Source organism: Schistosoma haematobium, chromosome 1, assembly GCF_000699445.3.
Source record: "Schistosoma haematobium chromosome 1, whole genome shotgun sequence".
In the NCBI taxonomy this organism is placed as follows: domain Eukaryota; kingdom Metazoa; phylum Platyhelminthes; class Trematoda; order Strigeidida; family Schistosomatidae; genus Schistosoma; species Schistosoma haematobium.
Genome location: NC_067196.1, coordinates 14,166,565 through 14,420,535, shown reverse-complemented (window position 1 = coordinate 14,420,535; position 253,971 = coordinate 14,166,565). Strand labels below are relative to the sequence as shown.

Sequence of the window (253,971 nt, the reverse complement as noted above, 5' to 3'; positions counted from 1 at the left end):
AACTGAAACGAGGCAAGTCAATCTGTTTAAGACTTACGTAAGACAATTCGTGGCAAATTTCTAAACGTGGGAAAAATTCTACCTAATTAAAGGTGAACTCAAGAGAAGCATTGGGGAAATCTGTGAAAATTTAGTATGCATGTAGGCAAAAATTCATCGTTTTGGCACCTTTTGACCAACCTGGGGAAGCACTTTGAACTTTCTCAAAAATCTTGATGAGAGGTAATGTGTCAAAGTCGATGAATCACCTTAACTTGAATAAGTATCGAGTGATCTGTTTCTCCCCTAAATTGCCACTGAATAGTCTGCTTTTATACCGGTTAGAATTAAACAGCTTGTTGAATCCTAGATATATACCAAAAAATTTATTTTCGCGGAGAATCGATTTTTACCACAATAACTAAAAGCATATTTGGTGGACTTTTTTGCTGTTTATTTATCAGTTGGGTTATCATTACCACCTCCAAAGTAAAAAGGTATGAAACAAATCACTGACTGACAAATATACCTTGGGTATCTCCTTGTCGAAGAGACATGTCGACTGCCTCCAACTCCTCTTCATTATGATAAAGGAGATTGTAAGCTATGTAATGTGACACCAATTCCGTTCGATCGGTCATCGATTTCAGGAGATTTCAATAGCGGTATAATCTGTCTCATATTTGCTGGCACTTCAACAATGCTGGCTGAAATTTTAGCTAAATTGAAATTTACTCTTGATAGTCTATGAGACTGAAGACTATTTAAAGCTTGCTCATTCTAAAGTGTAGTGTTACTAGGCGTCAAGGCACTGATTGATAGCAACGACCATAGGTAAAGATCGCAGACTTACTTTGCGACCCAAGAGTTTAGATTGTCTATTAGTTTAAACTTGGGATATTCAACTGGGCCATACCTAATTTGCAATTCTGCGGCAACCACGTGGATGGAATCATGCATTCGATTCACTAGGTTTCCGCAAACAACCATTAGCGAGAACTCGCTTTCAGTTATCTGTACATAAACTTCAAAAGTCTTAATCATGCCTTTTTTATTCAACTCAATTGTTAGATGACTAAATCAAGTCAGGCGTAAAACAAAAATAATACAATAAAGAGGTGATTGACGAGTTTTCAACTGACCGAAATAGTTAAATACCATAAACTTTATGATTATGGAACTGTCAGAGCAATGGAAGTTCTTTGTTAACTCAACATCAGCCGAGCTATCTGAATACAAGTATACTTGTTCAGTAATGACCACTTTTTCAATACAATAGGAATCTTTCTCCTAACTATAAAAACTGGGAACTGGGGACTTTTAAGGTGTATGCCAAAAGAAATTTAAAAATAATAGAACAGGTTGTGAAACCAAGAGGACAAATTATGCATATTCGCTTGCAAAAACGACGTAAAATAAGGGACTATGGCTTCAAATTCAACTCACTATATGGCTATAAACGTACATGATACCTCAGCGATGGCTAATTACACATTTTCACGAATGACTACTGAAAACATAAATATACCTATAACGATCGAAGAAGCAATATTCGGTTTGGACGTAGAACTAACGAACCAAATTTTATTCGACTAAGCATGATTGACTTTGTATACCATACGAACAGTTTTTGAGTTACTGGCAATCAATCGTATTAAGACACAAACCGTGTCCAATTTAAACAGCTCTAGTTAAAGGAGAATAAATTATATAAACAGCACACAATATCTCAAACAATACATCTTGTGCAATACAATCGAGAGTTTTTCTAGTACAGGCGAACGTGCTGAACAATAAAAGGAATATATACATGATTTAAAATAATGATATAATACTCATCGAGTGGATACGTTACGTAATAAATTCATAATGACATTTAGATTAACATTGAGCAATTGGAAAAAAGAGGATTATTAATATTCAAGGTAATTATTAAATCAGGAAGTTGTTACGTTGCATAATATATGAAAAAGAGAAGGAACAGAATTTTTAATGGATGGTCAATAGAATAGTAGTTACGTAAGAATCAAGAGATGAATGTTAAGAAATAACAGAGTTTAAAAACAACAAAAACAAAATTAAAAATTGGAAATACCCGAAAGGAGGAAGTTTGAAAAATGGTTCTGTTGAAGGAAATCTCGTACGGATGGCCAAGGCAGCTAAAGTGGTTGTACAAATTTCTTTTGAATGCAAAGGTTGGGTTTGTGAACATTGACTGCGATGGCCTCCGTAATGTGCGAAAGGCGCACTCGTAGTCCATGTGGCAAATGTGATGAAGTATGGTAGATAAACTTAAAAGCTTTATTCAATTCAACTTGATGACCTGTGTCAACTAATTGAGCGATAATAGAACTTTTAATCACTTTTACCTGTCCTTTGCTTAACCACAACGGATGGTGCTCTGTAATACGATAACGAATTTGCCGAATTGTACGCCTTATATAACTGCCTCCACAGGAGCAGTTGAATAGATAAATACACATGGATTTGGCGAATTCAGGCAGTCTGTCTTTATTGGCCGTTCTTATTTCGGTTTGGTTGTAGAAGATAGCAATAAGTATGGTTGCATTATTTACTAAATGTCAAAATGGGAATTTTCACTACATTGAAACGTTCTGAGCAAACATTCGCGTTAAAGTTTCTCAACAAGTATCTGAAGTATAGCGCAAGGCTCAGTAAGGCGATGGCAAATGTAAACGAACATAGACGCGTGATGAAGAAAAGAAGAGGGACCTCAACAACGCTAGTATCAACGGAGCACGTAATGATACTAGTAAGGACATGTTGAAGCTCAGCACCGTCATACCATCAAAGGTACTATACTCCCTCAGCAAACTTGAGTCTCCCAGCACGGGATCCCTGAACGCAACGGTCATCCCCAAAAACCCTGAAGGTGATTGGAATTACGTCAACAAAGTTAATAAAGACCGGGTGTCACCGTCTAAGAATCTGAACATCCCAGGTAATGTGGCAAGTTTCACTGATTATCTGGCTGTACAGTCTACTCCTAAGCCTGTCCAGTCGGTTGGAGATGAGCACAAGAATCTGAAACGGCCTTCAACCACCAAACAACAAGTTCCTCAGCCTTAACGTACTCGAAAATCTGGAAAAATAATCAAAATTCACGATGGATTTCTTATAATCATGAAACGTTATGAATCGGTTTTTGAATATATAGAGCTTGGACAGTGGATTCAGTATTTCAGTAGCCCTACCAGACTTCAAAATAGCTTGCACCTAGTTTTTACCAGTGGCCTCACCCCTCACACTGCGTATATTGGAAAAACGTTTCAAGGCAGTGATTAAGAAATTGTCACATGTAGCCCTGATATAAATACCACAACCGGTAGATGCAAAACTGTAACACTTCGTAGAGACTATCACATGGTTGATCGGAAGAACTTTTAAAATTAACTAAGTACATACAATGCCGGCACACTAACTAATATATTCTATCACAACATTATAAATATCTTCGACAAAATCGCACATTTAGAATATCGTAAATCTAAGTATTCTAAAGATCTGTATATACCGGTCTCTACGCGAAAGTCTTTAAAGACAATGTACTCGATTCCACAACCTTAACGACTTTTCGTCTTTAGTTACGATAATGGAAATATTTGTCCAGGCAAAGGCAATACGTACACAAAAGACAGTCGCGCAGGAAAAACGTGCTATCGAACTCAACAGTGACTCCCCCACAGTTATCAAACTTAAACGTACTAAATCGTAAGGAGGAAACGCACTTATTAAAGACAAACAAGTATACGAAAATCCAAAACTTGTTATGGAACTACTTGGTGAACACTTTTGTTCCTTATAATCTAACGAAAAATCGCCAAATGAATCAGAACCGGTCCCAGTACCTTCCTGTGAACTTACTAATGAACAGAATATTTCTAAGGCAATTAACACACTGGAACAATCCTATATAGATGGAACAGATGGTATTTCGGCTAGCGTGCTAAAAGGTGGAGGTGACGACATTGTGTGTTTTGCGTCTCAAACGATTAGCGATATTACTCGCTACCGCGTGTTACCCTACTGCCTCAAAAACCACACATACTATTCCCATAATTAAAACAAGACCTGAAGCAAATATTAAAAATTACTTGTCCATAAACATAACTTTTGTGGTATCTAGAGTGATGAAAAAAGTAGTTACGGTGGTGTTAGTTCAACATCTACTTACTAATAATCTCGTCTTAACCCCCCAGGCGCAGGTTTCTTATGTCTACATCATGCGATACATGCTTAGTAGAAGACCTGAACGACATAACTCTGAGACGAAACAACGGACTCATTGTATCAGTCTTATTCTAAGACTTTACGAAAGCATTTAATAAGGTCCCACACAAAGGGCTTCTCGTTATTTACTCATGGTTTGCTTTTTTGTCATCGAACGCCAACAAATGGCAAAGTAGAATGACTCTCTCTTATCACCTGGAGCAATATCTAGTGTATTTGTAGAATTATGGTCTACTATGATATTAGTACTGCTCTAATAATAGACCTAATCCTAAAATTGTAGATTTGTCATGATATAACTGCCTAATCTATAAGATCTTACGTGGAAGTCACATCATCGTCTACACCAACTCACTGTATCGTAACAACTACCAATACATGATGAAGAACAAGCTTAGGCTAGAGAAGGAACAATATATTTAATATGAATAAAAGATATAAGATAACATACAACAGGGACCACGCCTGTATGGCCGAGCCATGCCGTTCGATCAGCTCTCATCGATTCAATTCCTTGTTCGCGCCTTCCCCATCGTTAGGTATTTCTCCGCGTTAAATATTGAATATCTATTTTCCGAGTAGTCTCGTGTTCAGCTTTGAGGATTGTGTGATTATGGTCCAATGCCACTACATATTCATCCAGAAAAACGTATTGGGTTATATATACAGACACAGTGATGACTATCTTCTGTAACAAATTTATCTTGCTTGTAAACCGGCATGCATCATGCAACAAACTGTTATTTGAGACTATTATTTTTGATAACTCTACCAAATTTTTATCAACAGAGTGTAGCTTGAATTTTTCATGCTTATCTTCGTTATCTTTACTTTGGAAAACGTTCTGAACCTTGAAATAATATTCTATTGATAAACACCGGTAGTCCTACTGACAACATTGTCTTGTAAAAATAGTGAAAGACATAATATTCACATTAAATAAACACACAAACACAGCCAGATGCATCTTACAAACCGTTTTATTCAGTAGAATTAATAAGCAATCCTGGTGCTCATAAACTTTTCTAAACTGTCTTAATCGCGGTCACATGCTAACGATCACTGAAAGACTCCGAATAAAGTATTGCACGACGTAAAATTTTAATTAATTTTGCATAAGTCTCTCAGTTCAGCTAAAATGACCTATCCGTCACACAGTATTTCTCGCCGTGAAGGAGTTTTGTTAGGCGCTTGAGAATTCGCTACTTCAGTTCCTAAACATCAGAATGTATTATCCATCGAACCAAAAAAGAAATGGATCAAAGTTTCGAACGTAACATATTAAATCTACAGGCATTATATTCCAGATAACTGACTGTTATTATTAATGGCTTTATTCAATATTATATTTTGGTACAATATAGAATTCTCAGCTAAAGGTATTTCAACAAGTTAATTACTCAAAAGAACAGTGACAAAGACAAAAAAAGAAAAATAGGTTCAAAAAAGCCGAAAAACTGCACAACTTTTCAAATAAGAGACATGTTAAAAATGCAGATTATTGACTAGGTTAACTCTAACAACCTGTTCGTTACAAAGTATATATGCTAGGTAAGGTATTATAGAACTTTTATACTTTTGTTTGCGTGCATGGATTTTAATGTAATTACGTCTCGTTCTACCAGAAGATACACAAGGAGAAAGATAGTCAGTCAGTCAGTAACAACGTAGAACTTTGTACGTACGTACATCAGTTCGAGTTGTCATACTACATAAGCACAGAGATCCAGTTATCGATTCAAATCCCATAGTAGTAGAGGTAGTAAGATTACAAGAAGTGATCGGGAAGATTAGGGTTTGGAGATGTTATATAAAGAGTACAATCCAGTGAAATATATTCGGGAAGAGAAGAAAGAGACAAGGAGGAATAAGGAGATTAAAATTTGGGAAAACACAAAGAGTGGATGCACCTGCGCCATTGCAAACGATTTTGAGTAATGTCATTCAGGGTCTCTAACCATCGGTTTCTATCATCTCGCGGTCCCCAACCAGGTAGCCTACACCTACCGACATGACTCAGACCACTTGTCAGTGACTTCATGGACTTGTGCCATGTTTTGGTCTGGCCGCCCCTAGCTTTCCTTCAATCTACTCCTATACAACAAAACATTGCACATAGAGGCAGTCGGTGGTTGGGCATACGTAACACATGTCCCAGCCATCTCAACTGGTGAAGTTCCACTACTTCGTCGATTTATTTGCCATCCTTACCTAGTACCCGTTTCCTAACAACTGTGTTACTTACTCGATGGTCCCAGGATATACGAGCAATATTTCGAAGACACCTATGATCGAATACTAGTAACCTACGAATATCCTCTACTCTTACCGGCCATGTTTCACTGCCATAAAGTAGGACGGAACGAACTGCTGCGCAGTAAACCCGTCCTTTGGTTGATAGACGGATATCTCGCCTACGCCATAAATGACGCAAGTTGGCAAAAGCTAGTCGAGCCTTCTGTATCCGTGCTGAGATTTCGTCACACACCAGACCACAAGGGCTGATGAGACTTCCAAGATAAGTGAAGCGATCGACACGCTCAATTACTTCACTCCCTATCACTAGTTCGGGTGTCGATGCAACCCAATCCTGAAGCAACATTTTGCATTTCGAGGGGGAGAATCGCATCCCGAACATGCTTGCATTGTTGCTTAGAGTGGTCTGAAGACTCTGCATTTTGTCAGCGTCTTCGCCAAATAAAACTATGTTATCAGCATATTCTAAGTCAACAAGCGAACCTCCCGGTAGAAGTTCAACCCTTGGGAATCTAGATGAGGAAAGTGTCATCTGTAAAAGCCTGTTTAAGGTTAATATACTTTGGTACTCCTTTCAGTGACAAACACTGCCATAGAACCTCACGATCAACAGAGTTGAATGCCTCCTTAAGGTCGAGAAATACTACGATTGTGGGGCGTCTGAATGTGTGTCTGTGTTCTAGAACCTGACGTAGTGTGAATATGTGGTCTATACAACCACGTCCAGGTCGAAAACCAGCCTGATTTTCTCTAGTCTGCTCTTCACGAGCTTTGGTTAGGCGTCGAAGTATTATTGAAGCTAATATTTTAGACACTATATTAGTCAAACTGATTCCTCTGTGATTGTCACAAGAGGACTTTTGTCCTTTCTTATAGACTGGCGTAATCAGTGATTGATACCAGTCGGATGTGATTGCGTCCAGTTCCCAAATTCTACCTAAGACCTCGGTTAATCTCACTGCTAATACTGGACCATCATCCTTGGAAATCTCAGGAGTGAACCTCTCAGGGCCTGCTACTCTCCCTCGCTTCAGATTCCCTATGGCTTTTTCAACTTTATAAAGAGTCGGAGGACCTAAATTAAGTTGCCATTCAGGTTGACTAGAGATCGTAGGAAACCGAATTGTGGCTGAAGGCCAGTTGAACTGATCCCTGAAGTGTTCTGCCCATCGATCCAATCTCCCGGATTGAGAATGTATAATATGTCCATCTTTCTCTGAGTGTTTCGCTAACAGTCGGGTTCCTAATTCCGGTTTCCTTAACGAGTCTGAACAATTGTCTGCTATTACCTATTGCCGCTGCCTTTTCCATCTCTCTTGCTTTCGCCACCCACCACTGTTCGCGATCATTGCGTAGGCTTCTTGTCAGCTTGCGCTTAAGCTGACTGCGCTCTTCATTATGTTCAGAGCCAGGTGGAATGAGTTTCCGAGCATCTATCAGTGCGATAGATGCTGCTGAGATCCAGTGTTGATCCCTAACCTTATGGGTTACCGTACTAGCAGATATCACTGCTGTTTCCACAGCTTTTCGGATATCGTTCCATGCTGCCTCGATGTGGGCATCGCTTGTATGGCTGCCTAACTGTTTTCCTAGTTTTTCCTGAAATATACTCTTAGTTTAACTATCATTAAGTAGGACCCTAAAAGGTTTCCTTGCAGCGTCTTTCTTAAGTCCAGTAAGACGCAGACAGATACGCGCTCGTACTAGAGCATGATCTGAATCTAAGCATGTGCTCCAGAATGAGCGACAGTCTTCTATCGAGCCCCTCCATCGGTGGTTGATAGCGATGTGATCTATTTGGGTAGAACGTTGGGACGAATTAGAGGGTCTCCATGTTAAAAGATGTTTTTCCTTATGCTTACAGTTAGTATTTGTAAGGAACAGGCGGTTATCTGAGCATAGCTGCAACAGACGGTCGCCGTTATCTGTTCTTTGAGCCACGATGCTATAAGATCCACCCAGGCGTCTTTCCCTATCGCTTAGTTTACCTACTTGAGCATTAAAGTCACCAGCCAGTATTACTACATCAGAGCGCCTAGCTTTTCGGAGAAGGTCGGAAAGATTTCTGTAAAACTCATTTTTACATCATCTGCGCTGCAGTCAGTGGGAGAGTAGGCAGAGACGACGAAGAGGTAACGACGAGTGTCTGTATTTTTCCGATTCCTTATTGTTCCGTTTATTCAAACAGCGCACAAACGACTGTCTACTGGGATCCAGTCTAAGAGAGCTAGTTCTGCCCTATGACTCAACGCTATAACTACACCAGCGAGGCCACGGGAAGCAGCATCTGGGCTTCCAGATACACGAAGTGTGAATCGAGTTGGTTCTTTGTTTTATATGATGATGTCAAATGAATGAAACTACTCGGATCCTGTATGCGCGTTTCGGAGACGCAGCACACATCGATGGCGCGGGATTCTAAAGTCTTAGCTAAGGAAGCCTGTTGTCCTATTTGGCACAGTGTTCGGACGTTAAAAGCTCCTACGTATAGTTTAGAGTGTGGTTTCAGGAGACCAGGAATGGCGTTACACGTACTCAAATCGTTTGCTCTAGCGGTGCGAGGTGAAAAAGGACGTGAGAAGGGTTAGTCGGGGAGGTAAGAGTGGCATTAAGAGGTGTAAGAAGGATTTGAATGTGACCAAGTTGGTCTCGTGTGCTGTCACGAATATGAAGGCTGGTGTCACTTCCCGGTTGCCCACACCGTGGAAGGGTATTTCTTGAGGAACTTTAAAAGGAATTTGGATTAACGTCGGCCTTAACAGCCTGGGAGCGTGACTGCAGAGCCCAAAGGACAACTGCTTGAGGCCGGTCACGCACGGCCTTTTTGTGGGAGGTTTTTGACGTCTTAACTACGCTCTTCAAAGGGCCTAAACGCCGGAGACGGAAATCCTTGAGGTAAGGTGAGGTGTGACATTTTTGGTGTCGACCTTTCCTAACCCCACCCCTCCTTGTGGGAAGACAGCATCGCTGTAGATGCTGGTTGTCCCAGGGAAACACTTTACTGCTGTCACACCCCTCTACAGTTAGCAGTACGACTTCGCCCCCGGACCTTGAGTTACTGCTTTTAGTCTTACCGTTCTCCAACCGACCTGCCTGGCATGGTAGAACCTACAGGAACATATGCTCCAGCCAATATAGCTCGGTTGGGTCATCACGATAGGCAGCTACGGCTGGGACAAGGAGAAAGATAAGAGTGAAGGGGATGATTAGTATCTGAGAAAATAACAATGGCGGCCGGCTTTCTTCGTTCTGTCCTTCTTTCAGCTATTTCTTCTGTGTAGCTATGTAATTTAATGTTTCAGAGTGCTGAAATGCCGCAGTTAGTGTAATGTTCTATATGTTGGTGTGAAATTTACTTCGAATTAGCATTTCTTTTTGGGTTTTTGCTGCTTCTACTCAAGTCAATGTATTTCTTCAGCCAAGCTGGCTAGTCTTATGTTTTAAAATGGTCATCGGTTTTTTATTGACTTGTTTTCTAGATATCCAAAGCCGGAGTTCGTTTTTTTAGCTGAAATAATTGTTGCTGCCGCCTGTGACTAACTGTCCGCATGTTCGTTCCTAACTGTCCTTTATGATGTTATCGGCAAAATGAAAGGAAATAATCTCTGGTTTGTAATTATCTTCAGTATTATGGACAACACTATCCCACCAACGAGTGAAACTAATATTGATTGCCCAATAGTAGGGGATATCAGTATCGTTTTCGAAAAATCCAGACTTCCGACAACCATAGACGAAGTCATGGATACTACCAATCTATTGCAGAGGGTTTGTTATGAAAAATATGTCATGTAGCAGTAATAGAGGGGTTGTACTCGTTACGTAGTGCGTTAAAGCAAGCTTAACATTGAAAAGCCGGAAATCTGCTATTAGTGTGTAGTGTATGTTTGCTGTTTTGGCCATAAAAGGAAGTCGAAAGGTCATGATCAGGGAGCAAAAACGTAATTAACTGTTATTAAGCTAACTGTTTTATAGATCATATTTCACCACTCGCAAATCTGTTTTTTTTTACGTTATGACGTCAGCCGGTACCTAATATGTTCACACTGACGATGAAAAGTACCTGCTAATTCTCACTTTCATATTCGAATTGTTTTTGGACAGCTGTCTTCCAGTTTGAGTGTTTCGTACACCCTGGTTGACTAAATTCCTGCATTATTCATAGTCCCAGTATAACGTTCTCACACAGTAAGTTCAAGGTAGACACTAGTTTTTCTAAGTAAGCCTGTTAAGCTTATATCCGTATTCTCCATTTCAGTTAATCGATGAAGACATGTACCACGTGCATCTGCTATGTACTGCCATTTTACTCCAATTCTAACTTATATCTTACTTCTGAAAAATAAAATTGCTATATGCAGCAAATACAGATTTATTTGTTTTGATGGAGGTAGGGGGGTTCATGAGATTTTCAGCACGACTGTAGTAATATTCTCACTAAAGAGCCAAGCGAGTGCGTAGACTAATGTAAGGTACCATACAGGGTGCCTTTGAGTTACTCGTGTTCCATTAGTGTCGTTAGAGGCATTACTTGTTTATCATATGATATTTGAATAAGAAGCTATGAGATTAGACGCAGGGACGGTTAGGATGTGTAACGCGTGTCCATCCATCAGCTGCCGTGGCAGATCATGGTGGCTAGAATAAGTTGTGAAAGGACCCGAGTCTGTAGGTTTCCCAAGAAAATGACGAAGATATGCACCAAATCACCTTATGAAGAGCGCCTCCAATCACTTAACCTCTACCCATTAAAGTATAGACGACTTAGAGGTGACCTTCTAATTGCTTACAGTATCCTTAACACTTCTGGACATTCTCTTAAACACCTACTTAAGCTTAGTCCCAACACTAACCTAAGGGGTAACACCCAGAAACTAGAGACACAACATAGCAGGACGGACTGTAGACGCAACTTCTACTCCTTAGGACTTGTCAAATGCTGGAATTCGCTGCCCGCCCAGGAGTCCTTCGAGAGGCAACTGGATCTATTCTTAAGGATTAAGGATAGTATCATACTATGATTTACCAATTTCTTTTTCCTCTTTTATTGTTAACATACCTAGGTTGCTGCCTGGAGGTTTTGGTGATCCCCTGCTACTAGACACGGAAGCCTGTTAAGCGAAAGCTTCTATTTAGTCCACAACCGTTTGAACACATGAACTAGGTGCTGAGAGGCTCGCTTATCACACGTTTCTTGCAACGGTTAAGTAGATAAAACAAAGTAGCATTAGATTCAAAAATTTATTCAAGAAATTTCATTAAGAATCGAATATCAAACAACGGTTTAAACGAAGTTCCCGTTTAAAAGTTGCATTGGTAATGTTAAGCTTCAGTCTTTGTTGTTTTTTCCAAACGAAAGGGTAAAAGAAGTAACTCAAAAAGTACTGGAAGTTGTTGTGAGACTAAAATGGACGTCCAGCATCCTTTTTATAATCTGCTGTTAGTTGGGTCTCCCGTAAACAGTTTCATAGGGCCATAGTTCTAAGGGCGAAACAGTTCTTAGGATCCGTGAAGACTCAGTCCTGTTGCATTCTAAACGAGAAAATGGTAATGAATTTAGTCAGAAATGTGGAATAGATAAATAACCAAATTACAAGTTTTTCTAGCAAAGAATTTATGCAGTTGTGATTAACATTGAGTTCATGAATATTAGATCAGGTCAGCTATTATTACTTGTGCAAAGCATCGCATGGGTTTAGTACCGTATCGCAATGCTTTTATTATTCTGCTTCCATTTAAGTATTCCCATGCATCTGAGTCTAGTTTAACAGGAAGACATACAGGCAGAGTAAGTGTCTGACAAACTAAAAGTCCCAGTTGTCAAAAAGATTCTTAACATTTATCCACGGCCATTTTAATTTTACCTTCAATGATTGCTATTGTGACTGATTTACCAGCAAAAGAAGACATCGTTTTTATGTGCTTGGATATACGAGATTTGTAATAGTGAAGTGATGTTTCTAGCTGTTGGTAAGCAGCGTCAGAAGTCATTTTTTCTGAGACCGTTCTATATATGCTTCAAACAGGATTCAAACACAGTAATTACACAATCATCTGTTTATACAAACAAACTTTGGGGTTGTCATCCTTTGGGTGCGCTGTTGGATTTCTGGCGGTACACCTGCGTTATCCGCAACCGCTGGTCATCAATATTTTTCAGGATGACCAAGCTTCTGACAGACGACGGTACCCTAGAAAAGTTCCGATGGATGTGCTTTTTTGTATTTGACAGCTGCACAGATGAACGTCCAGTATCTGCAAAAGAAATCGAGCAATTACTGGAGTTCCTGTGTGACCTTGAAGGCAGCGAGTATGTTTCATTTGGTGTCATATTGATTTATTGTAGAAATGCTTACTGTTTTGAGTCAGAAGTTTCAAATAAATTGAAAACTACACTTCTGTGTGCTACTTCAGGACTGCTTGTCAGAAACGTGTCTGGTTTGTTGCAAACTGCTGGTAAAACTTTCTCTAGAACTTACACATATGAACATAAAAGCTCCTGGAACATCAATGGTTCGTCAACTCATTACGCTTTTGTCCGAAGAAAACAAGGATGACGTGGTGAGTAGATCAAGTTGTTTGTTACGACATTGAATCTTACCGAACACAAGTTGACTTATGACTTATGTGTACTCTCTTAGTACACCCATAGTTTTGATTGTGAATACTTTCCGTGAAATCTAAAGATACACTGAGATACCAAAAGCATGTAAGCTTGTCGAATAGCTAGCTTCCAGTCTCTTTGATTATTTGGTCCATATTTCTTTTCTAAATATTCAATTAATTGTGACATCCCTTTATTTTGAAATACCCTAAGGGGTGGGAGTTGATTTATTTTATGAAGTGGAGTTTTTGGTTGTATTTGTAGGAGAGTTCGCACACACAAGGATAAGCCTTCGACTTTGTTTCGTTTTACAAATCTCTATCTGCAAAAAAACTAATTGGTTGATAAGTAGTTAAGTCTTCTGGGTTAGTTCATTTGAAACAAGTGCGTGGGGCAAAATATATTTCTGTATAGCTTGTTTCGTATTTTATTAGTTATGTATTCCACTCGGTCCACGTAATTCTTTAATTTACTTTACTTTCTTTTCAGGAATATATATCAACAACGCTATGCTCTCTATTTTGTTTGGAGCCCATACCGGTGAATCAGTTGAAAATAGTTGAACGACTGTGTGACTCTGACCGCGAATTACTTAAAAAGTGGAAGGATATTGTACCTGATAAGAAAGGTAGTCCTAAAGGGACTAAATTACTAGTGAAACATCGTGAATCTTCCCTGGCCTATGAGTTATGGAATGAAATTACACGGAATACGGTAATTGGTCCATTCCAATGTAGTTAAATATGCATTGTAACTGTAAACTTAATTTTGTTGTCTTCATGTTTAAGTATTTTGTGGTTCTGTGAGTTGAAGTTAGGTTTTTCATAAGCCTTGTACAACCGCTTCTTCTCGGTCTTTTTTTTTGCTTCCTGACTTTTGGTTGTGTTCAAATCGAACATAACGAGTTTATGACTAGACAGTTAAGTGCTGTTAAATGTGGTTCACATTTCGATGCCTAGCTTTATACTTGATTAGTAGATTTCTTTATAGTCTAGTTTTTTGATGGCTTATCATATTTTAGGATGTGGCAGTAATTTGTAGCGTTCATTTTTAGTGGTTTAGAGTCACATAAACCTGATAGTATTTTAGGCTATCTGTCGTTGCATTGTCGAGTACTTTTTAACCTGAGTGTTTTACTAGTCAATGAACTATGTCAGTTTTTAGTTTCACCTGTCTGGTTATTACTCTAGTAAAATGAGCTTTCAATATTCACTATGTTCGAAGATATGATTTAGAATTCCATGTCCTCTGATTATTTCTTTAGTTGTTTCGTTAGTTACAACTGTGATGTCCATTAGCGCACACCTTAGCTCTGTATTAAGCCTGCTAACTGGATAAACGACCAATCTGTGACATTAATTCAACTTTTTAGTTTCTTATTCGTATGTGTGGCGCATATATATTGGCGCTCTCTTGTACCAATATTCACGTGTTCAAATAAATAATAAATATTCGTATATACTGTTAACTATTCCATTCAATAAAAAATTCGGAACACTATACGAATAACAATGAACTTTTTAGTTTTCTGCATCCATGATTACTTGATTACTAAGCAGCATTATATACTATGTTATTTTTACTGTGCACTCAAACCAATTTCCTCAAATTACTGGTTTAAAGAAATTCCACCCATTTGAACTTTAATGTCGGTTCATTTTTCTGGTCTTCATCCTGATCAATCACGAATTTTTAAAAATACGCAATTATATGATTCAGGTTTTCCGTTGTGGATCGAGTATACCGACTGTCAACATCTTTTTACTACATCAGTACGTTACTAATTATCTCCCTTTATATTTTGCTGAAATTGTTTCACTTGGTTACTTTGTTCCTGCTAATTTGCTTCCCGTTCTATCCAGTAGTATGATATCTTGGACTGTTATTCATTGTTTATTTGTGTCATAATATGTTTAATATATGTTTCTGACAAATGTTTAGAATCATGTAAATTACCTAACCTCTTATTTGTGATTGATTTAGAAACAGATTCAAGGGAATTCTGATTTTTGTACCGTCAATACGCGCAATGAATTTGCTATTTGTTGTGTCCAAACGTTTTGGAGCTGTGGTGGTTGGCAGCATGTGCTCAACAATTTGGATGCTATATCCCCTATTTTAGTCAGGTAATTTCACTATCTTTCACCTGTTTTCTTTGCTTGTGGTACCTGTGGTGTAAAGTTTTTAAACTGAAAGTATTTATATTCGTTTCCGGGAAGGGACACCGCATAACAATTTCAAAGATTGGTGGTGTCGAAAAACAATGTTTAAACCAGTCGACTATAGACAATTGTTTGATTTTGCAGTAAAGTTATTGGGGCAACTTTTTGTGATCAATGTTTTGCGAATGCACGCGTTTCTAATGCTCTCAATATTTTTCATTGATGGTTGTAAATAAGCTCAGAAGTAAACTTCTTTACCTTCTATTTATATTCTCTCGAAATATTTAGCATTTAATGACGTATAGGATTATCTTAGTGGCTACTTTCGTTACGGTGTCGACATATTCATTTACATGCTTCCTAATGTAAAAATGAATAATCTTACGATTTACTGTTTACTTTTAAATTTCAGTGATGATGTAAATAATGTTCATGCTCGACTCAAGACCATTAGCTCACTTTCACAGTTGTTCTTGATCGCTTCACTTGAAATCCCGTATATACAGTTGACAAACACCGTGCCAACAAGCGACAGTTTGTTGCTGCATGATAATTTTAGACCACAGCAACAAATGTTTGTTCCTGTCCCAGAAGAAATTGTCACTCACTGGATTGAATCAATTTCTAAGGCTATTCAATCTTGTTGTTTATGGTTTGCAAATTATATCTTATATTCAGAGTTAAGTGATGTTGTATTGAATCGAAGGGTGCTGTTGGATGAAATCCTAGTTGATTTGGTGAGTTATGTTTTTCAAATGTGTTATTATTGAGTCAGTCTCATATTTTTGGAGAATTGGAGACAGCTCAATAAAGAAAATGCTTTTTTTCTAAAATTTTATTTTACCTAGGCTGCATAATCTTATTAACAGTTAATTTACTAGAAACAATAGTCCCATGTTTATTAATTCACAAGTGTTCAACCTTGTGTCTTTTACAATCACTGGATTTCAATGACGGGATGTACAATTAGAGATAACGGTACTGGGTCGTCTATCCTACTCTGTAACTGCAACAGATATTAAGTTCAAAGAAAGTTCAGAAGAGAACAAATGTTTGGTAACTGACGCGCGTATGGGATGAAAGTGTTACCTTAGTAATGTTGAGTTTAGAAATGAGTTTGAGTTGAAAATAATTTGGTTGCTATACTGATGCAAACAACAGCTTTTTCTATATGTTCAACCAAATAACTGTCTACCTAGATGTTCAACACTCCATAAAATAAACATTGAATAGAATAAGTCTTACGGTGGTTATAAGTTCATTGCCCGTTAGTCTGGATTTTATGAGTGAAATAAGCATGTTGACTGTTTTGACTATCAGTATTCAGCTATTAAAAAGGGATCGGGTTACACATACCGATTAAGACTCAGCATCGAGTACCTAAATAGGGAAGGGTTCTTTTTTAAGATACAAATTCATTTTTAAAATAGAACATATTTCTAACCATCATTTCTATTTTACCGTGTTAAATCCCAATATGAGTAGTTCGAAAACCGGCACTTTACTTTGTTATGCCTGTCATTGCTTAACATTCTACAACTTAGTAATGTATTTATTGAACAAGAACTTTTATCATAACTAATCAGTGTTGAATAGCTCCCCTGTCTAAGAAAAGACGAAATATATGTCTTTCATCTCCTGAAGTTAAACAGTATGACTTCTGAGAAGAATAGTCAGTTTTTACTAGACATGAGTAGCATAGTTATTAATTTTAATTCCATACGAGAAAAGTAAAACGAAGTTACCAATGTTTATCAAAACTTTATTCCAGACTTTCCTCTATCAACAACATCTTGGTCGACTAGTATCCTGCCAGGTAAGCGGATCATGGTTGTCGTATTTTGGTTTCATAATTAAGTATTTTTACTTATTTATTTATTTGAAAACATAAATATCGGTACAAGAGGGCACCAAATATATATGCGCCACACAAAACAGTGAGAATTCGAAGAGAAGAAGGAAAAAAATGAATGGTTAGGAGCGTTAAAAAAAGAACAATAACGAACAGATTAGTGTAAGGTAGTGTAGTAATAATAATAATGGAGGAAACGGAAAGGTACAATCAGAAGTGATCTTTCAGTTATGGAAGATACAACCACGTTTTATGAAGAAAGTAAAAGAAGGTTACAGCAGGATCGCCACTGGCTCCTGTTCTGAGCCATATCTGATAACGTCTCTAGCCACTGTGTAGCACCATCTCTCGGACCCCAACCAGGGAGTCGTGAAGGACCGACAGAAGCCAATCCTTTGCAGCTTTCTTTCATACCACAACATCATGCCATACACTGACCACCTCTCCGCTTTTTTCAACCAGTCCCAGAGTCGGCAAATAATGCACGACGTGGAATTCTCTGAGACGACATTCGTAGAACATGTCCAAGTCACCGAAGTCGATGTTTCAAGATGATGGTATCAATTAAACTATCGTCTCTGTGCCCGAACACACGATGCCGAACCTCTGCATTACTGACATGGTGTTGCCACTGAATGTCAGCAATCCTTCGGAGACAGCGATGATCGAACACAGAGTCGTCTAACATCCTCAACTCGGAGAGGCCAGGTTTCACAAGCATAGAGCAAGACTGCTCTCACCGATGCGTTGTAGATCCGAACATTTACAGCCAGACTAACATCACGAAGGCGCCAAAGGTGGCCCAGATTGGCATAAGCCGCTCTGGCTTTCACTATTCGTGCATTGATCTCATCACTCACACCCCCACCAGCACTTATGCAGCTACCTAGATACACGAACTTCTCGACTACTTCTATCTGTTCACCATCCAGGGTGAGTACAGGATTAGAATCCTGCCAGCCTTGTAGAAGTACGTTGCACTTCGAAGGTGCAAAGCACATACCATACCTACGAACACTGGTTGTCAACTGATTAAGTGCGGATTGCATGTCTTGGGCATTATCTCACAGTAAGACAATATCATCCGCATACTCAAGGTCGAGAAGTCTTTCTCCAGGCAACAGATCCACACCACCATTACTTATATCCATCAGAGCTGTTTCCAGAATGTCATTGATGGCAAAGTTGAAGAGGAATGGTGAGATTGGGCAACCCTGCCTAACCCCACTGCTCGAATGGAACAATGGAGAAAGGTGGTTGTATGCCCTCACTCTGCCTGAGGTGTTTGTATATAGGGCCTTAAAGGTGTTAATAAACTTCTCAGGCACACCCTTCTTCAATAGACAATCCCAGAGAACAGTCCTGTCCAACGAATCGAAGGCAGCCCTGATGTCAAGAAACATTACGATTGCTGGCCTGTGATAAGTATGGCGGTGTTCTAACATTTGGCGAAGGATGTAGATATGATCAATACATCCTCGACCAGAACGAAACCCAGCCTGCTCCTCACGAGTCAATCTTTCTCGAGTTTTGGACAATCCACAAAGTATGATGGAAGCCAACAGCTTGGACGCAATCGGGAGTAGACTTATCCCCCGATAGTTGTTACAGGAACGACGTGAACCCTTTTCAAAGATAGGGACAACTATCGACTCATTCCATAACGTTGGTACACCCTCTAGTTTCCAGACCTTTGTAAACAACGTCGTCAGTTCTTTAGCCAGAAAGTCACCACCTCTTTCAAAAGGGCCAGAGCTAAGTCATCTGGGCCTGGCGATTTGTATCGCATCAAAAGTTGGAGTTCCTTGCGAACTTCCGCCTCATTTGGTGCATCAGTCGTCACCGGCCATGGAGGGCAGGACAGTCTGACCGATGTTGCCGGAGCAGCAGGCCAGTTGAACTGCCCTTCGAAGAATTCTGCCCATCGTTCAAGACGTCGATGGATGTTAGTGATTGGCATCCTGTCATCCTCACAGATTGTTTCGCTCACACCAGACTTCTTGCTGCCAGTGGCTCAGATGAGTTGGAAGAGCTTCAGGTAGTTATCAGATGCAGCTGCTGTTTCCAACTTATTAGCACGCTCTGACCGCCAGGCTTCTCGGTCCTTACGCAAGCTTTGCCCGATTTCATTACGTAACATCCTTCGTTTGTGGTCAAACTCACGGTCGTTCTTTGTCTTCCTTTGGAGCGTGAGATTAAAATTACTTTGCATCTTTCTTTCTACTAACTAATTCTTTCTTCCTGTACTATATCCTTATGCACAATCTTTTTTATATATTATTACCGTTGAAGTAACTACTTCTATGATTTTGGTATTCATCTTTTTGTGCTAATGAGGTGTGGCAACTTGGACCGATGCATATATGTGCCTGGTCCTACATTGTAACTGATTGACTGACAATAATTCACTCATTCCTGTATATAAAAAGTTAACCATCCATATATTATGTTTACTGCTCACTAGGATTGTGTCTATATTGAATCAGTAGTTTTATCAGGTGTGGGATGAATTTCAAAATGCTTGTATAGTTTTATGAGACTTTTCAGTTCAGTATGCAAATTAACGGTTATATATAATGGGGTCTATTTTGGTGATTTTTTGAATTAGATTAATCAACATTAACCAGGCATATAATCGAATGGTTTATGGAGAAAAACCCAGGTATAAATTACGATTCAGTAGTTAAGTTTTGCTATTTAATATACCATGATAACAGTACTTTATTCGACTCTTCCTAGATCAGAATAAGAACTGAAAGAGAAAAATATCTGTCCCAGCTAACCTAACAATATAGGTACAACAGTAACATCACTAAAGTTTATATAGGATTTGCATAAAGATCTAGAATATTGATTCTCCCGCTGGCGCTTATGACTTGAAAGCCGATTAATCTACTTATTTCGATATGAACTTGATCGGATTATTCAATAGTCCTGTCGTTCTAACAGACTTTTTTATCATCTGAAGGTGATGGTGTCTGTTTGTGATAAATGATACATGATCTCTTGATTGAGCTTTATTTTATGTTTAGCTTTGTTAACAGATTGGTATACTTCATGATTTTAATCATTATGTTATGACTTTAAGCCTCTTATTGTTTTCATGATTTTAGTATTTCATAGTTATTTTTGATATTCCACTTTTTAAGTTCCAGTTCAATTTCTTTTTTTTCATGTTCTGTTGTAAAAAATTAGATGAATTCAAAATTTTTTGAGATAACCAAATCCTTAAATTTTGGAACTGGCTTAATGATGCTCAACTTATTTGCCAAGTCGTTACCTAACATTCTACCAGCTGATCAGTCAGATTTATTATGTTTGATTGAGTCTTTAAACAAATGGGATCGTCAGCTTAATTTAGTGCCAATTAAACCTTTGCTATTGAAGTACTTTTCGCAGTTGTTTAAATTTAGCCTAACACTGTTGGCTTCTGGTGACTCTGAGTATTTTAGGTATGGGTCAGATTTCTCCGTTACCCAGAACTCTGACATCCTGTCGTCGTCACTGCCTTCTTTACCATTTTTACTATCGTCATCAGATGATTTGAGTTTATTTAATCGAAATATCAAATATCACTTAGATAAAAAATTTGATCCAAATGGTAAGATTTTTATAAGGTTACTTATTATCTGTCTTCTTGGTTTTTTGTGTATGTATTATTGTCTTGTTTCTATCGTTGGTTAATTTGTTCATTTTGGACATTTTCCATGATCGTCACTTTGTTTTGCAAATGCAGTTAGGTGGTGTTTGAAAAAATACTTAGTGGTCAGGTGTAAAAATGACACCAACTCATAGAGTCTTTATTGATTTGGAAATATTGGCTTCTCGATAGTCGAATCCTCGAATCAACGTGGCAAAATTGATCAGACTAATGTTGCCGCATTTATTCTATGTTCTCTGAATTTCTGAAACGTTGTTGTTCGTCTACTTTCATTATTCTTACTTCTCTTTGTTATGTCATTGGCTATACGTTTATTACGAAATACGATTGCTTTTTAGATATGCTGACTCATATGACCAAACTAATGACGCATACACCAGTGCGAACATCCTAGAGTCCTTATTGACGTTTTCCCCACCATGCTTTGCCTTTTAAGTCCAGAACGCCAATCTCAGCCTCCGCGATACGAATCATATATTTCAATCACACTTGGTTTATATACAAACAAAATCAGATCGCATCACACCACAAAATAGAAAATAACATTTGTACGTGATCTATCCAAAAGTGGCTGTGATTGTGAGAAACTGTTACTAATAAATTGGGAATATCTCAAGAGTAGTAAATCGTGTGATGATAGTCAATAGATTAAATAAAAGCTTATAATGTAGGGAATATGAATATGCATATAATATAATCACTTAATAGTCATACATTAAGAATATACTTATAATATTAGTCCATAAGTACTTTCTTACGGTTACCATTCATTTATTGTCGTCCGGATATAACATTCTTAATATAACTTCCCGCTTTTCTTCCATGTTATGCAATATTCTGTACTGTTGTATTTATCTAGATTATGTTCTTAACTAAAGGACTTATTTTTCAAGTTCTAAGTGTATCACACTGGTTTACTAATTAGGTACTTCTCCACAATTAAATTAGTATTGTTGTAAATTGCTTTGCAAGTTTTCACATAGTTTATAGTCGTACACGCTTCTAGTTTGGCGATAGTCTTTGCCGTGAACTAGCACATCAGCTAAGAGAACCACAGGAAGTTAGGAGACACTGGACAGTTATTTCATCTTACTTTGGAGTTCAAATTCTAAACCCCATAAAAAATGGAATTCAGTACCATTTTTTAATCTCCAGATCTCACGAACATAGTAGACTTAAAACATCAAGTTGTAATCTAGCAATAGTTCGCATTTCCAAATTTAATCTATGAATACAAAAGCTATGGTTTCTTAGTTGCACTTTTAGCTCAGAATCAAATCTTTGCTACTTTTCATAACTTGCCATTTTGTGGTAACATTTAAAGAATATGTTAAATATAACGATAAGGTTTACCATAGAATAGTCACTACGAAGACACTCTTTCGTCTCAGAATTCATCTTTTAAAATGTTTCAGCAGTGTTCAACGTATCCCCTAAATGGTAGTGTTTAAGAATGTTGCAGTCTTTTGATTGTGCTGTGTTTTTCTAGTGGTATTTCATCAACTCGTGTCCGTCTTTAATATAAACTATATACGTACTATAAAATTATAAATTGTCTGTCATGCAGTATCTCTATCAGATTTTTTTTTAAAAAAAAATTACAGAGTTTATAAACCAATCAGAAAAACCCTCATCGTTATCTCGTTTATTTGTTATGTGTGGTCATCATCTTCATGTTGATTTAATGCGCATTCTATCAGAGATGTTTAATGTGGTAGGTATATTTGTGTAGAAAAAGTATTAATCATCAGTTGACTGTTTCATTTTGTTTCTTTTTCCTGAAAATACAGTGCTAAAACTTACAAACCCCCTAGATAAAGTCACGATATGGTCTGAACACATACTAATGATTTAAAGGTGTAAATTCATGGTTTAAATACTCTATCTTTTATGTATTGTGAAAGTCAGGACGGCTTCTGAAAACTTCGTTAACACCATCTTTAACACCGGTGTGACGTTATCACGGCTCTGAAAAGTCAGATTTATGATATAACGGTTAGACCGGTTCAATTTTGTGTTTGTGATACCTGTCCTCTCTAAGCTGCGGGTGTTCAGTGACTCTGTGTCCGATCGTCGTTGTCTCCGAAGGATCGCCAACATTGAACAGTAATGTTAGTGAATTTTGTTCACTGGGAATTCCGCTTCTTCCACGATTCCAAGTTCACCTTCGTGATAAGCACCATTTAGCAATAAGCCTAGGAACATGGTTTCCTTTCGACTAAATCCAACCACCACACAGTAGAGTTTGCAGTTGCATATTGTTGATATGATGGTGGCCGAAATATTTTACTTTCAACTAACAGATCGCATGTTCAAACCCCATTTTTTGTACTGACGTATTTAATTTCTTATATGACCATTAAGTAGTTTTTAACTGGGTTCCAATAGTTTTTACCATAATCGATGACGAAAAACTCAAAAGTTAATTGCTAAGTGGGAAGATGGTTTAGAGGCATCAAGTATTGTACTTTGTGTCAAGTAGAGACGAAACTGGATTTACATTGTTGCCCATCAATGTTTTCTCACAAGAAAGTCGCATAGTAAGCTTACTTTTTCCTCTAGAACCGATATGATGTTCGAGGAAGGTGATTATCTTTATTAAGATATTTGTTCCTACATAGATACACTGTCTTATGTTCATCATCGATTACTAAATGTACTTTAAATGACTCATTACATAAAGTAAACATTTGCTTATATTCAATCATTTTTTCTAATGCACTTTTCATTTGGTTTCATGAAGTTGTATGATAAGTGGCCTTTTTTGTCGAACTTACTGTTCCATCTTTTTTTGTTTGTTATAGATTCAAGAACATTCTCGAAGATTGTCTTGTAGTAGTTATCAACAATATTTGCGTAAAGGTACGGTTGTGTGTGTGTAATCGACGTTTACCATTCTTATTACTTATTCAATGTAGTGCTTAGTTTTGTTCTCACTTTGCATTTGATTAGTCCTATGTTCTTTGGGGGTCCCAATGAGATATGTCATATTGGGTATAAAGCGTCATTTTTAGAGTAAATTTACTGTCCTGAATTTTAGTTCGATCGCTAAAAGGCGATAATATATCACACAAGTATTAGGCTTAACTGTCAAGTATCGACTCATTGACCAGTGAGTGAGTGACATACAAAACCTATGTCTTTCATTTGGTTATAACATTAGAAAAAACATTTTGCTGGCTATGTTGTTTTTGACCTCACTTTTATAAGAACGAGGTATCATGGATATTTTACGAACAGATACGAGGAATATGAAGCAAATATTTTTGGTTTTAAATGACTATGGAATGCACAATCATAAAGAAATTGTTGCTTGAAACATTCTTGTATTAGTACATCGTAAATAAGTTTATGATGCAAAAAACATGCTATACATGGTGGTAATCTGTCTTAGAACTGACTCGGGAAACGAAATTTGTTTTAATATTAGATAGTATAATGTATAGACCATTTTAAACACTTCAAAAAATTGGTCCGTACGCTACCAGGCTATCTGTAATTAAAGCTTCTGAAAAGTAAAAAATTTCAAGCATCGAGACTAGTATGTTACTCTTCAAACTCTGGACTAAAAGACAACAATGAATTATTTCTAAATTTAAAGGATCTGTAATTTTATCGTTCTTCGGTATAATCAATTGGTCCTTCCCTAGGGCTTGTGATTTGATAGACCTTTAAAGTTTTCGTTTTCTCGTTAGATGTTTGGTAAACTTAGGTCCTCGGAAGAAATCAATACTCATTGTAATTCTTTAATTGCAACACACAACTGTGTATTGTAAATTGAGGTTGATTTTCTATCCTCTTTTTCAGTACTATTGATAAAGAGTAAGGCGTCGATTTAACAAATATGTATAGTCTAAACAATTTACATTTTACTAATCGTATAGCTAAACAAGTAAAAGTTCCAAGAATCATGTTGTAAGATATCTGATTGTTCATTCTTATTTACAAATCGGTAATTGTGACTTCTTTTATTTTATCTTGTAGACTCTTCTACAAATCTATATCAAGACTTGCAGATTGATGTAAGTTCTATATGTTTAAACATTGTTACGGTTATATACCGGTAGCTTTCATCAACGTTTTTCTGTTGTTATTCAGATCTTGTTTTTCTTCCTGATAAATTTAATGATTTTTTTCGAAGTTTATGTCGAGAATTAATCTTGAGTGGTTGTGTAATAGTAAAAGATGTCAGTTAGTTGTTAAAGCACTTTCGCCTCAACTTGATTTGTTGAATGGTAGGTTTAAACACTGCATCCATTCATCCAATTTCGATCAACTGGATAATCTTACTAGCTATTATATACAAAATGTGACCTGAAATTGGGTGGATTGACCTGTATAGGACGGATGAAATGTGGCCTGGAATGGGTCTGGTATGAGCGTTTCGTCCTACTTGAGACTTGTCAATCGGATGTATGCCAAGTTTTGGTCAATTATAATAGATAATTACTATATTTTATTGAAAAAAAGCCTTTTTTCCCTCTAATTTTATAGGATTTTAAATTTTTCTTGAAATGCACAAAACAAGGTTTACACTTTCTCAATGATTTACTGTTGGCTCGATCGAATCTTCTAAAATACCAGTTATCAAATGATTCCATGCCTATTAAAGAAAGGTTTGTTTTATTAACTCACTAAACTATATTTATAAAATATATTTATTCATGGGTTTACGGGGTTTGTGGGGATTGTCAGTGTTTCTGGTAAACATCATGGACTAACTTTAGTTAGAGTACCACAAAAAATTAACGAGCCCGTGTATGTTACTCCTTAGCGATATGTAACCATGATCATATCGGAGTTTGAACCCAGGACTTCCAGGTATCCTGGGAAGGCCTAAATTTTAAACTATTGTGTCTACATCTATTGGTTTACATGTTGAACTTCAATCATTTCACGATATTTCGCAAACATCTTCGAATGCTATTGGTAGATACCTACCTCACACTGGACACGGTTGGTCTTCACTACTTGTCACGGCTTTCCATTAAAACTGACAAATACGTGTCGAAATTAGTCACTAATGAGCACGTAATAGTTATCGGTATAGGTGGGGAGGGGTTGCGAAAACTGTTGAACTTTACATTATACATTTATCCATTGTTCTTGGTTTTCAGTAGTTGTCTAACTAAGATCATCTCGTGATGTAAACTTATTTGTGCATTTATTTATTACTGCCAAGTAAGTCTGACGAATCAGTTGACAATGTAGTGAATCTTTATCGACTGAGATGGTTTTAACATGTTTTACATATGTCCATCCACTGACTACCGCAATGCGGAATGATGAATGATTTTGGAGTATGTTGGAACAGAGATAGAAGGAGCCAAACCATGAACTCCCGGCATTAGTCCATGAAGACAATAACTGTTGGACTACGCCGTGTAGGTCGGTACGGACTACCTGATTGAGGTCAGCGTGATTATCGTAACCAATCATTGGAGACCTTGAATGATATGGCTCCAAATTGTTCTCAGTGGAGTAGGTGCATTCACTCTTTTTCTTTCCTTACCTCTTACATTTCCGAATCGTTCACAATCTTTTTTCTTATCATCTCAATAATTTATGTTTTCCCAGATTTTTATTTTACACGCATAATCTTTTCTATTACCATTGTTATTGTTATTATCTCTACTATTCAGGGATTCTCCATGACAATTTCATCTCACTGTGCTAATAGGATGTGGTAACTTGAACCGATGTACATACGTTCTAGGTCCTACGTTGAGTATGCCTGAATGGCTGACCTGTTTATTTAATGTTTTCATCAACAGTGCTTTAGCTTTCAATATGTTTAACAAGGTGTAATCCACAGATCATTAACTGTTGAAAACACTTAGTAGATTTAAAGACAAACTATAGTAATTGTGGGACATTTATCTTATCGTTTCTATGATGTAAAATGAACTGATCAAATTATGTTATAATACTGTTTTACCCAGCAATAGTTTTAGTCCATGGAGTTATCGTTTGTTGAATTGAACCATTTCAGAATATGCTGACTGCCTGGTTGGTGAGGTTCATACGACAGTCGTTATTAACAGTTGGAAATGTTGGGTGAATTTGTTTAGAATTGATTAAAATAGCTTAAGTATATAAATTGTTTCTTTGTTTCCATCTGTATCTTGAGCTTTACTTATTTAACACATTTTTCACTTTTGGCATTTTTTTGCGGTAGATGTCACCTCTAACATTTCAATTTTTAATTATATTTGGTCCTTTTGGGGATTATATTTATCATATTGAGATTTTCATTGTAGTTGGCTTTTTTCTCTCGATTCTGTAGTCCTGTTTTAGTCTTTTACTATTCAGTATTCTATGGCTACTATACTTCACTCGAGGCTTTCGCAATCCAAACATGGATTAAAAAAACAATGTTTGTTCTCAGAAACTTGAATAACTGAGATACCTCAATAAAATATTATAGTTTATGTAAATCTTGTATGACAGTCTTCTCGGCTTGTCCATTCGTGCCGATTAATTGAAAAGGGACCAATCAACGTATTCTGATTTCAGCCCGATTAGATCATACAGTAGTCAGTATTTTATTATATGAACAAGCTCTTGTCTCGTTATTTACACATACTGTAATATTGTATTAATCACTTGATTGTATTTTTCTGTTTACATTTTTATAGTTCTTCAAAAGATAATTTGGAATTCATATCAGTTATTGGATTTTATTTATCTAAAATGATTATCTATGCTGATGAAACAGTAATGCACGAGTTAATCAATCCAACATCGTCATCATCTTACAGTATGGAATGTAGATTCAGTATTCTTGATGAAGAATTATCACACTTAATCTATGCATTTACTTCATGTCATGGAATAACTGATTGTGCATTAAAACATTTAGGCTATTCATTGAGTACAGGTAGTCATATTATTTCAAAAGAACCAGGATTTTCGATGAATTCAACAATGTTAGTGAATAACTGGCCATTATGGACAGAACCACATGTTTTCTGTTTATTATCTGGTCATATGCTTAGTATATTACGAGTTACAGGTTCAATAATTATCTTGGAAGATTCTATCAAATCCTTTTGGTCAAATTTTTTGACAAGTATACAAAATGCGATCTTATCAACATGGGAATCATCAATAATTAAAAAGATCACTGTTATTGAACATTGCATGATGGATATTCATCCTAATTTATTACAATTTACTTGTTTTCTTGCTGGACAAACACCGGGATTAACAGCGAAAAAGCAATTACTCATTTTATTGACTCAATTATTTTGTGATTTACATAAAACTATTTGGAAAAAGCAATATCAACAACAATTCATCACAGAAAGCAGTAATGTTCACATTTCCTCTGTGAAACAACAAATCACGCATGTTTATTATCTTTGGCTGCGTTTAATTGTTATTTTACGCTATATGCTACATTATTTCTACATTCCACCAAATTACTTATCACATCAACTAAAACCTTGTATGTTTTTACAACCTGATCAAAATAATAATAAACAAAAGAAATGTATGATTTGGGAATATTCAACTATTGCTCAATTATCATCAAAAATACACCCATACTTTTTACCTTTACCACTGACAGATAATAACAATAATATCCCATTCTTTTATGATCTATTAATTGCAGCAAACCAATCATCATCAGGCGTTGATCAGTCAACAAATTTAACCCCTGTTGGGAGTAGTAGTTCTAAAAGAACAGGTACAAGTTTAAGTCTCCCGTCTCCTGATGGATTAGTAAGTTTGAAAAATACATACAGTGTTAATAGTTTTCAGTATTTTAGCAGGTGACGACACAAAATAATAAGATTTAAATCAGGTTTATTATTTAGGTTGAATTATCATTTCATTGAAAAATACTCAATTGTGGTACACAATGTTCTTATGTTAGACTGTTACTGTGATCCAACGAAGCTATAGATCACTAATTAATGCTTAACGTTCAATCACCAATTCGCAGGTTCGGGCGAGCCTATAATTTCTGGACGAGCTAATCAGAATGGAGTAAGCGATTTCAAGGTCATGTGCCTAGTTTCGTACGAAATACTCACCTACGATCGGTTTACTGCGGTTTTCAAAAAGCGTTTTATAGTCGAGGGGCTACAACAACTGGGATTACTGAGAAGCTCCATTATTTGGGATTTTGGTGTCTAAACGCCTTCTGGACGGTATTATGAGGACTGTCATGGCGATATGGTATTTCGTCGTAACATATATTGGAGGAAGAAGTCTACGAAAACAGGGACATTTTTTGTTCAGTCCTGGGTGACAGGCTTTGCTGATCGTTAAAAACTTGGTAACAAAAACAACATTAACACTCGCCGCATCCTTTGCAGATATCAGTGCAGCTACGGTGGTTCATTGGTGCGGGTACTGCAGGGTCACTTGGAGGAATCGGAATGATCGTAGAAATAGGTTAAATCGGTCGTCAGAAAGTGCAAATTCCATAGAGGAAAAAGTGTTAGAGTAGACTGGGTAAGCAGGAGTACCTTAGATATATATTTAGAATATCTTGGGCATATATGATAATTCATCACCAACAGGCTACAAATCTGAAATGAGTTATACGGTAGTATGTGGGGCCTGTTACCACCATATACACAAACTAATAGAGGGCATATATATGTCAATCTAAACTTGGTAACGTACATCCTGTTGTTGTTCTCAAGAGACATTTTGTTGACTTCACAAAAGGAGTACACACTAACTGTATAGAAGCAATGTGGTTGAGGCTAAAGGAATTTCTACGAACTTGTCACGGCCCCGAGTGTCAACTGTTGTGGAGTCACATGGATTAGTACTTGTACCGTATGCATTATGATTTCAGAACTCCGGACTCTCTAACATGATTAAGTTTTTAAATCATGTTGAAGAAGAGTATCCACTTTAATTCTTTTTTGTTGCATAATGAATTTACACTCCATACCAATTGTTTTCTGATTGGCTGAAACCTCTCAGGGTCACTTGGATTTCATTCGAAGGTTGTCCATAATTCAGTCTCGTCCCTGATCCTACTATATGGTTCATCATTTTTCTAATTAGTCACCTTATGATACATATATTTTAGCTTTACATTAAGCTAGAATAATCAACCACAATTTTCTCAAATTATACACTTGGTTTTTTTAATGGATTTAATTTGCTTTACTGTAATCACGCTTTTTTATATTTTCCATTCACAGGCTGTCTCATCATTAGCATCACTTAATAATTATCATGACCTATTCACCTCTCTCCTTGATTACATGAGTTCTCTTCTGCTGACGGATTCATTTAATAAAATGTTAACTAATCCAGATCCTATTCTTATCGAATGTTGTCAACTACCATTGTGCACTTATGGATTAGCATTAAACTGGAGATTATTCGAAATTCTTCCACCACCACAAGAACTTTTAAAAGATTTAAGTCTTTTCATTGATTTATTAACGATAAAACCATCACAGAAGACAGTTATCAATCTTCAAGGTGTTTCAAAGATATTCTTGTCACCGTCATATTATCTATATTTAATAATTTTGTTAGATAGAATTCAACAGAATCCTACTCAACCAACTTTTCAATTTTCTTCAGGTATCTAAGTCTTATTTTATATTCATTGGATGTAGCTAATCAATTTTTATTACTAAATTTTATTGTTGATACTTTCTACTAATATCAAAACAAATGAATAAAATATGCAGTCAACCAATCTTACTAGGTGAATACTTCATTTAAGAATAATAATAATTTTTTTTTAATGGAACTATGATTTAACCGTGCGTGGATATTCAGTCTCTAAGTATAAATTTTCTTGAAGTGAATTCTGTTTAAACAGTCAACTTATTATCTCTCTAGCTGTTATATAACTGTTTTTAGAATTCGCTGAGCTATCGGTTTAAATTTGATTCACGTTTTTTGGAAACAAATAATTACTTATGTTGGTGAAGGTATAATAATGGAAACTCTTGACCTTGAAATAGTACTATGCTGTCTACTATGTTTTTTTAAATCTTCCGTTTGTTAATAGATAAATATTTCCTTTTTTTCTACAACCTAGTAAGTATTCCATAATCTATTTTTCGATTTAGGCTTTACAGCTGATGATAGCCTACCGCCGAAATCGAAGTCCGAATCATCTACTGTAAAATCCACAAATACTAGTGCCATTACGACTGGTGGTGGTAATGCTAATATACCTTCAGTAACCAGTAGTCGATCATCGACGTCATCATCATCAACTTACTCTTTATTGGATTCGAGAGCGAATCTGCTGGTGCGTTTATTACTATTTCTATCAGTCATAATTTTATAAGTATTCTCACTGAACAAATTAACTTCCTGTATTTCCATTATTTTGTTTATTACTGATGGTTTCCAGTATGTGATACGGGTCGTTATGATTTATATTTGATCTTTTTGGTGGAGTTTTGTTCTCTGAGCTGTATGGTCGACCACGACCAAACCATCCAGCTCAGAGAACAAAACTCCACCAAAATCATCCACCTAAGCTATAAATCTTCTCCACCATCTCAATATTTGATCTTTCCTTTCGTGCAATGTCAATTATCAAGGATTATATACCAGCTAACCTTGGGCTGGTTTCAGATTGATCAAGAATTATCTGATACCGTAAGAATGCTCACCGTTGCACCTCAATTGGTTGGAAGCTGTGGTAAATATTTAGTAAATACTCTGAGATGTGTAGTTTGTATCAGTGTGATCGCACTGTGGTACTTCTAAAAAAATCAAGCAATAGCTTAATAATCGGAGAATTCAACTTTTAAACACAAAGTCCCACATCCTAACCCCACTCTACACACTTCACTTTGGGGAATCGGGTCGTATCACTGGCCATCACACTTAAAATGTGGCCCAAGTCAAGTACACTAATGTGTACTTGGTGAATAAGTTAGTAGAAAATATACGGCTTAAAAAGTGAATATTAGTTTTTACTATCTACATAAAATTATTTTGTCTTGAAGATGAATGATACATCTATTGTCAACAGTTTGTTCACGTAAAAAGCGAATGGTTTTGGGTATGATGCTTTTTCCGTTGTTGATATTTGAGAATTCTAATCAGTCTTTGTTGGCGTACATAAATCTTGTGCGGGTCGCCTCTATACAGCCTATGAATACATATAAATGAGGAATAAATTAGTTAACTCTTCATATTTGGTGCATATACGTGGTACGTAGACATATGCATATGATTTACTAGATGGATTTTATAATCTTAAGCGATCTCCAAGTGGTTAATGGATTCGGCTTCCATCAGTTAGGTCGAAGGTTCGAACCCAACTCCTGACAAAATATAGTGTCATTTTATTAAAATCAAATAAGAAAGTGAATTTTCCATATCTAATCTCAATGTTTTCACTCGATTGATTAAACCGACATTTCCATCATCAGTTCAAAATAAACATTACATAACATTTATTCTACCATTAATCTTCATATTCATTCATGTATCACAAATATTTATTAACAGTGTTAATTATACTGATGACATTCCTGACCGTTTATGTAAATTAAAGTCTTAATTTTTAGTGAACTTAATCACTCTCAATCTTTTATTTGATATCGTTACTTACAGAAAGAATTGAAGCGTTTAATTCATGCTCAGTGTTCAAGCAAACTATCAAATGATGGTGAGTCAGAGGAAGCAAAGGCTAATGTGATTGAAGGAGCAATCAATAAATTAATATCTCTAGTACATCCTATAGCCTTATTTTCATTCTTATTCGAATGTGGTTTTCTTCAAGTGAAGTCGTTTTCAGTAAGTTTTGTTGTTATACACTATGAGTTATCTGTTTTTTTGAAGATAGTCTACATTATGGAGTAATTTTAGTTAGTCGGTTGTAGTGTTTGCCCCTTCAGATGAGTGACGTACAACTATCATCCACTGACATTAACAATATCTGCCTGACAGTTCTGACCTGGTTGAACTCCGCTAGTTAAGCGGTTTCTCAATTGTAGAATACTGAGGATTCATCTGAAAGTCCGTAAGAACTAGTGAACTAGTAATTGTTATGGGGATAGAATGTTTGTAGTTATTGTTTAAGATAGAAAACGAGTTTGGATAACAGAATGACTTCAGTTAAATGACTAATGTTAACTAGGGAGGTCTTGGTGACTGTTTCATCCTAATCTGGGACAAGTTTACATGAATATATATATATATATATATATATATATATATATATATATATATATATATGACTAAACTGTGGTTCAGTAGTTTAATGGTTCGAATTTCAACCACTAAGTCGTAAGTTTAAACTCTTATGTCTATTTCGGTTTGGGCGACCTACTGAGTAGCATATCGCTAACTCTCATATTTAAAGTGTGGTCAGATGTCAACTACACGAACCTGCATTCAGCACATGAGGTGATATATATAATTTGTTTTTAAAAGTAATAAAATATGAACTTGATATTTCTTTTCAATCATTTTGTCGTACTTTAGCTAACTGCTAATCTCACTCTTTTCTTTCTGTCTCTCTCTCTTGGGTAGCGGTAATTCAATGTAATATATTTGCGATTAGCTAATTCTATTTTTCGATAAAAGTTTGTAGTTATCATTAACAGCACAGAATGCACAAGTTTAATCTAAATATAAGAATAACTCAGATGTATGATGATAAACTACTAGTTGCTTGTATCCTTACTTTGCATACACATTGAATATGGAGCATTTCTCTGAAACGTAAAGTAGTCATCTATGGTTATTTTTTTAAACTTTTTACCAGAACAATGATCGTAAATATTTATTTTGACTACCGATAATTTATTTCTTAATTTCTCAACCCCCCCCCAGTTGGTGGTAGATTCAATCAAGAAGAGTTTCAATGGAATTACTGTTGGTCAGTTGTCTTATTTATGCAGCTTATTTCAATTTCTAAGTACTTTAACATCACAATTGTCAGTATTAAATGATTCTAAAAGCACAAAACCAATTAATACTTCCAAATCATATATTGACACTGTAGAACCTGTAAAACGTTCTGGGAAGCATAGAACACGTCATGCTGCTGGTAAAGGACGTACCGTTTGTTCTACAGAAACTACGAAACAGTCTAATAACAGTACTGAGACAACTACTCCAAAGGAAAAGAAAAGTATCTGTCTTTTAGATACAGCAGTTTTGGACTCAACTTTACAAGATACTCTTGTGTCTTCTGTAAATTCTACGATTGGTAATAACACGAATACGAGTGGCGATAAAAATCTGACATCTAAAGAGGTAAGAGTAACTTAAGCAAGGTTACTTTTACAGTACATCTTATCAATACCATTTATTAATTTATGTGTGTTTCTTTGTGTCAACCGATTTCATCATTACCGATGTTGTACACATGTTTTCATCAGACTTAACCAATGTATGATAAACGCGACTTTTACCATGATTTGATAACAGTCAACGAAATATTGGAAGCGAGGTAGCAGTAAACAGTTGCTTTGTCTTTTTTTGAACACACATCTACATTAAACCCAAGATCTTGCTTTCCACTCTATAGTATGGTAATAAGCTGTACTTCCAACTCAATCGTCAGCTGTCCACTTATATCGCTTGTAAGTTTCACTTAAATAAACCCTACTGAATTCGGAGGCTGTCAGAAGTATATTTCGGATTCTTGAGATACATAATGTGAAATACACATGTGGTTCTGTTTTTCATGAAGATTAGTATGAAAGATGATGGAATAATCAACAAACAATCGACGTTATACAAAGACAACGAGAAAAAACGACTAGTTCAATTGAGAAATAACTAATCGACTGTTTTTGTTGATTCTAATTTTCTTTTTTTTTTTAAATTGAAGTTGGTTTGTGTTATATGTACTGGGTCAACTGAGTCCCTATTGAAAATCAGAACACATAAAATATATGTTTTGTCATAGTATTGTATTCGAGTGTACTCACCCATGACCTCCATCTGTAATCGAATCCAGAGCCATAAAGTTTCGTTGCTTGTTGATCGTTTGTTTCGAAATCTAGTGATTTGTAGTTCATGTGGATTATCGTTGGCGAAGTTTCGTTCTTCGAGTAGGATAGCTTAATCGCGAAGCTTTCATTGTTCTTCTGAACAACATCAGCACAAACTCCAGGTAAAAGTGAGTTATTTAAATGTTTCCACATATAACTGACAACTTATCCCGTCGAACTTGGCTGCTCATTGTTGACCTTTAATCGTCTGGATACTGATTTTGATTGTTTCTTTTTTAACTTGATTCTGGATCCTATCTTTATCCCTGATTTCTCCAAATGCGTGATAAATTAGATCAATTTCGATGTTTTTTTATTGCTGATTGATGTGAGTGCCAGACTTCTAAAAGCTATTTTTTATATTACTCCTGTACAAAGTTTCGACATTCTTACAGTCCAATATGTGTCCACAACTTTCCACGTGCAATAATATTAGAGAAACTACATCGTTGGGTTCGACGGTTAGTTAGTGTTAATACAGACAGAGATGAAGAGGACACCCAATTTATCCGATGTCGTGTTTCTCGCAGTTGGAATAGTTTTTTTTGTAGGTGATGTTCGGCTTTACTTCTTTTGTATTTTCGTCCTTTGGTTTGTATAAGATTGGTTATATTCAGCTTCATGATTTACCATTCAAACTCCACCAAAAACGCGATGTCATCTAATACCATTAGAAGGTATTTGGTATCTTATCCCCAACGTAGTTAAACTCTACCGGTTAGTACTTCTCTCTAGAACTTTAGTCTCTAGTTCATTTTTGTATTGGTTGTTTGAATCTTCCCATTGATGTTTAGGACTGCAATTCATCAGTCTCATATTGGCATATGTGCACTCTGTGCGGATTGCTTTGATATTGCCTGAAGTCACAAGCACTATAAGCAGAGATGGATGGTGGCTAGCAGTGGAATCCAGGACGTGCATTTCGTTATATTTAAGGCTCGTCAACTGGATGTACCTGCGTCCCAGAGTTGATGTTCACTCCGGAACTTGAACCCAGTACCGTTCGCTTCAAAAGTCGTCGCGTTATCCACTTAGCTGCTTAGCCACTAGTGAACACAATATTGATATTTGATCGAGACGTGGGCGTGAAAATTTCACTTGAAGTTTTTTTGTCAGAGATCAAATTCACTTTAAACGAACATACATTATAACGACAGTTAATTGCTGTCTGAAATATTATAGATAATTATAACTTGTCCAAATGTATCTGTGTCGATAGTTGATCTTTTTCTAATGTTATTTTGTTTGTGTATTTCATGTTTTCCCTTCTTTTCAGTTATCTGCTATGTATTCACATTCGTTACATACTGGGCATAATTTGCTAATAACAAGTTTACAGATAATGTATAAATTATGCTATCATATTCGATGTGAGCTTGGTCTACCTAATTGGAATGATGTGTATATTAATGAATCATTTTTATCAGGGCCATCAACTATAGAAAATATTGGATCATTAACACTGTTGTGTCCCAATCGTTTAATGAAAGAGAATTATTTGCCGTTCAATTTTACTTCAAATCTCTTAGCTCGTAGGCGATTGGCTAATAGTCTCAGATTAGCTACAGTTATTTACGGTAAACAGTTTGGCCTATTGAATGAAGTTGCAACGAAATGTAATTCTAATAAATGTATAGAATTGAATCAAGTAAGTTGTGGAAAGGATCATTTTAACTAATGTTTAAGGTGTTATTGTATTCTGAATTTGGATTATTTTCACGGTGATACTACTACTACTACTACCACTAGTGGTTGCAAATTTTAAGCCTCTGAGTTGTACAAATATTCACTAAAGGGTTAAGGTTCATTATTAGAATGATGCTAATATTTATTCGGGATTTTTCAATAGAACATTTCATAAAGCGTTTACAAAACCAAAGGTTAGATCATAATATCAGGTTGTATAGTTTTGTCACTGAATAGAATAAAAGTGGTACGGAAATTTATGTCCCAATGAGTATTGATTAAGATTGTATACATTTAATTATTTTTGTTGTTATTTAGCTCTCTAATTTGGGGAATGTAAACAAATATTCGTTAGTTATAAAAAATTCGTACGTTGACTGTTTGTCATATACTTCTATGGTGTATGCTACTTATGTATGTCCATATAAGTAGTATGTAAAACCAATCTGAAGTAGAAAACCTGACAGCAGAAGCCTAAGAAGGTCGCGTTGAAGAGAATAGAAGAGAAAATAGAAATAATTTGTGAAACTAAAGAATCGTACAGAATGTTAGGAACAAGTGATGGAAATTAGCAAATGAAGTATTCAGTGTATGGTTCTTATATTTTATCAAGATACTCTGTAATTTGTATTAAAATACATTAGTTGTCCCCACCTGTGTTCTCGTTCATTACACTTCTACTGTTTAATATCTCATGACCACGATACTCCACTTGACTCTTCCTAAATCTCTAACTATAATTTATGGATGAATCAATCAGATTTAAGATAACGGGTGTTGGATTTTAGTGCTAAATTCATCCACTCATTTGGCTAAATACTATTTCGGCATTATAACTGGTGTCCGTTCGTGATGAAAACCCTAAATCTAATTCCTAACCCTAACCATCAACTGTAAATCATAACTTTAATTCCTCACACTGCTTTATAATCCTCATTTAGTCCTAGTTAGTAGGTGGACATTGTAAAGGTCATTTTAGCGTTACTTATAGGTGGTCCATAAATTATAGCAACCTCTTCGACTATCTTCCTGGTTCGTCCGCTAACATTGATTGGTTGAAAATTTACTAATCCTGATGTTCAGATTTGAGACTTATCAGAACATGCAATGATTGGAGCTCTAACGTGCTAACACTAACTGCGATCATTGATGATTAAAATCACAACCTTCCATATGTTCCAGGTTAAATTTTCACATTGTAATATATGAGCGATGTATAGTAGTATATTAGTTCAAAGTTTTTCTGTTACTGTTGCATATGCTATTATTACCCACTAAAATAATTATTTTTTCCTCTGATTTTTTCTCCGATGGCTATTTTAGTCACTAGGCATTCTTTTACCATCTTAGATGTTAAATTCTTACTCTCAGTCTAATACAGACAAGTCGTCAGGATTTTCTATACTTTATGTGTTTTTAACAAGATGAAACTGTGTTTTTAAGGTTGTAGAATGTTTAGATATGGAATCTGTAGTCCATGTAAAAACTAATATATAGATAAATTACTACTTTGAAAAGTGTATTTATACGTAGAATTGTAGATCAGGCTTTTTTTCAATACTTAGGACACTTGTTTTTCGATAGTTTTATTTCCCGTTTCACACCGATAGGTAATAATGTCTGGGCATCTGGGTAATATTACCAATCCTTACACAAAGGCTATGGTTTAAAGTCGAATTTTCAAGACATACTTGTTGACAATAAGCTGAAAACCTTTGATCAACGCTCACTTTATAATGAATTTTTTAATTGATTCTATCCCGTTACAGTTTAATTAGCCTTCGTTCAACACTGAGGTACGCATATTTTCTAACTTGTTCTATTTATTTTACTACAAACAGTCGGACAATATAGTGAAAACCTCATATACTCAAGTTAGATGCATCTATTTAAATTTCTGTTACGATGTCGATTATAATGTTAACATTTTAAACAAATAATTTTTGTATTGTCCCAACATACTGTGAATATATTCTGGAGTTGTATTTACTCTTACCTTATTTCTGTTTTCTTATCTGCCATTTACAGTTTAATTCAAATTTATCTCAATGTTTCTATCAAATATTAACATATCAGTATGAATTAACTGTTTATCAGTTGACAACTAAAAACGACCATTCATCTGATGACGGTAGTATCAAATCATCTAATGCCACAACCTCAACAGTAAATGAAACAAAATCAACTACTACACCTGAATTTGCTAAACATCTAGCTAATCGTTTGAAATTATTTCAAGCATGTTGTCTGTTAAAACATATTTATGAACTGTGTACATCATTAGTAAAACAATTGTTTAATTTACAAGAGAAAATTTGTTATTCAAATGATTTTGATCTAGAGCCTACAATGTACAAAGAAAGTCATTATGGTCTACAACTTATTGCTACTATGCATTACGATCCTATTTTCACTGCTTTGCATATTGACTTGATTTGTAATAATGAAGAAGTAGAGAAAATGTCATTATCAGTTGCACAATATTTAGCATATCTTTGTTGCATACATCGAACTATTTCAACATCTAAGTTATCATCACCTTGCAAAATAAATAATGCTGAAGGTCAGGTGAAAAAGATTTTAGATTCATGTCAGTTGAAAAAATTGATAAGTCGTTCGTTGGAAGACAGGCTTGTTTATATTGTATGTTATATGGCTAGATGCCTTTCAAATTCAGGTAATTTGTTGCTTTATTCAATTTAATTCACTTTTAATTGGGTTTATTCATGTTCAATTTGTTTTCATTTACTCTTTTGTTGTTTATCAAATAATTGAGGTGTAAGACATTAGGAGTGGTTAGTGCTAATCGAATTTCAAATGTAGTAAAGCTTCTTTTTAATGAAATGATATTTTAATAACACTGTCTGATCAACCAATGATTCTTACTATCCATCATACAAAAGGTTCATTGTTTATTTATTGGTTGGCGCAATTCCTTTAATAGGTCATAAGTTTGAACCCTGTTTTATCTATTTGGGCTTGCGAAATCTGATTGTATCTCCATCCTTTACACAAAGCGTAGCTCGAATCCAACTGCATGGATCTGTACTTTTATACATAATTCTATCATCTTATATTTTTAATCTATAAAGTCGATAAAGAGATAAAAATCATAAATCGACAGGGAATATGATGCAATTGATTATATCTTTTTGCCTTAGAAGTATACTTAATTAATGATGACTTATTTACTATACCTTGTCTACATCGTTGTTTCTTCTTTTTATCTTTCTTATAGGCAAAAGTCCCCTTGAATCTCGTGTCTGTTCATTTGTCTGTCGTGAAGTTATGGGATTTCTAGAAGTTGTATTAGGTAATCACCGCATCCTCAAGCAATTTTTATTATCGCCATCGTCGTCGTCATCTATTGATGTGAATAAAAATAATAAAAATATTACTATGAATGAAAATTCGTCAAGTGTTGCTTCTCACGATTCAACTACACAATCAATATTAACGATAATTCAAAGAACTATTTTCAATAAAGAGCTTTTCATGAGTTTATTCTCATCATCATCTATGTCTCGTATTCCACATCAAGATGTTTATCTACTGAATGGTATACGAATATCAAATGGACCTCCTTCACTTACTTACCAAATGTCATCCTTACGTTTATTGTGTGTTCTTCTTATGCGTGGTAAGCTGATGTAAAAATGTGAATGTTCAATCATCACATCATACTTCCAATTATATTTTTTAGTTATTAGGTTATATCTGTATTTTAGAATCCTTTTCAAACTGAGAAAAATGCAGACAGTATAGTGTACAATTAATTTATTCTTAATTATTTGTGACTTTTTATTCCATTATTATGTAACATAGAGCTTGACAATTTCTACTTTACTAACAAGTTATGTATGTATGCGAGGTAGAAGTTTAAAAAGATTAAAGATGCATATGTATAGTGATCTTGAGTATTTTTTCTGTTAATGTTGTTTCTTCACTAAAACTATCTCTTATTATACCAATCGGGATTTGAAGACTTTTTAAATCATGTGTGATTAAGTAGCAGTAAAATTTACTCCGTAGCCACGTATTTATATTCAATTATGTGAAAAAGTTGGTGGTTCTGACATTAATTTGGTTATCAAAATGTTTGTAAATGATCGATGTCGTAGTGGTTAAGGGATTTGACTTCCAGCCGTTAAATTAGAAGCTCGAAACCCATTCCACCTACTTCATTTTGGACCACCGAGTTGTGCTACAAACCCTCTCACTCTGAGTGTATCTCGGAACCACCTACACTAATTTGCACATGGTAAATGAGTTAAAATGAAAGTAATTTTCATTAAACCGATGTTGTCTATTTAACCTGTTTACCAGGTACATATTCATGTACTTGACTTCGAGCCACACTGTAATTTGTAGGACTGGTTATATTAATTGGTTGCTTAAATTGAAGTAAATGATGCGAATTTCGAGCTTGCAACTTGGTGACTGAGAGTCGAATGCCCGCCGTCCTGTTACATTGTCTACTGTCCAAAGAAATGATACAAGTTAATTAAAGTTAATTATATGAAATATTGAATTTCAACTCTTTTTAATTATATATTTCATGACCAACGACAAGTATTGTTGTCTCTTACTCGGTTGAAGCCCTTTTCTAAAAGAACTTTTGTTCTGAAATTTAAATTAATGGCTATTTTGTAACTTTATAAAGTTTATTTCATTGCTAATTTTCTTTACAGCTATCAATGCCTCTTCAAAAACTCGTTGCAATTTCACTGAACTTGTAAAATTAGCACTAGAATCGTGTATATTTAATCCGTGGAAATCACTAGTATCTGAAACTAATAAGACAAAAACATTATCTTCTTATTGGCTAGAAAATATACTACCCAATATGGAGTTATTTGATCAAAATAACGATACTGAACTATGGTTTACTGATTTATTAAATAATCATAACTATTTACTATCACATAATCAAGATTCATTTCTATTGTCATTTGAAACTGAAGAAGATCTACTAACAAATGATGTATTTAATAGTACGATAAATAATATTAATACTGCCTATCGAAATTTGAATTGTGAAGATCATGTTAACGTCAACTGGTTACTTGATGCAAATGTAGCCTCGATGATGAATAATACTACACATCTGATTAATGAATGGAAACAGAAACGATGCTTATATTACATAGCTTTGTATTTTGAACGCTTCACAAGACTTTTAACATCTAATTGGACAGATGATGTTAGTTTACGCGAAAAAGTGAGTTGAAAGTTTGTTTTTTTTTTCCAAAGAGAATTATTATCATCATCGAGAGGAAATTTCTAGTGTTGATCAATTTACTGGAATGGTTTAATTTCATAGTTTACTCCACGAACTAATCATAGTTAGAAAACCATTCAAAACTCAGAAACACTGGATAGCTGTTTCGTCTCATTATGGGACTTCTTAGCAATCCACACCCACAAACTAATTGAGAATCGAGCATAGGGCTAGATACATAGTGAAGTGAAAACGTTTGAGTTGGTTCGACATTTACTCTGAATTTCCTTTTTATAGTAAAAAAATGGTCATGTACATTTCATGCATTTTCTACCCCAGATTTAATTGGAAATATTTTATTTCTGTAAAATGTTTCCACTATTTTTATTGAGTACATGGATTGTGGCTAACTTTGGAACTTTTGAACTCGATTCCAGTGCCTCTTTTGCCCTAAACACTCATTGTTTCATTTACTAGGCTTCTGTGCAAAGGTAGTCATCAATGGATTTGACGTTTATATCCTTATTGGTAAGGGTTTGGATTGTCCACTTGTTGATATTCTTGATTGTATTTTGATGAGTCGTTATTGGCATATTTGGGTCCTCTCTTGTTACATATTTTTTTCTAATTCAGTTAGCTGATCTAGGAAAAGCCAAAAAATCCCAGTTTTTTAAGTACCTGTTGACATGCTTTATCAAACAAATATTTCATACTTATTGGAGGCATAAAGATCAAGGATATATCATAAATGTCTCTGATGTTGTCCTAAAGTTTTTTTTCATTTAAGAAGATTACATGATAATCAATCGGATGAATTCGCGTTTCAAGTTGACTTGTTTTTATTCTGACTGAGGTTTTTCACTCCATCCAATAGTCGTATACATCTATGGAAACGTTTTTACCATTGGCTAGTTACTTATAGTACTTAGATATCATGAAGAAGTAGGGATAAAATAACACTCAGTTATCTATGTTTATTCAGTTGATCAAATAGTTGTCGGATATAACTGTTTTCCATTTTATGCCTAACTTTAGCATTATCGATTATATCACTATTTGAGTTTTTTATGTATGGTGTTGTTTTTTTTCTTTTTAGTATTGTAATCACTTACTAACTTCAGCTATATCTATCTGGCGTTCTCGTGTAACTTCAAAAAGTAGTAGGAATAATACTGTTACTACTACTAAGTGTTCACAGTCACCCTCTTCATCTACGTCTATTACTTCTGCCTCTCGAGAGGAACCCGAGAACGTTAAACAGTCTGCAACAGTTGAACATTTGTATGATTTGACATTTCTACCGTATGCTATTACATCGTTACATTGTTTGTCATTTGGTTTTACCACAGGTTATGTACATAGTAAATTATTCGGTTTCTTTACATATTGTGCTAACATTTGCTATGAGTTAATAATGAAACCAGAGATGAATAAAGAAGTTGGCGAATCAGTATGTCTGAATGATATTAATTTACTGCTTTCAATGAGCTTACAACATTATAAACAGGTAAATTTCATTGTAGTCACACTTACAGTTCGTTTTTAATCAGTAGAGCTAGATCCGTTTTCGTTTTTTTTGTTATATGATTTATGTCATATGTGTTATTATATACGGTTGTCCAAGCCTAATACTGATACATGTTTTTTTCTAAATATGTGCTCAAACGAGCTACTTGTATGAAAAAAATCGAGAGTGAATGGGAATCTTTTATTAGCTAACCAAATTTAGAACATATTCACTATTCATTCATCAATACAGATACATATCCCTCGGAAAATTGAGCCACACTGTCAACTAGTGGCATATGTTTATTTTCTGAGAAAGTGGAGCCAAATATTGACTGATAGTTTTCATCTGTTAGCATTTCTCACTTATTATTTGACTTGTGTTTGATTTGTGGGGCTTATCAAAATGTTCTCGTTCTGCTCTAGTCGTCTAGAAATTAACGGTAGCTAAAATTGTTATTTTAATTTTATTTATCTGTCTTATTTATCACCATTGCATCGTGTCATCCGAGTGAAAATCAGATTTTTTCGTTAGTTAAAATGTCAGAGTCTACAGATCTGTTTAATTAACCATAGTTAGAGTTGTTTTCCAATGACATGCGCTCTGCTTCGTTAGTACTCAATGAAATAGTAGTTTAGTGATTAAGACCGCTGATTTTCAATCACTAGGCTATGCGCTCAAACCTTTTCCACGTTAATCAGTTTGAACAACAGAGTAGTATCACTAATCCTCTGTATATTATAAAGATTGCGAACATAAACCTTCACATGGTAATCAATTTATATGTTTGTATTAGTGTATGGATTCTGACTAGTTTCTGTTTCTCGTATTGTTTAATTTTGTGATCTACATAAAGTTCTGAAATCTGCTTTGATGTTATATTCATTCGATATACTACTGTCGTAAGAAAGGTTTAACTTGAATATATATAGAAAAGGGAATTAAAGGATGAATAAATGAAATCATCGACTGAGATAATTGAAACACATTTTACCTATGCCCCGATCACTGCCTACAACATTTCGTAATGTTTTTTAGTGTAAGATTTGGTTTGAAGTGAGCTTAGTGCAGCCAAGTCATGAAATCATTGGTGTCATATTTGTGGAGACGATTCGGTTGACCTAAGGTGATTTTCTAGTCACGATCGACTGAGATTCTACTATAATTAGTAATTGATGCGAACCCAATAGTGATGTTCTTGTTATATGACGCTTAAACGGCCAGCTCAAACTATAAAACCCACGAAGGCAAGAGTTCAACAATAAGCTTGAGATTCAACTCTGAATCCGCAATAAAAAACATTGCCTTGAGAGAGAGGAAAACAAGCAAACTAAAAGTGTTAACAAACAGTCAGAAAGCATCAAAGGTCATGCGGTGATCTGAATAAAGAAATTTTACTATTAGTTATCATTGCTGAAAAGAAGCCAACATTTATTAACAGAAGCATAATAACTTGCGATCTTTTTAACGATCGACTATTTAGAAAGCCATGTTGTTGGGTGTTGAGTAATTGGTTTGGTTCACGTGATTATCGTAGTTAGGGGTTTGTGACGTTAAATGATATGGCTCAGAATCAACCATAACCGTGTACATGCACTCACTCTCTTTACCTTACCGTAGTTTCTGGTTGAATGTCTAATGCTTCTTAGTTTTCAGTAATGTAATTGGTTAGAAAACTTTTAAATGTTTGGTTTTGAATACTTTTAAAGCTAGATAACCTTTACCTATTCATCACTTGTGATTAAACTAAACGTCGTGGAGACGGTTCTCACCCTAAAAAATTGTAAAAATTGTTAGTCTATATATTTTTGGTTGATGGTTTGTTTTAATTTTAGGGCGTAAGTAATACAATAATCTTTTTTTTTCTGTACAAATTTTCCGTTGTTTTTCTAGGCTTCATTAATCTGTAGTTTGCAATCAATTTATTTCTATATTTCTACAATGATTGTTGTGTTAAATCCGAATTGTCAACCAAAACCCACTGATAATATTTATTCATCGTTGATGAATGCTACTTCTTCCAGTGTCCGATTAGACTATTGGCCAAATTTTGTTTACGCACAACCTGGTTTATTTTCAAATACTTTTATGAATAATGATGAATCTGAGAATTCAGATGCGTTGCCTAATTATTTAGCTAAAAGTTTCTATTCAAAAACGCGAGCTTTCTCTCATTTATTAAGTTTTCATTTTACTCATAACTGTAAAAGTGCATTTCGAAAAGTAAGTGAAAGTTGCAAATTTCCTTAAATAAATTATACTGTTTTGAAAATTCTTTAGTATTATTCACTCGCTGTAACGGGACTCTTTTCATATTTTTAGTTTTTTCTCTCGTTGTGAACATTCCTCGCGTATTATCGAACGGATGGGTGATCAATGCTGAAGTAGGGTATCGAGTACTGAGCATAGTTAACAAATCAGCCAGTGAGATTGTAATTATTTCCTAATGAGGCGTTTAGAGCATGCGTTAGGTATGTTTAACTACCAGAGTATGGTTGCTAACGTAGAATTAAGCGTAAAATTAAGCTGGAATAAAACTAGAACCTGGCTAAACCAAAAACATAGAACTTCATCAAGTTATTACTTTTGGTCTGACTTACGTTGGTAGATGCAGACTATCCTGTTGAGGCTCTTATGATAACTGTGCTCAGTGGTTAGAGACTGTGTATCTTGACTCGTACCCTGTCACACAGTCACATATGCATTCACTTTTGAGTTTTCTTTAGATCATGTGTTGCAGTATTTCCTCATATGTGCGTTTTCATTCCGTCTTTTCCTACTATATTCTCAATATATGGTCATCTTCATTATATTTTACTACGTCATTTCGATGTCTTTCACTGTTATTCTTCCCAATTTCATCTCATCGTGATACCATGGTATAACAACATGAACTAACTCACATCTGTACCAGTTTCTATGTTCATGTTGTCAGTCTATCTTTAGAGTACTTACAGTTAAAAGCTTTGTTTGATAATGTATTGGCAAACATCTTACTGACACTTTATTCATTATCCTCTGTACATTTTAACAACCTGTTAATAAACTTAGTTTCATCAACTTGGCTATTTTCTTGTATACTATCTATATTTTTCATTTACTGGTCATAAGTGTTCATAGTGGTTAAGACATTTGACTTTCAGTTTTTAGTTCCCATATTCAAACCTCATTCCACTTACTCTTATTTGATCAATCATGTAGTATTATTAGTCATCACACGCAAAATGTGGGTCATATTCGAGTACCTGGTGGACAAATTAGAAAAAAAAGTACTAAATCCAAAGTTAGTCGAACCTTGGTTTATAAAGTGATCTTTCAATTCGTAATGCAATGATTAAATCCTTAGTAATTTATCATGTGAATTGTGTAAATAATTTAATTCAACTAGTAATATTGTAGATAGAACTTAATGTATTCTATTCAATGTTCAGTTCAACAGTTGAAATACTTGGAGGAGTTTTATTTACGTTATATTCCTAATGTGTGTATAATTATTATTTGTTCATGAAGAATTTACAAATTTGGACTTTTTGTATACTACTCCGTTATTCATATATTTTGTATGTTTTATTATGTATTTTCGATTTTTTGTATTAAATAGAATTGGAATCAGTTAGGATTATGGAATGTTAAATCTCATTTACCAAATGTTTCTGCTCAATCAAATGAATTTTTAAAAACAAAGTTGACTTATGAAATTGATCAATTATCTGACAACGATATAAGTGATGATTTTGATGATTGTTTAGAAGATGAAGTGTATTCTTCATTCCCAGGTCCATTGATTAACGATTCAATGTGTACTTATGTTGCAACTCAGAAGATGTTTATTGATCAACATTGGTATCATTGTTTCACGTGTAATTTACAAGAATCTCACGGTGTTTGTTCTGTATGCGCTAAAGTTTGTCATTCAGGGCATGATTTAAGTTATGCTAAATTTAGTGGATTCTTTTGTGATTGTGGCGCTGGTCAAAATGGTGATTCGTTTTGTCAAGCGATGACATCACGTGTTATATCTAATAAAGATTCATTTCCAGTGAATATGATAAAAGATAGAAATAATATATTTCTACAGTATATGAATGATAAGGAATTGAATTATTATCTTCCGTGGTTGACAGGTAACTGCTTGTTTTCCCTACTTAATCTGTTCATATTTAAACGTATATTTAGTAATCGTTTCTGGAATGTTGTCATTTAATTATGCGCGCGAAAGTGAGAGTAATAGATTTTCTATATGTGAAAATAAATCCTTTTGTTAAGACATTGACAAAATGTCTTGACAGCGTGGACAGATGTATATATGTGCCTTGTTCTACGTGATAGTTGACTGACATTGACAAAACTAAAAATAAATATATCTGTTTTAATGTTTTTGAGCTCTTTGGGCTTTCATTGTCATTGTGGATGACATCATTTATGTATAAGCCTACTTCTACAAAAGCTTCGATGTAAGCTATACAATTGAATCATATAGAGTTCAGAAAACTCATCAACATGAAAAGCACTCGTCTGAGTTGAAAATTTTGTTCATTATTTCGACATCATTAGACATCAAGCTTTCATTTATTGCCCTGCTATCGTCTGCATATTATTGGTTTTACTAGCTGATACTGTACTGTAAGCACACAGTATTACTGAATAACTTTTGAAAATGTAATTTTTTGATTGTTTACTAATGTTTGTTTGTAATACTTGAACTATCACACCTAACAATAGATTTGTGATAAAGTTGATTAAAATAGGAAGAGCTGTGCTTTGTGCACAGCGACGATGATTCAGTTGTTATCACTATCTTTAAACATCGACTTCGGTGGCTTGTACATATCATGCGAATGTCATCTCAGAGAATTCCACGTCGTGTGTTATTTGCCGACGCTGGGACCGGTTGGAAAATGTGGAGAGGTAGTCAGTGTATGACATGGTGTCGTTGCATGAAAGAAAGTTGTACATTACTGGTTTCTGTTTTTCCTTCACGAGTCCCTCGTTGGGTTCCGAGAGATCGTGCAAGACAGTGGCTTGAGATGTTATCAGACATTGCTCAGAATAGAAATCAGTGGCGATCCCGCTGTAAATTTCTTCGTAAAAGTGAGAGTAACGTTTTTAACCGAAAGGATTTTTTCTGGTTGTATTTTTACTAACTGAACTGTTTCTCCCGTTATTATTATTATTATTATTATTATTATTATTATTTCACTCGCATTCACTAGTTTCTGTTCATTGTTGCTTTTCTTTTTATCAACCTCACTTTACATTCTCTATCCTTTCACAACCTCATATGTATTTGGTACCCCTTTTGTGGCGATGTTTATATGTAAAGATTTCTGCAAAAAGCATCACTATGTAATAGTTTGTAGTAACAGTGACAATAAATTGACTGAATTTTGATCACTCTTTACTTGTATATATGCACCCTGTGCGAAATGTTTCGATATAACCAGTTTATGATTTCTTAGCATAAATGAATTTCATATTTTATTCATATGCTTCCAACCTACTAGTCTGAAATAGGAAAACTGCACTTCCTGGATTCTACCTATTTTAGAAAGATCCATTTGCATATTAAATGTATAGATTTTTAAACGTGAAAACGTTCACCCATCATCTGATTGGTTTCCACATAATCAGTCATTAGTGAAAATAGTTGCTTTTAAGTAGTTATTTAGAATAATTAACGGCTTACCTCGCTTGTAAACCATATTTTGTGAAGTTTAAATGAATGAAAGAATGATTACCTAATTTATTTTTAAAAAATTAATTGTAGATGGCTACCATCCATTCATCTTATCACCTGCTTCATCAAAGGAATTTCATGATCCATATCATCATCATCATTCATCTATCTCCAATGCTAACGCTACTGATGGCCATCGCACATTTATGCATTCAGTAATTGATAGACACGACTCCCGTCTGATTCCTTTGGGTTCTAAATTAGTTAAACGACGCCGTAAAGAATCTTCAAGTCTCATTGAGACACAAGATGATACTGCAAGTATGGGATAGATTTTCTTTCCTAATGTCTGTATCTGATTTATGGTTTTCATCTTTCACATTTATTTTCTCATGTGAAATATTGATTCTTATTTCTGTATGTTTTAACTTCATACATAGGTGAAATGGTTTGCTTCTCACCTTTAAATGAATATAACATAAATCTGATTTTTTAACTGGAAACTGCTTTTTCTTCACTGTGTGTACATATACGATTTCTGAAGACTTTATTTTTTTACAATTTGTCATTTGTTTTGAGTGGAACATGATTAGTGCATTGGCTCTTATATCCTCCTACTGTGTTCATAATGAGCATTTCTTGCTTCACTCGCCTTCAACACTCAACATTTATGTGCAAAACAAAATGCAGTTAAATAAATATTTCATTTAGATTGACTTTACAATTGTTCATAATCCATTCATAGTTTTCCATCAATAATATCTACCTTTTTTCTTACTTTGAATGTACCATGTATTGAATACATGACTCTATACATTTAAGTGTTTGAAAACAATAAGTTTTTTTAATATTTTACCGTTAATCTTAAATAGTCTTTCAAATCATAGATTGGAAATTATTTTCATTTTAATACTATGTAGCTTACTAGGATAAACACTCCTCTTTCAGCTCAACTTATCTTCACTTAACTAAAAGGCTTCTGGATTCGCTGAAATTTACATCTTTTACTGTTCTTTTAATTAAGTTGACATGAAATATGCTTAACTGGAAATTCTTACGCAAAAAACTAATTTTCCGAGATTTACTTTTCACCGTCTGATTATATATTAAGTACGATTTTATTTTATGTTCTTTTTTATCGTTTAATTATTGACAGATAATAAAATCAACACTCGTTCGGTAATGTTAAACGGATCATTTTCTCCCTGTTTGTGTTTCAACGTCATATATTTATTACTATTTTGTGAGTCGTTTCGAAAATGTTAGTAAATCTAACTAATCACTATAAAATATCAAATGGTAAACTAGAAATAGTTATCTATTTTCATTCCATCACACTTATGTTTATCTTCAAGTGAAAATAATAGTTTGATAATTATTTAGATTACACTGTGTAAAAAGTTTGCATGCTAGTTGGCATTGTTTAGAAAACTATAGTTTATGTTACCACCAAGCTATTTAAGTTGTCACAGATCGCTTGTAGGACTGAGATATTCATATTGGTTGATCACTGATTGGTAACCAATCCAGTATTGGTATATTCTTTTACTGACGGTCGAATTCTATCGATAAGTTTGCTTTGTCGCTGACTTGACATCTCATGCACTTTTTTTAAAGTCAGGTGGTTGCAGATAGTCTATATAAAATCCTGAACCTTGGTTTTGTGCTAGTTAACACTCACACTAAGGCATACTTAGAATATTGAGGCGACTTGTAGTCTCTGTGGGGTTTTGATGTTCAATGAATAAAAATGTTTACTCCGCGTACAAGCTCTCGTAAGATACCTCTACCTTTTACAGTTTTGTTTTTCGAAATCTGTACTGCATTGAACATAAAACTTTCCACCCTTTTTTCCTTTTGTAGTTTCACGCCCACGTTCTGTTCCAGGTATCAATAATTCAGGAGTAAACACGTCTATTTCTTCAGATACTTCATTAAATGCACATGGAAGCTATCAGTCCACCAACCAAAGTAATATTCGCCCGCTTTGGCGTCCGATAACTTCTGTTGGCGGTACGGATTCATTTGCTACTAGATCTTCGTTAAGTCATCAACAAACTTCATCATCTGTCAGTAATCGACCTAACAATCTCCGACGAACTGGTGCAGTTCGCTTAAGGAAAATCTCTTCAGATGTTCATTCTGGACCAAGGGTGTTGAAAACATTTCAAATGACTCAGCAACAGTCTAAAATATCCATTACTCAGCCGACTCAACAAAATGTTTCACATTCATCTAATCACTTGTCTCATAATATCGATAAATCTTGTAAAACAAGTGTTATTATACCTATCACTTCGTCAATATCTTCAAGGTTTTCACCTTCTTATGATAATAATGGTGATAGTATTCATAATGAACAAGATATTGGTATACGAATACGAAATATTCATCATTTTTTAAATGTATGTGACAATTTTAATTGTAATGCAATTAAAAGAAAACGTAAATATTCTAAACGTTTAACTACGAATACTACTACCATTAATACTTCCACTGGTTCATTAGAAACAGATTCAAATCGATTTCATTATACTCAATTAGTCCCTAATGAGATGAAATTAATTGAGCATGTTCGTAGACAAGTAAGCGTGTATAGTTTAACAGTTTAATTAACAATTGGATCTAGTATTCATACATAGACTTTCATTCTCATAGTAGAAATAACTGTTTTCATTTAAGTATTTATTTACATCCGATACATATCTTTTATCAATAAAAGCTCAATGGCTTATTGTCGTCTTACTTTTTTCCCTTATTACCGTACTTCTAACCTTAGTATTGATCGCTTGATTTATTTTTATGCAAGCAATGATTTGAAAACACCTTAATGTATTTAACTAATTTTTATTCAAGTTATGCAAATTTAAAACATGACTCTACTTCCCATACTAGTGTCACTATGTATTACATTATAACATAACGCAATGCTGAATATATATCAACCTGTACTTGACCACTGGGTTGCATTCAGTTTATTATTTTTTATTGGGCGAGACTACAATTTATGGACGAACCAATCAGATTTACGATAACAGGTCTTGCATTTTGGCGCAAAATTCATTCACCCATTTAGCTAAATGGAATCCTGGTATTATAGCTGATGTCAGTTCGTGATGAAAACCCTAAATCTAATTCCTAACCCCAACCATCAACTATAAATCATAATCCTTATTCTTCAAACTGCTTTATAACCCTCACTTACCCCTATTAAGTAGGTAGACACTCTCAAGGTCACTTTAGCGTCTCTCAAAGGTCGTCCATAAATTATAGTCTCACCTTTTTATTGTTTTAAAAGTACTTGATATTACCGAACAGAATTGATAATCTTATTATTCACTAATATAATCTTTTTATAAATGTATTTTGTCTAAGTGATATTTTAAATATCACATTGGTTCAATGTGAAATTTAGCTTTTAAATAGTTTGTATTTATTATATCCTACGTGTCTTCTCTTACGGTCTAGTTTTGTCAATAAACATTTCAAGCAAAATGGAATTTATAATGTAGATTAATATTACTCTTATGAAACAGTGGTGTAATTCATCTGATGACTCGATTAAAATTCATTTAATATTCTCAACATAAACCTTTCCCATCAATAATCTGATGGTACTTAAATTTGTATGTGATTGCCAATAATATCGAATATTGTTGGAATTCACACAATCATCACTTAGTACTTTCGGTCTTGTGTGCGAACACTTAACCTCTAAACCACTGACTTGAAATCCAGTGGTATACATGTCTGTACTACAAATAATAATCATATGTTCACGAGTAATTGGCTTCAAGATTCAGTTCCTGGACTTCTCTGGAAGGTCATAACTAGTGGAGTTCAACCACGTGAAGTGTAAGACTTACGCACCACAGACTGTGGAACATGGTCATGCAATATCGTGATTTTATCGGAGGTAAACATGTATATCATGGGATCCTGGGTCAGTGGTCTAGAGGGTAACTGTTTGCGCCCATGACGTCGTCGTGGTTCGATTCACTTTGTAAGATGGTGAATACGAAGGGTCCACCTAGGGGAATTGGAAAACCCTGATTCGAAATCAATGGTGCACATGGGCTCCAGGATCCTGAAGGAACAAACTGCTTATAAACCAACTGTTGGTAACCGGCTACCATGGGACTACATCTTTTGACGTTTCTCCACTGCTATGTAGATCAGACTTTTTGGTTGGAGGCTCCGAGTGTGGCTTCCCAAGAAAATCCTTCGCTTCTGTCTAGGCACCCATGCAGTATCGCAGCCCACTCAAATCAAATGACAATTACTACTAGAAACATTATTCTTGCTTCAATTGAAGTTCAGAGAAATCATATTCACATTCATTTGATAACATCCATTTTTATTTGTTTTATATACTACGTCACTTATCTACCCTCTCGTTTTCTCACTTTATGTATACTTATTTTTCAACTTATACTGCAACTTTTCACAGATTGAAATCATGAGTCAGTTGAAGCTAGACCACCATTGAAAACCTGGAAGCACTGGACGGCCGTTTCGTCCTAGTATGGGACTCCTCAGCAGTGCGCATCCACGATCCAGCACCACGCGGGGCTCGAACCCAGGACCTACTGGCTTCGCGCGCGAGCACTTAACCATTAGACCACTGAGCCGGCATCCAACGGTGTTAATGTCCAACTTCAACCAATCCACGAAGTTGCGCCACCATATACCATTGTCTTCAGTGAGCTGATATCTCACAACAGACCTGGTTGTACTCCACTGGTAACGGCTTCCCACTAGAACTCCATGAGTATCTCTTGAAGTCAGTCACTAGTGAGCAGATGATTATTATCAGAAGGGGTTTGTGGAACTGCAACTGCCTATGGTGAAAACACTATCATATCTAAAGGATCTCGAGTCACTGTCTGATCGAATTTCGGATGCTACCACCGAATACGGATACTGAAACCACGTATACCATTCAAACTGTCTTACTTCAACGTTCGCACACTAATCCAGGTCTGACAACAGATAGGGTTGGCTGTGTCTTTAGGTGGTCTCAACATCTATATCTTTTGTCTATCCGAGACCTATATTTAAGACTCTAGTGAAGTACTGCAAATTCACTCTCCATCTGTCGCTTCGGAACGTTTGTTTCACGTCGTTTATCCGGTTAGTCTGTAACATCTTCGTTTGGTTTTGATGGCGTTGGTGTCTCACTAAGCGCTATTGCTGTGGCATCACTGACCGATTGGATTCCCATTAACAGTCGGTTATATGTTATTAGATCAGAAAGTCCCATCAAAGTGCGAAGAAATCGGCGTGAGAAACGATATCTTTTCATCATCTCTGTCTATGCTCCGACAGATTGCAGTGCGGATGCGATCAATTATGAGTTTTATCACCAGTTAACAGTTTTTCCACAGAAGGTGCTTTCGACAAATATTATTGTACTAGCCGAAATCTTGAATGTTCAGGTTGGGCGTCAAGGCACAGTAGAGAGTCGTTTAGGTGGCCGATGGGGACTTCTTGGTCACAGGTCAGTTAGTGGGGACCGTGCACTGCAACTGTGCACAGACCTCAACCTGTTTCTGGCTCACACTGACTACCGGCACAGTAATCGCCGACATGCCACCTGGCGTACTCCTTCATCTCAAACCTGGATGCAGATTGATCAGCCACCGTTGTCGTGGTTGTGTACAGAGCTTCTGCTCGTTTTGGAGTACCTATCTGAACTTTGATCATGATCTTGTTTGCGTTAATCCAATTTGTGGATTCGTAGATTTGAAATGCTGAGGAAACCTTTACTTGAAAGGTACACCAATTCAGTGTTTCTTGGTTCTCAGTGAACTAAAATCGACTCGTGGTTTTAACTATAAAAAAACATCTATTAACCTTACTGATTATTTTTGACAATTTTTATCGTAATTTATTAAGTTTAAAAGTTATTATATCTCTTATTGCTTTTTATGGACTTTAAACAAATAACTGGATTTTCTAGCTACATATTAACATTGATGCACATCGGTCTTAAAACAACATTTTATATTCAGTGAGGGAAATCCTTATTAAAAATTTGTTCTGAAGACTATTTTTCTGTTGTCTTCAGCAAACAGAAAAATATCACCTGGATAGATTGTAAGCAGAGATGGACGGTGTCTTGCGGTGGAATCTAGGATGCGCGTTTCGTCCACTGTAGACTCGTCATCAGGATGTAGTACATCCCAAGGTTGATGTTCACTCCGAGACGTGAACGCCGTATCGTTCACTTCGAACGCCATCACGTTATCCACCTAGTCGCCGATTGTACATCGAATCTGGAATGCAGGTAAATCCAGTTGACAAGTCTCATATGAGATAAAACGCGCGTTCCGGATTACACTACTAGTCACCATCCATCTCTGCTTCTAATACTTGTGACTCAATGGCAGTATCGAGGCATTCTGCCCAGGGTACACACATACCAATATAAGACTGATGAATTGCAATCCTAAACATCAATCGGAAGTCTTAAGCAACCAATACGTAAATGAATCACTATTATACCTTTACTAAGTGTAAGAAAGTTATCTTTTGGGGGTATATCTATAAAAAATTTGTACACAAGTAGTGAAAGTTGATGGTCTTCACAGATATTACTATCTTACTCAGTCAAACTTTCCTATCACATTGACTGCTAATTATTCATTTATTAATTTATGCAATGATAATCTAAATTTGCCACTCGAAGTATTTTCTGCTTCATTTTACATAAAATACTGAGTGGTAGTCAGATAAAAAGTGACATTTTAAAAAAGTATTAACATCTTTTTTGTATTATCATCCAGATCGATACTGATGAGACCGGTGCATGCCGTTCCCAGTTGACGATGATGTTGTTTACATGTGATATTGTTTCACAAGCAGCTGAAATACTAATGGGATTCGGTAAATCAGAGGCTAAAGGTAAACGTATGTATAACAAAAGTATTTACATATAACATTTTGGTATTAATCAAAATCTATTGCTTTTTCGTCTATGTTATTCTTCAGTGTGCTGTGTAGAAAACCCATTCATGAATTTTGATTGCATTTTACAAAAACTGAACATTTACCTAAAATATTTACTAACGGTTTTGTGTTTACCGATTTCAAAAACTTTCTCGTCTATTCTTGTCAACTACTTGTATGAACCTGATTGATTGATAAATCAAGTGGTTGGTATCCCAAGATGTTGAATTGGATCCTGGAGAACCACAGGATCGTTTCAAACACAAACTTTGGGTTGTGTAAATAATACTTCTTACTAAGCCAATCTTTTCACATATCTTTTGTTTGACTTTAATTAAAATTGTCACGCACTGATGTTGAATGCTTCGTTATTGAACTTTTTTTCAGTGTGAATGCATATTGTTAGCTGTAAGGTAATGTTCATTATATATGTCGGTATCTAAGGTGAACTTATTGATTTTGTTCATTGGAAAACTTTCATTCAATAAATTAAGAAAATACGGGATTTTAAAACGATTGAAGGTATTATCAAGACAGGAAATTTAGAAGATATACTGCGCTATTGCAATTGATCTCATCTAAGGTCTTCAGTCATTAATAACAACTATAACATGAACCTGAAACATATAGTCGTAACCTACCAACATGACCTAGTTCAATAGTCCATGATTATGTGGAGTCATATCATATTTTATTTTATCCTCCATAAACCCTGATTCTATTATCTACACTAGGGACCTGATCACGCCGAAATATATCTATGCAGTGTGCACGTGTTACACATACCCAGCCACCTTGGTCAATAACCGCTTGCAGCCTTGTTAACCTACGATTCATCTGGTGTTTTACTAACCGCTCCTGACTTGTTTTCACTGTAGTCTAGTAAATACCAGATGCCTGCAACAAGTTTTATATATACATATGTATCATACTCATTCTCATTTCCATTTAGGTTTACTCAATCACTTTATGAATTGTTCGCGTACAAATGAAGTTGAATTAAAAAGTTCTACCCGTCTGGGTAAATTGAAACGAATGCTTTTAAGTGGACGAGATAATAAACCAGTAATTCGAATGTGTTCAAATATTACGGTTAGTTAGCGGTCTTTATTTCTATGACATGCACTGAGATCTGTAATTCTATAGTTTTTTAAAAACAAAATTCTTGTTAAAATCACTGAGTATTGTTGTTAATTATCATTTTTCAAAAATCTCCAAAAAGTGTAACAAATATGAAACCATTCAATCAGTGTAGTAGTATATAAATATTTCATCTATACTAGATAAACAGTAGTGCTATATATTTATTTTTTAGGAATTATTTTAGCGTAATGTGTAAGTCTTTATCGAAGAACCTTCTGGATTGCTCACACTATCTACCCAGTTGTCCTGTTCAACTAAATAACGGTAACAGTTACATGCAATAGCAGGTTTCGGTTGACCCAATTCACACCTTGGTGGTGGTAATCCTGTGGAATTAGATGACAAGATATTGATTATTTTCATCCTTTCCCTAGACATATTGTTGTGGCATGAAGTTGGGTTCGGTGTGGCTTTATGTTGATTGCTATTTACAGAACGATTAAGCTAGTTCTTTGGTGAACTCGATAGGATGTTATTTGCCAATCAGTAGCATTTCAACTTTAATAATCTACATGCCAGCATGAGATAGAGATGACAGGACTCTCAGAAGAGCTTTATATTATGAACAGAAGAAAAAGGTTGTAAAGGTACAACTCTGTTTATATCGGAAAATGAAACAAAACTGGAGCACTACGAAGTAAACGCAAAGCATTACCAACCAACCAGATTATTTCAGTGGTTAATATGGAGATTCGACTTTAAAAATGTCATTGACGTTATATTTTAAAGGAAGAACCAACTTCTAATAATACTAAGTTTTAGTCAATCCGAGTTCTTCTTAACATATATGCTTTTGGTTTAATTAGTCAACATAAATTCATAGTCTTGATTATGTAGCTTACGTGATTTGAAACCGAATGGTGAACGTTTAGTTCCGACATATTTTGGTTGGCAAATCATATTGCGTTATTATAGGTGTTAAGAAGGCAATGGGCTGAAGAAATCTATAACTATTGTGAGAAGTTATAAAGCATATACATAATACATATATATAACCTTCAATCGTCCATGTTCATCTTTTGTTGTGTTCTACAATCTGAACAACCTTCTAATCTGTTCTCTAAGTGTTCTGCCATCGCCGTGCTTGTACTGTAATGGAACTCTGCACTCCATCGGTCAATTTCTAGGCGTTGTTTCTCCACATACTACTTACAAACAATCTTGTGAGTAGCGTCTACTACACTTGTTTTAAAACGTAAAGAAAAACATGATCCAACATGAGAATAATCAACAGTAGTTTTGCATGTCAGATGTTGTATCTGGAAGGTAATTCAGTGATTGTTTTTTAATTTACTTTCCAAATTTATTCACTCCCACTGCATCCTAAATTCGAGTACTTACATTTTGTTGGTTTGACACAAAATTATTGGTTTTGATATTTCGCTTACTCAACTTAGAAATATTTATTGGTTATTTGTATTTTTTGTATGTTGAGTAGACACCAGTACCATCTATGTCAGTACAAGATGTAACGCTATGGCGTCGTATAATTCTTGCTGGTTATCAACTCTTTCGCTCTACAGCTCCTATTTCTGCCTATGATTTCAATAAGTATTTAACACCTCACTCTCCTCGTTTGAGAAACACTTCTGAAGAGATTGATCACAGCACAGTTTCAAGATCAGTTCAACCAATCCCTAGTAATCGTCAAACACTTACATCATCTACTGATTATCTATCATCTCACACTACTGTTTCGCCGGGAAGACTTGTCAAACAATCACTGTCTGATAGTATGTCCACTAATGTTCCACCTTTATCGTCTTCTTCAATGTCAACAACACCAATAAATGCGATTGTTTCGTTGCCTGCATTATCCATGTCAGCTACAAATAATGCTCCACGTGGTACATCTTCCTCTTCATCTAATCCAGTCTTACTTATACAAGCATTAGCGAGTATTCTAGCTGGATCTGAAAGTTCTACTTCTTCTCGTGCTGGTTTAATATTTCCATCTCTCTCAAGTGGTGTTTCATTGGATGCACAACATTTAAATGGAAATAACATATCATTCCTACCACCTAGTACAGCATTATCATTGAGAGAATTGTTTGGTTCACGTATATCAAACAATGGTTCTTCATTACCTACTACTGGGTCTATAATGAGTAAAACAGCTACATCTCTTAATGTGGCTGTCGGATCTAGTGGAGCGGCTGTCACTTGTGTTCTACGTTTGCCAACTCCAACAAGATCTACATGTTCTTATTTCTTAGTAGTGGCTAGTACAGGACCCAGATCTCTTGTTTCTGGTACAGATACAGGGATAATATCTAATACATCTACATCAGATGGTTTAAAGGGATCAAGATCACCATTTGGTCAACGTGGATTAATATCAATCTACAATTTAGATAAGTTACTAATACAGATCGCAGAAAAACAAGATCGAGGTTTAAAAGAAATTGCTAAATTGAAATTTATCACTGCATTACTTCAATCAAGGCATAGTGAATTGAAAATTGAGTCTGATAATGAGAATAAAGGTGAGGCCTTTTTCTAATTTCTCTTTATATCCCCATTTTCTTTTATTTATGTATTGTTTTATACATTTTCCAGACAATATGTTCTCTTTATGATGTCTCAGATAACATTTTGATGTAATAGTCAGGGTTGTACATCGTGACGGCGAAATAGAATTGTATTAACTAGAACACATGTTCTTGAGGTCCCATCATATCACGTTGGTCGACTTTAGAGCAATAAGGACAAAAACAACAAGTTCATCATTTGGTATATCAACAGTACGGGGTTGTAACGATGCTAAGATTTTTCCTCCATACAATCAACATCTACTGCGATATCACCTCCCCACAACTGGAGTGAGTTCTGAAAGATCGACTCTTGAAATAGTACACCTCAATCTTCTCCACAGGTTCCTATCATCTTCAGTAAGGTCTTAAAATAAAGAATTGAGGTGTTAAGATCTATTCACTCAAAGGTCGAGTGACAAGTCTCAAGCAGTTGTTCTCTGGGGTACTACGATCGCATTTTACGGTTGGTAAGACCACCTGTAATCCAGCTTTCTATAAGGGTCCATCCTTTCACAAGACGGGCAACCGGTAAGTGATAATCCCCCTCATACGTCTAACAGCAGTTTGAGAATTGATAATTATAAGGGAATAATGTTTCCTTAACTTTTTGGTTCATAAAGATTTTGGTGTCGATAAAGAGAATATCTTCATTTATCAACAAAATCATATTTTATCTTTAAATCGTAAAGCGTAATAGATGTTTTGTTGTTATATAGAATCTCGAGGTAACTGGTGTTTATTTTTTACGTTTGATATGAAAACGAAAGACGATATCGTTTTAGTTTTTCATCTAAAGACGATTTTTCACAATCTTATACTTAAACTAAATGAATCATATTGAATCACAGTGTTTACTGGCTTTCTTACAAATATTAGAAAAAAAATTTGTAAGGACAGGAATTTCCAGTATTCGATCCACATACAAGAATTAATCTATTTTTGAAGAACAGATAACCAGATTGATTATTACATCAGTTATCCTTGGCACAGAATTAGTAAATAGACTTCATGTTTTTTTTCCAATTTATTAAAAGTTTCTACTTTTTGTCGTGAATAAGCATTATTCTGAGCTGTTTTCGTTTGTGTAATATTGAACATTGAATGGGAGAATGAATGAAGTAGTCAGTTAGTGTTCGGTTCAGGAGTATAAAATACGAAAGGATTTCTTAATTGACCAACCCTTAATGTTTTTATAACATTAAAGGTAACATTTTTAGATTACTCAATAAAAAGATAAAACGCATTTGTTTATGTAAGTTCTTTAGTTATACCATTATGAATATACATATTATTGATTTACTTTGCAATATTGGTATTGCATTACTTGTCCTATAAACGTCTTTTTTTTACAAGTTTAACTGATTATAATGAGTATCTTCCGTTGGAAATCTGCTGAGACTTCTAGACCACTTATTTTCAGATTTTTCTGATTTAAAACCTGATTGATCAATTATTTAAGTTAATCGCGTGTACTCGTGATTTAATACGAATATAATCCACCAGATAACTAAGCTGACTGCTATAAAGTTTAATCGAAGCCACTATAGTGGTTGCTAAGTTTACCCCACCTTGTCTGTTGTTTATTGAAACGTGAGGTAATTACTATGGAACTCATACATTTAATATATTGTTCTGGGAAAAAAGAAACTCCTCGAAAAAGTTCACAAACAAAGACTGATCGATAGCACATCACTGTTTTTAAAATCTTTTATACGTCTTTTTTGTTTGTTCACAGGTTAAATGCTTTATGAATGCGAACGTCAATTGATATCATCTGATAAGGTTCACCAAAAAGAATCCTGTAATATATATCTATCGACTAACTTCTTAGTTTTTGACCGTTCGCTCGTTATGACAGATACGATTAAACATTGAGTTAATGTCAATATAATCTTAACTTCCATTTGTTCAGTACATATACTATTCTACTAGTCCATTCCCGTGTTCAGTAAGTTAGAATGCAGCAGACAAGCTTCTATTTATCTGCATATCAGTCACTTAGTCGTTTTAATTCAAATAGTCAGTACTTTCTAGACAAAAATCATCGGACTACATCACATCCCAAATAAAAAACCATACGTAGCACACAATGAAGACATATGGAACGAAAAATCAAGTGAACGTGACCTTATTAATTAACAATAATTTAGGCGTAATAAAACAATAATTAATTGTTCCAATGTTAGCTCACAATTCAGGCAATATAGAAATACAACAATCCAATTGCCTACTAATTATTCGAAAAAAGGTATAACTGTTAATAATCATTTGAATAACTTCACAATTTCAACTTTTCCAATACTCGCTCCGTTACAATAAAATGAATATAAGACAGGAATTAGTTACAATAGTCTGTCTATATTGCTCCACGAATTAAACCTTGACTGTAATATTAGTGTTAAATACAATGATTATTTTTACTTTTTATAATATATTTAGTAAAATCCAATACAGATATTATTACAACAGAATTAACAACATCATTAAATGCAATGTCAAAAGAAATGAATCAACATTTGAAACAACTTTCTGTCAGTTTAAACAATTTGCCTAAAATCAGCACTGCAACAGCTGGTATCCTCATTTCAAGTATGACAGTCAATCCATCATGTTCATCAACATTTGTTATTTGTGGTTTATGGGTGAGTAAATTGTCATTTTTTAAAATACAATATTTAGTTCTTTTTTGTTTCTGTTTACCATAAATAAATATTGACCAATAGGGTTATTATTTTTTCTGTAAAAATATTTTGATTCTGAAGCATAGTTACTATTCAATTATCCAAAGGTATTTTTTAGTACAAATATTGTTAGCTAGACTAAGGTAACTAAATCATTGTGTGTATATTCTGTAGACCGATACAAGACATTCGGTCAGTATGTTCTTTGTCTAAGTCAAAATTGTTAATGATCAAGAAGATCTTAATAATGTTAGTTCTGCCGATTTTGTAGAGCTCATATATATTTTTTTTCAAAAGAAGACCTTTTTAATTTAATTTACGTATGTTTAAAATATTTTACTGAATTTGATTATATCTCATTTTGTGGATTGATTTCTCAAATATAATTACAGGAATGTGTTGTTATGAGTTTATCATCTGCTGGTCAAATATGCGGACGTATCTCAGTGATCCCAGTTGTCGGGACAAGACGAGAACAAATTATCAAAGCTATATGGTTACCGAATTCGATTAACCTGTTGGCTATTCTCACTGATCAGTCTGTTCAAGTAATAAATCAGTTATATGTTTGTTGTAATGAGTTAATTTCACTATGATCTGTCAGTGATTACAAAATAGTTGATGGTTCTATATATATTCTTTACTACTTTAAAGTAGTTTGTACACTCTAATTTATTAAATGTATCACTACTGGATTACAGTTTTATGAATGAATCGATGTTCAAAGATACACCTTTATAATTGACCTATTGTGCTCCTAATGAACACGAGACGATCATGATCATAAATTTTGCAGTCTTCATAGTGTTAAACTGATCATCTAACAATAAACAAATATAAATTTTTGGTTTATCATTAGTGGTTTTTAATAAATGGGAAGTCACCATTGGTTTGATACACTTCACTGATATGAATCCTGCAATATATCTTTAGTCCGCTTGCACCATTTTGTTGATATTCTAGCTCTGATCAACTATACACTTCGACTGCTAAGATCAACCGTTAGTGAAGGGCCGAAATAAGCCAAATGTCTTTATTTCAGGATACACTTTCCACACACGCGACTGCGCAATAACTGGAGTAAAATAGGAATACTACATGTAGGCAAACGTCTACTATACAACTCAGTTTTATGACTCAACTCATGCTATAATGTATAGCAGATTCTTGGCCACATATCAACATAAAAAAATGAATTATAATATAGACATAAATTCGCCATAAGCCCAAGATAGGTCCGTAATTAATTAACAATAATTTCAGATATTTGGAACACATTAACAGTTTATGCGTGAAATATCAGTTTATAACTGGTAACTATACAATAAAAAATTGAGTAATCGTTAGCAGTTAGACAATCCTAAGAAAAACGGGAAAGTAGATTACTAACAATGATTAGACCTGACAAAATTCGGAGAGAAATTCCAAAGGAAATAAATAAGATTGTTTTTTAAACGTCTAAATTAAACATTATATATATATATATATATATATATATATATATAATCCAATTTGCAGTAACTTTCTGCAAGAGATATTTTTTCTATTCTGCACTTCCTTCTTTTTATTTTCTCTCTTACCGCCTATCCAGATCTTTGATATATTCGTTAATCCAAGTAAACCGAAATATCATTTCAAACCTGTTGATGGAAGTTTTTGTGATGCAACATTTATACGCCTACCATTACAATCTATGCAACAGCGGGGTAAAGAAGAAATACTCACTAATCATTGTGATACTTCGATGTCTGAAAATGGTGATGATTATGATAACGTCAGTGATTCGCTTGAACAAATAAAAACTAACAATCGTAATGATCGCGATACTTCGAAGTCTGAAAATGTTGATGATTACGATAACGTTCGTGGTTCGCATGAATGGGACATTCACCTTTTAGTTATGGCTAATATGGGTTCTATTTTACATCAGGTTTGCTTTTTTTCTCTACTTCATCTTGCTATATTCATGAGTTTTGTAAATTTTTTCGGATCAATTTTTCGTTCATATAACTGTCATTTCTTTTGTATGTTATCTCAGTTTAGTTATTTGTTTGAGTAGGACTAATTATAGTTTCTTCACACTACACTACTGATTAGTGACATGTGTAAAATGTGAATCCCAACTTCTTATCCTCATTAATTATTACTTAAAATCGTCTGGAGGTTTTATATTAAAGACTTTGTTTTGAAGCAAGAAAAAAATATTGAGAAAATATTGCTAATACAATGTTAAATATTCTAGCTTGAACAGTAACAAATATACTATTCTCTGCACAGAGCGATACAAAACTTAGCAATGACGGTGTAAATAACATACCTATTTTGAAGAATATAAACTTTGTAAAGTGCATTTTAAGTAATTTAAACAAACAGTTTTTGTTTTTCACATCAAATCATCCTCAATTATTTTTTGTATAACAAATGACTGACTTGTAGGGATCCATTTTTCGATGTAGTTCTTCAAGTACAGACAACTTCGGTTGTATCGTAGTCTAGAAGCGGTTGTTTGTGTATATCGGCTTAATGAATTGCAAAATAACCAAATAAATAAAATGCTCATCTTTTGTCAATATCTTTGAGATCCGTGTATAAGTGTATTTCACCAAGTCTTGGACTGTTATACATTTAGCTTCATGATCTGATTTCAACTTTATTTAATATTGTAACATCTAAATAATACAGTTGCATATTGAATTATTAAGGTTGATCTGTACGTTTTGTAACTTCATGTTCTTCTATCTGTATATCCTATAAATGTAAAAATTATTCCGGACAGATTTTGACAGAACCAGTCATTTACTGATAGAGTAGTATAAAGAGCGATGATTTATCACTTATTTGTGTACCACCTTTTTTCGATTGAACATTAGCTTTTCTTTTTACTTCTCCATACTGATTAGTTGAACTGTATTTTAAACGAAATAAGTGAGTAATTATTTTAATAAAAAGTTATAATACTAGATTACGTAATATGAATAATAATAATAACAATAGATTTAGTGAATATAATTAGATGATTAAAATATTTTCATCGGAGCTTGCATATGGTACGAACTTCTCTCAAGAAAATATAAAAGTCGTTTAAAAGTTTTCAAGATACCGCAACCTTTTTAACTGAATTCTATCTTAACTAAACCGAAGTCAGGCAGCTTTCGACCCATGGGAATTAGTGGACGAAAGTCAAGCACTTTAATCAGTGAACAATGGATCCACCCAATGTTTTCTAGATATATGGGGATCTAATAATAAAAAAACTGCCAATAATTATTCCTATCTTCATAAACAATGACACACAAATATTCCTTAAATTTGATTAAACTATTTTTTCCTATGTAATTATATTATACTGGATATCTTTGTTTACTCATGAGTTATCAAACTGAGTGTTAGTGGCTCCGTGGATAGTTAAAACATTTTGCTCTTAGTCATTAAGTTGCATATTGGAACCAAGCTTTATCTTCTTCGGTTTAGGTAACTGGTTACGTTCATAATTAGAATGTAGTTTGACTTCAAGTACACAAATCTGTACCTGACAAATCATCATTATGACACATAATTTATTGATTATCCTCTATTTATTTTTTATCTTTCATTATTCAGAGACTGGGCCCTCTTTGCCTATCATTCTTAGGTCCATTCTTTCTAGCTGAATCATTGGAATGGGATATCAACAGTTTAAAAATGAACCCCAATACAACCACATCGTCGGATGATCTAGGAACAATTCCAGAATTAACATTAGACCGTTTAACTGGCGTACTTGGTGGTGGTGGAGTTAGTGTTCAGTATATCAATTCAATGGGTCTTTTATTACATTCTTATCAGTCTGGTCATTCCATTGCTAGTGGAATTAAATTATTTAACACTACCGATAACTCCACAGCACAAACATTACAACAAAATAGAAAGGAATTATGTATTACTCATTCATTTCTACTGGCAGTTGGCCCAAGACGCGGAGATGGGAACGTACCAACCACTGGTGTTGGCTACATCACACCATCTGCCAAATTTACCAAGTTAGTCCATCTACTGTTTCTTTCTTCTTGTTGTCGAAGAATATATTTATTATTATGATTTGTTTGTATGTCGCAATTTCCGTTTAATAGTATTTGTTATGATAGATGATGTTATAGATCTGATACTAATTTCCTCTTTAGCAATATTTATTTGCTGGTGTAAAAGTAGAATGGAAGAAGGCTTGGCGCAATCAAATCGAAATGTGGCGCCAGTTCATGAAGTCACTGATTCTTGGTCTGACACATGATGGTAGATACAGAGTACCTGGCAGGACCTACGCGATAACCACTATCAGTGGTCGGGTAATATAGCTCGGAATCAATTATAGTGGTGAAAATGCGTTTGTTTGTGATCGTTTTCTGGATCATGAGTCCCAATATTCTCATATACGTTTGCATTCCCTCTTTTCCCACTATATTCTCAACGTTGATTTATTTTTATTACCATCGTTATTACATTATTTCGATCTCGTTTGCTATTATTCTTGTTAATTTCATTTCATGGTATGACTTTAATAGTGCAACTCGGGTTGACGCACGTTTACATCAGGCTCTCGGTTGATTATGATTGACTGAAAATTTAGACATTGACCTACGTTTTCGGGTCATACTAATTTATTTGTTGCTTTTTTAATTTCTGTTGTTGCAGAAATTCACCTGTGATTCATCCGGAAACTTCTTATATAGATTCAGATAATCTTCTGATCTCGTTACTTTTAGCAGCTCATTCCGCTATTGATCCGTCATTACAACAGTCAACTTCATCATCGTCATCATCATTATCATGTACTCATCCAAATCAAAAGTCAATAATTCCCAGTATCGGTCCATTATATCGTTGGACAGAAATAGATGATCATCCAGGTCTGGTGAGCGCACAATCTAAAATACCACTGGTACCTAATTCGTCTTTACAGCATCAATCATTTCTAATGGCATTTGAACCAGATCAAATATGGATGCAACATTTATTTATTCATCCTAGTTCACGGTTATTTAATATTCATGATTCAACCATAAAAAATTTGACGACTACGACAACAACAAGCAAATTATTGCCATCTTCCACGACAACTGCAACAACAACTACTATTAGTAGTGTTACTAATACTACTACTACTACTGCTACCACTACATCTACCACGCTGATTACTACTACTGCCACCAATAATTTAAACGGGAACGTAAATGTCCATAACCTAGATAGGTCTGAAGCAGGGCAAATGTCATGTGAGTTTTCTACCTTAGCATTATTTTTCATATTTGTTTTAGTTGTTTACTATTTGGTTTTTGTTACTTAAGATATTATACAGCCCATGCGTGTGTAACTTATTCTGAAACGTAATTTTCGAGATTACTAGCGAGAAACGATGACCGAGGAAGTTTAATTATGTCAAATCTGTGAGGCAGTTATTTTCCAATGACACTAGAATGTAGTTGGATTGATTGTATCATTAAGTAACAGCCTACGAAACAGTAGGTTAAATGCTCATTGAAGGAAACGAAGGTCATAGGTTTGTTCTCCGATAGGATCACGGATCTGCACTGGAAATAAGTCTTTTACTAGAATGAAACAGCTTTCCAATATTTCTTAATTTTGATTGGCTATCTAATTGATCTTAATTCATATAATTAAAGTTCGATATTTCAAAAATCACTTTACTTAGAAAATATATGCTTTTATCGGTATATAGTATTTAATATGTTCATAGGCTATCTGTTGCGAAAATTTTAATCTATTAATTTCTTAAAATAATATTGATATTAACAATAACTCATTTCATCAATTTCTAGCTGCTTCAACTCAATTATTAGATTCATTCTCGTTCCATTGGTTTGGCTCTCCAGAATACATCGGTCGCACATTAACATTTTTATTAACATCAGATGGGCATTTACTAGTCAATGCTTCTGCTCCAAGGTGTGTTTATCGATGTTTATATATTGTTATTTCTTCAACTTTTTTCTTACTAATAAACTTCATTGATTGAAAAGATTGGCTAAAATGTGAAACCTAATCAGTAGTTTATTTCATTTTATTATAAATCCCATATTTGTTTATTGTTTTAATCTCTTTGTTAATATAAATAAACATAAATCTTATTTTTTTGTAGACATATTTCATAATTACACTTACCTAATTAACACGTTGACCCCCTGTCAATTTTTAAATTTCATCGGTACCTATTACATTAGAGCAATACTAATTTCTGATTGGTTCTTATCTTGTTTGCTGGTAGGAATTACGATCTTAGCCAGTTAATCTGTATCAAGTCATTATATGATTATGTCTTTCAGAAAATATGTATTTTGGCAATACTTCTCATATATGATGACGTGATATATATATATATATATATATATATATATATATATATATATATCAAGTTTTAACGGAACGAATATTGGTCAGTTCGAAACTAATATTTATATCTTTATTGTATAATTAGTAGATAATTTTATGACTGCATTTGTACGTTCTTTTACTGCAGGCTTTCAGGAGTCTTATCGACTTTCGTTATATTTTTTTACTATTTCTTAATTATTGCTAATTTGTTTGGTACTGTCTACCGCTTATGGTATTATTGTGCTCTCAGTCTGATTCCTTGTTTTGTTTACTGTCTAGTTAGACATTTTCAGTATGTTATTCCGTGTGTTTTGTGTCATAATTGAGTTGGATACAACAGAGAACTAATTTGTGTCTTATTTATATCTTCTGATTGACTACTGGGTTAAAAGGTGGGGCTTGAGGACCAATGAGCTTTAAAATTTTGGCTTTTCTTTGCTGTTCAGTTTGTTAGTACGTGATATACATCATAGGTCTAATTGGCTAAATAGCACTTGATACTGATTAGAGTCTCTAGCCATAGCAAAATCAGCGTCCTACAAAACGTTACAGGTTTTAATTCACTTTAGCATATTGCTTCATTCACGTACATCGTGTACAAAAGATGCATAGAAATGCAGTATATTTAGTCACCCATTCATTTAAATTTTTTTCTTTAGCCTATAAGATTGTTAATCACCCCATTTTCTCACCAAAATTTGTTATTGTAACGGTAAACAAGCTGTCTTTTTTATACAGCAGTCTTTGACACACTCGAAAAGTACCTACTTTTCTTTTTTATTTGTATATAATTCAACTACTTGACTTCCTGAAAGTAGTTTAATTTTATGCGTTCAATCTGGTGACGTTTTATTCAATTTACATATTGTTTAACACCTAGATCTTCAATTTACACTTCGAAGAATATAAACAAGTGTAAACCTGAAGAAAAAACGCCTAATTATCATTTATCTGTACTACCTGGACAATATTGGTTACAAAATGATTTTTCTGAGAAACCTATATCAGTTGGTCGTGGATTCTTATCAAATGGTCCTAATTCGATCGACTCTTTACTCTGTAATTTGCCGAAAGGTGTTTTATGGGATTTGGCAACAACGTCATTTTATCAGTTATCTGGAAGTTTTAGATGTTCCAACCAGCAGCAGAATCCAGTTCCTAGAAAGAGATCTTTAACAATCATTGATGAAAACACGATTGAAACACTGCAGAAATATCTTATTGAATCACCGGCATTTGGTCCTTTACCTGTTGACTTTTTCGAACATGTATCCGAAACCCACGAAGTATGTGTACTTGTTTGTAATTCTTGAAGCTTATTTGATTGGTTTTGTCGCGACTGGATGTAGTTGACTTTTATGGTTTACAAGATAACTAACTTATTTATCAATTATAGATTCGTGTAATAGACTTCAATCTACATTTTTGGTGTGAAGTACTGACATACTCTGATTGCATAGACCGTTGTAGATAAGCAGAACTTGAAATTGGGACTTGAAGGTCGAAAGTTTAACTCGTCAGCCACCAAACTAGATTCATAATCATTTATTTTATCGTATGATGATAGATCTCGTTGCTAAAAATCCGTAACATTGTTATTTTTTTTATCATGAACGACATATGGAGCATGCTTTTATTAACGTTTTTCGTATGCATTATTGACGGTTATGACTCAAATTTTCGTTAGTAACGAAAATTACACCAGAAGTTTCACATCATGTCTTTCATACTATCAATGAGTTGCAACTTGCAGAAAACATTATTGCATAAATTTCTGATAATCGCTTGCAAATCACTTCTTTCCCTTTTATTTTTCACTTATATTCTTGGTTGCTTTTTCTTCTGTCTTAAACTAATTGATGTATAGATTGATTTTGGTGGTCCAGATCTCTTACAATTTTATAATTATGAACAGTTAAGACGGCGTTTAACGACACCAGGGAATCTAGTCACTGGTGCTGGTACTTGCACACGTTTTATTAATAATTACTGTCGAGATGACAAACTACATGTTGGGTCGAGAAATTCTACTTTATCGAGCGCATCAATTGGATTGAATGCTAAATCAAAAGATTCATCTACATCTATTGGACAACAATCACAACAGCATATAGCTTATATTATTGACATTTATAATCGTCGTTCTAATGATACTCTAATTGCTGGTCTCCGTGTAACATTGCCTGGATTATCATCACCATCATCAATCGATGAGAATACAAGTCGATGGCCAAGATTTTTCAAGGTATACGCTAACTCTTTTCTATTTGTTTTCCAGTCATATTCAGCGTATCTTACAAAATCTTATTTTCAACATCACCAAAGGCATGACTGTAAATAAGACAAAATCCATGGTTTTTGTTAGTGTTTTTATTCAGATCAGTATTGCACCTCATCATTAGGTAGCCATAATAGCCATCGAAAATCTTGTTCATTAATTCCTGTCAATTACTTTGCTCTGTCATTCAACAATATTATGGCTAATTTGTTACATAACGAATCAATTAAATTTAAATGTTTATTGTTGGGATCTGCATTTTTTAGTGAATTTTCATTCTTAGTGTTAAATTCATCGAAATGACACATCTAACTTTGATCAAAGTCAGAAAACTGCCTCGGCTTCTCAAAATATTAATACTCGAATCTTTACAAATAATAAATGTTTTCACATCAGAGAATAAATAGCTTAGGGTAAAAAAAACTTCATGTTCAAATTGATAAACTAAGCAGCGACAGTCGAAAAACGACCAGTTCAACACGGTGAGACAGATGTGAATTATATCAAGCAATTAGCGAATAATTAGTTTAACATTAATCAATGATACAATAAAATGAGCTGGTTACTTATGAGTAATGGATTCGTAATAAACGGATCTAACATTTATTTACACTTTCACTTTAATTTTTAGTTATTCAATAGAACTATATTTGTCCCATTGCCCTACCCTGGAATGACTTCAGGGCGTACAATCGATTTACCGTTGTATCGTTGTGAAATGTTAAAGTCAAGTGAATTTTTACAACTTGTTGGTAAGTTTAACTTTGTTATACTTATTATTTTTCTAATTTGAGCTACCTGGAATTAATGTTAATCATAATAATACAAGTATTAGTTAAAAGTTTATAAATAAACTTTAATAACCTCATTCTTCTACGTAGTTATCGTACTGCAATATTTCTTCTTGGGATGTTAGGTGGTTTTGAGTACTCAACAAGTAATACTAGAAGACCTAATTTTCGTGTCGGTTGATACTCATCAGCAAGGTGTATGTACATTTCTGAGAGAAGTGATTCTTTTTATAGGATTCTATCCAGCTTCACAGTCTGTGACATAACGATTTACTCAAAAATCTCAACATAATGCACGGAATATCGGGTCACTCGGTCTAATCGTCCTGTTGAATTCTGATAAATAAAGTATTATCTGCACCAAAGGATTAGTGGAATATAGTAGTAATCACTTTTCAGAGTTCAATCAGTTGTATTTTTATTTCTATATCAGTTTTAATTGAATAATGCAGTTTAAGGTTGTTAGCAGCTTATTTATTATTGTTCACACTTGATAATAATTTGGTGCTAAGTTGAACAACTTCTCATCAGTAGTAATAAGGTTATCGGCTCCATAGAATATCAACTCGAACTGATAATGGTGTATCTCTAATTAATGGAAGCTTAAATTGTACTATTTGACACCGGTCCACTATTTCTGATGGTTAGTCTTAGTCCCGAGTTCTGAATTTTCTACGTTCTATCTCCTGTTGGTTCATGAGAATTCAATGGAAGCGAGTCCTATATGAGAATGATACAGCTGTTCACTGCTTCCTTCGTTCTATCAATACCTGAACTATGACCAGTTTATAGCAAAAGTAACGTATATATCAAAGCAATCTTTACAAAATTCTTTCAACTGTCTTTAATGTACACATGTATTAGCTGACAGCAAACTCATGCATATGAATATGTTGTTTGGTAAATAGTTTTGTGTGTGAATGAGTCATTTATGAACTCTATCCTCTGAATGATTACATCCTGACCGTTGCTGCTACCTTAACGTGGTGGTTGAGCTTGCCTATCGGGAATGGATAACCGCTTTCACACCTCCAACACTACTCAAAACGACTGACTGAATGATTATGTCATAATAAAAATCATTTCTACCTTGTTTACTTCAAACATTTGTAAATATTATCTTCACTTGTGTTCCTGTTTTGCTTAATTCTCTCAACTCAATGGTTCAAAGGTCAAATGTTCTCACACGAAACCGAAGATTTTGGGTTCGGTCCCTGGAGAGTTCGTTTTTTCAGGTTGCCATGGAGTGACTTGCTATAAAGAAACAGTTACCTAGTCCTTCCCGGTTTTCAGTGTTTGTAAAACTATTATCAATGAATATGGGTTATGGAAATTCTCATAACTGTTATTATATTTCACATAGCTTACTGAATAACATTTATTTACGGTTTTTAAATCTCTTATATACCTCCTATGCCTTTCCTCCTATAATATTAAGAATTTAATGTGATATCAATAGTTATTGATGTTTGCAAAAGTGTTGGTCACTTATGGGAGTAATTGCCTTGTTTGTAATAGTCAGCTATAATATCCGCTTTTGTATGAGCTTACTATCATAGTTTGCGCGTTCAGAATTGTGATCATCTTCAGAATAATATTTTCATCGCCATCCTTTTTTTTCATAGTCTTTTAAAACATCAACTTCACCATAAATTTGTTCCGAAGTTTGTACTGAAACCAGAGAACTACATCTAGGTGATGTATGTATATTCCGTCATCGTTGGGTTAAATTGATAATGTTTAACTTATCAAATGTTCGATTCTTTCTATGTAGGCTGTATATAAGCCACAAGTTAAACTTGACCTTACATCACAAACCTCATTGCTAAACATCTGTTTCTAACTGTAACCAGAAACAACATGGAACTTCTGAAAACTTTTTGTTTCCTCATAAGTGTTCGAGAAAATAGATGTTTTACAGCGTTACTGACAAATTTATATGTTGTTTGTTCGACTTACACATAGAGATACCTTCAGAATACTTCTATATATTTATTGATTGTGTAAAACACTTGTAACGTTAGTGTTTCTTCCATATAGTGTTCATTTACAATAACTGCTTACTGTTTTTCTAACAATACGTTAAGATTTACCGTTCTTATTCATGATATCTCTATACTGAACTCTTACACAGGATGCATACATATTTATAAACTTCATGTCATTTCGATAATTGTTTCATCATCTGTCTTTTTTATATGCATGACATATCCACTTTACAGTTGGCACTAGTGATGATCCTGAAGATATGACATGTATCGATTGTATCATGGTTTATTCTATTGGTCGTGATCTAGTTTCATCTTTATCATCGCACTCAAGTCCAACTGTAAAATTGTTAGGTGAAAAACAGTTGATACATACAAATCACCACTTGAACCCTGATAAATTGTCTAAAAAGAAATTACAAACCTTACCGTTGAATGAGAGTAATTGTAGTAAGAAAGTTAAAGGTCCAATGGATTTATTTGTTTTGAAGAATACTACTACTTCTACTACTAATGATAATGATGATGATATTATTGGTGAATGCAATATTGATGATAATAATGATGATAATGATATGCATGAAAATTTAAGTGATGCTGTTATCGACTCGGAAGAATTTGATAAAATGAATAACGCTTTTGGTAAGTTAATTGTTTGCAATGATGTATTGATTGCTACCTCAGTTTTTTCATACTCTCATTCTTTCGAATCTGTTAGGTTATTATTTGTTATGCTCTGTGGATGCGATATTGTTTCGCCTAGTTAATCTTTGGAGGCATCAAGTTACCGTTAATTTTTAATACTTACAAATGCAAGAAATATCCAGTTTATTCAGTAAATGCACCAACTGAACTTATATGATGGTTATCATACTGATAACTTATCAAGCGTCTTGTCCCGTTGTTCTTAGTCGATTATTATCCCAAGTCAGTGTGATATCGTCTTTCTGTTTTTAGTAAGCTTGCCGTATTTGAACATCGTTCTTCTACTCAACACAATTTTTATGAGTGAACGAATTACTAAATAGACATTGAACGAAGGTCACGAAACTTGAGACAATGAGGCTATTTTCGTAGGCTGTTTTAATTGATGGAAACAGAGATAGAACACTGTTAAACAATTTTAATAATTACTTGTTAGTTTGATACTTTGTGGAGAATTTTTTTCGTCACATCCTAGTATCATATAGTTTTTCAGCTACAAGATCTACTAGTAAGGCATGTACTTATCTTTAGTGTCGAATGGTCGTCTCACTGAGTTATCATTAATTAACTGTAGTTAAGAATATAGCCTATAAAATTCAAATTCATAGTGATTTGGTGGCATAGTGTGTGACGCTTGAATTTTTTTCAGGTTTCTAGAATGTATTATTGCCTTAGAATACCTGGTATTTTTTTCGTTACTTTAATGAATCAAATTCAATGATGCTTACTATAAGTAGTCAATTACTTTTAATAATCACCTATAAATTTAATTTTTTGTTTTTAAAAGTTAGTTTGAATGTATGTAAACTCAATAGGTATATCTAAGTTCATGTAGTCATAAATATACTCTTCTTCCAAATCACAATTTTTCATCATGAAAAATTTGATTGCTTTATGATTTATTCAGTAAAAGAATTCGTGACCATTTTAACTTAACGGTATTGGGCATGAGACAAATATCACCCATATCATTATATGGCAGTCCTGCTTTATATGGAATTCATTGAAGTTAGACATGTAGACTAGTTGGTCATGGTGTTTAAACCCTCACTGCGAGACTTTCGGTTTGATCGCAGGTGGGTTGTTGAGTGCTCACTTCCGTAGATTCCTATGTCAAGAGGAAAATTTTACCCTCCCTTTCTGAGTTTTCATGATAGTTTGATTAAGAGCATCCAGTGATCCAAAGTATAAAGACATTGTTTCTTTTTAGAACCATTTGTGTTTTAGTATGTACATGTTTGGAATGGTTGCTTACAAATATATTTATTCGTATTACCTCTATCCCCCATGTACTTATAGATTTTAATTGCATTTTGTAATTTTACACTTACAGAACAGTCGTTAGCTTTCAGACTTGATCGCTTGTTCGGTACCGGTTTCGTAACTGAATTAGTTTGTAACGATCATAAAAGCAATAGTAAGAAAACATCACATTCTCGTTTACCACAACTCTCTATCTCAAAACCATTTCCACCTCCACCAAGTACCATATTTACATTGTCAAATTCAATGTACTGCTCACATTTCATCTCAATGGATAATTCTACATTATTGACTACATTATCACCATTGTCTTCTGTTCCACTATGTTTGATTCGTGATTATTGTGGTTTGACAGCTTCAATTGCTAACATGTTGTGTGCGATAGTTAATATGGGTATCACCTCAAAATCTGAACATGTGAGTTTTGTGTACGGTATATTTTGAATGTAGGAATTGAATTGTAATCCATTCTTTGCTTTTTTGTCATTATTTTAGATTTAATGATAATTCTGTGTATCACTTCATTATATTCATATTTTCTGCCAACGGTATGTTATACAGTTAGTCATCTGTATATCAGACAGTGAAGTCATGCCAATTAGTATTCCAGTCACCATTAATGTAGGCCCTGATAATTACGTACATCTAAAGTTATCATGCATCATAACTGCACACAAAGAGAGGTAATTAACAGGACTCTCAACCAAGTTGTTTATAAATTAATATAATCAAAAATTAGAATTGTGTATTAATAAAAAAAAAGGATTTTTGGAGTAAGATGAAAATGGATACACTTATACCAATCAATCTTTTTTAAGCTACACCACTTAAGGTCTCCGACCATACATTAAAGTTTTATCAACAGTCTCAACCCGGACGTCTGCACCTCATGGTACGATTTGTTTGAATAATCAGTACATTAGTGAACCAATGCAGTTTCTTGATAAAGCCATCATTGTCCTTTTTCCGATTTAGTATCTTTCACTGTCCAGTACAACACGGTTGTTTAGTGCATATTATCTACTATATTCGTTGAATGTTCATAAGGTTTTTCAATCTATCTGACTTCTTGGTATATTTTTTAAAAGAATTTCTTATATTTCTGAACGTGAAGAACACCTTGTGACCGTTAAAACTTCGAAACTCATTCTCCAAACTACTTCGTTTCAGCACACCTTATCGAGTATATGGTAATCAACTATGGTGATTTAGACTTTAAAATAGTGGATCAGTTGGTAGAGGATCAGAAACGTTTTGATCGTATATCGTATAATGGTTAAAAACACAGATCATAAATCAATATCAATGATCACTTTCAATGAATATGCCTATCTGTGTTACTTCATACGTTTCTATTATCTGTAGCGATTAGTATCTACTAACACAATGCCACCTAACCTTAGCTGCTCCCTTTAAATAGTGATCAAGGTTGGCTACCGTAATGACCTATTAGATCTTCGATAGTTCCAATAATCCTTTCTTTATATCGTACTATGTCAGACAAGTAGGTCAGAGAAAGGTGGAACTAACACTATCAAACATGAATTTCGGTCATCCTTGGTAATGCCTTATAAATACGGAACAAATGAATCCGGGGACGGTCATAATGCCAAATTTATAGAGGTGTGATGGCAGAAATGTAGTTTCATCGGACGCCCACCATATGTAACGACGCTGTTCTGTTCTAAAGGGATGGGTGCGAAATGGTTGACTCTAAAAACATCGCACCCCACTTTTGCCGATGGATTCCAGTCACTATCTGTAGTGTTTTTTATTTACAGAGGAACCATATCTACAACTAGTCAAAACAAGGACGTTTGTGGTTTGAAGCTGTTGCCAATTGGGTATTGTGATTCCGTTCCCCTGTCAAAAAGCCCATCACTAATCCAGTTTTATTTTTTGGTCTCAAGTAGCAGTGTCATTTCATGTTGTAGGAGATCGGGAAATGGAAATCACTCACATATCTCAAGGCGTTTGTCATCGGTTAACATTGTGCAATTTCTATCTTCATATTGCAATAATTCATGTTCTTAACGAATCATAAATCAACTAAATATTGAATATTAGACATGTACTTGATTATCGAGTTGGATTTAGGTAGATTCTTATCAAATTTGAGATGTATGCAATATATTTTACCTAATTTTGTCGTTTATATTTTTTTTCTCCCTTATTCAGAATCCGAATTTAACTGGATTCAAGATAATTTTGTCCAGTTTAAGAAAAACTTTCGATAAATACAATAATAATTCTGGTGGTTTCGATGGTAGTATTCAATTTAGACAAACAGTAGAAAATGAAAAAAAGCCTCCTACCAGTCTAAATATACTACTTGTAGAAATAATGAAATTTCTCAATTGGATATCATTATTGAACTCGTCAACTTGTAATCTGTTTAATATTCAACCGACACTGATGATTAGTTTATCAATGCATCTTTATCAGTTAGCTTTTATGACTACACGTTTTCTAAATATTGAAGAATTGAAAATATCAAATAATAATTGCTATACATATAATTTTAACAATATTGAGTGTATTCTAAATGAAATTCTATATCATCCATTGAATTATTCATGGAAACAATTAACTGATAACATGAGTAACACTGATGCTAATGTTGATGATATGATATCTAAACATTATTTAACTATCAAGTCAATTCGTTTAATTCGACAATTTTCAATGGAAATTTATCATTTTCTACACATCAATCCACTGCATTTAATTAGGTGGTTATCTAATCAACACCAACATTATCAATCTACAAATGATAATATTTCATTTTATACAGTTATAAATCACTTATTCAATTTATTTATTTCTAATTTACCAGTGCCTACGAATACATCGCATATTATCGATCCTATTTGGTCTGCAAAATTTGATTTGTTTTCTTTAACATTAGAACAGGATGTAGCTCAGTTATCTTCAGTCATTAATAAAAATTTACAAAATTGTAAAGATTGTCTGTCAGTTTCATCGTCGTCGTCGTCATCTCCACTGGATTTAAGACCAAAGTCTTATTATAATAAATCCATTCGGTGCTTTATGAATCCATTAACGCGTTCACTATATACACTATTTTTATGTACAATTATAGACGACCAATTACCAGATGATGATGGTGATGATAATAAGAAGTTAGATGAGTTGATTATGACAAGTTTAATTGAACTGCCTAGTGAAAATAATCATCACCATAGTAAACAGACTAAACCATTGAATATTGAATTCTTAAATTATTACGGAAAACTGTTAATCACAATGCTAACACATAGTAATATTTTAGTAAGTAGTAACATGTAACATTTTCTTTTTTTCTATTCTACAGAAACACTGTCAAGTTTTAGTTGTTCTAATGACTAAAATTTATTTATTAAGTTAAAAAAGTTACTATGCTAGTTTGAACTCAGACTGAATATTTTTGGTTGAGTGTGATAAGCAGGAGAATTCACCATTTTCAATTGAGAAAGTTTCTAATATTCAATACACATAAACTTGTATGTATTGAAATAATTACTTTACATTGTTCACTTGAATTAATTTGCAGATCAAACAAATTTGTGAAACTAAATAAGGGGAAGAAATAGCTATGATGTAGGACAAGTGTAATCATAATAATAAGATCATAAAACCCAATATTCCATCACGGATCATGTCATACACTTAATTGTTAGAACGAAGTCATAGATTACAATTATAGAGTGCTAAATAATTCTGTTTAAGTTGCATTCTCTTAACGTGAATACAACAAAAATACAAGTTTGACATAGAGAAAGAAGTCAATGAAAGTGTTATATCAGAACAAAGATTAAAGTAATGATAATTTGCATAACTAATTATTTAATGAATTCTTAATACATAATTATTAAGGAACTGGATTATTATGTACCTATGTTTTTTTATTATAAGCTTTTGATTAACGCATTAACTAATATTGTTCGACTTTCTATTCGCAATCTGTTGCCAGTTTTCCTTTCCTAGTCTCCCCTTCCCGCACGACTTTGTTGGCTTAATCATGTGTAGTTGTTATTTTGCATTTTATGGTGTAATGTGGTCTGGTATGCCTGTATATGCACTACGTGTGCTTGAAATATAATGTGGTGGAGGTCAATTGCTTACTAATGGACTCAAGGCCAGGACAAACAGAGAAGCTGGGGAATCGTGGGTCAATGGGGGCTTAACAATTGTGTGAAAGTTACTAGTGCTTGTTAAGCATGGAATCGGTCAACTCAGAGACATTAAGTCATAAAAATCGGAATTTTGATGCATGGTTTTATCACGTGATTCGGATCAGTGGTCATAAAGCATAATAAAATACTTCGAAATTAAACCATTCAATGCCAACATTATCATCTACATAAGCTGCAAATCTTCCTCACTTCAGTGTACTAAATAAGGTTTACAAATGTAATAAAATAAAATAACTCACCAAAGTTTAATGAGTTTAGATCTTAAAAATGTACAAACGAATAGACTATGTACATGTGCCTTATTGAGTCATAGTATGATAAAAATGACTGTTCGATTAGGTTGGTAAAGAGGTTAGACTCATTTATTTTTTAGATGGATAGCTCAAGGATTTCACCATTTTGCATCACAATTTTTTTTGAATACCTCAAAGTCACATTTACGGATTATTCTTAACATGGTAGATTACTGAAAATGACAAGATGGTGTCTGCCTGATGATTCTACTTGGTTCAATTTGCTGGAATGGAATGGTTGATAGTCTCATCTATGCTCTTGTATGACCATACTAAAAAGTGTTCACAAGCATAAGAAAGTGAATTTTTAGGAGAGTTAACAATATAACATGCTCAGTCTGCTTGTGACCGTAAAACGCGCAGAAAACACCAATTGTGTTTTGCATATGTCAACCGGGCTTTAATCCAATCTGTGTAGTGTGGATTATTCTTTCTCTGAATGAGGTCATTTGCAAATGATTCGCTCATAAAAACAGATTTCTTAACGCATTAAATTGTTTTGTTTTGGTTTTAGCTTGTAAACTTACCACAGTATCCATTGTCCCTGTAAGTATGACATAAATTACTCACTTCCCTTTCACTTGTATTTATAGCTTATATAAGTTATTGAATTTTTCTCAATTTTATTCATTTACAGGTGTCATCTGCTACTCGTGATGCTTTATGTCGTCTTATTATTAATGCAAGACCAAAACGTCGTATAACTTGGTTTAAAAATCATTCCTCACTGAGTCATCGTTATAATTCTTGTTATAGAAAATCAAGTGTGTCACGTTCCAGTGAGAGCAAATTCGCTAAACCTCTCTCAGAGAGAAATATCTCTCAGAATACTGACACTGATTTGTTATCCGTAAAAGGCTCTAATCTTTCATATACTTCCCTTGGTTCAAATACACCAACAACACTTACTGTTTCTTCTGGACGTAGTTTTCAATCAAGAGCAACTCCATACTCTGGTCGTAGACGTCCTCCACGAGAGTATCATTCTTTACATCCTAGTCAGTTGATTGATGTTTTAATAAATGAAGAAAATCCCGGCTCACGGGAACTAATTTCTCTCGATGATCTGGATCACGTCGACAGTCATCAGTTAACGTCATTAATTGACAATCATCAAGAAACTATTGGCCGTTGGTCTTCTCGATCAGGTACTACTAGCAATAGGCAGCGAAGGTCAAGTCACTTCTTAAGAATTTTAGTAAGTTTTATATCAAATTTTGCATGTAAGGTTATCACAATTTTTTTAAATACCTAAGTGATTCTATGTTAGGCCTTAGTATGCGCATAGATCTCTATTTTTATAGTCATCAGGAACGATTTAAACCTTAAAGAATTTCATTATCTCAGTTGGACGTGGATCCCCACCAATTAAGTTTAAAAGGTGATTACAATATGAAGGGAATATGGTAATTCAAAAAAAGATGAATTACCAAGATGTTGGCGCGTAGAGTGTGCACAACAAAGTAACAGAGATCAAGTTCTCAAACCATGATGTCAGTCAGGCGTAAGATGTAATTTCCAGCAGTTTATCATTCTTAAGTTTGAAAATTATATTTGAATTAATCTCAGTGACTGAAATTTAACTAATTCCAACTTTTCGTCCAGCAAACGTGTGTTGACTTCTTCAGACAAGTTTGCTAGACGAAAAGTTGTAATTATTTAAATTACAATCCCTGAGAATAATTCAAATATAATTTTCATATATACTGACTTTTCTATACTCGGTGCCCATTTTTTTTCAAACTATTCGTTCTAATATTGACAAATATTCGTATAAGTTGATTATCCTGTTTAAATATCTACATGTGCTTAGCATAACAGAAAGCCATTTATGTACGATCTGATACATTTACGCTCGTCCCTCAATTAAACACGGTGTCAACATCTGAGTTCTGATTGAACTACGATATTTGGTCATTGTTCTGGCATACAACATACCTAGTGAACTTCATCGAATATATACTTCAGTGTAGGCACAAAGAGGAATGAGTGAGCTTGTGCAGCCACATTTCAGACACTTGCGTACAATACAGTGAACCATAGTTTGATATCCTGTTTGAGGCCGTGTAAATCCGCAGTTTAAGCATATTACATCAACCAAAGTTTGGAAGGACAGTCTCCTTTTAAAATCCTACATGGACACCAACACTTACTCAGTAAACATGTGTTATGAAACCATTCATTAAGGTACGATTGACTTCTACTCTCGTGCACCTCTTCGTTCTTAATCCTTGACGTATGATTACTGATCATTTAAAAACCAAGTAACAATGATTGATCGCTGTATTTCTGATCAGCAGGGAGTTCTTGTGTTCATGAAATGGAGATTTGTGTTTGTTGTTTCTGTCACTGCTTCGTCTGCATTTCTACCATCATTACATAGGTGAATAAACGTGCGAGTTGCGGATGACGTGTGTTGTCATGTCCTTTTAACCGATCATTTGTTTTTTTTGTTCAAGATAGTCAGTAACTGAGCATTTATATTCATCCAGAGACAATTCTATTGTTTGACTAGCAGTATGATCATTTCCATGGTGTTTGCTTGTCTCTTTGACTGTCGCAAACATTCGACTACAGTTTTCATGAATACATTTATGTATTGGTTCTCTTCCAATGAGCTTTGACTTGAATTTAGCAAATCTGTTTCATTTGTGATGTTTTTACAGTTTTTTATTGTTCAGTTTTGTTCAATGGCTTGGGTTGTTTTGTCTTATTTGTCCCTTTTGAATTACATTTCTTGAGTTTAATTTCGTTACTGCAATATATATATATATATATATATATATATATATATATATTGTTGCTCCAAGAAGTAGGTGTTGAAATCTAAATTTCGCGTACAATCATGGAGTCATTGACTGCTGACCTGAGTCATATTGCTAGACATAATTTACTTGATTGGGGCTCCTTATAATTATTATAACCAATAATTTAATAGGTTGGTCGACATGACTCAGAATCGTTCCCATAGGCTCAGACGCATTCACTCTATATCTTATTTTCGATCTTGAATTGGACTTCGTATGTTTATTCGCGCTTTGTCGTCATTGGTCAATCTTTCTTATTACCATTGCTACTACATTATTTCGATCTCTTTGCTATTCGTTCTGTTACTTTCATTGAATCATGCTTATGTGATATGATAATCTGGGCTCAATTATATCTACCTCCAACAGGCTCTGCATTGATCGTTACTGTCTGACTCGCCTTCCTGCTCCTTATCAGGTTTATTTTTTTCTGTTGTGATAATATCAATTACTAGCGGTTTGAATTGGTATACATTCACGTACTTCATTATTAACGATAATGACTATGGAACCATTTTCGACTACTATTGATGAATGTTTACTGTTTAGTATATACCTTACTCTAATTATTTAATTTACAATAATTTAGAAACTCAATTTGCATTATTCAGCCTTCACATATATACAAGTCCCTTCCCAAGTACATAGATTCACATATACACGTAGTATCTCAACAACTTAGCCATCTTTAATATATTTTGAAATATAATTTCGAATATTTCATTATTAATAATATCAGTTCATCATAAGCAATCTAGAACCTGGCTCATATGTTCATCGATTTTGAATTCATGTCCTATAATTTCAAAAGATGTGTTTACCTTTAACTCGAATATTCCATTAGGTTATTATTCTAAATTTATAAACGTAGAAATTAAAGAAAGGTTATTGAAAAAAATTCACCATTGATATATCTGTGTTTAACTTATCCCTTTTTGTTTGCATAACATCTTGGTACTATATTATTAAATCATTTAAAACGAGAAATACATCAATGATTCCGTTCTTTTTTTCTTTATGTTTCTTCTTACTATGATAATTTTAGAATCAACCTCCTTCCATACCGATATGGGAGGGTGAAACCAGATCACTTATCAGTAATAGTACAACAACTTTCAATGCTAATGAGCCTATTCATTTTATGGACATGGAAAATGATATTGTAGAAGATTGTGATCAATCTGATATGAATTTAGATACTGACCTAAATAATTCAGATAATTATCTGTTATCGGAATTTCTTGATTTAGGTGGAATTGAACCATCCATTTCAGCATTACGTGAAGAAAGTGATGATGACAGAGCATATCGTATTTTACGGTTGTGTAGACGAATATGGGGTTCACGACGTATTGTTTCACTTCGACAAATGGTTGCCGATTCTGAATCTGGTGGTGAAAACGAATTCGACTCTCGAATCAATTTGGGATTGAATGAAAACGATGAAATTCTAGAAACTGAACCTGAAAATATTGGTGGAGAAGATGATGAGGATGTTGATGATGATGAAGAAGATAATAATGATGAAGATGACGATAATGACGATCCTGAAGATGAACAACATAATGATAACATAGAAATGGATAATGAGAAAGATGAAAACGATGATGTTGATGAGGATGATGAAGAAGAAGGTGAATGTCAGGATGAGGATGATGATGATGAAGAGGATGAGGAGGAAGATAGTGATGAACAATTAAGGCTAGGTATTAGTGAAAATTTAACCAGTGAAATGGCTCTCTTGTTAGCACAATTGGTTGCAGAATCTGGTCAATCCATTGTGAATGGTCAAGAATCTCTTATCGATCAACTGGGAATAAATTTTTCTGAGTATAGAAGTTTTCTAAACAGACCACAACGAACAAATCAAAATACTAATACAACAACTACAGCGACAACTTCAGGGGCAAATTTATCAGTTACAAATTCACTGACCTCTACCACTCAGACAACCATATCGTCAGGAATTCATGAAGCTCAAGTTCATGAATCTTACGTAACACCTAGTAGTAGTAATCTTCAATCAAATACCTTTAGAACCATGCAAAGGGAACCTAGAACCGTAACAAATATCAACCCTTCTAGAGAATGGCAAAGGAATGATGTTATGGATGAGGAAAATATACATGAACAAACAAGCGATAATATACAAAGACAAGAAACTAATAATGGAGAAGAAGCGGTCGATATAAATCAAGATCTTTTGGATATCGGAGATGCACAGGAAGGATTAGATATGTGGGCCTTTTCAGATAATTTAGAAGAAGATGTGGTATGTAATTTCTTAATTTAAGTTTTATAATGTAGTCATTTAAAAAAAAAAAGGATTTATGCAATTCAGTGACGTTGATTATATTTATAGCTTTTAATTACTTTCCTACTACAAAATATCTCATATAATGTACTGCTATTGCCTAATAAATTTATATTGGTTGGATTACTTGTTTCTTAGGGTACTACCATGTTAAACAGGTCGATTGAAGAATGGTAAGAATAAAACAGGTGAACTCATAATTCGAGCGTAAAGTCGTACTACCAAATATACAGGGATATGAAGGCAGTAAAGTGGTGTCCTTGGTCAACCCCATTATCTGCAGCGATGCTACCCTCTGTAACCGGAGGATGGGAAATGGTTGATTGTTGAAAATAGCACAATTCAGCTTGTCCCATAAATCTCGATCACCAACGGTAATTGCTTATAAATACAGAGCGAACGCGTTTAAAAGTAGTTACAGCAAGGACATATGTGTTCTGAGGTAGTTGTCCATTAAATTATATGGTCATGTTGTACTGTCTACAAGATAACTACTCATCCAGTTCCATTTCTTGGTTGTTCAAGTAGAAGTATACTTCCACTATGTGACCAGACGGAATGTAACAACCGCCGAGGTACCTCTAATGGGACTCCAGATGCGCAGGAAATTGAAAAGATACCCACATTTCATTGTGACCGGCTGAAGTAGTATTAAATTTCACCAGTGAACTTTTCTTGTTTCATCATGTTATGTAATAATTTCATATATTCTTTTTCTTGCTTTGATCGTACCTGTCGCCACTGCTGTTTTTTTGTTCTATAGCTGTTTACACTGGCCCTACAGTTGAGTCTGCGTGATCAAGGTGGTCCAGGTACTAGAGATAATGTTGAAGTGAACGACCAACAGTCGGGAGATACTTCATGCCTTCAATCTGTTTCTCAGGAAGTTGTCTCCTTACCCGGAAATGAAAATGCTGATCACACAGAACAACCAAACAACGAACAAAATTCCCCAGAATGCAGTCAGCTAGATCATGCAACAAGTTGGTCTGCTGAACCAAATGTTTCAGACCCAGTAAGATACTTAAAAATATTTTCTTTGATTTCTCATATAATTTTTAATCCATGTTATACTTTTTGCTCTAACGATGAGCGAAAAAACATTAAGATACATGATAATATATTGGGTCTTTAAGATAATACTATTTCACTGCATAAATGCTAGTTTTACCAGCTTTAAAAATTTGTCTAGTGGTCATTTTTACCACAGATTTGTATGCACGTGTGTGTGAATACTGTTATACAGTACTTTGGCATTGTGAGAATCGCTAATTTCGTCATCTATTTAAGACATGGTAACTACTCCATATCTCAGTTCTAAACTAGATGAGATAGCATTAATGAAGTAGAAGCGTCAGAGTCATCAAATGTAGTCACGACAACACTATGGTAATTTTTGACTGATGGTACGACTTTTTATTACCTGCAGTTACAGATTTTCCCTTTCAGCAACTATATCAAGCACCATGCACTAGTCAATTTTCGTTTTGGGTATCTCGGTAATATAACTAGCTCTCATGTATAAAGTGTACCACGAAGTTGATTACTTGGTCAATAAACAACATTAAAAATGATTTCACAATTTGTCAGGAAGCTAGCATTTTCGCATTAAGCGAGAGTACACTAATAGTGTTGAGTTCTTATTTATTTACAATGAAAAAGTGACTTACATTGAGTGACGAAACATCAGAAATACAATATTCTACTCGTCGAGATATAACAAAACCATATTTATTGTAAACGTTCTAGCCAATGCGCCCAACAGCAGACAGGATTCCACAAGGATAGATCGTGTAGAGACCAAATCTCAACTCTACGGATCATTGTGGAACAATCAGTTGAATGGAATTCATCACTCTACATCAACTTCATTGACTAAGAGAAAGCATTTGATAGCATGAACAGGACAACACTATGCAGGTTTATTCGACTCTACGGCGTGCTTGAGAAGATAGTCAACATCATACAGAATTCCTATGATGGATTAAACTGCAAAATCGTGCATGCAGGGCAGTTGACAGACTCGTTCGAAGTGAAGACCGGTGTCAAGCCAAGTTGCTTACTCTCACCCTTTCTCCTTCTCCTGGTGATCGACTGGATTATGAAGACGTCAACATCTGGGGAGAAGAATGAGATACAGTGAACAGTTAGGATGGAGCTGGATGATCAAGACTTCGCAGATGATCTGGCTCTTCTATCGCACACGCAACAACAAATGCAGGAGAAGACGACCAGTGTGGCAGTAGCCTCAGCAGCAGTAGGTCTCAACATACACAAAAGGAAAAGCAAGATTCTCCGATACAACACTAGACGCACCAATCGAATCACACTTAACGGAGATTTGGAAGATGTAAAAACCTTTACATATCTGGGCAGCATCATTGATGAGCATGGTGAGTGTGATGCATATGTGAATGCATGGATCGGCAAAGCAAGAGCAGCATATTTACAATTGAAGAACATCTGGAACTCAAAACACCTGTCGACCAACATCAAGGTCAGGATTTTCAATACAAATGTCGAGAGAGTTCTACTGTATGGGACGAAAACTTGTAGAATTATGAAAGCCATCATCCAGAAGATACAAGTGTTCATTAACAGCTGTCTACGCGAAATACTTCGGATCCGTTGGTCAGACACTATTAGCAACAACCTACTATGAGAGAGAAGAAACCAGATCCCAGTGGAGGAAGAAATCAGGAAGAGTCGCTGGAAGTGGATATGACACACATTGAGGAAAGCACCAAACTACGTAACAAGGCATGCCCTCACATGGAATCCTGAAGGTCAAAGAAAATGAGGAAGACCAAAGAACACATTACGTCGTTTTCTTTTATTTGATGTACAAAACTAGTAAGCGTACATATATATATAAATCAAATGTGAGAACATATTATCACAATATAATAATACACTATTCCCGTTATAGCTACCTATTACAGACAAAAATATTGTAAGCTTGCATCTATCATATTTTACGTCTACTTACTAGGAGTATTATTTGTGTTTAACCATATTTCCAGTGTATTTTAATTAAAATAAAAAAATTCAACCTTTTTTCCTTTTTTTTCTCTTGCTTCATTTAGCCTGAAAGGACAATGAATTCTGTTCAAGGTAATTTTTCGTATTAAAACAAATAGTTGTAGTTTGTTTTCATTTTAGATTGATTTCGATTCGAGATAGATACATATTGGAATCTTCTTATTTATTATTTGTTTAAACACGCATTGTTACAAGGAGCCACCAAATATTTATGCACCACACTTCATCTTTCAGTTTGTGTGAGGGCTCGAACCGAAGCAGATGGTTTTCTTAAGGGACCACTCCCCGAGCTTTTGACCTAGAGATCTAATTTTGGGAATCTAATCTAATAAGGCATTAGAGCAGCGTTAGGAAATGCATCACCATGGTAACCGGTGACCAGCAATTGGTTTACACGCGGTTTGTTCCCTCAGGATCCTGGAGCCCATGTGCACCATTGATTTCGAATCAGGGTTTTCCAACTCCCCTAGGTGGATCGATCGTCCGTATCCACCAACCCAGTTAAAGCTCCGGAAATAAGTTTTTCGTCCTCTCAATTCCGTAAACGACCCCCCCCCACCGCAAGAAGGCAGTGAATAGGACTTCCCTGGCAGTGGCTGTATATGCATGACCATGTGAGTGCATTTCCAGTGGGAAAGCTGACTCCTTCATTTCAAGCTTTTAAATATACAAGGCCTATCAGGTTGATCAAATGAATCATTCTACGTTATCATCTTCCACATACAATTTTCTTTTAAAAAATCTTCTCTTTTGCATTTAAAATTCCATGCATAATTTGATGCATTCATGTGTGTATTAATTCCTTTTCAATATCATCTTGTTGTTTTTCACTCAGAATCATCTAATCAACCAATGGTTTTAGCTTCATCAAACCCATGTCAATCAGTTGTTACTCATGAAAATGATTTTGAAGACAATTATGATGATGGTTTCGTCACTACTATTGTAGCGGGTACTGGTGTTGCTGTTCAAGAAGAAGACCTCTCTGATTTGTACACTTTGTTTGATAATGAAACAATGTCTTCATCTAAACCTTGTGATATGACATTTAATGAAGCAACACATAGTGGAAATCCACTTACTCCTACTTCCAATGTTACAATTCGCACTACTATCACTACCAAAAACTGCGGCCACACAACTAATAAAAATCACGATTTACAATCAATAAGCAGTACTATTATGAGCAGTGATGACGATGATAGTGCACCGGAATCAAATATTTTACCAAATTCATATCGTTATAGTAGAAGAAAGTCGTCTTTTTATTCAAAATCTATAAGTCTAGACGATGATGGTGTTAATGATAATGAGGATGATGATGGTGATGTTCATGATCCTGAAAATACTTGTGCAGATCATAATGATGTTCAGGACACCAGTCATAACCCAAATTTCATCACTGATGACTATTCTAAGGATGTTAATCATCAGGTTTTAGATCATTCAGACAACAATAATAATCTTAAAAATCTTCGGAATCAAGAAAATAACAATAATAATGAGGATAACAATGATGATAAACAGACTATTTTATCCTTATTGAATTACACTTTGAGCAATACAAATTTATACTCAAAATATCATAGACAAAATTTAGCATTATTATTTTGTTTAAATATATCAAATTATTTATCAAATGAATGGAATAATATTATAATTAAACAATCAAAGTGTATGAACACATTATCATCGATATCATCTGGTCATAGTCAACAATTTGTACCTATTCTACAGTTTGTGATCAGTTTAATACGTATTTTACATGGAAATGCATGTCAACTTAATGCAGAGATAATAGTACTCCAACAACAACATGTACAATCTACTTCAGTGTCCACTACTATAAAATGCAATCATATAGACTATCAGAATAAATTTTATTTGGATTACATTAAACAACTACTGTATAAAATCAAGTGAGAAATTTTAAAATTATTAATTCATTGTTTTATTGTAATACTTGTTATTGTGATCATAGTAATAACTTTACCTGTAAGATTTATAGATATCTTAAGGTGTACAATCTTGTGTCAGGATGAAGTCTTTTTTATCTATTGTTTCTCTGATTGATGTACTGTTTCGTTTAGATAGTTATCTTCAAAGTAAAAACTCATCTTTAAATCAATAATTAAAACAAAATAAGATATATTTGAGGGAAATAAATTGTTTTCAATATAAGATATGAATTTCAGATTCTTAGCTCTCATTAATGTTTTAATTACTAGTAATGCAGTAATTAGTCAAGTTGGGTTGTAAGTCAAGTGAAATTGTCCAAATAGATATGAACAAACTAAAGTGATTCGATAATAATTTGACTGCTAATTATTTTAAGCAGACTTATGTAATTCTTGAAACAATATGAATTATAGAGGGGATATATTTGAATTGACTACGACTATGTACACTTTCGAAACGACAAATCATCCACTTAATAATAATTTCAATTCTAGGTAAACACACAAATCAGCAGTCTTTATTTTCAAGTCATACACTATATGTTATGTTCTACAACCATCTTAGGTGGTTGATATTCACGTCCTCATTAAAGAATTTGCCACCTTTATCAGGTATCATATACCTGATATCTGCATTACTCATTCAGTCGTTTCACAATAGATGCAAACAGTGCTTCGGCTATCAAATGGGATAAATGTTTGGATCTGTGTTCCCAAAGTTTGAAAGCCAGGTGCCTTACATGCAAAGGTTTCGCGCTATAACTTCCTTGTTTACTTGTTTTACTTTATTGGTTGCTTTGTGATTATCATTATTTCTATATTTTCTGTTGTTTTTTCTTTCAAAGTTTCTGTAACGCAGTAGTCAATAGATTTTAGTATGAATACTTTCATTACAAAATGTTTTTATACTTTCTTTTTAGAATTACATTGAAGCAGCTCATTCGAGCAATTATTAATGGATTAATACAAATTGTTTCAACTTTGCCTACTGATAACGATGGGTATACAATAAAAACAGATTTGTACGGTGTCAATAATCTACGTGAAAATTTCGAAAAAATCATTCATTCCGATACCTTATTATTATTAGAATTTATAGTACTACAATTATATGCATTAATAGAAATCTTTGGATCAATTCCATCATCAGCATTATTATCTTCCTCAAATGATGGTTCTAATTCATTCTCTTTAATTCATTTATGGCTACATGAGGAATGCAGTTCAGATAATGATTGTCGAAAAATGACACAACCTCCAACATTATCATCGGCTCCGTCTTCATCATCTATAGGACAACAACAGTTCAGCCAGAAAACTGTAACAACAACAGCTGATCAAATGCATGTATTGTCTAATGAACTTGATTTGCGTGCATTAATCGATCAAATCATAGAATTTTGTTTAACTTTTATAGAAGTATTATATACACAATTGCTTAAAAGTTATGAACTAACTAGCGCCAGTTGTTCTACAAATGTAGGTTTTTGCTTTTTTGTTTTTGTTGACTTTATGTATATTTCGCTTTATCAAATGCTAATTTTTAGCATAATAATTTGTTATTGTGTATGTAGAAGTGTATTCTTGAAGTTATTACTGATTGCTCTTTTGCTTAGTGTCTGTAGTAGTGTATCCACTGTCAGACGATAGGAACTGATAACTTTTTTAAAATCCAAATTTCTAAAAATTCTTAGAATGTTTTGTCATTTTTAAATCAAACTTGGCATTATTCTGTTGGAATTTTCGAGAAAATTGCTAACCTAAATAGGACATTCTATACAAACATAATTTTAAATATAAAATGGTTATTCGTTAGGTCGTCAGGGAACCCTGGATGTAGGTTTTTTGCTATTCGACACTACTCAACAATTTGTGTTTGTAATCTTGAGGGGACTAGAGCTTTTTATTGGGTTCGATCCTGCGTCATTTAGCTTCACAAACAGTCGCTACTGCTGAGTTATTCGGATTGCGACTATCGTCCTGTGGAACTGAGATGTATTTACAATTGATTGTTCGCTGTGCATTAGTTTCCTTAAGATTACAGACATACTTTACTGATGAATGTCAAATAGCACAGAACCTGGTTCCAGCATTTCCTGTTGACTATAGACAACCTCCGCTTTGCGTCCCAACATAATACACACATTTTTGAGTTACTTAGACTAGCAACTACATTTCAACCTGATCGATAGAATTCTGTCAGCACTAAAACATGCTTGACGTACATGACATTTGTCACTACTCAGTCATTGTAAATCGGTTGATTATTTAATAATGATAGCTATAATTACAGTGTTAAATTGTGCATGCTATACAACGACTAGCATCCACCTTTGAAAGTCGATAATATTGACAGTATTTCACAGTGAAATGTTTGGAGTTATAGCATTAAATTTTACACAGGACAGATGGGAGATCGAGTGAAATCCGGAATAAAATAGAAAATCATACATATTCAAATTTGCGAATTGTTTAAATTGTTTTGTTCTGCAGCGCTGAAATAATGCTACTATTGTCAGTATAGGTTTGTTGAGATTGTTGACATTAGAAGATGGTCTCACAATATGGTGGATTGATTGAAGTTTTACTTGTACATGATTGGATCCTCACACAGTGGTCTAGAAATTAGGCGTTGACGCGTCCGACTGAAGGTCGTATGTTTGATTCGTGCTTGTGCGGTCGAGATGTTCCACAATAGGATGAAACAACCATGCAGTGCTTTAAGGTTTCCAATGATCGTCTAGCTTTGATCTGTTTGTGATTTCAATGAAATTGTTACCACTCCTTTTTTCCGGTTTCTCAATTTCAGGAAGTGGACATTACTGAACAATGTGATGCAATACGATTCAGTCATTCATATTTGAATAATTTTCCAAATGCTATAAGTAATCCTTTAGCATGTGGTCTTCTACAAGGTATCATGTATAGTTTACAGAATAGTGGTGAAACTGTAATCGGTACATCAGCTAGAGGTCTACTCAGTTGGTTACCTTTAATTAATTCATCTCATTGTTTAGATTATATCGGTAATCCAATAATGAGTCAATTAGGTTGGTTAGCCACTAGAGCTTGTATTAAATTACCAAATATTCTATTATACCTTTTATCATCAACATGTAAAGATAAAAATGGATTATCATCAAACAGTGAGAAATCTATGTATCATTCTTTTAAAGTCTCTTATTTATCAAGTGAATCAGAAAGTCGATGGTGTTCTGTATTATTCAATTATAAAGATCTATTGCGTCATCCTATCCTATTTAAATCTCAATTTACTGCAACAAATCCTGTAAATGTACAGCAACAGAATGGTAATAATAATAATTCGGATTATTGTACAAATAATGTAAATGTTTCCAGTAAACTTTTTCAATTTATAAACTTGGAAGGTGTTCAACAAAATTCAAAGTTAATTTATCCATTAGAACGTGAATTACAATCGGTAAGTTGTTTCTTTTGGTTACTTTCTCTCTGCTAGCTAATGACTTTTTGGTAGATATCAATTAAAATTAGTTACCTTTCTCTTTCATAGGATAAATTATATATATATGATTGGAATTTGTTATTTGAAGTGTATATTATAAGTGATTATGTTGTAGTCAGTGTGGTAGTTCTTATGTATCAGTAAGTGTTGATTGATATATTATGAACCATAAGTAATATTGTCAACTGTGATGGAAACTTGAATATACAAAGTGAATAAATAAAGTTCAAGAATATGACACCTAACTCAAGATTCAGATGAAAAGAAATAACAAACAATAATGAATCATTGTGACCGATTTCAAGTCATGTCATCCAGTGTATCTAATCATGGTTGACTAATATCGCATAAGGTTCAGTCTGGAAGTTTATACCTTCCGATAAGACTCAGTATTGTAGTCAATATCTTTGTAGATTAATGCCGTTCATGGAGTTTCTGGTATATATGAAAGCTACCTACATATTGGCAGTTTGTAGAAATCCATCGACTAGACAGTTTATCTTTTCTGCTTTAGAAATTTTCTTACTGTCTCAATTCTTTTTTCATGTACTCAAGAACTTACAATAACAATAAATGAAATTCATCTGGGTTTTTTTTAACTAATAGTTGTATTAAGAGAGGTTACTGGGTACATTTTTTTCAACTTAACTCCTATATTTATTAATATTATTCTAATTTATGCGCTTTCACAAAGTCAATAAATCATAATTTGTGTATTTTAGTACGATTTGGATCTTCTATTGTGTTTTCGTCTTTCGGTGATTTATGCACATACATTTTTGATTTAGTTTGTGAATTATTGGTTAATCAGTGAAATTCTGGCTTAGTGGTTAAATAATCCAACTTTCAACCACTGGAGAAAATGTTCGACTCCAGCTCCCACCTATTTTAGTTTGAGCAGATGGCTATAATATCTCACCCTAGCCCTCACATATAAAGTATGTCTTGAAGTGGACCTCAATGAGTCAGTTTTTTCGTATATATGCGTCCTGTGCGAAACGCCTCGATATCGCCATTAAGTCAACAGGATTTTAAGCCGAGTTGGATGGTGACTAGCAGGGGAATCCGGGACATGTGTTTCGTTCAGTTTAAGACTCGTCAGCTGGACGTATCTGCATCTCACAGTTGTTATTCACTCCGGAACTCGAACCTCGTACCACTCACATCAAATGTAATCGCGTGATCTACTCAACTACTAAGTTCATAAATCCACTAGCTTGTGTGATGGCGTGAACTTTAATTAATTTGTCTTCACTTGTTGTGTAACTGTGATCGGTTTGTGTTTCACTGAAATTCAACAATGTCCACAACCTCTTACTAATGTGTTAAAAACTTGCATACAGCCTAATGAGTGTTGCAAAGAAAATAAATTAAGTTTGTTACTAAGAACGGTTTGTGTTTTTGTCTGCACTTTACGTGTAAAAGTATCATTTCACCAATAAATACTTCTCTACATGTTTGTTGTTTTTGTACTCTACAACTTGTTTTAAATATTTTATAAAAGCAAAATGGTGAGTAGCTAATTTTTTTTATCAGGAATCATGTTATGCCACCGGTGAAATAAAAATCCCACTATTCATCAATATAACCAAGTAGATTTTACTAAACTAAATGAATGGAAAAACTCTAATTTGTGATTATAAATATGTTGTAGGAGAAATTTTTATCTTATCAACCAACAGCTTAGAATGTTAATGTTTAGTTTGACCCAGTTCTTATTCCTCACTCATTCACACTCCTTTATCACAGTAATGTAGATTACACTGATTCATGGTCAATCAATTAATTAATTTCTATTATATATCTTTATTTATTCACATTCCTTTTGTATTCCAGCTGTTAATATCTATAGTAGGACCTAAAAGTTACCGACAACTACAAGATGTCCATCGTTTAGCTAAACTGTTACAACGAATCCGTGATATCTGTGTCAGTACTGGTGGTCTAATAATTCATAATGGTTGTGGATCTATGGAGTTTACGGCTTGTGGCAGAACATCAACAACACCCAGTTGTACTTCTTCAAATGAGCTAAATAATTTGTCAGTAAATTCTAAACCTAATCTTAGTACTAATTGTACTGCAACAACTGTTGATGAAGGTCCTCGACTGACTTCAAGTTCCTCTTTCTGGTCACAGGACAAAGGTGTATTCGCCAAAGAGCTACGTTTACCATATATAGCTCAAAGAGAAATTGTAAGTTATTAACATTCACTAACTTTCCATCATTAACCATGACTATTTTTATCTCTACATAACGAAGACAAAGACTCGTGGTTAAACAAAGTTAGCTGTCGATCAATAGACAGGAGATTCCGCTTTTTAGATCAATAAACTATCATTACAATTAATTCTGACAACGGACAATATATGTGATAATATAAATGCCATAATAAATGTGTAACTGATATGACCGGTATTTTATAGTTCTTCGAAAGATATGAGAATGTAAATTGACTTCATAAGGACATCGTTATTTCAAAACTAATGTTAATCTGACTATAAGTCTTCAATTCTTTGTTTTGTAATTTTAAACGAACTCATTATCATGATATATGAGCCAAACAGAGTTCATGTGATAAAATATTTTGTCAAGTGTGTGTAACCCACTGTCACTTGTCTGTTAAGTTATTCAAATTGACTAACATAGACGTATGTTCTTAAGGATTTGTTCTAAACTGAATTTGGATTATTAAGATAAGATTTTGTTTTTATTAGTTTGCATCGTGTGTTGAAATCAGTGGAAAACTTGAAGCACTAAATATTTGTTTCTTCATAATTTGGAACTCATAGGCAATGAATACTCATAATCTTCTTCTAATATGGAGCCCGTGACCTTTTAAGCTCAAAAATCCCTAAACTAAAACGAAATATTTCCAAATGATTGATTATTGAATATTAGTGACTAATCAAGACCAGTCATAGCCCAAACATTTCATTGATGACATTTCAAAGTGATTCAAGTTCGAGTCCCACGGAGAGTATCCATTCCTTCAATATATGCAAGTACATTTCGTTGATGCGTAATAACTAACACAAAACCCTAGTTCATGCAAAGTTTCTTCCCTATCACTTTTAAACACCTGACACGGGAACGAAATAGCTGCCCGGTGATATCTAGTTTTCAATCATTATCCAGTTAGTGTTTCTCTATGATGACAAACAATCTCCAACTAAATGATTTCCATAAATCTTCCTTTGACTTAAACAAGTAGTACCTTTATAAGAACTGTTGGTATCGACTATAGAATAGTATAGTATCTTGAATACTTTGCAAACTCAGGGTTTTCAGTGTGTCGTGCTAATGCCACTTATTTTATAACATCAAAAAAACAAAACAAGTTCTTTCATAGATAACTTAATATTGCATGAGTTTAATGTAATTTAACTTGCTCACTAGGATTTGTTTTTTATGACTGACAATTCTATCTACCCTTTCGTTTAAACTGAAGTAGAAACAAAGTTGTTATTCAAATCTTAGACCTTTCATTTAATATAATAATATAATATAATAGCTACCATATTTTTCTTTGTCTAAGTTACAAAGCTAAGATTTATTTTAAAACTTTTGTTTACATTTCATAGTTGGAAGATATTTCATTATGTTTAGCGATAGCAGTGCGTAATACAGCTTACTGGCAAAGATTATGCCTTCGTTCATCAGGTTAGTTTTTGATTTGTATAGCTTATTCCTTTTGTTCCCTTTTTGAATGACCTTGGTTTGAGTACGGATCAGCCAATCATAAGTAAGCTTTAACATGTCATTTATGTTCATCCGTTCAAGTTGCTACACCTTATCATCACAACCAGATAAAATTATTAAAATAGTATAAGTAACAACACGGTTGACATTAAGTGCCCGGCAAATATGATTCCCTACCACCCATTTAAAAAAATTGTGGGGTGTGAATGAAAAATTTACATATCGTTGATTGGTTTACTTGTTTTACAAGTGTGTACTGAAGCGAAAATGAACAAAATTTTTGTCACCTTTAATTTTGTGATTGGTCGTAAACTGTTTATCTGTGCAATCTGATTGGTTGAAATCGAAATAGCATCAAGTGCTGTGATTGGATGTCATAATTTGCATTTGAAATTTAATGATAATGAATAATTAGTTTTGTGTAATGTTAATCTTGAAATTTTTTTTAGAATTTTCAAGAAAAAAAAACAACTGAAATCGTACTGTTATAGAATGTGTGTTTGGATAAATTTTTGATTTCCGATCAAGTGATTTAATGTCACGAGTACTTATATGTATCACATTGAAATCAAGTTTTGGGAAAACGGAACTGAAAACCGGTTTGAATATTTGATAATAGTGATTACTGAATTAGGTCGGTAGTCTAATGTTGAATACCCAATTAATAAACAAACTATCACCGAAGTGTATGCATAAGTTTTTTAGTAACACATGGTCTGTTAATAGGAAAAAGAAATCAACATATCAATAAATCATCATGATAAATTACTGATTGCAGTATGTATAATTCAGGTGAACCAACCGTAGACCATCATTTGATGAAGTAATAATTTTTCATAAATAGGCACTTAATATTTTGCGAAGGTTCATTTTTTAAATAGTCATTCTTAATAAGATTTAGAAAACGTTAGATTTCAATAGGGTTAATTTTAAAATCCATAGAAATGAATTACGGTTTTCACTTGTAAATTATTTGTAGTTCTGCATTTTAAAATTAACTTATTTATCATAATAAAAGGTAGTGCGTATAATCGGTCATGTTTGAATATTGTTAACCGTAATACGAAACCTGAAATATACATTATGAATGTAACCATTTTCGACAAACATTTGAAGTATTCGTTTCATGAGGTTTAAATGAACAAGCCTACGTCGTCTGACTCAACAAATATCTATCGGCATTAAACGTATAAATATGAACAAGGTCTACTGCATCAACAAACCTTTATGATGGTTATTATTATTTTTGCATTTTAAATTTTGCTATAATACTATTCCACTTATTGTGACTGAACACTTTACTGCAAATCATCTAGACCTTTATCTAATGACCTTTTAGAATTGCAAATATTAGAATTTATATATATATATATATATATATATATATATATATATATATATATATATATATATATCATAACATTGGTACATTGTTACATTAATGCCATGCCTTATTATTGGCCTTTCTAAAATATTGAAATTACGGACTTGTAACTGTTTAGTGTTATGATGAAGTTATTTTAAAACCATTGTTTGCTAGAGTAATTTTTATTTTCGAATATTTTATGATAATTGTTAAGTGCTACAATGTGATTCTACGAGGTCGGAGGTCAAAAGCAAGTATTTCCTAAATTATGTGATAATTTTAGAGATTAATGGAATTTAATAATGATAAGATTGGTTACGTTATAATAATTATATGAATTCTGAAATTAATATGATCTAGGAGTATCAGGTGTTCGAAATCTGTGAATAAACATTTCGTTTAAAGGGTAACCTCTGACCTGTTCTGGTATATATATATATATATATATATATATATATAATGGCGCCACACATAGGACAGTGCACTGCTCGTACGTTCGGTGATGGGTCGTAGGCACAGAAGGTATGAAACATTGCTTCACATGTACAGAACACCCAAGCAACCGCATCACCGGTTTCATACGGCGGCTGGGAAAGATTACATATGTCGCATAGTCGGTTCTTGTCATCCTCTTCTTCATTTTGGATGTCCCGTTCAGTTAACTCTTCGGAGTTAATAGAAATTACTTCCTCCTCATCGTTACTGAGCGTTTCATCCAAATCAACAGTTCCTCGTTGCATAAAGGGCAGTGCAACGTTAGCCGAGGTTGTTGAATGGGTGTACGAATGCTGTTCTCCATGCAAGTTCAACGGCGTTGTCGGTAGTCTACCGTGAACTATGAAGCCATGAAGTGAACTGCATTGTTCCTCAGACATTCGCCTGACTAACGCTACCACTGCATTCTTCATGCTCGGCTGTGGCCGCACAGTTTCAAACTCAGCATCCGTTAACTTGCGCATCCATGAATTCGTTTGGTACCTCAGGGAAGTGCACTCGTGATTGTGTTGCACATTCCCACACACAACAGTCCAGTATCCGTCTATAATCTTACAAAACATGAATGCCGGACATTGCGTGTTCATGGAAGCCCTTCGTGAAAAAAATTATAATTACATTAACCAAATTACCTTCTCCGTCTAATCCTCTGTGACGAACCGCTAGACCTTATACGCCCATTTCTCCATACACAAATTTAATATACGAATTGTGATCGCTGCCCGTATGCGAATCTCTCACTACATAATGACTGTAAGTCGATCTTTCGAAAGTTGCTATAGCGGCCTTTAAGCTTCAACTGATGGGAACGCAACGAAAAACAATGTTGTCAAAAACACTTCCTCCGTTTCTGTGACGTCAGAAACACCAGCAAGTTACCCTCCTCCATAATGACGATTAAAATGTACTTCGTCGACAAGTACTGATATTTTATAACAATTTTCAAGCCATAACTAACCAATTAAAACGAATTTTAAAACTAGCCATTTCATTGGACGAAATAAGGTATGAAAAATATTGTAATTTGGGGGTAGAAAAAAATTTCAGTGGGGGGGGGTAAAAATTTTTAAAAATTGCCGGGTGGATAATAAAAATTTAACAACACTATCAGTAATGATAGGAATGCTAGACCTAAACAATATAATGTGAGAAAATAGAATAAATTGACGAAAGAGGAAGGTATAAAATAATTTTGAAACCCAAAATCTGAGGAAGGGAAAGGTCTCCATGGATCTCTTAATATAATTGTCCGGATCCTTATCTGTCAGTCTGGATCTACCAGTACATTTCAGTTCAATAGTCGTTTAGTTCATGTCACATCTTCGTTTGATCATATCTACCTTTGTTCAAACATACGTTCACGCTAGTAAACATTGTTCTTTAAGGTAGGCAGTGGTAATAAATAAATTAATACTTCGTCCGCATATTACAAATGTATTGTTTGTATCTTGTATTCTTCTCGAAAGTTGTTCGTAACGTAGACATTAGTGTGTTTCTATGCGCGCCTAACATGGATATCAAATGTTATCTATTGCTATTGTTGAACGTTGATCAAGCGATTATGTCTTTGAAGATATCCGTTAGGCGAATAGTGAATTCTATTAGTGAACAATTGAAGCTTCTAACACAAGGCAACGAATCGGAACTTAAATAGGTCGGATTTCAGTCAAACACAACACTTGAATGTAAATAATCCGCGTACTAATAATTTAGATCGGAATTCCACGATAACTTTATATTTTGCACAGAAGTCAAGAATCGGTAAGGTACAATGTTATTTATATTGGAAAATCCAACGACCTTTGAGTAACTAACAAAGTTAACGTAAAGTGTTAACAACCGATTAGATAGTGACAAAGGTTGTTGTGAAAATATGACAAAATATATCATCAAGTTTACATTTTAAAGAAAGAGTTACATACAATAACAAAAAACTAGATAACTAAATTTCATCTGACATGAGATAAGATACGTAACTTTTCTCTCTTGAATACATATATTTCTATAATCCAAATGGTTTACTCTGATTTGCCTTTGTTAATCTTTTTGTCCTATAAAGGTTCTTTATTGTTCTTGTTCCATACCAGTTTGGTTCTTGACAGAAAAATTGCACGCAATATGATATATTTAATTCAACTGGCTATCTGTCCAAACTCATTGGAGTCACGTAGTCATAGTACCGTAAAACACGTAAGTCTTTTTTTAAAAGAATTTAAATCAGTGTTACTCTTTCTGAGTTCTTTGAGGTCATGAACGTGTCGATATTAGACAGCCACTAAACACCTGGAAACACTGGATGGCCGTGTTATCTCAGTTTTGGACTCTTTAGTTCTTATAACTTAGATCGCTTCATGATTACATTGAAGTTCAACAATCTCCACGATCATATACTGACAATCATCTGAGTACTATTTGATCTGAAAAAGGTAGTGAGTGATAATGGTATAATTGAGAATTATGGTTTTCAAAACTGACTTAAAACACCATAGACCAATAATAAAATTCAATGCTTAAAAGAAGTTTATGAATAAAAACCTTTGTCCCAATCCTATCGATTTCAACTCATGTCATATATAATCCTTAACCACTGACTATTACAATTATTGTGCTCACATTAACTAGTTAGGTTGCAGATTCCGAAACTAAAGACGCGATCCAATCTGATAACAAGGCTTACGAATTGTCATGAAATCCTCAAATTCAATGCAACAGTTGTGCAATGTATTCTATGTCCAGTCGATGTTACCTCAAGATAAAAACCTTTTTTAAATGAATACATTCAGTGGTTTTACACCATAAACAAATCTTTGGTTAAACAACCCTTGAAAACCAAGAAACACTGGATAGTTGTTTTATCTTCAGTTTATCTGCTTATCGTGATTTGGCCAACTAGGTAGCATCATTAGCCCTCACATCCAGCATGTAGTATATACCCAAGTACATTATGAGTTTATATGTGAGGTTGGCAACCTCCTTTTACTGGAAATTGTTGTTTATATTTTTATTTACTACTAAATACTCGGTTTATTATACCTTTGTATTCTTACACTCATAAGCCATAATGCATAAACTATTGTTATGTATTGTACAATTCTTCTTCAGGTATGACTTAACCTTTAGTTCATTGTTACTGACTTATAAACTAAGCAGTACAATCAAAGCTCTTCTGGTTGCTGTTTTCGTAATTTATTCTGGTTATTGAGCGAAAAATGCTTAGGAAGCTATATTTTGGACCATTGGTATTGAGTAATAATGTCGATCACCATTTCACTATAATATTATTGTTAATTACAGAAATATCATTGTAACATTTGCTAACGGAAGGTCATTAGTTGTATATAATCAATTCAGGTAGATTAATCAGTAATCGGACACAAGTATACAACTACTCCCATCATATTGACCCATTTACACAGAACTCAATATAATTCAGACATTTGAGTCATTTGAAGATACATCAATGAAGTTACATATAAAACATTTTGTTATTTTATGTTCATAACATGTTTTTTTTTAAATTGTTTTGTTTAAATTTTTCTCTACTTCATTCTTTTTCTTTACTATCAAGTTACATGATGAACTTAAACGTTCAACTTATTCAGTTCAATCAACTGAAGTGAAATTATCACGAATTATTGCACGTTATTTAATACTACCTAGGGATTCACAAATATCTACTTGTTCAGAGATAAGCTTAGATGAGAATATGTCGAATTATAATAATTCAAAGCGTGCAGTTTTACTTATTTCACCTTTATTCACACAATTCGTTCGTACATTTCTGTGCCGATGTCCTAAAAAAGCTATTCGTGATTCAACAGCACATATATTATCTACAATATTCAGGTAAATACTTTTTTTTGAGGTAAAGAAAAATCCTAATTTCCATCAACTATGACTCTTTTCACCAGTCGATTTACGTATTAAATAATTATTATTATAGGGTGTTGTGGAATTTATTTATTTATTTGAACACATGAATGTTGGTACAATGGGACACCAAATACATATGCGCAGCACAGTAACAGTGAGGCCAATAACAGTTATCATCGATTTGTGTGTGAGGGTTATGATACTGCCCATGTGCTCAAACCGAGGCAGGGTGTTGTGGAAATTGTTAGCTGATCTTACTTAGACAACTACTGAAAACCAGAAATCATCGGACGATTACTTCATCTTAGTTTTGGGACTTCTTGGTAGTGAGAAAGAACCCTACACCTGAAATCAAATCCAGAATTTTCAGGTTTCGTTGCAGCGAGTATCTATCCTAAAATCACTGTGTTATCGTTAAGTAGTTCAGATGTCTAACTTTAATTAATTCTCTTTTTTTGTTGGACTATCACTCTCCACTCAATACCAGGAAACGTCTTCAACAGGGCATTGTTAAACAGAATAAAGGACTCCGTAGACGCTCAACTTCGAGACCAGCAGACAGGATTCCACAAGGATAGATCGTGTAGAGACCAAATCTCAACTCTACGGATCATTGTGGAACAATCAGTTGAATGGAATTCATCACTCTACATCAACTTCATTGACTAAGAGAAAGCATTTGATAGCATGAACAGGACAACACTATGCAGGTTTATTCGACTCTACGGCGTGCTTGAGAAGATAGTCAACATCATACAGAATTCCTATGATGGATTAAACTGCAAAATCGTGCATGCAGGGCAGTTGACAGACTCGTTCGAAGTGAAGACCGGTGTCAAGCCAAGTTGCTTACTCTCACCCTTTCTCCTTCTCCTGGTGATCGACTGGATTATGAAGACGTCAACATCTGGGGAGAAGAATGAGATACAGTGAACAGTTAGGATGGAGCTGGATGATCAAGACTTCGCAGATGATCTGGCTCTTCTATCGCACACGCAACAACAAATGCAGGAGAAGACGACCAGTGTGGCAGTAGCCTCAGCAGCAGTAGGTCTCAACATACACAAAAGGAAAAGCAAGATTCTCCGATACAACACTAGACGCACCAATCGAATCACACTTAACGGAGATTTGGAAGATGTAAAAACCTTTACATATCTGGGCAGCATCATTGATGAGCATGGTGAGTGTGATGCATATGTGAATGCATGGATCGGCAAAGCAAGAGCAGCATATTTACAATTGAAGAACATCTGGAACTCAAAACACCTGTCGACCAACATCAAGGTCAGGATTTTCAATACAAATGTCGAGAGAGTTCTACTGTATGGGACGAAAACTTGTAGAATTATGAAAGCCATCATCCAGAAGATACAAGTGTTCATTAACAGCTGTCTACGCGAAATACTTCGGATCCGTTGGTCAGACACTATTAGCAACAACCTACTATGAGAGAGAAGAAACCAGATCCCAGTGGAGGAAGAAATCAGGAAGAGTCGCTGGAAGTGGATATGACACACAATGAATATGAAGCTTAGTCCACAACGTTCTCAACAAAGTGATTTCGATTTTTTTTACTTCGATCTAAACACTTCATTTTAGCCGAGTTTCAGTCGATACTTGATTACACTGTAATCTAACATTCTATGATTAATATTTAAAGTTAATTAACTTATGCTATACAATAACTGTCTTTTTCTCATTATTTATAATATAATTTTAGCTGTGTTTCTCGTGAAGCTCAACATCGTATACTTAGTTTAATAGCATCTCTATGGCCTGAATTATCTACATTTGTACCTTATTCCAATCAGTTTGTCCAGTTAAGTATTCATCTATTGAATTCTTATCCTAATTGGTCAGGTCGAGCAGAATTAATAGAACAAGTAATTTGGATTTTAATGCAACGTCTTGAAGCAATAAAACGTCACCCGAATCGTACGCTTTACTCAGTGCTTATGGTATGTGTTTGTTTTATTACTTTAAAATGTAGAATTTTTTTTAGTAAAAATGTTTTCAATCAAAATTAAGTATTTAAAATTAGCTTTTCAGCGTAACTTTGGTGTTTTTCTAAAGCGTTATTTTTTTCAATCTTGTTCTTTTTTTCAGCACTTTGCTCATTCCCAAAAAGGACTTCTACCCGGTGTATTCATTCCATTAGAATCCGTTGAACGAAGTGGATCATTGGACCGAGTCGTAAATGAATTCACATTTTTGCAACCCACTAAAACCACCACCACGACCACTGACTCATCGTCCACTTCTCGTTCATGGGCTTCGCTTGCAGCTCAAAAACAAAATACCACTCAAGTACCTTCAACTAGCAACAGTATTAGTGGTACACCTGAAACTGTAGTCACAGACTTGAATTGTAATCTGTTTAACGATTTTTCCACATCAATTAATGCTTCGAATTCTCCATTCACCTTTGAATTGGAACCTTGTTTATTATGTCACGCTAAAGTGATCGATGAACCATTTTATGTTATTTTTCGTTGGGATTCGGAACCCAATGTATCCAGGCGTTCAATTCAATCTGTGGTTTCTACCATTTATAATAGTCGATTTACACATCAGTTTAGACAATCACCTATCGGAAATTTATTATCGCAAAATCCTCAACGTACTACAACTCAACAGTCAAACATTAGAGCTAATGGAACAGGTATTTGTTAATGTTTCGTTGATAAACGTATTTCATATCTACATCAAGTTTCACTAGATGAAAATTAATAGTGTAATTGCATTTGCCGATAGTCCTCTGTTCGTGAATTCATTAAGGGTGTTTGACTTTATCTGAGTCTCGTCTAGAAAGAATGACATCAAAATATTATTTTCTTCTCTTCACTCATCATACACACCTAAAATTTGTGTACGAATCTTCATTACATCAATTATTTTCGTCGGTTAGTTACGACATAGATCTCTTTTATATATATATATATATATATATATATATATATATATATATATTCGTTTATTTTATAGTTATTCATGTATTTAATCCGCACTATCTATTACCTAATAGATATTCCATTAACATCTTCAAATACTGCAACTCCAAATGTTTCTGGTTTAGTCCAAACAAATTCGAATATACCGAAAAGTACCATTGCATCAACAAATCCCAGTACAACAACGACAACAACAACAGCTACTTCTGGTAGTGGTGGTGTTAATGCTAGTGGAGCTGCTGGAGCTCCACCAAATCCATTTTCACTTATGATTCCAGTTCAGTTAAAATCCCGTGCTACTTCTTCAGTTCACATTTTCGATCTTGAAGGTAGCTATTTAATTTCACAAATTACAGTCAAGGTATGTGGAAATGTAATAATAATAATAATAATAATAATAATAATAATAATAATAATAATAATAATAATAATAATAATAATAATAATAATAATAATAATAATAATAATAATAATAATAATAATAATAATAATAATAATAATAATAATAATAATAATAATAATAATAATAATAATAATAATAATAATAATAATAATAATAATAATAATAATAATAATAATAATAATAATAATAATAATAATAATAATAATAATAATAATAATAATAATAATAATAATAATAATAATAATAATAATAATAATAATAATAATAATAATAATAATAATAATAATAATAATAATAATAATAATAATAATAATAATAATAATAATAATAATAATAATAATAATAATAATAATAATAATAATAATAATAATAATAATAATAATAATAATAATAATAATAATAATAATAATAATAATAATAATAATAATAATAATAATAATAATAATAATAATAATAATAATAATAATAATAATTAATAATAATAATAATAAATCACAATTTTAAAGTATTTCTCTCTATAAATATATTGTTATATTATGCGGTCGTTCGAGTCTGTTATTAATATAAAAGCTTGCTAATGTACATCCTCAGTCAAGCTACTTGAGTGAGAAAACCGAAAATGAGCTTGAAGCTATCATTGGCTAACTGAATCCAGTATATTTGCACAGCTCATGAGTGTAGATATGTGTCCCTCAGAAAATGAAGTCATATTTTTTACCAATAGAGTACAACCGACAAAATCTCTCATTTGATCTGTGTCTGATTGGTTTAACTTGTTAGATTTCTCTTGGAAATAAGTTTCGAACTATTCTTTGTAAGATAGAATGTTCTTGTTAAATTTATTTTTTTAAAATTGAATTCTCTTTTCGTCTTAAATAACTACTATTTCTTACCTGGTTGTTTTCTATCCTATCAGTTAAATAGAATAATTTAAATCAATGATTTATAAACTTATGTCTTAAATGTGAACTTGGGTGCTGCAAGTAAAAATGCTTTCAATCTGTTTATATTGATTATTAGTAGACTGCTCGCGGTCTTACTTTCACATTGTCGACAGTGTCATATGTTTGGTCACCTGAATATTTCACTTCTCATTAAAAATAAGTTGCTTTTCATATTTGAATAATCCATTTAAACTCAAGTTGATTTCATTACCCAATATATTATACTTTTTGTGAACTGTTGCAATGAGAAAGAATTTTCCTAAAAATCAACTCTTTTTTTTCTATTACAAAAACATTTAGTTTAACGTTTTATCGAAACGTCCTAGATATGTTAAAACACTAAATGTTTATACATGTGATCTGACTGATCGTGCTTCAGCAAGACTAATTCACGAACCACAATTATGGCAACCAGTAGCATCAGTTAGATTTAGTCGAAATCAAACAGTGGCTAGAATTTGCTTTTCACATCCATCACCTATTCCAATCTGGTTAGCTTCAAATCAAGAATATGCTACAGATAAACGAATAACGATGAATTCAGACTTGGTAATTGATTCATTAAATTTAAAACAAACACCTGGTCTACCTATTCGAGCATCACGTTTAGTTTTTGAATATGCAGATTTCCATTCGACCGGTCAAGAAGAACGTCGTATTTGTCCACGATGTCATGCATCTGATTTACAAGGTAGTACATGCATAATGTGTCATAGTAATGTGAATGAATGCTTTCGCTGTCGCTCTTTGAATCTAAGTAATGAAGATGTATATTTATGCGCTAATTGTGGTACTTCAAGACATGGTAAAATTGAATTCAGTATAACTGCCAGGTTGGTTATTTTTGAATTGCTTCATTTGCTTATATTTTGCATCTTAATTTAAAAACTATTTTTTCTCAAGGAACTTCATATAAACTATGAAATTAGTAAGAACAGTGAATACTTATTGTTTCGGAATTATTTTTTACAATTTGAGGTTGAATTTAGTAATGTACTAAGTTTTACCTAACACCTAATCAAATCTACTATGCAAAAATTTAGAAAGGTTCTAACCACAAAGCTGATTATTTACGCATATAAGCCATTTTTGGTACATACATGTATCTTCACTGACCCAAACTAGGACATGTAAGGTGTAACCTTTGCTTGATGCATAAATCACTTACTCCAACAGCACATTCACTTGCATATATTTTTATCTGTCGTATGACCTTGAGATAGCACATGATACATTTGGGTTTTACAACAGGATGTGACTTTTCTAAACTCATCCGGTTCATTACCATTTCTCCTGAATTATAAAATTGCCGAGTGAACAATGCTACTCTTAGATATAGATTATTCTAAGGAAAAGATGGAAATCACCTGATTAGAATGGATTGACTGAGATGGTCTAGATATTCGGCTAATGTATGCTAGGTTACTGTTTACTCCAACTTGTCATAATAGCTCATCGTAATCAAACCGACACATTGTATTGATCCACTAAGTCACTGATTTTTTTGGTCTAATTTATATAAGAAGACGTTAGTTTCTTATGCAATTTATGATTACTCCTATTTATACACATCTGTATGAATCGCATTCATTTTATCATAATCTATCTGAAGTTGATTTTTTTATATTCCTAATTTTATTTTTAACCATTTTTCATTTCAGTTGTTTAGCAGATCAAAATATTATGCTTTAAGTACTTGTTTCGTTTTAAGTTTATCTAATCCAAACACATTGTGAATAAGATCACTCTTCAGCAAAAAAATGTGTTCGATGTTCAGTGGTATCTACACACCCTTACGGCGTTTTTAATACACTTATGATAAAGAAAACAATGTTACTTTTAGTGCTCATCTCTTCATATCATCATAAAACGTTTATCTTATACAGACGACGATTTTTCAGGGATTTAGCTTAGCCAGTCATCAAAACGTAGAACGTCACGTATGTACATCGGCCACAATTGCCACACAACAGGAAAGTAACATGAAATGTCGAAGACAAATACCATCGTAGTAGAAAAGATTACACATGCACAATATGATTTAAGAAAGATTGAAGATGTATCTGGGCTATTGCGACTGATTCTAGACCATGTAATACGTATCTAACCATTTGTTAAAAAAATCACATCGATTCCAACTAGGTAGCGTGCACGTGCTTACAAAACTCAAAGTATTTAGCGAACTTGAATTTGTGTGTATCACTACTTATAAGCTACACATACAGAAGTACTAAGTTTGATTTATATCTCTGTGAATTACATCTTAGCTTTCGATATGTTTTTCTCTCCCTGTCCCTGTTTTGAGGGAGCATATCAGCAAACCTTTTGATTCAGGTATTGTAGTATCACAGATCTTATTAAACATTATACACCTTTTGTCAATCACTCAGTAGTTGGTTACAGAATATTTCAAATCATCTTGTCTCTCGTGTATAAAATAGGTCCAACATATGTTTATTTCTATTCTTCCTATAAATTAACTGTGAATTTCTTTTTTTTCTCGCACAGACCATACTATTCCGCAATCGAACCGTTACATGATCGAGATGATCGTGAATCTGCTTGTGGCCGCATTTTAAGTTTATCTAGGGAATTGAGTAAAACTTCTCAAATACTTTCACGTCTTATTCAAGTTGACGTAACTGAATGCTTATATCGACTATGTTCTTTAGATACTGGAGCTATTGATCTAATATATATACAAGACTCACTTGCTTCCAAGAATTCAACTGGAACATCAAATAATAACACTTCAGTAAGCGATAAAGCAAAAGATCTTCCACAGTCTACCGTACCAGGTTCTAATTATACTGGTTTTGTTAATCCTGCTATAATACGTTTAATTAGTACTGCTTTAAAAGCACGAGCTTTGAGTTTAGATTCAGCTGTAATCACACGACGTCTATGGGCTGCACGTCAGTCTGTTGTAGAATTCGATACAGAAGAACAACATGAATCTACTGTGATAGGTAGTTTAAATAATCAATCTATTTTCAATGGAAATAGATGTATAACACCTGAAATTTCAGATTGTGCTTCTGGTAATACACAATTAAATTATCTGGAATTAGATAAAATGTTTTGTAAGTTTTATTTTTCTTTGAAAATTTATTACTGTTTAATTTTTGAAATGCTCTCACAATTATGATAACATTAGAGGTAGCCTCTTTTTTAATAAATTAAAACAGAGCAATTTTCATATTACTATATTTATGCAAAGATTAATTTCAATGTTGATTATTATTGTAAGAAAAGATATCTAGTGAGTATTGAGATTGTTCAAAATAATTTCTTCCACAACATGATGATTCATTGACGTACCCTATTTGTCAACTAATGAATTGATGTTCAAACCTGAAATCTTACTGGCTGAATGCCAAGTTCTTTAGCTACTAATCTACTGCTTTAGGGTTCATTGTTTTTTGTCTGGTGTTGTTGAGTTCTTTGAAGTAGATGGTTAAGTAGTTAAGTTTTCATTATTATTCTAGACAACATCATCTGCGCTTCTAAATAATGTAACCGCCGATGATGTTGTCCAGAACGACAATAAAAATCACACAATTCAATCACTTCTGACTCAGAGAATTCGACAACATTATAAGCATCCGTCTGAGTTTTAATTCTTCTCTATCGTTTGAAAATTCATTTTATCGAACACTAAGCAAGCATTAACACCATCATTTAATCTACAAATCTTTATTCCTTAAAAGTGCTAATTTATCTATTTACTAATGTTATAATTCGTCGTATGCACAATTTTAAGATTTTTCAGCATTTATTTCATACTACTTAATGTTACACTTTCTATCAATCTACACAGCATAACTGTTAAAAAATAATTTTATAATTGAAACCCGAACAATCAAAAACTAGTCACATTAGGCTTGTAGACACTGTTAGCTCGCAGTTACTTTTTACATAGTATTTCAAAAGTTTGTGTACATTTATTACTGTTTAATGTTGTTTTTCTGTTACTTTTTCTTCTTTTCTTCACAGATCCATCATTATCTGGATGTTATTGGTGCTTAATAAATACAATTTATCAATGTAGTTCTTTTCTACGAAATATTGCAGAATTTACATCAATAACTATGCTGAAAAATTCCAGTAAAACAATATGGGATAATTCACATTGGTTATTTGGTTTAAATGCTACATGTGATAATGAACATACTTTCCGTTTGTTTAATGTTCCGTCGTCGTTATCCCAGGCTACAGCTCTACCACCACCGACAACAACACAATCGCCAGTCATTAATTCTATGGATATTGTACGCAATTTAATCACAAAAGTCATTGAATCTGGTTTAAATATATATCCTCAACATTTACAACAAGAATTACGTACTTTGTTAATTTATTTAACCAAGGATTGTTATTCATTGGTTAGTTGCTCTCATTAATTTATCACTTTCAAATTTACTTACCAGATTGTTTTCAATCCAAGGAAGATAGGTGCTGGAATTGATAAGCTAGAAATCTCTGTAAAACGACATGTAATGGCAAAATAAAAAGGTTTTTTCTGTTTATCATGATGTTATACTATAATATGGTAATACAGTTTATTTATTTATTTATTTATTTTAACACATAGATATTGGTACAAGGAGGCACCAAATACATATGCGCCACAAAGATCTCATTTGATTTGTGTGAGGGCTGTGATTCTGCCCGGGTGCCCAAACCGAAGCAGGTGGTTTTCTTAGGGGGGCACAATGGTCTGGTAATACAATCTGGTTACGAGATTATACAATTATTGAATAATTGATTTACTAGACTGGCTTTTACGATACACAGATACACGATTCACTAAAATATGTAAAGAATCAGCTTATAAGTTAGATAATAGTGGTATGGCAACTGGGACTGATGTACGTACGTACGAAGTTCTACGTTGTTGCTGACTGACTGGCTAGATAGTAGTTTTAAATAGCACAATATAGGCAGTCTATACTCAGCTTTTTATGCATCTAGTTATTATAATTAAGAATTTATATGATTCTACACAGGTTTTATGAGTTATGCTTCATTCACGAGTATTCACTACGCCTACTGATTAATCTACCTGACTGGTTACAAATAGGTTGATGTATACTATACTGATCAATAATGAGTGTTATTAAGGTGTAGGGAATGACTCTAATCGTTTATCCTCGGGGCTCTCCAGATACTATGAAATTCAACTTGTTTAAAAGATTTTTAAATTGATTGGATTTAATAATTTCTGGTTTATTGTTCCGGTATACTTCCAGTTGAGCTATTGTATTCATTTACTGGTGACTGTCTGACATATTTTAAACAATAAGGGCAAATATTTTTCCTTGAATCAAATTATTTGAAAAATAAACATATTCTACAAACTTCTCTTTTTAATTTCTACCAATCCAAATGATTTTAAACCTCAACTAGATTTATCAAAGTTAATTAGGCAAGCACAATCACTGCGTGCGAATGTACTTACAATATCCTTGATAAAATAACGTATTGAAACACCAACAAACCAATCAGAGGAAAGTATTTTCGACAACAGCAAGACTCGAAGACACATAAAAGATGGTGATTTTAAAGCATAGCAAACTACAAATTATAAACTGTTATGAAGAAGTCAAGCATCCTAAGTAGTTATCTGGTATCTGTAGACTTGAGTCTTTTAGTCACAAAAAATTCCTCAATCTTATTATTGTTAATCTTGCTAATGGTATTACTAATCATCATTACTTATATGTTTGTATTAGAGACCCTATCTGTATTGTCAAATTGTTGACTGTATATTTATGTATGCATTCTTCTTACAGTACATTGAATATGATTGAGATAATAGTTTTCTGTTCATGCGCTTGTACTATCTCCTATTTCGGTATTTACATAATACACTTACCATAAATTCATTAAATTTTACATTATGATATTCTTTTCTCTATTTCTTTTTTTAAAAAGATATCTCATCTCGGTGATATTCTCAGTGATCGATTAATCCGAACAGCTAATACTCATGGTAATCAAGCTCATTTACTTGGACCTTTATCATACAATGATGTTTGTCTCTTACAAGGAAGTGTTGAATCAATCCTTCCAAGAAAATCACAACACAATAGTCAATTAAGTAAACAACAACAACCATTAGATGCTAGTACTAAAAATTGGGAGGCTCGTTTACGTCCTGTATTTAAAATTCTATTGAAACTATCCAGTGGTAATATTAGTATTCATAATAACTCTAATAATACCTCTAATCCATCTGTTCCTGTTGTACAAAATATTTTGTTACCACTTGTGGAATTATTGTATGAGCTAGTTTCATATCAACCTAATCCAAATAGTTTAGTATTTACAAAACGATCACTTTTATCAATTTTCGCCACTAATAATCAATCAAATATTGCCAACAATAATATTTCTTCATTACTACCTGTTACGCAACAAATTGAAACAGATGTTGAAAGTTTTGATCATCATCGATTCAACCAAACTACTCCATTTTATAATAATCAATATTCACCAGCTTCAATTTCTTTATCATTATCTGGCAGTGTTTCTCGTTCAAATATGATTACATCATTTCAAGCATGGTTGACTAATCAACCTTACGCTTCATTTATGGTATGTTTTACTTTGAGTATGTGAATTATTCACTGTCGAATACGGACTGGATTAGTTTTGGTCGTATTCATTTATCCAGGTACAGATTCGTAAGTCCCAGCTATATCATTCGGTTGCCCAAACCGAAGTAGGTGGGTCAGGGTTTGAACCTGGGATCTAGTAGTTGAAAGTTGAATCTATTAACCATTACGTCATTACTTTACATTGGTCTAATCGGTTAATTATAAAAATTCGTTGTGTAAAGATAAGAATTATGCAATGGATTATGAAGGTTTAGCGTAATTTGTAAAATTAATCATATGTAATTCATAAAATCAATACAAACAAAATTAGGTAATCGGATTGTTATGATGAATAGATCACGTAAATTGAAGTTACAAACAGAAATTGAGTAAATTGCAAAAGTTTTAAAATTGAATAGAACAAAAAGTTTCTAGAAACATATTTACCATCGAAAAGAATCTTATTATGAATTAAGAGAATAAACAAACTTCTTCTGTACATAAAACCCAGTTTATTTCCATGTATACGTACGAAGTTTAGAAATATAGAGTAAGTTCTATTCGATTCTATCAATAATTTTGAAAGCTAAATTTGTACCCGCTAAATGTACCAAAACAGAACTTCATATTGTTCTCTTCACTCCTTTAATTGATCAAGAGCGGTGATATTCAGAAATAAGACAATGTATTCGCCTTGTTGTATGTCCATTATTACACACAGAGGTGACGGAATTAGCCAGTTTATACTTATTTTGTGAATTTACTACTATATATATATATATATATATATATATATAATTTCATATTTCCAATTTAATTAGGCTTGGAGAGAACGTATGTCAATACAAACGTATGCAGCATCTATGTCACAACGTCAACATATTCAAGTAAACAGCTCTAATTCATCTGATCAACAAATAATAATATGGGAAGAATTAAACGCTAAACAAATTAATTTAGTTGTACGTTTTGCAACACGTTGGAAAAGCGTTATTGAAATGAAACGTTGGGCAAAATATTGGGGTATATCCACAATAAATTGTAAGTGAGAAGTGTCTTTTTCACGAAACAAAAACCATATTTGCGAAAGTTTCCAATTTAAAGTAAGATTTATGTTTTCTACCATGGAGTTGATAAGTAGCACGGTTGCAGTTACTTACTGATAAGTCTTCTTATTAAACACCTAATCTGATTCGCCAGTCGCTTCTTATAAACCCAAACTAAATCTACATAGCAATTTCAAGGCAAGAGAAAAGGCGCGAAGTGCGAAAGGAATGCTTTACTCTGAGGTTAGTTTAGTTGCAGAAAACACGAGGGTGTTTATAGAGTTACAGAAAACCCTGGGTTTCTGGAGCCATACTAAATATAGTGGCACTATAATTAAATATTCAGTTGGAAATCTGATACGTAACTCTTCGCTTTCCAAATGTTTCTGAGAAGCTTCTATCCAACCCTGATTGGATAAAATTTTCCCAGGCGTTTTCTGAGCCCCTAAGAACTTTTACGATGAATGCTTTGAAACAGGGTAAATACATTTGTGCTAATACAAACGATTTGGAGCCAGATCATTCGGTCTCTACTTATTGGTCACGTTAATCACGCGAACCCCAATCAGGTAATTTGAACCTAACTACATGGTGTAGTTCAACAGTCAGTGTCTTCATAGACTGATTCCATGTTTTGATCTAGCCACCTCCATCTTACCTCTGCACTAGCCATCATCGCGCATTGAGGTAGTCGGTGGGTTGACGTGCGTAATATATGTCCCAACTAACTTAATTAAGGAATATTCAATACCTCTTCAATCGGCTTACCATTTTTACCATTTTACTTAGTACTCTATTGATGAGGTACTAATGAGATTATTAATTTCTCACTGTTCATTCTTTTGTTTTGAAACCGGTGAGTAAATCCACTTATTCCTGAATCCCACTAAATAAATGTCTTCCTAAATCTTTTCCAGCTATTCTGGTCATATAGTACTGATATGGATAGCATTATGATACATCAACTAGTAAAAACTAGTACCCAATTCGTTATGACGGCAGAACTGTAAGATTATTGATTGCTTCACAATCTTGATTAGGTGAATAACTTACTGGCACATTCGTTTAGCATGTTACTCAACCTCGAAACACTTGGTTTGTTCAATATATCACAAATATGAATTGCCAGGTGACTCAAATCGATTTTAATTTAAATCTGAACTAACAAGTGAGAATGAATTAGGGTTAGTGAATTGACATACTGATCATTGAGTAACACCACTTCTAGTTATATGCACATGTAATTGACTACCATTACGCTTTATGTATTCGTAATCTAAAAGTAAACACTCATATGTCATCTTTTCTCTTAGTATTTACCCTGTTTTGTTTTACTTGTTTATTAGCTTTCATCAAGGCTGACCGTATATCTTCCGATAATTGGCTTACTAAAATTCTGTTTTCACCACCAGATTCAAATGCACGAGGAGTATATGACTGTATGAAATTGTTGTTAGCTATTACATCAAATATTGTACCAAAACAGATTTTTGAAGAAAATGCCAATGGTAGCAGTATTAGTAACATTAATAATGATAATGGTAGTGGTAATCCGTCCGTCAATACAAACTGTAATAATAGTTTAAACATTTTGTTTAATAAGCGTCGATGTGCTGTATTACTATATCTTACTGAATTTTGTGTTCCTCGACTGGATGAATTAGCATCGACACGTGATGCATATTTATTACTTACTGAACGTGCAACGACGCCTTCAGCATCAGTATCATCATCATCATCAGCGGCGTCAGCAGCAGCAACCGCAGCGCGAAACAGTTCTTTTACACATTATTCTACCACAACTGCTGGAGATATCTTTGTCACAGAATTTCGTCAGTTAACGACATTAGAATCATCAGAACACAGTTCAACTGGACGTAAACAAAAACACCATACAAATGGTACTACCACTACTAGTAGTAATATATCTACTTCTGGGCCGAATGGAATTATTATATCGAATTCACCGTACATACCTTATTTATTAATTAAGGGGAACTTCCTAGGTTAGTTTAACTTTGGCTATTTAAATGATTTCATTATTCATTACAGTATCAAAAAAGGTGGAGTCATTTAGTCGTTAATTGGTTTCATTGAGATTTATTCATATTTCATCATATTAATAATCATTTTAATGGACTGATATATATATTCGATGGTTGTTTCCATTTTTCAGTTCGATAACTTCATTTTTTGTGGTAAAATGTGAAGTTAGTGCTCAGCACAAAACAATATGTTGTTTTCGTATTAATCTGCTACTAGATTTAGCTACTGTATTTTGATAATAACAAAAGGATAATGGCAACTATTTTGATGTCGATACTCGCTCTCGAGCGATAGCTGTATTCCTGTGAGGATTCAATTGATAGATTAGTATCATTATATATCGTTATGCAATGGAAATAAAATCAATAAATCATTCATCATTCCAATTCCTTAGTAGTTATTTAAATAAATGTAGTTTCAGATAAATGGCTTAATTGATAAACTTTCATTGTCTTCCAAAACAATCTGCATCATATATCTATTATCCATCTTAATTTACGTTTCCTGTGGGATTTACACCTATGCCTCGCAGTCAGAGACTTACCGTATATTTTGATAGAGTTTCGTTCGCCGACGTAGGTGATTTAATCGTAAAACCTTCATTGATCTTACAGAAAACATTAGCAGAAAATTTATATGGAAGCGAGCTATTTTATGAAATTATACAATGACTAACTAAATTCCTATAAGAATGACATCTTTATTAATCACTGAGTAGTAACCAAGTTAGCATTCTTCTGTTCCTTAATGTTTATTGAATTCTGTCGATCAATTGGTGACGTTTCAAAGCAGTGTGGGTAGTTTTAGGTTTACTTTAGGAAATTTCTAAGTAAAAGAGATCAATCGTTTTTATTACTTTTCGTCAACTTGAAATATTTGTCCATGTGTTATTCAGTATCATTTTTCATCTAACATGAATTCGGATGTTAGGAAGAAAAATTGAGTTTTAGTGTATTTACAGCAGGGACTGTTGATATCTAACTGTATGTTTATTAAACACATTTATAAAAGTGACAGAAATGGATATATTTAAAGAGGCTAATATCTTAAATTCATTAATCTTACTCTTCAATCTTTAATATATGTATATCTCACACTTTCACCCCTTCATTCACCAGTCGAGTATTTTAATTTACATGGATTATTTACTTCATATATAAATATATTATAGAATATGTAAGAATTTTAATGCGAAAATTACTACTTCAAATAACTCGTATTGAATCGGTACCTGTCGGATATTGGAATGAATTAATGTCTGCTACATTAAGTTCGATTAGTGGTTCTGGCTCATGTAATGGAGGTGCTCCTGGTTATGCAATCGCTCTAGTTGCAGAGTTATTAAGTGTACTCAAACCACTCGTAAGTTATTATTATTATTATAAGTAATGAGTTAAATTTGATGTATTTCAATCAGTAATTCGGAGACAACCACACTGTATTTTTTTTCAAAGGATATAATTGTGATGTTGACAAATTTTGTATTGAATATATCGAGTTTTTCCATTGATTTATCATTAAATCCTGGTTTTACTGATGGGAAGTATCATATGATTGTGCTTAACTTTTGTATTAATAAATAGTACTAATATATTATTATTACCTCATTGTGTAGAAAATTGCATTTTGACATCTCATTATTTACCATAAATCGCTTCTTCAGAGGATACATAAGTAACTGCAATTAAATTAGTACAAATAGTACAGAAGAACAACTATGAAAATATTACAATCTCCACAAGTCCCCCATACTTATAACAATCATGCAATTACTAATGATTAGCTTCATGATTCAACTGTTAGGTTTCTAGTGAGAAGCTGTGACTCGTGGAGTTCAATTAGTGCTGAGCGTGAGACAGTTGCCTGCTGCAGGCAGTGGATGTGGGCTGCTTAAGATTATGGGTTGTTTGAAGTTAGACATTGACACCTTTGGACGTCGGCTCGATGGTTTTGCGGTTAAGCATTCTTTCACGAGACCAAAGATTCTGTGTTTGGCTCCCGCGTGTGGGTTCGTGGGTGCGTATTGCTGAGGAGTACCATGTCAAGACGAATTACCGTCCTGGTACTCCCAGGTTTTCATTGAGGATCTAGCTGAAATCAGTTAGTGATTTTAATTGTGAAAATAGAAAAATATTTAGCACAACCAAAGTAAATCTGATTATACTAATGACAACGCTTTTCAGATCAAAGGTGTATCCTTAATTTGGTGTAAAAAACATAACATTTGTAATGTGAAGTCGTCTAGGTCAATTTTTCTGTGTTAATGTTGTGAACAGAATAGATTTAGATGTTTGAACAGACAGTTCAAGTTTGGGTGATAGATAGTCAATCTTAAAGTTGTTCCGTTCTCGAACATATACCTTTATTAATAATAGTTATTATTACTAAGTGAATTTTTCATAACTCGCCACATTCATAATAAAATTTTATTTTTAGAAGCAATTGACAAGATCACAACAAAATCAGTTGCTGCATGTTTTATTACCAGCTTGTGCTCAATTAAGATATTTAGTATTTCAACGTGCTGATTGTACTGTTAAAGCTCAAACTGTATTTGACTCTATGCTTGCTGAATTGACTGGTGTTTCTGGTATACAAATTAAAGAATTTCTTTTTGTAAGTTCATGATTGTATTTTCTTAGTTGGTAAAAAATATACACTATTCTTTTGCTTTTTAAGAAAGGTTATTATTGTATTGACAAAATGATAAAATTTTATAAATGATTGTTCTTCTGTAAAGGTTCTTATCAAATTAATCATGAAACCTACGAATGGAATATCTTACCATATATTAAAGATGTATCATGGGTAAAATCCAGATTGATGTGGCTTTTAGAAATAAATAATCAATAAACGTACTTAAATCAACTCGTCTTATATACATCAATTAGATAACCTTCCGATCACGAGTGATTCAAACGAACAACAAGGGCTAATTTGAGTGAATGGGACAAATTCTATTGACAAAATGAACTCGTTGTTGAACGATCTTACGAAATCTGAATGAAGATGTAAGATCGGAAAAGCTCTAAACTAATTTTTCGTCAAGAGAAAAGGAACATTAGGGATTAGTTGCACCAGCCATTTCTGGGCTTTTTTAACTTACTGAATCAAACACACTACAACTCTACTCCAAGTTCACATTCCAGAACTTTCTCTTCTCCTGGTTTTGTCTCTGTATAATTCTCCATACCATAAAACTGGAATGTGGTTGGTCTGATTCTCGTAACTTCTCTGAATATTATCAGAAACAATAAAGGCTCTTTTGATTTCACCTTTTTATGGTACATGTGAACTCAAGGAAGCTCTAAGAAGCTCAGAAAGAGCCGAAGACATTCCAGAATCTCGACATGTAGCTTCCCTATTGGACAAATTCTAGAAACCACTGTATGCGGATTGGTTGACTGTAATGATGATTTCGTTTTTACTAAAAGCTGTAAATACCTGAGAGTTTTGTACCATATTTGACACTGTTTGGAATAACTTTACTTCTCACTCGTTTCCTGTCTTCTCATTTGGAACCTGGAGGGTACTAACGTTCAAGTGCTCAACTAGTTTGCGGTATATCAAGAATCTGAACTGTAGATATAACAGTATAGAACATGAATTTGGACGGGAAACTTATGGTATCTCTAGACTTTACTTCTTTATTCAACAATGTACCGTTAATTGAGAAGATTGACAATAGGAAAATAAACGAAACAAAATACAAGAGAATGTTCGGAAGTATACAAAGCGGAACACGTGTCGTCGATTTCGCTACTAGTCAAAAAACATTTTCCTAGAATGTTGTGATAATTATTTTAAACTCAAAAGATATCTAATAGTTGTCGGCTTTATTTGTTTTGTTTTCTTAATTATTTACCTTGAGAACATATGTATAGTCTCACAATATATACTGGATTTCCTTTTTTCTGTTACCCCCTTTATATCAGACTGTGTTAGATGTCTTATCTGAATATCCGATTGATGATCATCGATCTGCCACTTATTTATTACAACGTCTGTGTACACCAGTCTGTCCTTTAGATACTGACCAATCAGTTTTCCAAATTAAATTAGAAGTATGGCGTCCACATGAAGATTACTTATTAGCTAGATCAAGAATTGAAATTTTGCCGTAAGTTATTGTCGTCATTTTGTTTTTGCTTCATTGTGTATATCGTGAACCCATTAGATATTTTTGGGATGATTTCTTATGAAGTCGCTTGAGTTTCGTGAGTTTTTTCTTTATTTAAATTTCAGTTTAGATATTATTTATCAGATGATCTTTTTATTGTTTGCTAAACCTATGTTGACGCTGGAAAATTGAATTTGCCTGAGAATTATAATAATGGTGGCTCGACTCATCAAATAGACATTTGCTTACCGGACTTTGAACTGCACTTTATACGTGAGGGATAGTAATACTACCTGGCTGCCTAAGCCAAATAGACGGAGCTCGAACATGCGACCTAGTAGGTGAAAGTCGAACACCTTAACCAATAAACTCAATATTGGAGTAGTTGAAGATCTCATCGCAATTTTTTACCACTACCTTTTTAATTCTTCCCTTTAATATAGATTTTTTGATGTGACTTTATTGTTTCATTTATTTTAGTCTGTGTTTATGCTAATACTAAAGAGAGCTCAAGTTATCTAATTTTTTGTTCGTTCTTTCTTTGAAGGATAACCTCTGACAATTATGTAGCTCATATTTCTTCGATGACCTTTACTGTTATTCGACTGGTTGTTATCATTTTTAGTTCCCTAATTTTGCTGTGTCCCAAGATCATCTCATATAACTATCTCAACAAAATTATTCCCTTTCAATTTTCGATTTCTGTTCGTAATACAAGACTATCCTGAAAGACCCATTTTTGTTTCCCATTAGTGTGTGGATTATTAACAGTGAAGAGTTATTGTGTGCCAAGTTCACAGAAGCCCTTCATATCAAAATAAGCTCAATCGTTCGGTGATTAACAATTTCCGTAACCCCTTACCTAATCTCAATCACAAGATATTTCAGATAAGGTAGAGAATTAGTTGTCCATTATATTCTATTTGATAACGACTTTGTTACTTTCCATGCATGTCATCTCTTTCGGTTATTTTATTTTATTTTATCTGTTTGTAAAGGTCTGATACTCGAGGTTTAGGTCCACGTATACACAATCTGATTGATTTTATATGCGATTCTAATAATCTTACAACTGATATGCGACTAGAAATAGTGTGTGAGGGACAAATACTTATGCCTCAATTACGTCTTCATGATGTCTACACTCAAATATGGTGCGCTAATCGAAATAATGTAAGTGAATGCTTTTTACTGGCTTCTATAAGCATTCATTCCAGATTGTTGTTTAACATTATTATTGTAAACTCATTATCCAGATAAGGTAAAAAAAAATCTAAATTGACTGTAGTTGGACTTCTGAATTCAACTTCAGTCTGCTAACTTAACATGGTCATCAGTTTATTTAGTCTTTTAATGACAAGTCTGCTTACACCAATAATACTAGTGACCGCTTTACCTGTTGTGTTTACTAAATATACTGACGCCAACTGCCCATCCTAATTTCTTTCTGCCTCCAGCCTACTCAATCAAAACGAAAGAAACGCCAATCGATATATATTAGAATAGTCATCGAAATCCCACCTTTGCCATCTATTCCTTATTTAACATAATTGATTGGATGTCAACAAAGTAGTTTAAAGGTAACCCGCTTCTCATGAGACATGAAGATTCTGGGTTTGATCGATATTGATTTCGTGGTTGCACACTGTTTGGAGTCCTGAACGAGGACAAATCAGTATTTCAGTACTTCCTAGTCCTCGTTAGTTGCCTCAGCTTAAATTGGTCCGTGATGTGAACAAGACAATCCTGTATACTTTTAGAGATGCTTATGTAGGCGTTACTTTCCTATTGTTCATACTGTGGAAGAATACTCCTGCTTGAATTATCTGAAAAAGAAACTGAAGTGAGACTAAAGTTGATGATTTGGGAGCCGGTCAAATACTGTCTTTTTTTCTTTATGTGATGGCTTTGTACTTTGAAGACCTTGTCGTTAGTAGTGTGACGTAGCTCGGAATCGCTTTCAATGGTGCAATTGCAGTCACTTTGTTTTCTCTTAGTTCCGGAGTTTTAAAGTTATCGCTTTTTAGTTCACAACTTCGTCTTTTTTTTTCTTGAACCACATTGTCGATGTGTGATGTTCTCTACTATTCTTACTACTGTGCTATTTATCCTGATAGTTCCATCCATCTGTGCTGATATGTTATGGTAACTTAAACTAATGCACATACGTGCCAGATTATAAGTTGCGCTTATGGCTACCTGTCTGAGTGACAGTTCATGATGTGAACTATCTTGGAAATTAAAAAAACGTTGACCATTAAAATATCGCTGGCATTAAAAAATTCTTTATCGTAATGTCATCTTAGCCACTTCTTTGCAAGTGTTTATGTAAATTATGATATTTTTTCCAGGTTAATAAACCTATGCGTTTACGATATCGTATACCTGGACTAGAAGCTGACAATCTACCATATGTCGAAAATTTATCTTCAGAACAAATCCCACCTGAACGATATTCTCATCTCTCCGTACTGGTTACACATCCACATGGATTAGGTGATTTATTAAAACGATTGGCTAGTTCACAGAATGCATTGCATGATCGTGATTTGATTGATGTGATTGTTCATATACTGGAGTATTGTTTAAAAACACCAGCTTGCATAGAACGTCTTACTGATCCTGATATTAAGTAGGTCGGGTTTTTTTTGGCTTCCGTTCCTCCTCATTTTGTTTCACTGATTTTGTTGACCGATTTCAACTTTACACAGTCATTGATTATAAAAATCTTAGCGATTAAAATTCAAATAATTTTAACATTTTGCCTGGCAAACTGGTCTGAGCTTCTTCAAGGAAAAAGAAATGGAAAGATGATATAAATATATAGCCCCCAGTTCCTGTCACAATGTTCGTTCAGATTTTAACGCATTTACATAGAACTATTGTGTTTTTCTACCAACTACCGGTATTTTTATGTCCACTGGAAAATTCTTATTTTTATTTCTTGTTTCTGCAGGATATCTGAATATTGATCCTTTCTCCTAAGCTCTTGAGGACCCTGAGTAATTAATTTCGTACGAAATTTCAGTTAAAAGATACAGTGAAACCTTACGGGGTATTTCACATGTAATTGATAACCTTATTTTTTTCTGGTTGATATGATCTTGACTTTTCAAATTATCAACTTTAATAAATCCACTTGTCACTCTACTACTGTCATACAACCAATACACTTCAATTGTTTTTTCCCCAATACCACCCAATAAAAGAAACTGGAAAAAGGGTCTTTTGGAAGAACTCTTTTACTTATCGTTGTGCAAAGACTAAAACTCCATACAGCTAGTGTGTACATGATGTTTGCGCATGATAACCATAGAGAACAGATAATAAATTAACATTAAAATGGTTATGGAATAAATGAGAGAATAGTAAAGGGTCATTCTAAGGAATATAGATTTTCGGTTCGTGATTCCAGACTGAAAACACAAACGTTTGTATTTTAAATCAATGAAACAGAAGTTTTAGAACCAAATTGAATACTTACCGATTTCCTTCTTAGTTTAGCATGCTTATAGACTCTCAAGACCACATGTTAACCTACAAATGCCCTGTTTTTTAGTGCATTGGCTAACCCTTAAAACAAGGTTTCTTTCATATCTTCTGTGTTTTTTTCAAGAACTAAGATGTTATTAGAAAGTCGATGTCCATACGTTGAACCAAAAATCTTGTCACTACTGTATTGTATCATTTCGTTAATCAAGAAAGACCATAAAATATGTTTTGCCTCCAACCTTTTACTGACTTTTCATTTTCTCTCATTGATTGTAGAGCTATACCTAGATTACTCCATACTCTTATCATTTGTCTTCAATCAAACCAACAGAAATCTCGTCATCCTCAACAATCAACAGATATTGTTGAAGATATAACCAAACGTTTACTTACTGTATTGAAATCATTCCTTGAATTAGTCGATAACAAATTAAATGTTATGAGTTCTTCTTGTGAACTGTCTCAATCAGGTTAGTGAATTTACAGTAATTATTTATGGTTAATAATAATAACGGTATGGAAATCAGTTTGGTTTCATTCACTGATCGGTCTCTATCTTCACTAAATTAAACAAAACAAGCAAGTTGTGACTGGCGAAATCTAACCATGTCAATAATGAATTAGTTATTTACTCATTGTATCGGAAATCAAATGTCGTGAGGAATGTAGATTATTGAATTTAAACCACTACTGATTCTTTGTAAACAAGAATGTCATAGATACCCACCCATCTCTCTGTCTTTTTAATGTACTTTGCATTTATCGTCTGTAGTTTCTCACAAGTCGTTCATATTCAATATATCTTATTATATAGATTACAGATTGTAATTATTTTATCAAAAGTGGGAATAAGATGCTAACCAAATTATGCTGATCGTGGCTAATTGACCAATCATCTTATTTGTAGATTATAAATCTAATCTTCGTACTCTTCAGAGGCCGCAACAAGATCCTTACTAGCATATAATCTAAGACATTTCTGAGAACGTTGTAAACCACTGAGTTACTCCATCTCTAGTACTGAAACTGGGTGGTTGTGGTGGATCTACAGTTGCCAATCCTACCCAGCATAAGTCCTTAGCGTAAACTGACCACGTCTCTGCTTTTTCTAACCAGTCCCAGAATCGGTAAATAATGCAGAGTTTGGAAGCCACTGAAACAACATTCACAAAACTTGTCTGAACCACCGAAGTTACCGTTTCAAAATAGTGATACTTACCTTCACCCGAATATATGTCATTGGACGTTGAAATTACTTGCATAGTTTTGTTAGTATGTGTCAGGATTTACTATAAGACAACGACAACATAACACAGAAAGTATCCGGTCATTCTTAGCCCAGGGTCAGGTTTCACAAATTTAAGGCAGATATGCTCTCATTGACCCTTTGTAAACTCAAACTTTTACAGATACACGAACATCTTGTTGTCTCTAAGTTTGGTACACATTGGGATAAGTTACTCTAGCTTTCACAATATGTAAATTGATCTTAACTGTCACGCCACTGAAAGAACTTGTACAAATGACGAAATACATGAACTTTTAAGCGATTGTTAACAGTAAAACACAAGAAGAGAATGCATGTAGAAACTTATTTGTGTCATTCTTTCAGAAGTACTCTGATTGACTCCTAGATCAATCTGCTTGCATTTATATTTTATTATTGTATATGTTATTGCAATAACTATCCTTTTATCTGCTTGCACAACTTTTTAAACATGCCATTCTCCTCTATTTTTCTCTCGAAATTCTTTTATTTTCAAAGATTTTATGAATTCAGTTGATTTGAATTCAATTAAATTCCTTTTGAATTTTATCACAACTCATCCGAATATACCAAATATTAGTGTGGATGTCGCACGTCTACTTGGTCTGATGACATTTTCTGATGAAGAGAAAATGGATGCAATAATTGACTTTTTAAAAATTAATTTAGATCAATTAAAGTGAGTGTGTGTTCAATGATTTGATTTAATAATAGTAGTCCAACAGATAAATGTTTACTAAGGTCGTGATAAAACGCAAAACTGTGTTCTAACTCATTGTGATATTCGTCCAGTAATTATATATGCGATATTGTGGTTTATCTGAATGTTAGTGACAATAAGCTTGACTGTGTAATATATCTCATCTATAACTGTTTCCAACCTTTGTTTAAACCTTGTGGATTTAGACTCTCTTTTGTGTGATGGCGTCGTGTAGATATTTTCCCTCTGGACGACACGAAGAACGAGTCACCATATATAAAAGTTATTTGTTCATGGTTTCGTGTTTTAGCCGTTAGATGGGGAGTTTTTAAAAATGCGAATTCCAACGTCTGAGATGACTAAATGAACTTCAACAAATAGCTGGACATTTTTCCTCAGCAGTTGAATACTTTCCACACTTTTTTCATTTTATGATTTTTCTTCCAAATAACTTTTCGATAGAATTTCATATGTTATAATTGTTCATGCATGTCTTATCTGCAGATTTGTAACATGGTATGATATATGCGGTTTTCAAGCGCTGAGGGTAAGTACCTGTCTGTAGAGAGAAAGAGAGAGATTAAACGGTTTTAGATCCACCATATTTATATAAAAAGGATGATATTCCATCTACTGCATGACTTTTCGAAACCTTTAGGGAGTTTATAGCTAACTAATTCGTAAGTAAAAGAAATAAATTTTATTGACTTACTAGTCATATACATGACTTTTGAAACAGCTCCATCTAGGACTTCATTGTCGTTCGCAAAAATACCGCCGGAAAGGTTTGTAATGGTTTTAGAGTCGTTAATAAAAGTGCACTTATGCAGGATGCATGGTATATCTCTATTTTGAGTTTCTCTAACGCGTTTATTGAAAAGGCGAATTACGTTTTGTATTTTTGAGATATTATTTAGCGCTAACGACCCCTCATCAATGGTTTTAACCTATGTTTTTCTTTACTTTGGTTAAAAAAATATATTTACTCGTGCAAGTGCCGTGAAATTGTTTGACTTAAAGTAACATTTCTGTAGACGTCTTAATTTATTACGATATTTTATTGGTATAAGTAATTCATTAGGTTTACTAAACCTGTACGGTTTAAGATGTGCGCACGAATCTAAACGAGAGTTAGTGATCAAATAGAATATGTCAATGACATCCATGAGATTATTGCTTGAGAAGGTATCCCAGTCTGAGAATCTTACCAAAGAGTAATGTTTTTACTTGTTTTCTGTTTTTTTTTTAGACCATCAGCTCAATTTAATACATTTGAAGTGGCTCTATTGGACTGTTGTTGTTCATTATTATTTGCTATACCAAAATCTAGTTATAATGGTGCATTATTTAAACGAAAAGTAAAACAGAATGCAATGCTTTTACAAACTAGTCTACATTTCTTATGGTCTACATATCCATTATCTTGTATAGATAATACTAATAATAATTTTGATGAATCATTATCTACAACCACTACTAGTTCAATGTCCAAGTATGTTATTTTTTTGTCATGTTAATTTAGTAAAATACACTGAAATGTTAATTATAACAAATGCTTTGGGTAGAAATTAGATCATTGAATTTTACTTAAGGAGGGTAATTATGAATCGTCCTTTTATTAAATAAATCTACTGTGCTTTTTTAATTACAGATTCATATTCTTCAAAGTTTGAAGTTGTCTATCACTCTGTATATTTTTTTTGAAATTTAACTTTGTGTAATTGCACTACCATTTCTGTATGTGAATTTAAATCAAATATGTTTTTTATCTTCCAGTAAGCCGGTTTATGTACGAAACACAGTTCAATTATGTAATAGTAGTTGGTATAACTACAAAACATTATTTACTTTGATGTAAGAGTAGGTTGGAAGAAAGCTAAGGGCGGCCAGACCAAAACATGGCACAAATCCATGAAGTCACTGACAAGTAAACTGAGACGTGTTGGTAGATGTAGACTACCTGGTTGGGATCCGCGAGACGATAGAAACCGATGGTTAGAGACCTTGAATGACATGGCTCAAAATCGTTTGCAATGGTGGGGGCAGGTGTATCCACTCTTTGTGTTCTCTCAAGTTCTAATCATCTGAATTCTTCATGTCCCTTTCTTTTTTTCTCTTTCCAAACTTATTTTACTGGATTATACTTGTTAAATAACATCTTCAAACCCTAATCTTTCCGATTACTGCTTAAACTCTTACTACCTCTACCACTACGGGATTTGAATCGACAACTGCATCTTTGTGCTAATGTGGTATGGCAATTCGAACTGATGTACGTACGTACGAAGTTCTACATTGTTGCTGACTGACTGACTTTGACCTATGAGAGGTGTATAGTTGAATAGTATAATTTTTAGTGTTTCTCTCTCTCACACACACACAGAGGACTGTATTGTTAGTTACAGAGCTAGAATCATTCGCTGAACAAATGGAGTTTGAATCAAAGAAGACTTTCATACTGCATCGTAAATTGACTGCAGTTGAAAATCATTAACCATTTAACCTCATATCACAGTTCTAATTAACATAATACATGTAAACTCTTTCATTATATATAAACTATTGATAGAATGATTTATGAAGTGCTCATATATTCTTTTATCATATTATTTTCTTTATTAGTACAACTGATCCTGAAGTTACTAAATTCTTATCTGAGCCTTCATTACCATATGTATTACAATTATTACACGTTTGTGTTGATGGAGATCAAGAGGCAACAATTTTAAGTCAACCTGAATGTTTGGTTGAGTCAGGTCGACGCCGAATTGAAGCATATCAGTTACTTTGTTTGTTCCATCAATTAGAAACTAGTAAATTATCTGGGCGTGTTGGTCTTTTAGCTGAAGATATGTTAAATGATTGGGCCAATAAAGAAGACAATAATAAAATTAATGTATCTATGAAAAACTCTACTACTACAGTTGGTCAAGTTATTCATAGCCTTCGTGATGCAACACTTCGACGTACACGTTCATTAGCACAGAATATGCGTGAAAAACGTTTACGTAGTCTCAATATGCGTGTTAATGAAAAAGGACAAGTAATTTTGTTCTTTTGTTTTTAATTTTTATTCTAATATATCTACAAATAAAAGAAATATAAGAAGTAATTCATGATGTCCACCAAGATGCATTACAATTGTATCTTCTGTATTTTGGGGACCACTAAGAAAGCATTGCTCAGGTTAGACATAGAGTACTTGACTGGAGGTGACAATTCGACTGACAAGGTAGTGAATCTTCATCGAATAAAGTAGTTGGGGCGCGCATTATTTACGCTCAATGGGCGATGCTGTTTGATGTAGAAATAAGCTGGAAGAAAGCTAGGAGTTTCCAAATCAAGATACGGAACCACTACATGAAGTCACTGACAACCTGACTGAACTATGTAAATAGATCTAGAATACTTGGTCGTGATCCATGTGATAATCACCACCAATGATTAGAAACCGTACGAAATGGTTTAAAATCGTCTGCAATGCGTAGTTGCATTCAGGCTTTGTCTGCCCTTGGAACCTGAGTCCCGAAATATCGTTATACTTTTTTGTATGCCTTGTCTTTTTCACTACTATTAATAATAATAATAATAATAATAATAATAATAATAATAATAATAATACTTTTTTCATGATAATTCCATCCCACTATGTCATTGTGGTGTCGTAGTTTTATTCGAAACGCATGTGCTAAGTTCTACGTTGCTTATTCTTGATGTTTATCTTGTTTTTTGGCTTTACAAAGCAAACGTTCAGCAATTACATTTTATCAGTCAATCATTTACTTTTTTTAATAGTTTATTAGTACTATGACCAAATAAAATCATTTAAAGAATAATTTGGCTTTTGATTACCGAGTTCTATTTCAAAATCATATAAAGTTATGATTAGCACGGAAAATCCATAAATTACAACAAATGGAGTAGGACTAAAATCTTCAATGCACGTAGCCATAACTCTACAGTAGGCCCCTTGAAATAAGATCTAGTTATTTGAATGTGTACATTTACTAATAGGAAGATTGATCATAAATTTGATGTCATCATTGAATTTGCTGTTAGTTCCCTGATTCTGTTGAAAAATTATTAAGTACATCTACGTTTTAATGTTCACACTATTCTTGAACCAATTATTTCTACTGAGATAGCCTGATCTCGCGAATAGGATATGTATAAAGTAACTGTTTGAAATGATGATGTTTCATTTACAAACATCCATAAAAACAATATGCCGGGGTTCAAAATTAAATCAAATTGTTATCTGACTTTTTTTCAGATTGTACGTTTCTGATCATGAGAAAATAATTTTAATCAGTGTTTTTAGAGGAGTTTCATAGAGATTGATTAAATTCGTAGCTGATATTCGTCACAGATTTACTCTAGTTGAGATAACATAAAAAACAAGCTGTATTGAACAACCGTCTCGTCTTAATATTAAGTTCCTCAATAGTTCACGCCGATGACGTCTCCAGAAATCGAACTAAGAGTCTTCAGGTATCTCAGGGATTGCACCAAATAACACATATTTCCAAGATATTTTTTACCATAAGGGTCTTTGACCTAGTGCTAAGACAGTGGGATTTTGGTTGATCACAATACTGTAGTAATACAATCCCTCACCTGATTGTTGAACACAATATTTATTGTAAAACCGCCATATATCCGTGCAGCTGTAATGATTTCATAAGTCTTCAGATTTTCAACGGACACTAAATGAACTTTTTGTTGTTTAAATATTTGCCTTTTTAACATTTTCGTTTCATTTGTAGGTTGCCATGGTGGAAACAGATAGACTTAATAAAATGACTGCAGTTGTTCAAGAAGAAACAGGTTTATCATGTGTTATCTGTCATGAAGGGCTACGTATTGCTCCAAATGAAGCATTAGGTATCTATGTGTATGTTCGTCGGTGTGTGTTAGAAGAAAATATTTATATAACAGGTTGCGAACCGGCGATTAATTTCACCAATCCACCATCAAACATTCCTGATGGTTATTCGACTTTATCAAATTTCGTAACTGTACATTTTTCATGTCATACAAAGGTAAGTGAACGTAACCTATTCCTAGTTGTTTTTTGAAAAACAATATTTTACGAATTTCACCATTTATTGTTTGCCGACGCTATGAGTGGATGAAAAAAGGGAAAGGATTTGTCAGTTTAGAATATGTTCCTGTGGTATAACAGACAACTTTAGAGCAGGACTAGCACTTGTTGTTTCATCATGATCTCCCAGTTGAACCCCCTAACAACAGAACAATTCAGCAGCTTGAGATTGTGTCCGTAACAGTTTGGAATAGAAGCCAATAGCGATCCGTCCGTTTAGTATTGAGTAGTTATATTTCTTTCTCATATAAAATCAGTTGATGACATAGTTATAAATTATTCAATTGACACGGTTTCTTATATAGATTTGATTAGTTTGGAAATGAATTTCATCACGAATCGATACTAGCTAACAAACCATTGCAAACTATGCAGTTGATGTGGTGTAGAACTGATAACACTGAACTATAACCATCGCGTATAATAAATTAATTGAAATAGAAAGTTATTAACCATTGTACCATTGACCACTACTCTATGTGTGAGATTCGATCATATGTGTGTAGGGTTTTCGGTGACTTTATTTAGACAACTTTTGAAAGTAACGAGACACTAGTGAGTTGTTTCGTTCTACTATGGGGTTCCTCAGTAGTGCATGTCCACGACCGTATTTGGAACTGAACTTAAAACCTCCCATAGCCTCTCAACGTGTCACTTGAATTTCACTAGATACGTTGTGTGAGCTAAACGTTGGAACGTTTTTTTTCGTACTTATCATTCTAGATATATGTGTACATTGATGAGCTGAAGGCTTTTGTCAGCATGTAATCTGAATAAGTGTATACCAACAGTTCTAGTTAATAAAATAAATCTATCAGGAGTAATATTGTAAATTACGAATTGTATTTTGATTTATCTCATATTATTATTTTTCTAGTCATATAAAGCTTCATCAGAGAATGAATGGACAGTAGCTCAACGACATAATTGGGATGTTGGTTGTAATAACATTTTACCAATATTAAACCCACCAACCAGTAGTTTTGCTGCTCCAAGTTCTACTTCTAGTAGTACCACAACATCATCGTCTGATAGTAAGGCGGCTTCATTAAAAACTGTAAAACAACAACAACAAGCTCCCGACACTGTTTATGCTGGACATTTAGCCAATTTCATGGATTTCATTATGGTAAGCATTTGTTTGCTCCCCCTTACATTATTGTTAGAGTATTACTGTTACCTAATTACATAATACATTCATACTCAATTATCCGACCATTCGTCTAAGAACCAGATAATGACCGAAACAGGAGTATGTTGTGACAGATGTACAAATGACAATGAAGATATGCTATTTGACAAACATGTTTGTTTTCACTCACGAACTATTCAGAGGTCATCTGGGAGGAATTTATCAGTCACCTTTCTTCGTCCTTTACTGATTTGAATTTCTCCCTATACGATGTTTGTTTCTCAGTTAATTATGCGATTACTTTTGTTTCATGTGTACCTTGGTTGAGAAAAATAAGATGTTTCACAGTGTAGCGTACTACTTAAGCAACTTTCAGTTATTCACTTTAACATGCGGTGACACCATTTTCCAAAATTTCAGCTACATATAAAGTAAACAAAACAGGACTACACTAAACAAATTTGCGCTAAATATTCGTTGTACTCTAATGAAAGATATTTTTACGACAACAGTTATTCAATTTTTTAATATTTTATATCAATATCAGGAAACCATCGATTAGCGTTTGTTTCACTGCATTATCTGAGTGACTGAATAGTGATTTAGGTGGACACAAATCCTTTCTTCCAGAAATCCGTGCATTTGAAGCCAGCGAATCTCTTAAAGTGTTAAATGGTTGGTGATAGTCAACAGGAGATCCTGTTGGACCTTGGTTCCGTGCTAGTTGATATTCATTAGCAAGGTATAACTGCAATCTGAAGGGGACTAGTGCTCCCTGGTATATCCAATTCCGCGTCACCTAGCTTCACAGTCTAATGCGTTACTACTGATCTATAGCTATTCGGGTCGCGACTAACTTGTAAGACTGAGATATTTACTATTGATCGACCAATAAGTATTGACCAATATCATTTTTGTTTAGATTTTTAGTGCTGATCAGATTCTATCGATTAAGTTCCAGGTTAAAAACATCTGTTCCTCCAAGATTATAGATATACTTTGCTGACGAGTGCCAACTAGTACAAAGTTTAGGTTCAGGGTTTCTCGCTAACATCTCAACATAGTGCATTCGATATTGAATAAATTAGATTATTTGCCACATTCCAGATTGGTAAACACCAAAGGACTGTATGAGTATAATATTCATCACTACTCACTGATCAATCAATTGTGAATCCTTTGAGTATGCGTGTGTAGTAAAATAATTTGCAAAGATTAGTGTGATTTTAAGACAGTTTTTTTTGTCTCAGATTGACTTCAGCTGAAAAATCCTTAAACGTTTAGGAGCACAAAGTAATTGTTTCCCTCTAGTTTGAGACTCCTCACCAATGTGGGTCAATGACCACCAAATCTAGGAGTATCACATCATGTTGCAAGCATGAAACTTTTTAGACCATTAATTTGAGCTGTTTTCATAATGTGATTTTTATTATTATGCGTTTGCTCCATTTAATATTATTCGTTTCTGATCCTCCTTACAGCATAAACTCAGTATATGTCCTGGTTATGTAATGGCTTTACATGATATAAAATTGCTTTTATTACGTTTCTCCTGTAATCGAACATTCACTGTTGAAACTGGTGGGGGTGGCAAAGAAAGCAATATCCAATTACTGCCACATTTGATGCAAGTAAGTAAATACATTTCGTATTTTTATTAATTGTATTAATGTCAGGGTATTCGTTAAGTCCAGTGGTCGTGAGGTGTTATGCTTAATTTCGTAACTTAAAGATGTGATTATCTTGACCATTTCTGGCATTTCAACGTCTGTATACGGTATCCAATTTTCATTCGTAGCTCTCATTGGTATAAATGAGACTCTCCAACATTTCTTCGAACTACACTTTTCTCAACACAAATATTAGTCAGTGTTCAACAAAGTGTCACCTATATAGTGAACCAAAAGAACACTTTGATCAGAATGCATTGTTATTAAACTCCCTTTCATTTTGTATCATAATAATAGTTTTATTCAATGATAGTAAAGAGTGCTCTCTTACATTGATTTGATATACGAGTATTAGAAAGCGTTTTAATCAACAAGCGCTAGCTGCTATTCATTTTCATTCCCCAAACGTTTACTACCAGTTTAACTACCATGTTATTTTTCTCGCCGAACAATAATACATGTGATCCATAAATCTCAATGTAATTGGTCCTCATTTTTGCGAAGGAGAGACAGGGAGGAAAATATTACCAGTCACCATTCTAGTTCCTCTTTCATTTCTCAGTAGAGTGTGGACAAACAGGCTCACCTAACTTCTGACTGTTAAATATGTTATTTCGTTTTGCTTTATTGATTTCTACTCTGAATTCACTGAGAGTGACTTTTTAATTTAGTGGAATCGAGTGTTGCTTAGCTTTACTGTGGTTCTCTATTTTTGGCTGTGAATAGTATGTTTGGGATATCATTAAACGCTTGGTCATTTTTGTATTTTTAACGGTTGTCCACTTCTGGCCATCGTGATAGTAAAATTACCAGAAGGGAACAGTTGGTTTTTAAACTGGAATAGTTGCTAAAGAAAATAAACCAAGACATTTTAATGTATTGGTTTTTAGTCTTAAACTGTTCTCATACAAAAATGAACGAAAGTTGGAGTAGTTTAGGAATAACGAGATCTATGACATGTGTTTGATTTGGATGGAGTTTTATTTTCGGTAGAAATCCTATTGCATGTTTTATGGATTCCTTCAAAATGCACTGATCTGAGACAGTCATATGATGTTCTGGTTAATGGGTTGACTATTTTTGTCCATCTGTATTCTACAGAGTTGAGTCTTTTTTGCTGTAAACTTGGACTAAGTTTCCATTTTTGTTTATTTCAAAAATATGTATTTTTCATAGTTCTTATTTGAAGTTCCAGATAAATGACATAAATTGTTATTGTATATAGGTTTATTTACATTCATTGTTAATGAGCTCTCATGTTGAACAAGAATTGGAGGCTTTAAAACAGTTTACTGAAGTCCCTAGCTCTTAGTAAGTTATCCTTATTTCATGCTTTCATGCGCTTTGCTTACTTGATAAATGATTCCTTACTTTTTGTGTCACCAAATATTGTATGATATTTCATGCTATAAGATCTAGGCTTTGCTGTAATGTTACAGTTGATCTTATAACAATTAGTAAAGCGATATTGAAATTCACATTACTTTGTAAAACACAAAAGTAAAATCATGGTATTTATTTTACTATACCATTCTGTATTTCATGAGAGAATTCAGTAAATTAATTGGTTGGTCGCCTTTAAAAGTATCCTTTCACAGTCGTTATATAAATAGTATGATGATATTCCTCATAAGTTTATTAAGATCATTAGTTTAAACATCCAATCGGTATCACTAACCTATCACGTATAAAACAGGAAATATGGCTCTTTGAGTGGTACTGTTCTGATGTTAAGAGTATGTAGCCGCTGCATCAGTTAGCTTCAACATACATAAGGGAAAAAGCAAGATCCTTAAATACAACAAGGAGAACACCAATCCAATCACACTTGATGGAGAAGCTCTGGAACAGGTGGAAGCATTCATGTATCTGAACAGCATCATCAACGGACGAGGAGGATCGGATACAGACGTAAAAGCAATGATCGGCAAAGCAAGGGCCGCATTCCTACAATTAAAGAATATATGGAACTCAAAACAACTCTCAACCAATATCAAGGTCAGAATCTTCAATACGAACGTTAAAACAGTCCTACTGTACGGAGCTGAGACTTCGAGAACTACCACAACTATCATCAAAAGGGCACAAATATTTATAAATAGTTGTCTACGCAAGATCCTCAATATCCGTTGGCCGGATACCATCAGCAACAGCCTACTGTGGGAGAGGATAAACCAGCTTCCAGCTGAAGAGGAAATTAGGAAAAGACATTAGAAGTGAGTAGGACATTACGGAAATCACCAATCTGCATCACAAGGCAAGTGCTAACTTGGAATACTGAAGGGAGACGGAAAAGACGAAGGCCGAAGGACACTACGCCGGGAATTGGAAGCAAACATGAAAAGAACGAATAGCATCTGGAAAGAACTGGAAAGGATTGCCCAGAACAGGGCTGGATGGAGAGTGATGCCGGGCGGTCTATGTTCCTCCATGAGGGGTGACAGGAGTAATTAAGAGTATGTAAATATCACCTCAACTAACGGTACAATTAAATGGAAAAGTCTAACCACTAAACTTACGTATCCGTGTGTGATTACTGCACAAACTAATGATTAATTATTTTCGGCCACCCTAACTTGGTAATCGCGCAAGGTTATATTGAATGGAAAACGGAAACCCATGACGATGTTAGCAGAGTCCAACTAGGTCTGTTAGATTTACCAGCTTTTAAGTTCCTAGTTGCTTAATTATTATACGACGGCCATTGTTGGGATAAACAGTCCAACGTTTGGTCATCAGTTGAGTTATACCTTGAACATGACTTAATGATTTGACTTGAGTTCTATATTATTTCACTGACTCGACAGCTTCATAGGTGTCTTCATATGAATCCTAGATTGGGTCGATGCACAAAAAAGCTAAATGCCTTGTTTATTCTCAAAATAATTATTCTCCTATTATTTTATTTGTCGAACACAAATAGTTGGGCGAAATCGGATAAGTGTTGGATTACTACCGGGCCCCTATATCGTCTAGTGGCGGCTTTACATCTATGGTCACGTGATGAATGGCATAATCATCGGGCGACATTATTACATAGTCTATTGTATATGGCTGTGGGACGTTCAAATAATGTAACATGTTCAACCAGTACTGTCGATAGTCAATTTACGCTGATTAAACCATATTTAATCTACTTTGGTCTAATCGATTCTATTTATGAATATTTATTTAAGGTAGGTTTTTTTTCGAAATCACTTCACGTTGTGTATGTATTTGTAATTGCTGTTGTCTTTTTCTTGTCAATTGTGTTCACTTTTACTGACTGAAACAATTTGATGTTATGATACAATAATGATATTTTAGTGTATATACAAATTAGTATATATCTTAATGAGTGAATGGAGAGTTCTTCACATTGATCTAACTTTTTGGTATTGGTTTATTATTAGTATTATGACGAACGATAAGCTTAACGCTAAATGCCTTTTAACTTTCAAATATTAATCTATCGATGAGGGTGAAACTGACCTTCATTAGGCTTTGTTTTTAATGTGTAAGAAGACAGAAAATTCCATACTTTTATCTCTTATCGCTTCTAAATGGTGTAAACTGAGGAAACCATAATCCTTTGCCAAAGATTCTTTTTAAACATCTCCGAGACGTAAGACGACTGATTTGTTTAGAAAAAAAAAAAGAAATACTGTGATTTAAATTTAAGAAATTTCGGTGGTTAATTTCTGTTTACTTCGAATGGCTTTTATTTGGTGGAGCTGAAATATCGTTAGGTGTAATTCAGTGTTTTTGTAATATGTGCTGTTTACATTTCTTTATCTCACTGATGAATAATAATTCTAAATTAAAACGGTGTATGAAACATTGAGTTGATAGGAGCTAAATGTTTTACATAAACGATGATCATCAAAGACACTCACATCTTACAGAGTCACATATTTCTCAATTATTTATTAACGTGACAGGTCATTGGTCAGTGCAGTCATATACTTTCATGAATAAATAAACGGTAGGATTATGCATATTTCACAAGTATCCAGATGTGATTTAAGCGTAATTATAACCGATTATATCAGTGTCTTAGATAAAGTATATTTAATATTATTATTCCAGGTAAATTGTGTTAATTTGTAAAGCTAATCTGAATCAAACAAAATGTCTCATTTTTATCTAATTTTCTTTAATGTTGGATGTCATAACTACTTCCTCGTATAAAACCCAGAGATCTCTATATGTCTCATGATAAACAAATTCACGTTATTCATCATTATATCCCACACCTTATTGTTCACCAACATTAGTATAGATCTAATAGTCTGGGCCAATCAGACATATTAGTTTAAGGTCAAATAAAATGAGGAAGATGCTGCTGAGTGTGTGGTAACATAATCTCGGTCACCGATCTAATTATCACATGCTATAGCATGGCGAACGAAGAAATATTTTTATTCTCCTGTTATATCCAGTGGTATCATAAAATAAACTGAGTGTTGGATTTTCATTTCTACTCTCTCTCTCTCTCTATAGAATGTTCCATTGACAAGTTCAATAGAAACTAAATTGAAGTCAGTTACATCAAGTAGTAGTGGTAGTGTTAGTCAGACATCACCATCATGGTCTGTTTCTTTATCGCAGTACATTCGTACATCAGATGAAGCTTTGATGAAGGCAGCTCCAAAACTACTTGCTTATTTTGAAGAGAATCTTTTAACAATTGCAAGTGTAGAGGAATTTCTAGATGTTACAGGTAAATTGTTTGTTATTATTATCTTGTTTATTAAATCCGAATTGAAGATTTAACTGAACTATAAGTTATGGACGAATCAATCAGATTTAGGCTCAAAATTCATTTATTCATATAGCTGAATAACATTTTGACCATTATAGAGAATGTTATTTCATGGTAAAAACCTTAACCCGAACTTTTAACTCTAAATCCCAATCCTTATTCCTCATATTGGTTTTACTCTAGCAAGTGGTCGAATCTTTTTCAGGGTCAGTTTAGTATCACCCAAAAGTCGTCTACAAATAATAGTCTCACCAAATATTTTTATGTGAATGATTAATCTTCATTAAATTTTATATTATCCGTGCTATTACAAGAGCATTTTTGTCAGTTAACAAATTATAATGTGTTGTGAAATGAAGGAGCTATTGAAAGAGATGTTCAATAAATTTCTGGATAGCTTTCACTATATGACACATGAAATAAACATTGAGAGATTTATGAAGTATTTAGTGACAATATGCAAGCGAGATTTTTCTTGCATTAAACATTTGTAAAATGGAGCGCAAAAGAGTTTGTTCATAATAGCTTAACTCACCCATAGTTACCCTGTTTGTGCTTTAATCTACATTAATATTTAGATAATTGTTTCCGTTGCGTTACTTCAAAATGAATATACACCACTATCGTACAAATTAATTGCTAAATATTTCTGGTATATGGGGAATCTCGGAGATTGTAGAATTTTCACCGTTCAAATCCCGAACTGATCTTAGACTTAAAACATAGAAAGGCGTTTCGTCCTAGTTCGGGACTATTCAGTAGTACGCATTCACGACCCCACAGCCCAGGACCTTTAGCCATGCTCGTGAACACTTAACCTCTGGATCATACTAGGACGAGAAGGTTGCCCAGCGCTTCCAGGTTTTTACTGGCGATCCAAATAAAAACAGTTTGTGATTAAAACTATGAAAATTCTACAGTCTCCACAAATACCCCATACTAATAATAATTATGTGCTCGCCGGTGACTATCTTCGAGATGTAACTACTGGATTTCTTATAAAAAGCCCGTGACGAGTATGGTTCAATCATGTTGGGTTTGACAGTTATTCATCACAGGCAATGGATAGGAGTCGCGTAATACTAAGAATTGATTGAAGTTAGACACGCACACCTTTGGATCCTGACTCTGATTTGGCATTAAGCGTTTGCGTGCGAAACCAAATAACATTTCCCTAGACAGTTTACTGTCGTCCATAATCTACTACCTCAGGTGATTGGAAGTAGTTATTAGGATACTCCGGACCTAGGTTTCGTGCTAGTCAGCATTCGCCAACAAGGCGTACTTGAAATCTTAAGGGAAATAGTGTTTTCTGGTGGATTCATGCCACTGTCATTCAACAAAGTAACATCATAGTTCATGCGATATCGACTCACGTGAACCAGTAGCCGGACTCCAGATTGATTATTAAAACCCAACTAGCACTAACGATGAACACGACATTGACTATAACTGTACTGTCACTAGGCCAGTGTTCTGGATAATCCTATGGAAAAAGCTTTTATGAATCCCTCCATTCATGATTTATTCTGAAGCTAAAAGTTATTGTAATCGAGATTTTACATCAGCTGAAGAATCAATAAAAGCCACATAGCACTGAATATATGTTCTTTCCTTGTATGGTACTTATTCATTATAAGGTTTCAAAACAACCACATTCAGATTACTCAATCAGAATACAACCATCAATAACATTTTTGACTTCATTCAGTTTGAGATATTTTTTTACAATATTTAAGTTAAGGATTTTGCCCTATTCATCTTATAAAATAATATTTTTCTCTTGCCCTCTAATTTTAATTAAACTTTAGGCTTGTTCGAAAATGTAAGTTTAAATGAAATCGAAAGTATCATGGAGACAATGTGCAACAAATAATCTAATTCCACTGATTAAGTTTCTATTAACAAAGAATGACTAATATATATATTTATATATAGAGAGAGATTGTACCTGTTGTTCAAGTTGAGAATTTACTGTAATTCTGAAATTCGAATTGATGTTGCCTGTTATTGACGGTGTTATCGTCCCGCGCCGCATATCTATCATACTTATAAAGAATAAATAACAAAGATGTAGCTACTCCCATCATTTGTTCCATATATATATATATATATATATATATATATATATATATATATATATATATATATATATATAACTATTATTGTTGGTCACATGATGTCCTAACTGTCTCAGTTGAGTTTTTTGTTCCAATCATTATTATTATTCTGGCGAACACAATTATTCTCTTATATATGCATTGTATTAATTGTAATGAATAAGATTAGAGTAGAATTGTCTATCACTCAATATAGAATTTTTCTGATTTAAATATATTTATGCACGCATTTAGCAGTTTTTCCTTATTAACTACCTTTCTCAAAATTCCATCATGTATATACATATAAGCGTAAGCGTACTTTTCTATGACAATAGGTGGAAAGCAGTATTATTTTGTGATAGAAACTAAATGTATGTCATAGCCCCGCCATAACTGAGACTGTTGATACGTATGAGAACAGATTCCGAGATTCTTGTTAATAGTAATTTTTTTCAGTTAGTTACTTTGATTAGCTTTACTACATTGTTCTACTCAACAGTGATATTTAGTTATTCATAAGTAATGCTAGAGCCTAGTACAAACGTGCACCGGATCAGGTCGCTGCATCACGACAGTATGAGGTAAGGAAATTAATAAAGTGAGTACCAAAATAGTATCAGTACTAGTGATGTTAAGAACGAGTTTAAAGATAGAAAACATGCTGCAAAATAATGAAGTCGCTGGATAAAAGGTGTGACGTAACTTTAGAACTTAGGATCTAAAGGTAGAAAACTTATCTACCTACGCCCTAGCCAAAATCGCACTTTGTGGTTATAGTAGCCGAACACAATACGTGTCACGGCCACCACAGTTGACAACTCACAATCCTATCAACCAACTTGGTACTTTAATCTATTATTCTCCCTCTAATCTTAGCATCAATCACTCGTTAATGCCCGCATTCCTGAGGAGTCTTTAAAAGACATCTATAGTCAAAAACATTCATGTCTTCTAGTTCCATCTACCGTGTTTCGGAACCATAGAACGGACCGGTGAGGAGCACACCAGCCCTTTGTTTGACAGATGAGAACCCTGGCCACGCCCCCATATTGACTAAGCGAAGTCGAATTAATGGCGATACTTCAAGCTGTATGACAATTCAGAGACAGAACATGTGTTAGATCCTAGTTTTAGCTAATGAAGCCTGTTGTCCAATTTGACATAAGGTTTGAACACTAGAAGTCCTTATATGTAATTCGGGGCGCATTTTTAGGAGTAGGATTTCGCGAACTTAGACCGTTAGCATCGGTTCGTGGAAAGAGCGATGAGGCTAGAAGAGTTGGGTAGTTTTTGATGCCTTAGATTCGTACTTCTCAGACATCAACATTGATGAAAATCCGTGGGGTAAGGCGGTGTTACTTGTAGGTTCAACCTTTTCCAACTCCCCTTCCGTTGTAGTGATCTACCGTTCCCCGGAGATGCCGGCTATGACAGAAAAATTGTACTCTCGTCAAACCCCCAGTACATTCAGCAGTGTACTTCATCTTCGGACCCCAAGTTCCTACTTCTAGTCATACTACTCCAATCGACCTTCCTAGCATGGTAAGACCTAAGGGAACGAGTGTTTCAACCAATATAGTTCTACTAAGTCCTCACCACATCAAGATAATAGCTACAGTTGGATATGGTGTATCTTTCGAATGTGTCCTCTGTTAGTGTTTAACTCTTTATTCATAATCTGAATGAAATGAAAAACTGAGACTTTCAAAGACAACTTATAAATATCTGTTTTACATTATAACCTACGATGTCTGAAATCATGATAATTTAGGACATTGCGTACTGTCGAAAACTACGGGCTTCACATTTTATGACATGTCGTCCACTACAGCTGCCCTACATACTTGGAAACCCAACCATTTCGAAATCGGCCTATATATATCTATACCAGTAATTATGAGAACTGTCATCGTGACCTGAAGTTAGTTGAGTAATAACGTTTTAAAAACTAGGTCTACTAGAAAATATTATGAAATACTGTGATGTTTGTTTGCTCCATTGGTAAGTATTAGTGGCATGTGAAGAACAAAAATTAATCAAAGGAAATTATTTACATCGTGTATTATATATATTACAAAAGAATATCCAGATATGCAAATGACTAGTCAGTTGATTTTACGATAATTGTATAAAATAGGATAAACATTATTTAATGCTTCATACAGATGTTCACGTGATTTGGCACCTATAAAATTAATATAAAAAAGTATTACTGTGGTGAAATTACTTGGTGAAAATGTCAGAAATTATTATTCCATATTATAAAAGATGGATTTTGAGCCAAATAGAGATCTCAAGTTCGCAAAACGCCGACGTAATCCAATCGAGGTAACCAATGAGTATTTTATAAGAAGTTGATGTCGTTTTTAAACAGAACAAGCTAATTGAACAACCTTATGAAGGAAATTCTGCATATTGAGTTATAAATGCTTAACATCAACTCAAAGTTCTATGGAAACTTGCCGGTCAGAGTAATTTTGTGACTATTTATTGTAACTAAATTACGAGTAGCTAATTTTTTTATTGAATAATTTCTCGTATTCCACTGGGTAATCCTAGACTAATTATTCTTTTCGTACGGATTAATACCAAGGTTTAACTTGATAATTTAAAATAAATTGAGCATTTAGATTCTTGCCCATTGGGATATCACAAATGTATTATTACTTGATTGTTCCCTTATTAGCTGATACAATTTTAATTTGTCCCGCCATAACGAAATGGTCATTTGCACTCTTGCCTGTGGGAAGAGTTGACAGTGTAGCTAGGTTGATAATTATTATAGTACCGTTTACTACTAATATATACTAGCATATAAGTATTTCGAAAAGTTATGATAATCTTTAGTCTATAATCGACCTCTGGTGCGTTATTTCGGTGGACCTAACAACTTGAAACAGTGAAAAAAGATTAGCATTTAGAAAATCACTAGTGGCTTAAAGAGATCCTCAAATTCTTATTGTTTAAATCATGAACTGGTTTTAGCTAGACTACTGGACAGTTGTTTTATTTTAATACGAGAAATTTACACCATTGGATATCGGCTCATTGCTCTAGAGGTCAAATAATTGCGCACTAGATCAGTTCTGGGTTCAACCCCCTGTGGTGGGGTCATAGATCCGCGTTGCTGTGGAATGATCTTAAGTATTATTCAATGATACAGCTGGGAATTAATCTCAGTAATCCATCTCTTATTTTGCACTACGGCGAATGATCCCCTATTTTTGTATCTACTTTTCTGATTTTTTTTTAGTAAAGCGAAGGGTTCCCATTTAAACGCTTATAAAAAAAGGATTCAATAGACAAATCTCACGTACAGATTCTTGTCATCTATCCTCTACTACGGTTTATCAACTGATAACAATATCTATATCGTTCACATAAAAGATTGGTAGTTCCATATTAAAGGGTCCTGCTGATAGCAGATTTGGGATTGTAGATTTTATGCAAATATCATTTCCAAGTAAACGTATAACACAGCATCTGTTCAGAGTATAATGTATGAAGAATGCAGAGTTCTTACAATCAGTCACCAAATTATAGCTTGGCACAAACTTGTACTAGGTCAAAGTGCCGTACATGACGTGATTACATTAAAAAAACGAATAGCAAAAGGTATCGATATAATGTAGTAGCAATGATAATTACAAAGACTAAACATTCAGAATATGGTTCAAAAAGACAGAATAGGAGTTTATGCATGAAAGAATTTACTACACCTCATAATATGGAGAGAGATAAAAAGTAAACGGATCTGCGTCACTTACAAAGTAAAACAAAAAAATGAATCCAACATCCTAGAGCTAAAAGTTGTCTACTACGACTATTGTGTGAAAGCTACATGGATTCCCAAATCTTATTAGGTAGACAGAAGTCTCAAATTATAACTTTCTAAGTAAAGTTTTGTATAATTGAGAATACAGTTCACTTACCTGTCATAACAATCTTTCCATTCACAAAAATAAGCATTACTAAACGGGGTTTTATTATACGATAAATTAAGGCTGGAAATATTTCCGGTTCATATCTGGAAAAAATGAAGCCAAATACAAGAATACCTGATACATATTTGTTTATCCATACAACGGTAAAAAATATATTGAACAACATAACTTGGTCTCCATATATGGATAACGGTTATCTTACATATCCAAGGAAACTGCATTGCCCTTTACGAAATCAGCAGTGAATGACTTTATCAACAGATTCTGTATAGGTTTGGCTACATTTAGGCTCCTGTCAATCTGCTGCTATTTTAAACAAAATGGTTAAGCCCATTTATCACCAACCTTAGTGAGAATTTATGGCCTCATCAATTGATCTCCTTTATTTAACAAATACCTCATTTAGGTCATGTCTCCGGAGCGTTAAGTATAATAAGACAAAATCTTGTACAGCAGACGTCCTCCGACAGACAAACGTGAGTATTATCTGTTCTAAAAAGATCGTTGGCTGGGAGTAATTAATCTTTGTACCTATACTCAGGTTAATGAGGGTCCCAAGATAAATGAGGCAGTCGAAGTGTTCAACTACTCCATTTCATAATGACAAACCAGATATCAATGTAGAGTGACTATAAGTCAACATTTTACATCCAAGTGAGAAGTATATTCTCAATAATACTCATTTGTCGCTCCAGGCATTCAGAAAACTGAATTTTGTATGCTTCTTTACCAAACATAAATATATTTTCATTTCAAGTCAATGAGAGTCTTCAAGTGGGAAATCAAGTTATAATCATTATAACAAGTAAAATGTTCTTTTAGAACCGAATACTGTTCTCAATCAAGAAATAACAGATAAGTGAATTGAAATACAGCAAACAACAGATTACTGAATAGTAAAAACTCATTAAAAAAGAAATATTCCCATAGAAACTAACTGTGTCATCTGTTCGTTGGCCAATTGTACACCTTCCAGACGTATTGGAAATCTCAGATCAGCCAAGCCAACCATATTTTGAATAGTAAAGTTCATGAATTTTACCTAGATTAAAAACCAGTTGAATGACTGATAGTTATCTACTGATTTGTACACCGAGCTGGTATGTAGATAACACAACTAAATTAATCACTTGTACCAAATTACCTAATCACCTAGATTGACAACGATTAGTGAGTAATCTCTTCACTTCTACCAAGCACTATGTATCAAGTTTTCCACTCAGTGTCAGTCAGTAACAACGTAGAACTTCGTACGTACGTACATCAGTTCGAGTTGCCACACCACATTAGCACAGAGATGCAGTTGTCGATTCAAATCCCATAGTGGTAGACGTAATAAGAGTATAAGCAGTAATCGGGAAGATTAGGGTTTGGAGATGTTATTTAAAGAGTATAATCCAGTGAAATAAATTTGGAAAGAGGAAAAAAAGGGACATGAAGAATTCAGAAGATTAGAATTTGGGAGAACACAGAGAGTGGATGCACCTGCGCCATTGCAAACGATTTTGAGCCATGTCATTCAGGGTCTCTAACCATCGGTTGCTATCATCTCGCGGTCCCCAACCAGGTATCCTACACCTACCGACATGACTCAGTCCACTTGTCAGTGACTTCATGGACTTGTGCCATGTTTTGGTCTGGCCGCCCCTAGCTTTCCTCCAACCTACTCCTATACCACTGAACATAGCACGTCGAGGCAGTCGGTCGTTGGGCATACGTAACACGTGTCCCAGCCATCTCAACTGATGAAGTTTCACTACTTCATCAATTGATTTGCCATCCTTACCTAGTACCCGTTTCCTGACAACTGCATTACTTACTCGATGGTCCCAGGATATACGAGCAATATTTCGAAGACACCTATGATCAAATACTAGTAACCTACGAATATCCTCTACTCTTACCGGCCATGTTTCACTGCCATAAAGTAGGACGGAACGAACTGCTGCGCAGTAAACACGTCCTTTGGTTGATAGACGGACATCTCGCCTACGCCATAAATGACGCAAGTTGGTAAAAGCTAGTCGAGCCTTCTGTATCCGTGCTGAGATTTCGTCACACACCAGACCACAAGGGCTGATGAGACTTCCAAGATAAGTGAAGCGATCGACACGCTCAATTACTTCACTCCCTATCATTAGTTCAGGTGTCAATGCAACCCAATCCTGAAGTAACATTTTGCATTTCGAGGGAGAGAATCGCATCCCGAACATGCTTGCATTGTTGCTTAGAGTGGTCAGAAGACTGCATTTTGCCAGCGTCTTCACCAAATAAAACTATGTCATCAGCATATTCCAAGTCAACTCAGTGTAAATGGTCCAGATATTAAAATTAAAAATACATATGTCACCTGCATCTAATAGTTATATTTTAGTCATGCAATGTAGCACAGGACACTAAGACTCTATATCCTCATCCTAGGGATAAGTAGACAGATTTTAGTGGTGGAACCAGTAAAATGTCAATACATCGCACAGATAATTTATGTGCACCTGCTATAAATTTCCATTATAAAGTTATTTCACGGTAGAGCATTCACCCAGTAACTCTTAGTTTCTACAGAATTTTGAAATAACCTTTAGGCAAACCAGACTTTCAAAGCGAACAGCTTCATGAACTAGCTTTAGCGCGTCTACAACGTACAGTTGTCTTGATAAATATATACTCTATATTATATACCTCAAAACAAGTGAAGAGTAAAACTTAATTATTAGATTACAAATAACGGTCCTATTCACACAATCAACGGAACTTGGCATTTAATGAACTTACATCAAACCCAAGTCTTTGTAGTATACGAGCACATTTCCGAGAACCTAAATTTGCATCTGATTCAGAACGTGCACCAGTACACACCATGCGACCAGTTCCAAACACTAAACAAGTGACACGAGGTTCACGCAGACGCATGACAACGCCAGGAAATCTGCGTGGATTGTATTCCGCACTACGGACATGAAGTACCAATTTACGTAACTCAATAGGACATCCTAAATCCACAGTAGAAACCATATTGCTAACAATTGGTATAAGAACAAGATAATAAATTGAGTTAATTTGACATAATTCGAAGTTACAAAAGCAAGTATAGTTGGTAGCAAATAAAAAGCATTACAAAGAAACCCAACTCAAAACTTACACACCCTTGATATAATGAGCAGTAAACTGCTTACTGTATGATACTTTGGACTAGTCAGTCATACGCAACATAGAGCCTGGCATATATCTATCGGTTTGTTGCCATGCCACGGCACAGCAAGATTATCAAAACTAATTCCAGTGTAGTAGGAGTAATAACAGTATTAGTAATAATACAAAAGGATGGTTATGGAAAGAAATGTCTATATACGACCAAACAAACGTAAATAAAGCGGTGTGTGGTTCTAAGAGTAGGTTATTTACTGAATACAGGTCCTCAGCTTTGAGCCAGAGTATTTGTTTGGGGACAAATCATACATCCTGGATGTTCGAAACAACAGTAAAGTTTCAACTTGTGGCCTATTGGTTGAAAACCGAGTGCATTAATCACTAACCCATTGACCTTGAGGCGGCTTTAAGCTAAGTACCTACATTTGGTTAGTAACACAAGAGCTACAACTAAATGGTGTGGACTTGGCTTATTTTGAATAATCTCATTTTAATTAAATTCACACAAGGCTGTAGCAGTGGCTTCCTAGTCAGCAATAAGATTTCAATCTGTAGTTCAGAATTCCAAGCATCATTATACTCACTTTATTTTGGGCAGATAAGTGGGATCTCCAACTCTTGTACAATGTGACACGTAGCTAAATAAAGAAGCCAGTACCTGATAAATTGGCTAGTTATTTCATATGTATGGAAGGATTTAAAATAAAAATCCACCTCTGAACTGTTTTACTAATGCTTGTTTAGCAAACAACCAGACGAAATGATACTACAAATAATTGTGTGTTATGTTCCTATGCTCTGATGATTTAACAGATGATAAAAACGCCAATCAAAACAACAACGTTATGATCTTGATACTGTAACAAACCAATGACGCGTTAACCAGTACGGACAACGCAGAGCCAACTCTGATTAGTTCTTCCGACTAACCCTGCCTGTTTGCGTCCGGAACACAGCTTTCACTGTATGAATCATATACTTCAGACATACGCAGTTTATACACGAGTCGCAAAATGCCCTGGTACGGCCAAGAGTGGAGAGAGTCCGCTCTCCCTTTCGAAACGCTCTCACATGGCCACGCATATACAGCCTCTGTCAGGGAAGTCCTACTCACTAACTTCTCGCACCATGGGTGTTGTTTACAAAATAGAGAGGATGAAAAACGAATGTCCGGCGCTTTAACCGGGTTGGTGGACATGGAGAGTCCACCTAGGGGAGTTGAAAAACCCTGATTCCAAACCAATAGTGCACATGGGCTCCAGTATCCTGAGGGAATAAATGGCGTATGAACCAATCGTTGGTCACCGGCTACCATGGGACTGCATCTCCTTACGATGCTCCACTGCCTTGTGGATCAGACCTTCAGGTCGAAGGATCCGGATGTGAACCCCTAAGAAAACCACCTATTTCGGTTTGGGCATCTGGGTAGTATCACAGCTTTCACACAAAGCCCATCTGATTTGTGTATGTGTGTATGTATCTGGTGCCCTCTTGCACTAATATCTGTGTTCAAATAATAATACTATAAAACATAAAATAACAATTATATAAGATCAGACAAAAAAGTGACTGTGGCTAATAAATTGGGAATAACTTAGGAGTAATAAATCGTATAATGACAGTGAATGAGTCAAATAGAAGCTTATAATTAAAGGAATATAAATATATGAAAAATGGTTACTTGATAGTTATACAATAATATACAAAATAAAAATCCATAAATGGATCCTAGCAGTTACCATTCACTTATTCTTCGTCCGGATATAACAATGTGCATAGGGTCACATGGACTTTTGATTAAAAATCGAACTAAACTGATGTTATCTCTATGGGTTGCATGACAGCTGTTTATGTGTTGAAGTGAACTGAATAAAAGTAAAAGATTGGACTTACGTAAGCGGTTATGAGATTGTTCCGAATAACCACATAATTAACATTTACCAGTAATATTTCGTTGACAGAGAGACTCTTAGATACATCATAAAGACAAGAAGTACCAAGTTTCAAGGATAAAGACTTATATTGAGGACAACATATTTAATATGACGGTATTAATATTAATTGTTAGATATGGGATAAACCGTGATTCAAACAGATAGACGACTCGCCTTGAATAAAATGCCGTAAAGTGTACTCACTGTATAACAGGTTTTTTAATGCCACATGAAAGATCGACGGATTCTGAATCTGGACCAACGGGTCGCTGAGGAGTAATTTCGTTAGTGCAATTGTTACTTGAACCTCCTAACATTATGGGATTGTAGTAAATTCGTCCTGAAAGTAATTTAGATCAATATTTTTAGAAAATATTAGAATTTTTGGGATAGTCATATTATAAAACATGATAGCAAAATCACCAGTAACCTTACAAATTAAATGCTCCATAACCATTAAAGGTTTATGTTTCTGTACCCGATAGGTCTGAGTAGTACTGGAACCGATTGCTAGCTATTAATAACAAACACCCTTTCTGAAAGCAATGAAATACAGGCCTATCATCAAAACACCTTTCTTAAAGAAATTATTTCAGAGTGGTTATTTAAATAACCACTCTGAAGAACGGAAATTTCCGTTCTTCTACTCGTAATAAATCGTACAACGCCCAAAGTAGGTGTCCTAAATTTGGATACGAGACAATATCTAAGCTTAGTAACGTTATGGTCATAGAACAACTCTTCTCTGTGGTAATGATGGTGTAATAATGTAACCATTAATTTAGACCACGTTAACTCTGAAGTGATCAATGTGTTGTTGAAGTCAGTTCTTAGTAGTAAAATTAACCTTATATACGAAGGATACAGGTAACTATCGATGTGCCACGTATTTCTGTGGAGGACTCAACTAGTCAATTGTACGAAAACCAAACCAACCTCACATTTAAGTTATTTGACCTTAAGGATGACCTAGAGGATGTTTACAATATCCAGTACCTTAAATGGTTCAAATGGTTGTGGACGGAGTAGAAGAAGCTTTCGCTTAACGGGCTTCCGTATCTTATAGGAGTGGATCATCAATACCTCCAGGCAGGAACCTAGATACATAAACGATAATAAAAGAAAAAGAAATTGGCAAATCATAGTAAGATACTATCTTTTGTCCTTAAGAATAGGTAAAGTTTCCTCTTGAAGGACTCCTGGGAACTCATTTTGACTAGCTCAGCCAACAGGGAATCCCAGCATTTGACAAATCTTAGGGAGTAGAAGTTCTGTCTACAGTCTGTTTCGCTGTGTTACCCATCCAGTTTCTAAGTGTTACCCTTAAGATTTGTGTTGAAGCTAAACTTAAGTAGGTGTTTCAGGGGACGTCCAGAAGTGTTAAGGATGATGCAAGCCATCAGAAGGTCACCTCTAAGACGCCTGTACTCTAATGAATAAAGGTTTAGTGATTGAAGGCGCTCTTCATAAGGCTCGGATTCGAGTTCCCAAACTGATTTCCTAGCTCGCCGTTGGATACGCTCCAGAGTGTCCTTATATTTTTGGAGTGAGGGAGGAAATACTATGTTTCCGTACTCTAAGTAGAGACAAATGAAGTTGTTGAAGATCATGTAGAAAGTTCTCGCGTCAAACTGGTCAAACATACCCTTCAATGTTACCAGGGAAAGGTTTGTTCGAGAGTCATTTTTGTCACAGTTAGTGTAAGACTTCAAATCACAGGTGACCAGCACTCCTTAATCTTTTTCAACTTGTGATACTTCTAGAGAGGATTTTCCTTAGCTATAACTGTAGTCTGCAACATGTCTCAGATGAACTACTTTAAACTTTGAAGTGTTGAGAGTAAGTCAATTGTCATCTGCCCAACTTCGAAGTTGAGTAACATCCTTCCGAAGTGCCGAATTATCCTCTTGGTTACGTATCTCTCTCTCCAAAGTTTCCCATCATCAGCAAAATGTAATACGTCTGACGATAGCTGCTGTGAAAGATCGTTTATATTAGTCCAGAAAAGAGAAGGTCCTCGTACTGAGCCCTGGAAGACCCCACTGGAAAATTGCATAGCGTCAGATAAAGTGAAGCTAACCCTTACCTTAAAATGTCGATTCTTTAGATATGAGATGAGCCAGTCAATTAGAAAGGATTTGATACCCAATCGTTTGAGCTTATTGATAAGACATATATGGTTTACCTTATAAAAAGCTTTTGAGAAATCAAGGTGAATGATATCAACCTTCCTCTTCCGATCAAGGATGGTTGTCCATCTGTCCACCGAGGTCAGCAGGTTGGTTATGCAAGAATGACTCTTCCCTAAAACCATGCTGTTGGGGTGAGAAGAAATTTAAGGACAGTAAATAGTCATGTATGCCGTTGCATATCAGTGACCCCATGATTTTTGAAGGTATAGAGAGAAGAGCCACCGGCCGGTGACTTGAAGGTCCTCTGCGTCGACCTCCTTCAAAAATTGGTGTGATGTGAGCCGGCTTCTGAATTTCCGGAAGTTTGCCTTAGCTTAGAGAGTGTGAGAACATCATGCTAGGCGGTGTTGCCAGGATTGAAGCTGCTTCCCCCAGTATATCAGAATGAACCATATCTGGGCCTGGAGAAGTGTCTTTTCTTGGGTGCCAGCGTTTCCGGTACACCAAGTGAGCCCCCACGTTCGCTTCGTAAAGTCCTGTGCAGTTGCAGATGAAGCTCTCATCAATACAGTTAATGTAGGTCGGTTGAAATATCCGAGATTATTGTTCAGCCAAAAGGTTAGCGGCGTCACCGTCGTTATTGGTCGGTCCATTAGGACCTAGCAGTTGGGAAACTCCAGTTTTGGCTAGTCCCGCCAGTCTGAGCACATTGACTTATATGGGATCGCGTCCTGATGTTCGATGGCATCTATTTATGTTGGTCTGACGACTTTATTTTGGTAATCTTGCGGAACTTTAAAAGCTTTTGTGAACTGGTAAATATCGATAGCAGATGAGACTACTTATTTTCGAACATTAAGGTTTCTAGAACAACCACTTAACATTTCGTCGAACAGTCGTCCGTACATTCATACTAAGGTTTGACAGGAGAGTTTGAATAATGGTAATTATTAAAAAAGGTGAAGACGTCAAAGTAGAACAGAAATGCATAAATGAAAGCAAATGTCAATGATAATAACAAAAGTTAGACCACAGGACTAGTGTTACGGCCGAACTGAAGACATTTGGCTAATTAAAACCCCTATGTTAAATATTCTTAATTTCACTGTGTTTTTGAATATGTTTGTTTTACTCAACTTCTGAACGTGGTTGTTTATATCATCATATTCGGACATCTTGGTTCCTCTTCGTCTTTGGTCTGACATTTGAGAGCTTTTGCTCCGGGAACCTACAAAATTGAAGAACGACATTTGGGTTGACTATTTGTAAATTGCGAATAAACTTTAGTGCCTGGAGTGAAGTTTGGTTCTATTGTTAATTTGGGTTCGTAAATTGCAAATAGATCTACATACCGTACTTCAGTAACGGGAACGAGCAAAAGCTTGAACGTAACAACTAGTATGCTAGAGCGTAGCTGTTAATCTGTTCAAGTCGTCTTCTGTCAGACGCTCGTGATGGCACACTTTAGGAGTGTTGGTTGGTTCGCATGAAGTCGCTCTATATTTTTGGGCTTCTCGAGATCCCCAATGAGCCTTTTCCGTGCTTATTGATTCGAGATAGTATTATATTGTCAACATAAAAGTTCACCGAAGCATTAGGATTTTCTGTGAGGTTATAAATATTAGGAATAAAAAGGAATCTACCATAGCTTTTTCCGAAACTTAGGGGTGTGGTTTTTTGATCTAAGTGTACTGAGTCTCTGAGACCAACCCAAGGTATCGTCATGTGTACGAAATTGTTCTGCACTGAAACAAACTTCTTAGTGGGATGCCAAAGTGGCGCGTGCAAACATACTTTTCGACTCTAGTAGGTTTCCGTACCTTGGATTCGTAAAATTCATAACCTGTAAAGGGTAAATTGAAATGATCGACTGAATGTAAACCTATGTAACGTATGTTTTCAGCACTCTCCAGAATTACTGGAACGAGTAATTTAGCTTTAAAGGACACACTGAAGTTGGTCATAATTTAGTCGAGCAGCAAAATAAGTAATGCTCACATAAGATAATAAAGCCCAGCTTATCTTCTAATTCATTCTGCCTAACAGTAGTTTATATCGCCTGCTTTTTATTAAATACATCTAGCAGAGTTTCCATAACAACGCATGAAAGCAACTGATGACTAATTTGTCGATGTTTTATCACTTCAGGTGAAGTTCAGCAACTGGCCATTTAAGCTGTGTTCAAATAATAGATGTTTTTCTCTAACGATTGGAACTCATAGACTGTAAACATTAGTATTTCACTTTCATTTAACGTCAGACTGCTTTATCATGGACCTACCAACCTGCGGGAGTTATACAACATCATTAAAGCATTAACATGAGATTATAAACGTACGATTTAATCACTGAATTCATCATTGGTACGTTTTGATAAGCGATTAAGTTCAAACACTAGCTCGCCACTAACCGGTCCTCACTATCATTTTAAAAGTAACAACTTGAACTCGTCCATAATAATATTAGTTTCCTCCATTGCTATAAATTTTTTTGCAGCAAAGTATCCCCAGCATCTACTTTTCAACACTGAAATAGATTTCTCTTTAACATACATTAAAACTGCGATTGTTTCGAAAATGCACTACAAACACTTTTTCAATAGCTAATATCTTATACGTATTTAAAATAGAAATAAGTTACTACCAGTTGAAATGATATAAGTATTTTCTATTGAATCATATTTTTGTTGCGTGAATTCCAAGGCATCTCATTCCTCGCTTTTACCAAAGGATAGGATTGTTTATTTTCTGGCCTTATTATAAAGTCTCTGATCTTAATACCAGAGAGGTATCGCTACATAAGCTCCACAATTTGATTGCAACAGAAAAAAACGCTGAAAATCCATTCACAGCATTTTATCGGACAGTTCTATCTTTCGTTTGTTTCTTCTCCCTGTCGTTTTTTAAAACTCTATTCAGATCTCTTTTAACCACATTTCGTGTTCTTCTGTCTTCCTCGTCTGAGCTTTGATTATGTGACTTTGATTGAAGACGAACTTTTTGTTATCTCATTTTTCTGTTGCGTACTGCCGGACTATTGACAATAGGGTCATGTTTGACTAAGTCAAAGGTCACGGCATTTTGGTCGTCACGCTGACAGTGAAATAGTTCATATAGAAGATTTCGGAAAGACTTTTAAGTCACTCGAAGTTCATCGATAAATTAAAGTCTCAATGAGCCATCTCCCAGAATCTTTGCAAAACCTACACAGAGTTCGGTGGAAAATGCAACAAAGCCCACTAAACGTTTACTGATTATTTCGCTAGAGAGTTAACGACACAAAACAATTAGAGAAACATGGTTATTGCTATGGTCATTTGAAGTACTGAGTAAAATTAGCCTGTTATATCAGCAAAACTGATTCACATGCTCCACCGATATATAGTGAGCCAATAACAGAGTGTTCTTTCAAGTTTGTTTTCAACGAAGAAAACTGATGCTAAACAAAATGATGAACTTGTCACGAAAAATTTATCACTACAAGATCGAGCACTTGATACATCGACATTTGCATTTTGACACTCCGTTGTCATGAATATTCTTCGATTAAAATTTCAGGAAATTTAGACCTAACGACTTCTAAAAGTGCCTTTGATGCCAAGGTCAAATTGGGAATGGAAGCGACTAAGAGGCTTAAAAAATTCAACACAAGCCATTACAGAAGGACCCATTTTACTGTGAATATTTCGCGTATTTTGTAACTGCGTGTAATCATTCCTAAATATATATAATAATAATAATCTATGTGTCTCGTTTTTCTGCATTTGTGTAAGACTCAATAATATTCGACGTGCATTAGATATACTAAAAGCTGTACTAAAGTATGTGCACCTGTCATCACAGTATCAATTTGTACTTTTCACTTATTATGTAGTCTTTTCTGTTGTTATCATCGACTCATAAACTACCTCGATTGGTTTAGTGATTTCGTATACACATATAAATATTACTGTACATTAAGAGTAAAGCCTGATGAGGATCTAATTGAAAACAATTTTGTTCGCCTTTATATGTTGTTTTGAAACATTAGTTCATAAGCTAAAAATTGGTCCACCAATTCTAGTTGCCCTGTCCACATACTATATTTTTTTCGTTTGTCGGAATTTGTTGCTCAGTTTCTAAGAGACTTAGACATGGATCGAATTTACTGTCACTGATTAAGCCATCTACATCGTAGGGAGGACTGAAATCGTGCTCATTGTTGTTATTTAAGTGTATTGCACCTGAAAATTACTATCGTTTTCCTGTTCGACGGTTAGATGTGTTTTGTAATTCAAAGCTTCGTTCGATTTGAAAGTGGGTCGGAAATCATTACATTTGTTATTTTTACAATTTTAATCTGCTGTGTTTGTATTTGTTCCGCTGGAAACGCTTATAGAAGGCTGGAGTGGCGTTACATTCTCTGAATGGGAGCCATAGTTATCCACGAGCAAAGCCCTAGGAATTTCTTTCAAGACCATGTTTCTTTAGTTCTCGGCTTTCTAATAAGTGTGTCTATCCTAGAATTACAGGAGCCCCCAATTTTGAAATACCCACTTTTTCCCTTTGAATGTAATTTTTCATAACACAAAGTTTATCTATTGAGTTCCTATAACTGTATATGTATGATTGATGTTCATAACCTAACGACACACAGTTTGCGAACTCGGTTCCTGGTTTTCATGGTAAGGACTCTAGGATCTGTCATATGGCCTACTTGATCATATGTTTCTCGAAGCTGTTTAGTAACTGTGTGGTGCGCGCTATTTACATCGACATAAGGAGTATATAACGACAGTCAGGAATAGAATGTATTTCAATAGAAGATCGAGAAGGAAAGAGCAGAGACGGTATGAAAATGCAGGAATAATGAAATCTGAGACGATGCACTGATATTTGCAATAGGAACAGCCAGGTTTGAGATGTGGGTTGATATTTTGCAAATTAAGTATTTGCTGTATGGTTCTCAGATCTTATTGAGATATTCTCTGATTTCGTGTTCAAGTACATTTGGTTGCCCACACTCGTGTTCTTGTTAACTCTATAGTCCGTATTCTTCATTTCTCAGATGAATTAACGGGTCTTGAGGACGTGATCCAACACCAAAGATTAGGAGAAGTGTAACTGAAAACTAAATGTCGATCTCATGCGATTATTTATCCTGGTTTTTGTTTATACTATGGAGATCTTGGTATATCGTTGTTTGGTTGACCGTTAAAGGTGTGAGAATTTGGGTTGGGTCGCTGAGATTTTACCGGAAACATCTTGGTAGCGTAAAAAAGTTGTAGGTCGTGTAGTTAATCACTTACTTATTTCACGTAGGGATTATATTTCTTATTTCATACTAAATGCGGTCGAATGTGTTTAAAAAGAGAACCCTGCTGACTGCGACCACCAGAATGGTCCGTTCTATAGATAAAACGATGGATAATTACCAGCACAAAAAGTTCACGTCAGCTATGACACTTCGCCTTCTAACCTGCACGACCCTACTAATTGTTTCGTAAGCCGTAGAGTTTGTAATGATTCCTTGTTCTCAGAACCCGTGAGGTTAGTAATTGTTGTTGTCTCTCCAAATCAAAGAGCGACATACACTGAATTACGGCTGCCTCAAGTGTATGGTGCAGGGCGATTTTATTCTGAAATTTTGTAACATTTCAGTCATAAGTGCACCTATGACTTGTGAGTATTTGGTTCGTTGACAGCGGAGTAACTTTTCTAAAACAGGGGTTTTATTTAAATAAACCAGATTCTTAGGTTTCCTGTTCTGTATCCTGGGAGTCTGAAATCATATGCAGCATTAATAGCAGTGAGTATCGGTTCAAACATTTGTGGCAAATCAACGGAAGTCTTCATGGATAAATTTTAGATGTTTGTGTTATCATTTAAGGAATTAATTGTATATGAATGTAAATATTGACGATTATGAAGATAAAAATATATATAAACAATGTGACGATTTTATAATCAGACAAACAGACTTAATTATGCGCTAGCTAAAGAACTAATTGTAGCGAATTCTAAATGCTAATATCAAAATAATGATAAATGTTTCGCTAGAAATTGTAGAAATAACCAATAATATCAAAATATAAAAATACACAGGTGAAATTCTGAACATTGCTTTGATCGTTCGGAGCAGCGTATTCGGTTTTTTGGGTCATGAAGTCTATAATTATAATAGGTAACTATTATTTTTATATACGGGTTATAATCCGAAGCGACATATATCTGAGGTAATTCAGTAATATAGACACAAATAAAATTTGTACTTGTGTATAGCGATTATTTTATTAATATCTGAATGGGAGTTGAATAAGCACAAAATATATGGATGGCAGTGTATATGTGTTCGACAATCAGTATGTCATGCGACAGAGGGAAACACTTAACTTGAAAATTAGTGTTTAACTAAGAAAAAACTTTGCGGTCTATGAAGATGAATATATAAATTACGTGGAATTCTGGAAAATATGAGCCTCTGTTTATGTATTTGTGAAATAATTATGCTAGCCATCTCTACAGACTACTTAGATTCTGATTATTTATCGCCTAACTACGGAAATACTTTGGAGCATGAAGTAAAAGCTATGATTAGAGACAGAAAGAAATTACTGACTATTTTATCTACTGTATGTCAAAGACCCACTTCATCGATACATTGGCAAAAGATAACATTACTGAGACTTGTACAAATCCATTTCGATCGTTTTCTTTTTTAGATTTTAAGTAATTGATAAGTGGAGCTTTTTGTTAGTTTTGTGGTGACATTTCGTTTGTGCTCCACGTTTCCAAAATATATATACGGAAAGCTTTACAGCTGTACGGTAGAACAGAGTTTGAGCCGATATTCTTGAAGTATAAGCCGAGTAGCAAAATGACGAATGATCACATAATTGAGGATATTTAACATGTGCGCCCGATGACTAGCCGATTTAAAAGACAACAAAGGTGAAAACATATGTGGTCGGGATTTTTCGAACATCAATGTGATAATCGAATACGGTAAAACAAAACCGAGAAAATTTGACTACATTGACTCTTTTTACAGTCAACTGCACTGGAAAATACATAAGATAGTTTTTGTTGCGACTATTTATCATTTTGTGTGAACTTAAGTGTCTTGAAGTAAAACAACCTAACCTCTACCAGCGAATCATAAGGCTGTTACTAACATTTAACAGCATGACAACCTACCAACATACAACAGATCAAAATCCAACTTTCAAGACAACTGATCGAAATAAATATGAATACGAAGACTCAGAAAAACGACGCAGGTAGCCGGTATTAAGCAAAGTGTAACCCAGCTCGACAAAACAATACAGACACTATGAACGTGGAACAGGTAATCAAATTTGATCAAATCATAATATCAACAACTCAGTCTTCAGTAATAAGGATAGTAGGTCGGTGAACCTGTGTTAATCCTGACAGATTGCCTTCCAGTGAAGGTCCAGTTTCTCCTTACAAATATTCACTGACGGGTCTGATACCACTTGTTCGGGTGAGGTGTTCCAGTCATTAACCACTCGACCCCGGCCGTTGCGCCCGATGGGGGGCTCAAACCACGACCCCCAGATTAAAAGTCTGATGATCTACCGACTGAGCTAACCGGGCTCAACTGCAGTAGAGACAATATGTCGATGAAAAAGCTTAACAAATGAGATACGTCTTTTATATGACTCGTAAAGATGGGGAAAACTATAAATTCTGCAGTAAACAGATGATTCTGAGCAGTTGTTAGAACGGTTGTAACACTTACAAATAACAGCTGAGCAGACTTGGAGACGAAATTTCTTAAAATTTGTTTAAGAAGATGAAAGTTATTGCATTTTGGGTTTTTGTTTTAATTGACAGTATTTCAGTATGGCATTTGAAAGTCGAGGTAATATGTGTGTTGTAAGTCTTCGTCCCTAAATTGAGTGTATGTGTTAAAAAAACTAAGTAATTGCTGGTAAGGATTGATGTTAGGTGTTTTTTAAGATGGTTACTCGGTTTTTGAGGTCAGGAACATCACCGGTGATAACAAAATCCAACTCACTTATGGTTTTCAGGATAGAGCTATTAATTTCGGCTAGTGGTTTAGATGGAAAATTAGTTAGATATTTTGCAAAAACTGACATCACTTGTAATGCATGAATAATCTGTACTCTTTATATGTTTGTGATGAGCTGTTATAAATCAAGTGAATTTGTATATGAAGGCAACCCAATCTCCTAATTCTGGGTAAGATGGAATAGAAATTTTTTGGGAAATGGCACGAAAACTCAAAATTTTGCACGAACTTGGGAAATTCCTTGAAACTAGGGATTTTTCCAACAGGGAGATTGGGAAAATTTGGAAATGAATGAACAAGTAAATACATGGAAATAATTACATAGTGATAGTATAAAAAGGCAGGTAGGTGTAAATAACGTACATAAGTCTTAATTAAAAAAAAATCACAACAGTAGTTTTCTGGGAATTTATGTGGGTGAGACGAATGAGTGCGAAGCAGTTTTCTTATTTTAATGTACGTTTTCAACTCCTATAACAAGCTTAAGAGGATGGTATATGGTTACATACGAGATTGTCCGGTCTCTTCTTGCATATCTACTAAGGGAGCTGTGGACACATCGTTTGAGAGAGCATCCTAGATAGATATTTTCGATGAAGTAAGTTCGTTCTTCGATAGAAAACTTTGCTAATGTTATCCAAGGCAGCGATGTAATTCGACGTGGACTACTTTACTATGGTGTCTCGGACCACTAGATGTTACACACGACTATTAAGTTACCTCTTACTCTTCTATGCTCCATGGAGAATAGTTTCAGGTGATTATTCCTTTTCTAATAAAGTTAGTCCTCTAAAACTGTAACTCATGTCCAGCGCTCTTAAAAAGTTATGTCGGTGATTTGAGATTCTGACTAGTGTCATGTTCTTTTATTTATCAACGTGACGAGCATGTACGTTCTCTTCGTTCTGATCTCTCGCCACTCTGAGCATCCTATGCCCGAACATCATCTATATTGTCAATCGGTGTTAAGTCTTCCACAAAATATGTATGACCCCGGCCTTCCAGTGACAAACTGGTCTCATCATATAGTATTAAAGTATTCTTTGTCTTGGAATCTGTCTACATGGTTAAATTAAGGCGCAACTGACATATCGTTTATGAGAAAATGCGTTGATTATCTTTTTTGTCTATACAAAACCGTTGAAAAATATCCGAATCCTTTGGATATTTCTTTGTTCTCTTTTATTTAAACGTGCAATACTAGTAAATTCAGTTATCAAGCGTTAGGCTGGCCCCAACAAGTATTTTTCTAGTGAAAATGGGACTGTGTGTGTAGTGGTAGGTTACGTCGAAAGGAATGACAGCCTATTTCTTGAGTTATTCAGTCGTTGCTCATGTAGTGACAAGCATTACTAACTTTTTTAGATCATGCATTTTATGTCCAATATATGACCTTATCATTACTAATAACACCAATATTTCAACCCCTTTACTATTAGCCATGGTAATTCACCTCACATTAATATGATGCAATAGCCTAGATTAATGTCCGCTACAACGTAGGACCAGGCACATATATGCATCGGTCCATGTTGCCATACATCATTAGCACAGCGACATGAATACCGGATTCATAGTAGTTAATTCAGTGGTGGTAATATATAAAAGAAAGATTGCATAGCACAGGAAAAAAGAATTAGTTAATGTACCTTTGTGTCAGGCTGTAAGTTGGTCAAAATGGATTTAGTGCTTCTTCGTCTCATACTAACTTTCCTTTCTTCACTTCGTTTTTGCCTTCAATTCTGGGACCTCATCGGTACGTAAATCTCAATTTTCTGAAAAGCTTCTCTAATGTTGGTATTACCGCTTCATCATTCTATTGCAACAGATACAGGGTATTCCATGAACATATACATAACGTCCTTCCATGCATCCAGCGTCTTCCATGAAGAAATTGCTCCCAACATACTTTTCACCGGATAACATTGTAACATTTCGGATTGTCGTGACGCATTTAACGTAAATATACTACGTTTTACAATTTTTTGTTTACCCGTTTTTCTGTCTCGATTTAGATGAACAATTTTGTTGGACATACGATCTGAAAAAGCTAGTTCGATTTCCTCTAAAACCAATTATTCATCCCAATAAGATTTGTTATGCCAAAAATTGAGTATATTGGTCGTCCATCTTTACACTTCTACGGCAAGCTCCTGTCAGAAATAGCCAAAAACCTTAAAAACCGCGCCAAGGGTAGAGTAGTAATAAAGGAAACTGAAACAACAGAATTCAAGGAGCCATGCTATTACATTTTAAAAAATGTTGTTCCACTTATGTCTGATAAAGTTAGTCATATTTTCAATAATATGCTTCTGTCTATGCGAACTGCATATTTCAGTTCTTCAAATCTTAGGCCTTTGGTAAATTTAATTCAATCGTTTACATTTTTACAGGTTTGTAATGTAACTAACGTAAATCTAACCAGCTGTCAAGTAATAATCTTCATCAGTCAGTCAGTCAGTAACAACGTAGAACTTCGTACGTACGTACATCAGTTCGAGTTGCCACACCACATTAGCATAGAGATGCAGTGGTCGATTCGAATCCCGTAGTGGTAGAGGTAATAAGAGTATAAGCAGTAATCGGGAAGATTAGTGTTTGGAGATGTTAATTAAAGAGTATAATACAGTGAAATAAATTTGAGAGGAGAAAAAAAAGAGACAAGGAGGAATAAGGAGATCAAAATTTGGGAGAACACAAAGAGTGTATGCACCTGCGCCATTGCAAACGATTTTGAGCCATGTCATTCAGGGTCTCTAACCATCGGTTGCTATCATCTCGCGGTCCCCAACCAGGTATCCTACACCTACCGACATGACTCAGTCCACTTGTCAGTGACTTCATGGACTTGTGCCATGTTTTGGTCTGGCCGCCCCTAACTTTCTTCCAACCTACTCCTATACCACTGAACATAGCACGTCGAGGCAGTCGGTCGTTGGGCATACGTAACACGTGTCCCAGCCATCTCAACTGATGAAGTTCCACTACTTCGTCGATTTATTTGCCATCCTTACCTAGTACCCGTTTCCTGACAACTGCATTACTTACTCGATGGTCCCAGGATATACGAGCAATATTTCGAAGACACCTATGATCAAATACTAGTAACCTACGAATATCCTCTACTCTTACCGGCCATGTTTCACTGCCATAAAGTAGGACGGAACGAACTGCTGCGCAGTAAACACGTCCTTTGGTTGATAGACGGACATCTCGCCTACGCCATAAATGACGCAAGTTGGTAAAAGCTAGTCGAGCCTTCTGTATCCGTGCTGAGATTTCGTCACACACCAGACCACAAGGGCTGATGAGACTTCCAAGATAAGTGAAGCGATCGACACGCTCAATTACTTCACTCCCTATCATTAGTTCAGGTGTCAATGCAACCCAATCCTGAAGTAACATTTTGCATTTCGAGGGAGAGAATCGCATCCCGAACATGCTTGCATTGTTGCTTAGAGTGGTCAGAAGACTGCATTTTGTCAGCGTCTTCACCAAATAAAACTATGTCATCAGCATATTCTAAGTCAACAAGTGAACCTCCCGGTAGAAGTTCAACCCCTGTAAATTTAGATGAGGAAAGTGTTATCTCTAAAAGTACGTCAATGACAAAGTTGAACAAGAATGGAGATTGATGAATCTTCATCAATAGTGATATACATTTATTAATATCACCTACTTGTTTCTTTTCTTTATTTGAACACATAAATATTGGTACAAGGAGGTACCAGATACATATGCGCTACATAAATCTCAATTGATTTGTGTGAGGGCTGTGATACTGCTCGGGTGCCCAGACCGAAACAGGTGGTTTTCTTAGGGAGCCACACCCGGAGCCTTCGACCTGAAGGTCTGATCCACAAGGCAGTGGAGCATCGTAAGGAGATGCAGTCCCATGGTAGTCGGTGACCAACGATCGGTTCATACGCCATCTATTTTCTCAGGGTACTGGAGCCCATGTGCACTATTGGTTTGGAATCAGGGTTTTTCAACTCCCCTAGGTGGACTCTCCATGTCCACCAACCCGGTTAAAGCGCCGGACATTCGTTTTTCGTCCTCTCAATTTTGTAAACAACACCCATGGTGCGAGAAGTTAGTGAGTAGGACTTCCCTGACAGAGGCTGTATATGCGTGGCCATGTGAGAGCGTTTCGAAAGGGAGAGCGGACTCTCCACTCTTGGCCGTACCAGGGTATTTGGTGGGCATATCACCTACTTGCCTAAATTGAAACAGGTGAAGTCAATAAATAATGTTTTTATGATTTATGGTGGCCAGATATTTTGATCGCCAAACTAAAGCTTCAGTAAACTACTTAATAGTATTGAAGTCTCAAAATTTGAAAGTGAATATATGGCGTTCCAAAGAACGGTTCTGTTTTCGGTCAATAATGTTTGTTTATACATAAAAGAACGAACAGTTTAAATCGAAGAACCTCTTTATTTTCGAGTACTTTCTTCATCAAAACAGAGCTTGTTATGTTTCTTTTTTTTTTAAAAAAAAACTTTTAAGGGCTGGATGAGTCAACTTTTGTCGAAGCATTGCATCAACGCCTTCATATTCTATTAGATCTTATTCGAATTAATTTTACTTAAGACGGGAAAATCAAGTCCATCATTCATTGTCTCCTATATTAGAGGATACTGACCAACAGAGCGATGAAACAACACACTTTGGAATGGATGTGCTTTCCTTTGATTCCTACACTAGTCGTAGTCAAATGGTTTATATCAACTCAAAATCCTCACCTTTACTTGATAACAAAAGTTCAGTCAGAATACAAATTCAGTCTCTGTAGGACTCAGAACACGAATATGGTGATTTATGGAATTCTCAGTCAACTTTTGTAAAACTGATTTCTGTCTGTGTTCAGTATAGTTATGGGAAATTAATTAGTCACATCAACTACTCCATCCCTCCGGAACTTTACACTTATCTGCTTAATTACATCATTTATGTGCTCTAGGAACGAGTATTTGTATTAGTTTCAACATACTTATCTGTCAACTAGGTATTCAATATAGAGTGTAAATGTAAGCCTAGATCTTTTAAACTTCATCTAAATAGTCATTTTGGCGATTACCTAGTCTATCATGTTAATTTCATTGAACTTGATGAGATATTTCACATCACAGTTGAGTGATTAATGTTGTTATAATTGGTGTAGATGAAGCCTAATTTGGTCTACTACATGTATTTCTACTGAAACGTTTTACTTATCACCTTTTGGAAAATAACTTACTGCTTCAAGTAACTTGAATATGCTCATGCTAAATAATCTGATCGAATGTGTTTACGTTTACGAGTTTATTTTTGCTGCTGAATTTCCTATTTTATCATCAATTATCTGGGTTCATTTTTATAAAGTCTGATGTTAGATGTAGAGCATGGGGTATACGGGTATTCCGTGGCCGAAATCTTGGCTATTGTCTCCTACCAAATACCCATGAACCAGATTGGCGTCTTCTATCACCTAGTGAAGCTGAACGTCTAACGTCCATGTCAACAAAAACTGATTTGGTCGCTCCGGATGTTCCAGTTAGCTGCGTTGCTCAAGCTCCCCCTTTATTGACAATATTTTTACGAAGAAAAAATGTACTTCCACCACAAGTAGTGGAAGAAGCTGAAAAATCTACTCACTCTTTAGATATACAACAATCAATGAGAGAAGCTAGTGGTTTATTATTGTTAACACCTCACCGCTATGATCCGACAAGTTTCAAAGTAAGTATTGTTTCGGTTTTTAAACAAAATTTATAAATTCGTTTACTACTTCCTACCAGTTGTTTTGTTTTTTTTCTCTCTCGGTATGTCTCACCAACTATGAGTGAATGAGTGAGCCAATCGCAACGTAGAACCTGGTATGTGTGTACATACTCCATTAGCACAGAGAGATGAAATTGTCAGGCCGAATTCCAGAGTAGTTGAGGTGATAATAGTATGAGTGGTGACAGAAATGACTGGACATCGAAGATAAGATTTAAGAAAATGTAAACTAACGAATTGAAAACAAAAAAGTTCTTAGGAATTCAGAAGCTCAGGATTTGGGGAAAACAAAGAACGTATTTACCTGCCCCATCGCAAACGGTTTTGATACATGTCATTCAAAGTCTAACCATTGGCTACGGTAATCATATGGGTCCCAACCAGGTAGTCTACACCCATTAACATGGTTCAGTCCAATGAGTCAACTTATGCAGCTACTATTTGCAATAAGCGATCGATACCCCCTAAGATATTCTAATCCGTCCACCTAGACTACCATCCTGAAATACAGTAAGACTAGACAAGTACTGCACATCATTATATATTATCCAAACTGTAAAACGCATTTTGCAGTGAACGAGAACACAGGTGGGGACAACCGAATGTATGTGAACACAAAATAACAGAACGTCTTAGTAAAGTCTGAGAACCAGATATTAAGTACTTCATTTGCAAAGTGTCAATCAATCGTCTCAGACTTCATTGTTCTTTCGTCTCCACACTAATCATTTCCTGTCCTTGTTTTATTCTCTTCGATCTTCTTAAACATTTGCATCCAGGCATTTCACTAACGATTGATGATACATACTACTTATATCTGTCAATATCAGTAGCACACACCACAATGCGATTATATGTATACAATAAAGAACCATGATACACCATAAATAATACATTTCAATGTATGAAAAACTAGGACATCTATAATACAAAACTGAATAGTAGGTTAACGATTAGATCACTGTTATTAATGGACGAAATAAAAGTTTACAATTAGAACAATTTCTAACACTACAAATCAATTATTTAATAAATTGCACATTGAAAAATATTTACACCAATTCACTGATGAATAGCTCCTGAATTTTCCTATATCTATTTATTTACTCATTCATAACATTACTCTGTATGATTTTATGCGGTATATAATTTGACCAAAATTATTCATTCATAGTGGACACGGAGAGTCCACCTAGGGGAGTTGAAAAACCCTGATTCCAAACCAATAGTGCACATGGGCTCCAGTACCCTGAGAAAATAGATGGCGTATGAACCGATCGTTGGTCACCGACTACCATGGGACTGCATCTCCTTACGATGCTCCACTGCCTTGTGGATCAGACCTTCAAGTCGAAGGCTCCGGGTGTGGCTCCCTAAGAAAACCACCTGTTTCGGTCTGGGCACCCGAGCAGTATCACAGCCCTCACACAAATCAATTGAGATTTATGTAGCGCATATGTATCTGGTACCTCCTTGTACCAATATTTATATGTTCAAATAAATAAATGAAATCATTCATAGTTGTGTAAAATAAAACACACGTGTAGGTTGGTGACAGATTTAGTCGTATACACGAGCTATTTGTTAATATTATTCCTTTCTCATCCAATTTGTCATGCATAGATTTGTGCTGTTGGTGCACATTCGATTGGTTTAAGCTATTGTATACTAAATAGTTTATTTATCTAACTTCTTTAGAATAAACACTACGTAGAATATGTTACTAAACTATACGAAAATAAACAATAAGCCACCATCAATGCAGTTGGTAAATACACCATCTATACTAATACCTGAAAGTTTTCATAGTTAACAATTGTTCATTAAGCAGGCTGATATCAATCTACAAATATTTTCAGAAATCTCAAACAGACTTTAGAAAATAATAAGTTTATTCTCATGAACTTCAAAAAAGTATAGTTTATTTCCTGTTCTTCAAATTTTGGCATTTCTTAGTCATACGACTGTGCTTTCTCAGCGCAAGAAAAACAACATAAACGTCGGATGAGATTTGATCAAGAAACAAAAGCTTTCTGGGGGCAAAACCATGTTGTAAACGTACATTTTTCCTGAATTTCGTGCTGATACAGTGTATGACAACTTCAACTGATGAACGTATGTGCTAGATTGCTTACGCCACTTATGAATAACTGAATGTGTTGATGAAAATCAATGAAGTTTCACGATTAAGCAACCCAACTTATAGAACCTAACATTAATGAATTCCATGTTCTCAGTCAGAATTTTCACCATCTTAGGAACATGATTACATTCTGCATCCTTAACTCATTGATTATAAAAAAACTTAAAACACTTAATGATATTAAGAATTTGTATATTAAAATGACAGGCTTGGTGATGAAATATTATTGGATATAGACAACTGATTAATCAATTAATTGAGCTCTATTTCAAAAATGCTTTTGATTGATCTGTCTTATTTAGTCTATTGTCGTAGAGTTTTATACGTCTTCAATATCTCAATAATGACATGAAGAAATCTATAAACAGCGATAACTGGAGTGAAGAAAACTTTAGATTATGTAAAAAGAATATTCTCTTCAATAAATTCTCTTTAGGTTCTACAGTGGTATATCCAAATTAATAATTCAGTAAGTGGTCAGCTTTCGGAAAAATTGATCGTTTAAAATTAATGTATGTGAATTTGGGATTTTTAGTGATATATAATAAAATAAAATCAACAACTTGAACGTTTCAAATCAAATGTTGTTGATTGCTGCTGTCCGTTTAAGAACAGTATATGCAAATGCAAATACATTTTAAGTAAAAAAACACACGGGGGGAGCTATTAATGAACTTATTAATAACAAAAATTTGATTATTACGAAACCTGAAAAAGGAACAGGAGTTGTCCTACCAAACAAAAAAGACTACATTGACAAGATGAATAAAATCTTGATTGATAATCTAAAATTCCAAGAGAAAATATCAATAATATGATAGAGAATGAACTTACAATATTTTTAAAAACGTTTAGTGATCAACAGGTAGTCCCTTCAAACTTATATGAAACAATTAAGCCGATAGGATCCCATTTACCAAGGCTATACGGACTACAGAAGTTGCTCATACCGGATATCCCATTGAGAGCGATTTTGGACCACAAACATCAAGTGAAGCATAGTGTTAAGGATGTAATCCAGTCCATTATCAAGGTCAGAAACATAAACACTAAAGGACAAACGATTATCTCCTCAAACGTAACATCATTGCTTACATTGTTTACGTCCCACTCAAGGATATTGTCAAAAATATACGTGAACAACTTAAAGAATAAGAAATGAAGACTACAATTCATGTGGACATCATTAAGAATTTATTACTAAAATATGCTATAAACGTAAACTTCAATTCAGTGGTGAAATATATGGACAAATAGATGGTGTCGCTACGCGTTCACCACTAGCCCCCATATTGGCTGTCATTTTCCTCACTAAACTGGAAAACGGTCCACTGGTACAGCATATTAACGAGTTTCTATCCTTTTTAACGACCATACTGACCAGATAGAGACACTCAAGCGATTTAATGAAGTTCATCCGTCTAATAAATCTACCTGTGAGGAAGTAAGTGGAAGTAGAATAGCCTTTCTTGATGTCGTACTTACAAGGGAAACAGACGGGTCACTAAGAAGAAGCTTAAACAAGAAAACATTTTTGGGCTGGCAGGTATACAACTTTTCTTAGCTTTATTCTCTAATAATATAAAAGGAACCTAATTAAGACACTTCATTACAAAGTCCAGACCATTTGCTCCTTAGATACGGTTGGAGAAGAAATGAAGACACTGCATACTCTAAAAGGAAATGGATATCCGGAGAAATTTATAAATAAACATTTAGCTATGAAAAGAGAGCATAAGGGAGGCCTGTCAACAAGACTCTGTAATTTAGAGGCGATGCATCCAGATAAATGCTAATACTGAAGTTGCATAAATCAATCAAAAGAACCTTTAATGCTGGTAAACTACGATTAGTGTTTTCCCCACATCTAATGATCACTCTTAGATTGAAAGATAAATCACCTAGACTAGCCTCCTGCTTCTGTGTTTGTCAATTCAACTGCTCATGTGGAGCAATCTATGTTAGCAAGTGATCCAAGAATCAGTATTTTCAGTCTCGCGAGCACCTCCAAGTTTGGTTAAGCAAAGGTATAGTTAAAACTATTAACAACTCGATTCTAGCTCGTTTAGTACGAGCGGGAGCACTCATTAACAATAATGTATCGTGTTGACAGCAATCTGCCTAAATCCATTAAACTATGAATCCTTCAGACGCCTGAAGCAATAGCTATTGGGATCAAAAAGGAGGAAGAAATATGTTCAACCGCTTCTTTTATCTTGGCTAACTCCTAACCTAATCAGTTAAAGATCATTTGACGATATGGTGGTATAATTTGATTAATGTTCATACAACCCTGCTCTTTGTATTTTCATAGTTTAAACTTAATTCCACATATTATTATTGTCATTGTTGGTATTGGCATTATTATTGTCAAAACACTTGCATACCCTTCGAAAAATTTATTCAGCATCCACCACTACTTACTAATTTGTACCTAATTGATGTTATTCTACATATTACTTGATTTCTGATTTGCAACTACATTATTATCTATCTCATCCCACGTTAACCATATTTTTCTGATCATTATTTATCTCAATTTCATTTAACGTATAAACTTATCGAGTTAACTCTTCATATTAGTTATTCCAACATTATCGAATTAAAGTGTAGGGTTGTGGAGTTTGTTGAGTTTTAATTGAGGTCATGAACCGATCAATGTTAGACCACCATTGAAAACCTGGGATCACTGGACCGCCGTTTCGTCCTAGTATGAGACTCCTCAGCAGTGCTCACCCACCAGTGGTCTAGAGGTTAAGTGTTCGTGTGCGAGACCGAAGGTCCTGGGTTCGAATTCCGCATGCGGGGTCGTGGACGTGTGCTGCTGAAGTGTCCCATACTAGGACGAAATGACCGTCCAGTGCTTGCAGGTTTTCAATGGTGGTCTAACATTGATCGGTTCATGATCTCAATTAACGATTTAATTTTACAGTCTTAAATTCACATACTATAATTTTTAAACGATGCATTTTACCTTAAACCTGACCATTTTTAGGATTATTAACTTGGATATATAATTGTAGAGCCTGAAGAGGATTTATTGAAAAGAATATTATTCGTTCATATATCTGTATGTGAACTATGTTTCGAAAGAAATATAACCGTCTTCTACATTTTCATCTACAATTATCATTGAAAATTTATTTTATTACAACTTTTTACTCCTTAATATTCTTTCTCCTGCTTTCCTTGTTCATAAGATACCTATATTGTGTATTATTGTAATGTCTTTAAACAAAACTGATATGCTAGTGTGGAAACTTGTAACTGAGTAGTGATTATTACTGCTGATACGGCTATTTGCTAAAATCGCAAAATACTTTTATCGGCTACTCATTGCAATAGGCCGAGACTACTACGTTGGCGCAAGAGAAAAACAACGTGACTGTAGAAGCAGACTGATTTACTTACCAACAACTACTAACTAAACAACATCTGCAGTAATGCTAATGATAACAATAGTAATAGTAATGAATTACACACCATTTTAAATGTTTAGGTTAATTAATAAATGGAATAGAACTAGTCGTTAATCAGTAATCTAAGGTATATAGAGTTTGCAAAATCATTAAGTTCACCGACTTGACTGAGAAACATAATTCATATACTTTGTTTGTTCTTATATTCTGCTTTATTACTTACGCCTGTTACCCCTCGTGGTGGAGTAGACTGCCCACCGGCATTCTCCACTAAACTCTTTCCTGGGCAGCATCATTGATGAACAAGGAGGGTCTGATACAAACATAGAGGCTCTGCTTTGTTACAACTGATTCGTATTCATCCATTAACCACATCCCATTTGTTAGCCTACTCACAAGTTTTTCATTTTACTGACCGTATCCCGGATTTATTACTGTCATCTTCAGATCATCCTCGCTCTTAATAGTTTATGGTGTTGACGCACGTACTTCTAGCGTTATTGTTTCGTTTGAATTTCATACTTCCTTACTTTTAGTAACTGGTCATTTTATTTGTCTCTAAATTAAGGTTTTTGGTCATAGATGTGTTCGAAGCATTGCTTGTGTTTTGGGGAACGACTGAGTGACGTTGATGTTAGCCATGGAGTACTTGGCAAAGATAATAGACTGATTGATATTGTTGTAGATCTCCATTGACTGAAGTTGGGTATGTCTAAACACAACCCACCCGAACGAGCTATGCTTCATAGTTCAAAAGTAAGTTGGAATGATGCTAAACGAAAATGGGGCATCAGTGCATGAAGTCACAAACTATTAGAATCAGCCATGTTGGTCGATGCAGACTACTTGGTTGGGGTCCGCATTATAATCTTGATCAATTGTTGGAGTTGTTAACCAAAATCGTTCATAAATACGTCGGCGCACTCACTCTTTATCGTCCTCTCGACTTTTAATCTCGGTATCCCGTCACATATACCTTTCGACTCTGTCTTTCTATGACATATTCTCAAGGTTCAATGTTTCTTTTTATAGTTGCTACAGCATTATCAATCTCTTTCATTATTTTCGCATCATTGTGCTAATCTGATGTGGCAACTTGAATCAAGCCACATATGTGCCAGTCTCTATGTTGATGCTATATCTGTTTGTGTATCTAAGTGTTATTCGAAATTAAACCCAGCATTATTTTGCCTTTTAAATTCAACTTCATTCATGATAAAATGGCGTTATATTTGTAATATTTCAACGAGTTGAAAACTGAATTTCTTACGTTTCGGGACTCAGTTTAAGTCGCTTCTTCAGAGAATAAATTGAAAACCGAACTAAATTACAAGTTTAAATGGTGCAGATAAACAAATCAAGAGATTTTTAATGCAATCAAAACAACTGTAATCATGATAATGTCTTGTAATTAATGTTAAAGATGAGGAATCATAGTAATGTTACGACTAAATAACCTGATGTCCAGACCTGTTGACATGTTAAAAATTCCTGTTACTGATCCGCAATCTAAAAGTAGGAATGCGACAAATGATAAAATGTCCACATGTGTAGCTTATAAATTCACATGATTAATTGGGTGAATTGTAAAGTTACAATGCACCATAAATAAAAAGTCGCATTATGTACTAAACTAATGGGCTCGGGGCACAAAATTAAAATGCTAGGCCTATAATTAGTGTACAATAGTTTGAGAACAGAAAAAGATTTGAAATCAGTAAACCAAATGGAAAGTTGTAATTCTGGGAGTTTGAAAACCCATTAGACTCAGTATTAGTAAATTGCATGTTACAAAATATGAATACTAATGTATCCAAAAACAATTCACAAAGCTTATCACTCTGATTTATCCACCTCAACCTAACAACCTGATTGTATTGTCTGTGTATATTTCTTATCTTTTCCTATCTAATTTAGGTTCCTATTGAACCGACTTCCGAGGAGAAATCACGTATGTATCCTCCATATGAATGGTCAGCTAAAAAAGGATTAATTATAAAGCCAAATTTGGATCGAGATTCTTATTTAATTCGTCGATCTGATACACCTGGATTGTATTGGCGTGTTCATCTAGCGAAATCTTCCAAAACAGAACAAGATAGTGAAACAGTTTCATAGACAGGAAATTGTTATCAAAAGAACTGGATTAGCTATATTCTTGATTGTTGATAATACAGTACTTATGTATGTATATACTACTTCTATTACGTGTTTTATTTTATGCTATATGTGGTGAAATATTGAGTTCCTAAGTAAGTCATGTAGGACTTGTAGTAATGGTGTAATGCTTTGAGTTAATACATACTGCTGTAATCCTGGATAATATCATCAGTCACAAAATGGTCGAAACTTATATTTAATACATAATTACAGAGCTGAACTATGTAATTATTTAATTTGTCGCAACGTTTGGTCGAAAATGGAACGATTATGAAGACTTGTCATTTGAGTGGATGTGTATCAACTGGTGGTAGATTTTCTCGGTCTACATCGCTAAACTGTAGTGATAGGAACACCTTTAAAGAATATTTATCCGTGGCTGTTCAACAGTTTATTTTCCTCTTAAAGGTTCTTATAGTTAAAGTCAAGAGATGGCCTACTCGTACTAAACTTATGGTTGTCAACAATATAGGCAAACACTTCTAACATCAACTGCAGCGAATAAAAATCTGCCCTCTGTATCTTCAGGTAATTAAAAAAAGCAGTTAAATTCGTACTTTTAAGAAGTTGATTAGGTGTACAGCTATTACGAGCTGTTTTTGATGATTTAATCAATCCTAACGTAGAGGAATAGTGACAAGGTAAATATTTACTCGTAGTTTGGCGGACGCTACTCACAAGATTGCTTGTGAGTAGTATGTAGCGGGACGTGGCGTCGAAAATGTCACAGTCATCAGACGGAGAGAAGAGTCTTAGTTAATCAAAAGCACGGCGAAGGCAGAACAGTTGGTGACCAGACAAGATGACAGTTCGGATATCAGAACACACTGGATGATGCAAATGGATGATCGAAGTCCATGTATGCGTATAGTAGACTAGCTCGGTATTCACCAACCCACATCATTTACAATACTGCATATGAGGAGTGGGAGTAGCATATAAATATTAGGATGGATAAATCGTTTGATTTTCGGCCCTTTATGTCGGTCTAGTTACGCTGAATCAAGCGAAGAAATAAACTATGGATAATGAAGACACTAAGAGTGGTATGGAGCTTAGGAAATAATTAAATGAGTACTGGACAGTTTTATGTTTAAACACAGAGAACGCTGGATGTGTGGTTGAATATATTCCTTTAATCCTTCCTGTCCTGTACATGACCAAAGAACTAACAGCACTTGCCCGAAAAATAGGTTTTTTGCTGGAGTAGGTAAACGCTTAAAATTAATTTTACAAAGTCAATGACAATTAGTGCAGTTACCAGTCTTTGGTTTAAGCCGCATTGTTTTAAGTCTTAGGAACCATAAGTGACGACTTAAAATTAGTCTCCATAGTTTAGATAAATCCTTTAATATCTTATTAACGTGTCCAAAATAGAATATGATTTATGTCCTGTATTCCGGAAGTAGTCTATTGGGTTTATCCAATTGTTGTTCATTCTTCTCATGTCTATCTCCAATTCTCAGCGTAATGTGTTCTTTGGCCTTAAGGATCCCAAGTGATGGCTTGCCTGGTGACGCAGCTGGGTGCTTTCCTCAATGTGTGTCATATCCACTTCCAGCGACTTTTCCTGATTTTTTCCTCCGCTGGGATCTGGTTTGTTCTTTCTCACAGTTGGTTGTTGCTAATAGCGCCTGACCAACGGATCCGAAGTATTTAGCGTAGACAGCTGTTAATGAACACTTGTATCTTCTGGATGATGGCTTTCATAATTCTACAAGTTTTCGTCCCATACAGTAGAACTCTCTCGACATTTGTATTGAAAATCCTGACCTTGATGTTGGTCGACAGGTGTTTTGAGTTCCAGATGTTCTTCAATTGTAAATATGCTGCTCTTACTTTGCCGATCCGTGCATTCACATATGCATCACACTCACCATGTTCATCAATGATGCTGCCCAGATATGTAAAGGTTTTTACATCTTCCAAATCTCCGTTAAGTGTGATTCGATTGGTGCGTCTAGTGTTGTATCGGAGAATCTTACTTTTCCTTTTGTGTATGTTGAGACCTACTGCTGCTGAGGCTACTGCCACACTGGTCGTCTTCTCCTGCATTTGTTGTTGCGTGTGCGATAGAAGAGCCAGATCATCTGCGAAGTCTTGATCATCCAGCTCCATCCTAACTGTTCACTGTATCTCATTCTTCTCCCCAGATGTTGACGTCTTCATAATCCAGTCGATCACCAGGAGAAGGAGAAAGGGTGAGAGTAAGCAACCTGGCTTGACACCGGTCTTCACGTCGAACGAGTCTGTCAACTGTCCTGTGTCATACAGTTGTCTCATGTTTCCTTCTCTTGCAGCCTTTTCCCCCATCATTGCTAAATCTTCCACATATTTACTTTTGTCAGTTCTGATGCTTCTCTTCACTTACTTGTTTACTTCTGTGTAGTCATATTGTGTGTTGGCTTTCTCTGCTCTTATTCGGCTGGTATCGATTGCTGCCTTCTTGTTCCTCCTTGAATCCTATCCAGTGTATCAACAGTGATCCATTCCTTGTGATGGTGCTTTTTATGGCCCAGAACATGACATGTTGAAGTGATTGCATCATTGATCCCCTTCCAGTTGTTCTTCATAGGAGTTTCCTTTCCATTGAGTAGATCGTGAAAGGTATGAAACCTATTGCTGAGGACTATTTTTGAATTCGTTGATTTTGTCAGTATCCCGAAGGAAGGCCGTATTAAACTTGTATGATGTTGTCCGCCCCGTTGTTCAGTGCTTCTTGAGTTTCAGTTTCATATTAGCGACAAGCAAGCTATATCAGCTCCTCTCTTGGTTCTCAAATCCTCCATTGTCCTCATGAACTTTTTATTGATGTAAATATAGTCGATTTTATTCTGTGTAGTGTGATCCGGTGAAATCCATGTGGCTTTGTGTATGCGTTTCTTTAGGAATATGGTGCCGCCTATGACCAGTTTATTGAAGGCACATAGATTTGCAAATCTCTCACAGTTTTCGTTCCTTTCTCCTGGTCCATAATGTCCCATGATGTTTTCATATCCAGTGTTGTCCATTCAGAATGCCCAGGTCCTTTACTGGGCAGTTCTCAACGATTGACTGCAGCCAATCTCAGAATTGATCCTTAACTTTTTGATTGTAGTCGTTGGTAGGCCCATAGCATTGGATGATGTTCATTGTCATGCCCTCTTTCTTTGTTTTGAAGGAGGTTTTGACGATCCTGGATTCATGAGATTCCCATCCTATAAGTGCTTTTTATGCTTGGTTGGATAGCATCAGTGCAACTCCTTGTATATGTGGGGCATTCTCTTCTTCATGACCAAAGTGTAACAGCTCTCCTGAAGCTAGGTTTTGTTGTCCAACCTTCTTCCAATGTGTTTTACTGATTCGAAGTACCTCCAGGTTGTATCTTTTCATTTCTACAGCAACATGGATGACTCTCTCGGTCTTCCACATTGTACGAACATTCCATGTACCTAAATCAATCGTGTCTAGTTGTCAGAATGGGTGTATCAGCCTCGTAACTTCCGAAGGAACTTGGCTTTCATCATGAGACATCATAACTTTTCCAAATGAAGACATTCTAACTCTCATTACAGAGTTTAGGCGGTTTAAATTATTTTTTCTGGTTGGCGTTTTTTAGCGAGTTATTTTTCTACGGGACGGGGTCGCTAACCCCATGCACAACCCTCCTCCTTTATCCGGACTTGGGACCGGCAGTAACCCCAGAGGGGCTCCAAGCGGAGTTTTAATTGCCATACTCATCAGAAAAACCCATAAGTTTATGAAGAGGTGTTGAATTTAACAACTAGTATATATGGTACATAGCTGGCAGTAGGATCCAGGACGTATGTTTTGTTTTATTTGGGATTTGTCATTTGAATGTGTCTGAATTCCATTGTTTTTGTTCACACTGAGGTCCAGAACGTAATTCCTATCAATTAAGCATGGATACATTATCGACCAAGTTACTGAGTCCGTATAGTCACTAACGTGTTCAGCTGGGCCTCTATATATCCAACTTTTCATCCCAAAACTAATACATGATCATTTACTAAACTTCTTGGAAGACTTATCGGAACTGTATCCACAACTAAAAACATCCAGAATTAGTGCGTAATAATTCACTATTGTGTCAGTGATTTAGAATCATATTTTCACTTTTTGTAGACTTCAAGTAACATCAATATAATTCAACCATTCTCGTAGCATCAGTGTAAAATATCAGTTGTAGATTTGTAGATCAAATCCTAGTTAACATTTTTCGGACTATTTTCCCTAAGTTTGACTTTGATCTTTAAAAAAGCTTATATTAGTCTTACAAATAAAGAAATCCGCTAACATTAAACTTTATCCGGTATTATGCAATAACAATAGATTCCTTTTGATGTAATTTCAGTGGTCGAAATCATTTAATGAGTGATCATAACAAACTTAGTCTTAGCATTCAAATTAAATTCGAGAAAACATTTCTGTTTATATTGACCTAATGCCATACTTTAGTATTGGCTAAGTTTACATAGATATTTTATTTAGTTTTCAATGGAATGTATTCATAAGTTTGCCTAACCAGAAATCAATTCATCTGTTATTGGACTTAAATTATTGAGAACGAAGAGTTTATTATTTAGTATTTTATCTCAATATATTTATCTACTTATTAGTAGTTAGATCAGTCGAACAAAATTTACACAGAAGTGAAAGTTGAATTTCATAAGAAAATAATTATTTGTAGTATACTACAAATTTTAATGTTTTCTTCCTTTACAAAAAATTCACAGGAATGGAAATCAAGGTTATAATGATAGCTTATTTAATACTATTCATAGTTTGTACAAGTTGTTCAGTAAGTGATTTTTCCATGGATCTTAAGTGTCGAAGATCTCCATCAATTCCCTTAAAACGTATACCATATGTCTGAAATCTTGGCAAATGTACAACTTCCATTTCCCATTTTAACAAAGAAGGTATTTTATCACGGTTGTAACTATTTTTATAAAGCTTACCATGATTGAACTGTGACGGAATTTTAGTGTGCTGACTGTCATTGTGTTTATTTTGACTTTGATAATTACAATGTACATGTTGTGAGCAAAGAATATGATAAGGACTGAGATGTACATGATCAATATAAGACTTCTTTACAACTTGATCTAATGTACTGAGTAGTAATTCGAGGTTTGGATTCTGTACAGCTACTCCATAGGACCAATTCAATTGACTTATTTTAGGGACTTGTGTAGTGTTATGTTTTTGTGGACTGTTATTATTATTATTATTATTATTATTATTATTATTATTATTATGGCGAATGTTATTTATGCTATTGAGATTCTGTCGGGATGTTCCGCTGTTGCTCCAACACTGGCCGAAATTAGGTTTGATTGTACAACCCTTTGAATAGTGTATATTGTTTACTTTTGGAGCAGTTGTACCTGTCAAATATTTAAGTGAAAACAAAGAGTTGAACATTTAACAGTTTTCGAATTACTAAACAGAATCTTTGTGATGTGAGAAATGGTTTTGAAGGTGTTATAGTCAACGAATTGGAATTATTAACTAGTAATTCTAATGGTTCAGTAACAAATGAAACCGCTGGCCAAATTTTATTTCAAAGTTTACTCAAAAAATCAGTTTCAAATGTAACTAAGTTGACGTATCAGACTTGAGGTTGGTCAAGCCTCTTTGGTGAAGATTATTGGCTTTTCTGGTAGGAAGGTTGTTCTTCCTGAGGAAAATACCCGTCGTGTGTAAATGTTTTTGCGGGGAAATCGTCAGATCCCTGGGTCTTGGCGCGCGGGCGTCGCAACTGTTACTATTATACGTAATTATACGCAAATCCTCGAAGCTCCACAAGAAGGCCTTAGGTTAGATAAAATTTCGCTTATTTATTTTGCAGTGTCCGTTGCTATGTCAAGCCCACATAGCTTATTCTAGCTTCCGAATGGGCTAATTTATTCATTCTTCTTGAGTCATATTGTGACCTTGTTAATTATTTGCTTGCCAACCTTGACTGCTTTATGTATGAGCATGTATGTGCATTTCTTATCTGACTCATCACACGTTTGTAACTTTTTTTTCTAACTATAAATATCGATTCACATTTGGTTAAATGGTGTTGGCTAACATACCTCCTCCAATCCGTTTCGCTTCACTGTCTGCTCTTCACTCCCTTCGTTCCCTCTCTCTGATTGTTTGTTCTGATCAACGATTGTACAAAATATACTTATTCAAAACTTCATTCTCATATTTGATTTATTTTAATTCCGTTATTTCCTAATGCAAGTTAACTTGATAATTATATATGAGGATTGACTATATGTATAGGTCAATAACCATAATCACATGATTTAATTAAAGTTAGATATTCGAGAACCACTAAAATTTTACTTTCAATCCTATTTAAAAAAGTATTTGTTAATCCCTTTTAAGGCATTAAAATCCATCTGTCTGTACGGCTTCATATTCCTCAATCTATTTGAACTGATTAAATAAATTATGAACGTTATCTTATTTCGTAGATTTCTTAAAAGTTGCTATTTTTTAAAACGATTCAATAAAATTGATTATGATATAGTTAAACTTACTGTTTATATGGTTACTAGTAATAGTAATAGTATTGGTTGATTCATAACAATTTAAATTAGATTGAAAATCTTGTGATTTTACAAAAGATTTCTCAATTGAAGTATCACATTTAACTAATTTAGAATTTGGTCTATATATGTAGACTTTGTTAAGTATTTCTTTTGAATTTTGCCCATTTTCTTTTGTTATAGAAAATGATGATAAAAAAGATCGTTTCTGTTCTCTAGTTAATTGTTTATTATTTTCTTCATGAATTCTATAAAAGAAAAATTATTGATCAGTAAAAATTCAATAAATTATTTAAATATTATTGATATTTGTAAGTAAAAAAAACAGGGAAGTTGGACAAAAGCTTGAGTTAGGATCTTCCAATTATTAAGAAACAAGTAGTGGAAATCTAGGACGCGCATTTCATCCTATCTGGAACTCGTCAGCTGGATGTACCTCGGGTTGATGTCCACTTAATGGCTCGAACCCAGTACCTTACGCTTTAAACGCCACAACTTTATCCACCGAGCTACTGAGTTAAAATAACTACTGGTTTGTGCAGTGGGGTGAATTTTAATTTATATATACTGGTTGTTTGGATCCACCGATTGATGTTTAAGATTGTAATTGATCAGTCGCTTTTGTGTTTCTATTTGAATTGTATTCTGTAATGTCCTGTATTCTTGTATTGTGTTCTTTCTGCTACTTAATTATATTGTTATTTTATTTTGTGTAATGCGTTTGTATCAAATATACTTTTTGTGTTATAAAGTACAATAGAACAAATCTTCGAATTATCATCATCTTTTGTGGGTTTGTAGCTGATCATCTCAAACTCCTATACAGTAATTCAAGAAATTATCCTTTATGTATTGTGCTTCAGTTTTATAAGCATGAGAAATTTAAGATGCTAATATACATCAAAATTTCATTATGGACTATAATGGGTTAGGGTGGTATTGTTCATCATTTTGGCTTCATGTTAAATGATGAGTGTTTGATGCCATTGGTAGTTATTAATTTATAACTAAAAAGTCACTTAAAATTTTTTAGTTAACATTAGCTACGCCATCGATAATAAAGTTTGGCTTTTATGTACAAACCCTAAGATCGGATTGCGACCAATTCACTGAATCGAAATAATGAAAGTAAAGGTGACAATAAGGCTATATAGGTATATATGAAACAAACCTTGGATTTCGTTAGTACCTAAATCATTTTTAATATACCAACATGTCAAATGAAACCGAAAAGACAAACTTGATTCCCATGAATACGATGTGATTAATTTGGTAATCCTAAAGAAGTTATATTTTTCTGTATACTCTGATAAATTATACCCTTCCCTAAGACCGTATGGTGAAATATAAGTTCAAATATGCGGCTGTCTGTTGCGAGTGGACTATACACCTAACCTAGGTAGCAGCTCACAATCCCTCTGTCTGGTACCAAAGATCATTACAATATCTTCTATGTTGCTGAACTTAGATTATTTTTTATAATTTCAATATGTCTCCTAGATGATAATTAATTTTTCAAGAATGACTTTCATCTTACTGACTATATCGTATATGGGTTAGTGATAAGGTAAGGAGAAAAACCTAAACTGCTTACAACTGAATTTAAACAAAAGAGTTTAGTCTAGTAAAATAATTATAGGAATTACAGAATTCTACCTGGATGTGAATATGATAGATTATAAGCAATATCTTTAATAATGAAAAAGCTATTTTCACGGAGAATCCACAATAATTGAATCAAATATAAAGCATAGTTTGACCTATCAGTTATTATTCTAGTTTAATCAAATGAATCTTGCAATATGAAGAAGAAATTTAATGAGGTTTTTATTATCCTGAATAGCGAAATGGAATAAACAGGCTTTTCTGAATATTTTTGAAAATGTCAAAATACAACTGAATATATCTGATTCTGATTATTTCTTGTATTATAATATATATCAAAGTGTTGTATATTGACGTAGATGTTTGAATGTATTTTTTTCAAGAAGGTTGCTGAAATTTAATTTATATTTCAGTTGCAGATTGAAAGCCTGTTTTCAAAACTAGTGAAGTTCAACCAGGTCTGTTATGAGGTAGTAAATCACTGATGACAATGGTGGATGTGTTGCTCAATTTAGTGGATTGATTGAAGTTAGACATTAACACCATTGGATGCCGGCCATCTTAATGGTCTAAAGGTTAAGCGTTCGCGTGCGAGACTGATAGGTCCTGGGTTCAAATCTCATGAGGCATAGTTGTGGATGCTCACTGTTGAGAAATCTCACAATAAGACGAAATATCCATCCAATGCTTCCAAGTTTTCCATGCTTATCTAGCTTCAAATGATTCATGATTTCAACTATTTGAAATTATTTTATACTTCAAGTATGACTTACTCTTTGTACAAATTTCCATTATACATAACCTCTTTATTTTGAGGAAATTTTCGTTCTGATAAATGATCTTTTTTTATAATCAATATTTCTGTTTCCTTTTTACTAAAACTATTATTTTTTCTCAAATGATTTAAATCTATTTGTGGTCTTTTCAAATTAATATTATTCTCATCATGATTGTAATTATTCTGTTTTGTTTGAGAAAATTTATTATTTTCATATAATTTGATTGGTTGATTTTGCTTACATGAAATTGTATTTTGATTGGTTAAATTAATAATTTTATATTGTTGATTATCATTTGATTGGTTATTATTATCTAGTGTATTATTGGTTGAATTATTTACATGATTTATTATGTTTACTTTTATAGGTAATAATTTATTATTAGATAATGAGTTATTAGGTAATGGTGATTGATAAGAATTATGTTTTGTTTCTTTTTGAAAAACAATTATTTTAAAATCATTTTCTTTATTCATTTCATATTTATCATGATTAGATGTTATATGTTCTAAGTGTTCTTCATGAGATTTATGTTGTGAATTAGTAAATCTAGATTGAATTGTTACATTGCTATTTCTTTGATATTTTGTATTTGAACAATGTGTATAATTTAGATTATGATGATTTGATATTCCATTTTTATAATAATAATCATTATTACTATTATTATTATTACTTGAGTGTTGATTTTGGAATGAATGACCATCATGGGAATATTGATTTTCATGTTGATATATGATAATTGGTACTGTTGCTCTTCCAGTATGATCATATGGTAAATTATCCCAACTAGATGTTTTATCATTAATAATAATTAAATTTTGTTTTAAATGTGATTCTAATGAAACAGGGATTGCTGTTTGTGCTCTATCAATGATGAAATGACGTTTTAAATGATTTTCTTTGTATGAATTTGTACTTCTATATTTGGAAAAGTAACAAGGTGAAATAAAATTGTTTTTAAAATATTCTGAAAAATTTATCAACAACAATTTCCTTAGTATGTTTATAATGACTGGAGATTTGTAAAACAAATAAATTATGAGATTGAAAAGACAGTTTCATGTGGTGTTTATGAGTTTCAGATTTTTTGACAGACAAAATAAAATTCAATTACGGCTTTAGTTTAAGGTTTTAGAATTGTAATTTAAGTAACTAGAGCTGTGGGTCCATCTGTCATGCTTGACTAGAGCCAGTGTCGAAAACTACCATTAAGTTAAAAGATCTCTACTTACTAAATCACTGTACATTACAACATGTCGACAAAAACTCATTGATTAAAGAAAAACTCGAATGTAAATTTACATCCGAGTCTCTTACATAGGAAATTATAATCCCTTATCATCAATCACAATTTTGCTAGTATGACTACAAATTTTATCGATTTTTAGTCAAAGTGTAAACTAAGGACGAGGTATATTAAAATAGGTTTTTGTTAGGTAACTAATCTCTTGGATCTAGGTTCCATACAAGCTAAGAATCATCGGCAGAACTTATCTATAATCATGAGAGAACTATTCCTTTATATACGATTCGTACCTACGTCATCTACTGTTACTACCTCAGATTTTATAGTCGGACTACTGAGGCTTCAATAACAAATATAGTTCATCCTAATATAAATTAACTCGTTTATCAAATACAAGAGTATGTTCTCAGCCATGACTCACACTGTTATTATGTAAGGGCTTATAACGCTATCAGATTCCCTAAAGCAAATTAAGTGGATTGGGGTTTTAAGCTGTCAGAATTTAACAGCCTAATCACAAAGTGAATTCCCTTTACTGTAAATTTGAATCACTTTATCTAACAAGTAAATTAATAGAACCTTGTCAGCCCTAAGAATTAAACAAATCGATTAATACTCAATGATCAATTTAGTACGTTCATGTTGGGAAGATCCAGAAAACTCCTCGAAAAAAAGCCAAAAGATCTCTGAAAACGCTGAAAAACATCTTATCCAATCAGCATTTAATAGAAGTTTGTTAAAAACATCTAGAAAGTTTAAAGTCACACGTCTTGTTTCTGATTAGATGATTACCTATACTGCTACTATGCTTAGTGGCGTTTCAGAATTTTCCGGAAACCCAAGGCCATCTAAAATACTATGAATATCCTAGATTTTCTGTTCGCAAACGAACCTTAGAGTAAAGCGTTTCTTCCATATTTCGCACTTTTCCTCTCGTGTTCTAGATTTAGCCTGGGAGTTACTAGAAGAGCTTAGGAACCGGATCTAGCGTTCATTTAGAAGATTTATCAGTTCAAATATAACTTCTTACTTGGCATTATTTACAAATTGACCATTTTCTAACTTATCTTCATCATTCTCCAAACTATAAATAACCACTTTCTCATTGGAGTCATTTGTTCCAGCACTATCGTTCAATGATTTAGCACGTACACGATTAATATTATATGAAAGTTTGCAATCATTCGGTAGAATATTAGTTGGATTGTTCGTTATTGTTGTTGTACTAGAACAGGAAATATCTTGTGAATCAAAGCATTTCATTGTTTGCTCTATAGTTTGATATAAATCTGGATCAGATGTAATGATTAAATCCATTTGGTTACTTGAAACAACTGGTTTACTATATAATATATAATAATTATTAAATAGAAGAAATAAACGAAACATTTTAGTCTTTAAGTACTAACTAAAACTTGATTATCAGGCTTTATAATTGTAAGTTCATAATTGTTATATTTCAGTATGGTCTACTTCTTTCTTAAATGATCATTCTAATTTAAAAATCACACAACTTCGACATATTCAGGCTGTGACCGAAGAAAAGTTCACTAATTCAACATATAACACTGTCTTATTTATTTACGTATGTATGCCTTCTTCTGACCGTTGTTATACAATAATGATAGGCTTATAACTTTAGAGTACGATGATGAATTCATTGCAAAACCTTTATTTACTTTAATATCCTTTATCTGTAAATATTCTATGAGGATTCCAAATTATAATAATTGATTAATAAAAATAGAAAACCAAGCATTGTTTGTAGCCAACTAACTCACTGTTCATCACGAGAAGTAGAAATAATCACTGGAGTTGTATGACGTTGAATTGGTTCCGATTTCGGTTCGTCTTTTATACTCAATTCTAAAATCCAAAGTGTGACACAAAAAATATTACATGATAACAAACTTTGATCATTACAAGTATGGAGGTTTTTGAGATTGTAAAATTTTACTGAGATCATGAACTGACTAAAGTTAGACAACCATTGAAAATGTGGAAGAACTGTTTCGGTCTAGTATGGGACTCCTCAGTAATGCGCATCAGCCACTGGGGATCAAACCCAGGACATTCTGCGTTAAGAACAAGTACTTAAGTACATCAAGACTGTGGATAGTAATGGAATTCTGGAGACGCTTTTTCGCCCTTTTTTGAGATTTCATCAGCTCGATGTATCTGGATTATAGTGTTGATGTCCACATCGAGAACTCAAACCTAATACCTTTCAGTTCAAATACCAAGATATTATTCACTTAGCTACTGAGTCCATGAAAACACTAACTTATTAAATAGGTATGATATATTTATCATTAGTGTTCAGTCCTAGCTGTCAACAACGAGATAAATACCCCCCTTACTAAAAATGGTGCATAAACTAATCGATTTTCGTTGTCATACAAACGAAATAATCACTTTAATTTGAGGGAATAAATATATAGGCCGGATAATTGTGAGAATGAAATTTATTGGGAGATAGTATCAGCTTAATATTGACCTCAAAAAATCAGATGTTTCTAATACACTGCTTGATTTACTTCGAAAAGTTTATATTCATTACACATCCAGATTTCTTTAGTAAGAGTAAACCAGTAACAAATGAGTCTGATTGGTTAACTTATTTGATTTAAACAAAATCTCAATATCCTATGTTCATTTCCATTTAGATTACATACTGTTACTAAGTCTTATATTAAAACCAAATAAATGTCAATTAATTGTTGACCTTCAGTGGTTTTCAACTGAATTCATTCAGAGACGTAAAATATCTTATGGTGCAGTTGCTACATATTCAAGTCTATAATTAAGAAATGTGTGGATGGAGTTATTTCGTTCAGTTAGCACAACAATTGTATTTGGGTGATACAGACTACCTGGTTTGAGTCCACGTAATAACTGTGAACAGCGGTGGTACTTAGCTTGCAGTCGGTTACAGTAGCCCAAATCCATTCACTATTTATTTGAAAAAATTTGGTTCCAACATTTCTTCATAGATACCTTTTCATTCTGTATTTTCTCACCATACACTGAATGTTCAATATTTTTGATAATCTTTTCATCTACATCATTTCGATTTCTTTGCTATGTATTTTGTTAATTTGATATCATAGCGGTAATGGGACATGTCAACTTGAACTAACTCACATTTATGCTGTGCTGTACGTTGATTATAACGCAACAACTACACTAGCAAACAACTGAAATGGCTTACTGAATTTCATTTTTTTTTTCTCGATCAATTCACAATGATTCTGGGTAATAATTTATGTCTTCAGAGTATCGAATAGATATGTGACAATGAAACAAAGTTATTATAACAGGAAAACAGTCGAATAGAGCAATAAACGCTTGCAGAAACCTGTAAAAGATTAGCTAGCTAAAAGAAAGTATTTTAAATACTACGATCTTTTCACTATTTGATCCCAAATCAAAGGCCATGGATGTGCACTAGTGAGGAGTCTCATACCGGTACGAAACGGTCATCTAATGCTTCTAGATCTTTACTAGTGAATCGTGATTCAAACCATGAAAATTCTGTTATCTCCACAAATCCCTTCATGTTAAATAAAGACTTATATATTACACTTCTATATACTAGTGATTATTTCGTTGACATTCTTAGTAAAAAGCAATTGGATCAAAATATATTATTTATTCTAAACGAAAGAAACTGAAGAAACCAGGAAACAAATACTACTGTAAACCTCTGTATTATATGAAAAATAGTGTCATTATCTCACTTTATTCACCAGTTAATAGGTACGTGTGATTGTTTCCGAGTAGGACGGAGGAATCCATTTGTTTAAATAGAAATTCATATAACTCAGTCGTACGTTGCTTAAGAAGCACTGTGAGTTTAGAGATTGTTTATTGAAAAACCAAACCTACCTTAATAGTTTTGTCTTAATATGATTGCATATGAATTATCTTCATTTCTTCTCTAAATTTTCACTACATAATGATTTCTACAACTGCTAATCTGATCATTAAACGAAGAGTTAGCAAATATTACCTGTTACTGTATGCAAAAATATATCTTCTTTGTATTTTTATGGTTTATAAGAACATTCAATGACAAATTCGATGAATAAAAACCAGAACGGATTGTAAAATTTTACAAGTGAATGTTCATCACGAGTTGGCGTCACTTACTGAACTATTAAAAATCAAGAAGAACTAAATATTCGCGTCACTGGATCAAGATTTCTCATTAATGTATACACATGGTTTTCAATCAGAGTCAAACCTAAGTCTAAGGTACTCCAAGGTACAGCAGAAATAAAAGATCAATTATATTTTTCAAACTGTATGTGATAATTCAAATATACTAGGAACTTGTAACTAAAAGCCAATATTAAGATAGTTTGTTCAAGGGTACTTTCATGTTAAGTTGATAAATTAATGCATACGGTTAAGTGTTTTGTTAATTATTGATTATTTTAAGAAGTATATAAATTTAAAGAGTTGGTTAATTGGTCATGCGTAAATTTCCTAGCAACCGTTTAGTTTATAAAGTTTATCGCTCATCTGGGAATATTTTTAGCCGGAAAAAGGACATTAAAACTATATAATAACTCTACTTAGAAGTAAAACATTTAGCTAAAAGTAGCTCTGAGTAAACTGATGGTTGAGATATTTAAAGTTAACATGTACGTTACCGAATATCGGTAGGCGAAACTACCTCAAATAAACTATAATCCCTTAAATATTGGTATATACTCACTCCTTCCAACAGATTTATGACTGCTTTTCCTCTCAATATCTAAATTTAAATTACTATTGGATAACATATTCCCAACGGATATCAGCTGCTTCCCAATTCTCTGCTGTGTTTCAGTATCAGCCAGCAAGAGATATGTTGCTCTGATATTATTAAATAAGCGTTTTTCAAACGTTTCACGTAGATCTTCATTATTAAATCCAAGTTTATTCATAATGGCTAAAAAAGAAATGGAAATAGATTTGTGTAAAAGTTATGACTAAGTACAAATATAAATTAAAATAGTTTAAGCCTTCACATTTTCTTATAACAAAGGTTTGTACATGAAAAATATTCATTTCAACAACTAGTCATCATATTTTACAACGTTAAGTTCAAATGTATGATTTAAATAAACAGCTGAATTAAAGACGATTACATCGTTTAGAATTAAAATAAGATTTTTAATAAGATAAAATTGTTAATTTTAGTAGTTGAATTGATGAGTTGATGTAAGCTAGAATACCATTGAAAACCTGGAAGCACTGGACGGCCATGTCGTCTTACCATGGGAATCCTCAACAGTACGCATCCATCATCCCGTACGTGGGACTCGAATCCAGGACTTCGGTTTCGGACGTGAACACTTAACCAGTAGACCACTGAGCCGGCATTCAACGGTGTTCGTGTCTAACTTCAATCCAGCCATAGATGGTTGGGCAACCATTCATCTATTGTCTAAGGTAAATATCTGTCTCTACTTGACACGGATTGGACTCTACTGGTCATGGCTTCTTACTAGAACTCCAGGAAATCCGTCTTGAATCCAGATCATTGGTCTAAAAGCTGAGTGTTCGCGTGCAAGACCGAAGGTTCTGGGTTCGAGTTCCACATACAGGATGGTGGATGCGTACTGTTGAGGATTCCCATGGTAGGACGAAATGGTCAACCAGTGCTTTCAGGTTTTCAATGGTGTTCTAGCTTACATCGACTCATCAATTCAACTATTAAAATTACCACCATCTCCACAAACCCCATTCTGATCACAAAATTGTCAATATCAAAACGAATATTGCGTAATTTTAACTGGAATAAGCTTGTGCATCAACTAAAGTGATAGATTAGTAAGATGGATAAATTCATTTGTGTAACTGTAAGAAAATCAGGTCTAAAGAGATCATTTATCACTTGGTTGAGTGTTATTAAATTATCGGACAGGCTAAATGTGTGTTTCTGCAACGAGATGTAAAGATAGTATTTAAAAATATTGGAGGAATCTTCATTTTGATCCGAAGTCTTTCCAGATAATAGGAGATTGATCAATTGCAGCTCTAAACATCAATTAAGAGATTCAAGCAATCAGCAGAAGATGAATTTTGTGTAAGTTATTATACTACTTAATGAGTCATATCGATAGGCAAAAGAAAATTCAAAAAAATTACGCAGCATTAAAGAGTTGAATATCCCATAAATTATGTTTATTGCAAATTCAGAAGTTAAATATATTCCAACCTGTTAAATAGGACTTTCAACTAGTTCCTAACATACTACCGAGTATTAAACCAGCGATTATAAGATATTTACTGACTTCAATAATAAAAATCCACAAGTTACGTAGAAAACAGTCTTTTATTTTGAGAAACATTAATTGAGTTGTTATTTACTTTACAGGTTTCTCTTATGTGTAAAAAGTTAAGCAGTAAGTCAGTTTATTCGACCACCATTTTCTAATGTATATTTTATGCCAATCGCGCAGAATTTGATTCACCAACATGTGAAACATATAGTTCTATAAACATCTGATCATCGTACAAGGTATAATTACTCATCAAATGTGCAATAAACATAATCTGTCTTATCGTTATCTTCTGTATAAACGTATACCTGATCTTTTAACTATTGTTTTGACCAGGTTTTTTCGTGTTTAAGGCTCTTTTCTTTTAGTTTTTTAGTAAGTAGAAGCCAAGACACAGGGTTATTTAATGTATATGAAAAAATATTTATTCACGAGATTATTGGGCAATTAGAACAACGTCTTGTATAGTGCACATAAATTTTGTGTAATGCTTACAATTTCCATTTATTTATTCAGTAAACGAAGTTATTCAGCAATTGTTGAACATAGACTCTTTGAATAGACGTATATAGACCATAGACTACTGACATGTTGTATAAAGTCTAATACAATATTAGTACAGAGGGATTTGTAAAGATTGTAGGATATCCGTTGTTTTAATTAAGAAATGATCTTAGCTAGACCATTATTGAAAAGCAGAAAGTAGTGGACAACTACTTCATTCCAACATTGAACTACTGAAAGTTTGGTGAAAAGTCATGACTAATGATCTACAACCGTGTCAGGTTTGAGATGGTTATTCAGTACAGACGATGAAAGATGACAGGGCACAGTCGTGAATAAGTTCAAATTAGTTATGTAAACCACTGGATATTGATTAAATGGTCTAGAGTTTAAATGTTCGCACATGAGGTCAAAGGTCTAAGATTCTATAGCCTATGATGAGGTTGTGGATGCTCACTTATGAGGAGTCCCGCACTAGAATTCAACAACTATACGGTATTTCTTAATTTTAAATAATGATCTAACTAAAATAAGTTTATGATTTATACTAAAAGATATGATAAACAATATCATATTGGTACATTATAAATCAAGGACCCCATATCAAGTAAGTTTATAATTCATTTAATCAAGATCATTGTCCATATATTCTTCTCTAGATCAGTTTGTTCACTTAGTAATATAAATTATGATTAATTCTTATTTTATTTCAATTTCATCTTTTTCTGTTAATTAACTCTTAGAAATATTCAAAAGTAATAGAACTAGTTAGACCATGACAACAATCATATTTCAATATTATTTATTGAGTAAGAACTATTATACCATATTATATAATCTTCCGGCAATATAAATAATATATGAAAGGATATTTTTGTAAGCAATGGTGTATATTGGCTAGCAGTGGAATCCAGGACGCACGTTTCATCCTATTTGGGACTCGTCAGTTGGATGTGCCTGCATCTGAAAGTTGATGTTTACTCTGGGACTCCAGCTGACGAGTCATCATTGCTTACAAAAAGCTTGTGAATTAAGGCAATACGCACAGTATGCACATATTCCAATAACAGACTGATCAATTGCAGTCTTAAACCTCAGTGGAAAGATACAAGCCAAACAATACCAAGTGAATATGAAGGGATAGTTTACTTTATTTGAATTGATTTAATTACATCTATTTAGAATGATTACAATGTACTTCTATGATTAAATTTCTATTAAAATATTGTTTTGTGAAGTTTGATATTACTAATCAAATTGAATAGTCTATTTCTTTCTTTCTATTTTTACACATAAATTACTTTATTAGATAAGGATACTAATAATATACACATAGAATGAACTACTCTTCTATTTTATTATATTCAATGATTGGTACTATATCAAATACTTGAATTGGATTATTCTTAAAGTTATGAAATACTTCAATTCTTTGACATAGATAAGTACTTGAATTTTTATATTATGTTATGTTAAGTTGAAACATCTATATTGATATAGAAAAAGAAAAGGTATTCAATTATTGAAAATATAAGTGTATGGAAAAAACAAAACAACTTTATTCTTTGAAATATAAGTACTTATATCATCATCACTTAAGCATTGTAAACAAAATTAAATGATAAATGTATAATCTATGTTAAGAATTGAATGTAGATTAATGAATAGAAGAGCTTATGTCTATACATTATAACGTTGTTAATTTTAAATCTACATGTGTGTGGTATGTAGTTCAATATGTTGATGTTTATTGAAACCATTTTTACTTTATAGGTACCATAAGGTTAATTATGATAAATAGTTGCAATCTATTTATAAAATCTAATCATTCAATCTTACATATTACAAGAAACTTATAAAGAGACTAATTTCCCCTATATTTGACTCCAATTTATAGTATTCCGTTAACTGAGTATTAAGTGCAGGCCAAATCTCCTAGTAGAAGTATCCGCAAGCGTACAAGAAGCAAGCACACAGGGAAACTAAGTGTGTGTGTGTGACTTAAAAATCCATATATATTTTTGAATGTTAATCAAGTGTGGATAAATTATTGATTGTCTGTGTATTACAACCAATGGGAGAATAGGTTGAAAATTGATGTGCAGACATGTACTCAATCATACTCACATAGAAATTTACATAGTGGATTAAGTGTCTAAATTACAGTGATTAGATAAATAATACAGTCGTTAAATGGGATTACTACAAACCTACTCAAACCTATTGATATATTTACTTTTAAAAACTAGGATGAAATGTGAAAAATCAAATTTATCACAGTAGTTTAAATGGTATTAAAGATACCACAAGTATTTGAAGTTTGACAGCACCTTAACTAGTAACATCTTTAGAATGATGGTTGGAGGTAGTCAACAGGAAACCCTGAACCTGGGTTTTATGCTCTTTGACACTCGTCAGCAAGGTGTACCTGTAATCTTGAGGGAACTGGTTCTACCTGACGGATTCGGTTTCGTGTCACCCGGCTTCACAGTCAGAGACGTTACCATTGGGCTCTCTGGGCCGCGACCGACCACCTGTAGTAAGATCTTTTATAATCAAAATGTGTCAACCCAGTCAAATTAGAAGTCAAAAGCGAAAGAGTTCAAATATATACCTGATAGAATATTGATATATCGAGCAGTGACTGATCTAAGCTAGTTAGAGGTTGTAGAAGATGTGTAACATGGTGTACCCACTCATGATCTGATGAGGATGCATGACCAAGCGTCTTCAGCTAAATGAATCTGTTAAAACTAATGCGGTCAACACCAAATTTCAAAGACTTACAGAACTATTGATTGTGGGGATTTATTTACCGCTACAGTATCATCTCTTCTACAATCCATAAACTCTCGTTTCAGATAGTGGATGTACAATAATGACAATTTATAACCAGGATAATATAGCAGCTATTCAATATTCTCTAAATTTTCAATAGTCTTGTAAATGATATCAACTTTTACTAAAATCTAAGTTGTAGTAATTAACAAAATAATTCTGTTTTCAAATTACCAGAGAAGAAATAAAGCATAACTCATTAATTATGTAATAAGATCATTTAGTCATGTGGTATTTTTGTTATGTATCATTAAAACAAAAAAATTATTTTCAGACTTAATAAATCGTAGATATTATAAGTCATTTTTGGAGGATTATGGAGATCATTAAATGTTATTATTATCATGAACCAGCTATAAGTTAGATAACTAAGAAGCAATAGATAGTTGTTATAACTAAGTATGGGACATCCAAGCAGTGAACATCTACAATCCCATCAACGATTGAATCCAAGATCTTTAGGTGTCTCGATAGATGTTACCTTCCTTAAACGTGATATAGTTGAACTTCTCAATAGAAATTAAGAAATTTCCTCTTGAAGTTAGTCACTAGTGAAAGCATGATAATTATCCGTCTACAATCCTAAACTTATTTAACCTTTATATTTAATATTTTAATCTGTTCATTGAGAAATTCATGAAATTTGAATAAGGAACAGATAAAGTTTATTAGAATATGTATGAGTTTATAAATTCACTTAATTAGTTTATTTTCACTAACATTATTTATTAGTTAATATTTGACTTACCAATACGTACTGGATCGTTATAATTTTCTCGAGGTTCAACATACGGTTTTAATGGATCGTGTTCGTATCCGATATTAATCCATGGATCTTCCATTAATTCCTTTATTTTAGAAAATATAATAAAAAAAAACACAACTTTTATTGTTATTTTCTTTATCCATGCCGGGAGTTAAAGAAAGGTATTATCATGTTATGGTTTCAGCAAAGATAGGTTGTTGCTAGCAAAGGAATTAAAGACATTTTTAATCCTGTTTAAAACATGTTATCTAGATGTAACTACATTGCAGTATTGATGCTTACGCTATGATATGAACACGGTTTTTATTGGCTTTAAACACCAAGGGGTCATGCGCTAAGCTGTTAATTCCAGATAAACATTATCTACTAATAAAATAGTGGTTTATATGCAAAAATCGACAGTGAAATAGTTTGATTATACGTTTCTAAAAAGTTCTTCCAACCGAATAACACACTAAATTTATGGAATAACGACTAAAAGGTACATTAATTATTGTAGTTATTATTATTTATTTAAACACATAAACATTGGTACAAGAAGGTACCAAATACATATGCGTCACACAAATCATTAGATATGTTTTGGGGCTCGAATGCTGAGCGGGTGCCCAGACCGGAGCAGGAAGGTTTCTTAGGAGACCACTCCACGAGCCTTTGACATAAAGGTCTAATCCACAAGGCACTGGAACAACTTAGGGAGATGCAGTTTTATGCTAGCCGGTGACCAACAATAGGATCATATGCCATTTGTTACCTTTGAACCCTGGAGCTCATGTGCATCAATAGTTTGAAAACAGGGTTTTTCAACTCCTCCAGGTGGACTCTCCGTGTCCACCAACCGGATTGAATTGTCGGATATTCGCTTTTCATCCTCTTAATTTCATAAACAACAGTAATGCCACGAGAGGGCGGTGAGTAGGATTTTCCTGGCAGTGGTTGTATATGCTATGTGAGAGCATTTCGAGAGGAAGAGCTGACTCTCGTCACCCTCGACCGTACCAGGGCATATGGGAGCCATCCGCTATTGGATAGTTGAAAGCAATCGCAAAACAATATTTTCCTGATATTGTATTTAATAAAATGTTAACCATTGGCTGGAATAGATGATATCACATCTGATCAGCTGTTTGTCATTTAAATAATCTTGTGTAGGTCACTGGATGTATATATGAAATATAAAAAGTAACTATCTCATGGTTTGTACTAAATAAGTGATTCACACTGTTTTCATCAATATTTGATCTGACAAGTGTAAATCATGATCACACAATTACATCGATGTTTTAACAAGTATATAAAGGTTAGATGAAGTCTTTGTTCTTATCAGTACTGTTACCATAAAACACACAGGAAACAGATTGTGTTAAGTGATTGTACTTAAGGATATTTAGTTAATCGCAAAATCCATGAAGAACTTTTAACGTTTAACTGTAAATTTGTGAAAATTTCTGTTCAAAACCACCTTAGTTTATACGTTGAATTCCCCCTGTTTTATAAAAAAGTACTACAGAGACTCATAAAGACATTTTGTGAAACTAAATCAATAGACTGAATATAATATTATCAATGATGAAACTTGATTATCTGGATAACAATCACTTTTACATACATGATCAGTTTTGTCTGTCTGTCCTGAATCTCATTCTTAGAGTAAAGTTCTGTGCATGCAAGCCAACGTGGTCTATGTTGGCTAGTTGAATTATGTCTCCTTAGGATCTATTTATAGTACCATATCAAAAGTATCACAATTAAAAAGAGGTAAAACTTTCATATCTTCTCGTTCTCTGTCCTCAATTTATCTGGTAAAGTTACTATTCCTTTTGAGTAACAATCAGTTACTGAAAGTGTTCACTAAAATAGTTCACAACGTATTTCATCTGATGAATCACCATTTATCCATAGATTTCAGTCAAGATTACAAGGATATGCAAAATACCACAATTCCCTAGTCGGAAATTGGAGATATGAACTACAATGAAATTTCAAATCACATTTCAACAAAATTCTATTCTTAATCTTGAGTATCAAGTCTTTTTACAGCACCCATTTTACCAAGGTTTTTTTACGGGTTAAAGTTGGTAATCCCATGCTCGATCCTCCTCCTTCACCCGGGCTTGGAACGGGTAGTAACCTTAGGAGATATTCAGATGGAATTCTTAAGTATCATAAGTCAGCCAATCTTGAATGCAATCTATATCATCGGTTAAATAGTGGTATTGTAGTGAACGAGAACACGGGTGCGGACAATCGAACGTCTTTGACACGAAATTACAGAGCATCCCAATAATATCTGAGAACTATATATTAAATCGTTAATTTGCAAAATGTTCACTAATTGTCACAACATGCCTCAGACTTCATTGTTCTTACATTTTCATACAAATTGCATTCTATTCCAGCCCTTGCTTCCTTGATCTTCCCTCATATTTTTCTGCCAGACAATACATTCCTGAATCGCATAATATACTACTTATATCAATATAAGTAGCACGCATCACAGCATCAATTAAAGAAATCAAGACTTATAAAGTTTATCGAATTAAACAGATACATTATGAGTATTTCTTTACACTTATTCTAATTAATTAAAGTATAATAATTATTAGAAATCATAGTTTTAAAGAAGGTCTTATTGATAGAGAAGGCAAAACAAAACTACCGATTTAACTTTATTAACATGACTAGACAGATATACATGTTGGAACAAAGCCATAGTTAAATACCATTTATAATTTGTAAAGAAAAAAACTCAAACAAAAATTGTTCTCTATTAATAATTAGTCATCTATTCATTTGTATTAGTTCTTTTAATATTTATGATTTTGAAATGGAAAGTTCTTTTGTTAAATTTGGATTGTATGATAAGCCGACAAAGATTATCAGAACTATGTGATGTATTAACGTCATACATATTGAACAATCTGATCATACATAATATACTTGTTAAAATCACTTATATTTAAAACTAAAATATCAACTAGACAACATATACATTTAACTGTATGAGGTTGTGGAGATTATTAGGATTTTGATTTAGATCATGAATTGATTGGTGTTAGACAACCATATAAAACTTAAAAGTACTAGACGGCCGTTTTGTCCTATTGGATGCCGGCTTAATGGTCTAGCAGTTAGGAGTTCTCTCACGAGACCGAAGGTTCTGGGTTCGAATCATTCTAGCGGGATGGTAGATGTACGTTTTTAAGGAGTCCCACAATAGGACGAAACAGTCGTCTAGTGCTTTTAAGTTTTCCATGGTGGTCTAACATCAATCAGTTCATGGTCTCAATCTAAAGCCTAATCATCTCCACAACCTCATACACCTAAATTTATATGTCGTCTAGTTGATATTTTAGTTTTAAATATAAGTGATTTTAACTAGTATATTATGTATGATCAGATTGTTCAAAATGTATTACGCTAATATATCATATAGTTCTGATAATCTTTGTCGGTTTATTACACTATTCAATAATTAATTAATTATTAGACAGATCATTCTGCTACATATAACATCAGAATTATCATTCAATTGTCTAGCACCTGTAGAAGAAGAAGAAGAAAATAGAACTTACTACATTACCTCTAAGCAACTTCGTTTTATAGGATCAATTTCTAGCATACGTTTTATAATTAATTCACATTTAGTCGACATGAAATATGGAATACGATAATCACATTGGGTAATACGTCTGTGTAATTCCTAATAAGAAATAAAATAATTTATTGTATTCAAATTGTACAATGAAAATCATGTTTATAAAAGAGAAAAATTGTTTGTAAGTTTAGCACACAAATTGATTTTTGTATAATAATGCTCAATTCGATGTTGTGTTTTTAAGCCTATGGATAAATACCAATTTGTGGGCAAGTTATATGTTAGCGATAAACTAGTCAATATCGAAACACCCATTAACATCGGAATTTGATTTTATAAAGAGCTAAGTAAAACCTACCCATATTTAATTCTTATGAAGATTAAAATTGATAAATTATCTGTTGTGCAATCGTATAATGAATGTAATATTATTATAAGTTAAGTTACAAGAAACATATGCTCCCGAAGCAAACTTTGGCTGAAACTGTACTTAAACATTAAGCGTAGTCATAGGTGTTTAAAGGGTCTCTCAACAACCTCTGTGCATAAGTATTTGACCGATATAATAAATTAAATTTAATTCTTTAAACTTTCTTTTCGTTTTCTGTAACCGAATTATGTGACGTGAATTCTGATCCCCTCATAACTGGCAATGATTTAACAAAGTAATTTTACGTTAAATTTGAGTTATCGCTAAAGTATAGTTGCACTGAAAGGATTTTTTAGCCATAAAAAATTTCAATGACCAAGATGAAAATATCACCGAATTACATTCGTCATTGTGTTTGGAAAGCCGTAAATTACTTTTGAACTATTTTCGAAAAACAACAATTTAATCATGTTTAACGCTAATATAAACTAATACACTGTAAGGTAGTTGTAATTGACTGTTGAGATAATACATTATTTTATCTAGCATATTTGGATGCCGGCTCAGTGTTTTAGAGGCTAATTGTTCGTGCGAGAAACCTATAGGTCTTGGGTTCGAATCTCACGAGATGAGATCGTGGACGAGCACTTCTGAGGAGTCCTGCAATAGGACAAAACGGCCGTCCAATACTTTCAGGTTTTCCATGGTGGTCTAGCTTCACTTGACTCATGATCTCAAATATTGAAATTTAAATATTTTTTAGACACATATTAAATGAATTATATGAAAATGACTTGTTGTGGAACCTTTAACGTCAACTAACGGTTTTATTAGTAAGCTGTTTGATTCACTCGCATATCGAAAATTCCCCTTATGTAAATTTGAACAACATTTATAAACGGAAAATATTGCTCTCGATTAAGTCTTCATTAGCGTGTACTTTAAGTTTACGCGAATTCTGATCTACTTCCTGTGTTAAAATTATTATTTAAGTGACTATCATACAAATGAAAAACTGATGTATATTAGAGTAAAGAATCATAAAGATTTAAATTTGTTCACGAATGTTCTGTTTGTCCACATACGGCATTGATCTTAGCTGTTCAGTTGGATAGTGTCCAGTGTGAAGACATAGAAACATATCTATTTTCTACACATAGAGAAAACAATCAAAATTCTTACTTTTAAATTCGATGCTTCAAATGGTAATGAACCACTTATAAATAAATATAATATAACACCTAATGCCCATACATCAACTTCTGGACCGATATATTTTTCACCATTTAATAATTCTGGTGCAGCATACGGTGGACTTCCACAAAATGTATCCAATAATGATGTTGCATTAAAATGATTGGCAAAACCGAAATCAGCTAATTTAATATTATTCTTATAATCGAGTAAAAGATTTTCTGCCTAAATTGAATTGATAAATTTAAATTCAAAGAAATATAGATAGAATATTTCAAAATGGTTAGTTAAGATATGAATATTATGGGAAGATTGATCCACTAGAGTTTTAAATCAACAGAGGGAAGTGACATATAGTAAATTTATCACATGATTATAATGATCAAATAATTGGACTGATAAAACGACACTGTACTGATGATCTTCAGAGAATTTTACGAGATTTAAAGTAGTGTTTATCAGATATTTTGTGAAGTTCAAAACACAGTGGAGAATAGCACATTACTTAATAAAAAATTTGTAGAATTTGAAAATATCTTAGGTGTGAACATACAGGGAATAGAACATAGTATATAAGCCAAATTACTGAAAATACCTATTCCTGATCCAGATTTTCTTTGGGTAAAATTGACGTTCATAGTCAATTTCTAAACAGATAGTAACAAAGTTGTTGGTTGTTAATTGACCAATCTGATTTTATTTACATTTACAGTACCTTACTTTATAAATTGTTAATACAGTGTACTTGCTAATCTCTTCGATTTTACTTTAAGCAGGAGTTCATAATATTTGAGTTATGGGGACTTTTTGTCAGTTTTCTGATCGATAAATAAATATTAATATCAGATGGGTTTTGTGGATATTATAGTAATTTCAATGGTTAAGATCATGAGTCAGTTGAAGCTAGATTACCATGGAAAACCTGGAAGCAGTGGACGGCCGTCTCGTCCTATCGTAGGACTCCTCAACAGTGAGCATCCCCGACCCCGTCCTCTGCGAGATTCGAATCAGGTCTGTTGTGAGATAGTGACTCACTGAAGACAATGGTGAATGTGTCGCTCAATTTCGTGGATTAGTTTAAGTTGACGGTTCAGTGGTCTAGTGGTAAAATGCTCGCGAGCGAAACCAGTAGGTCCTGGGTTCGGAGGGCGAGGTCGTGGATGCACACTGTTGAGGAGTCCCACGATAGGACGGAACGGCCGTACAGTGCCTCCAGTTTTTCCATGGTGGTCTAGCTTCAATTGACTCATGATCTTAACCATTGAAATAAATATTAGTTGAAGGGTATGCGTAATAAATCTACAAACTTTGTAATCTGAGAAATTCTTTTTTTGGAGAATATTCATAATATTATTAGCTAATAACTTATTCATATCTTTCAGATATATAAACCTTTCACTAAGACTAAGTTACATAACAGTAATCAGTAAATATTTTCAACATTTAAGAATCTTTTGTGTACTTTATACTAGATTAATAATAAATACATTTTTTTGTTATATCTCAAATGAGTAGAAAAGTTGTATTTCCGATGTTTCGTGACTAAATGTAATCAACTTCTTCAGAATAAATAAATGACCAAATTAGATTAACACATATTTAAATAGTACAAAGGAAATAATGCAGAATATTTTTAGTACAATCAAAAACATAACTCATTAGGATGTAACAAAAAATATATTTATTATTGGTATTTTACCCAGTGATCAGTTTATTTGAAACTATCAAGTTCAACCATCGCATCGATACCTCTATATTTGGTTATTTTTTATTCAACTAAACAGTATAATTACTTAAACATACTTTTAAATCTCGGTGAACAATATTTTTCCGATGACAGTATTGTACAGCAGAAAGTATTTGACGAAATTTTCCACGTGCATCAGATTCATTCATTCGATTATGCTTCAAAAGATATTCAAACATTTCACCTTAAACATTAAAAAAAATTATCAAAATATATTTTTATATAGTATGGATTGTCTTCATGAAAGTATGTAATGATACTGTATCAGTTAAGAAGCATTGATGAAACGTTTTGATTGGTAATATTTATTGAAACCCAAATATTGTTGCTTCAGTTTTCATGGAATAGATGGCATATGGCTAGCAGTGGATCAGTGTTTAGTCCTATTTCAAACTCGTCATCTGGCTGACGCTGGATCTCAGCATTGATGTTCACACTGAGGCTCAAACCCAATGCTTTCCGCTTGAAACGCTCAAGGTATAGTTCACTTAACTACTCATTTCACACAGCCGCTGGCTTGTCCTATGGGTATGAATTCTAACTTGATTTGTAAACGTTTTTGTTACGTTGATGTTGATAATCAGAACTGAATTTCGATTAGTCTCATTTGGCATAATTGCATCCTGTTCGGACTGCCTCAATATAGTCATGACGAAATAAGTTTTTTATAGAAAAGATGTGACTGGCAGTTGATTCGAGTCTTGTAGTAGACATCATCTCAGAAATCCAGGTGTATTCAGCTGACGAGAACCAAAAGGACAAAACGCCCATTTTGGAATCTAGTACTAGTCACATTCCTTCTACTCTATTTTTACTTGTTAGTAGCAGTGATTCTCTATAGACATTAAAATGATTTTTGACCTTAAAAACACTAAAATCGCTTTCAACATCCTACAATCTCTTTCTTATTCAAAGTGAAAAGGGTAAAGATTTCATGGTAATTGAATTACCGTTGAGTGAAAATGATCAATGAATGGTTATTCAATGATAGATATTTTAAATATTCTGTTATTTTACTAAATTTGTCCTGGTGCGATTTTGAGAAGAAATAGTTCTGACATTTTTATAATATTAATTATTTTCTTAATTAAATTACAGCAAAACAATTATTAACTAATAAATTATATTAGCATGTTATTTTTCTATAGATTATATCATAGACTAACCTTAGTTAGACAGCTAATAAAAACCAAGTAAGACTACATAGCTGTTTTGTCCTAGTATAAAACTCCTCACCAGTTCTCGTTCATAACCTCATCTTTGATCAGATCAAAGACCTTCAGTTCTTGTTTAACTGTAAGACTAGTGAATCTGAATCTGATGTTTTACATTTATAACTTCAAGTAATTATCGATATATTATGAACGGTTGACGAGTCTTATATTAAGATAAAACAGTTGTCAAGTAATTCTTAGTTTAAAGTGTTTATAAAACTAAGATCATTTCGTAATGTAGACTACAAAATCCAACAATTTTCATAAATATCCTGTCCTAATGATCTACTTTTGTTAGTTATAGTAATGAATATTAAAAGTGTTGAATATGAAATTTTAATAACTACATTATATTATGATCGAGTAATATTGAAAATGAACTAAAACTGAGAAATTTCAGTCACTGAATCCTAATATAATAAATTAAACTATAGAACATACTGTAGTGAACAGAACATGGGTGGGGACAATCGATTGTATTTAACACAAAATTACAGGACTTGTTAAATAAATCTAGCAATCATAAAGTAAATGCTTAATGTGCAAAATGTTCATCGATTGTCTCAAATGACTCAGACTTTATTGTTCTTACATTTTCATACAAATTGCATTTTGTTTCCATTGTTTACTGTTCGATCCTCTTGTCTCTCTGCTTCCAGACCTTCTGTTTACGACTAACACCATATGCTACTTATGTCAACATAAGTAGCACACACCACAATACATCTAAAGCGATTAACATTATTTATTAAACAATATACACACTAAAGTGAATATGGGAAAATTACAGTACAGAAGATCATTTAGAAGGGAGATAGTTCGAAGTTATTTTAGTGAAAACGTTCATTAAGTCAAAACTCTAGAAAATGATATATAAAATCAAATTCAATCTACTATACCAGTAACTTGATACAACATTAAACACATAGACGTTCCCACTGGAATTCACTCAGAAATACTAGTGTCAGGTTTCAGAGCCCAAAAAGGATCTCTAAAGCTCTCGAATAACAGGTTAATTGGTTTATCTTTTTTATGGAACTAACACTCCAAGTATACATGACTGACCAAATTATATTTGTTAGTGCTATTGTATAAGTTTCATGACCTGAAACGTTTCACCAGTAAAACGTTTACTTTTTCAGGTCAACGTACATGTGTGAATATGCGTTTTCATGTGGGAACTTCAATAAGTTGAAATAGAAATATTAACTTACAGTAGCAAATTTACTATTAGCGTTACACGAAACGATTATCTAAATTACTTCTTATTACAGTATATTGGTGGAGAACTGAACACAGTAGTACTATTGATCGAATCACATTGATAACATTCATGACCTACGTAAATTTTGGTTCCATTACTAAAAAGTGTACGTCAGTATCTAAATCGAAAACATTTTGTTATTTTGCATGTTCAGTTACCAAGGTCGAGTTTTGACGTACATGCTGCTTTTTATTATCGTCTATGAATATATATCTGAGTGTCAGTGGTTTGAATTCCTGATTATCAAAAAGATACTTTTTCAAGAAATCCTAACTACCATTAAACTAATTTTTAAGTCTTCCAGATATTTGTCTTTAATCGTCGAACAAAAACTATCTACTGTACATAAAGCATTATTTAGAAACATTTTTATTTACCATTCTTGGCATATTCCATCACTAAATAAACATATCTTCCTGTTTCAATCACCTCGTATAACTGAACTGTAATGAAAAATGAGAAAATAAAAAGTTGTATAGAATTCAACATTCATCATATGGCGTTATATGTATATATTTTCCAGTGTAATATTTGTACATTAATGACAGGTTCATTTCTCCATTGGATAGTCACATTGTAATGAACGAGGATACAAGTGGGTACAAACGAATGTATTTAAATACAAAATTACAGAACGTCTTAATAAAATCTGAGAACCATACAGTTAATTCTTCATTTGCAAAATATCAATCAATCGTCTCAGACTTTATTGTTTTTTTATTTACAAACTAATCATTCTCTTTTCTTTGATCGTCTTAACCTTCTGACTCCAGGCACTTCACTTCTGATTGATGGAACATAATACTCATATCTGTCGATATCAGTAGAACACACCACAATATATTCGATCGATCCGATAAACGTTTTTGTGTCTTAAAATCTAATACATTGAGAAGTTGGTCAGATGATTGTTTCAACTAACACAGTCACTCCAGTACTTCAGGTGTAATAATGTAAACAGATGCATATCCTACCTGTTAATCGTATCAATTACTTAACATATTCTTAAGAACTTTCAGTTAAAAATCAGTGGTAGTCTTATAAATTATTTTGATAACTTTTAATTCACACCTGCTGCGCAAAATTCAGGATGCTAACAGAAGTAATACAAGGTTATATCTTGTATTTTATTACACTTTAATAATAAAATTTTCCATGGTGGTCTAGCTTGAATTGACTCATGATTTCAACCAGTGAAATTTCTAAAAATCTCCACAAAACCCATTCTGATAATATAAATTAAAAATGAAGTTTTGAATGTATTAATTTCCTAATGTGGTGCGTGCTACTTATATTGATATAAGTAGTATATGACTCAAGTCAGGAATGTAATGTCTGGCAACAGAAGATTGGGAAGACCAATAAAGGAAGGGCGGGAATAGAATGCAATTAGTATGGAAATCCAAGAACAATATAGTCCGACACAATTATTGAACATTTTGCGAATTGGGTATTATAGTATGATTTTTTCTATTTTACCAAGTAACTCTGTAATTTTGTGTTAAATATAATTCGGTTGTCCTCACCTGTGTTCTCCTTCACTACACTACTACTTAACTAAGGTTTAAATGAACCTGAACTAAGAAATAGGGAATTAAGCCAGTGAATCCTTTTCTAAAATATTCAACAGATGATGAGATTGATTTTTTGATTCTAAAAAATGTTCTGTCTTCATTATCACAGTATTCTTTTCTAGAATACTTAATCTATATATACATTAATAACTAATTAAATAATTCTATCATTCTTCCAAAATGATTGTCTTCTATTAATGAACATCTACATATGATATCCAGCTTTAAAGGAAACAACATCAATGTAAAATAAATATTTATTTGTTATAATTTTTAATGATTAACATTATTTATGAGTCAGTTGAAGCTAGACCACCATAGGAAACCTGGAAGCACTGGACGGCCGTTTCGTCCTACTGTGAGGCTCCTCAGCAGTGTGCATCCGCGACCTCGCCTCCTGCGAGATTCGAACCCAGGACCTACTGGTTTCGCGCGCGAGCACTTAACCATCAGACCATTGAGCCGGCTGAGGAGTCCCACAATAGGACGAAACGGCCCTCCACTCCTTCCAGGTTTTCCATGGTGGTCTAGCTTCAACTGACTCATGATCTTAACCATTGAAGTTACTACAATCTCCACAAAACCCATCTGAGATTAACATTATTGTTTCGAATCTCTCGTCAGTTGAAGAGAAACTACAAAATAAAGAAATAAATTTAATAGTTGAATTCATGAGTTCATTCAAGCTAGACCACTATGAGAAACCTGGAAGTACTGGACGACTGTTTTGTCCCGCCCCGCGGGATTCAAACCCAGGACCTATCGGTTCTGAATTCAACTATCCAATTATAAAAATCTCCACAAAACCCTATTCTAAAAATAAATAAATCTATATTATTCTACGACGTTTATTACTATTATTATTTTTTTTATTTATTGTAGTTTATGTTTGGTTTGCTCAGAAATATTTTTAATTTATTGATTTTCCCTCAAATGCGAATTCACTGTTTACTTATAACACCATTTTAATGATAACAATGTATTGAAAGCTTGAACATATACTTAATAAATTATGCATATATACAAACAATGAAGCAAGTAGTAAGTTATATAAAAAAACGTTATTAAAAATGAAACAATATTGATACTCTAGTTACAATACGTCATGTAAATGACTAAATTAAATAACCCTACGTAACTTTATTTATGGCTATTGAAGTGAAATAAATTCACTAAGGAAACCAATATAAGAAATCAATAATAGATAGACAATACTTTAATTTACAATTCGATTCAAATTATTATAGGATTCTTATAGATTGATTGTTTAGATCTTCCTATTGATATTTCAGATTGAAACTGATCAGTCTTTTAAGGTATATATATGCATTCTGTACAGATTGTTTTGATAATGGTGACTAAGTCACAATTAATTTTTTGAAAACAGAAATGGATGATGCCTAGTATTTGCATTCAGGATAAGATTTTCATTTTATTCAGGACGTGTCAGTGTGATGTATCTGAGTTTTAGAATTGATTCCCATTTCGAATCTTGAACCCAATACCGTTCACTTTAAATGCCATCACGTATTACACTTATCTACTGAGTTCAGATAACCATTGGCTTATATGATAAAGTAAATGTCAAATCATAGAGATTAATTATTTAGATTTTTCGTAGATATTTTTTGGAATGAGATTGATCAGTCTCAACTACTATATGGTTTGAATAACTGTATCAAAGAATTCATCATGTTTCGGAACCGGTCAGCGTAAACTACTCTACTATCTTCTATTGAATTTTTACGTGGATGAAAAATGTATATAAGCAGTAGTGCCTGTTGTGACTTTATGTCCAGCTAGTTATCACGTGATTTATCCACCAATCAAAATACGACCTATACAATCTTCGCACTGTGCCAAACCAATGATGTTCGACCGTATGGGCAGTCTAGCGTCCTTATTGGTCCTATGTCCGCCTAGCCAGTCCAATTGAGTCCAGAACACCCATATCAGCCTCCAGTATGCGAATCGAATCGAATCATTTATTTCAGACATACTGGTTTTATATATCAATCAAACAGACCGCAACGCACCATAAAATGGGAAATAACATTTGTACACAATAAAGCCAAAAAGTGACTGTGAACGTGGGAGGCAGTGGTCAATAAACTGAACATAGCTTAAGAACAGTAAATCGTACAATAATAAATTATAGGTCAAAATAAAGCTTATAATAAGAGGAATATAAATATACATAATCTAATTATTGAATAGTTATACCATAAGAATGTATAGATAATATTAGTCAATTAATATGTCTCAGAAGTTACTCGTGATTTAATCTTCGCTCGGATATAACAGTGCCTTTGTAAAATAAATAATTATGCTTAACTGTTATAAGTCAAATACTCCCCAGTGATGTATATTCGTGACAGCATAATAAAAATTGAGACGGGAAGAAATTTTTATTCGTATTGTTCAATTCTACACTGTAAATATTACCGTATGGATTCACTTTACAATCAATTCAACTAAGTTTCCACGTGTTTTCACGAATCATGCTACTCAAAAAATTATAACTTATACCCAATACAGACTTGGGATTTAAGTGTAAAAGTATGCTCCTTAATCCGTCGGATGTTACTTGAATTTACAATATTAAAAATAGGAAATGTATCATATTGATACGTTTTCTTTACAGATAGATTTGCTAGTTTCTCTCGCTCTCTCTCTGGTTTGTAAACCAGGGATTTGTGTTAATTCATTCCTGAAACACGTGATTATATTTATCTACCTAGCGTTGAAATAGTTTTCTCTTCCCTCTGTGATTTCGGGACTTTCAATCAAGAGTACTTTTAAGAAAAAATAAAACTCATTAGAGAGTTTTCTAGCTGTAGTATATAATTTTTTTACCATTTCAAATAAACATAAGGTACCGGATTGTTTGAATTTATAACTTTTATGAATTAAGTCACAGATTTTTTTAACAAACCTATTTCATGCAACTTATTTATAACGGTCAATATATCGTTTATTTATCCACTGACCTGTCTCACTACAAAATTTGAGTTAATATAATCAAAACAATAATAAATATTCACAGCTGATTTAAAAGGGTTCTGATATTATTACATACTGTAGTGAAGGAGAACATAGGTGAGGACAACCGAATTATATTTAACACAAAATTACAGAGTTACTTGGTAAAATAGAAAAAATCATACTATAATACCTAATTTGCAAAATGTTCAATAATTGTCTCGACCTTCATTGTTCTTGGATTTCCATACTAATTGCATTCTATTCCCGTCCTTCCTTTCTTGATCTTCCCAATCTTCTGTTGCCAGACATTATATTCCTGGCTCGTGTTATATACTACTTATATCAATATAAGTAGCACGCACCACAATACTACTATTACTACTAGCAGTACTTAATCATCTCGTATATTGACTAGATTAATAAATTCGGGGATATAACGTCATATGTCATCTTATCTTTTCGCTTTTTAATTAAATATAAATTATTGGATAAAGGCATCATTCATTTACTTGTCGAAATTTTGATCCCTTGTCAAATATTTCGTGGCAGTCGACAAGATACTCTAGGTTCCATTTATTTTTTCTAAAAGATATATACATATGTATGTATATATACAGAGTTGTATATCAATTTCAATCAGAATAGTCTTACTTTCTTATAATTTTAATGTATACACTTATCATGTGAAATCAAAGTAAATATTATAAGTGAACTACTTTTTTTTCTGTTGATTTCAATAGAAACAATGACTTAGTATTTGAATGATAAAAAGTCTGAAGTTCATTTGAATAAAAATAACTGTATCATATTCTTAATATTTTCACTGAAGTAATTATTCGTCACCAGTTAACGTTGATCATTGGATTTCATCAACTGTCTCAGTATTTACAAGTTTAATAGGTAGGAAAATATGACTGTCTGACATTTTAGTAAATCATATATTCGAGAGATGTTTGCTTGTGTTGGTATCTCATGAGAATTCCTCTATAAAATCTTCAGAAGCCAAAAAGGGAGAGTGAAAATATGTCATCCACTTAGGATATACCATAAAAACTCCCAGAAAACTAACAGATTATGTGTAACATTCTGATTGGACGAATGCCCACTGTGTTACTAAATTTAGTATACTTTAAGTAGTTTTCAGAGGTCAAATTTTCCAATTAATCTATAAATATAGTTGTTTTCTGTTCATTATTGAACTTCGGATTAAAGCTCCTTTTACTGCTTTGCATCTTTTCTTTAACACTTGGAGCTCAAGTGTAAGTGAATTCTAGAGACCTAAGAAATGACTAGTAAATCGTTATCAAGTTTTTAAGCAAATGACTTGTCTTAATCAAAGACTGTTTCTTCATATAAGGTTCTTTTCTTAATTCTAGTCATAAAACTGTTAGTGCATTGGACAATGAATCAGCTAGACCTGTTATCACTATTGCTAAGGAGTCTAATAAACTTCATTCTGTTATTAAGGAGTGTAGTTTTGACTTCAATTTCTTGAACTATTATCGTATACCATTTTTTCAGGAGATATAAGGGTTAGGGTTATTAAAAGATCCCGAAGTAGAAACAAAGAACTTAATTAGTTTATTTCATAAGTTCCACTTTCTTAAAGAAATCTCCATACAGATTAATCCTGATAGTCAAGAAATAGTCTGCGAAGTAAATGGTATGCTAATCACAACTCTGTACATACAAACTAGACTAGATCACTATGTTTTGCATGATTAAATATCGACCCGTCTGATTAATGTGATGGTTAATAAGAATTTCACGAATATCTAAACATTACAAGTCACCTGGGATAAAAAATAACTCTGACAATAGTAGATAACAAAAGCATTGATTATGTATCTAAACCTTGCTGTCAATACATGAACATTGATATTTTCATATTCCAAAAAGTATTTTATTTATTCTCATCAATATTGTTCAGCAGCTATTAAATGAAATTCATTTTTAAAAAGTTTGAACAAGTGGAAAAAATGTTTTCTCAGTTGAATGATGCCTACTTTAAAATAGGTAATCCATACAGGATGTACATATTTCAAAAAATGCGGCTGATTAACTGAAGCGCCAAACAACGATGGGAAGATTCAAACAACTAACACAAATGAACTATATTAAGTTACTTTTTGTCAACTGATAAGGAAATAACTAGTTGAAGTAAACTATTACATCATCAACTATATGTCAACAGAAAACTTATATGAATACAATTTGACTCTTACCAATATTTGGATGATTAATTGATTTGATCACTCTTACTTCTCTTGTTAACTACAATAAGAAAGAAAAGTGGATCAAGATAAAATTAGCATTTTAATTATCGAATGTTTAGTGATTTAAAAGTTAGGTTGTTTGTTAAATAAATTATTTGGACTTTTGCATTATATTGTCCTATTTATCGAAAAGTTAAATGTAATCAAAAGACCGTGGGTATCATTGACTGATGGGGAGAGGACTTCAGTTAAAGAAGGAAAATAATCAGCTGGTACAATAAAAGTCTTAAACAAAAAAAACAAAACAAATTCAAATTAAGATTTTAATAATTGACCCAATCAGTAACTGATAGTCTTTCATTTGATTTAAAAATAATAACTTAACGTTTGATCAAACCTCATTTGATCACCCGGAATTGTTTTTATTTCATTATCAAAAACATTGAACTCTCAATATGTAACTGACCAAATTTACTGACTTTTTTATGTTACAATAACATTTCTTACATTAATATGCATTACCGTGGCTTTAATCTAATCATTCTTCTTAATTTATTGGTTGGATACTGATGAATATTTAGATCAAGTAAACGGTGTTACGATAACAGTGCATTACTTTTCTTCACTGTGACAGTGGAGAATGATTTTTTGTACCTTTTTATTTTTAGTTATTCGTCTAATGAACTATTATCTGACGTTTAAATCTATATCTTCAGGATGAGAAGATAGTTGGGTTGTACTTTTCAGGCTTAAGATTACTCAACAAAGTTTGTATCAAGCACTTATTTCAATAAGAATCATTTTTCCAGTGTTACGTGTCTATTTTTTAAAGACGTGTCTTCTTGTCTAAGGTTGTCTAAATCTTCTGAAAAGACTCCTGATAGTCTTTTTACTCAACTATAGCAACTTAATTTCCTGTTATTCAGTCAGGAATCATAGTTTTTAGAACAGACAGATTTTGAAATAATAATTTGTAAGTATGTTTCGTATGGGGCCAGTAGTAAATTACAAACTTGGTTAAATTAGTGAACTAGAAAGTTGTGACTAAATGTATTATCAAGCCAATCTTCTGAGAATGCATATATATTTACGTATTTGAAAGGGAGTGGTCAATTTCAAACCATAACATCAACAAACAGAAAATACAAGCCTTTACAACTGGTTATTCGTAAGGATGTGATGATCGAATTGTTTATCACTAAATCGTCTCCGGCACCTCTACTGTAGTGAAGCTCCACATTACAATGAAGCGTTCTCATACAAAATTTGTATAACTTTTTGAACAGTTTTCATCATTTTACGACAGTTTATATCATGAGCTAATATCGACTGACAAGCGTCTAAAAATCACAAAGGGTCTACAAAGTTAATATGCCATAAATCGCTACTCTACAGTAATTAATACACCTATAAATTTTAGTTATGTCTATGACTAAAATGACGAATAGTAATTTACCTTAAATCCCTACCTTACTGAGCCTGATCTTGATCTGTATTTATCTTGTTGCTAATTAGTGAAATCATACTCTTCTTATAAGTATGACTGTTACTCATAATTATTTGTTTATTGAAAATTTCATTACTATTTGATTTATGTGTGATCTGTTACTTTTCCTAGCTGACTACATTCACCCATTTTTTGTATTCAACCAGATAATTTGTGTTTTATAAGTAGATAAAGTTTAAAGACCAAGTTTCACTTGTTTTAAATAAGGTTACGACTAGACCCTGATTCCACATCTTTGCAGAACGTGCTTGAAAATAAGCGTCTAGACAAATAAATCAAAGAACAACCTCAACTTTATGTAAACGTATTACAGTTATGAATTGTATTGTCCAATCCGATATTTCAAACTTTAGGCTTCAGTAGATTCAAAATATAGTGAGACAACCGTCCCGTGCCACTGATGGGTGACTGTTTTGTTTCAAATAAGGTTGGACTCTATCCATCATGATGTCTCTCCAGAAGACTAAGAATCCATCTCATAAAGAGTCAATAGGGAGGAGTTTGAATAGTTTGTGGAGAACAATTCACTTTTTGCGAACAGCTTTCAGTAGCATTGGCTTCTAATATTTCAGATCACCAGTACAAGTTAATCATTCTGATTGCAAAACCTGGAGGTGACATATGCGATCCAGTGAAAGGCTTTCGGGGCATCACTCTTCTCTCAATACCGGGAAAAGTCTTCAACAGGGTATTGTAAAACAGAATGAAGGACTGCGTAGACGCCCAACTTCGATCGTGTACAGATCAAATCGCAACTCTATGGATCATTGTGGAACAATCAATTGAATGGAATTCATCACTCTACATCAACTTCAATGACTACGAAAAAGCATTTGATAGCGTGGACAGAACAACACTATGGAAGCTTCTTCGACTCTACGGCTTGCCTCAGAAGATAGTCAACATCATACAGAATTCCTATGATGGATTAAACTGCAAAATTGTGCATGGAGGACTGTTGACAAAGTCGTTCGAAGTGAAGACCGTCGTCAGGCAAGGTTACTTACTCTCACCCTTTCTCTTTCTCCTGGTGATCGACTGGATCATGAAGACGTCAACATCTGGATAGAAGTACGGGATAAAGTGGACATCTAGGATGCAGCTGGACGATCAAGACTTCGCAGATGATCTGGCCCTCCTATTGCAATCACAACAACAAATGCAGGAGAAGACGATCAGTGTAGCAGCAGCCTCAGCAGCAGTAGGTCTCAATATACACAAAGGGAAAAGTAAGACTCTCTGATACAACACAGCATGCACCAATCCAATCACAATTGACGGAGAAGATTTGTAAGATGTAAAAACCTTTACATATTTGGGCAGCATCATTGATGAACATGGTGGGTCTGATGCAGATGTGAAGGCGCCGAACGGCAAAGCAAGAGCAGCATATTTACAACTGTGGAACATCTGGAACTCAAAGCAACTGTCAACCAACACCAAGGTCAGGATTTTCAATACAAATGTCAAGACAGTTCTACTGTGTGGGGCGGAAACCTGGACAACTACGAAAGCCATCATCCAGAAGATACAAGTGTTTATCAACAGTTGTCTACGCAAAATACTTCGGATACATTGGCCGGACACTATTAGCAACAACCAACTGTGGGAAAGAACAAACCAGATCCCAGCGGAGGAAGGAATCGGGAAGAGTCGCTGGAAGTGGATATGACACACACTGAGGAAAGCATTTAACTGCGTTACCAGGCAGGCCATCACTTGGGATCCTTAAAGTCAAAGAAAAAGAGGAAGACCGAAGAACACATTACGCCGAGAATTTGAGACAGGCATGTGAAGAATGAACAAGAATTGGATAGAACCAGAAAAGAAGGCCCAGGACAGAGTGGGTTGGAGAATGCTGGTCGGCGGCCTATGCTCTATTGGGAGTAACATGCATAAGTAAGTAAGTAAGAAAGGCTTTCGACAGCCACTGTCGAAGAATTCTGAGTGAAATAGTTGTCCAGTGTTCTTTGGATTTCAGACTTTTTTAGTCGATATCAGTCTATGATGAAATGTATGATGGATTTAAATTACTCTTCAAAATAATCGTACTAAACAATTCCTATTTCATTCACTTATTTAATTACGTATATGTATAAAGTTTGTGTGAAATAAACTTTTCGAATAACTTTTCCTGGTAGTTTTATTGGTTAGTCTTTAAACCAACTATGCTCAAAACCAGAAAAATGTTTGTAAGCTGATTAGTTCAAGGAAAAATAAGCTAACGAATAAGAGCTCTAGTGATAAAGATAACGAAACAACCACTCAGGGTTTTCATGCTTTAAATGATTGTCTAATTCTGACCAGTACATGATTTCAATGAAATTCAACATTCTTCACAACCTTATACTGACAATACAATAATAATCATATGGTATTATAAATTCTGTAACGAACAGCTGGAATAAGTGAACACATAAAAAATATTCATGATACTTATGTTTGCAAAATGTAACTGTAATGATTGACACTAAACAACATGTACTAAGACAGGTATAAACTTGTGAATTAAACATCGTAAACAAGTGAATTATACACTTCAAAAATTGACTCAATAAATATTTGCATATTAACGCTCTCCTTTCTGTATGTGTTTTAATGTAACTGCACTATAATTGTATTGATAAATAAAACAATGTGCTTATGTAATACATAATATAATAAAAAATAAAGTGTTTTACAGATTGCTTAGACTACCCACAAACTTCAGCAATAAAATAAAACTAGGGAAATCAGATGGAACTGCTTTAATCAAGTAAATTTTATCTGATACACTTGTAAGTTAATTCAGTTACTCACATCTCAAGTAAATTTGTAAATTAATGTATCAGTATTATGCAAGAAACTATAGAGACTTTAAAAGGACACTCACAAATTGATTTTTAATCAGCGAATCAGTAAATTACGTATCGTGGATGCGCACTGCTGAGGAATCCCATAATAGGACGAAATGGCCGTCCAGCTTTTCCGGGTCTAGCTTTAATTGCCTCATTATCTTAACTATTAAAATTACTATAATATCCACGAAAACCCCTTCTGAAGAAATGGCTTACATTAAGTCACGAGACGACAGAAATACAAATTTTCTACTTATTGGGATATAACAAAAAATATATTTATCGACTGTTTAAGAGGGATTCAAGTGTGGATTATGTTTATCTTATATTACGTGGAAATATATTTAGATAGCATCAAATGATTGAAATGAAATCCTCAGTGAAAATTATACTCGTTTATATGCAGAACTCGCCCACTAAATTAACGGGAAAGAGATCGAAAATGCCAGATATTTTAATTTTGTAGAACATTCAAAAATAGATGGATAACCTCATACCTTTTCTATTTTACACAGATTATTAATGTTGAACTTGTTTTCATGCGGACTCAGTAAAATATTGGATTGAATGAAATTTTTGATTGAGATCATGAATTGATCCATGTTAGACCACCATTAAAAACCCGGAGACCTAAGGTCCTGTGTCCGAATCCCATGTGCGGTATCATGGATGGGCACTGCTCAAGAGTTTCATACAAGGATGAAACGGCCGTCCAATGTTTTCAGATTTTCAGTGGTGGTCTAACATTGGTCCATTCATGATTTTAATCAAAAACTCATTAATCTCTACAACTCCATACTGAATGAAATTTATTAAAAAGACTCATTAAAAGACAAAATCTATGTAATAAAAACAAGATGTCATGAAGCGGTTCAAAGTGATTTTAATAACTTTTCCGCTTAGTTTTATTGCTAAAAAATAATCACGTACTAAAGGATCCATTCATTTTTATAGTTAAGCGATAGTAATAAAATATTTATGAAGAAAGTTACATTTACTTATTTCTAGACATTGTTTCAAAACTTTCAACAATATTCAATGTTTCAATAAAGGTTCAGTTGCTCAATATCGATTTTTAATGGGTTTTTAAATGATTCTTTTCAAATAATTAATTGTAATGGATGTGTTTTATATTAAAAGAAATACTGATAAGTGATGGTGATGAATCGCCAATGTTGTAATATACAATTAACAAGTGTTTTATTTATCTATTTATTTGCTTTAACACATAGATATTGGTGCAAGAAGGCACCAAATACATATGCGCCACATAAATCTCATTTGATATGTGTGAGGGCTATGATACTGCCCGGGTGCCCAAACCGAAACAGGTGGTTTTCTTAGGGAGCCACACCCGGAGCCTTCGACCTGAAGGTCTGATCCACAAGGCAGTGGAGCATCGTAAGGAGATGCAGTCCCATGGTAGCCGGTGACCAACGATCGGTTCATACGCCATCTATTTTCTCAGGGTACTGGAGCCCATGTGCACTATTGGTCTGGAATCAGGGTTTTGCAACTCCCCTAGGTGAACTCTCCATGTCCACCAATCCGGTTAAAGCGCCGAACATTCGCTTTTTGTCCTCTCGATTTCGTAAACAACACCCGTGGTGCGAGAAGTTAGTGAGTAGGACTTCCCTGACAGAGGCTATATAGGTGTGGCCATGTGAGAGCATTTCGAGAGGGAGAACGGACTCTCCCCACTCTCGGCCGTACCAAGGCATTTGGGGGCAATAAAAAGTGTTTACATTAGTTTATGGAAATATGTAGTTAGAATAAATGTAGCTATACCATTTTCCTATGTTTAAAAGATGAGTTTTAGATAAAACATTTACATACTTGCTGAGTTAAAAATAATCTCTGACATTTCAATGAACAACATACTACTTTGTCGAATAAGTACATTAATTGAGGTTATATAAATTTTATTTTGAAAATATTAATTTATATCAGTGCTTACCTTTTGGGAGGATGTTTCTACCTCATCTTCATCTTGATTATTCCAAGCTCTAGTGGAACTTATCAGGATTGTGTCTGTTTATCTGTCTCATTTAGCATTTCTTAATCAATATTTAAAAAGATTATATTTTCATGAATGAAACAAAATTGCAGAATGTTATGCTTGATGAGTGGCTGTTGTGATTTTATATAGTCATCAAATTACGAACGCGAAACCTATGGATATGCGGAGTTTAAGGTCTTGAATTTCTTGGATAAATAACTTACTTATATAGATATTAAAACTGGTATCAATTCGTGGCTGGATAAAGATAGCTCATCAAAGTTAGAGTACCTTAAATTGATAGGTTTTTCGGTTAAATACGATCGATGTTTTGTTTATTTCTGTTCATAACTAATAACCTCAATAAAAAAGTTTTTTTATCACATTAATTAGACTGTCTATGTGTTGATACCAAAATATACTTATGAATTTTGACTGGACAATATATAATAATATGTCAATGGTGGAGAAGATTTGTAGCTCAGGTGGATGATTTTGGTGGAGTTTTGTTCTCTGAGCTGGATGGTTTGGTCGTGGTCGATTGGAAAAATGTGGAAATCTTAGATAGAGGAAACTCCAAAAACACCAGAGAATTTTTAGGAGCCTGGCACTCAGGTCAATCAGCAGTCAACAAGCATATGGAAATCAATCCAGTTTACCAACCAATCTGGAAAATCATGCACAAATAAAGGAACAAAAATCAAACCAATGGGAGACACAACCAAAACAAAGAAGCAAAAAATGACAAATTTAAGGTCAGTAAGAACCAATAAACATCGAGGTGCACAGAACAAACTGTGAAATACATATGAAGAAATTCGAACACTTCACTTCTATCTGAAGTTTGTGCTGACGATGTCGTTTAGAAGAACGATGAAAGCTCCACAATCAAACCATCCAGCTCAGAGAACAAAACTCCACCAAAATATGTCAATACATAACATGTGTATTTTTCATAATTTCTGTATTTTATAAAGTAATGTAACACATTTTTGTAAATATTTAAATAAACAATGTTAAGTGTCAAATGAATCTAATTATACTTCCATTACAAGTAATATTATTTTAAAAAAAACAATGTACAATAAACGAGCATTGAACATTTAATGCACTTACTTTATCTCGGCAAGTTTTATACATTTTAATTTTATCAATCATTTTGATCGCAACCTGTAGATTAAGGTATTAATTAATAGTTGTCGATGAAAGGAAATTATGGAACCGAAAATAAAAGAAAATAAAAACAAAATATCTAAGTAAAAATTAGATTAAAATTCAAATTTTATAAGATAGTAGATATGAAGTAAAGACTGATGATATTGGTCTGAATGACAATGAAAGTTTTACAATTGGACCACCTAAGTTAGAGAATTCAACAACACTAGAATCATCCATCTGTATTCTACGTTTTCTTCATCATAATAGGATATAACTAATAATAGAACCATTTGAATGTGTATACAATATCATCTAATATAGAATACGTTGGTCATGATTGAAGACACGGTAGTTTTTTGCTGTATCATGTATCTTGTAGTGACCTACTTTTATCAGGAGAACGCGATTGATGTTATGGAAACAATTATTATTATAACCAATTGTACCAGGGATTGTTTTACCGTACTTGTTTGTTTAACTGTACCAAAACACATACATTCTTCCGTTGATTGTGACCTTGTACGAATTCGGTTACGTTCAGTAAACACACTTGTAACCTGGCACGATCTCTGTATTCTTTCGGTACCACGAGATTGCTAACAAATACATCTCGACTACAGCCATTAACTGCCTTCTGATATTTGGCTTACGGGGGATTTTATCGGTCAACTGGCACGTAGTCTTCCCGTAGTGGTGATCATAGTCAACCGCGACTCGACGTCGCACTACAATCTTATGACTAAATTCATGAATACAAGAATTCATAGTGTGTTTCTAACGTTTTAATGATTAAAGTATGATTTGAAATGTTTCTATGATTTAGTAATTTATATCATCAATATATTGTTAAAACAATCACTGAAATAATTTATAGTCCTATTTTTTTTTAAATTTGTCAATCTCAGTACTTAAGTGTATTTACATAAAGATCTAGATATTTTAGAAATCCTTAATCCATAAATAGACCATATTTGCATAAGAAATAATCTTAATATAATTAAACATTTCCCATTTAGTGTATATACAGTTCAATATGATCGAATATATCAACAATCTAACATATACTCTAACATTCATTTTTGCAAAGTTGTTTTTAGATTATAAATTTCGAAGTTACGCAGGTTAGTTTTAATTAATATTTCCAAAGAATTTTGAACAGGCAAGTGATTTAAAATATCCGCTAGCGAAAATGTTCATTTTTTTTGGCGGAAAATATAATTCCTAATGACTCTAGTTTTTGAAAAAAATTTGTAATTTTCATTTGATAAAAGTATTCAGTTTACTTTTAGCTAGATGATGGCTTTCTAATTATTGTCATCAAGCTGGAAAAATTCTATTTATGTATAAAACTTTATCGTCTATTCATCTGTTACGTTGTGTCATCTTATTTATCGAAAAATAGTTCCCATCAAGGACAGGTACTTCATCTTATTTTAAGATGTCGTACAAGTGCTACTCATGATTGCATACAAAACTGGATCAAATCTCTATATAGCTCAAATACATACGATAACTTTAGAGATTAGATCGAAAACTAATGATGGAGAGATTTATACTTCAGTGAATTCGTGATGAAGCATTCAGTTTTTATTATTGTTTAATGAAAACACTTTTCAACTGATGTAATTAGTGTATGCATTTAAGGATATTCAAGAATTAAGATTGAAATTCACAGAAGGAAACATTTGTAAATTATACAAAAAAATTAATGAAATATCATGTAAATCTCTGATCAAACAGGTAAAATTCACGTATCTTATGTTTGCATTCCGTTTGATTTATAAAACACATAATGAGTAATGATCTAGTCTATTTGTTTACTCATCTAGTAATCATTGTTATCAGTTTGCAATTTTAAAATTCCAACATAAGTTGAAATTTCAACAAAATCACGAATCGATGGAAAAAACTTTAAAGCGCTGGATGACTATTTCGTCCTAGTATAGGGCTCCTCGGAAGTGTTCATCAACAATCCTATAGTGAGGAATCGGACCCAGAGCCTTCTGTATGTCGTGCGAGCACAATTTGCAGACCAATCGACCAGGATGAAACGATGTACAGTAAAGTTCAACAATCTCTACATTTTCATACTAGGAATTACCACTTGTTCACAAGCGACTAGCTTCGAGATCGAATTTGGTAAGCTCTTGTGAGAAGCCACAGCTAGTGGAGCCAAACAGTATCAGACGTATAGAAGGCGACCATCGAAGATAATGGAAAATGATCGCGCAATATCGTAGACTGATTGGAGACAGGATTGTACACCATTGGTTACCAGCTCAGTGGTCTACAGGTCAAGATCTCGCACAAGAGACAGAAGGCTCTGGGTTTAATTCCTAAATGTACGATTGTGGATGGACACTCCTGACGCATTCCATACTGGTATGAAATGCTCATCCAGAGCGTCGTTTTTAATGTAAATCAGTATTGTATAATGAGGACTCAAAGGTATTCAATCAAAAGATTGAGAGGAGTATTTCAGATGTATATTATATTACACAAAGAGCGGCTCTGAGACATTAAATTGAATAGTTTTATGGTCGGAATTAAGTCAACTGAACATAAGTCAGTGGTAACTAAGGGTAAATTTAGTTCAGTTTCAAAGTCCTTTTAAGTCACTTGCTGTTCATATCCTTAACTAAATTTTAGTTAGTTTTGGTTCGTGCCCGATACACATATGAATGGATATGTGAACTCGGTAGCTAGATGTTTGAAGTGAAAGATACTAGTTTCGAATTTTGGGTTTTACATGAACTGTGGGATGGATATACATGCAACTGACGGGTCCCAAATAGGGAAAGACTTACATCCCTGATTCCACAATCCGTTTTATCCATAAAAATGAATTGATTTGGTTTCACTTCGACGGTGTGTTCTCTAAGCTGGATGGTTTAAATGTTAAGACATTTAGTATTCTGTATGAAATCCTATTGAAGAGTAAATAAAGACACATCAGTGCTTTCCCTTCAAATACAAAAACCATGTTTAACGCATTTGATAGCTCAACTTAAAGTATATGACACTGAAGTGAATTTTAAATGATATTATTGCTAAATACTAAAGTTAATTTGGTATGATTTCCTTGAATCTTCCCATTGACGTTTAGGACTGCAATTGATCAGTCTCTTATTGGCATATGTGTATACTGTGCGTATTGCCTCGATATTGCCTTAATTCACAAGCATTACAAGCAAAGATGGGTATTGGCCAGCAGTAAATAACGCAATGGCGTTTGGAGCGAACGGCACTGGGTTCGAGTCCCAAATTGAACATCAACTTTGAGATCCAGGTACATTCAGCAGACGTGCGCCAAGTAGGACAAAGCGCGCGTCCCGGATTACACTGCTAACCACTATCCATCTTCACTTATAAATACTAAAGTATTTAATTATACATAAAAATGAGAATCAAGCACCCAAATTTACTAAAAAAAAGTCTACATAATTATCCCTTGAAAAAGTTTAAAGATTATGTTATGAACTCATATAAGCTATGGGAATAACAGTTGAGAATCAAGAATTATTCAGTAATGGTTTTGCTGTAGTCTGTATGTCCCAAAAGGTGAGCACCTATAACCCTTTAATTTCTTATTATTATTACTGTTTAATACTAGAATAACCAAACTAATAGCAGTTTTTTCCTCTTTTAACATTTGAATGCTTGCACAATATCGCCCATTAATAGGATCAAGAAATTGATAAAATAAAGGTACTATTATTTTTTCATGTTTTATTTTTAACTTATACCAATGTCTGTCAATATGCTGAATGAACTTACTTGAATGAAAACTTTATCAAAAACTAATTAGTATTTTTTGATGTTCCATTGAATATTGACTTGTACTAACAGGAATTGTACAGTTGGTTAACGTGGTTAGCTGAACATCAACCACATCAGTCGAGAACGGGTTCTACCAACTAAGAGTCCAAAATTTTCACGATAGAAAGAGAATAGATCTATGTAGTTATCTGTTAAATGTATCTAGAATTTATTACACAGTTTGTTTGATTGATGAAGGCTTGTTTTAATATAAGAAAAGGTCAGGTTGAATATTAACTCATAAGTGAGGGAAGATATCAGTAACAAGGAGAAAAACATTTTTTTCTGATTGCTTGATCAATCTAGCAATCTCAGAACTAGTTGGTTTATCAGTCAGAAACGAAATAGAACCAGGGACAAACATTTATCTCTTCCAGCTGTAACACTGTATACTAGTAAGGTCAATCAGAAAACAACATGGCGAAAAACAGGAATAAGCGATATCAGATTAAGTCGAATGACAACCATAAACAAAGTTTACAAGGAACGAATAGAATAGAAAAATGGGAATATGAAGTCATACTGAGTTCAAGATTTAGAAGACGGAAAATATGTCCAATGTTGTTACCTTGAATGGCTTTCGGAGATTTATACCCACATCTTCAGCCAAAACTTACGACCATTTCGTGCACATCGGTTTGAGAGCAAAGACTTTACACGGCCAAGATCAACAGTCGATGAATGAATTCAACAGCGACACACTCCCATTTAACAGTACCTAGCTTTTTTCCAATCCCTTTCTATCCTAATCATTATCACTTGTTTCAGTATGGGATATTTAAGTATTTGTAGAATATGTAATAACCGCCTCAGCTGATGAAGATTTATGGTTTTATTAATCGACTTGCCATTTCTATGTAGTAGTTTACTTCTGAACTCAATATTGCTTACATCGTGGTTCCATCACTCACAGGCGATACTTAGAAAACATCGAAGACTGAATACCGGCAACCTGTTCAAGTCCTCTAATGTCATAGACCATAGTTCATAGCTGTGAGTAATATAAGTGAGCTACTAAACAATGTTTTATCTATGTAAGTGGAAAAACCATCTCCTCTATCCCATAAGTGCTACAAGTTTTCTAGAAACAAAAAATGCTGTTTGTATCGGTGACGGAGATTTTGTAAATCACCAACTCATAACATTCTTCTCCAAATTCATTAACTCCCTTATGCTCAACAAATGCTCTAATAGGGATGACTAAATGTAATGATCGATTTCAAAAGGTGAAAGAATTAGCGATTTAATCAACTAACAAAAATATTACCATTTTCAAGTTTAAGGATAAACCAAGAACAGAAAAGTTCCTAGAATACATTATATTCGTTTCAGTTACATATAAGCTCATGGTCATTGAAATTTCTAATAAATTTAATATACATAATTTTACTTGCAAGAATCTGGACCTCCCCTTTTTGTGCTAAGGCTCACATTCGATCAGTTCTTCTTGACATATTTGAATCCTGATCGAATTGCCTTGACAATGAATTTAAATCACAAATATATTCAAGCAAAGTTTTGATAGTGGCTAGAAGTGGAGTCCAGGTCACGTGGACTCGTTGGCTGAAAGTACTAACATCTCAGAGTTGATGTTCGCTTCGAAACTCCACAACAATCCCTTTAACTTCAAACACCAACTACTATCCACTACCAAAAACTTGTTGAAAATGCTTTTGATTTAATGACACCATCAAGACAATTGATTTAGGATCTGCATATTCCAAAGGAGACTTAAAATCAACAAAGAGAAGATTCAAACCTTTGAAAATTAAAACTAAATTTAATTCCCATAGCACAAAGCAGCTGTATGAACATTCACATACGTATAGATACATCCAACTGACTAGTCTCTAGACTCCACTTCCAGCCATTATCAAAACTTAGCTTAAAAATACTGACATATTTGTTTATGACTGAGGAGAGTGCACTAAAATATAACTAATGCATGGTATTTCGAAAAATGTGTTATGACGAATGAGTTATCATGAATCACGAAAAAAAGTAAGAAAAATTTCAACAGAACATTCATTAGGACCAAAAAAATTTAGCTGACATAATGGAACCGTACAGCCTTTCATAAGACTAATAAACAATATTCACTCGGTGTTGTTTACTTGTATCTTCCCATTGTTATTTAGGACTGCAATTGACCAGTCTCTTGTTGGCATATGTGCATCCTGTGCGAACTGGATCGATGTCGCCTGAAGTCACAAGCTTTATAAGCGAAAATGGATAGTAGCTAGCAGTGGAATCCAGGACGTGCGTTTCGTCCTACTTTGGACTCGTCGGCTGGATGTACTTGCATTCCAGAATTGATGTTCACTCCGGAACTTGAACTCAGTACCGTTCGCTTCAAACGCCGTCGCGTTAACCGCTCAGCTACTGAGTCCTGATAGCCATCTGCTTGTGAAATAGGGTGCAGTTACATTCAGTTGAAAAACTTGTGACTTCAGGCAATATCGAGGCAGTCCGCACAGGATGCACATGTGCCAACAAGAGACTGATCAATTGCAGTCCTAAATAACAATGGGAAGATACAAATAAACAACACCAAGTGAATATAACTTCACCCCATTTCACAAGAAGGTGGCTATCAGGACTCAGTTGCTAAGTGAATAACGTGATAGTGTTTGAAGTGAACGGTACTGAGTTCTAGTCACAGAGTGAACATCAACTTTGAGATTCTGGTACATTCAGCTGACGAGTCTCAAATGGGATGAAACACGTGTCCTGGATTCCATTGCTAGCCACTATCTATTTTTGCTAATAAACAATGTTGAAGTAAATAGTAAAATGAACCATTAAATTTATAATAATAATAACAATTTCATAAATATAAGTTTTAATACAGTCATCAACAATAACCTTGCAAGATTGCAACGGATCATTTTCAACATTCATCTAAATTGTAATTATTCATAAATGAATAGTTTTCAGTATAGGCTTTATATTACTTTCAATAGTTAGCTTCTATCATCACAGTAATCTTCAATCATAGAATTCAAGTACTCCAAACAATATTTTTATTATATCATATAAGATATATTGAATTCCAATGCTTGTTTGTTTGCTTTTTCTCAAAAGATAGACACTGGCAACAACTACAATGATCATTTGATCAATTTTTTTCTTAAATATTCAATATCAAAAAAAGTTATAAATCTTTTATTAGAGCGTATTAATGTTTTTTTTTTTAAAAAAAAGAAGATAGAAGTCACCATTCATAATTATTCAATTCAAATAAGTCTTAAGTAGAAATAAGTAGCTTAAACGTTTGAACATGCCGCAAATTTTTTTATTAAAAAATAAAAATGAATTTTTCATAATAATCGATTAAAAGTAAAAAGTAATTGCATAATATCAACATCATTTAATAAATACTTTCTTCTTTCTTTGTTTTTTTATAGTTTTCAACAACAAAGTTAGTTTATTATTCACTTGAATATCTAAAGAAACTACTTACACAATAACAATTAACAATAAAATATCAAGCTAATAAGTTTAACAAATTTTTCAATGAATGTTTTCGATTGTGTTTTTTTCTTCTTCTAGAATAAACAAAAACGATACATATTTCCATGTTGTTATGAAATAACGTGCTAGAACATAAAAACTTTGATAGAACAATTAGAAGATGGAGTTGATCTGAAAAAAATGTGATATATATTTGCGTTATACATTTCGAACAATCTGGTTATATATATACTTCACAGGGTATTTTATATAAAAATTAATCAAAGTCAATTAAATAAAATATCAGAAAGGTTTTTGTGAATATGATAGTAATTTCAATGGTTGAGATCATGAGTCAATTGAAGCTAGACTACTATGGAAAAACTGGAAGCACTGGATGACCGTTTCGTCCTATTGTGGGACTCCTCAGCAGTGATCAGTAGAGTTTAACCGAGTCTGTTGAGAGATAGTAAATCACTGATCATAATGGTGGATGTATTGCCCAATTTTGTGGATTGATTGAAGTTAGACATTAACACCGTTGGATGCTGGCCGGCTCAGTAGTCTAGTGGTTAAGCATTCGCGCACGAGACTGATAGATCCTTGGTTCGAATCTCGCGAGGTAGGACCGTGGATGTGCACTTCTGAGGAGTCCCACAATAAGACGCAACGGCCGTCCAGTGCTTCCGAGTTTTCCATGGTGGTCTAGCTTCAATAGACTCATGATCTTAACCATTGAAATTAAATAAAAGTTCAAGTAAAAAAGGTAACAAAAGGGAGAGAAACATTTGACATCTTACAGAAAGAATAAGACATTGTCGCATTATGCTAGGCCATAGAATAATTTAGGGATTACAAGGGTAAATTCAAGGTTACGAAAAATTATTTTTGTACACATAAGGAGGGTCTAAAGTTGCGAATAACCAAGGCTTCAATAAACCTGAGAAGTCGTCCTTGAAAATTTTTATACAACATTAGAATCAAAGTAAATTTACTTTAACATGCTTAGATCAAATAGAATCAAGTTAACTATCTTTTTTCAGAGTAAATTTTTGTTTTATTGATTCTTCAAATGATATGAGTTGGTTAATGTAAACGTGGAAAAAGATTCATTTATTCATCAGATTTTCATATTTTTAGGAACCGAGTTCGTAGAATAATCCATTTTAATTGAATTCAATGGTGTTGTTTTCTCTCACTGTTTACTCAGTCAACATTTGTTTTGATTGAAAAAAAGGTATTTGATCAACTTTTGTACATTACAACTACATTACAATTATTATTACTATGGTGACTTATATTTGTTTAAATTAGACATGAGAAATAAATATTTCTGAATTAAATTGAAAACTAAACAGCAAGTTTCGTAGTTTTTAAATCCTAAACTAATCGTAGTTTGACCGCCATTGGAAGCCTTGTAGCACCAGATAACTGTTTAGTGATTGCATTGACAACCCCACACCCGGCGATCGAATCTAGGACCTTTAGTGTTGAGCATAAACGTCAAACCTTTAAACTACCAAGCCAGCACCAAATGATGTACATCTCTAACTTCGATCGATTTGCGTTATTGTGTGACCATTTTCCACCTCCTATGGTGGATAACTGTCTCCAATGGTTACAGGTTATCACTGGAATTTAAGGAAGTTCATCTTGAAGTTGCTTCAGTTTCCAGAGATTCTCGCGTAAGATTGAAGGTCTTGGGTCCGATACCTAGTGTGGAGTAACGAATTAAGGAGTCCCATACCAGGATGAAACAGTCATCCAGTACTTCCATATTTTCGGTAGTTATCTAATTTAGATCATTTATGGTTTGAAATTTATGGTAACTCTATAAGCTCTACGAAACTCTGGACTGATAAATAGCACTTATTTTGTTATTCTTGTTGTTACTTCCTTTCCTGGTTATAAGTAAGTTGATTCACTTGAAATCTAAATGAGAAGGAAATAAATTTGTCTGATGAAAACTAGTAGTAGATATTTAATATCAGAGTGTTATTATTGAATAGCATTCATTTTACAATTTACCACAATGTAAATGTAAAATGTGTAATCACTATATATTATGAATTTAAGTTCAAAAATAGTGTTTTGGTATCATATGTGATTAGTAGTATAAGTGATGATAACAATTTTCAGTTCACCTTTTTTAGCATCGTGAAGAAGACATATCTGCAGCACTGAAAGAAGCGATGCACTTATAGAGAGCAGAGTGGGTTTCATTCACCATAAGTTCCTATCGAAAGATCTGTTAACCAACAGTACAGCTAGGTCAATTTAACAAATATCTTTAATCATAGTACATATATCATTATCTTGATTTATTATCATACCATATAATTTTCTCAATCTCTTTTATTTAACACACTAGATTTAATACATCGTTTTATAAACATTTTTTACTCTCCAATATTGTGTAACTGTTGGAAACGAAGAACCGCTTGATAACTGTTTCATACCTAGTATGGAATGCATAAGTAGTATATACTAATAACTCTCTACATAGCATAAAAACAAATATTCAAGTCGTACAGTCGATATCATACAACAAGACAATCAACCAGTAACATTGGTGATAAAATGTTATACTCCTAGAAAGAAACTATATCAGTTTTACTGGTATCTAATTATGTATTTTCTCCCGTTATTGCCCGGTCAATTATCATCATGACTAAATCCTCTTTGAAAAAAAACACCCTATTAAACTCTCCATCTTATCATAAGTTTAGTCATCTCCCCCCATTTTTTAGAATATTAGAATGTTCATTAACAATGATATAAATCAATGTTAAGGAATTTCATATACCCTTAGAATTCACAATATCTCTACACAGAAGTGTTATAACTTGTAGGTTTATGCCCCTATCAATGTATAACATAATAATATCGCCAATTAGAGAATAGTGATTTACCGATCGGACCAATAACTCTTAAAACAAGTACGAGAAGTCTAGAGTCCTTATCGGTCCTGCTTCCCGCCTTACCCTTCCTGTTTAGTCCAAAACACCAATCTCAGCCTCTGCGATGTGAATCATTCATTTCAAACATACTAGGTTTATATACCAACCGGATGGACCACATCGTACCATAAAATAGGGAACAACATTTGTATAAGATTTAGCCAAAAAGTGGCTGTGAATGTGGGAGGTAGTAATTAATAGACTTGGCATAACTCAAGAATGGTAAATCGTATAATAATAGTTCATAGATCAAAATAAAGCCCATGATAAGAGGGACATAAATATGGACAGTTTAGTAACTTAAAAATTATACGATAGTATTAGTCAAGAAATAGATCTCAACAGTTACCATTCATTATTCTCATCGAGATATAACCGGAAGCTTTTAGTTTACTTGCTTATTATGAGAATAGAATATTTTGATTAAAATTAAGAATTAATTTATTTCTAACTTGAAACATTGAATTTAATAAAATTTCATTAGAGAATGATTATTATTACAATAAGATTTAAGTGTAATTCAATTGACATACGTACATCTGTTATTCATAAATTTAACTATTGTACATTGTACACCAGAAATAAGAAAATAAGATTCCATTATAAATTTTTATTACTACATTAATAAGTCGTAATAAAAAGAAATTTTTTTTCTTTTTAAGATATGTGTACGTAGCTATTTTAAAGAGAAGAATGAAGAAGAGATAACAAACAATAGAAGCTATTTTTAGGATATTGTCGCTTATTCCGTAATCTGTAAGTTAATAATATTTAGCTATGTGATTGGATTATTCCGTGAAACATTAACTTTAGACTAATCTATCAGTTACAGTTATAATTTCTTCTGTTCTTTCTCTTCTCTAGAGAACGGTTCAAGTCAGTAGTTAGAGATTAAATAAATTTACCCTCAAAGCTGCTCAGGAGCGAAGTCAAACGCACATGTTGCAATTTCAAGGTTCAACTAAGCCACTTAGCCTATCAAGGTAGTAAACTAGACAAGGACAACTCTTTCTCTCTCTCTCTCTCCCTACATATAGAAGTACAGACTAGTGGGGGGGGGGGTAATAAGGTAATAGAAACACGTGGAGTTAATCCATTGGTAATAATTTTTAGAATGATTCTAGCAACGAATAGTTCATAAAGTTTTCTATACATGGAGAAACTTGAATGGCAAATTATCTAGAGGAAACATTTATTCTATGAGTCTGTCAGAGAACACGAATTATTCTTTCTATTTACCGACTTTTGATCAAATTATTCTTTATTTGAAGTAATTATGTTGTCAAACAAATTATTTTCATAGAATCGATTAGGTGACTGGGGAAATTTTCTAAACATCAAAAAATATTTCAATGAGAAAACGAAGGTTATCATAACTACGTGATATATTTGGGTGATACGTTTCGAACGATGTGATCACGCGTATACTTGTTAAGACATTGAATATGAAAAAAATAAAGGGTCAAATTGTATGGTAAGAGGAGACAAAGGTAGTGATAAAGTACACAATGTGAAGAACAATATTGAAATCACTCTGTATTATGAATCAGTATTGCCAAGGTAGGTTAAGGACAAGAAAAAAACTGTTATTGAACACTTAAAGAGGGTTCCAGTCTTCGTATAGTCAATGCTTCAGAAAACCTAAGTATACGTCCTTGAACACTTTCAGACATTACTATGGAGGCCAACTTGATATCAATCCTATAGGTCGTCTTAACCAAATATTGATCAATAGAAAGGATGTTTGTCTTACCTATGATCGTATTTAACCAGTAGAGCTTATTTGCTTTTTCATCTAGGTATTTGTTCAGCCCAGGTTTGAGATTACATCCCCTTTCACACATACACGTATACACACACGATCTTAAACGAGATCGAGCTCATAAACTTAAGATTTTTCAGTAAGTTTGCTCATTGCAAACCAGCAGCTACTTTGTAATGTGACGTAATTCTTTCACTGTCAAGTAAGCAACTAACTCAATCTTAAAATAGTTTCCAGAAATCACAGACTCTTAATACAACTAGAGATTTATCTCTAAATTGTTTATTTTTAAATGCATAATTGCTTCTATCGATAAGGGTTTTGTTAGTAAGCCAGTAATAAGTAGTGCAAAATCTGGTATATATGTGTATCAGCCCAAGTTGATATACTGTAAAACAGCTAGTTGAAATTATTAAGAGTAGTAGAAGTGGTACCGGTATTAGTAGAAAAAACTAGAGATGAACAGAATGGCTCGTAAAGAAAGGGGTGAATTCATTTACTTATAAGTATAACTTTAAAATTCAAAAACTAAGGGTAGACACTAATGGAATGTATCTGTGTTGTTTGGACCAATTCTGAGTCATGTTATCTAAAATAGCCTACGACTGGTCACGATAATCGCTTTAACCCTAACCACTATGGCAAATGAGAACAGTTAGTAGCTTCATGTACTAATGTCAACTCGCGGTTCAGCCGCACCTACCTTTATTCCAACTTTTTCTGGGACCAGCAAACACTGCACCTCGAAGTAGGGTAAGGTTGAACATATATGATACATATTTTGACTACCTCAGTCGATGAGGATTCACTACCTCACCAATCGATTTGTCATGTTCATCCAGTACACTTCATCTAACCTCAAAAAGCTCTTTCAGTAGTTCTACTATGCTCAAGCAATGTTTCTAAAGCCTCTATAATCAGATACTAACAACCTAAGAATATCCTTTATTTTTAAGTTTTTTGCTTCACACATATAACGATCAAAACAAACTGTCTCTAAGTATACTTATCATTTATTCGGTAGTCAAACAGAGTTCAGTTTGTCAAAGTTCCAGTAGCTCTCCACCTGAAATCGTGAAACTAATTAGTTATCTGATTGAAACCATGATTAGTTTTGTTAGTTAATCGCTGATCAACAATTCAGTATTTGATCAAACTTTTATCCAGTTAAATGGTAGTCAGTTACTGGGATTTTACTCGTTAACAGACGGTTGATAGACTTGAACTGGTCACATCTTATTGATTAGTGACTTATGAATAACTGTTGAGCTTAATTATTAACTAATACTTACCATGGTTAGCTATTTTTGTTTTACATCCTTAAAAAGAGGGAATTTTCACACAATTAAGTAAATTATAAATTCAATACATTTGTGCAACCAAAAATGTTTATAGCGTTTACTGTCCCCTCTCTGTTTTGTAAGGATGATACATTTTTTTCAAGTCTACAGATATTTCATTGATGTCATGAACCGATCCAAGTTAGACCACCATTAAAAACCTAAAATCACTGAACAGCCGTTTTGTCCTAGTATGGGACTCCTGAGAAATAAACATCCACGACCCTTTATTCAGGACCAAATAGTGAAAATATTGTATTACAGTTACTGCAAGATATCTGTACATTTATTTATTTTGTTAGCAAAGAAAGTTTCAGTTTACGCTGAACAGACTGACTTGTGAACTGATTAAAATTTTCATCGAAAGACGCCAACAGTAACAACGACAATAATAGATGACACATTATCCGAAAACTTTATCATATTAATCATAAAATGAATTATATTTCAATCTATAATTAACTATCACCATGACTAGTCATGTGAATACTTTATTGTTCTGTCACAAGTAATAACAGTAATCAAGAGAGATCAATAAAAGATACACGTGTCATAAAATGATGTATAATTTGAACCCCTCGAAACTAGGTAACGTTAGGTCGTTATCAATATCAATTTCATGAAAGCATTCATCAATTGCTTCGATGCACATGTTTACTAATATACTTCCTAGAACCATTAAACATTAACAGTTTTCATTGGTTATGTTACGAAATACTTTTGATTTATTTGAGCTGTTTATTCACTAGTGGCTTTAAAATCACATGATCATGTTAAAAACGACTAAGTTAGTCCCTATGTTATACTTTCACCTCATAAAAAATGAATAACAGCATCTCTTCATTCTCTATACATAGAATGATATGAGTAGGTAATTAAGGCTATGATAATTATATAAAATACTAACAAAATTAACCATCGGTACTTGGTTTTGTAAACTACAGATCACCTGAGAACTGATTTACACTGCGATGAGTGTGGACTAATGAGATTTCCTATTTTCTGAAAATGTAGTAGTTTGTTGTCGAAATTCGCCTTCCTTATAACATTTTACATATTTCATGTCTATTTGAATGAGGCAGATGAAAATATAACTTGAAATGTTGCATGTTGACCTAACGTTTATCGTGTTTGATTTTGAAATCTATCCAAGTAGTTTATTTGAAAACAAATAATTGTTTTATTTTCAAAATTGAATTCCTCGGTCAATCTAAACTAAACCACTATTGGAAACCTTGTGCATCCACGATCCCACACCCAGAACTAAAACCTAGGACTTTGGGTCCCGCACGCGAACTCCTAACCTCTAGACCACTAAGTCAACATCCATAAGTGTTATTATGTAAATTCAATCGATCCATGATCTTGCGCAACCCTTCATCCATTTTTTGAGGTAGAAAACTGTCTCACAGCCGATACAGATTGGACTCCACTGGTCACGGCTTCTCACTAGAACTCCAGGAAATCCATCATGAAGCTAGTCACTAGTGAGCATATGAATATTATCGGTATGGGGATTTGTGGAAATTGTAGTATAAATTTCAACAATATTGTCTTGCTAATCCGAAAAGCAGTATGGCTCTGAAATATTTAGTCAAAATATCATGCAAATATTTTCATCTCTGTAACTTTTCACTTTCGTTGTAACGCTGAATGTGTAATGAATCATTGTTAACTATACATATGTAGTGATATGTGACAATTCATAGAATAGTTTGATCTTAACTTAGAGTGTTAAGTATCACAATTTTAAAATAGATACTCGTCTTGTTGTAGTAAATGTAACATTGAAATAATTATTTGGCTAAATTTATCCATATAAAACTATTTGCACACTTATCACGTGAAGTTTTATCAAATTAATAATTTACATTTGAAACACTGATGAAAACTTTTCTCTGGTTTGCAAATAAGTAATGAGCAATTTAATGATTAAAAAGTTGGAGGACTCGAAAAATAGTTTATCAAAAGTTACCATGAATTATTGTTAAGAGATCAATCTTGTTGATAATATAAGCCGTTAGCTTTGAGACAAGTTCACATTTTTAATTAGCTCCATATTGAAGATGGTCAATTTTTGTTTATTCCAGGAAAAATGATTGCCAAAAACATCTTTCGTAAATGTCTTTGTCTCAAGAAATTATAAATTCATCTCCAGGAGTTAACAAGTAAATCATCACACAAAGAATATCTTTTTTTTAAAATGCAGCTTAATTTTGATGACCTTGTCTTGGTTAAGTTGGTAAAACGTCTTTTATGAAATGAAAATATTCATCGGATCCAGTAGTGAGACTATAATTTATGGACGAACCAATCAGATTTAAGATAGTACATCTTGGACTTTGGCGAGAAATTCATCCACTCATTTGGTTCAATAACATTTGCGATGAAAACATTGAATCTAATTCCTTACACTAATATATAATCCTTATTTAACTCAAGTAAGTAGGTGAACATTCCAAGGTCATTTTAGCGTTGCTGAAACGTCGTTCATAAATGATAGTCCCACAGACATAGCTAATATTATCACAAAAATAACAAGTGAAATCCTGAGATAAATAGTATGAAATAGTATTTAAAAACTCAACATTTCTAGGTGGACAAATGATACTACTGGTATTGGTTTTATGACGTCAAATAGACCTTTTAGCCATAAACTATTATTATCTCACAAACGTAAACCAAAAAAAATTCTAAACCTTCCACCCAAGATACAATTCCGCATCCAATCATTTATAAAAAGGATAATGAAAGATAACTTAATCATAGTCTATATAAAACAATGAATACAATGAAAAGTATTTCAATGATACTTACTTCACGTCCAGTTAATAAATGAATAGCTAATTTAACTTTAGCAAAATTTCCTTGTCCAATAGTACGTATAATTTTATATTTTCCATTAGAATTCATTTGAGATTTTGTATTATCAATCCATAAATGTTGATTATATGTTTGTTTAAATGAATCATTAAAAGATTTTATAGAATGATTTAAATTTTTAGATTTATCCATTGATAATCTAGAAATATTATGATGCATTTTCATATTTTAAAAAAAAAATTTCATGTTTATCATTTAGGATTCTTTTTTGGCTTTGTTTTGTTTTTTTTTTTCTTTCTTTCCAGTTTAACACAATAGAATGATCATGAATTCTTGATTAGAAACTATTTACTTCATTAACTTTGTGTTTTACTTTTTGTATCATTACAAATATCATTGGTAACTATGAACTTTGTTTCAAATCAAGGCAATATACTTTATTTATCGTTTTATAAGATTATAAAAAGTAGGTAATTAAAATGAAGTTTCTTGTTTATAATTTATTTACAATTATATCGTAGTAATTTCTTCTTTATTTCATTTATCATATAAAATGAATTTGAAAACAAGGAATAAATATTTCATTGGTTCAACTGATCAATAAAAGTCGTTCTAATTGTTTAAGCGAATAAACGGATTAAATATTTAAGTGGGCGGGTGTTTAAATTAAATTTTTTAAAAAAGACAAATTAATAAGTAGTTAAATGTTATATGTGTAGAAAGATAAAGAGCGAGAGAGAGAGAGAAAAAAAACATCAGTGTGTCTGATCATATGTTTATATGTGAGATAGATTGGATAATATTCGAGAATAAGGAGTGTATATATATATTTTTCCTTTATTGTCTTTTTATGTAAGATTGTTTACCGTCTAAATGATACACACTTATAATTTATATGTTTTTACTAGTTTATGGATATTGTAATGCAAATATTGTACCTTGTAGAAAAGAATAATGAAGTAGTTTAAATCATTAGTTATAATTATAACTTTCTAATTGTTGAGAGTTTTAATACATTTATGAACTATTTAAATGGATTTGAAGGTATGTATCATTGGAGAAATAAATGCTCTTATTAATTAAATACTTTAATGATTATGTTTAGATTTTGTAAATCATTATGGTAACAATAATAATATGCTTACTAGTGATTAATTTTAATATGAATCTCATAAAATTAAAATAAGAACGTTGTTAAGATTTTAATTTTTTGGTTGAGAGCATTTTTCATTGTCACAAAAGATGAGTAGAATGTTGATCTATGGATGATATTTAATGGTATAGAGTGTAGCTGAGTGATGGCTCTTCGTAAGGTTGTATTGTTGAGATAAGCCCCGGAGTGATTTTCACCCATAGACAAGAAAGATTACTAAAAGGAATAATTGGGTGTTTTATGTCATAAAATAACGTACTCATAAACGAACCATCAATACAAAGAAAAAATGATAAGATTCACGATTAGAGGGAATCAGTTCTTAGCTCACCAACCGTTCAGTTAATGAGGATCTGACTTCATCTTAATTTTTACCCATCTTATCAAATCCGTAATGTTATCAAATTGTATATGAGACAAAAATCCCATGATCACGGTAAATGATTTCGTAAAAATAGATAGAAGTTAAACGTGTCATCCGTTGAATTAAAACTCAATAACGTAAAACTATCGGTGGTTATTCAAACATCTGAACACTTTTATTCACTTGGTGTTGTTTACTTGTATCTTCCCATTGTTATTTAGGACTGCAATTGATCAGTCTCTTGTTGGTATATTTGCATCCTGCCTCGATATTCCCTGAAGTCACAAGCTTTATAAGAAAAGATGGAGTCCCAGAGTGGACATGAACTCTGAGATGCAGGCACATCCATCTGAAGAGTCCCAAATAGGAACAAACTTGCATCATGGATTCCACTACTAGCCACTATCCATCTTTACTTAAAAATCTGAGCACCTGTTTTTGATTTTACTAAGAGGTTTTTTAACACATTCCTACAGGTTAATTAATAAGCCAGAACAAACAGCTATCAGTTACTAAACACTTACGCATATTTCTCCAGCTGAATGCAGCTGGTTCTACAAGTCTAACTAAGCTGGTGATGTGATGAGCAAGAACTTAGCAGTTTAGAGCTCTAATAACATAAATAACTGACATTTCCCTACAGTCTATAATATAAAATCACATTTCAAAAAGTATTTTCACAACAATGTTAATTAGTTATATCTGTTGGTTATAAGCGTTGAATCATACGCTACTGTAAACTTGTTTTCATAAAGTAATTGGTTGATCAATGTGAAGTACAATTCAGTGTCTTCTATACAAAATGATTGTTAATTAATTTAAACGCTTTTAAGTTCGAGTTAGAAGCAAATATCAGGAAGCTGTGGATCAAGGTATCAAAACTGATGTTTATTAACAGGATAGAGTTCCTAAAATTACATGCTGTGATCTGGCTCGAACCGGAATACGTTGATTAATCCATTTTCGACCAATCAGCGGTAACACAAGAATCATGACGTCATGTTCTTATGCAAGTACTATATAAATACTACTTTTACTGTTATCTTTTCTGTTCGGGTTATTTGCACATGTATTGCTCAACTTTATTTCTTGTTCTCATTAGGGAAGAGTCAACCGAAATGTAGTATCCAAGAGATACTAAATAATGGTACAATGATGTACAGTAGGAACCCATACTTGAAATGTTTAGGAGAATTTTCGATTCTCTTGAAACTGTATGCGTCACCAATATGGTTTTAGTAGATTTAAATTTGGAAACCAGTGTAATCTCATTCAAAGTTGTAAATAGGTTATTTTCGATAACCATCAATAGGAGATAAATTTTAGTTCGTGAATTTCTACCGACTACTTACAATTATCTAGCACACTAAATGAACTACAGTTTTGATTATTTTACCAAGGATTTTATTTAGTACATTTTTTTCATTTTAAATTTAGAATATGAAAATGGACCAATATAAATATAAATGATACTTTAGTTCAGTAAACAAATATATGAAAATGGGTTTTGTGGAGATTTTAGAAATTTCACTGGTTGAAATCATGAGTCAATTGAAGCCAGACCACCATGGAAAACCTGGAAGCACTGGACGGCCGTTTCGTCCCAGTGTGGGACTCCTCAGCAGTGCGCATCCACGATCCCGCACTGCTGAGGAGTCCCACACTGGGACGAAACGGCCGTCCAGTGCTTCCAGGTTTTCCATGGTGGTCTGGCTTCAATTGACTCATGATTTCAACCAGTGAAATATACGAAAACCATATTAAATTCTATATAATATGGATGTTTACAGATCAACTGTTTAATTCACATTTTCAATGTAGTCAAATTGAAATGTATACAACTCTTAAATGAGAATCAGTTTATCAATTATTTTTTTTAACATGATAGGAATGCAAAATATCAGGGTTGAATTATACTCGTTCCATTACAAGTTACCAAAATAATTATAATGTAAAAGCTTCAAACTAATTCTGTTGTTCAACTACGAAAATCACAGAATAAATTGCAGAAACAATAAATACTAACGGGATAAGTAGATAGTACAACTAATATGCCTACGGTTTGAATAAATCTCCAAACCAACTGCAAAAGACTATCAACTTAAGCACTTACAGCTCATTTTCATTGATAAATAAAAATATGGTAAGATCATAATTTTCATAGTGATCATCATGTTTTACTCCTCCACATAATCCAATTGTATTGTTATTTTAATTCAACTGTTGTTGATTACATTTATAACGATTTTACGAGAAACTAAGGGTTTGAATACAATTTACGCCACGAATTAACAAAACGTCTATGAAAATGATCGCTAAAGAAAAGCCTTGAAAATCAAAGAACACTGGACTCATGCTCTGACTTAGTAGAGAACAAATCGCTACTGCATACTCACTGTTCCATCAGAAATTTAACTTAGGACTTCGATGTCTCATGGTAAATCCATTGTCTTTAGGCTACTAAGTTGAAACTCATCTGTTTAGGTTACCTACCTTAGCCAACTCACGATATTGCGTGACTACTATACATGGAGATCAGCAGTATCTATCATACTTCCAATATGATTGAACTCAACTAGTCATAACTCTTTGCTATGAATTCAGAAACTTCTCAACATCAGTGACTAGTTAATACTTCATTACTGACAAGTTTTTACTTAACAGAATATTTCCTGTCTAATTATCTGTTATGATCAGAATTAACTAGATGAAGACCAACTAAATTTCATTTGGAATTCCGCCCTTATCGATTAACAAAGACCATGATCACCAAATGATTAATGACATCTTGCTTTACCGGAAAATTCTAAGTCTCATCATGAGTAAATCTTCAATATAATGAAAATTTGGCAGCTAATAGTGTTGACATTCAAAATATTGTTCCCACTTAGATCCTTATCAGGCTGTAATCTAATTGAAAACAATATTGTTCTAATTCACATAAGAATTTTGAAATATCTAAAATAACGTTCGTAATTTTATACTACTGTTTAGTAGTTTCGACAGATTATTATCATAATTTGTCATTGGTTTGTTTCCATTAAGAAGACAGCCATAATGGCTTAGGGTTTTCGATTCATCGTTATTTTTTATCCTTGACTGTACGATTAATTTAAAATGTCCTTATACACCTGATTTTACATAGTTTAATTCGTAGTTTCACTGTTCACTAAATTGAACAAACTGTTTCTGCATATAGTAGTATCGAATAGTTTTTTTATATTAAAATCATTATGTGATAAATGTTAAACAAACTTTATGAATAAGACATCCTTCCACATGCTCTGAGATGGATGTCCAGATTCTAACGATCAAAGAACACAATCTATATAGATATAAATTACCATTTTTCCTATAGTAGGAGTTTTATAGATTAGATAGTTTACAACAAAAGGTAAAAGATATGATATATGAAGGACAGAACCATGGATGCGCACTAGCGACGGATTCAGAGGTACATCGAGACAATTAAGCTCAAAGTTTGAGAATATCATCTCCTCGCGATTATAACTGCCTCTAAAGCTCGCAAAATGTATACTGTATTACCTCTAGTGACTATACACGGTGACCTATATCTTGTTTAATTTTCAAGTCACATCTATTTGAGCAGTGTGAAACTAAGTAGAAGTGCGAACCTCGAACTCTTTTGTGGTCGATGCTGCAACCGTATGGTCCAATACTACTAACACTTTGCAAGATTAGGACTGAGAGCCTCTATGTTTCATTAGGTACGACAAGGATCTCTACTGCTTCCTTCGAAAACTAAATCATTGTTTAGTGACCTCTTTTTAGAGTTTTGGCAATCCGAGATTTACTCGTATCATTCTTCATTTCTAGTCAAGTGCTTCCAGTTACACAACTAACGAAAAAGTTTAAGCTACAATTTATTCAGACTGTAGCTGCCACCTTGACGTAGTGGTTAGGCTTGCCTGTCATGATGACTCAATCGAGCCAATATTGGCTGAGACACGTTATTTTAGATCCAACCGTGCCAGGCAGTTCGGTCAAAGAACGGTAAGACTAAAAGTAAAAAATTAAGGCCTAAGTGAGAAGTCATATTGCTGACCGTCTTGAGGTGTGACAGCAGTGAGGTGTTTCCCTCGGGAAACCAACATTTACAGCAATTCTATCTTCTCAAAACGGATGAAGGGGTTAGAAAAGGTCAACCCTAAAAATGTCAAACCTCAACTTACCCTACAGATTTACGTCTCCAGCACTAAGGCCTTGTGAAGTGCGGAGCTAACACATCAGAAGCTTCCCATAAAAAGGCCGTGCGCGACTGACCTGATGTAGTTAATCCTTAGGCTTTGTAGCCACACTGCCAGGTTTTTGTGACCATCACTACTCTAGCTTCCTCCTCAGGTCGCTCACGAAGAATTATCTCCTCACGGTGTTGGGACCCGGGCAGTGACAATCGACTTCATACCTCCTCTTATGGCACTCGAGGTCGTTTCGTTCATGATCAAACCCTTCCCTCAGTATTATAATTCCCCACGTCCCTACGACTAACCTCACCGCATATCTTTATCACTACAGGCCACAAATGGTAATGATCTGAGTTCACGAAGCGTTATTCCCGGTTTCCTGAAACCACCCTCTAAACTACGTGTCAACGGTTTTAATATCCGAACCGTGTCAGATTGGACAACAGGCTTCTTTAGTTAGAACTCTTGAATATTGTTCAATCGATTTATGCTGCTTCACCAAAACACGCATAAAGAATCCAAGTGGTCACTCATTTGACCTCATCTTGTTAATATGAAGAACCGGCACGATTCACCCTTCACGTAACTGGAAACCCCGCCGCTACTTTCCGTGGCCTCGCTGGTGCGGCCATAGTATTAAGTTCGAAAGCAGAACAGATCCTGTTAAACTTAATTTAAATAGACGGTCACTTGTGCGCTGTCCGACTAAACGGGACAGTAAGAGACATATGCCGTCCTCTCTTCCTACTCTCCCCCTGATTGCAGCCCAGATGAAGTTAAAATTGAATTTTATAGGAAGCTATCCAACCTTATTCAAAAAGTTAAACACTGATTCAGTAATAGTGGCGAAGGATTTTAATGGTCAAGTAGGTGCACTAAAACAAACCGAAACACAATAAGATGGGTCTTAAGGTGTCACGGCTCAGCGAACAGATAATAGAGACCGTCCACTGCAACTGTGCTTGGATAACCGTCTATTTCTAGTAAGCACCAATTATAAGCACAAGGAAAAACATCATCTGATATGATGGTTCTCACAATTGACTTACACAGACCACACTGCCATCAGCCATCGTTTGAGAAGCTTGATAAAACACTCTCCTATTCGGTAGCACATGTATAGACTCAGATCATGGTCTAGTTCGAACATATGTCTGCATCTTACTGGATATAAAAAGCCACGGCGATAAAACCCCCTAGAGTTCAAATTCATGATGGAAAAATCAGGAATATATTTCGGGAACAATCTGAGGATTTAGTCAGTCATGAAAGTGATACCTACCCTGAAGCAATTTAGCACGATATACAAAAAGCCGTGAAAACAGAAGTGATATCTACTAGTCCCGACCGTTGTTGCTACCTTGACATGGTGGTCGGGCTTGCCTATCGTAATGAAGCAACCGAGCTATACTGGCTGGAACAACCGTTCCTCAAGGTCCTACCATGTCAGACAGGTCGGTTGAAGAGCGGTAAGACTAAAAGCAACAAACCCAGGGTCCGAAGGCGAAGTCGTACCGCTGACTGTAGAGAGGTGTGACAGCAGTAAGGTGTTTCCCTCGGACAACCAGCATCTGCAGTGATGCTGCCTTCCCACAAGGAGGGGTGGGGTTAGAAAAGGTCGACTCTAAAAATGCGCACCTCACCTTACCTCACGGATTTCCGTCTCCGGCGGTAAGGCCCTTTGAAGAACGGAGCTAACACGTCAAAAACCTCCCACGAAAAGGCCGTGCGCGACCGGCCTCAAGCAGTTGTCCCTTGGGCACTGCGGTCACGCTCCCAGGTCACTGAGACCGCCTCTAATCCAATTTCCTTTTCAGGTACCACCAGAAGAACCCTTCCTCGGTGTGGGCCCATTAGAACCGAACTGAGTAGCGAGGAAACCAAAAGTAGGTTCCAGGAACAACTGAGGTCACGATTAGGTAGTTCTGAAGACGAGACTGACCCAGTTGTTGCTTGGAAAGCCATACAAGCAGCTGTGGAAACAGCAATAACATCTATTGGCGACTTAAACCACAGAGTTACAAAGAACCAGTGGATTTCTTCAAAGTCTATCACACTGATGGATTCTCGCAAACTCGTCCCATCAGGTTCCGAACATGAGGAAGAGCGACAACAAATCAGATCTAGGTTAAGAAAAAGTCTAAGAAACGACCGTGAGCAGTGGTGGGCAATGAAAGCAAAAGAGATGGAAAAGGCGGCGACTATAGGGAACACAAGACAGCTTTACAGACTAATAAAAGAAACTGGAATTAATAAGTCAAGTGTAAGTGAGATTATATCGGAAAAAGACGATACACTCATCTGCTCCCAGTCCAGGCGTTTAGAACGATGGGTGGAACATTTTAGGGAACAGTTCAGCTGGCCTTCAGCGACTCTACAACTACCCTCCATTCCCAGACAGTGTGAATGGAACATTGAAGTAGGTCCCCCAACTCTTGCTGAAGTTGAAAAGGCTATAGTTAATCTGAAACGAGGAAGGGCAGCTGGTCCAGATGGATTGGCTCCAAAGGTCTTTAAGGATGGTGGTTCAATTTTAGCGATTAGGTTGACTAATATTTTAGCTAAAATCTGGGAGTTAGACGTTATCCCATCTAACTGGTCACAATCACTTATCGTCCCAATATATAAGAAAGGGTCAAAATCATCCTGTGACAACCACAGAGGGATTAGTTTAACTAATATAGTATCTAAAATACTAGCCTCGATAATTATCAGACGCCTAACTAAGACTCGTGAACTGCAAACACGAGAAAATCAGGCTGGCTTCAGACCTGGTCGTGGCTGCATCGACCACATATTCACCGTTCGTCAGGTTCTAGAACACAGGCATACTTATCGGCGTCCGACAATGGTGGTCTTTCTTGACTTAAAAGCAGCATTTGACTCGGTAGACCGCGAGATTTTGTGACAGTGTCTGTCATTGAAAGGCGTACCACAGAAGTACATAAACCTTGTAAAGGCTCTTTACTCGAACACTACTAGTCGAGTCAGAGCTTATGGCGAACTGTCATCTACTTTTGCAAACTCAAGTGGTGTCCGTCAAGGCTGTCCACTTTCTCCATTTTTGTTTAACTTCATCATAGACTTATTGATGGAAATAACATTCTCGTCTACTGAATTCTCGGGTATTGATCTCCATCCAGGAGGTCCACTTATCGACTTAGAATACGCAGATGACATAGTCCTGTTTGGTGAAGACGCTGATAGAATGCAGAGTCTCTTGGTAGCACTAAGCAACAATGCCAGGATGTTTGGAATGCGCTTCTCTCCCTCTAAATGCAAGTTATTGCTTCAGGATTGGTCTGCGTTAACACCTGAACTAAGGATAGGGAGTGAAGTAGTCGAACGCGTTGGCAACTTCACTTATCTTGGAAGTCTGATCAGCCCTAATGGGTTGGTATCGGACGAAATCTCAGCACGGATTCGAAAAGCTCGATTGGCTTTTGCCAACTTGCGTCACCTTTGGCGAAGGCGAGATATCCGTCTATCAATAAAAGGACGAGTATACTGCGCGGCAGTTCGTTCTGTTTTAACTTACGGCAGCGAAACATGGCCATTAAGAGTAGAAGACACTCGTAAGCTATTAGTATTTGACCACAGATGTCTTAGAAATATTGCTGGCGTCTGCTGGGATCACCGGGTAAGTAATAGTGAGGTTGGACGCAGGGTATTAGGGAATGATGGTAAATCAGTGGATGAGGTTGTGAATCTTCATCGACTGAGATGGTTGGGCCACGTGTTACGTATGCCTGAACACCGATTACCACGATGTGCAATGCTAACCGGTATTGGAAACGGTTGGAAGAAAGTTAGGGGCGGCCAAACCAAAACGTGGCATCAGTGCTTGAAGACACTAACTCCTAGTCTGAGCCATGTTGGTAGATGCATACTACTTGGTTGGGGTCCGCGTGACTATCGTAAACAATAGTTGGAGACTCTTGGTGACATGGCTCAGAGTCGATCACAATGGCGTCGGTGTATACACTCCCTGTCTTCCCTTAAACTAAGAGATTAAAATCACTTCATATCTTTCTTTCTACGAACCATTTCTTTCTTCTTGTACTATATCTCTATATGCAATCTTTCTCTTATATATTACTACCTTTGACCTAACCACTGCTATGAATCCGGTGTTCATCTTGTTGTGCTGATGCGGTATGGCAACCTGGACCGATGCACATATGTGCCTGGTCCTACATTGTAGCTGACTGACTGACTGACTATCTACTAGTAATTTAAACGAACCACTGGATTTCAGAGGCGTCTGCTGAATTGATAGATACTCGGTAATGCATCTCGTCTGACTCCGAACACGATGAGGAGCGAGGATGGCTTCAACGTAGGCCGATAAAAGGCCTACGCAATGATTATGAACAGTGGTGGGCAGCGAAAGCAGAGATGAAAAAGACAGCAGCGATAGATAACAGCAGACAAATATTCGGACTTATCAAGGAAACAAGTTGAAGATGCCACGGGTATTTGTAGTTTAACAACACTAACCAGTAACATCTATAATTGAATCGTGCTTATCCAGTGAAACTAAAAGTCAGAAGCGAGGAGGTTCGAGGATATATTTGATAGGCTATCAATATATAGAGAAATAACTGATCTAAACTGGCTAGCTATTTCAGAAGTTGAGCACGGCGTTCTCACTCGTGCAGATGAGTGACTGAGTGCCTCCAGCTAGGTGGGTCGATTAAAACTAGTGTGGTCAGCATCAAACGTCGAAGACTTAAAGAGACATTGATTTGGAAGATTTATTTACCGCTACAAGGTGTTGAAATTTATTTCGGCTGTTAGTGAAACTATTTCAGGAAAAGACGGGACAACCATTACTTCTCAATCAAGGAGATTGAACAGATAGAACACTTTAGAGAATAGTTCAACTGGCCTTCAGCCACACTACAGTTACCCAAACGACATGAATGACGAATCGATGCAAGTCCCCCAACGGTTAGTGAAATTGAAAAGGCTATAAGCGGTATAGAGGGATGGAGAGCAGAAGAGTCTGATGGACTAACCTCTGAGATGGTGGTCCAGTTTTAAATTAGATTAATTGAACTCTTAGCTTAGTTCTAGAAAATGGACGTAATCTCATGTGATCTCAATGATTCTAGTTTATAAAAAAGAACAAAAATCCCCTTATGACAACCACACAGGAATTAGTTAAACCAATAGTGTCTAAAATATTAGCCTCAATAATAGTACGACGCCAAACTAGAGTTTGTGAAGAGCACACCCAAGAAAACCAGGTTTATTTCAGACCTGGACGTGGATGTATGAACCAATTATTCAACTTTCCTCAGGTTCTGAGAGATACTTTTCGACTATAATTATATTCCTTGACACTAAGGTGGCGTTCGACAATGTTGATCGTGAGGTTCTGTGGCAATATCTGTCGTTAGAAAGCTTACCAAAGAAATACGACAAACTTGTACAGACTCTCTACGTAAACACTAACGGTGGAATCAAAGCTTATGGAGTACTTTCGTCGAAATCAGTTACTTCAAGTGATGTTTGCCAGAGTTGTCCGCTTTCCCTATTTTTATTTAACTCGGCCATATACATTCTTTTAAACATAACAATTTCATCGTCCGACTTTTCAGAGATTGATCATTCACCAGGAGATACACCTATTGATGGCAGTCAGTCAGTCAGCCACAATGTAGAACCAGGCACACACGTGCATCGGTCCACGTTGCCATACTTCATTAACACAACAAGATGAACACCGGATTCAGTGACAGTAATACATAAAAGAAAGATTGCATATAAGAATATAGTACAGGAAGAAAGAATTAGTTCGTAGAAAGAAAGATATGTAGCAATTTTAATCTCATGGTTTAAGGGAAGACAGAGAGTGTATACAACCATGTCACAGTGGTCGATTCTGAGCCATGTCACCCAGTCTCCAACCATTGGTTACGATAGTCACGCGAAGCCCAACCAAGTAGTCTGCATCTAACAACATGGCTAGGGCTAGAAGTTAGTGATGTCAAGCACTGATGCCACGTTTTGGTTTGGCCTCCCCTAACTTTCTCTCAACCATCCCCTACACTAGTCAGCATTGCGCATCGTGGAAATCGGTGTTCAGGCATAGGTAACACGTGATCCAACCATCTCAGTCGATGAAGATTCACAACCTATTGATGATATGGTTCTGTTTGATAAAGACATTGACAAAATACAGTCCTCTGATCATTTTGAGTGAAAATGCAAGCGCGCTTGGGATGCAGTTCTCGCCCACTAAATGTAAAATGATACTTCAGGATTGGCTTGCGTCAGGGCCTGAATTAATGACAGAAAGTGAAGTAGTTGAATACATCGAGCACTTTACTTATCTTGAGAGTCCGGTGCCTGGCGAACTCTTAGCACGTATCAATAAAATTCAATTGGCTTTCCCCAACTTGAGTTACTTGTGGCGTAGGCGAGATATCCGTCTTCTAACCAAAGGATGAGTTTGCTGCGCAGCGGTTCTCTACGTTCTACTTTATGGATGTGAAACATGGCCATTAAGAGTAGAGTATATTCGTAGATTTTTTTATATTCGATCGTAGGCATCTTTGAAGCATTACTCGTGTATTTCGAGACCACCGAGTAAGCAATACCAGGGTTAAGAATAGGGAACTAGGTAAGGTTGTCAAATCGGTTGATGACTGACAGAAAATCTTCATCAACTGAGGTGGTTGTGGCATGAGTAACATATACTCAACAACTCACTACCTCGATGGATGGTGTTGTGGTTTAGGAGTAGACTGGAGGTAATCGGAGGAGAAACAAACCAAAACATGGCTGCAGTCTGCGAAGTCCCTAACAGTATAACTGGACTATGTTAATAGGTGTAGATTACCTGGTTGAGATTCATGTGATTATCGTGACCAGTGGTCGGAGACTTTGAATGACACGGTTCGAAATCGTTTGCCATGTCGCAGGTGTATCCATTATTTGTCTTCCCTTAAATTTTGAGCTTCTGAATTCCCTATAACCTTTTCTGTGTTTTCACTTCACTAATTTATATTTTCTTGAATCGTGTCTTCGATGTCTAATGATTTCTATCAACACTCATACTGCTACTACCTCTACTATTCTGAGACTTGACCTGTGCTAATGGGGTATAGTAACTTGGACCGATGTACAAACACGGCAGGTTCTACGTTGTGACTGACAACAATATGTTATAACAGTTCTCAATAGGCCAGAAGCTTAGCATCAAGTTTCAAATATAATCCCTTAATAGTTCTATTATACCCCACACATGTTAAAAAGGAATCGCTGAACGAATTTTTGATGAATCAGAATTATACGTTTTACAATTTTCACTGAAACTATCAACAAAGATTAAATATGTTAATAATGTGCACATTGCAAAAAGTAGTCAAATAAAGACAAATAAAAAAATATTTCAGCTGAATCCGTTTAACCTTTGTATATTATCTAATCGAGTAAGAAAAAATCTTGAAAACACAACTGAAATAAAATATGATATAAAGTAGCATTAAAAAATGTCAATAAGTTGACTTCAAAACTGTCACTTAGTGTTTCGTGTTTTATTTTGATGAAAGTACAAATAATATCTTGCTATGTAACTACACAGTAAAAAGATAACATACATAAAATATAACATATGAAATCATGGGCACAAACATATACATATGGCACGGTTATTAAACACGTTTACGATCAGTAAGGACACGCATAATAGAACCAGCTTTGCCGTAAGTATACACCTGAGGAAAAAACGGTGAGACATTTTATTAAGAACAAAAATTCAGGATACAATCGTATAAGCCACGTTAATTTATTTAGTTCAATAACAACCAACAGGAAATTAGTATGTTTTCTTTAAATTTCAATGTTAGGATGAAGTACAATTACCTGTAGAACTGTCAAACACACCAACCTCTGAGATCAATGAACTGAATGACATTTTTCTTGATCATTTTAACAAACTTATGATATCTAACTCGCGCAATATTACAACAACAAAATAACAGAAATTACTTTTCCATTGCTTAAACGGAAGTATATAAAGTAGCTTTCAAAGTAATGGTCTAATGGTTGAGTAACAATTATTTGAACAGCGCAGTCATATTAACATTACTTTTCCCCAAGACGTCAGACAGTCGTCATCAAGCTTATTAGTTTTAAAATCATGTGATCAAGTGCTTATTGATTAATTTGATCAAAAATCACACTATATCAAGAACTGTGTTGAGTTTCATAGTGTTACTGGTTAAAATAGGGAATTATTCTAGATTCTCTTACTTTAAGTGACTTTTTGCAGCATTTTAGGTGGTCACTTCTTATGAACTAACTAAATATGCTTATCTGCAAACGATACACACGGAGAAGAATAGGAACCATGTTAAAGCACACTGAATATATACCAAAACTGTAATCCATATTGGGAAAAACCGAATACTGGGATAAATTATGAAGATTTGATAACATAAATCTTTAGTAATGTATGTTATTACTTTACTTAGTGTACGGAAAATCAAAAATTCAATCGTTTGGTAAACTTAACCTATTTTTGGAGACCAGTACTTTCAAGTCACACTAGATACCATTATCGGTATAACTACAGAGATAATTCTACTATGGAATTGTTAACAACTAGTGGATTAACATAAGTGCATACAAAATATATTAACCAGTTAATTTCATACTAAATATTATTTTTTTAAACAATCACAGTGTATATAACAGATTTTTAAGCGTACCTTTTCATGCCATGTCAACAGTGTTGCACAACTTATCTCTTGTGGTTGTTCAAATCCACGATAAATATATTTCATAAGTAAATCAATTTTATCTTGATCCATAGATGACAAAAATTCATCAATATTTTGGTTGGATTTAAATTGTGATAGCAAACGCATCATCAATTTGAATACTGTATCCTTAGTTTGTTGATCTTTTGAATTAATTGGTGCATTTTGTAATATGTTCAAAATAGCATCTGTAGACTTTCCACTCGAGATTAAACTATTGATTTCAGAAATATTCAACCTAGACGGTTTAATATCCTCCGTTAATTCATCCTGAAATGTTGGTTCAGTCAACTGGTCAACATTCACCATTCGAAATTTCGTATTTCCGGTATTTATAGCCATTTATAACGGAGAAGGGAAAAGAAATATAATGACCAAACAGCTAATTAGAGCGACGATTTCACAGTAGAATGTGAATGCACAGAAAGTAGATGTAGAATGCGGTAAACGATATCTTAAAAATTTCAAAATAAATGAAAATAAAAAGATCAATATACTTAGCAATCGATCAATGATTTCTGGATGAAATGTAGGTCATGTAATTAAAAAAAACTTAAATGAAAATATATATAACGGCCATATTATTGATATATTTTAGAAGAGAATAGTTTACAAATAAGAAAAATCACAAACTGGAAGGACTAAAACCATTTAGACTCTTTAGACAGATAATCAGTAATGTTCTAAATTGCTGTCATTTTACAGTCACTCAGTTACTGCCGCACTCATACACTGACAACCCTCGAAGCTTACTCTGCTAAAGTATTATATCGAATATCATTGCAAATTACTGAAGAGTGAGGGTTTCCAAGATAAACTAGGTGGTTGTGAGAATATAGATCGATCCGATAAAATTTAATATCCCAAATATGAGACACAGAGAACTCATTCTTAAAAATAACCATTCCTTACTATTATATTACAATGTACGGACACGTACTCATTCCATTCAATAGTTAGTCATATGATCCTTTGTTTAGTTATTCGTTCATTTGAACGCAGATATTGGTACAATGGAGCACCAAATACAAATGCGCCACACAATAATGTGGTTGTGAAGAGATGGAGGATACAAAGTGCTTATAATAAAAAGAAAAGCAACAATGAACAGAAATCGATGCATGAGAGTGAAATAATAATAATACTTAGTGTGAGCAGTTCGATCAGGAAAAATACAACCGGAACGAATTCCTTCGGTTAAAAAAGCTGCGTTCACTTTTATAAAGAAAGTAAGAGAAGACTACAGCAGGACTGCCAGTGATTTTTATTTTGAGCTATTTATGATAACGTCTAAAGCTACTGTGTTGCGCTACCTCTAGGACCTCAACCAAGGAGTTGTAAAAGGACCAACAGGAGCCAATCCTGTACAGCTTTATTTTATACCACGACACTATGTCGTGCATTAATAACCTCTCTGCTTTTGCTAACCAGTCCCGGTGTCGGCAAACAATGCGCGATGTGCAGTTCGCTGGGACAACATTCGTAGGATGCGTCCAAGACAGTGGCACCAATTGAAGTATCGTCGCTGTGGTCCAGCATAAGATGCCGAACCCCTGCATTACTAGCATGGTGTTGCCACTGGATGTCAGCAATCCTTCGGAGACAACAATGGTCAAACAAAGGGAGTCGTCTAGCATTCTCAACTGGTAGGTTAGGTTTTACAATCATAAAATAAAACTGTCCGCACCAGTGTGTTGTAGATTCAAGCTTTGACTTGCCCCTAAATGCCCTGATGCGACTGAGGGTGGGGACAGTCCGATCTCCCCGAAATGCACTCACATGGCCACGCGTATACAGCCACTACCAGGGAAGTCGTACTCACTGACTTCTCGTGGCGGGGGTGTTGTTTACGGAATTGAGAGGATGAAAAGCGAATGTTCGGCGCTTCAACAGGGTTGGTGGACACAGCGGGTCCATCCATGGGATTTGGAGGCCCTGATTCCAAACCAATGGTGTACATAGGCTCCAAAATCCTTAAGGAAACAAACGGAGTACGAACCAATTACTGGACACCGGCTACCATGGGACTGGATTTTATGACGTTGCTCCACTGCCTTGTGGATCAGACCCTTAGAACGAAGGCTCCAGGTGTCGCCCCTAAGAAAACCACCTGCTTCTGTTCGGGCACTCGAGAAGTATCACAGTCTACACACAAATCAAGTAACTTGTGTGTCGCATATGTATTCAGTGCCTCTTTGTACCAATATTTGTGTTCAAATAAATAAAAAAGCCGAAATAACACCATGAAGGCGCCAAAAATGGTTCAGATTGGTATAAGCTACTCTGGTTTTCACTAAACGTGAAGTAGTCTCATAACCGACGCCACCACCAGCACTTACGCAGTTATTCAGACACAAACTTTTCGGCTACTTCTATCTGCTTACCACCGAGAGTGAGCACAGGTCCAAGGTCCTCCCAGTCTCGTAGAAGCACTTCGCACTTGGAAGGTACGAAGCACATGTCATACCTGCGGACACTGATTGCCAACTGATTAAGTGCGGATTGGACGGCTTGTGTATCATTTCACAGCAAGACATTATCATCTGCATGCTCAAGGTCGAGAAGTCTTTCTCCGGGCAACAGATCCATACCACCATTACCTACATTTATCAGAGCTGTTTTCAGAACATGATCGATGGCAAAGCAATGCAACTTTGTACTAACTTTTTGAAGCAATATTTCGAAAAGTACTGATAAGACTACATACTACCAATCGGCGAGACTCTAATTTAAGGACGACCTTTGAACGAATCTTAAGTGACCTTGACAATTATTAGCCAATCAGAAGAAAGTTAGTATAAAGTGAAAATATATTATATGAAAGTAATGAATTACAGTGGATATTCTTCTTTTACATGATTTAAAAACTTGTAAAGGTTTGATTAAGGTTCGGAGGTTCTGAATTCACAATGCATATGGAATAGAAACTCGTCTATTGGGTTAGAGTTAGGTTTACGGGTAAGGTTAGGGTTAGTTGAGGGTTAAGGTTTAGGGTTAGGTGAGAGTTTAGGGTTAAGGTTAGAGTTTAGGGTTAGTTGAGGGTTTAGGGTTAGTTAGGGTTGGGGTTAGGTGAGGGTTTAGGGTTAGTTGAGGGTTAAGGTTTAGGGTTAGGTGAGGGTTTAGGGTTAGAGTTAGGTGAGGGTTAAGGTTAGGATGCTAACATACGAGTTTTTAAATCATGTCAAAGAAGAATATCCACTGTAATTTATTACTTTCTTTTAATATATTTTTACTTTATGCTGTCTTCTGATTGACTAATAATTGAAATTGCTCAAACGCTTCTGATTGGCTCGTCCCTAAATTAGAGTCTCGCCGAAATTGAAGTAATATAGTGGTTCCAAAGTTTTTATTGGATGTAAGAAACGGGTACCCACGAGCAGGCAAATATCTCGGGATCTAGATCTATAAATTGTCAACACAGTTTAAGTCTATCAAAAATATCCTATGGACGGCACAGGGAAAGAACAGATACAACGGTCAAATTAATTAATATTACAGCCGAACAGTAACTAATCGTCAAAGCTTAACAATGTAAGGACTGTCACAAGTGTTTGGGGACACATGTGTATAACAAAAAAATTAACCCATCACAAATAGTACCGACAAAATCGTTAGATCAAGAAAAATAAAACAAACTGAAACTAGGAGTCGGCACAATCATATCTCATAAACGTTAGACACAACAGAAAGATACGAAGCAAAGGTCAGCCTAACATTGAAACCACCTCTCTTCCAACAACCTTGAGCGGTTTTTCTCACGATGGACATTCCATATATAAACTACCTCAGGTCAGTGACTTACCGTAGACTTTCTTAACTTTGTAGTAGCGACAAGAAAAACGATCGTAAGCATAGCACATTAGCTTACAAACATAACACTCTGCCCTTTTTATTTTTTCAAGCCATTCCGTCAGACTGCATTTGCAATTCGATTCGCAATCAAACAGTTGTACGTAGTCAATAGATACCTTGGTAAAAGCATATCTGTATCAACTGGTAAACAGTAGGGCATTTTACAAAGTAAGCTACAAACTATTGATTTTGTATAGCTTCAACCACTACATACGTCTCATATCATGTATGGCACGTGGTATCAAGTAGTATCACACAAAGTACTGATGAATCTGTAAAGAAATGAGAGTAGCTGTATATCTTGGGAAACCTCGCTCACAAAATATTCGCGTCACACCATCGCCAACTGAAGCGAAACTCTAAGAAACAATACCTGTTGAAAACAACGGTGAAATTTTCAGAAATGAAATGTTCGGACATCGAGTGGGAAGAACATTAGGCATTAGTGACAGCCCACAAGAACTATGCACTAACAGTTCCTGAGAAATTACGTGATTTGTTGAGGAATTTTGCTAAGTTTATCTCCAAGGACGACTTGCATGGGTTGAAGAGGACGATTTGCCTGAGTACTGACTACAAAAGTCAAAATTATGTGAGAAAATCGACAGCCAAATGGTAACTAACTTGTTCTGGGCTTTTGAACATTTTCAGTGTCTCGTGGAATTTCAGCTTTCGGATTCTGGAAATCAACTTAGCTGCGATTCTTTCATGTGTAGCGGTAAATAAATCCCCAAAATAAATAGCACTAAGTTTTCGACATTGGATGCTGACTATATGTTTTAGTGGACTCACGTAGCTGAAGGCGCTCGGTCAGGCATCCGCACCAGATCACGTGTGGTAACGCCGTGCTCAACATCAACCGCAATCGCTAGCCAGATTAGATCAGAGGATTCCGATATATTGGTCATCGCCAAATATACTCTTCCGATCTCCTCGACCCTGTCTTTTGATTTCTCTTGGTGGGAACGAAATATATTAGAAGGTGTTACTGGTAGAAGCGTTGTCAAACACTGAATACCTGTGACATCATCACATGTTTTACGACTGTTCACCTTTCTTTTAACCAGGAGCTGGCTGTTTGTTTTTAATACTCAAGTTTGGTAAGAATAAACACTGTAAACGAAGTCGAAAACCTTTCGTCATTCACATGGGTACGGCTCTACTTACTAACCAGAGAGCTAAG

At 34.2% G+C, this 253,971-nt stretch overlaps 5 protein-coding genes across 10 annotated transcripts; 2 read left to right on the top strand and 3 right to left on the bottom strand.

Moving 5' to 3' along the window:
• The first annotated feature begins 12,582 nt into the window (after positions 1–12,582).
• UBR4 (Ubiquitin protein ligase E3 component n-recognin 4) lies at positions 12,583–141,368 on the top strand. The gene is made up of 77 exons (XM_051208646.1): positions 12,583–12,796; positions 12,833–12,924; positions 12,959–13,047; positions 13,580–13,804; positions 15,074–15,216; positions 15,665–15,989; positions 17,024–17,068; positions 20,300–20,705; positions 22,370–22,479; positions 23,570–23,627; positions 24,750–24,787; positions 25,260–25,381; positions 27,404–28,493; positions 29,939–30,329; positions 30,827–31,011; positions 32,334–32,516; positions 33,558–33,983; positions 36,003–36,374; positions 38,441–39,089; positions 39,651–40,052; positions 41,104–41,633; positions 42,730–43,140; positions 45,034–45,363; positions 46,742–47,264; positions 48,908–49,138; positions 50,681–51,402; positions 55,606–55,723; positions 56,721–56,860; positions 58,350–59,397; positions 61,885–62,087; positions 62,519–62,674; positions 63,718–64,056; positions 65,727–66,145; positions 66,795–67,375; positions 67,940–68,066; positions 69,373–69,778; positions 70,360–70,737; positions 71,402–71,522; positions 73,784–74,191; positions 75,588–75,934; positions 77,696–78,808; positions 80,644–81,204; positions 83,859–85,085; positions 85,891–86,142; positions 88,214–88,241; positions 89,005–90,088; positions 91,048–91,606; positions 92,937–93,569; positions 95,448–95,807; positions 97,197–97,275; positions 101,235–101,365; positions 102,744–103,021; positions 104,772–105,009; positions 105,158–105,713; positions 106,077–106,363; positions 107,650–108,182; positions 109,858–110,432; positions 111,346–111,734; positions 113,287–113,949; positions 114,773–114,992; positions 116,344–117,003; positions 118,215–118,405; positions 119,480–119,659; positions 120,979–121,163; positions 122,162–122,336; positions 123,515–123,795; positions 124,932–125,125; positions 126,421–126,601; positions 127,872–128,114; positions 129,245–129,665; positions 131,389–131,664; positions 132,604–132,855; positions 134,340–134,489; positions 135,754–135,839; positions 137,452–137,704; positions 139,011–139,230; positions 141,084–141,368. Exons 13-77 carry the CDS (start codon positions 27,486–27,488, stop codon positions 141,146–141,148), a joined length of 24,933 nt encoding a protein of 8,310 aa, XP_051073210.1. The 5' UTR covers positions 12,583–12,796; positions 12,833–12,924; positions 12,959–13,047; positions 13,580–13,804; positions 15,074–15,216; positions 15,665–15,989; positions 17,024–17,068; positions 20,300–20,705; positions 22,370–22,479; positions 23,570–23,627; positions 24,750–24,787; positions 25,260–25,381; positions 27,404–27,485; the 3' UTR covers positions 141,149–141,368.
• Positions 141,369–143,264: 1,896 nt separating this feature from the next.
• On the bottom strand, positions 143,265–151,335 carry TBP1_1 (TATA-binding protein; the record flags this gene model as incomplete). 4 transcript variants are annotated; one of them, XM_051210837.1, is made up of 6 exons in its annotated part: positions 143,265–143,559; positions 145,307–145,401; positions 146,257–146,360; positions 148,091–148,334; positions 150,604–150,739; positions 151,308–151,335. In XM_051210837.1, coding segments are annotated over 6 exons (687 nt in total), but the record flags the coding sequence as incomplete, so codon positions are not given. The 4 variants fall into 4 exon arrangements, with proteins under 4 accessions (XP_051073208.1, XP_051073209.1, XP_051073207.1 ...); XM_051210839.1 differs by having other exon boundaries at positions 145,307–145,432; positions 150,604–151,335; XM_051210836.1 differs by having other exon boundaries at positions 148,091–150,739; positions 150,835–151,335.
• A 9,035-nt stretch (positions 151,336–160,370) lies between these two features.
• On the top strand, positions 160,371–174,084 carry MRPS34_1 (ribosomal protein S34; the record flags this gene model as incomplete). Of its 3 annotated transcripts, XM_051210810.1 has the most annotated exons (5): positions 160,371–160,912; positions 160,963–162,527; positions 162,584–162,853; positions 165,078–166,289; positions 173,811–174,066. In XM_051210810.1, exons 4-5 carry the CDS (start codon positions 166,065–166,067, stop codon positions 174,009–174,011), a joined length of 426 nt encoding a protein of 141 aa, XP_051073205.1. In that variant the 5' UTR covers positions 160,371–160,912; positions 160,963–162,527; positions 162,584–162,853; positions 165,078–166,064. The 3 variants fall into 3 exon arrangements, with proteins under 3 accessions (XP_051073205.1, XP_035585978.1, XP_051073204.1); XM_035732674.2 differs by lacking the exon at positions 160,963–162,527 and having other exon boundaries at positions 160,371–160,411; positions 165,933–166,289; positions 173,811–174,011; XM_051210811.1 differs by lacking the exons at positions 160,963–162,527; positions 165,078–166,289 and having other exon boundaries at positions 160,371–160,411; positions 173,811–174,084.
• Positions 174,085–178,817: 4,733 nt separating this feature from the next.
• MARK4 (MAP/microtubule affinity-regulating kinase 4) lies at positions 178,818–234,659 on the bottom strand (the record flags this gene model as incomplete). The annotated part of the gene is made up of 14 exons (XM_051218395.1): positions 178,818–179,443; positions 180,596–180,852; positions 182,983–183,909; positions 185,268–185,579; positions 186,019–186,103; positions 188,961–189,176; positions 194,603–194,702; positions 198,204–198,323; positions 199,771–200,007; positions 201,586–201,713; positions 204,385–204,450; positions 210,792–210,840; positions 218,242–218,295; positions 234,435–234,659. 14 exons carry the CDS (start codon positions 234,657–234,659, stop codon positions 178,818–178,820), a joined length of 3,402 nt encoding a protein of 1,133 aa, XP_051073203.1.
• Positions 234,660–243,973: 9,314 nt separating this feature from the next.
• On the bottom strand, positions 243,974–252,930 carry ARPC5 (Actin- protein 2/3 complex subunit 5). Its single transcript, XM_012941520.3, has 3 exons — positions 252,651–252,930; positions 248,886–249,390; positions 243,974–247,889 (listed from the first exon to the last, which is right to left on the bottom strand). Exons 2-3 carry the CDS (start codon positions 249,276–249,278, stop codon positions 247,827–247,829), a joined length of 456 nt encoding a protein of 151 aa, XP_012796974.1. The 5' UTR covers positions 249,279–249,390; positions 252,651–252,930; the 3' UTR covers positions 243,974–247,826.
• Between the last annotated feature and the right edge of the window lie 1,041 nt (positions 252,931–253,971).

Excerpts from the sequence above, each read along its gene's own strand:
- UBR4 (XM_051208646.1), top strand. The coding sequence starts at position 27,486 with ATGCACGAGTTAATCAATCCAACATCGTCATCATCTTACAGTATGGAA. Across the intron at positions 49,139-50,680 it reads GACACAAGATGATACTGCAA|TTTCACGCCCACGTTCTGTT; the intron begins GTATGGGATAGA and ends TTCCTTTTGTAG. Across the intron at positions 74,192-75,587 it reads TAAAATGAATAACGCTTTTG|AACAGTCGTTAGCTTTCAGA; the intron begins GTAAGTTAATTG and ends TTACACTTACAG.
- ARPC5 (XM_012941520.3), bottom strand. The coding sequence starts at position 249,278 with ATGGCTATAAATACCGGAAATACGAAATTTCGAATGGTGAATGTTGAC. Across the intron at positions 247,890-248,885 it reads TGTTGACATGGCATGAAAAG|GTGTATACTTACGGCAAAGC; the intron begins GTACGCTTAAAA and ends TTTTTTCCTCAG.